The sequence below is a fragment of the Cryptomeria japonica genome, chromosome 7 (genome assembly GCF_030272615.1).
Source record: "Cryptomeria japonica chromosome 7, Sugi_1.0, whole genome shotgun sequence".
Lineage (NCBI taxonomy): Eukaryota > Viridiplantae > Streptophyta > Pinopsida > Cupressales > Cupressaceae > Cryptomeria > Cryptomeria japonica.
The window spans coordinates 751,429,734-751,718,091 of record NC_081411.1 but is presented as its reverse complement, the minus strand read 5'-3'; the positions used below and the strand labels follow the sequence as shown (position 1 = coordinate 751,718,091).

Here is a 288,358-nt window from a genome sequence, read left to right as displayed (position 1 = left end):
CCAGAATTCAAATTCATCACAGTAATCCTCCCAATAGTCTACTAACTGGGGTATATGTGAAAAGTTCACATCAACATTCAGGTGCTTCACTACATATTCTTTGCTATCAAACCCCTACCGAGCAACATATGGTGGCAAATTCATCCTCTTGAGCTCCAATTCTACGTTCAATGCATCAAAAATAGTTTGGCAACTATAATGTCCGAGTTCAACAGGGAAAATTGCTTCAGATTCACTTTTCATCCCAAATCTCTTATCCACATGAGCTAGCTGTCTGCTAACTTCTAAAAGTACATAACTGTCGAGAGCATATCTGGGTAATCTAAAAGGTTCATCTTCAAAGCCTCCAATTCTAATATAAGTAAATCTAGGAAATTGAATAAAACAACTCCCATATGTGGTGACCAACTTTAATGCCTCGGGTGACATTCTATTATTCAAATCTCCTTGTAGTTCAAAAGTTAATCTTCCCACAAAGACATCATTCCATCTCAAGAAGTTTTTTGTGTACTTTTGTATTTTCAAATGTGGATAGCACTCGTAGACCTTCATTCCATTAACCCAGCATTCTTGATGTAATCCTGGCCATTCTCTGATATAGGCTAAAATATAGAACAAGTATGAAGTCATGTGAAAATTAGTTGTTCAAACGAAATTACTCAACCCTTCATGCAATCTCTCAGCAATTACATGCGCCCAGTCTAGGTATTTTTCACCAGCTAATAATATCTGAATCTAAAAATACATCCAGTCCTCCCAATAGAAGGCATGTGAATTCCCCTTAAGCCTATTCAAAAGGATCACGATGTCCCTGACTTCTGTGATGAAGTGCTCTCTTGTTAAGGGTTTGGGCAACCTAGAACCTCCCTTTTGTATTTTAAGGAGCCAGTTCCTAGCTATGACGCTCTGATAAACAGTTCTCTTCTCAAAGAAAAATGCGTATGAGGTTCCTATGGACAAATCTTCATATGGCTCTTTGTGAGGAATTCCAATTGTAGCCATTACAGTTTCTCTGTCAATCCGCACTAGCATGTCTCCATTATTGGCTCTAATACACCTATTACTAGCATCATATCGGTTCATGCATGCATATACTAATTCTGGGCAAGGAGCAGCAATTGGGAATGCAGCGGTGTCAACAAGACCACAGTGAACTATCCTTTCCATCATGGAATTGGCTGGTGGGTTCCTGGCCCTCTCTAGAAAATTATCTAACTCATCCTGAATGAAGGTTGTATCATCTAACTCTAGAAGGGTACTAACCAAGCATGATGTTCGACCCAATTTAGGCAGAGTTGGTCTCATTTTTGGTTTAAATTGCGTCAATCAGACCACATTCAACTCGGAAGCAAAGAATTACACTTTCCAATTTTCAGAACTAAAACAGAGCAAGGGAAAATATGCAATTGAACTCACCTATATTCAACATCAAACTATGAAACCCTTGGAAGAACTGAGCTAAATTACCTTCTGCGTCTCCATTCTTTGCCAATGGCAACAATTATTATCCCTGAGACGCCCCATATTTAAAGATGGAAAAGACTGAAATGAACCAACACACACTTCGGCTCAGCTCATTCATCCGTGTAAAGTCAATTGTGATTTGATATAATTCTGACATGCTTATTAATTAGAAATCAACTCCACACAGTCGACATGCCTTCTCATGATTGTTTCCATAATTACAATTTGAAAACACGAAAACCAAAGAAAATTATGTTTTGATTGTGCCGCCTTTTATTCCAAGACACCATCGGGCTGACTTGAAAACACCGCTTTGAACCTTGAACTCATTTTAAAAGAATTTCATTGGTTCAAAGTTCAATGACAACAAGTCACATTTGCGAACAAGCAGAAAGAGACAAAAGGAACGTTCAAAAACACGGGAATGAACCTTGAACCTTGAACCTTGAACCATTTCGAAAGAAAAGTTCAATGGTTCAAGTTCAAAGCGACCACAAGACTAGTACTAAAGAGACAACCGCAAAACACAAGACAAAAGACCGATTGAACCTTGAACCTTGAACTGAAAAGGTTCAAAGTTCAAGTTCAATGACTATGCTAATGACAACTTAGAACTTTATGGAATGCATTTCTCTTGAACTCTAATTGTGAACTTTATTAAAGGTTCGACGAATGAGTACGAAGCTCATTTAATGAAGACTTAAGTCCTAGGAAAATAATTACCCTTTTTTTGTTTGATAGGCTATAAATGAAAAATAAAAAGGGGGCAACACTATGCAAGAAATGAAATCAAATGAAAGATGCAACTCAACAACAAAAAGGTGAACCTTTGGAAGAGAGAGGGAGAATGAAATATTGTTCTTGCCCCCCATGCATATAGATAAGGACACCAAAGAGAAAACATTTATAAAAGACACACTCTTCTAAAATAAAGAAAGTTTGATAGGAATTCATTTTCTTACAAGAGGGATAGGATCCTCAATAGGGATATGCACAACGACAATATAGAAGGGTTCATTATAAAAGATGCAACTCAATAAAGAAAAGGATTTAATGAATGATTATAGACTTCCAACACTAAGGAAGAGGTCCAAATTAAGGACATGTACTTATAAGGCGATAATAATATCCTCATCAAGGATGCTTGTTCCAATAAGAGTGGGGGGATACTTAATATGAATATGGACCTCCACAATAAATAAGATATCCTTATAGAAGACACTACTTCACAAAGGGGATGCTTAATATTAAGAAGGATAGATGTTTGAAAATCATTTTCCCCCAACATAGAGACAGGAGAAGATACAAAATAGGCTATTATGTTGCTACCAAAGTATTATTGCACATGAAATTGTACCACCATGAATTATAATGAACCCCCAATAGTTAAGCTACTAATGTCACATAGTGAGGAGAAGCATAATAGCCACTAATGTCACATAGTGAGGAGAAGCATAATAGCGACTAATGTCACATAGTGAGGAGAAGCATAATAGCCACTAATGTTATTTAATTACATGATATAGTGGATAAAGAAGTTGAATATGACATGGAAATTTCTCTAAAATCAATGAGAGTAAAACCATAGATAAGATGATAAGCATGAGAAAAATAGGTCACTAAGTGATGTTCTTCTTGTACACAAACCTCCTGATGCATAAAAGAAATGTTTGGAGATGGAAAACTATAATTTAGGAGGGCCTCATTTCTAAAAGGGAGAGTATTTAGTGCAGGAGCACCTAGCTTCATTCTCAGCTTCATTTTCATCTCAGGTTTGATTTTTGTTGTTTTAAGTTGGAAGGTTGTTTAGGATGTTTTTGAAGTTTTTCTAGGTTGTTTTGATGAGTTTCGAACTCATTATGGGGTTTTGGTTTCTTGTTTTCATCTTTTTGCTCAAAGTTTCCAGTTTGGTGTTGCCTGGCAAAATGATGGAAAAATGAGTTTTTTTTGTGGTTTTTGTTTTGAAAAGGTTTTAGACATGTTTTATGCTTGTGTTTAAGGTATGAGAAGTATTTTTAGGTGATGGTTAGTTTTGGAGGTCAATCTTGCATTTTCTAGGCACCAAAAGTTGTCATTTAGGCATCAAACTGTCAAAATTAAGTGCCCTTGGACATGTACCTATCCATACAGGAGGTTAACCAACTTGGAGAGGTATTTAATCTCCTGTTTTAACTATTATAAGGGTTGATCATTCGAAGTAAAGAAGCATTTTGCAAATTTACACTAGTTTTGTTTGGTTTTTCTCTAGTTTTTGGCTCCATGTGAACAACAGTCCATACACCAGCTATACTTGGCCATACTGATCTTGCATTTTCTGATTCTAATATGTTTTCCTAAACTTTTCCCTTTGGTGGCATTTGATTTTACCAAGTTTTGAGTTTGTGGCAAAATTAGTTTGATTTGACAGTTTCACTGCCTTGTCTAGGAATTGGCAAGGATGCTTGACCAACTTGGCTTCTTGGAGTCCTAAAATGCTCATGGCTTCCTAAGAACTAGTTGGTCAACTTGTAGACTATGTAAATACATGTTTTTTTTTCAAGAATGCAGATGTAAGGAGTTTTTGTGGCCATTAAGCCCTAGGCAAGTGTGCCATTTGGCTAGGGTCTTGAAGGAATTTAATGCTTTGCTCTACTATAGCAAGTGCATTTAAAAGTTGAACAGACTTACCTTGATGAAGAAGTTTGTATGCCAAGGCAAAGAAGCTTTCTAAGCCATGAGGAGAATGTTTCATATTTAGTTTTGGAAAATATTGTAAAAAACAGTGAGTCACTGTTTTAGAGTCAATTTTCTTGCATTAGCCTACTCTCCATCATGCATTGGAGCTTGTAAGGTTGTTGTACCTCCTTCTAATTTCTTGCAACAAGCACAAGGAGTTTTCTTCATGTCATCTATGAGTTTGCAGTTTCCAAGATCAATCAATGATCTTTGAGGCAAGATTTTGGAATGCCTAATTGTTGTCATAGTCAATTAGGGCTGAGTTTTACTTTTTTTTTCTTGAAGTTATACATGTATTATTCTCCTCCCAAATGGCAGGTATGAAGGAAAATAAGTCAGCAAAGATTGATCCTTGTTAAGGAGCACTAAACAGACTTTTTGTGAGGAGTTCTAATAGTGAAAGTGTAGGTCACAGTGAACTACAAAAATAGTGAAAGACAAAGGGCAGCAACAGTCAACTTAACAGTGAATTAATTCCATTTTGTAATTGCCTAATGCTTGTATGTAGGGCTAACAAGATTCTCTTTGTTTCTAAATGATAGGCATGCTTACATGTTGAATGTAATTGGTTTTCGTTGCAAATGATGTGCTTGAAAGAGGCAAAATTGGAAAAGTTGTAAATGTTGCATTTTCCTCATAAGCAACTTTTTGTAAAAACTTGTTCTTTAAACTTGGAAGTGTAAATCTTCTTATTTGTGGCTTAATTATTTAGTACTATGATGGCACTAATGTCTCTTGTCCATATTGGAGGTTTATAGGTTGAATCTTGGTTTTTCACCATCAAAACCCTTCAAAACCCTCCTTTTTCACCCATTTTTGGGACAGTCATGCAGAAGGCCTGAGAGACCCTAAAACTTTATGAATCTTCAAGTTCTCCCAAAAGGGTATCCAAAAAAGTAAATATTTTGTTCCGGAAGTCCATCATTTGAACAGGGTGAGCACAAAACCCCTAATGGAGGGCTAATTGTCTAGTAGCCTGTTTTAGGCCTAAAACCAAGTTTTTGTCAAATTAGGTAAGCAAATGAAGGTAGAAAAGCATGAATTCCAACAAAACAAGTTGAAACGGGTCAGCCTAACATGAATCCAACCTATTTGGTGAATTTGGCTTCTTAAGTTGGTTTTTGAGCACTTGAAAGGATGTCAACAACTAGGGAGTTGGAGCTTTTGAATAGCCAAGAAGAGTTTGACATAGGGAGGTGGAGCAAGGTGAGTTGTCAGACTGCCTTTGAACTATTTGCACTCTAACCTTGGTGTTTACACCTTGAAAACATTAAGGAACTTTTGACTAGCAAACATACTAGCCGCTTAACAACCACCCAGCACTATCCTCTCTATCAGTATTGGATTGAATAGAAGGTAAAGAATCATAAATGGGATAGTCAATCCTATTAACCTCTTGGGAAGATTCATAAAAGGATTTATCAATCATCACATATTTCTTATGTGTGGGATGAGTGTTGAGAGATTTAGAGGATGATATAATTGAGATGAATTCATCAAGGGTTTCATTTAACATATCATAGTCATCGCTTCTAAATATGATAGTCACATTGAGAGATGGTATTTTAGATGCTTTGGTGGGATTTGAAGGATTATATACAAGTCCAAATGAAGTTTCACATATGTTATTTTATAAAGGAACTCTAATCCCTTGTTCACTTTGTTGGTATTTTGGTATGGTTATGTCATTGATGTCAACACGTACTAAATACACCTACTTTGGAGATCCAGCAACATTCACTAGCAAATAGTAAATTGTGCAATAGTTACTAGTATATGATTAATCAGTAGGATATAATGTTCACCAATACCTTCAATGACATGGAAGACACTTGGTAATATCGAAGACATCATGTGGACACTTTATTTTGAGGAAATAATCATTGGTATATTCTTATTTGCATATTTACTTTTACCAGCAAATAGGTCCAGGTTATCTAGGGTTACACCAGCAGGTTTATCTTTTCTAGATCAGCATGGCACGCTATGGAGATGATTTATTATTGTTGTAAATGCATTAAGCCGATATGTTCAATTGGTTATTGCATCGGATATTGTATTGTTTGTAAAATGTTTTTATTGTAATATCTTGTAGAGCCGACCTACTAAAATTGGTCTTAGGTTATGGTATAAATGTAAGATCTTATTTGTAAGATCAAGTGTGGAATGCGAAAAAGATTTAAGAAAAGGTATATGCGAGATAAAGCAGAGGCATACACAAAGACATCATTTGAAGGTGAAGTTAGGTTTTTGTAGAAGCATATCAGCATTACACCGGTACTGAATCCAACATATGAAGATGCTATTTTGTGTAGTACATTCTTATTGGATTTAACCATCCAACTGTAGTCAGTGTGACTCCCATTTGTGATTGAGCAGTGAGCTCTAGGCTATTGGCCTTTTTGCATGTGTAGACCCCTTTTGTACACTTACTATTTGTAGTAGTATCATCTAATTGTGGGTAAGGTTTCCCACCATGGTTTTTCCCCTTACAAGGTTTCCACGTACAAATATTGGTGTCGTGTGTTGTGGATGACTTTATGCTTATGTTTCATGCATTAATTCTTACCGGTATAGCAATTTACTGTTAACATTGTCTACCAGCATACTTAACTGATTTACCGGTATTAAGCATTAAGTTGGTTAATAAGTTTTTGGTTTGAATTTATTAAGACAACTGATTCACCCCCCCCCCCTCTTAGTTGTCTCCGAGACCTACACACTTAGGCCACAACCATATCCATTATGTCCACTTTTAGCTAAAATGTGGAAAATTGAACCATAAAGGGAAGCCATATTAGAAAGAGATGATGAGGCCCCATAGGTCTCAATGTCATAATTAGATGAACTAGAAGAATATTTTGAAGAATTGTGAGAAGTAGCCACAAAATTGTTACTAAGTTATTTAGACAAGGTTGATTTCTTCTTAGGTTCCACCATATCATCATCCTTTTTAGTCTTAGGCTCTATTTGGGGGACTTAATAGTCTCTTATAAAGGTAGGTGTAAAATCTAAGGACCCCCAATAATCTTCTAAGAGTAACTCTTCAGATGAGAACTATATTTAGGAGGAGATGGTGTTTCATCTTTATGTGGAGAAGGAGTAGAAGAATGTAAAGGAGATTTAGAATCAAGTAAATTTTGCAAACAAGCTTGTAAATTAGTATCAACATGCAAATTATACATCTTATTATCATAAATGAATTTGACTTGATGACAAAGAATAGAAGGGACGGCTTTCATATTATGAATCCAAGGTCATCCTCAAACAATATTGTAAGTAAGATTATCTGGCCTAACTTTGATAGGTGTAGGTAAAATAATGTGTCCTACCTTACTAGGAAAGGTTATAGTACCTAAGGATTCTCTAGCAACATTGTCAAAGCCATGAATAGACAGAGATTCAAGTTGAATAAGAGAAGTGTCTACATTAATCTTATGCAACAAATAAATACTACAAACATTAAGGCCAGATCCATTGTTCACTAAGGTTTATCTTATATAATTACAGTTAATAAGGACAACTATCATAAGAGGATCATATTAATTTTGAATCTCCTTAGGAGGTAACTCATCTTGAGAGAAATGATTTAAGCTTTAGGTGCTTTCATAGAATCAATCAAATAAGTAAGGTGTCACTGCAAGTGGAACATCTAAAATCTTCAAAGAATCTTGTAACATTCTATGATAGGTGGGTGAGGTTTGCATCAACTCACAAAAATATATCTTGGTTGGACTAGCTCAAAGTTGTTTAATAATATCATATTATGTTCCAAGATGTTGAGAAAGATGAGGTGCTAGAGGAAATATTAATTCATAAATAGGAAAAGAATTTAAGATAACCAAAGGAGAATTAGGTTGACTATTATTTCTTGTGTTATATGTGTGAGAAACCACATTGTAACTTTCTTGAGTGATTTGTATGGCATATTCATAAGTAATTTTAGTGGCATAACCTCCTTTCACGATAATGACCAATTTGTTGGAAGCATAAAAAGTATCTTGATTATAACCACCTTTAACCACAATAACCAGTTTATTAAGAGGTTGAGAGGTATGAGGAGTACTACCACCCTTAATAGTAATCATAGGCTTTTTTAGGAGTTTCACAAACATTCACATGTATCATATTGATCAAATATGGTTTAGGAATATTTGAGGGAGGTTGAGTAGGAATGAAATCATCAAGTGGTTCATAAAGAGGATTATCAACCTTAAACACTTCTTCATGAATAAGATTGTCTTCGGATTAAATGAAAGGAAAATCCTCATAGAGGGGATTGTTAGTGATATTGAACCCTTGTATCCTAAGAGCGTTCTCTTGTTCCAAAGTGTTTTTACAAGGAAGGTACATTTTAGGAGAAAGATCAACATCATTCGTATGAGCATGATTTTTGAAAGAAGTGTTGATAGTATCTTCTTGCACCAAAATGTCATCATGGATAGGATCAATTTTTGGAGAGAGACAAGCACTAATAATTAATAATTAATCCCTAGAAGGAAGGTTATTGAAATGGAAAGATCTAGTGTCACTTGGAAAGATATCCACCATATCATCCTCTAGCACCAAATGATCTGCTTGGGGGAGGTACACTCTAGGAGAAGGATCAACATCTCTCTTCAAAGCTTCATCCTTGAGAGGGAGATATTTGAAAGAAATGTTAATGGTCTCTTTTTGAACTAGGATGTCCTCATAGGTAGGGCCAATTTTGGGAGAGGAACAAGCATTATTTATTAATACTTAATCTTTAGAAGGGAGAGAATTAATAGAGGTGCTATTGAAATCATCATCTTACCTTAAAATTTCCTTGGTAGAATATTTAGGAGAGGGTGAAGGGTCATAAGGTCTAAGAAACTATCATAATGCAAAGAAAAGTTGATCAAAGGATAGCATTAAAAAATTTTGGCAACATGATAAAAGATTTGAAAATTTCCTCTCTTTTTTTTTAAACAATGCAATGAAGGAAACAATGCAAAGAAAGAAAGAAAAATGAATGTCTAAGCAATGAAGCAAGTATGTGATTAACTAAGTGCAACCATATGAACTAAGCAATGCAATTAATGAAAGTGTGTAAGCTATATGTTTTAGAAATGATTGCAAATATGAATATTTAAGTGCATACAAATTAGATCTGAAAATGAAAATTAGAAGTAATGCAAGCATGAGAGTTGGGTTCACCAAAATGTATTGTATGAAAATTAGGGTTTCACAAATTTAGCTATGTAAACAAGAAAAATGACCTGTTTCACACACATTACATTAAAAAAGGGATGAACTCAATAGATTTAACTTCAATTTTATCAAGAAGAAGGTCAAATGTTGATTGGAATCCTATTTCCTTTTATTTGAGTTGAAGATGCAATTAAAAGGATGTAAATTGCATGCAAAGAATTAGGCTAGGAAGTGTATGCATGAAATAGCAATTTGTACTAATTGCATTAATTGATAATGGAATAGAAACTTCACAACATGAACAAAAATGGATAGGTGTTGCCTGCCTTAGCAATCAACCCATTTGTAATGCTTTATGTCAGGAAATCCATTCTCATCACTCAAACTCTTCATTTTCATAGTTCTTGAAGCCTTCGATCGGTCGATAAAGCATTTAAGTGTCAAGTCTTGTTTATATCCAAATTGACCCTGCCATACCTTATCGATCTATCACCTCTCAATGGAATTAATCCCCTTTTTTTTTTGTATTGTCACCGAATCCCATTTCGTCTGATACTCTAACTCCTGATAATACAATATCAATGGGTCCCTCAAATTTTACATATCAGTCAATCGCATGATAGGATTTTTCTTGCACACACTTTATTTTGTAGTTTTCTTTTCATGAAAGGCATGATCACTTGATGCTCTGATATTTATGGCTCTAAGGATGGTGACATGCATGATGATGTCATCTGAAAGATTTTTCGTAATGGGTGGTTAGTGGGATAATTAATGAAAAGGTCATTACAAATCCCAAGGTAGTATAGAAACCACCAAAGTTGAGTGATTAATTACTCGAGGTTTTCTTGTGTTTGTCAACCTTGCTCATGCATTTGGCATTTGAATATTTTCAAAGAATTGAAAGGCGTTCCAACAAAAGCATAAAACAAGGTTTGAAAATTAAAGCTCTGTGTTTAGAATTGTTGACATTCTGGTTTTCTTGTTAATATTATAAGTGAAGTATGTCAGCTTGACATTCATGAGCACCTACTTTGATCATAGTTCTTTCTTATTTTATTTCAATTCAAGATTTCATCCGCTTGTAGAAACCCTAACACTTATACACTCAATTTCTATGGTGCCCAAAACTCCCTACCCTATAGAGAACAAACTAGATTTCATTAAAGATACAGAGGTTGGCCCATTCACAATGCATGACATCAATAAGAGGCTGCAAAATTCAAAGAAGTCCCCCATTACACAAAAGGTCATTGAGTCTACACTATCTCAAGATGGTGGTTACCCCTATGCTATTGCATGTCCCAAATTGGTCTTTTCATGTGTACAACATTACCATCCTAATTCCTAGGAAATCTGGGATAAAAATCAAAAAATGATAGCCAGGATGGACACAAACAACATTTTCCTTTCTCTATGGAATCCATAGAGAGAGGGGAAAATGGATTTGTAATTTCAGTCAAGATGGGAATATTTTCATCAATGGGTGGATTGGTGTCTAGACACAATTGCAAGACGGTGGTTGAAACATGTTCGACCTAGAAAGTCTAAGTTGCCACCCCAAATTAAAATAGAACTTTTCAAAGATGATATCGCCAATATCATTGTGTTGTTATGCCAAGTGGTCAATCAACCCAGAGTGAAATTTTTTGAAGAATGGATGTGCCACTTTATCCTTACTATCTATAATGAAAAAAATAAAATTAACTGGCCAAGTTAATACGTAACTCTCTCCATGAATAGCTTGTCAAGTTCAATCATAGCAGGGAATTCCATTTGTGCTCTATGCTTCCATATGTAATAGTTGTTGGAAGAGTTTCTTGGTTGGGTTTGAGGCAAGTTGGTCATCTTTTAGAAGGTGCTCCCATTTATAATTATTTTCCTCAGCTGCAAAAAGGAGACAGAATGAGGAATTTCTCTCGTGTACATGATGCCTTTCTCATGACAGTCATTAGAGAAATTGAAGGAAACCCTGGAAAAAAAATGTCGAACAAACCTATGGTGGTAATTCAGATGTATGGAAGTTTCTATATACAATTTAAAAGTTTTTCATACTTAAGGGTTGGAGGTTATGAGAAAGACTCATTGAAACTTCCCAAGTATGCCTCTGAGTATCTTGTATTTTTAGAGTTGTGTCGATAAATGTCTTTTGTAAATATCAAGTATGTTCAAATGAAGAAGAAGGGGTATTCTTTTCCCTTGAGTTTGTCTCACTTCAATGAATCTGCAAGGTTTTCTAATAAACTTCTAACTGACCTCAGTCTCTATTCTTTACCCATAAAAACTAACTTTGACAGTAAGGGTTATGTCAAAAAGAATTTTTGCAAAGCTATTCATTATGCCCATGTCCCCAAGTTAGAATACTTTTGGGAAGATTGTGTAAATGAGAATGAAGTTTTCAGAAGAGGTTTCATGCAACTTACTTTGGACCAAATTTTGAATTTTAATATTATTCCTATTGTTCTTGAGAATGTAACATGAGATAATTCAAATCTAATAGATAATTCATATTAAGATGCCACCCTACCCCTTTTTCAATGGTCTGAATATGAAGAAGAAATGAAAATTAAAGATAAAACTGCCCAAATTGTAGACAAGTCATGGGTTTGGCTAAATTGTGCAATCAAAAGTTGCTCTAGCTCTTCTTCTTCACAAAAAGGAAAACCCAAGGAAACCAACACCACCTCTCAACCTTCTCATAAGATGACAGGAAAGGCGACAATTGAAACAAGTGCATCTCAAGCAAATTCATAGTCTAGTAAAAATAATGACCCACTTGAGAAGAACCAGAGGTTGAAGTCTATCTGTGAGGAAAGTGTCATTACCCCACCCAGGATGAAAAGGACAGCCCCGTAGATTAGTTCCAATGAAGAGGACACTCAATTCCTTCATCATCTAGGAGAAAAAAATCTATTAGTTTCTTTCATAGACAATGAGACCTCTCAAAATCCTCTTCCAAATGCCTCTATAATGACACCTGATAATACTACCAATGCATTGTCTGTGAAAAGTCTAGTGAATGCCTCATCAACCCCATAGCTTAACAAGGCAATCAAGAAGCAAAAGAAGCAATATCTACCTACCACTAAGATTGGGAGATATAGTAAGAAAACTTTTAGGGGAGACGTCAAAACCTAAGAAGGTAAGGTGAATGGCTAGGATGATTGTAGATCCTCAAACAGAACACCATGTCTAAGAGATTGTAGATCCTAATGTTGATAAAAATGTACATGAAATTATAGAAGGGGAGTTTAACATAAGCCGGATTGACATGGGACCTACAATTAAAAAGGGAGACATATATCATGCCAAACATTGTATCGTTGTTATGTCAAGGAGAACCAAGGCCACAAAAAAGAAAAATCAAGAGTTGGCATATTATGTTGATGTCCTCACTTCTTTCATTTGATCTACCTATCCAACTAAAAGTCTTATCACCAGTTCATCTTCAAGGTTGTTGATTACAAAACTTATCAACTCTGATGAGTTGGAGATTGTTAAACGCTCATAGACCATCACCAAAGCAGTTGATAGTTGGGTTAGTCAAGTAATTGTTAAAGGGCTATCATTCATTGAGTATGATCTAATTAATTACAACACTATTAGTCAAATGATAGATGTCCATCGATTTGAGCTACAAAGAATAAAGAAAGAAACTCACAAACTATCTACATCCTTCCTAGAAATGTGAGAAGTTAGTAAGTTGCCTCAAGTTGTTTTGATCTCTGAGCATATTATTGGAGACTTCGATGTAGAAGACATTGTCACTTGGGCAGAGATGCTGGAATGAAAACACCATGTTGTAAATGAACTTCAGTGACAACTCATTACTTTAGTAATCCAAATAAAAATCTACGGCGGGACTTGAAAAGTCTCTTTGATACTATTGGTATCAGCATACTTGACAATGATGGGAAGGGGTTCATAGAAAAAGAAATAGTGAAGAAAAATTTTGGTCAAAAAGTAGAGGATAGTCTCTCTACAACTAATGCAAGCCCCAAGTCACTAAATGCCCAAAGGATGCCATGATAGTATTGAATTCATCTCATGAGAACATTCATGATATTGCTGGTAAAGTTGCAGAAGCAAATCAGAAGGTCACCAAGTGGAAAGTTAGAGTCAAAGCCACAACAGAACCTATGACAGAAAGTATATCTCCTATTCTATCTAATTATAGAATTTACAGGAAGAAAGTGAATCAACAAGTGGCGCAACAACCACAAGGTAATGTAATGAATGCAACAGAAGTGGGTCAAGAGGCAAATGAAAATGATGAGGAGTTAGAAGATGAGGTGGATGGAGGCATTGCTATTTAATTTCTTGTTTAGTTGATTATCTTTTTCTTATCTGGCTCTTGAACTATTGGTCCTGGTGGACCGTTTATTTGATGGTTTAGTTTAAACTTTCTTTAATTGGTTGTCTCCAAGGAATCGTTATTTTGATTAGTTAAGTTAAACTATATATAGATGGCTAGAACCATAATTAGGGGTTCAAAATTTTGAAAAAGAGAATGCATTGCATTAACAGTAATTTTGCATGTTTTGAATGAAACTTTTGTTTGAAGGAGACTTGGTGTTGTTTTCAATTTGAATTATAATTTTGTGGGATGCTATTATCTTGTCTATATTTGAATGGGTCATTAGATGTGTTAAATGAGTTTCCTATTTCAGACTTTGTGTTGTGCTGAATAATCATTTTATATATCACTGTGAATTTAGATTAGATATTTTGTGGGTTGTTGTTAATAATCTTTTATATATGTAGATTATTCTTTAGTAGAAATATTTGTATGGGTACTAATGAATGATTTGAATTCAAACATATATGGTGATTGATATGCATACTTTGTTATGGAGGTCATGAATGTTTAGTTGTACGCTACCTTTTTTTGTGAAATCTGCCTTTCTTGCTTTCTAGTTAAAAGCATACCCTAAAAAAACCTCAAAAATCATATCATAAGAGGGAGTTGTACCTCTAAAATTCATATGAGGGTTGCACAGATAACTGCAACTTATCCAACTGTTGATTGATAATTTGTTCTCTTATGTGGGCATGGGATCATATTTATTTGTGTAAATAATTATTCATCTTGGATATTATTACACTTTACTTAAGTTTACTTAGGTACATGCATTTCATAGTAATTTGGGTATGAGACACTTGGGTGTTTGTGCCACATTGGGATAGTGTGTGTAGGAGAATTTCCACCTATTATGGTGTTGATCTTATCTTGTTGTTACATTCCACCTCATCTGGAATATTTATTGTTTCTCCTACCTACCACACCTATTTCCTACCTACCTTTGTTTCTTATTGAGCCACATGTCATGCTTGTGTGCTCACATATCCATAATCCTTGCCTATATAAGTAGGCCCATCTACATTGTTTGTACAGGCAATCATTGAACATCTTGTGATGATCCAGTTGATCACATTTTGTATCTTGATAGAATACAGTTTATTTCTATCATCTATTGTGTCTCTCTATTTTCTACTTTCCATTGCCTTTTGATCTTGGAAATATCTCACATGGTATTAGATTCATTAGAGTGTCATTGGTTTGCCAATTGAGAGAAATTTGGGGTTTTCCATTTTTGGAGTTTTCTATTGCAGGTTATTATTCAAGCTTGATGGGTCAAATCTGAGGTTAGCATTGGATTGAGGAGGTCTAAGAAAGTTAGATTTTCCTTTTGTTTCATCCAAATTGGACTTTGGAGGCCAAATCTAGAGGCATTTGAAGTTTGAAGTTGTGACGAAGATTTTCCAGAATTTATAATTTTGTAGGCAATTTTCAAATAGTGATATCTCACTCATCCGGACTCCTTTTTTTGAGAAATTTTTTTGGGGGGGGGTAGAATTTTGTGATCTATACAGTGCTGTGGGATTTTTCTTATTTCTCGATACATGTTTTTCAAAAATCATGAAATCTCCATTTTTACAACTTTGGAGGCTTCATTTGGGCTCATATGGACTCCTTTTCAGGTGCCATATTTTTTTAGAGTGCATAATTTTTTGTCTACTTTCATAATCTGCCATTAGTTTGCAGTGATTTTGAGTAGAAATTGTACTTTCAGTATTTGGTCATTTTTTGGCCTATTTGGTACTTGTATTTTGCTTGGATCTCAGTTTAGATCACTAGCAGTATTTATTGAAGTCTCTTATATCTCATTTTGAGAAGTTGTAAAGTTGAAATCAGAAGTCCACTTTGCTATTATTTTCAAGTGCCAACATGATCTTTTTATGGGGGGTTAGTTATTAATTTATATCTCTTGGTGAAATTCCATTCGGAGGCATCTTCATCTGTAGTATTCTACAGGGCTTCTTTATTGGTGGCATCATTTTCATGTTTCCACATTTGGATATTTTATCATGATGTATGCTCTTCCTTGAGAAATGTTGTACTTGCACTATCTTAAAGTGCCACACCTCTTTGTATCTTGTCATTGTTGACTATTTGATGTAATCCTCTTGTACACATAGATTAGGAATATCTTGTGAGACTCGGTGCATGGCTCTAGTTGAGACTTAGATTGTAAACATTTGTGCATGGCTCCCATGAGACTTGGATTGTACCAGTATTTCTGCCATTTACGAGTATCCAGTTGGTGCTCAAAGTAGGTTGTCTCCATGCTTGATCTTCTTTTTTGTTGCAGCGAGTGATTCATCGTCATCGACTTGGTACTTGGTTTTGTCACACTTTGACATTTTTGGTGTAGCATAGGCTCTCTTTCTTCCTTATGGAGAGGTATTTTGGTCATCATCATTGGACCATCCTTGCAAGAGATTCGATATTGAGGGGGGGCTTCATGGTCTCTTCTTCTCTCTTATGGAAGGGACATGGTTTGTTCTTCTCATTCATCATTGAGATCATTGTGTGCTTTCATCATCTCTCTTTTGGGGGAGGGTTTTTTCCCATTGGGTTTTCTCTCTTTCTCCGCTTTATGGGAGATTTCATTTGCATGTGTACATGGGTACCTAACATGGCCTTGTAGTCGGGACCCATCTTGCATTGCTTAGTTGCATTGTAGACTTTAGTGCATTCCCCTAAGTTTCACTTAAGGGGGGGTGTTGGTGTAAATAATTATTCATCTTGGATATTATTACACTTTACTTAAGTTTACTTAGGTACATGCATTTCATATTAGTTTGGGTATGAGACACTTGGGTGTTTGTGCCACATTGAGATAGTGTGTGTAGGCAAATTTCCACCTTTTATGGTGTTGATCTTATCTTATTGTTACATTCCACCTCATGTGGAATATTTTATTGTTTCTCCTACCTACCCACACCTATTTCCTAGCTACCCTTATTTTCTATTGAGCCACATGCCATGCTTGTGTTCTCATATATCCATAAGCCTTGCCTATATAAGCAGGCCCATCTATATTGTTTGTGCGGGAAATCATTGAACATCTTGTGATGATCCAGTTGATCACATTTTGCATCTTGATAGAATACAGTTTATTTCTATCATCTATTTTGTCTCTCTATTTTGTGCTTTCCATTGCCTCTTGATCTTGGCAAAATCTCACAATATTGTTACATTTTTTTAAGGGAACAAAATATGTTAACCAACAATAGGGAATTTGACTTTGCACCTGTGATTGAAATCTGATGCTAATCTGGCAAGACTAAGGTGCTAGAACACCTTGGTCTTCTAAAGCTGAGCTGCTATCGGAAGACCCAAATCTTGAGAATGTCTGAGTGCCACCACTGAAAATTGATGCAAAATTATAAGAACCAAGGTGCTCCAATGCCTTGGTCTTGGGATAAGGGCACCCCACTACCCTAGTCCTTGAAAACTAGGTTCAAATTCTAGGGAAAAGCATGTACTAGTCTCTTGATGTCATTCTAGGTCTTTTGGCTTTGTTAAATACCTGTAGCTACACACAAGAGAAAAGAAAGGGGGTTGTGGATAGGGGTTTACCTTAAGTCAAACCTTGAGTTTAGAATTAAACCTATAATTGAATTGAAATTGAATATGAATCAAATTGGAAAATTTGTCTTTTGAGGGCAAGGCTAGATCTAGAATTAAAATGCTTGAATGTAGATGATTATATTTTCAATAGGCGATGCAATGTTCTTAGGATAAGTCCTCCATGTGTTGATGCAATAAAATGATAAATAATATAAAATTCATCATGAAATCATAATTGAAACATGATATCAAGATGTCTTGAAGTAGCTTGCTACTCCTTGAATCAAATATGATCTTAAGGAAGAAGAATTGCTCTTGAATTGGATGATAATGTTACCATACGATAAGATCATCATAGATTTCAAAAGGAATTGAGATAAATGCCTTAAATAGGGATTTCATAATCAAAATCACCTTTAGGTTGACTTAGAATTTTTATTTATTCACACAAAGAAAACTTTGAATTAGATAAGACCAACAAATTATCCCCTAAAAATTCAGGGAAAAAAGTGTGGGACCAAGGTGGTAGGTCACCTTGGTCCCAACAACATTTTTCCAACTTTTGAGGAATGAAAGATAATGGGGCTCTAATACCAATTCCAACTTGATGGCTCAAACCATAACACATAGATATGTAAAATGTGTGTTTGAAGTTGAAATTGGGGTAGGATTAAGGATAATTTAGGATAAAATGATAAAGGGCACACTTAGAATTAAGGGCCCAAATAAGAGTGTGGTGATTTAATAAAGTGGAATAAGACCCATAATATTAATTTAAATCAATAAAGGTCCCATAATATATAGACGAAAGGGAAATACTAAAATAGGTGCTAGGAGAGTGTAAAATTGAACACACTAATAAAAGTGTACAATTTATGATGCTACACAATCAATCTTCTTTTATGATCTCTAGTTGTCACAAAACCATTCTTAAGGCTTCCCCTTGTGTCCTCCAAATGACCATGTTTCTATGAATAGAGTCTTTTATAAATATAGTAATGCCTTATGACCCTTTGATATGTCACTATCATTTATTTTGTAGCATTGTCATTTGTTATCATTGGATTTGACAAAAAAAAAATCATATTGCCTTCATGCCCTAATAGTGCTACCTCCCTACTCTTCATCTTTGAATTTGCCCTGTGATGTCTGTAATACTTAGTGTCCATGGGCTATATTATGAACTTTGTCCATGATTCATACCTTGTCCATTCTATTTGGTACATTTGTCTTTCTCAAAGATTGTTCAAAACAAGGCATGTGATTGCTTCTTTGACACTGGGACAACACTTTTGGTACAAACTCCATGGCCTTTTCATTGTTATTGTCATCCTTAAGTCTATTTGGTCTTCTCTGAAATTGTATCATTTTTTACGAGTGCTCCATTTCCTTCTTTATAGACTATAAATATCTTATAAGGACCACCAAAGCACTTCCTTTGATTTACACTCTTGAAGGTGGATGTCCTATAATGATTAAAAATGCTTTACTCTCACTATCACAACAAAGCCTTCTTGCTCTTTGTATTTACCTCATGACTGGAATGTCTCTATGATGTAATCTATTATTATTATGGGCATAAATTGTATAAGATTGTCCATCACTCTAAATTTTGACTATATTCTTTTTGTTTGCAAGTAGTTGATCTGCTCATTATAATTCATTATAGTGAATGAATTACTATCTTTCCTATACTTTTTGGTTGGGGTTTGTATAAGATAATTCTAAATTTATTTTTCTTTGATGACTTTTACATCTGAAAACTTCTTTATGTAGACGTCTAAAAATGGTCAACGCTTGCGGAGTCATACTTTAACATTGACGCATTGCCTTATTTTAGGGTTTTTGCGTCACATTAACATTTCTCCTATGTTGTGCATTTGGTCTTTATCATTTGCGAGCATCGAGTCCTTCTTCTACATTCTTCATTTGTCTCACTTTCAAATTTGATCTTGTTGATAACAATCTTCAGTCATGATTTTGGTTGATCTTATCCTGTCACATCAATGTGCATGCTCATTTGGCATATTTTGACATCGTCAATCCTAATCGATGATGGAATTAGGGTTTTGTCCTCTTATCAATCTTGTCATCTTACGATCGATTTGTCATCGATCATTGTCATTTTCAATTTTATCATCATGCGATCAATTTGTCATTGATCGTTGTCGTTTTCAATCTTGTCATCTTACGATCGATTTGTCATCGATCGTGGTCATTTTCAACCTTGTCATTTTGCAATCTATTTTGTCATCGATCATTGTCATTTTTGTCATTTTGTGATCAATTTTTCATCGATCATCGTCCTTCTCAATCATGTCAATTTGGATCAATTAGTCATTGTTCCTCGTCAATTGGTGCATTTATCAGTCAAATCATTCGTCAACATTGGTCCTTTGTCAGTCAGAAATCATGATCAAACCGAATCGACATTAATTATCTTTTGTCAAGACCTAATTGTCATCCTTGCATTTCTAATTCATCTTCTAAGGTTTTATGATTTATTCATTTAATCTTGTTTGTCATTTTCCCTCTAGGTTAAATGATTTATTTATTTATCCTAAGTCTTCTTGTCACAATTAAATGTTTATTTAATTGGCTAATTAATTCCTCCTATTTTTGTAAATTAATTAATGAATGAAAAATTATTAATTAATTTACCTAATTTGCATCAATTTCCTAATTTCCAAGTCATTATTTCTAACCTAATTTTCTAATTTCTCCTAAATTCCTAAATGTCTATTTCTATTTCAAATTCTTGTCATAATCCTTGCATAGCAATTTGTCATAAATTGTCATAAATTGTCATAAATTGTCATAAATCCTTGCATAGCAATTTGTCATACACTTGTCATAATTTTTCTATTCTTGATTTGAATTTCCATTCGAATCACTTTCATGCTAATCTGATCTTTTCTCAAATTTGTCTAAAATTGGATGAATTTCTTCAATCAAAAGGTCGAATCAATCACGCTTCTAGTACCCTTATGCTATCATGCTATCTTGTCAATCTTACTTTCATCTCATGCGTATGCACTTGTAGGTGAGATCCACAAACAAAAGCAATTTGAAGGAGAAAGAAGGACAATGGAGCCACATGAAGGAGACATCTACATTTGGTTTGCTTAGATTTCATATTGAATGTCTTGTTTTCATGCTTTCATTGAATGTAATTAGGATTTATCATTGCAATTGAGTTTTCGTGATTGAGCTAGCCCAATTTGTTATTTGCTTTGATGATTTCCGCATTTCCTATCTACATTAATTGGTGAACCCGACATGAATTAACCCCCTAACCATGCTTTTGAGTGCTTTTGAGCTGATGTGCAGGTGAAAAACCCAAGAAATAGGGTAATTCAAGGCTTTTTGGGCACTTTTGCACCTGTGTAGGAGAGAATTGCACCTATGTCAAGGGATCTATGCCTGTGTCAAGAACTTCTATGCCTGTGTCAAAGGGATCTGCGCCTGTGTCAATGCATTCTGTGCCTGTGTCAATTCATTATGCGCCTGTGTAAGACATTCTGCGCCTGTGTAAAGCCAGAAACAGAGGTAAAAATCAGTGATTTCACTTGCAAAATTACTTTGTTTGACATTTTGTTCTTGTATTTTGGTTTTCTTTGGTACTAATTCTTTGTGCAGAACCTTGGCATTACACATGGCAAAGACAAAAATGGAACTACTAACAAATTTTTGCAGGTTCACTAGTCAAAGATCAAACAAATCAAACTTCTAACTTGGTGATTTTGTAGGTTGCCTTGTACTCCAACTAAACTTTGTGTTTGTAATTCATAATTAGGCACCTAGTATAATTTCTAAGTAGGATGGAATGAACATGTGTTTTCTTTGACTGTCAAGTTTGACATTGGAGTAGGAGAGTATGCTCTCATCCTTCTTAGGGTGATCAGAAATCCAGATCTTCGATACCATTCTCATGGCTCAGATTGTTTGTTACCTTTAGAGGGCCTGCCTTCCCGACCATTTGCTTTCTTTTGCAAGCAAGTGACAATCGTGAGAAGGGAACGACCCAAAGTGAGTATACCTAGAATACCTTGGCATTCTAACTCACTATAAATAAATACCTGATGGGCGAAAGCTTTGAAGGAAGGGTTACGTGGGAATTGTAGTTACTTGGGAAGTGATGACCCTTGGACTCTTTCTCATATCAACATCTAAGTAGGGCCTCAAGGTCTAAATCGTTCTTGCACGACTACATTTGTTTGGTATCTTGGTGGGCTTAATGTCTCAATCACACTTGTGTGACACCAAGGAGTAACGCTTAACAAAAATCCTTACTAAACACCTTGTATTTAGAGGCCAAAAATCCTTCTAGTTGCTTGAGAAGGACAAGTTTGGATACTTGGAAGAGATACTAAGTTCTCCATGGGGAGATTTCTATGGGGACTGATGCTTGGCTTCCCTGAGAAGTGAGTGTCATGGAGGGGAGCCCGTGGGGTCAAGCATCTATGTATTCTCATTGAATCTCATAACGAGTCTACCTCTCAAGTACCTACTGTCCTTACCTACCATAAGAAATGTGTGAATGAGCATGATTGTCTTGAGTCTAAGTTAAAATATCTTGTCTTCTTTGCTTGTCAAAAGTTGAGTTGTGTCTCATTTCAAAAACAAGACAAATTGATTCAAAACAAGGTTAAACACAAGAGTATTTCATTCAACAAAGTTCAAAACACCTTCAAACATGGTTGTCAAACATTTTTCAAAATCTTGTCTCAACATTCATGTCACTTAGATTTAGGTTCATCCTAGGTTTGTATTTTGCAAATTCATTGTCAACTACCAAGGTTAGGTTTCACCTAGGTCATACTCCTTTGCATATCAATAAGGGTCATCCATTTGCATGTGTCCTCTTGCATTAGAGTAATACCATTTCATAATTCAACCTTAGGTTTTGTCCTAGGTTGGCATTGTCATACATTTGCATTTGCATCCTTGTCCTCATAACATTAGGTCACATTTGCATACCCTAGGTCTCTTCATTAAGCTTAGGTCATTATCATATCATATTAGGGTCATTTGCATAGTAATTGTCCCTTTGCATATAGTGTCAAAACTAGGTTTTGTCATACTTGAGTAATCCAAATCTTTGAATAAACCCTAAGTCATTGTTAGGAAGTCTAGACCTTATCAAACTTTTGTCTTTTTGTCATCAATGTCATTTGGTCAAACCTAGCTTAGTATCCAAGCATATAGGGGAGACATTGTCATTTTGTCCTTTTGTCACTTGGTCCTTTTGTCCTTTGAGGTCTAGACATCATTTCAATTTCCTAAGGGTCTCATTTTTAGAATTGCATTTTAAAAAGTTTGTCAAAATCTTGAAGAATAACCAAAAACATAGGTTGCATTCTTGCCATAGATTGCATTTTCATCTATTTAGTTTGCATTTATTTGCATATCATATATTATCCTTGAAAAATTCCAAAAATATTGCATTTGCATAGTGACATGTCTATTGAAACAAGGTTCCAAGCACCAATGATGCAAAAAAGTTTGACGTATCAACCGACAATGCAATTGGATTTTAATCCAAGGCAATCACAATTATATCCAACCCAACAACAAGGCAATATCGATCAAACTTTTTATGATGAAACAAGTCTCCAAATGCAAAAACTAGAGGAGAAGCTAGCTCAAGAAAATGAGATTTTGGAACAAAAAGTGAAAAACATTGAGAAGAATAGATCACAAATGTCCAAAATGTTTCAAAAATTTCCAGGTCAAAATCCAAAGATTGATCCAATTGATGTAAGATCTCTTCTTGAACGATCAGACACACCAGCTCTCCTCTCCCAAATAGAGATGATGAAACAATTTCAAGAAAAGAGACAACATCAGTTTCAACATTATGTGCCTCCACAACAAGAACAAGAAGGTGTTTACTATCAATCAGATTTTCAACCAATACAACCAATGGTTCAACCAATTGTTCAACATATACAACCAATGGTCCAATTTCAACAATATGTCCAACCAACTATACAATGTCCACAAATGGTTCAACCAATGGTAGAATATCAATGTCAACAACCACAACCAAACATTCAAAAACAAAGGTTGTAGCCCACATGATGCACATCAATTGTCATGTTTCAGAAATACAAGACCCAATGCCACCATGCACTTTATTGCCATTACCTATTTTAGAGGACCCCATTCAAAGTCCCTCTTCCTCATGTTCAAACATTGAGCCCTTGTCAGAATCCCCCATGCATATCCAAAGTCCAACCCCATGTCAAGAGGATAATTTAGAGCTTGAAGAAACGTGTCTTGAAATAGATCAAGATCAAGATCCTGAAACCTTATCATCCCATCCAATTGTTGACCAAGATCCCATGTTCCCATACACTCACAATGATTCCCCTATTCTTGTCCATCCTATCCAAAGTCCTATTGACACTCCATTCCCCGAGCAAGATCAAGATATCCCTTCCATCCTTTCCGATGATCCCATTGAAAGTCAAGAGCAAAGCAACTTTAAAGAGGATTCCAATGATCTTCCTCCTTGTCAAGATCAAATTATTCCTTTAAATCCTCCACAAGATTCTTTTGTTCCTCCATCTCCTTGTCTTAATGCTCCATATACACTCCAAGATCTCATTCCTTTTGATGATCCCATTATTTCTCCCATTCCATCTCTTGAAGAGCCTATCATTGAACCATGTCCACTACACAATCCTAGTCCCCCTCATGATCCTAATCCCCCTCATGATTCTAACATGTCAGTGCAAGATGTTCATGAACCCTCAACATGCATAATGGGTTCTTCCACTTTGGTGCAATCTGATCCACTTCAAGATCTCATTATTTCTCTCATATCATATCCACCTCATAATGGACTCGCATCTTCTTCCCAAAGAAAAGAGTATCCTACAAGTCAAGATATTCATAAAGGCAAAGGAGTAGATCTCCATAAGCAAGAATCCCTTCATGTTAAAGAAAATATTAAGGGTCATGTCTACACAACTCACTCTCAAGACGTTGGTATCCCTCCATCAAAATCCAAACATACACCTTCCCCATCATACTTTCCATCCATCTTAGGTCCTTATATCCCTTCATCCTCTATGCAAGGTCAACAAAGGCACACATCCTTGAGTAAATTCCATCCATCCAAAAGAAGTCCATTTCATTCATATCCATCCATGCATTCCTTTCCCCCTCCAAGCAGTTTGGATGCCAAGTATAAACATCATAAGTCTAGCAATCCACATGTATTCAAGGATCAACATGTCCAATATAATCAACATGTCAAAACAAAGAACAATATGATCTATAAAGAAAAAGAAATATCCAAAAGGCCACAAAGGCCCATTGAGCAAAATAAAGCAAAGTCAAAATCTATATGGGTTTCTAAATCCCTTGCGTTGGTAATGCACTCCAAGGAACCACAAAAGCATGAAAAATCAAAAACCATTTGGATCCCTAAGCGGCTCCTTGAAGCACAAAAGCCTAAAGAAACATCAAAATTGGTATCTAAAATTGCTATCCCTCCATCCAAACCTTCCAAGTCTATTCCTCCATCACCTTCTTCATCCATTTTGGGCCCTTATGTCCCAAAATCCCAAGCTATTCCTCCATCCAAACCTTCCAAGTCCATTCCTCCATCACCTTCTTCATCCATTTTGGGCCCTTATGTCCCAAAATCCATAGCCTTTCCTTCGTCAAAATCTCAATATCCAAAATACATTTTTCCTCCATCAGTCCATCACCCCTCAAGGTGTGTTCCAATGTTGATCTTGCCAACATTTCCATCCACTCAAGCACAGTTCTTCCAATACCCTATCCATTGTCCAATGCATATTTTCCATCCTTCGATCTCTTTGATCCCATCCTTTGCATAAATCCTTGCCTTAGTTTCATCTCATTTTCCATGTCCTTATCCTACCAACATCTTTGAGCATACTTTTAAAGGTCATGGTCCATTTTTTTTTCAAGGATACTATCCAAACAAAAAGATGTTTGAGTCCTTCTTCCATCCCCTATCATGTGTCCATCTTCTATTGAAAAAGTCAAAATACAAAAAAAAAAATCAAAAAAAGTGAACAATTGAAAAAAAAAAAAGACAAAAAAAAAAAAGTAAAGCAAAAAATAATTCGTCCACTAGTGAAAACCTGGCAAACAGGCACCTTGGGCAAGTACCATGATGAAAACCTGGCAAACAGGCGTCATGCGTAATTTATGAACTTCTTGCACACCACACTTGGGGGCAGGTTTCCTCTTTCATATCCTATTGCCCTTCATTATCCTATCGAACCCCTGTCATTACCCTTCATATCCTATTGTTCCTCATGTCCGTTTCCTCTTTCCACCTTTGATCTTGACAAGGCTGATGATCATCATGAGCACCATGCATCTTGTTTGTAGCTTTTAGTCCATCATAGCTTTTGGTCATTTATCCATTTGTTTATTATAACCTTTCATCCATATTCCCTATCTTATTGCAACTTTCTGCCACTATCACTTAGCCAATCCCGACCTTCAGTCCATGTCCCTTATCCATTCTTGGTCTTTCTTATCCTATCCATATCTTATCACTATCCATACACTCGTTTTCATTCCTTGATCTTGATCTAACATAAGGACGCAAAATTTAAACATGGTTTCAAAAACCTCTTGACATATCCCTCATGCCATGTCATCGCTTTACATTGTCATATCCAGTCTCTTGTCCCATCACGCAATAGCCCTTGAAAATTGCATTCCATTGTCTCCATGATAAAAGGCCTTTGTCTTCCCTCTATCCACCATCATTTCAAAAAGCCTATTTATTCACCTGTCATATTCCTTGCCTTGCTAGACACTGGGGGCAAAATCAAAAAAATAAAATAATATCCTGAAATAATCCAAAAAAATCAAATAATGTCCTGAAATAATCAACAAAAAATCTAAAAAATGTCCTGAAAAAAAATCATAAAAATTGAAAAATGTCTTAAAAAAAATCCAAAAAAATTGAATAATGTCCTGAAAAAATCATAAAAAATCATATAAAGTTCCTGAAAAAAAAAAAGAACAAAAAAATTTCAAAACATTAAAATCCAAAAACAAGCATTTTACAATAAATGATCCCTTTGTGCATAGACAAATCGTTGAGCATACATCCTGTAAGGAAGTTAAGTAGCGGAAACAACTTCCTACACTAACCTTGAGAGGAGGGTAATGTAAAACTTTTTCAGATCATTACAACAGTTACAGAAAATAGAAATAGATATAATAGCAATCATACCACAACACAGTGATTTACGTGGGGAAAACCCTTTCGAGAGAAAAACCCCACCCTCCAAAAGCAGCTCAATATTTTATTCAGCAATCAAAAACAGATTACAACATACTTGCAGAGCAAGCTCTTCGCAGGAGTACCACTAATCAGAGATTCAGAGGCAACTCAATAGCCATGAGACTCTTACACACTACCTCTATCTCACACACCTCATAAATAGGAGATACAATACAAGAAACCATCAAACGGTATTACAAAACCATGGGCTAAAACCACCCAATAAGGTGTAGCCGACCTTATCTCCCTTCTAGATGCCCTATGACATGTTAAAACACACATCAACACATGTCGCTCCCTTTTACAGCTCATTTATGTATCCGATACAAATTTTTTTTTTCTATTTCAGGAGTACAAACTTCCGGAGGCCATAACTTGAGAACCGGGTGTCCGATTGACGAACTGTTTGAAGCACCGGAAAGTTCGCGAAGTGCTCTATCACCTCGTAACCTGCTTCGCCGGTTACAGCCACTTTTCAGGGCATTTTGGAGCCTCTAAAGTCCCCAAAATTAAATTTAAACATTTTATTGCACCCCTCCAAGACGAAAACTTTAATATCTTCAAAACTAGCTGTGACCTTGCGATGCAACTTTACCGGAATGCTTATCTAGCCAACCAAAAGCTTCAGGGAGAGTTTTGCACCATTTTGTGCTCAAATGAAAACTTACTATAAATAGTAACCTCTCATAAATGCAAGGTTGAGACACCATTTTTCCCAACACATCCAATGACACGCAATCAAACATTGTGCTTTAATGGAATCATGCGTTAACAGATGAACTTTTTCAATCACACCAGACATTCAACCTGATCAAAATTGTCATATCAATCAAGCATCATCAATATCATTTGTTCTTGTCACTACTATCATGGGTCTTATACAGGGTGTGGTATACTCGAAACCAGACTGTGTCCTGTCTTAAACGAGGTACTGCATTCCCTGAAACCAGACAGCATGATCGTCCTATCAACACTTTCAACTTTTGACAATGAAGATCAAGATGTTTGTTTGACTTGTTAGAATTAGCGAGTCTTATCATTTATTGATTTATCTTCGATCATGTTCCTCTATTGCTCGATGATGTCACCAAGTGATTTAGAGTGACCGGGATGGATCATGGTCTCTTTTTCTTTTCTTTGTTTTCTTTGTTGTTTGTGGAATGTTTGTCACAAACTAGGGCAACTATATCATTGGGTGTCTGTGATAAGTACGTTCACTTTGTGAACGCCGCACATAACTCGACCCTTGATGTATGCACCCTAGGATGATTCACTCATTCCTTGTGTGCGATGTGTCTGTCTTTTGCAAAAGGTTGTGTTCCAGCTCTGGCCTTCAATGCCATGATGCTCTGCATCCGCTTTGCTACATTAAATAAAGGTTCTCACCTACTTATGTGCATTTGTAAAAGCAATTTTTTCTTCATCTCTAACTATCCTCTATCTAATTTCTTCTTACTAACATTTCTTCTATCAGTCTTGGCAGTCCGTTTGATCCATTCGAACCTATCATTTTCTATCATTCTTATCGATCAATTGGCCTCTTTTCTAGATGTTTCTAGCCAATTCCTCGAGGGGGCATGCATATGTCATTGTCATTGTCTGGGGCATTTTCATTATTGTTCTTTGAAACAACACTTAGAATCACATTGTCTCAAAGAGGGGCAAAATGTAGACATCTAAAAATGGTCAATGCTTGCAGAATCATACTTTAACATTTGTGCATTGCCTTATTTTAGGGTTTTTGCGTCGCATTAACATTTCTCCTATGTCGCGCACTTGGTCTTTATCATTTGTGAACATCGAGTCCTTCTTCTGCATTCTTCATTTGTCTCACTTTTGAATTTGGTCTTGTCAATAACAATCTTTAGTCATTATTTTGGTCAATCTTATCTTGTTGCATCAATGTGCATGTTCATTTGTCATCATTTCAGACATCATCAATCCTAATTAGGGTTTTGTCCTCTTTTCAATTTTGTCATTTTGTGATCGATTTGTCATTGATCGTTGTCCTTTTCAATCTTGTCATCTTGCGATCGATTTGTCATCGATTGTTGTCCTTTTCAATCTTGTCATCTTGCAATCAATTTGTCATCGATTGTTGTCATTTTCAATCTTGTCATTTTGCGATTGATTTGTCATCGATCGTTGTCAAAACAATTGAACCAAGTCCAATATCAAAACATGACATCAGATTAGAACCAACTCCTTACCAAACAAGTTCAAATTCCAAATTCAACTAGATCAAAACATTGAAAGAAAGGTGGCTTTATTGCAATGCTCTTAAGGAAACTACCAAGTGAGTTCTTTGAGGAAGATCAAGTTAATACAATTATGTCTAGCAATGCCTCATCCCCCCACCAACAAATTGACTCTCCACTGGCATCATCCCTACACCTTTAGAATTTTCCCAAGAACCTTCCATATTGTCCTCATAAAACAATACACCCAAGGATGAAATTATCCAAGGACTATCCATAATTGATTGCCATGATAATCCAATTCATGATGCACATCCTTGTCATCTTTTAGAAATACAAGACCCAATGCCACCATGCACTTTATTGCCATTACCTATTTTAGAGGACCCCATTCAAAGTCCCTCTTCCTCATTTTCAAACATTAATCCCTTGTCAGAATCCCCCATGCATATCCAAAGTCCAACCCCATGTCAAGAGGATAATTTAGAGCATGAAGAAACGTGTCTTGAAATAGATGAAGATCAAGATCCTGAAACCTTATCATTCCATCCAATTGTTGACCAGGACCCCATGTTCCCAGACACTCATGATGATTCCCCTATTCTTGTCCATCCTATCCAAAGTCCTATTGACACTCCATTCCCCGAGCAAGATCAAGATATCCCAGTACATCCAATCCTAAACGATCCCATTCCATTTCATGAAAACAATGTCCTTTCAAATCCCATTGACATACCAGATATCCCTTCCATCCTTTCTGATGATCCCATTAAAAGTCAAGAGCAAAGCACCTTTAAAGAGGATTCCAATGATCTTCCTCCTTGTCAAGATCAAATTATTCCTTTAAATCCTCCACAAGATCCTTTTGTTCCTCCATCTCCTTGTCTTAATATTCCATATACACTTCAAGATTGCATTTCTTTTGATGATCCCATTATTTCTCCCATTCCATCTCTTGAAGAACCTGTCATTGAACCATGTCCACTACACAATCCTAGCCCCCCTCATGATCCTAATCCTCCTCATGATTCTAACCTGTCAGTGCAAGATGTTCATGAACCCTTGACATGCATAATGGGTTCTTCCACTTTGGTGCAATCCGATCCACTTCAAGATCTCATTATTTCTCTCATATCATATCCACCTCATAATGGACTCGCATCTTCTTCCCAAAGAAAAGAGGATCCTACAAGTCAAAATATTCATAAAGGCAAAGGAGTAGACCTTCATGAGAAAGAACCCCTCCATATCAAAGAAGATTTTAAGGGTCATGTCTACATGACTCACTCTCAAGACGTTGGTACCCCTACTAAATCCAACATCCCTCCATCACAATCAAAACATACACCTTCCCTATCATACTTTCCATCCATCTTAGGACCTTATATTCCTTCGTCCTCTATGCAAGGTCAGCAAAGGCACACATCCTTGAGTAAATTTTATCAATCCAAAAAAATTCCATTTCATTCATATCCATCAATGCATTCCTTTCCCCCTCCAATCAATTTGGATGCCAAGTATAAAAGTCATAAGTCTAGAAATCCACATGTATTCAACGATCAACATGTCCAAAATAATCAACATGTCAAAACAAAGAACAATATGATCTATAAAGAAAAAGAAATATCCAAAAGGCGACAAAGGCCCACTGAGAAAAATAAAGCAAAGTCAAAATATATATGGGTTCCTAATCCCTTGTGCAAGCAATGCACTCCAAGGAACCACAAAAGCATGAAAAATCAAAAACCATGTGGATCCCCAAGCGGCTCCTTGAAGCACAAAAGCCTAAAGAAACATCCAACTTGGCATCTAAAATTGCTATTCCTCCATCCAAACCTCTCAAATCTATTCCTCCATCACCTTCATCATCCATTTTGGGCTCTTATGTCCCAAAATCCCAAGCTATTCCTCCATCCAAATCTCACAATCTGAGATACATCTTTCCTCCATCAGTCCATCACCCCTCAAGGTGTGTGCCAATGTTGATCTTGCCAACATTTCCATCCACTCAAGCACAATTCTTCCAATACCCTATCCATTATCCAATTCATATTTTCCATCCTTTGATCCCTTTGATCCCATCCTTTGCATAAATCCTTGCCTTAATTTCATCTCTTTTTCCATGTCCTTATCCTACCAACGTCTTTGAGCATACTTTTAAAGGTCATGGTCCATTTTTTTCAAGGCTACTATCCAAAAAAAAAACAAAGACGCTTGAGTCCTTCTTCCATCCCCTATCATGTGTCCATCTTCTATTGAAAAAGTCAAAATACAAAAAAATCCAAAAAAAGTGAGAAAAGAAAAAGAAAAAAGAAAAAAGTAAAGCAAAAATAATTCGTCCACTAGTGAAAACTTGGCAAACGGGTGCCTTGGGCAAGTACCATGATGAAAACCTGGCAAACAGGTGTCATGCGAATCTATGAACTTCTTGCATATTGTACTTGGGGACAGGTTTTATCTTATCATATCCTTTTGTCCTATTACACTTCATTATCCTATCATGTCCTATTACCCTTCATTATCCTGTCATATCCTATTACACTTCATTATCCCATCATGTCCTATTACCCTTCATATCCTATTGTCCCTCATGCACCTATCCCCTTTTCCACATTTGATCTTGACAAGGCTGAGGATCTTCATGAGCATCATGCATCTTGTTTGCAACTTTAAGTCCATCATAGCTTTTGGTCTTAATCTATTTGCTTATTATAACTTTTCATCCATATTCCCTGTCTTATTGCAACTTTCTGCCACTATCCCTTAGCTAATCCCGACCTTCAGTCCATGTCCCTTATCCATTCTTGGTCTTGCTTATCCTATCCATATCTTATCACTATTCATACACTCTTTTTCATTCCTTGATCTTGATCTAACATAAGGACGCAAAATTTAAACATGGTTTCAAAAACCTCTTGACATATCCCTCATGCCATGTCACTGCTTTACATTGTCATATCTAGTCTCTTGTCCCATCACACAATAGCCCTTGAAAATTGCATTCCATTGTCTCCATGATAAAAGGCCTTTGTCTTCCCTCTATCCACCATCATTTCAAAAAGCCTATTTATTCACCTGTCATATTCCTTGCCTTGCTAGACACTAGGGGCAAAATCATAAAAATTGAAAAAATGTCCTGAAAAAAATCCCTAAAAATTGAAATAATGTCCTGAAAAAAATCCCTAAAAATTGAAATAGTGTCCTAAAAAAAATCCCTAAAAATTGAAATAATGTCCTGAAAAAAATCCCTAAAAACTGAAAAAATGTCCTGAAATAATCCAAAAAAATAAAAAAATGTCTTGAAATAAATCCAAAAAAGTCAAATAAAGTCCTGAAATAAATGAACAAAAAAAACATTATAAAACTCAAAAAACAAAACAAAAATATCCCCTTTGTGCATCGACAGATCGCTGAGCATACCTCCAATGACACGTAATCACACATTGTGTTTTAATGAAATCATGCATAAACAGATGAACTTTTTCAATCAAACTAGACATTCAAGCTAATCACAATTGTCCATCAATCAACATCAACATTATCTGTCCTTGTCACATTATCATGGGTCTTATACAGGGTGTGGTATACTCGAAACCAGACTGTGTCCTATCTTAGACGAGGTACCGCATTCCCTGAAACCAGACAGCATGATCATTCCTATTTTCCACTTTTGACAATGACGATTAGACTGTTTGTTTGACTTGGTTGAATTTGTGCATCTTATCTTTTTATTGATTTATATTTGGCTTCAATCATGTTCCTATGTTGCTCGAGGATGTCAGTGAGTGATTTAGAGTGACCGGGATGGTTCATGGTCCCTTCCTTTTGTTTTTTGTTGTGTTTGTTGTTTGTGGAATGTTTGTCACAAACTAGGGCAACTATATCATTGGGTGTCTGTGATAAGTACGTTCACTTTGTGAACGCCACACATACCTTGACCCTTGATGTATGCACCCTAGGATGCTTCACTCATTCCTTGTGTGCGATGTGTTTGTCTTTTGCAAAAGGGGTTGCATTTTAGCTCTGGCCGTCAATGCCATGATGCTCCGCATCCGTTTTGCTACATTAAATAAAGGTTCTCATCTACAAAGTGCATTGGTGAAAGCAAGTTTTTCTTCATCTCTAACTATCCTCTGTCTAATTTCTTCTTACTAACATTTCTTCTATCAGTCTTGGCAGTCTGTTTGCTCCTATCATTTTCTATAATTCTTATCGATCAATTGACCTCTTTTCTGGATATTTCCGGCCAATTCCTTGAGGGGGCATGCATATGTCATTATTATTGTCTGGGGCATTTTCATTATTGTTCTTTGAAACAACGCTTAGAATCACATTGTCTCAAAGAGGGGCAAAATGTAGACGTCTAAAAATGGTCAATGCTTGCAGAGTCATACTTTAACATTGACGCATTGCCTTATTTTAGGGTTTTTGCATCTCATTAACATTTCTCCTATGTTGCGCATTTGGTCTTTATCATTTGCGAGCGTCGAGTACTTCTTCTGCATTCTTCATCTATCTCGCTTTCGAATTTGGTCTTGTTGATAACAATCTTCAGTCATGATTTTGGTTGATCTTATCCTGTCGCATCAATGTGCATGGTCATTTGGCATATTTTGACATCGTCAATCCTAATCGATGATGGAATTAGGGTTTTGTCCTCTTATCAATCTTGTCATCTTGTGATCAATTTGTCATCGATCGTTGTCATTTTCAATTTTATCATCGTGCGATCGATTTGTCATCTATCATTGTCATTTTCAATCTTGTCATCGATCGTGGTCATTTTCAACCTTGTCATTTTGCAATCTATTTTGTCATCGATCGTTGTCGTTTTTGTCATTTTGTGATCAATTTTTCATCGATCGTCATCCTTCTTAATCATGTCAATTTGGATCAATTAGTCATTGTTCCTCATCAATTGGTGCATTTATCAGTCAAATCATTCGTCAGCATTGGTCCTTTGTCAGTCAGAAATCATGATCAAACCGAATCGACATTAATTATCTTTTGTCAAGACCTAATTGTCGTCCTTGCATTTCTAATTCATCTTCTAAGGTTTTATGATTTATTCATTTAATCTTGTTTGTCATTTTTCCTCTAGGTTAAATGATTTATTTATTTATCCTAAGTCTTCTTGTCACAATTAAATGTTTATTTAATTGGCTAATTAATTCCTCCTATTTTTGTAAATTAATTAATGAATGAAAAATTATTAATTAATTTACCTAATTTGCATCTATTTCCTAATTTCCAAGTTATTATTTCTAACCTAATTTTCTAATTTCTCCTAAATTCCTAAATGTCTATTTCTATTTCAAATTCTTGTCATAATCCTTGCATAGCAATTTGTCATAAATTGTCATAAATCCTTGCATAGCAATTTGTCATACACTTGTCATAATTTTTCTATTCTTGATTTGAATTTCCATTCGAATCACTTTCATGCTAATCTGATCTTTTCTCCAATTTGTCTATAAATTGGGTGAATTTCTTCAATCAAAAAGTTGAATCAATCACGCTTCTAGTACCCTTATGTTGTCATGCTATCTTGTCAATCTTGCTTTCATCTCATGCGTATGCACTTGTAGGTGAGATCCAAAAACAAAAGCAATTTGAAGGAGAAAGAAGGACAATGGAGCCACATGAAGGAGACATTTGCATTTGGTTTGCTTAGATTTCATATTGAATATCTTATTTTCATGCTTTCATTGAATGTAATTAAGATTTATCATTGCAATTGAGTTTTCGTGATTGAGCTAGACCAATTTGTTATTTGCTTTGATGATTTCCGCATTTCCTATCTACACTTTAAACTTGCCCTATCACAAAATTCTTGGCTTCATTCACATTTTCATTCATTACCTTCCTTTAATTATTCATGTTGTGATCTTTATTTGGTGAGATTGTCATTTTCCATCTTTACTTGGTTTAGAACCATATCAAGGTCACTGTCACCTATTTTAAAACACTTTTTATGTGGTTTGAGTTGTCATTACTATCTTTTCTTTTAGATCTCATAACATCTATCAATGAGGATTATGAACACACCCTCAATTATCACATACAATTTTTTGTGATAGACCTACCTTTTGTGTTTACCTTCCTTCATGTACAAACCCCCCAACCTCTACTATATCTTTATCTTTTAGTCTCAAAGTCACAAATAAACTTTTAAAAAAGAAAAATAGCTAATGGTTGAGTGCATCTTATCATGATGTCTTTACACAAAGAGGAATGATGAAGGAAGAAATGGAAGACCTAGTGCAAGAGAACATGGTTTAACACTTGAAGACTATTTCAACCCTCTTCCTACACATAACAGTTAGTTGCTTGCCTCTTCAACATTTAGGATACCATGGAAACCCTTCTTGAACTACAATTGAAACTTAAGGAAATTTAGGGTTTTTTCTTACATCGAAATTTAGAAAGTATTGTAAAGGAACTCAACTAAGACCTTATTCCCTCAAAACAATTGGATGAAATGAATGTTGAAGCTTTTTTTTGTCCTTCATGCATTGTGGAAAAATACAAAATTGAAAACCTCCAACTCTTCAAGCAATGTTTGACTTCAACTTTGGAAGGCTTAAAATCTCTTTGACATAATGAAGAGATAAATATTTACTCTTTTGAACCTCAGAAACAAAAAAAAGGTAATTTAAATAACCCTTTCCCTCTTAACTCTTTAAAAAAATCTTGCAATAAACTTTTCCAAATACCTAACAAAGACCTAAAGCTCACTGTAAAGCTAATTTTGACCTATTTTTGTCTCACGGGGAGAAATAGGTAATATTTTGGTGACTTTTTTAGGGTTTTTTGCCTACTAAAAAATCTAAGACCAACAACTTTATGCCATTGTGAAATAGAGTCAGTTAGGCCTGAACAAGAACTCAGTAAACTCAAAAACACAAATAAGAGGGCACAAAACAAAATAGTCCTCTAAGAAGACCACAAACCATCCTTCAAGAGGATAACAAAATATGCATCAACATTTGGAGGGAAGCAATAAACCAAAGCAAAATGTGCAAAATCACTTATTTGACACCTACCCTATTGGACTAGCAATAAAATTCTTAGATGAAACCATTAAGTGGTTCTCTAAAGTAGCTACCCTTTATAATTAATTTACAATGCTTTTCATGTTTGTAGATAACTAACATGAAATGGAGAAAGAATATGCCCTTACACATATTTAAAATATCTCACTTTCCCACTCTTCATGGATGCTCGTGTTGCTATTTTGGACTAGATGGGTAAGTTGTCTATGCTCTTTGTCAATTGTATATTATTTTCATCATCCTCTACTATTGCAACTTCATGCTTAGGTGCAAGCATGATCTGTCATGTTTTATTCTCCTCCATCTTGGCTAGATGTTTGATAGGACATCCTCTTGAAAGAACAAAATTTGAGCTCTCTTTGTTGTTCTTTAGCTGATGGACTCATCATCATTTTGTTGATCAAAATGATTTTGTTTCCAAATTTATGATTTGGGAGACATTGTTTGGTCATCTAATCTTGAACAAAATGTTTCCAACTCGTCCCAAAACATATATTCTTCAAAATATTGCTCACTTTTCTAAATAATATGACTAATTTCCATCTTATAGTAGCTCCTCTCAAGCTCTAAAATAGCCTCGACTTTATATTCTTCATGAATCAATACTTCATTCTCAAGTTGACTTTAATAAATCAATAATTCCTCACAATTTTCAACATACTCTTGTTGATCCAAAACTACTATTGATATTAGTATGAAAATGCTTTCTTCATCTTGTTTAATGAAAGAAGCAAGATCATTAAACAAATAAATTAATACTTCATTCTTAGGTTGACTTTAATAAATAAAAAATTATCACAATGTTCAACATACTCTTGATCCAAAACTATTGTTTTTGATTAATGAAAAAATAGGTTTTGAAGGGGCCCCAAAACCCTATACAAGCATAACAGAAATAGAAAAGAAAAGAGAAACAGAAAGGAACATAACCATAAAAAACTAGCAGAAAGCCGAAGAAAGCCCAAAAATGCTCCAAAAAGCCAGCAGGCCTTCCAGCAATCAGATTTTATCCAGGACTTTAGCTAGGGTGTTGTTGATTTCATGCAGCTCTTTGATGTTGTCTTTGAAGTTGGGGGGGTCCTTGGCAGAGGCAGCCATAGCTATCTTGATACTAGCCCTAGTTCTCTTCGTTGTATCGCTTGTCGGAGTAGCATCACCACTTCCCATATGGATGGTCTCTTCCTCCAGGTCAAGATTCACAACCGGTTTAGGAATGCAGGTATGGTCAAAGGCCTTGGCGATATCCTCCAGGTTTTTAGTGACTACAGAGAGGATACTTGGGATAACTCCCATCAGGTTTTTCATCGCTTCTTTTCCCTCTTCCAGCGATTTTATCTTGTTCTCCATTTCCTGCTTCCAATTAATCTACTCTCTATTTTCATCCTCTGTCTTTTCGTCTGTATTTATCCCTTTCTTCTCTAGGTTTTTCAAGGTCTCGTAGGTCCACCTATCAAAATAAATTCTAGCCTCTAAGAGCTTCTTGAGGTTATCTAGAATAAGCCCCTTGCCCCCACTTTCCTTGTCCTCGCTATCTTTGTCCTCAGTCAGGTCCTTCTCGGCGCCTTTGCTCAATTCCTTCTCAAAATTCACACTGGTTTCCTCGTTATCATTGGGATCCGCTTCTTCCATTAGATTACTATTGTCCTTACCAAGGCATTCGCTGGGGATAGGGCTTTCTTGACTGAGCTCAAAATCACCACTTTCTTCCTCTTTACCCAGCTCCTCGTCCTTCCAGCTATCTTCACCGTTGGATTCGTCCATCTCCATACCACTACTTTCCTTAATAGTGTCCTCTGTTTCTAACCCGGGGGCACTTTTCCTTTTTTTGTCGGAGGACGCCTTCTCCTTGCTAGTTTCTCCCTCTTCCAGCTTTCTCTTGCCCAGGGAAGTAGAAATCCACTTATTTTCCAGCAGGGCAAGAGTTTTGCAATGCTCATAGATGAGCAGTAGAAGCCTGTAGTGGAGAATCGGGCTGGAAGGGTTAGTCCTGTGTTTGTTGAGGGACCTGGAAAGGGACTGAAAAAGGTAGTAGGGAAGGGACACCTTTTTGTTGTGTCTGAAATGGTTTAAGAGCATGAAGTGGTAGGTGTGGGCCCTGGAGAAGCGGCCTTCAATCGTGATGTACTCCATGATAGCATTCAAAACCTAGCCCCACAACTTCTTGAAGTTTGCAGCTTCGTAGTAGCCCCCGGTTGCCTTGCCAATTTTTGCCCTCTCTTTCTCTTTCCATGGGAACAAGTTAACCACGTTGTTGGAGACTTTGAGGTCATGAAAAAAATTAAGCCCCAAGTGGGACATTCCAATTACAGTAGAAATAAGCCCAACATCCAGCTTAAACTTAACTCCATAAATTTTAAAAGAGCCATTAGACCAGTTTTCGGAAATCTTGGAGACAGCTATGTTAACCCTACCTTTGTCATTATCCTCAAGCTTCTCCATGAAGCTGGTAAGAGAGCCCTTCTCCAATTTTGCCCAGACTTTTGGCATTGCTTTCCAGGTTGATGTGTTGTCTGGTTCTTCCCACCTTAGGTCTCCTCCCATCATTGGATGCAGGCTATCTGCTCTGTTTTTTCTGCAAATTGAAACCTTCTTTCTCGATGTTGCTTAAGTTTTTGAACTGAGTAACCCACAAAGCGTGTGGTGATTTATTAGTGATAATAGAAGATCTGCCACAGTGCCAGGTAATGATGGCCTTTCCAGCAAGGCATAAATGATGCTTTTTACTTATCATGATTTAATTGGCCTTCTCTCCCCGTATAATGGTCCTTTCTGAGTACTTCTTTGATATTTAAATTGAGATCCTCCTTGTGCCAAATTATTTGAGAGTCAGAGTTAACTCCAGTATTCACTAAGCAATCTGCAACACTATTTTTCTCTCTGAAGGCATGTTGAATAATAATTTCTTTGAAACTGGCGATGATCTCCCTAGCTTTCATGATGATGTTTTCGATAGACCAAGAGGGCTCTGATTCCCCCTTTAAACACTTAATAATATTAAGTGAGTCTCTCTCAAGCCATAATTTTTCATAATTTAGATTTTTGGCTAAAATTAAGGTGTTCAAGGCAGCAGAGGCCTCAACAAAATGGCTAGTTTGATTCCCCAGAGGACTGGCCACTGCCTTAAGACAATTTCCAGCAAAATTCCTAACAATGCCCCCATATCCAGCTTTACCCAGATTCCCTTTGGAAGCCCCATCAAAATTAGCCTTGATCCATCCCTGCAGGGGAAAACACCAGACAAGACCTTCTCTGCCAGTCTCCTTACTAGTAGTGGTGGTAGAAAGGTTCCACCTATCTTTGAAATTGTCTTTAGCAGCAGGTCCCTATTCAAAGCAGTAGAGGCATTCAAAAATACTCCTAAAGATTTTATCTGCAACCACTTCAGGAATAGCCCTTTTATCCCTAAAAATCATGTTGTTGCGCTCTTTCCAGATATTCCATATAACAATCAGCAGAGTAAGTCTCTAGGTCTCCACAATTTTAGGATTAGAGTTAGGGCAATGCCATTGAAGCCAGGTGTCACCAAGAGAGTTCGAGAAAACCCAGCTCAGGTTCCACCTGGTAAGGATGATTTTCCAGATATCTTGGTTGAAAGTGTATTGATTGAGAATATGGCGAGCAGTCTCTTCTTCCCTACAGCAAAGAGAACACCTATTAGGAAAAATAATACCTCTTTTATGAAGATTGTCCAAGGTTAAGACCTTATTTTGGATAAAAATCCAGAAGAAGATATTAACTTTAGGAACTAATTTCTTATTCCAAACTTTAGCCCAGATGGGAATTTCTTCCATTGGGACATTGTGAATAGCCACAGCAGAGGAAACAGAGTAATTCTCATCTAGATTTTCCCTCCATATCAATCTGTCATCTTTGTTGTCTCTAGGGATTTTAGCGGAGAGAGAAATCTAAAAGAACTTGAGTTCCAGACACTGCTGGCTAAAATCAATCCAATTCCCATTTCTCCAGTAATCTCTTACCATTTCACCATACCTGCTTTTGAATCGGTCTTTCCAATCTTTAAGGATGGGAATTTCCTCCAGAGGTTTATCCAAGATCCATCTATCTTCCCAAAATCTTATTCTCCTCCCATCCCCAAGGTTCCAAGTTCTGCCAGTAGCAACCTAGCCTTTAGCTGATTGCACAACATTCCAAATGGCAGATCCATCAATAGTGAAAGAGTTGTCAAAGAATTCTTCCTCAGAAGGTTGCATATAGAGGTATTTGTTTTTCCAGATAGAGTTCCATTCTCTTACCTCCCCTTTAAATCTCCATATTTGTTTGGCTAATAAAGCTTTATTCATAGAACTAATGTTCCTTAAGCCCAGTCCACCTGAGGCCTTAGAGGAACAAATTTTATTCCAGGCAATAAGGGGAATTCTGTTATTAACTTCCACTCCCGGCCAAAGGAACTTTTTTTGGATTCTTTCAATGGCTTCAGCAAACTTTGAGGGGATTTTGAACAAGCTTAGAGCATACACAGGAAGATTTTGGAGAGTGGTTTTGAGTAGAGTGACTTTGCCGGCTTGACTCAGGACAGCCCCTTTCTAGCCAGCAAGTTTCAAGTTAAGTTTGTCTATTAGCTTATTCCAGAAGGAATCCTCGGGCTTGAGACACAAAGGAAGTCCCAGATAGGTAGAGGGAAACTCATATATGTTGCAGCCAAGAATCCTACCAATCCTTAGTTGCCTTTGGACTGGGGTATTGATGAAGAACAAAGAGCTTTTATGCCAGTTAATTTTTTGGCCAGAGGCAGATTCATAAGTATTCAGAATATTCTTCATATTTTTTGCTTCTAAGATGGTGGCTTCCCCCATGGTAATAGAGTCATCAATGAATTATTCGTGAGATCCAAAACTATTGTTGATATTGGTATGAAAAGGATTTCTTTATCTTGCTCAATGAAAGAAGGTAGTTCATTAAACAAATCAATTTATATTCCATACTAAGTAGTATTTTCTTTCTTAATATCTCGCTACTCCAACTGATTATACTCAATGCTCTATTGTAACGAATGATGCTAAGACAAGAAGGCTAAACTGGTAATGAAACTTGGGGATCTTGTTTGGTTTCTTGAAGGATTATAGGATTTGGGGTAGGCTACTCTTAAAGAATAAAAGGAATAGTTTATGTAAGCATAGGATCTTGAGATTAATGGGGCGCTCCAAAACTTGGAATTTTAAGCTTAAGAGGCCTATGTGTGGTTGACTAAGCTTGTAGCTCCTTTGATGCATGAACAAACAATATTCTCATTTTCTCTTAGCAGAAATCTCATTTGCAAGATCTTCTTTATGGATATAAGTTTGGTGAGAAAATTCCTCTTATTATAGATTATACTCCTCTCTATCAACATCTTCTAACTACTCTTGAAAACTCAAAATCATATCTCTTATGCTCATTTCAGTAACATGTTGATGTGTGCTATGAGAATAACTATGTTGATTTGGTGAAAAATGGCTTTCACGAGTTTGATTTTAAGCATATGTTTGCTATCAATAGGTTTGAGCAGGGATGGGAGAGTGAAAAACATATGCATAATGTCAGTAGTTTCTTGTAGCAAAGGTATTTGTGGTAAAATCATTTGCATGCTCAATTTGTCATGGTTGATAAGCAGGTATATTGGCAACGTTTTCATGGAATGGAGGGTGATATGGCATGTTTTGATAAAATGAAGACATGCTAAAGTATTTTTAGAAGCTATAAACACTTTGAAATTCCTTGTAAAGCAAGAAAATCAAGTATAATTTTCACAAAATAAGTACATGCCAACACTTTGTTTGCTTGAAACCAATAGGTAATATTTCTAGAGTCACTAGATGTGTGCAAAAATTGCCTCCATGAGTAGAAATTACTGATATACACATCAAATGTCAACAATTCGTGGAAATTTTTTGGATCAAAACATTCCAAACAGTCTCACTAGGCATTGCCAAAAACCATTGCCACTAAGGATTGCGCCCAAATTCTAATCTTTAAAGCTCAACAATCTTGTGCAACATGGGGACATCCTAAGGTTGTGAGCTACCTATAGCAAGGATGAACCTCTAGATTAAGGGTTGGTTCCCTTAAAATACCTCATAAAAAGGTATTGCACTTGATAGGGAAAGGGATAAAGAGATGACTAGAATTGAAAAAATCTACTACTACTAGGAGGTGATGCACCAAATTTATAAGACTTACTTCTTGTCCTACATCCATAATTAGCTTCAATCAAACAATTTATAGTCACTCACAACTCAACTCAAATCATGAAATGCATAATTGATTCATAAGAAGGTTTGTATTCAGTTTTTGCATAAGGAAAACAATGTTTCACAACTTCAATCTACTGGAATCAACCTAACACAACTTATAACTTACATTTGACATGAATTCCCTTGCTTTGACATTGTATTAATGAGACATTCAAATGATTTGTAAATAAAACACAATAAATACATCAAATCATTCATACACAACACTAAAATAAGAGATATTTTGGAATGAAACTATTATTTTTTTATTAAAATTGAAAGGAATTGTTGTTGTTACAACTGAAAAAAAACTTATAAAACTAAAAAAAAACTTTGAAAATCTATGTTAAAATTCTCAATGCTTTCTTTGTATTGCAACAAAAAAAATAACAACCAAAGAAGACAATACAATGTATGCTTTATTGAAATAAATCTTCTTTTCTAACCAAAGAGGATTCTGAGAGGAACTCCGGCTTTGAATTGCATGTTGATCTTGAAATGGTGGTCTCCAACTCCAAACTACATGATGAAGTTTCTTTTGGTTGTACATAATATAAAATCATGCAAAAGGGCCTTGAAACTCCTCTAAACTGATGTTTGGTGAGCCCAAAACTTGCCTTAATTGGTGTCACACCTATGTGGGGTGTTAAACTAAGGCTAAACTATTGCATTTATCTCAAAAACTCTAACTTTTATGTTTTAAATTGACTCTCATGATGTTTTGACTAATCACATGATTGTATGACCTAAGGGCATTGTGATTTAGCTTAAGTATTGACTAAGCCTTACGAGGTGTAGGATTCTCAAGGATTTACTATCACATGCATTATGATCTATTACCTTAGATCATTGTCCTCAGTTTTTAACTTTATCTCAAGTCTTTAACTACATTATTTTACTTGCCTTTGAAGGTTTGAACTTAGAGTTTCCCTTCTATTCTTTGATATGAGTGCTACAACAATATCTTATCCCTATTCTTTGAATTTCCATCTTTACACTTGTTATCCCCAATTCTAAATTAGCTCAAGAATTATGGACAACCCCCCTCGAAATTTTCCCATTTTATGGCCTAAGACCTCTAATGTTTTGGATATTGTTGGTCTTTGTTGTTACTAGGATATATTGTCATTGATGTCAACATATTCCTGTGATTTTCTCATGTGTGTTTGGGACAATCTTATGATCCGGTTTCACAATTTTGTTTTGTTGATCACTGTTTTGCAGAGTTCAATATTTTCTCCGGTATATTTTGTTGATCACTATTTTGCAGAATTCAATATTTCCTCCGGTATATTTCGGTGTGATCAAATCTTGTGCTGAGATTTTGGGATATTGTTTGGAATGGTCTTGTGTATCTTCATTTCATATGGATCGTGATTTGGTGCTTCGCAAGTTATCTTTCTTTGTGACAATTGTTGATTGGTTGTGTTCTTGAGCTTTCAGAAGTTGACAGATGAAGATTTGATAAGTGGTGTTGGTGGAGATGTTCTTGATTATTCTAATGTTCTTGTCGGTGTTTCCTATTCTTGTCCTATTTGTTTTGGTGATCCGCATTGATCATTGTGTGAGTTTTTGGTGGTTTCTATGAACCGGTGATGATTTTCATGTTATGCGGTATTTCTAGTAGTGTATCGTGTTTCAGTTGATCTTGGTGTGATTTACATTGGAGTTAAGTGTTTGAGCATTTGATTTAGGTCCATGTTATGTCATGTAAATCATTATATCGGTCTGATGGTCAATATTTGTATTATGTGATGTAATTTTGTAATTGTGAGTTGAGGGTTTAGCTGACCTTGTTATCGAGATTGATGATTTGTATATGCAGGTGATATAGTCATGTAATTTAGGTTTCAAGGTTGTGTCTGCATTATTGGAGACATGTTTATGTGCGAACAAGTGATTTATCCTTCAGTGTTGTGATTGAGATTGGTGTTGCTTAGCAGACAATTGTGCTTAACCGAAACTATAATTAGGCATTTGGAGATGTTATTCTTTGAGTTCATTTCTTTTGGATTGTAGTCTGAATCTTATTGTAAGTCAATGAAACTTCCCTGAGGCTTATAGCCTTCCAAGCCATTATCTTTTGAATAGTGAGCTCAAGGAAGTGTGTCTAAATGCATGTGCATTACCCATTATAATATTTTCACATACTACTATAGAGTATCATCTTACTGTGGGTAGGTTCCCACCGTGGTTTTTCCCTTAATCGGGTTTTCAATGTCAACATCTTGGTGTTATGTGTTGTGCTTTCAATTTACTCATCTTTGTTGTTACTACAGTTTATCATGTTTGTTTTTGTGATTAAGTTTGTTAATCCAGTGAAGACTGATTCACCCCCCTCTTAGTCTTCCTTCTTTGTTGCTTCTAACAATTGATATTAGAGCTAGATCCTCTAGTAGAAGCTTACCCACTTGAGGAGATCCAGGATGGAAGCTCAAGGTATTATCTTTAAGAACAGTCTAAGGTTTGATGAAAGTAACTATGGTATATGGAAGAACCGGATCGAATTACACTTGAAATATCTTGGTGAAGATTACTAGAAGATTACAAAGAATGCCTATTCTGCTCCTCCGAATGGACCGACTACTCCTGATGATATCAAGGAAGATGAGAATAATATTATGCAAAGGAAGCATTTCTTAGTGCCCTGACTGATTTTGAGATAACAAATATAATGGAACTTTAGACCACACATGAGATCTGGGAAAAGCTTGAAATCTTGTATGAAGGTGATAAATAAGTGAAAGGTGCTAAGTTACAGAGTTTGAAAGGAAAATATGAGACATTGAAGATGGGAGATGATGACAACATACACTCTTTCATGGCTAAGGTGAATGACCTTGTCCTAGGTATCATAAGTGTTGGTGGAACCATTGAAGAAGATGAAATTGTTGCCAAGATATTGAGATCTTTGCCTCCTTCTTATAAACATATGGTTGCTTCTATTGATGAGATCTGGAGTGTGACTACACTAACAAGGGATATGCTTGTTGAAAACAATGTTGCATTTGAGCTAAGTGAATTTGGAGAATCACATGGAAAGTCTGAGACAACATTTAGAGCATCAGCATATGTATTCGGTAAGCAGAAGTATGATTCTAATGAGTGCAAAATATCCAAATATGAAAGAGAGAGAGAAGAGATATGGAAGAGAAAGAAAAGGAGTTGGATGAGCTTGAAGCATTGATTGCCTAGAGATTGCCTAAAGGAGCCGATAACTATGATGGAAAACTACCTCTGAAATGTTTCTCTTGCAATAAGATAGGACATTTTGCTTCTAAATGCTCAGAGAGAATGGCTAAGTATGACAAGCATGATAAGTTTGGTAAACATGATAGGAATGATAGATATGAGAAGCATGACAAATATGATAAGCCCTACAAGCCTAAGCGAAAGTATAGGAATTAGAAGAACTATTTGTTAGCAGCAATCAAGAAGGAAAACTGGGGGGGGTGGGGTGAATCAGTCTTCACTAGAATAACAAATTTAACCACCAAAACACAGATCCAATAAACTGTAGTAATAAGACAGATAAGAAAATTAATAGCACAACACACAACACCAATATTTTGATGTGGAAAACTCAGTTAAGGGAAAAACCACAGTGGGAACCTACCCACAGTAAGATGATACTTTGCAATAGTATGTGAAAATATTACAATGGGGAATGCACAGGCATTCAGGCACACTGCCTAGAGCTCACTACTCAAAAGAAATTTTCCCTAAAGGCTACCCCCCTCAGGGAAGTCTCACTGACTTACAATATAATTTGGACTACAATCCAGAAGGAATGAACTGAAAGGATAGCATATCAAAATGTGTGATTACAGTTTTGATTAAGCACAGTTGTCTACTCTGCAACACCAATCTAACCTCAGCCTCAACACCAAATGATAAGTCACTTGTTCACACATACACCACTCTCTATTAATGTAGACACAAAATTGACACACAAATTACATTAATAACTTACCTATATATACAAATCATCAACCTTGATAACAAGGTCGGCTAAACCTTGACCCTTAACTAAAAATTAAAAAATTACATCACACAATACAAAGATCAACCATCGGACCAATATAACTATTTATATAGCAAAGCATGGTTCTAATTCAAAATCCCAAATGATCAACTCCACTGTAAATCACACCAAGATCAACCGCAACATGCTACACCACCAAAAATACCACATAACACAAAAAATCAATACCGATTGATGAAAACCATGAAAAAATCGCACAATGATCAATATGCACTGTCAAGACAAATATGACACAACTAGGAAACACTAGCAAGCATGTTAGAATCATTTGGAATAGCTGCACCAAAACCATTTTTCAAATCTTCATTGGTCAATGTCTAAAAGCTCAAGAACACAACCAATCAACAATTGTCACGAAGAAAGATAACTTGTGGAGCACCAAATCATGAACCATGTGAATTAAGATACACAAGATCATTCCAAACAATATCTAAAAATCTCAGCACAAGATCTGAACACATCGAAATATACTAGAGGATATATCAACCTCTACAAAACAGTGATCAGCAAAACCAAGCTACAAAATCGCATTAGAAAATCTTCCCAATGACATCAAAATAAATCACAGGAATATGTTGACATCAATGACAATCGCATAGCATAGCAGCAACAATGACCAACAATATCCAACAATTTCCCCCTTTGAAATTGATGACAACATATGAATTTGAAAAACAGTCAATGCAAAGAAAGAAGATATCTCCAACAAACTCCCCCTATGATCAAGATAGATAGAGCAGTTTTTCACATGATCTCTCTCCCCCTTTAATAGCAATGCCAAATATTTCAAAAATAGAAAACCGAACTCTCTCTCCCAAAAGATAAATTTGGTTCTCTCTCCCCCTGAAACAAATAACCAAATCAATAGACTACTCCAGCAGAGGAGCGACACCAACTCACCAATCCGGTAGTGTTCTTATGGTCATCTACATCACCAACCCAATCAGCATCATTGTAGGCACACAATATGAAATCATCATTCCTTAGATATCATAAACCATAATCCATAGTTCCCTTCAAGTATATGATTATCCACTTAACAACAATGACATGACTCTCCTTCGGATCAGCTTGATATCTAGCAGCCATGCACTCAGTATGCATGATGTCTGACCTAGTCTATCTAAGACACAATAGTTCATAAACAATAGATCTATACAAACTCTTATTAGCTTTCAGAGATTCATCATTTTTAGACAATTTACAAAGAGTCACCATAGGAGTTCCAATCGATTTGGAATCATTTAATCCAAACTTTTTCAACAATTCCTTCACATACTTAGTTTGAGATATGTTGTATGTGCAATCTGCAAACCTAAGAAAAAATTCATCTCACCAATCATAGACATCTCAAATTATTTTTGCATATCACGGGAAAACTGTATGCTCAAGTCATCATCACCACCAAAGATAATATCATCAACAAAGACTTCAACAATCAAGATGTTATCATTTTCAATCTTGAAATATAGATTACTATCAATAGCACCTTTAGTAAATCCCAATTTCAACAAGTATTTGTCTAATCTGGCATACCAGGCTCTAGGGGCTTGTTTCAATCCATAAAGAGCTTTCTTCAACTTACATACCATGTCTCCATCATTCGACAATGAAAATCCATCAGGTTGTTCAATGAAGACTTCTTCGTCTAGATCACCATTCAAAAAGGCAGATTTGACATCCATCTAATATACCTTGAAATATTTATAACAAGCATAAGCAAGCAACATTCTAACTGTTAGGTCCTGGAGACAACTAAGAGGGGGGGGTGAATCAGTTGTCAAATAAATTCAAACCAAAAACAACTTAACCAACTTAATGCTTAATACTGGTAAACCAATCTTTTATGTCGGTAGATAGTTTTATCAGTTAATTGCAATACCGGTAAGGATTAATGCATGAAACAAAAGGACAAAGTCATTCACAACACATAACAACAATATTTGTATGTGGAAACTCTATAAAGGGAAAAATCATGGTGGGAAACCTTACCCACAATCAAATGATACTACTACAGATAATAAGTGTATACAAATGGGGTCTGCACATGCAGAAAGGCCAAGCGCCTAGAGCTCACTACTCAAACACAAAATAGGAGTCACACTGACTACAATTGGATGGTTAAATCCAATAAATATGTACTGCTCAAAATAGCATCTTTCTATGTTGGATTCAGTACCGGTGTAGTTCTGATTGTCTTCACAAAAACCCTCCTTCAACCTTCAAATGATGTTTGCATGTATAGCTCTACTTATTCTCGCATATACCTTCACATAACTCTTTTTCGCATTCCACTTCCAATCTTACAAATAAGATCTTACATTTATACCATAACCTAAGACCAATTTTAGTAGGTCAGCTCTAAAGGATAATACAATAAAATTAATTTATAAATAAATTAATACCCGTTGCAATAACTGATTCAACATGTCGGCTTCATGCATTTACAACAATAATAAGTCATCTCCATAGCGTGCCATGTTGATCTGGAAAAGATAAACCTGCCGGTGTATAACCTGGACCTATTTGCTAGTAACAACAAATATGCAAATACGAATATTCCAATTTACAAATCTTCAAGACAGAATGTCCAAACAATGTCTTCAACATAACCATGTGTTTTCCATACCATTCCAAGTGTCAGTGATCATTATATCTTGTCGATGTACCAGATACCAGTGACTGTGCATAAATCATTTGCTGGCCGGTGAATGTTGTTGATTCTCCAAAGTGCCAGAGTTGATAGTGTTTAGTAGGTGTTGACATCAATGACAAAACTATACCAAAATACCAACAATCTCCCCCTTTGGCATTGATGGCAACACAAGATGGAAAAACCATCAAAGTGCCAAAATAGAATGCCAAATACCAAAAACCAACAATCTCTCCAATGAATACTCTCCAATGAATAATCTCCCCAAAAGATAATGTGTTTTTCCATATCAATCTCTCTCCCTTTGACATCAAATGCCAAAGGAAAAAAAAAATACCAAGCAATTCAGTATACCAACTACTCCCCCTAAGAAGTAGCTTCCTCATCAAAGCTGGAATAAAAGATTTTTCTATTAATTTTGTCGGTTGATGACAATCATCAACTTCCTAGGTTTGTACTGGTGGGGGTATGACCCCAAGCTGATCTCTAAGATATTCAAAAGTCTCCTTAGGCAGAGGTTTAGTGAAAATATCTACAATCTACTCTTTAGTATTCACATAAACCAGTTTTATCTCTTTTGCTTCAACATGGTCCCTTAGAAAATTCAGTTTGATAGAAACATGTTTGGTTTTAGAATGTAATACCGGATTCTTAGATATATCAATCATTGTAGTGTTATCACAATAGATAGTAATAGATTCCTTGCATTTTACCTTTTTGTCCTTCAACATTTGCTTAAGCCATAATACCTGTGTATAGTTAGTTGCTGTTGCAACATATTTTGATTCTACTGTTGATAAAGATGTACAACTTTGTTTCTTACTCAACCAAGAAATTAATCTATTTCCAAGAAAAAATGCTCTGCCAATGGTGCTTTTTCTATCATCCAAATCTCCTACCCAATTTACATCTGTATATGCACATAATTCAAAGTTTTCATCTCTAGGATACCATAAGCCAAGATTTGTAGTGCCTTGTAAGTACCGAAAAATCCTTTTTACTACTGATTCATGATTTTCTTTAGGATTACTTTGAAATATTGAAACAATACATACTACATTCATGATATCAGGTCTGGTTTGTGTTAAATACAATAAACCTCCTATCATAGATTTGTACCTAGTCAGATTAACAGGTGTAGATTCATCCCTTAGTCATAATTTGTCATTTGTAGTCATAGGTGTGCTTATCGGGTTTAGAGTTCTCTGTCCCAAATTTCTTTAGTAACTCTTTCAAGTACTTGGATTGACTCAAGAATATACCTTTATCAGTCTGAGAAATGTGCAATCCTATAAAGAATTTTATTTCTCCAATCATAGACATTTCAAATTCTTGCTGCATTTCAATAGAAAAGTCTTTATATAATCCATCTTCTCCTCCAAAGATTATATCATCAACAAAAACTTATATAACCAAGATGTCATCATTAGTCACTTTATAATATAAATGCATTACCTTTAGAAAAACCAATTTTCAAAAGATACTTATCTAACCTTGCATACTAAGCTCTTGGAGCTTGTTTCAACCCATACAAAGCTTTCCTTAACCTGCAAACCATATCTTTGTTGTCTGTCAAAAAAAATCCATCAAGTTGTTCAATGTAAACTTCTTCTTCAAGATCTCCATTCAGAAATTCACATTTAATATCCATTTAATATACTTTGTAGTTCTTGTGTGCTGCAAAGGCCAAAAATAATCTAACTACCTCAATTCTAGCTACCGGTGCAAAGGTTTCATTATAATCAATTCCTTCTTTCTAAGAATATCCCTTACACACTAGTCTTGCTGTATTTCTAATTACCTTGCCATCATCATTAAGTTTGTTTCTGAATACCCATTTGGTTCTGTATATGGTGAAAATGGATAACAATAATAACAAGATTGAAAGGCTAAATGAATTCAACCACCAAACCCTAGCCTAACAACAACAAAGATCCACCATAACATATGAAGATTACCTAAGACAATGCAAATCAAATGAAATCACAAAGATTATACCATCACATGTCCAAGAGGGTTTTGATCTCCATTCTTCCTATCTCCATTGATCTTGCTTGATATATTTGCTCTCAGATTTTATATGCACAAGAGCTCAACAAAGAACGGAATGTGGTTGCAAGTAGGATCGTAGTGTAGCCAAGTCCTTAAGATTAGTCATTAGGGTTTGATAATGAAGAAGGCATCTCCTTAAATAGAAGACACTATATGAAATGGAGGGATAAGATTCAGAGGTGTAAAAAGGAGGTCAGCTATGATTAGAGGGTAGGTAGAGGAAATAATAAAATAATAAAAGAGGTAGGTAGTGTAGGAATTAAGAGATGAATGACATGTGTCATGGGTAGAAAAGGTTAATGAATTAATTAAATAAATAAAGATTTATTTAATTAATAGAGGAAATGGGATAATTAAATAAATAAGATATTTATTTAATTTAGGAAAAGGATAATTTAAATAAATAAATGTATTTATTTAAATGAGAAATAAGGCTAGAAGAAGATAAATGAATTAATTAAATAAATAAAGATTTATTTAATTAATAGAAGAATTAGGCTTAGATAATTAAATAAATAAAATATTTATTTAATTAGACTAGACAATTTTGGGTGTCTACAGGTTCCAATCACATTTTTATCTTTAGGCCGGGGAACTAATGTCCAAGTGTTATTCTTCTCAATTTGTTCTAATTCTTCTTCCATAGCTTTGAATAGTTTAAACTTTCCAAGTGCTTCTAATTTTTCTCTAAGAAAACTAACGCAACACATTCTAGAATAGTCATCAATGATTAGCATGAAATATCTATCACCTTGTAAACTTTTAGTTCTAGTTGGACCATATAAATCAGTATGAATTAAGTCAAGAGCATTATTAGATTTTTCTGGAATACTTTTGAAAGTAGCTCTAACTTGTTTTCCAAATTGACATTCCTTACATACTGTATTGTGAGGTTTGACAATTTTAGGTAAATCTCTATCTGCCTTAGTAGTACTGATTTTCACCATACAATCAAATTTTACATGATAGCAACTTTCATCAATATGTGCAATCAAGCATGTCTTTTCACTGTTATTCAAATGAAAGATATTACCTCTAGTTTGATTACCGGTTGCAATTTCCAAACCAGTTCTATTCATGATTTTGCATTTTCCATTTTTGAATTGTAACTGAAATCCTTTCTCAACTAATTGACCAACACTCAAAAGATTATGCTTTAAACCTTCAACATAGTAGACATTGTCGGTATTATTCTTACCATCAAGAGATATTGTATCCTTACCTTTGATCAAACAAGCTTGATCATCTCCAAATCTTACTAGACCTCCATTATATTCCTGAAAAGTCAAGAATTTACTTTTATCACTAGTCATATGATGTGAGCATCCTGAATCAATGATCCATTCATCCTTAACTTCAACTTTAGCTGCCAAGGCTTGTTCTACCAGTTGAGCAGTAGGTGTCGGTTGATCTTCTGTTATAGCAACAAAAACCCATCCATTGTCTATCGGATCCTCATTAGAATCATCAGTCACTCCTTCATCAGCAATGTAACAAGATTTGTCTTTATTCTTCTTAAATCTGTATCTTTGATATTCAAGGTTAGGCTTGTATGTCCTTCTAGCTTCTTCTCTTAGTCTAGCATGTCTATCATGGCATCTTGAAGCCACATGACCAATCTTATTGTAGCTAAAACATTTAAAGGGCGCTTACCTTCATACTTACTTCCAACTGGACCTTTAGGCATTTTTCTTCCAAATAGAGCTTCAAGTTCTTCAAGTTCTTCATTTTCTTTCCTGCTTTCTTCAAGTTCTCTTGCATAAAAGGTTTTCCAATCAGATTTGTCAAATGATGGTGTAGATGATGTGGATGCTTTAAAAGCTAAATCTGTCTTTATAGTAGCAACAGGACCAAATTCTTCAATTTCAAAAGCTGAAAGTTTTCCAATCAATGTATCCCTAGTTACTGATGCATTAGACATTGTTCTTAACTCATTTATAGTAGTGACTTTCATTGTATATGTCGGTGGCAATCCTCTTAAAACTTTTGAAACAATTTCATCTTCACTTAAGGTTCCTCCACAACATTTAATACCCAAAACAATTTCATTTACTCTTTCCATAAAAGTAGAAATCCTTTCATCTTCTTCCATTTTCAGATGTTCATACCTGACCCGGAAGCTTTCAAGTTGTGCAATTTTGACTGTGGAGTCTCCTTCATTCAGTGTTTCCAAATGATCCTAAATATCTTTAGAAGTAGACCTATCTGATAATCCCATGATTTACTGATCCGATAATGCGCTCAAAAGTGCTTCTCTTGCTTTGCAATCATTTTCCTCATATGTAGTCAGATTGGGTGGATTGGGTTGACTCTGAGTGGGAGTAGTATAGCCATTCTTTGTAACATCCCAGATGTCCTTTCCAATGCAATTTAAATGTGTCTCCATTCTGATCTTCCATATGCTATAGTTGGTTCCATCAAGTTTAGGATTGTCCTTCCTAAAATAGTTACTAGTCATTAGATCTCCTCAAGCTGTTAAATTTCTAGAAAAAGAGGACTAAGCTCTGATACAAATTGTTAGGTCCCAGAGACAACTGAGAGGGGGGGTGAATCAGTTGTCAAATAAATTCAAACCAAAAACAACTTAACCAGCTTAATGCTTAATACCAGTAAACCAGTCTTTTATGCTGGTAGACAGTTTTATCAGTTAATTGCAATAACGGTAAGGATTAATGCATGAAACAAAAGGACAAATTCATTCACAACACATAACACTAATATTTGTATGTGGAAACCCTGTAAGGGGAAAAACCATGGTGGGAAACCTTACCCACAATTAGATGATACTACTGCAAATAGTAAGTGTATATAAATGAGGTCTGCACATGCAGAAAGGCGAAGCGCCTAGAGCTCACTGCTCAAACACAAAATAGGAGTCACACTGACTACAATTGGATGGTTAAATCCAATAAATATTTATTGCTCAAAATAGCATCTTTCTATGTTGGATTCAGTATCGGTGTAGTTCTTATTGTCTTCACAAAAACCCTCCTTCAACCTTCAAATGATGTTTGTGTGTGTAGCTCTACTTATTCTCACATATACCTTCACACAACTTTTTTCGTATTCCACTTCCAATCTTACAAATAAGATCTTACATTTATACCATAACCTAAGACCAATTTTAGTAGGTCGGCTCTAAAGGATAATACAATAAAATCAATTTATAAATAAATTAATACCCGATGCAATAACTGATTCAACATGTCGGCTTCATGCATTTACAACAATAATAAGTCATCTCCATAGCGTGCCATGCCGATATGGAAAAGATAAACCTGTCGGTGTATAACCTAGACCTATTTGCCGGTAACAGCAAATATGCAAATACGAATATTCCAATTTACAAATCTTCAAGATAGAGTGTCCAAATGATGTCTTCAACATAACCATGTGTTTTCCATTCCATTCCAAGTGTCGATGATCATTATATCCTGTCGGTGTACCAGATACCAGTGACTGTGCATAAGTCATTTGCTTGCCGGTGAATGTTGCTGATTCTCCAAAGTGCCAGAGTTGATAGTGTTTAGTAGGTGTTGACATCAATGACAAAACTATACCAAAATACCAACACTAACAGCTTCAAGTCTGGAAAATGGAGAAAAAGTCTCCTCATAATCAATTCCTTCCTATTGTGAATACCATTTGCAAACAAGTCTAGCTTTATTTCAGACAACTTCACCAGCTTCATTCAATTTGTTTCTAAATACTCATTTAGTACCAAAAACATTTTTATCCTTAGGTCTAGGCACAATTTCCTAAGTATTATTATTTTCAATCTGATCTAATTTTTCCTCCATAGCTCTCATCCAACTTTCATCTTTACAAGCTTTGGCAACATCTTTAGGTTCAACTTTAGAAATCAAACATACTTCTTCAGCAGCTAACTTTCTTCTTGTCATTACACCCTTATTCCTATCACCAATAATTTGATTTTCAAAATGATTCAATCTTACATACCTCAGACTCTTATGATTATTCTGATTCTCAGGTTCCTGCACTTCATCACTGGCAGTAGCAGCATCCATATTAACAATCTCTACCGGATCATTCTGCTTAGGCTCTTATGTCTAAATAGGGGCTAGAACAACATGTTGACCATCATCATAACCACATGATCTGATCTCCTTCCCAAGGTTCTTATCCACCTTCACATTTGCACTCTCCACAATATTTCTCAGTCTCTTATTGTAGCACCAGTAGGCTTTTCTCTTAGTTGAATATCCCAAGAAGATACCTTTATCGCTTCTAGCATGAAACTTTCTTGTATCCTCATCTCTATTGATGTAACATTTGCTACCAAATACTCTAAAATATCCTACAATAGGAACATGACCAAACCATAGTTCATAAGGAGTCTAACTAGTATCGCCTTTGATGTGAACTCTGTTGAATGTCTAAACAGCAGTGCTAATGGCTTCTCTCCAGTATATCTTTGAAACATTTCATTCAATCAGCATAGTCCTTGCAACATCCAAACAGTTTTGTTCTTTCTCTCAATAACTAAATTTTGTTGAGGGGTTCTAGGAGCAGATAATTATCTTCTAATTCCATGCATCTCACAGAATGAGTTGAACTCACCAAAACAGAATTCTCCACCTCTATCAGATCTCAGACATTTCACCTTGAATCCAAACTCAGTTTCCACCTTAGCTTTGAATATCTTGAATTTGTCCAATGCTTATGATTTCTCCTTCAAAAAGACAACCCACATCATCTTGTAATAACCATCAATTAGCAACATAAAATATATATCACCTAGCACACTTCTAACATTTGTAGGTCCACATAGGTCAATATGCACAAGATCTAGCAGTTCATCAGATGTATATGGTTTTCTCTTGAAATAAATTCTTGTTTTCTTACCGAAGTGACATTTCTTACATACCAGATTACTAGGATTAAAAATCTTAGACAAATCTCTAACAGCATGTGTAGAATAGATCTTAATCATTGAATTAAAATTTACATGACACATTCTTCTATGCCATAACCAACTCTCATCAATCTTAGCAATCAAACAGTTTTTCTCACCAGCATTCAAATGAAAAATGTTACCTTTAGTATTAGTCCTAGATGCAATCTCTATACTTAAGGCATTCAAGATCTTGCATTTACCATCCTTGAATTCTAGATCATAACCTTTTTCAACCATCTGTCCAACACTCAAAATATTATGCTTCAAACCTTCAACATACAAGACATCATCAATGTTATGTTTACCATCAAAAGAAATAGAACCTCTCCCATGGATTACATAGGTTTTGTCATCTCCAAATATAACTATTCCACCCATGCTTACAAATTTGTTTTTATCACTGGTCATATGATGAGAACAACCACTGTCAATCACCCATTCATCCTTCTCTTCTACCTTAGCCACCAAATCTTTATCCTAAATAGAATAGCTAGTGGAATCAATAGGTACAGGTCTATCTTCTTTAATGGCAATAAACACAACTTCATCTCCTTTTGATTCTTCATCTATAACACCTTCATCGGCAACATAATAATAGTTCTTCTAGTTCCTAAACTTCTAGTTAGACTTATAATGCTTATCATACTTCTCAGGCTTCTCATATCTATCATTTCTATCATGCTTATCAATCTTATCAAGTCTGACATACTTAGCCATTCTCTTTGGTAATCTAGAAGAAAAATGTCTTATGGCAAGAGAAACATTTCAAAGGAAACTTTCCATCATACTTATCGGCTCTTTTAGGCAATCTCTGGGCAATTAATGCTTCAAGCTCATCTAGCTCTCTTTCTTTCTCTTCCATCTCTCTTCTCTCTCTTTCATATCTAGATATTCTACACTCATCAGGATCATACTTCTTCTTACTGGATACAGATGCAGATTCTCTAAATGTTGTCTCAAAATTTCCATGTGATTCTCCAAACTCACTCAGCTCAAATGCAACAATCTTTCCAACCAACACATATCTTGTCATAGTAGTCACACTTCGGATCTCATCAATAGAAGCAACCTTGTGTTTATAAGCAAGAGGCAAGGATCTCAACACTTTAACAACAATTTCATCTTCCTCAATGGTTCCACCGGCACATGTGATACCTAGGACAAGGTCATTTAACTTAGCCATAAAAGAATGTAAGTTCTCATCATCTCCCATCTTCAATGTCTCATACTTTCCTTTCAAACTCTACAACTTAGCAACTTTCACCTGTTTATCACTTTCATACAAAATTTCAAGCTTCTCCCAGATCTCATGTGCAGTCTGAAGTCCCATAACATTTGTCATCTTAGAATAAGTCAGGGCACTAAGCAATGCTTCCTTCACTGTAATATTATGTTATGCTTCCTTAACCTCATCCAGAGTAGATGGTCCATTTTGAGGAACAACATAGACATTCTTTGTAATCTTCCAATAATCTTCTCCAAGATATTTTAAGTGCACTTCCATCTGGTTCTTCCATATAGTATAATTTCTTCCATCAAACCTCAAACTATCTTTCTTAAGGAGAATACCTTGAGCTTCCATCCCAAATCTCCTAGAGAGATTAAGCTTCTACCAAAGGATCTAGCTCTAATACCAATTGTTAGCAGCAATCAAGAAGGAAGACTGAGAGGGGGGTGAATCAATCTTCACCGGAATAAGAAATTCAACCACTAAAACATAGATCTGATAAACTGCAGTAATAAGATAGATAAGCAAATTAACAACACAACACACAACACCAAGATTTTGACGTAGAAAAACTGGTTAAGGGAAAAACCACGGTGGGAACCTACCCACAATAAGATGATACTTTGTATTAGTTTGTGAAAATGTTACAATGGGGAATGCACAAGCATTCAGGCACACTACCTAGATCTCACTGCTCAAAAGATATTTGCCCGGAAGGCTACAGCCCTCAAGGAAGTCTCACTAACTTACAATATAATTCAAACTACAATCTGAAAGAAATGAACTGAAAGGATAGCATCTCCAAATGCTTGATTATAGTTTCAGTTAAGCACAGTTGTCTACTTTGCAACACCAATCTCACCTCAACCTCACCACCAAGTGATAAATCACTTGTTTGCACATATACCACTCTTTGATAACATAGACACAACATCAACACAAAAATTACATGAATAACTCGCCTATATATACAAATCATCAACCTTGATAACAAGGTCAACTAAACCCTAACCCTCAACTCACAATTACAAAATTACAGCGCATGATACAAAGTTCAACCACTAGACCAATATAATGATTTACATATCATATCATGGTCCTAATTCAAATTCTTGAATGATCAACTCCACCAAAAATCACATCAAGATCAACCACAACACGCTACACCACCAAAAATACCGCATAACATGAAAATCAATGCCGATTGATGAAAACCACCAAAGACTCACACAACGATCAATATGGATGGTCAAGAAAAATAGGACATGACTAGGAAACACCATCAAGCACGTTAGAATCATTCGGAACAACTGCACCAACGCCATTTTTCAAATCTTCATCGGCCAACATCTGAAAGCTCAAGAACACAGCCAATCAACAACTGTCACAGAGAAAGATAACTTGCGGAGCACCAAATCATGAACCATTTGAAATGAAGATACAAAAGATCATCCCAAAATCTCAGCACAAGACCTTATCACATCGAAATATACTAGAGGATATATCAACCTCTGCAAAACAGTGATCAACAAAACCAAACTACAAAACCGGATGAGAAAATCTTCCCAATCACACCGGAATAAATCACAGGAATATGTTGATATCAATGACAACAACATATCCTATCAGAAGCAATGACCAACAATATCCAGCACTATTGTTATGTTCTTGATGAAGGTATTACAGATGAAGAATCAGAAGGAGATGAAGTTGTATTTCTTGCCATTAAAGAAGATGGACTTGTACCTATTGATTCCACAAGTTATACTATTGAAGAAAATGATTTAGCTGCTAAAGTTGAAGAGAAGGATGAATGGGTAATTGACTATGGTTTTTCACATCATATGACTGATTATAAAAGAAAATTTGTGAGTATGGAAAGATATGATGGTGGAATAGTTAGATTTGGAGATGACAAAGCCCGTGTGATCTTTGGGAGATGTTCTATTTATATTGATGTTAAGCATAATACCGATGATGTCAAGTGCATGTTGAAGGTTTGAAGCATAATCTTTTGATTGTTGGATAGATGGTTGATAAAGTTTATAATCTACAATTCAAATATGGAAAATGTAAGATCCTAAATGCCTCTGGTATAGAGATTGCATTTGGAACTAAGACTAAAGGTAACATTTTTCATTTCAATGCCAGTGAGAAAATTTCTTTGATTTCTTAGATTGATGAGAGTTGGTTGTGACATAGGAGAATGTCTCATGTGAATTTTAATTCAATGATTAAGATCTATTCTACACAAGATGTTAGAGATCTGCCTAAGATTGTTAAGCCTGCTAATCCAGTATGTAAGGAATGTCAGTTGGGTAAGCAAACAAGAATTTCTTTCAAAAGAAAATAATATACATCTGATGGATTGCTAGACCTTGTGCATACTGACATGTGTGGACATACAAATGTTAGAAATGAGTAGGGTGACAAATATTTCATGTTGCTAATTGATGATTATTCTAGGATGATGTGGTTTGTCTTTTTGAAGGAGAAATCAGAAGCATTGGACAAATTCAACATATTCAAAGCTAAGGTGGAGACTAAGTCTAGTTTGAAGGTGAAGTGTTTGAGATCTGATAGAGGTGGAGAATTATGTTCTAGTGAGTTCAATTCATTTTGTGAGAAGAATAGAATTAGAAGACAATTATCTGCTCCTAGAACACCTCGGCAAAATGGAGTTGTTGAAAGGAAGAACATAATTGTCTTGGATGTTGCAAGGACTATGTTGATTGAAGGAAATATTCAAAAGATCTACTGGAGAGAATCTATTAGCACTGTTGTTTACACATTCAATAGAGTTCATATTAAAGGTGATACCGGTAAGACTCCTTATGAACTATGGTTTCGTCATGTTCCTATAGTGAGATATTTCAAAGTATTTGGTAGAAAATGTTATATCAAGAGAGATGAGGATATAGAAAAGTTTGATGCTAGAAGTAATGAAGGAATTTTCTTGGGATATTCTACAAAGAGAAAAGCCTACTAGTGTTACAATAAGAGACTAAGAAAGATAGTGGAAAGTGCAAATGTGAAGTTGGATGAGAACCTTGGGAAAGAGATCAGAGCATGTTGATATGATGATGGACAGCATATTATTTTAGCCCCTATTCAGACTGAAGAACCTAAGCAGAATGATCTGGTAGTGATAGTCAACCCAGATGTTGTTGTTGCTGGTGAAGAGGTGCAGGAACTTGAAAATCAGAACAATCAGAAGACTTTGAGGTATGTAAGATTGAATAATTATGAAAATCATATTAGTGGTGATAAAAATAAGGGTGTGATGACTAGAAGAAGGTTAGTTGCTAAAGAAGTATGTTTGATTTCTAAAGTTGAACCTAAAGATGTTGTTGAAGCCTATAAAGATGAAAATTGGATGAGAGCTATGGAAGAAAAATTATATCATATTGAAAAGAATAATACATTGGAGCTTATGCCTAGACCTAAAAACAAGAATGTTATTAGCACTAAATGGGTATTCAGGAACAAATTGAATGAAGCTAGTGAAGTTGTCAGAAATAAAGCTAGACTGGTTTGCAAAGGATATTCACAGAAAGAAGGAATTGATTATGAGGAGACTTTTGCTTTGGTGGCCAAACTTGAAGTTGTTAGACTATTGCTTGCATATGCTACTTATAAAGATTTCAGGGTATATCAGATGGATGTCAAATCTGCCTTTTTGAATGATGATCTTGAGGAAGAAATCTGCATTGAGAAACCTAATGGATTTTCATTGTTAGATGATGGAGACATGGTATGGAAACTGAAGAAAGTCCTTTATTGATTGAAGCAAGCCCCTAGAGCTCGGTATGCTAGACTAGATAAGTTTAATTGAAATTGGGATTTACTAAAAGTGCTGCTAACATTAATCTATACTTTAAGATAGAAAATGATAACATCTTGATTGTTGAAGTCTTTGTTGATGATATTAATTTTGGACGTGATGATGACTTGAGTATAAAGTTTGTCAGTGATATGCAGAAAGAATTTGATATGTCTATGATTGGTGAGATGAAATTTTTCTTAGGTTTGTAGATTTTATAGACTAGAAAAGGTATATTTATATCTCAAACTAAGTATGTGAAGGAATTGCTAAAGAAGCTTGGGTTAGATGACTCCAAACCAATTGGAACTCCTATGGTGACTGGTTTTAAATTGTCTAAGAATGATGAATCTTTGAAAGCTAATCAAAGTTTGTACAAATCTATGGTTGGTGGACTACTATATCTTACTCAAACTAGACCGGATTGTTAGAGTAATCGGGTCTTTACTTGATTAATTAAATGAAATTTGTTTAATTAATTAAGTTCCCCTTTGTCTCTTTTACACTTAAGCTAACATTAGGTGCATAATAATTAATTCTTTTATTAATTATTATGTGCAAGCCTAGGTTTTCCCTTTTAGGGTTTCTTGACCTATTAGAGTTTAATTTTCTTTTCTTTGTATCATTATCACATTACACATTTTTGTGAATATTGAGCTCTCATCTTTTTTAGCATTTTTCTATGTATTTGGTTTTTATTTGTTGCTTCCTTGCTTCTCCTTGTAATAGGTTTATTCAGTTTGCACAGATCATTTGGGCTCCTATGGTGTTGTATTTCTCAACTCTCACATGGTATCAGAGCTTCAAATCTGCAGCTACCTGTTCTTGTTTTGAGGGTTTTGCATTGGAAGCAGATCTGGGGTTTTTCAAAAGTTTTTTTGTGCACCTAGGGATAGGCCTTTTTTCTTAGCACTTTGGGCCTAAACAGACCTCACCATCGTGCTCAGAAGGCCCAAAAACCCCTATGGTCATATAAAACTTGACCATTTTTTACTCTTGAGCCTCTGGATTTTTTTTTCCTATACCAGGTCATACAGCCTTGGCACACAATTCGAGAGAAAAATTAAAAAAAAATTGCCTTTTTATGACATGCAAGCTGAACTTCGATTTTTTGAAAAAAAAAAAAAATTTTAAAAACAAAAAATCAAAATTCAAAAAAATCATTCACAAAAAGAAGGCAAAAAGTTTTTTTTTGTAAGAAAATATTTTTTGGGGGTTTCTTTGGGTCCCCGCCGGCCTACCAGCAGTGTCGTTGACCTAACAGACCGGCCCCTATCAGCCCTGTCAGAGCAGGCCCGCTCGTTGGCCCCCGCTGGCCCCCGTCGGCCCCCATTCCCCACCCGTCGGTTGTCTCCCCGCCCACCGCCCGCCATCGCTACCTCACCACCACCCAGGCTCATTGCTCTACCACTCCACCACCAAAGTGTTGCCGAAGCACCACCTCCACTCGGCCCTACCACCAGTTAGCCCCTGTTGCCCCTCTCTCTTTCCTTTGAAGGGGGGGTTGGTTTTTTCATCATAGCTTGAGCATACAGAGTCTTTTTTTCAGAAACAAATAGGTGTCGAAAAGTTGGTTCTGAGCTGGACCTTGTGGTGTTGGAATTTTTTTCCAATTTTGTTGTTTGACTGTCCTTTTTTCCAGTCAAAGTGGGGTCTCTTTCCTGCACTTCTGGGACTGTAGAATGGGCAAACAGACTCTATTTTTTGAAAATGAATAGGCGTTGAAAAGCTCTCAGCATGCTCTATTCAGATATGTGATCTTGTTTCTCATATTTTTCATCGGGTATATGAGATTTCAGTTTGAAGTTTTTTTTGCTTATGCACTACTTCCTTCTCATCAATATGTACTAGGGTTTGGGTTTATCTCTTGTGGGGGGTGTTTTTTTCTCTCTTTCTATCATTTATATCAAAAATATAGAACAACAAAACTTTGAAAACAAACAAACCCTTATGCATCTTCTATCTATTCTGAAAGATCACATAATAAAAAAAACCACAAGCAGGTATAGGTGCAGAGTTTCATGGTAGATCCTTTAGTTGAGTTGTTGACATCACACAAATATCACACCAGGAAGCCTCGCATCACGAGGCTTATCAGGGCATGAGGGTTGTAGTCTTATTTAATGAGGTTCAACCTTTGTTGCAGTGTCCTTATGAGCTTCTTTAGCATAGAAACAAGATGGATGAGGCCATGGGTTTGCTCTCTTTACATGTCTCCGACAGTCTTCTGTTTCACCTTGATGAGTTTCTCACCCTTCATGCTATGTGGTTAAAGTTTGAGTCTCTCTTTGGGAGGGTTAATGAGATCTAGGCATTATAGATTGAGGCAAAGTTGGTTTCCTTGTCACCTAATTCTTTTCCCACCATTGAGGATTTTTTGAAAAAATTCAAGACTACCAAATCTGTTCTTCAAGGGTGTGGAAAGATCAAGACAGACACAGAGTGCATTCACTTGATCCTTTCGAAGCTTTGGGATCACTTTCATTTTTTTGCCTCTGCTTTCTACTCCACCATAGATAGCTTGGGTGCACGTTTCACCATGCCCACCTTTGATGTGTTTTGTGAGTGTTTGTGTCATGGGCAGTCTCACCTTTCTCAACTGGACATGCTATCAGGGTCCAAGAACAAAGCATTGGTTGCTCAGTCCTCTAAGGAGAAGCAAAAGTAGAAACTAAAGCCAAAGAAGAATTCTGCAGGTAGTGAGCATTCCTCTAAGCCACCTCCTAAGTCTGATTCTAAACAACTACTTTCCTCCAAAACATGGGAAATCTTCACAATCTGGTGAGTCTTCCTCCAAGACTAAGAAGAAATCAAGAGATACTTGCAATTTTTGTGGCAAGGAAGGACATCCAGTTTCCAGGTGTTGGAAACACTTAGAGGCTTTAGAGGAAGCCATGCAGTAGCATCACATCTCCTCACCTCTGGCGTCTTCTCCTTCCATGGGGAAAGGTCATGCTCGAGCTTCGACCTATGGGTCCACTTGGATTTTAGATTCTAGTGCTTCTCACCATATGACTCACACTCAGCAACTGGTTACTTCTCTTACCTCTTGTGGTACTTCATAGATTGCAGTGGGTGACTTAGTTCAACTTTCAATCTTGGGTTCAAGTTATGTCTATTTGGATGGGGGTACTCCGCAGGATGTTCTGGTTATCCCTGACATCTCGACAAACCTTATATCCATTTATCAGATTTGCCATTTTGTCTCTAGTAAGATAGTTGAGTTCTCAGCACATGATGTGGTTATTCGGGACCTCCATGACTCTGATTTGGTTGTGGCTACTGGGAGTTTTGATACTGCATCTCATCTTTACATATTTGATGGATTTGATCCCTCTGCAAGTGCAGGTTCCTCTCTTATAGAACATGCAAATTCAGTGAGTAATCTTTGGCATGAGTGCTTGGGCCATGTCAATTACAGATATCTTCAACATATGAGTACACAGGCACTTGTTCTTGGGATCCTACCGATTTCCTGCACTAATGGTGTTTGTCATGGTTGTGTGCTTGGCAAGCATCATAGGGATCCCTTTCCGAAGGGAAGAGCCCCTCATGATTTGGCACTTTTAGAGATGATGCATAGTGACCTCATGTCCTTCCCTACTCCTTATTTTTCTAGGGCCTAGTATGTACTCACATTTATTGATGACTTCTCCAGACACACATGGGTGTACTTTCTTAAGTACAAGTCTGATGTCTTTGTTTCATTTCAAATCTTCAAGACATTTGTAGAGAAGTAGTCTGGTTGTTCTATTCGACGAATACATACAGATAATGGGGGGTAGTATGTGAATTAGGCTTTTAGATATTTTTGCACTGAGCATGGTTTGTAGTATCAATTTACTGTTCCCTACACCCCTTAGTAGAATGGTGTTGCTAAGCGCAAGAACAAAACTTTATGAGAGATGGTGAATTGTATGATTCCGTCTAGGTCTATGGATTCATCTTTTTGGGCTGAGGTAGTCAATTGTGCCAACTACATTCAAAATCGGATGCCTCACAAGGCGATTTGACATATGACTCCTAAGAAGGCTTGGTCTCATGACAAGCCTGATGTTTCTTTTTTCTGAGTATTTGGCAATGAGGCATAGGCATTTATTCCTAATGCTCAGAGGAAATAAATGGAGTGGAAGAGATGACCCCTCATTTTTGTTGGCTATTGTAAGGATGTTAAGGCGTACAAGTTGTTTGATCCTAATTCCAGAGAGGTCCTATTTCGACGAGATGTTCAGTTTGATGAGTGCTTTCCTACAGTGGATACCCTGTCTCCAGTGTCTACTCCTCTGCCTACTCCTCCCATAGCATCTCTTCAGGATAATTTTGAGGATGATTCTGATAATGCTGTTGATGATCCACCATCCCCACCTTCACCTACTCCACCTTAGATGCCCAAGTGGGCTTGCTTTATTGTTGAGGTGATAGGATCTATGGTCGGTGATCCTTCAGATACTCGTCGCACCCATTCTCATACTATGGGTTCTAGTCTTTTGAGTCATGCCCTTTCAGATGATCCTCATAAGTTTTCAAAGGCTATAGGGCACCCTAAGTGGGATTGTGCTCTGGAGGAAGAGTATTCGTCTTTGATGAAGAATCATACTTGGGATCTTTGTCCTCTTCCTAAGGGCAGAAAGATGGTTTGGTGTTGCTGGTTGTATCTCACTAAGTATGTTGTTGATAGTTCGATTGATAAGTACAAAGCACATCTTGTTGTGAAGGGTTTCTCGCAGGTTGAGGGTATTGATTACTCTGAGACCTTTTCCCCTGTCGCCAAGATGAACTCTATTCACTTTGTACTCTCCCTTGTAGCTTCTAGGGGATGGCCCATTTTTCAAATGGATGTAAAGAGAGATTTCTTGTATGGGGACCTACAAGAGGAAATCTATATGGAGCAACCTCAAGGATTTGTGTAGGACAGTTCTTTGGTTTGCAGACTTCGACGTTCATTGTATGGTCTCAAACAAGCCCCTCAGGCTTGGTATGAGAAGATGGACTCCTTCTTGCTCTCCACTGGTTTCACCTACTGTCATTCCATTCACCCAGTGTACATTCAACTTCTTGAGGGTGAGATCCTGATTCTTGTGCTATATGTTGATGATGTCCTTATCACAAGTAGCTCATCCTCTATTATTCAGCATGTTCAGTGAGCTTTGATGGACCAGTTTGAGATGACAGATCTTGGTCTTCTGCACTATTTTCTTGGTCTTCAGGTGCTTGAGTCTTCTGATGGGATCTTCATTACCAGCAGAAGTATTCTCTTGACATGCTTTAGCACTTTGGCATGCTTGATTGCAAGCCTGCTCCCACTCCTTTTTAGTTAGGGGTTGTTTTTATTACTACTTGTTCCACTCCTTTAGTAGATTCTACACTTTATAGGCAGTTGGTTGGTAGTTTGTTATACCTGATGCACACTCGTCCTGATCTTTTCTTTGTGGTTGGCCTTGTCTCTCGATTCTCCCATGATTCTCATGAGAGTCATTGGCAAGCTGCCAAATGTATTTTGTGGTACATTCGGGGCACTATTTCTCATGGCATTCACTACACATTAGGGGAACCTCACATTGTTGGCTACACTGACTTAGATTGGGCTGGTGATATCAGTGATCAGAAGTCTACATTTGGCTTTGTTTTCTATCTTGGCTCTGGTCCTATCACATGGTCTTACAAGAAGCAGACTGCTCCTGTATTATCATCTACAGAGGCTGAGTACCAAGCTGCTATGCTCGCCAGTCATGAGATCCTATGGCTTCAACTGTTGATGACTGAGTTTGGCTCTGATACCATGTGAGAGTTGAGAAATACAACACCACAGGAGCCCAAATGATCTTTGCAAACTGAATAAACATGTTACAAGGAGAAGCAAGGAAGTAACAAACAAAACCAAATACACAGAAAAGTGCTCAAAAAGATGAGAGCTCAATATTTACAAAAATGTGTAATGTGATAATGATACAAAGAAAAGAAAATTAACCTCTAATAGGTCAAGAAACCCTAAAAGGGAAAATCTAGGCTTGCACATAATAATTAATAAAAGTGTTAGAGTAATCGGGTCTTTACTTGATTAATTAAATGATATTCAAGTTGATCTGAAAGAGAGTCATGTCACTATTGTGAAGAGGATATTTAGGGGACTGTCGATTATGGTTTGTGGTATTTGGGGAATGATGATTTCATACTATGTGCCTACACTGATGCTGATTGGGCTGGTGATGTTTATGATTGGAAGAGCACTACTGGTGGAGCATTCTTTTTGGGAAAGAAGTTGGTTTCATGGGCTAGTAAGAAACAAGATTCGGTGTCCTTATCTACTACTGAAGATGAGTACATTGTTGTTGCTATTAATTGCACTCAGGTTGTTTGGATGAAGCAAATGTTGAAAGATATCAAAGTTATCTATGATGAGCCTACTATCATATATTGTAATAATCCTGGTGCTATTAACATGTTAAAGAATCTGGTGCAACATTCAAAGACTAAGCATGTGTCAATCAAATATCATTACTTGAGAGAGCAAGTCAATGAAGAGAAGGTGAAGCTAGAGTATGTATCTACAAAGGAACAAATAGTTGATATTTTCACTAATCCTTTATCTGCAGATACATTTTCCTATTTGAGAGACAAGTTAGGGGTATCTACCCCTCCTGTTGAGAACTAGATGCACAAAGTTGCATCAATCCAGTGGACTTCATAGCCCTATCTTTTATCCGGATTGATGAGTTGGTGTTGCTCCTCTAGTGGAGTAGTCTATTTTTTAAGGGGAGAGAGAGTTTGGTTTTATATTTTGAGATATTTGGCATTGTTGTAAAAGGGGGAGAGAGATCATGTGAAAAATTTCTTTATATGTCTTGATCTTAGGAAGAGTTTGTTGGAGATATCTTCTTTCTTTGCATTTATTGTTTTTCACATTCATATGTTTCCATCAATGCCAAAGTGGGAGATTGTAGGAGATTATTGGTCATTGTTGTTGGTAGGATATGTTGTTGTCATTGATGTCAACATATTCCTGTGATTTTCTTCGGTGTGTTTGGGAAGATCTTATGATCCGGTTTTGCAGTTTTGTTTTTCTGATCACTGTTTTGCAGAGTTCAATATTTCCTCTACTATATTCCAGTGTGATCAGATCTTGTGCTGAGATTTTGGGATATTGTTTGGAATGGTCTTGTCTATCTTCATTTTAGATGGATCATGATCTAGTTCTCCACAAGTTATCTTTCTTCATGATAGTTGTTGATTGGTTGTGTTCTTGAGCTTTCAGACGTTGACAGATGAAGATTTGATAAGTGGTGTTGGTGCAGTTGTTCCTGATCATTCTAACATACTTGTTGGTGTTTCCTAGTCGTTTCCCATTTGTTTTGGTGATCTGCATTGATCATTGTGCAAGTTTTTGGTGGTTTCTATGAACCAGTGATGATTTTCATGTTATGCAGTATTTCTAGTGGTGTAGTGTGTTGTGGTTGATTTTGGCATGATTTCTGGTGGATTCGACCATTTGAGCATTTGATTTAGGTCTATCTTATGTCATGTAAATTATTATATCGGTCTGGTGATCGATCTTTGTATCATGTGATGTAATTTTATAATTGTGAGATGAGGGTTTAGCCGACCTTGTTATCAAGGTTGATGATTTGTATATATAGGTGATATAGTCATGTAATTCAGGTGTCAAGGTTGTGTCTGCATTATTGGAGAGAGGTTTATGTGTGAACAAGTGATTTATCATTCAGTGTTGTGATTGAGATTGGTGTTGCTGAGAAGATAATTGTGCTTAACAAAAACTATAATCAGGCATTTGGAGATGTTATTCCTTTAGTTCACTTCTTCCAGATTGTAGTATGAATCTCATTGTAATTACATGAGACTTCCCTGAGGGTTGTAGCCTTCTGGGCCTTTATCTTTTGAGTAGTGAGCTCTAGGCAGTGTTCCTGAATGCATGTGCATTCCCCATTGTAATATTTTCACATACTACTGCAGAGTATCATCTTATTGTGGGTAGGTTCCCTCTGTGGTTTTTCCCTTAACTGGGTTTCCATGTCAAAATCTTGGTGTTGTGTGTTGTGCTTTCAATTTGCTTATCTTTGTTGTTACTGCAGTTTATGAGATCTTTTTTTGTGATTAAGTTTGTTATCCGGTGAAGACTAATTCACCCCCCACCCCCTCTCATTCTTCCTTCTTTGTTGTTTCTAACATAATGTAAGTCTTGATGCACGTTTTAGTCCCTTTGGTCATTATCTCGAAAATCATCTTTGTCATCTTTAATGTTTGTTTTTTAGGTTTTATGTTTTCTATTTGAAGTTAGTCTTTTTCTTCGTAAATTGTACTTTCGGGTTTAAAACCCAAAAATACACATGTTTTGAGTCTTTTATTGTAATTTAGGTTTTAAAACCTGAATTACAAGTCATTAGGTTTCTTTCGCAAACAAAGTTGCCCTTCGGGTTTTGAAACCTAAAGTGCACTTAATTGCACTTGGGGTTTACTTAGATGCACTCTAGGTCCCAAACCCAAAGTGCATGTATTTAAATAGCAAGATTGCAATTAATGTTAGGTCTTTGAGTTCAAATCAAACTCTTTAATGCATTATTTTATTTCTTTTTATGGTCATTTAAGAAGTATGTTTTCATGTTCTTCTGTCTTTGTAACATCCTCCTACACCCTCTCTCCTCTCATATTTTGGTGAAGTTTCCTCCACATTTATGGAATCCTTGTCTTTGTGTAGGTATTTATTTCTTCTTTCTCCTTTGTTTTCTGTTTCTCTCCCTCTTTCATTCGTGTTCTTAGAAACAGAGGTGATTTTGGTTTGTAAACTCTAATCACACCTATTCCTTGCAGGGGTTGATTTGGGTTTGAAAACTTGAATCACCTCATTCCTATGTAAAATATCTAACACATGTGTTGGACATGATTTACATTCCACCCAACACATAATTTGTGTTGGCCAATATGTGAATCCCACTGAGCACAAACTCATTATTTTCCAGTTTCATTTGCACTACCAAAGAGTTTTTACCAACACTCCAAACAAGTTGATTGGGATTTAATACCCAATCAATGCATATAAAGTGGTGTTCAGGTTTCAAACCCCAACCAACAAATGATTACAATGAGGTTTTACCCAATTTGTTCATCAAGTTTTGAAACCCGATGAACACTAAGGCATCAAATTTGTTCATCGGGTTTCAAAACATGATGAACACGTCTATGAATTTTTTAGTTTCCCTTAAGTTTCTCATCAAGTTTTAGATTCCCATTGATTTACAAGTTTTGCCAACATGTAAATTGGGTTTCTGAACCTAATTTGCATGATGGTTTGTCTTAAGCGCAAATTGGGTTTTGAAACCCAATTTACACAATTTTTTATGTTTATGCCCTACTCTCTTGCAAATTAGATTTTGAAACCCAATTAGCAAGTTTTTCCCTTCCTTTGATGAAAATCGGGTTTTAAACTTTGATTTACAAGTTCTATCTTAAGATGATTTTTTCTTACTCTTGAAAGATATTGGCCAATTAGTCTTTCAGCTCTAGATGTCAGAGTCATGCCCAAACAAAAGCATGAAGTTCAAGTATAAAAAATGTTTGAACATGTTTTCAAAGAGATTCGTTTCTTCAAATGTCAAGGACATTAAAGATACCAAAATCAGTCACGTAGACATGTCTGAGTTCTTGAAATGAATGAAATGAAAGTTGCAAAGCTTCAATATGCTCACACTTATAAATAGTGGTCTCCATCTAGCTACATCATTCCCAGTTGTAGCTTATGATCCATAATTTGTTTTGGTGACAAAAACTCATTCTAAGAAAGAAACAAGGAGTGCGAATGAAACAAGTGGGAAAGTGATAATCAGGTTTAACGTTGAATTCTTTGATGAGATCTTTAGATGTCTAGATGTGGAAGAGTATGCAAGCATTTCTTTTGAGTCCTCTTAGGAATAATATGACAAGAATTATGATAAATTCAAGAAGAGTATAAGTACTAACTGATTAGAAATATCTAGAGCAACAATCACTAGATGGTCTAAGTTCCTCTATAGGAGCGACTTTAGGGAGGAAATAGGAGATATGATAACTCTCCTAAGCAGGGTCAGAGGTCTGTCTACTTCAAATGTTTTCTAAGAATGGATGTATTAGTACATCCAAGTGATTATAAAGGGAAAATATATTATTTACTATGGTGAGAAAATTAGTGATGCAATCGATGAGCAACTATGCTAGGTGACCAGTACTCTAAAGTTTCACGTGACTTCTTATTTGGTCTATGTTGTAGCATCTTTGAGACACTTCCCAAGTCTCGCGTCAGAAGGAGACAAAAAATTTGTCCTTGATCATAAATATTATCCTTAGTTGACCTTCAATAAAATATTGAATCACTTCAAAAGGGAATAATTCTTTCTTCAATGCACTAATGTGTTCACTTGATCAGGGTTTGGATAAGAGAAGAGTTTTTGAAGATGCCTATAACACTATTAAGAATTTTGGGTGTTTGTTTCTTCAATTTCTTATATTTTCATACATCAAAATTGATTGTTATGAGGGAGCCCCCTTTATGTTGCCAAGGTATCCCAATAACAAGATTATCCTCTTGGAGTTAAGTCAATAGATCATAATTGTTCATGGTCAACAATTTGAGGAACATAAAGTTGACTTTAAATTCCCTCCCTCAATTGGTCATTATTTAGTGGCTACATCATATAAAGCTAAGAAAATGGAGAATGAGATGCAATGGATCACCATGAAAATATTCAAGAGAAGGAAGGAATTTGACTACCGTGGCATGAAGGATAAACCTAAGAAAAGTTACAATCATGTACACCAGATAGAGGATATTTGAGTTGAATGTAGAATAGGTGAAGATGTGAGGAGATTATTGGAAGTATGTGTTGTTTTGGTTGTCATTGATGTCAAACTTGTTGTTTTGGATTGGTATTGGTCTAGAATTTTTGTGGTGTAGAGATATCTTGTTGTGTTGGTGTTGCAGATGTTCACTAGTTGTTCTGGAAGTGTTCAAATCTAGAAAGTGTTGCTAACATTTCTTATTATAGTTATCTTTGTTAGATATAATTTTCATATAACGGATATGATTTCTCTATGGTCTGAAAATATCTTTGTGTTCTTCAAGTGTTGTAGCATTGTTTTTTGATGGTCATGATATTCTATGTTTTACCTACCCTTAAGTTCGTATATGTTTCAAGTGGGAGATTGTTAGATGTGTTATGCGTCTCACCATCGCATGTGAAGATTCAGATTTGAGTTGCTTGCATTAGAAAGTATGTTTTGATCGTTAATTGATTATATGGATGTGTAGTGTGTGGATATGTCATTGGTTATGTTCTAGTGATTGCAAATCAGTGAATTGATATTTTGAAGATGTGTTTTGGTCCCCTCTTTCTCCTGGAGTGGATCCGCGTGTACATTTTTTTGTCCAAAAGGTATATTTTGGTTCAAACCGACTTGGTTCAATATTTGATGTTCTATATTGTATATAAGGAATGTGTATGATTGAGTTATGTGATAAAAGAATAACAAGACATAAGAAGTGTGGTAGAGTGAAGAAGTGTAGATGTGTGTTGTGAAGATAATCAGTGAGGTTCGGTGAAGAGAAAAGAAGAAAAGTTGTGTCACAAACCGGTTTTAGGCTAATAAGTTTTAGATTTATTTATTTTACAAGACACTACTATTATTGATGACATTGATGTTATGATACTAATAAATGTGCTTGATGACATTATTTTAATGTGATGTTTATGTTATTTAACAACATTTTTAATACAAATGTTAATTTTGTGATGATGTTGATGAATTTTTATATTATGATCTGACAATTTCTTCGAGTGTGAAGTGGATGCAGGGTCAACCATCGAAGGTAGACATATGACCAAGGAGGGGTCTCCTAGCTAGTCGGCAGCAACTCATGAAATGCAAATCTATGCATACCCACACATTAATAATAATAATAATAAAATTAATTCATTCAAAAGTTAAAAAACCAATTTAAAGGTTTATAAATAAATGAAGAGATTATAAATAAATAAATAAATTATAATATTAATTAAATCCAAATTTATAATTTTTGAAAAGGTAAAATTATTTAAATTTAAATTTAAGCATTTTTTAAATTAACACATGAGTTAAAATTAGAATGAAGAGTTGAACTCCCTGTGACTCTAGTCCAACTCATGATTTGCATAAGTTTTGCATTTGTTTCTCTCTCATAACTGGCTTTTCCAATCCAATTATCCTCACTTCAACTCTCCTTTCACCCTTGCTTTCATCAGTTTAGATGCACACATTATGGATGTAATTCTCGACCAAGAAAAGTTTAAATCAAGCTGAGATACCATTCTTTGTACGCTCGCAAAAGAATTGGAAATCAAATTTGGGGGGCAACATAATTTTCATGGGACTGAAGTCAATACTTGGGGGCTCTCTTAGTGCACACCCCACTTCTTCATCTCTCTCTCTGCAAATTTATTTTGGTTTGCAAAAGGAATTAGGAAGAATCAAACTGCCTTGGAAGCACTTGAAAGGTGATAAGGAAAATTTGTTGAGTTGACTACAGGAAGACCCAACATCACCCTCCATTTCTCCTCACTGCATTTTTGTTGGGTAATATCTCTTGTATTTATGTTTCCCATCGCATCATTTGTTGCAGGTTTTATTCTTGAAATTGCTACAAATATACTAGCATTGATCTAGATTATTTCTTTCTAATGTTTCCTTGCCAATTTTCCTTTTAACAACTATCTTGACTGTCTATTCAAATTGCTATAGCTAGCAATGATTTCTTCGGAACCAATTTTGCCTAGGCATAGAGTATATCGCTCATGTCATTGTTATTGCGTTTGGATTATATACTCACAGTAATCACTATGATTTCCTAAGGCAATTATGTTAATTTTTGTTTGCAAATATTTTCACTTTGGACTCAATTAAGATCGATTGTTGCTATAGTATTGAATTGGATGTGCATAATCAAATTCTTGTTCATTTTTTGGCTGAGCCTATTTGACCCCTACATGTATTTGGGAATAGCTTCACAAATGATGGAAAACCATGGAATTATTAGCTAACAATTCATACAGGCAAAAGTTTATTCTGCCATTTTGACAAAATAGGTCGATTTTCTCAGCTAACTTATATTTTTCTATGTCTTGGTTTTATTAGTTCTATTATTCATAGTTTGATTTGATTTTCAATCTTTACTAACTCATTTTTGAATCACTGATATCTACCAAATTATCAGATTCTATATTAATTCTGTTTTTGCTACTATATATAACTCATCATTCAATCGGATATATATAGGATGTGTTTATTTATTTATTGCAGTTCTTGAAGTTAAATGAAATTTAAATTCCATAATTGAGTATGATTAAGAGATAAATATTAAATACGAAATAATATCTTAATAATAAATGTAAACTAATTAGGAGGGGTAATTCAATTGTCTATGATGGATGTATTAGGAAATATGTGCTTGTTATGGGATAAACTAGGGAAGGGTGATTTTCTTGTCACCTACCCCAAAAGGGTTAATTTTTGGCTAATAACTTAATTAATTCACTTCTTACCATAACACATGTAGCCAAGCTCAACAATTTTATTGTTAGCTACTACATGCATGCACAGGTTCCATTCTCGATAGTTGGTCCTAATTTGCTAGAAAACTTCGTTGTGGGGGACAGGAGCTTGTCATGAGCACTGCAAAGCGAAAGCTTTATTTAGTTGGGCAGATAAAATGTTTGGGTCATATGTCCATATTCCAGTTTGTAGATGGAGGTGAGTCTGATGGCAATGGAGATGCTACATCTAGAGACAAAGATTTACATATTGTTTTTTAAAGTCCTATGGACTATCATATCAGTGTATTAATGTATGAGTATACTTTTGATGTAATTGTGAAATGACATATGTGGTCTCATGAATAAGTTATGTATATGGCCTATGAGGTCTACTAAAACAAATGTGACAAGAAGTCGCCCTGTAAAATATAACTAACAAAAAGGAAGGAAAAACTACTAACCCACTAACCTACTAAAATGTGCCCTTGTGCGTTCCTAATTTACTGCTTATGTGTTCTCCTCATTTTCCTATCTTCCATGTCCTTGTGTGTTCCCAATTTACTACTTATGTGTTCTCCTCATTTTGTTACTATTTACTAAGTTGTCATTAGTTTTATGTTCAAAGTCATCCTATATACTTTAGTCAGTTAATACTACAGAAATATTCAGTCGGTAAGCTCTAAGGGTGTCGATTACAGAAGAAAGGCTAGTCGTCGAGATGATATATACGGAGTTGTCTACCGAGTAAATTTCCTATGTCCACTGAGTAGCAAAGAAGGTACTGAGTTAATCTGAACAGAATGGAAATGTGTTACCAGATTCAATGAACCTGGACACATATGTGGAAATGTGTTACAAGATTTGAGAACAGGGAACCGTTATTTCATAGGAAATTGCACTTAAAGATTTTGTATGATTTTGAGGAAGTTTATCCAATGAAATAATTTCTATGTTTATTCATTCCGTAAAACATGTTTGTATAATCGATGTATGAACAAGATCACTGCCTTAGAGATCTATATAAAGAGTGATTTGAGTATCTAAGTAAGGAGAGAAAAAAAAAAAAAAGATGGTGAGTTGAAGATAAAAATCTTGTGAAAAGATAAGATGTGATGATTGAACAAAGGTATTCAGAGGTCACCGAGAAGATTTTCAGAAAATAGTTTAAGGGACAGAGAATACGGAAGAGGTCACTAAGTTGATCTATCAATTATCGAGGTATGCTATGAGCATGGTAATTTCATATTGAGCACATGGAGTCTGCTATAACATTTCAGATGTAAAGTTGCAGATATTTTGTAAAAGATTTTGATTGAATTATTTTGAGTTGTGTTAGAAACCTTTAACAGGGTAAAAGAGTCTAACAAGGTCTATAAATTGTAAAGCCTTTAACCAGGTACAACATTTTGTAAAAGTGTTTGTAAAATCCTTTAGCAAGGTAGATCTAAAGATATTGATACTCCTAACAGGGTAAGCTATCAGAAAAAGCTAAACATGTAGCTCTAATCGAGCAACCTTTATTATTGCAGTAGTGAAGTTGTGGGTGCCATCCCCACCATAGTTTTTCTCTCTAACCAAGAGTTTCTGCATAACCAAAATCTTTGTGTTATGGAGTGAAATGTGTATGGATGTAATTTCTATGATTGTGTTTTGGCTTTATATATTATGAGATCAACTATATACAGTTTATGTTTATCAGTAAGATTATTTTTGAAGAAAAGTTTTGAAGTACTGATTCACCTCTCCCCTCTCAGTACATTAGCTTTCATTATTGGACCTAACACATTTTCCTATCTCCCATTAATGAATCCATGGTTTCTATGATGTTAACTTAAGTTTGATAAATTTATTCTAATCATATGCACACTAACTATGGGTTTGCAATAATCATCGAATTTTCATGTAATTTCTTTGTTCCCACATGCACATTGACATCTAGTTTATCTTTACTTCATTATTATCTTTCTTACGTGTGTATGTTAATTATCTTATATTAAAATCTTGTGCTTGTATTAATGGTAATTTATATTCATATGTATAAATGTATAATAGACTTTAATAGGATTTATGTTGGAATCAAGGAACACTGAGAGGGGGGGTGAATCAATGTTCTAGAATTTGCAAAATTCACTAAGTTGATTCTTTAACCATCGGATGCAAATAACTAAGAGAAAAGTGCAAAAACATAAACCAATTAAACATGCAACCATAACACTAAAATTTTTACATGGAAACCCAAAAGGGAAAAACCGCAATGGGATTTGAACCCACAATATTATTATACTATGGCTAGTAGTAAAACAATATTACAAAAGTGGAATACACTTGCATTCATGCACGCTACCTAGAGCTTATTACTCAATTACAAAACAAGGTTGTCACCCTAGAGGACCCACTGTCCTACAAATGAGATATATAAGAAAACACAATGTGTGAACTGGAGTATAGCATCTACAAATACTAGGAATTAGTTTTGGTTAGGCTCAAGAATGATCCGATGTCACTACTCTAAGAAAATGCTATGTTTAGCTCTGCTACCATGTATTGAATCAACAAAACTCAAGCTGTGCATGTGAAACTATGCTCAATCACACCAAAAAAGAAAATTGAACACGTATATCCACACCAAAATGATCACCCAAATCCATCTTATATATTTGCACCACCAAAATAGATCTCTAACTAGTTGGCTACTCAAAACAGCAAAATGTGAAACGTGTAGACTCATGTCGGCTCAATCCTACTACAAATCCTTATTCTGGACCTAAAATATATGATCACAAGCTTCCAATAAGTCAGCCCAGTCACCTTGAACTCATCAAAATCCATTGGAATCACCTCAAAGAATACGTTCCACACGCTACACCATCAAACATGAAGATAACCCTGTTCTTCCAGAATAACCGGATACCAAACCAAGAAACTTGCACTAGAATCAACACTAGATTGATAGGATCATGAAGTAATCTATCTTGAACCGTGAACTACCTAATTTGATCACCGCAACCAAAAATAATTCACCAGAATCAAGATGTGCACCATGAACTCATGCTCTATCGGTTATTGTGTTTCACCTTCCAGACTTATGCCTTATGAACAAAATGACTTCCTGTAAACCCAATCTCCATATACTAGATAGGATTACTAGGTTGAGTTTCCATCAATGACAACCCCTAAGTAATATATGTGCAAATAACATCATTAATCTTCACTGGAGCATCACCAGAATAGTGTCTCTTGCCAACAATCTCTCCCTTTGGCATTAATGGCAACACTATGAAAAATGACAAGTATTCCAAGAATCCAAAACTGCAATCAATTCAAAAATGTGTATACTCAACTAAATCCCCCTAAGAGTGTGCACTATTTTTCACTTCTCTCTCTCCTCCTTTGACATCAATCGCAAAGGTAGGAATTCACCAAAAATTATATACAGAAGAATGTGTACAGTGATCTACAAAAACTTGAAGATATCTGCATAAATCACCTTCAAGGATTTCAAATACTCATTCCATCCTCTCATGAAATAATCCAAAATGTTAATTATGGTACTAAACATGTATGCATGAACTTCTATACCCTTAAGATCTGTCAAAACATCTTTACCCAAAGTAGTCATTGTATCTTACTGAGCACCAAGTAAAGTATCCATCCGGGGAGTGATTAAGCTTCTCAATTCTCCCACTATGCTTATCAGTTGTTCCTTTTCCTTATTTAGGCCCTTTATTTTATCAGTGATATCCATTATCTGGCTTTCAAGGGTACTCGAAAAGACTGAATGCGCAGTAAATGATTGTGCTATACTAGCTTATTTCCCTTCAAGATCTCTTATTTTCTTGTCGGTGTCTGCAGAAAACTTGGGCAAAAAGAGACATGACTTGAAGATTTTACCACCTTCATCCAAAGCATCCTCAACACTTTTCACCATAGATTTCAACACTTCCCTATCAGCCTTAATTGTTTACAAATAGGTTAGGAGCCTCATTTCATTAAACTTATTTAAAACCTTTATATCTGCTACTTTCTCTAATGATACAAAATCTTATTCAACTTTATTTAACATATCCTTAAGCTTACTGGAGGGTGAGTCACTGGATACCTACTTAAGGTTAGGCTAAAATTTCTCCAAAATCGCAGTCGCCAAAGATATAACCTCTTTCTCTTCAGATGCAGACTTAAGTAAGTCCTCACTTGCCTCAATTTGCGTGAGGGTGGCTAAATTCAGTGCTTGAAGAGGGGACAGAGTACTCAAATCTACCAGACCATGAGAAAAATCATCTTATTCATTTGCAATCTGCTTCCCTTTATCAGGAACAATGGCTTTTGTCATGGTCACAGGAGCCTCATTAGTCTGCTCTTCACCCTTTCCTGCATCACCTACCTCCTCAACTATCATCTCAACAATGATTTCTATCTTCAGAGGATCTTGCATAGCTTCACTGGAGTTATCAACTGCTTGATTATCAATGGTGTCATATGTGACTTCCTGTCCAACTGGATCAATCTATATAGATGGCTAATCCTGAGAAACTTTTGTTTGAACATGAACTATCAGAGGAGAAGTATCTTTGCTTGATTGTCCTTTTGGTTGGGATTCATCCTTCTCCGGATTAACTTGATAGTTATTTTCTTTCAAAAAAATTCTTAGGATACCCTATGTATCTTTAACTACTTTATCTACTCTTCCGAACATTATTTTGTTTACTCTGTGCTTTCTCCAAAAAATTTCTTTAGGAAGTCCCAAAAATTTTGGTATTTCTTCTCTTGTTATATAAGGACACAACTATACTAATGTAAGTTAATTAACCTCTCATCTTCTAGACTAGTTGTGTATCTTTGGGCATCCAAGATATCATATAGCTCTTTTGGGATCAGGGATGAAAGTTAAATTAATGCTCTACTAAAAGAATTCATATAATATAAAATTGCCTCTTTGATAGCTCTTCGGACTTTTTCAATAAAATGCTCATAATACATAGAAAGGTTTGTCAAATTGCCTTCATTAACTATTATATCTATAATCTAATGCAATGGTGACACAATAGTGTAGGAACCTTCAATCTTACCTGACTTAAGAGCTTCATCTATCTCAGATTTTTGCTTCTTGCCTGCTCTCATTTTGTTGGATGCCTCACCTTGTGTTTTAGCTTTCTTGGCAGATGGAGCATCACCGAATACAGGTTTTCTGACTACTCTACCAAATGTAGTAGTTCTCTTCACTTCTCTAACCTCTTCATCTGATTTAATTTCCTCTTTTGTTGCTACATGCTTCCTTGCAAACTTTTCTTTCTTCCTCTTTTCTACTCCATCGGTAGATGTTGATTAAGGCTTAGGCAGAGGTATCGGCTTATGCACACCAGAGGTAGGTGCATACTTGCTTTGCTTGGCCTTAGATTGCTTGGAAGGAGTGGGAACTGATTTATCTTGTGACTTCACTAAATCTTCCTCCTTCAGTATATTCTTCTCTCTGGTTTTCTGCACTGCTTCTTGACTTATACCCATTTGTTCAGAAAGTTCCTCAACTTCCTTACTTTTCTTTTCCTATTGGACCTAGTAAATTTCTTATGCAAGTACAGATCCTTCTCCTTGAAAGTACCAAATCTCTCTTCTTTCTTGTCCACCGGTTGATTCATCAAGTGTTGAGCATATACATCAAGCATGACAACATCCACATCATACTCCATGGGCATGATCCAGACCGTTCTGGGCTCAACTGCTTCCATATGACATTGATCCTTGTCAAATATAAAATAGATAGTTTTATCATATTTCTCCACTATGTCTTTAGGAATTCTTTCTCCACTTTTCATAGTGGCTTGAAAAGTCCTGAAATAGCCCCATAAAGCTAATATTTATATTACATTGTCATCGAGACCCATCAATCCTTCCCTAATTTGCATAGCCATAGATTTATCATAAGCCCATTGGACTTTTCCAATTTCGGGGATCTCATTCATGAAATAATTGAAGACATGTTTGTTATCTTGCTTTAATTTCTTCAAGTTTCTCATTAATTCATTGAGAAGTATTGTACAAAGATCATACCTTTTATCTTCCTTCAACATTTCATAGGCTGCAAATATGGTCATGTCAGATACATAATTTAGCCTATTCAATTGATATACCTTGTATCCAATTACCATTGAGGGAATCTAACATCGTGCTCAATAATATCATTTATAGTCATCGATCGGTTGTCAAACTAAGATCCGATAATCTTTGTCAATGTTGTATTATATATTTTCCTTAATTCGAGAAATTCACCAGTTGCTTTTAAACAGGTAACTGTGTCAATGGCTTGCGTTGTAATCTTGTATTATCAATCCAGCCACATGAATTGATCATGAACTTTTCTCATAATGTATTGGAACCATTCTGCTTTATCGAGTACTAGAAAATGAATAATTTGCACAAAACCCTTATCCTAAAGTTCCTTGAATTCAAGCTTTAGATTTCCTTAACTGTCTGACAGATGCTTATTGTAGAGTGATAGCATATCGGCATTACCCAATTCTATGATGTTGCAGTGGATATAATCCCTAATATCCTCATTGTGAAGTGTACAATATGGTACTAAAGAAAATGCTCCTTATGGATCATCTCCAATGGATTTAAATGGATGGCTCTTAAATACAAGTCTTTCTCTCTTAGAAATTTCCACCACCAAAGGAGTTGCAACACCAAATGCATATGCCATATCGAATTTAAGGTATGAAAAGATTGCACACAAATGGATAAATACCTCTTTCGATCTCAACCAAGCACTAGAAATCTCTGAATGATCACTTCTAACTCGATTAACACAGCTCAAACTCATTCACCTTTCTCTTCTTCTCTTACTCTCATTCATATTGTGAAAAATGAATGAATGAAATGCCCTTTTTATCTTCCAGAAACCTAATTCCAGTTGTAATAAATGTGCAACCCTTAAGTCTTCCGGTTTCCATGAAATCACCTTCCAAAATCTAAAATCTTCATGAAGTATTTCAGATATCATCTGCATATTTGATCTAGATCTTCTACAACCTTCTAGAACCAATTACAGATCTCCAAAAAGGGGTTCAAAAGATCTGCATGATAATCTACCCCCTAAGGAAAAAATGCCCTAGTTATTGGATGAGGTTCCAATTGTTGGAATCAATGAACACTAAGAGGGGGTGAATCAGTGTTTTGCAATTATTAAATTTGTTAACCTGATTCTTTATCCACCAAATGTAAATAACTAAAAGGAAATATCAAAAATAAAACCCAAATAAGCATACAACCATAGCACCAAGATTTTTACGTGGAAACTGTTGGCATTTGTGCAAAGTATGTTGACATGATGATATTATGTTGTCATTATTGTCAATATACAGGAGAGTGAACCGGCAACATGTTGAAAAGTGAACCGGTATAATGTGGTGAACCGGTATATGTGCAAAGGAGTGTATAGGTATATTGAAGCTAAGAAAGTGGCAAAGAGAACCGGTATAGCGGTATAAACCGGTATATGAGCAATAGGTGAAGCGGTATGTTTGTCCAAGTGAACCGGTATGATGGAATGTGAACCGGCATATGGACTGTTTTCTAGTAAAGCTTAATATGGTATGACTACCAGTTGGTAGTCTTAGCTTAAGGGTTTCTGGTTGAAGTGTTCCAAGCCTGTGTGATTCAACCGATGACATTGTGTGATGAGCTAGCATTGTAATCAAGATCAGATCATGTTGCCACGTCAGCCTTGTGTGCATGAAGGATCTTGCATGAAGGAGATTGATCCTATCTGCCTCGGGAATGTGTGAAGTCCCTATAAATGGTGGAGAACACATGATGGGTTATCGCCTCCATGAAACGGTGGAGAATATCTTGAGATCTGTTCAAGACCATTGTATTCAAATACAAAGTGTTCAATGGCCAAGATTGAACCGCCTAAATTGCTTAACCTAAATGTTTAGGATTTAGGGTTTATGCTACCGACCTACCTATTCCTATAAGGTCGATGTTGTGTTTCATACTAAGGTTGTTGGCAAATTGTGTGTGTGTATCTAAGTGCATAGATACGTGATTCTTTCCAAACCAGATGAGATAAGAGGATTGATTCCTGCATAGTGTGTGTGCAGAAGGAAGGAACTTAAGCAGATCTGCATTAGGCATTAAGAGCTATTGTCAAATCATTGTAATACTTGTTGATCTTTAACCACTTCAATAGTTGGAAAATCCCTTAACCATGTAGCTTTAACTAACTTGCTATAAATCCTTTAACAAGGTGACTCAAACTCATTGAGTTCTTGAAATCCTCTAACAAGGTAACCTCTAACAGGGTTTAACCCTTAACCAGGTATTTAGCCATCCCTTAACCGGGTGATCTCTAACAGGATCGGTTCCTAGCAGAACCTATTGTAACAGTCTTTAACTGGACTAGGCTCCTAACAAAGTAGACTTCTAAAGAGTTCAAAAGCAGCTTGTGGGTATTCATCCCCACCGTGGTTTTTCCCAGTTGGGTTTCCACGTGAAAAATTTATGTGTCATGTTTAGTATTTTTCATGTGATGATTTAAGTGATTTGTGTCTGAAGGTAAATCATGTTGGGCTAGCTGTTATTATATTTCTGATGATAGATTACCTATTCATGCATAAGGGTGAAATGGAAGTGTAGTATTAAGTTAAGTGGAAAGCTAAGTGATTAACTGGTTAATGCTTGTCATAGTCATTCTTAGCTTTACCGGTTGCACTCTATTTCAAACTGGTGTTACTGTCTGTCAAACATTTGCAGTGTTTGTAGTCAAATTGATTCGGGAAAAGTTTTGTGACTGTACTAATTCACCCCCCCCCCTCTCAATACCGGATTGGTACTCATTGTTCATCATTGTGTCATCAGAAACCCAAAAAGGGAAAACTACAATGGGATTTGAACCCACAATATTATTATACTATGGCCAGTAGTAAAACAATATTACAAAAGTGGAATGCACTTGCATTCAGGCACACTGCCTAGAGCTCACTACTCAATTACAAAAGGGCTACAACCCGAAGGAAGACTCGCTGCCTTAAAGGCTAATACAAAATGATTACAATGAGTAATCAACTGAAGAAAAACATCTAAATATGCCAAATGACAGCCCTAGTTAGGCACAAACTGATCCGTTGTTGTTGTTCTGATAAACTACTCTGTTATTCTCTGCTACCGATTACCATATCAACAACACTTAAGGTGTGCATGTGAAACTATGCTCAATCACTCCAAAATTAATTTTGCACGCATATGTCCATCCAAAAGGAGCACCCAAGACCATCTTGTATATCCACACCACCAAAATAAGTATCCAACTAGTCAGCTACTCAAGATATTAAAATATAACACATGTAGCTTCAAGTCAGCTCAAATATTCACAAAACCATATTTAAAATCCAAAACATATGATCACACACTTCCCATAAGCTGGTCCAATTGCCTCAAACTTACCAACAACCACCGGAATCACCTCAAAGAATCTGGTCCACACGTTACACCACCAATTACAAAGATAACCTTGTTTTACTGCTCTATCGGATACCAGACCTTCTAACATGATTAAGAAACAACATTAGAGGATAGGATTGCATGATAATCTGCTTCACATACTCAATCAACTTAACTCTGATCACGAAAACCAAAAATACATAACCAGAAATGAGAAGTGCTCACCAAAACTGTACACTAAGTATCACTAACTAACTTATACCAAAACTTACTCAAGACATCTGGATATCCCAAATTCCATACCGGATAAGATCAATAGGTTGAGTTTCCATCAACGACAACTCCTAAGAAATATCATGCGCCAAACATCATCAATCTTCACGAGAGCATCATCAAAATAGTGTATTATGCCAACATCAACACCAAATTTAGGTGTGGAGCTATTTTGCAAATTTGAATCTTCCTTTTTCACCCACATCTTCTTATGCTAATCTTTAATCTCTTCCACCTTAGCTTTTCCTTTTTCATCTAATTTGTTCTTGTTCACCGGTGCATTCTTGCTTCTGCAATATCTTGCTATATGACTAGCAGGGATAACTTTAAGAAACCCCCCCCCCCTGGGCAACTGTGTAAAATCCTGGCGAATCAGACATTATTTTCGGGGGGGGATTTTCATATTGATGGCAAAAAAAAAAATTTAAATGACGAAAAAATTATTTTGCATTCACAAATTTTTTTCTAGTGTGTGAAAATGCCATAAATTTCTGGCGAATAATACCTTGTTCTATGGGGAAAATATTTATTGTGGGAGGCGAATAATTATTGTCAAAAGGAACAAATATATAATTGTATGAGCGAAAATTTTTACTCCGAAGGAAAAATTATTTAAATGTATTGGCGATTTTTATCCACCGCTTGAAAATTATTTAAATGTTTTGGTGAATATTTTGTTATTTATGGTATAATATATAATTCATTGGTGATTTCATAAATTCATTGCCATTAATAGACCAGGCACATCACATCACATCAGTACATCACATCACATAATACATTGAGTCCGGACTCTGCACGATGTATCAATAAGCGCAGCCTCTTTGACATGTAAAGGGTGACACATACTTAAAATCTATCAATGATTTTAAACCGTTCGATGATCGTATATCAATGGCTGAAGTTTTATTTCAGCCCAATTTTTTGAAGAGAACATAGCTCACTAGAAAGTGCCCGGAATGGAATTGGATTCAATAGACATGTATCAAATTTCACGAATCACGATCCATAATTTCGTTCATTTAATATATATCTTTTCACTTACGGCAATCCACTATGTCCCCATGACTTCTAATGTGATACTTGCCAATTTGGTACTGGTTCATAGCTGTTTCCAATTTCTCACACTCGTGCATTTATGGGAAAGATTTGCAGAGATACGAAAGATTTAAAAAAATTTATAGCAGTTAATACTGTTAAAGAAGTAATTATTACAATCAAGAGCTTCAACAATTTATATACGATCTCTGCTTCTTTCATCTTCAATTAGCCTTTGCCATTTAGTAGATAAATCGTCAAAGCTCAGGGTATTTTAGGTTTATAGGCTCACTGCTCAGGTTGTTTAATTTGTTAATCTATTTTCTCAAGATGGACACTCCCATCCGCTTGAGAAGCATTTCTATAGAGGACCAGAGGGCCTTTCTAGGCTCCGTTAGAGACCCAACCCTCCAATCAGTCTGCAAGGAGGTTGCGTCATTCACCAATGAAGCTGTGCAGATGGTGTTGGGCAGAGAATTTTTGCGAAATGAAAATAGGTACCGTGTTAACACAGACCTTACATCCCGCTTCTTAGCGTCTCTTCTGGACTTGGGAGGAGATAAGGTGGATATGTTGATGCTATTGAGGAAGTTTTTTAAGGAAGACTTCCTCAGAGATGACATTACTCTTGTCGTTCTTGCAGAAGTAGGGGTGGGGATCCCTTGGGCGAGTGATTTATCCAAGCTTCTCCTCCCTGACCAAACACTGCCAGTGGCCAGGCAACCGTTTCTCCTAAACTTGAATGTGGAGCAGCTGACGCGTCAAAGAAAATGGGTGCGGATTGGCAGGGACTTCCTCCGGAAATGGTTCCTCCTGGATGACTTTCCAAACTACATGTGGCTTGAAGAATTCTCTCAGCTTATGCTATCTGAAGAATTCTACATGGAAGGAGGGCCAGATTCATAGGGAAAAATTGTAAACAATTCCACTACCTATAGTTTTTTTTCCTATGTCCTTGAACCCTAACAGGCTGAGTGCCAGAGGCTCACTCATTTTGGCTTTTAAGTTTTGGGGGGACTCAAGTCTCTGACGAAAAAATTGTAAATTTCAAAAGCATAAATAATTTAATGATAATTTTTCAAATTCCAGTTTGTTTCACTTTGCCTCTTACATTCTTATGGATATAAAAATGCTTTCTATAACTCTATTTCATTTTTATTAATTAATTTCTTTCAAATGCTTTTTGTATATGAGCTACCAGCTACGTTATTTCAATTATTTGTTAAACAATGGAAATAAATTTAATACCGTGATCTTTTTATGTAATGCTATAATTAAAAAAAATCAATTTGTTCCATTAATTATTTGTACATTGATTATGGTCGATTATAATATTATAAATATATACTATTACTATATAGTCATTCAAAATACAAAATTTCAAAAGTTGCAAGATACAAAAGTTTATCGGTCAAGGTTTTTTCATTCAATTAATTGAAACATTTCAAGATACAAAATTTGTCCATAGCTTATAGCAAGTAGACAAAAAAACTAGTTCATTGTTGATAGGCCGCTCACTCAGTCTCACTATCCCCTTGGTCCTCCCAGTCCCTTCCCTCCTCAGAGGTTAATGCTTTGGCTTTCCCTTTTGTCGCTTCAGCTTTCATTTTTGGAATGCAATTTAGGAACCCAAAGTCGGGGTCGCCCTCCAAGCCTGCCAGTAGTTGTATGGCCCTTCCTTCTTCAGCCCTATCTCTCAATGCCCTACCAACTTCCATCCTTGCCACCACATGCAAAGCATTCAAGACTTCATCCACCCTCATTAATTTAACAAAGAGTTTCATCGCTTCCCACCCCACTTGGGCTCCTTCACGGCACTGGTATTTGATTTCATCCTCTAGGCCATGAATAAAAGGAAGCAATTCCTCCTAGTCGTCCCCTTCCATAATTCGAATGCCAACTCCCGGCACCACCCACTCCAAGATTGAATCCAGGTTTCAAAAACTCCCCATCAATCAATTTGACCAATGTGAGTTTTACCTTTTCCAGCTCCGGTTCGAATTCACAGGCCCATGCCATAATCAGAGAGTAAACCTCCATGTTAGTTCAATACCGGTGACTAATATGTGCCACCTCCTCCGCAAGCATCAGTCGAGCTGCCGCCCACAACTTCTCCTCCTTAAACCTGAATAGTCCTTGCATTCGTTTATCAGATACTTTTCCCAAAAAGGGCACCAACTTCTTGTCTATTCGAAGTTTGAAATTGGCCTCCATTATCTTACAGAAGGTATGATTCTATGAACTACGAACTACAGATTTGTTATGCACTTGCAGCTACTTCAAAGCAAAAAGTGGTACACAGATGAAAAGGTAAAAAAATCTGCCTCCATCTTAACTCTTATAGGTCAGGTAATGAATGTGCACAATAAGACATTAATGCCATGAGATCAGGAAAAAGATTTCCTGCCATCCTCCCCTTCCTCCTTTCGTGCGGCATGTTGCAGACAACTCCTTGTGCAACAATTAATCGCCACCTTGGCATTTGTACATTCCAAATTTTCTCGCCTTAACAGGTTGAGGACTGCAGTTGCACATTTTTTTAAATTAATAGAGTAAATTTATGTTGAAATTTTATATATATTTTTAAACTATTTTTGAAAATGATATATCGTAAACATATTTTCAAAGAATTTTGTTAAATGTTAAATTAATATTTTAGATTTAATATTGAATGTTTTTTTTTTAATATTAAACTTTTACCTTTCAAATTGCATATCAAAATTTATATTTTTATTTAGTTATTTGTTTTATTCTAGAAACTAAGTTTCATGTTTAATACTATTTTTGAATTTAAAATTTTTACAAATAATATTAACATTATTTTTAATAGTTATCTCAAACTATTGCCCGATGCCCGGAATTGAACATTTTAAATTTAATTAAATAGAATTAAGTGAAAGTCTATACTTAATACTTATAGTCTATGACTCTATAGACTATAAATCTCTTTTTTGAGCGGAATTTTAAAATGATTTAGTAGACTTTAAAAACAGACTAGAAAAGTAACGAGTATGGTGACGTGCCAGAAAAAATGGCAGAAGTTGTGGGACCCACTTCATCAAAAAATAGGTACCATCGACCGTTGGATGAACAAAGATCAACGGCTAGGGTGGATTTCGGCTCGAATGTGGGAAGCGAACACTTTTCTGAGAACTTCACCTGGAATTGGATATTTTAAATTTAATTAAATATAATTAATTCTAAAAATCTCTTTTTCGGGCGAAATTTTAAAATGATTAAATAGACTAAAAATCAAACCGAAAAAGTGACGAGAGTATGGTGATGTGCCAAAAAAATGGCAGAAGTCGTGGGACCCACTACATCTTAAAACAGGTACCATCGACCATTGGATGAACAAAGATCAACGGCTAGGGTGGATTTCGGCCCGAATGTGGGAAGCGAACACCTTTCTAAGAACTTCGCCCGGAATTGGACATTTTAAATTTAATTAAATATAATTAAGTCTAAAAATCTCTTTTTCAGGCGAAATTTTAAAATGATTAAATAGACTAAAAATCAAACCGGAAAAGTGACACGAGTATGGTGATGTACCAAAAAAATGGCAGAAGTCGTGGGACCCACTACATCTTAAAACAGGTATCATCGACCTGCGACCGTTGGATGAACAAAGATCAACGGCTAGGGTGGATTTCGGCCTGAATGTGGGAAGTGAACACATTTGGGAGAACTTCGCCCGGAATTGGACATTTTAAATGAAATTAAATACAATTAAGTCTATAAAGCTTTTTTTCGAGCGGAGGTTTAAAATGATTAAATAGACTAAAAATCAAACCAGAAAAGTGACACGAGTATGGTGATGTGCCTGAAAACTGGCAGAAGTGATGGGACCCATGACAACTGACAACAGGTACCATCATCCGTTGGATGAGCAAAGATCAACGGCTTAGGGTGGATTTCAGCCCGAATGTGAGAAGTGAACGCATTTGGGAGAACGTCGCCCGGAATTGAAACATTTTAAATTTAATTAAATATAAGTAAGTCTATAAAGCACTTTTTCGGATGGAAGTTTAAAATTATTAAACAGACTTAAAAAACACACCCGTAAAGTCACAACAGGTACCTTGGTTCCTCATCCGTTGGATGAGCAAAGATCAACGGCTTAGGGTGGATTTCGGCCTGAATGTGGGAAGTGAACACATTTGGGAGAACTTCGCCCGGAATTGAACGTATTACATTTAATGTCCTCAGAAATTCAAAATTTATACTGAAGTATTGAATGTTTTGTCCTTCGGCATCGAATAATTAATAATAATTAATAATAATTGTAGTCACATAAATCTGTCCAGCTTAATTAAATAAATATTTCGTATTTATTTGATTAAAAATCCATTAAGCCATCAGTTAATTAAATTAATATTTAATTAATTCATCTCCAAACATTCTTCTATTAATTAAATAAATTATTCAATTTATTTTAATTAATTCATTAAATCAAATTCCATTCAATTAAATAAATAAAATCAATTTATTTAATTAAATCCCCTTTTCCTCTTTTAAATAAATTAAATAAAACATTTATTTAAATCATTATCCCCACCCCACTTGCATTTTCCTACAAATGCAACTTGCACACATTTTGAAATAAATGAATTTTTATTTTAATAAAATCCTATTTTCCCTCACCCACCAAATCCACTTGCAAAATCTAATCCCCTTCTAGATTCTTCTAACCCCTTCCTAATTAGCCTAATCCATCCCCTAATTATTGTCACATTCCTAAGCAAAATGGAGTCACTTCTCAAATGGCCCAAAGTCTTGGATAACCATTGAAGGTTTTCAACCTTCAACCACCAAAAACCCCAAAGTCTTTGAAAACCATTAAAGGCTTCCAACTTTCAACCACTTAATCCACAAAGTCTCCAATAACCATTAATGGTTAATTCAACTCTCCCACATGGTTAAAACATTTGTTTTGACTCAACCTCTACCCAACCCAAGGGTCTCATCAAGCCTTCAATGCTTTGACCATGATTATCTCTTAATCATTTGCACAAAGGTTTATCCTTGGATTAACTCCTAATCCAGTGGGTAATCCTAATTTAGGCTTGACTCTTAGCCTTTAGATAACCATGAGGTCTTCTCAGGCCTTTAATGCCTCCAACCTCTTCTCTCAACCCAATCCTGTGTTGACACTTGTCACTATTTTATTGGTGCCAATTGTGCACATGGATCCCCAACTTTCAAGCTTGACCCTTGATTAAACCTTTCAATCCTGGCCATCCATTGCTCCATTTTTCCTATAAATAGAGCCCATTCCTTCATAATCCAGATCCTAAAACTTGTGTGCATCTAAGCTATAGACATTTTAGAGAGCATTTTAGCATAAACAATCTAATCTTTTGTCTTTTGGTTAAAATATATCATTTTAGCATTAGCATTAGCTTTTTATTTCACATTTAGAGCTATACTACAATCTCAATCCTTCATAAGCATCCATAGTGCAAAAAGCTGCTGAGAGCTACACTATTTTGGAACTTGGAGAGGAGAGGAACAAGGGAGAAGGAACTAATATCATGCTAAGAGATAGTTGGAGATGTCTCATGATCATTTGTTCTATTTATTAGATATATTTAGCATGTTTTTAGTGTCTCCTTTGGAATGCCTTCATGTGTTTGGTTTTTGATTGACTAACGCTAATGTTTTGTGTGTTTTGTGTTGATTGATCTTAAACTAACATTGTGCCATTTAGGAGGGCATCAATAATTAATAAAATTACAACATGATTCTTAATGTCCTCAAAATTTATACTGAAGTAATGAATGTTTTGTCCTTTGGCATCAAATAGTTATTAATAATAATTAATAAAATTACAACATGATTCTTGATATTTTGCCCTTTAGGTTTTACTTTTCTACTTTTTAGAGTTTTCAAAATAAGAGACTCGTAAATCATAATCGTCTTTCATTTCTTGGATAAACCTATAAATCGAGGGAGATTTAGAAACAGCTACTAGATTGAGGAATCCAAGTTGCAACAAAGACTGTTTGCGCCAATCTAGTGAAATAGAAATTCCAATTTCCGGGTAAAATCTAGAACACCTACATCCCACCTTTTTTGCTTTTGGTAATCTCATGGTCCAATTTGAGGGTTAGCATTTTCAGGTTTTTATCTAGCTGCCTAGCATTATTTTGAATTATTAACAATAATAGTGATGGGGAAAACGGGAAGCAGTAGTTCAACAAGAAGCCAAGTGAAAAACAAAACGTACCTTAACCTAACCGAACTGGTTAAAACACCAGGTTTCACTGATGAATACCATGATATTTATGACCCTGCTATCCATGGTGAAAAGCGTATCATAGATATTAGATATACATTGTCTAGTAAGGCGGCAGATGCATCCAGGGCAAAATTTACTATTTTCAACCCAATGTTACAACAAAAAACAAATAAAATCGCATCGTGGGATGTTGGATTGGGAAGCATGGTGTTACCTGAAGTATTCCCTTGCCCTGATTTTGTCATGGTCTGCGCCGAAAATTATGATGAAGATAAAAAAGCAATTGTCAATAAAAATACAAAAGAGGAAATTCTATCCATAAACGAGGGAGAATTTGCTCAGTTGTTGAACCTAGGATTTGAAGCCCAAAATTCAAACGTCCAAATTGACCTTGAAAAGCTGGCAGGGAATTATGAGAGTCTCAATCCAAGTTGCAGAGATTCATTTATCAAAGGTCTAATAAAGATTGGTACTGGTATTTTGTTGGATCAGGATCATAAGCCTCCTTATGATTCTAAAATTTTTGTTCCATGGGTTGAGGATACTATTTCCTTGCTGTCGTTTTTCCTGGCATTGGAAAATGATAGGGAAGTGGGTGCAAGCCTTCTTGAAATGATTTATAATATCCATTGTGCAAGTTAGCCAGTAAGATATAATTTTATTGATCACATTGTAAAATCCATGCAAAAACAATTACTTATGATCAAAAAAGGTTCCTGTAAGACATTTAAGTTCTCATCCTACTTGTGCTATCTCCTTCTATCCAAGTATCGTGCAATATTTGAGACCAACAAGCTTCAAATTATGAGCTATAAGATTGATGAGAAGACTGGGAAGAGAACAGACTGTCCAATATATGATTGGAGCCCAAAGATAAGGATGCATGATAACAGAAAGAACTACAACCATTTTGTAGACTTCTTTTTGGCACCAATGTATAATGAAATTACAAGCACTCCAATGCCTAGGTTGCCTATGTCTTGTAGAGATTGCATTCAACTCAGAAGTCAAATAGAATTGGCTAACTGGTTCTTCATGGAAGAATTCACTGTGTTAAGGTTTTACGGATCCACAGTAAAACCATACAGACTTCCAATACATGTGACAGAGAGGGTATTTGCATTAGAGTATGTACGGCAATTGGAGAGCACAGATAGGCACTTCCATGGTCAGCAAAAGAAGAGCATATTTCCTTCCTTTCCTTTCTCATGTGGAGGGTTCACATTTGAGAGAAAAGCATTCATTGTGGCACATGATTTCTTGACAGTTTTTAACTTTGGTGATGAGGGTCTCTGGCAGTATGATCCAATCAGTGTAGTTCAAGCAAGGCTTAAGAAAAATGGGAACTCTTCAGCGTTATGTCAACATGAAAGTAAACCATTGCTAGAAAAGCTTAGAAACAAGGACTCCTGGGATGAGGTTAAAAAAGAGATGGAGAAAATTGCAGCTGACAATAACATTCCAACAGAAGAAATTTCATCACAAATTATGGAGGGCCAGGGCATCCAAAATAGGAGGTCCTATAATTTCTACATAAAATCTGCTAATCCATCTAAGAAAACTATTCCCAAATCAATTATGCACGAATGTAAAGAGAACTACTGGACTCAAACCAAAATAAATGATTTTTGGACTATGAGGAGGAATCTCGGTGAACCAAAGACAACTGCAGAATTTGATAGCATCGATGAGGATGAAGAGTTTAGCAAATTGTGGAATATGGAGCATCCCACAACATCATATGACAGGAGTGAAGATGTTGATCAATATGAGCCTGAGGTTGAGCCCACTCAAACAACTACTAAAGTCCCTAAAATATTAGGTGCAGTCAATGAGGCAATGAAAAAGAAATATATAAAAGGGTCAAGCATTGTGGAAAAAATGGGATTTGAAGGTGGTGGTCTAGGTCCCAGAGGAGAGGGCATTTGGTATCCACTTCAGATACAAAATCCATCAGGGTCAAAATCAAAAGGTCCTTATAGACCAGTCATTGGACTTGATTCTTTAGATTCATCAGGGATAGGTACTACTCATTACCCTCAGGGTCCACCTACATTTGTTTCTGGTTCAAATCCACAACCACCACCACATCATGGTATTCCCATTAGTGGTGAATTAAGTGCCACTGCCACTGGTGGGGAATCTAGGGATAGTATTCCTATTATTGTTCAGTCAAGTGCCGTTGTGATTGGTGTTGGACAATGGAAACAACAAAATATCTCTCACAAGAGGCCACTAGAGGTAGATACTCAATCTCATACTATTGAGAATCCTATATCAAGTGCCACTAACACTACAAATCAATAATTTGCAGCTTCAGATCACTCACCTCAAAAGACTATGAAAAATACACATGAAAGTGTCAGTGGGAGTAGGATAGCATCAGGAACTGTTGTTGGTAATCCTAATCCTGGTCAAGCATTAGTTAAAACCATAGGAATAAGTGGAACTGGAGCCTATGGTATTCCTATGTCACCTTTCAAACATTCAATTGCTTCAGCAACCCCAGATTTTCAATTTCATGATTACTATGAAAAATTTGAACACACGACAAAAGCAAATAAAGAAAAAAAGAAAGCATTTCATAGGAATTCCGTGTCTGAAGTTGTAAACGAATAGCTTGCAAGGAACAGTGTATTTCCAACATATGACCCACAGAAAGATATGATGGAGTTCATGGTTGTTATGCCCTCGGGCCCATCTAAAGATAAAAATCCACCACACAGTCAGATAGATCCCTCTCAATTTCAAGTTAGCACCCTCCAAATGGATTTCTCCAAAGTACATAATGTGGACAAAATTAGTGTGTCAAAAAGGACTAACGAAGTGGTCTACACTTCACTACTAAAGGTGGAGAGAGAAAAAAATAAACTAGAGAAACAAATAGAAAAGTTACAGGCAGACCTAGAAAATGAGAAATCAAGGAGGAAAGCAGCAGATAGCAAGTGCAATGAATTACAAAAAAGGATAAAAAATTTGGGCTCTACAGTAGAAATTGCAAAGCAGGACAAGAAGGATGCAGAATTGAAGGACCTGACACAAAAACTGGCTAAAAGCAGTAATAAAATTGTTGAGGAAAAAGCCAGTTTTCAAAAATTATACAAAAGCTATGAGTCTGCTGCCGCCGAAATGAAAAAATTACAAGACCTATTGGATCATGGGAAGGAAAAAGAAAAACATTTGCAAGAGGAAGTAAAGGAAGAAAGAAAAAAAAATGTGCACAAATGAAAGAAGACCTGGACAATGCAAATGATAAAATAAAAACTTTGGATGATAGATTCAAAGATAATATGAAAAATACAATGAAGTATATACAAGAAAAAATTTGGTGGGAAATAATGCAGAGGAGTGAGAAGTTGTGTGAATGGTTTCAATTGACTGAAAGTATGAGACAATTTTTTTTAAAAATCAAAGGGCACTATGAGAAGAGCACACATGTTTTTTCAAAAGAGGAAATGGCAAAAAAGATTCTGAAAGTAGTCTACAGTTCCAGTGATAGCTACTTGGCATCCAAGGGAATTAAGAGCCGCATTGATGCCACAGTTAAGACATCATCTATCATTCAAAAATGCCAGAAGCTAAGGGAAACATCAAAAGTTATGGACAATTGTGGAAAAAAGATAATGAAGCTGCAAGAAAAGAAAAATAATTTGATTAAACTTGGTTTGCCTAAGCCTGTTGACACAGAAAATAAATTCATTGGAGAAGAAGCTTACAAAAAAATCATGGAAAAAAAAATGAAGTCTGATTTAGACTTGCTTCCAAAGGACACAACTCCCAAAAGCTTTCTAGAATTCATCCAACCATTTACAACTCTAAATTCACTATTGGATGAAACAGTGATGTCAAGTAAATCTTCTAAATATGCAATGTTGATGAAGTTGGAGTTGACTTTCCATAGTTTACAGAATATTGACCTTCCATCAGACGAAGAGTGGAGCACCCTACAAAAACTGGCACAAAATTCTTAAGAATCATAGTATGTATTGCACAATTTTCTTCTTTTATTTTTAATTTCAATGTTTTTTTTTTTCCTGTTTGCTATTTTGCTAATCCAACCTATGAATCTAATTTATGAATAGGAAAAAAACAACACTCGCTATTGCTATTTTGCTAATCCAGCCTATGAATCTATGATGCACAGTGCAAAACTTCAACCAGTAAATTTGTATTCTCAAATTCTCCCTTGCTTTAACATTTATGCATTTCTCTATTTCTAATTAGTAGGTTTTAGGCACTGCTATAGCTATTATCTATGTTTAATTTATCATGACTCATGGTGTGAATTAATATTTAATTTTGAACTCTGTTTTTTGAACAGGAGACATCAAACATGTAGCAGATGTTAAATTGCTAATACGGCCTGTGATGGCCATATAAATATGTGCTGAGTTTGTGATATTGATGTTCAGTGTTCACATGTTGCAAACTTGCAATTCGACCTGAAGCTGTTGTTGCTCCCTTGTTTCTATAAAAGGGAATTCAGGGTCATTTGCAATTTTGCAAAAGGTTCTGAAACTTTGTATTCACTTTTGCATGGACATTGGAGAATCACACATGAGTTGTTGTTGCTCTCTTGTTTCTATAAAAGGGAATTCAGGGTCATTTGCAAAGGGTTCTGAAACTTTGTATTCACTTTTGCAATTGGCATGTAGAATCACACAGATTGGTGTATTACTATTGAATGAATTGTATCATATGGCTATATTTTGAAAGAATTAATGAAAATCTAAGTTCTCGACATGTGTATTACTATTGAATGAAATTTATCATATGGTTCTGAAATATATCACACAGATTTGAGACTCAAACATGTATAAATAAACAATAAACATCTCTGTATCAATAAACACATTATGATTTTTTTTTATTATGCTATTTTAAATCTGGAAATAGAAAGTTGAAAAATAAAATTACAAATCAATATTAAATTCTAATTGCAAAAAGTAATATACTTTTGTAATATGAATGATGAGATACAGTAATAAGATTAATAAATACCAATCTCTTACAGTTGCCATTAATCCTCATCAAATTTAGTGCTTTCTTGATTCTCATCTGTGGTTTCTTTACTCTGAGACTGAGTCTACATATCTTCACCAAACTGCATCTCAATGCTACCAGTAGGTCCACTAGTCCCACTGGCACTTTGGTTTGAAGTGTTGCCCAAACCTCTTCTTTCACATTTGGACCTCTAGATTTTTAGTGGCCTATCGTAAGGAAAAGTGTGGACATCATACCTAGATGTATAGAGCCTCAAGCAATTTTCCAAATTTTTGTCTAGTTTGTTTCTTAGCTTTGATTTTAGGAACCCCAAAGCACTGATAACTCTCTCATCTTCCACTAAACCCAATATCATGGTAAGAAATAAAGTAGCAAGCTTCACATATTCTAGCATTGAATCACACAAGGATGTGTTCTCAGCTATATATTTTCAAACCCTTGTTACTGATCCCTCTTTGCAGGGGTTCTCCATTTTGGCATATTGTTGTTTCATAGTGTATGCAAAATGAGATGATTGCTCTTAAAGATGAGTTTCGTCTAATATTCCATTTATAGTTACTCCATTCAATTCTCTGGATATGCAAAATTGTTTTATCAAAGTCAATAGCTTACTTCGAAAATCAGATGCACTGTTGAGGCTCCAATAATGAGGAAATGCAATAGACATGGCTTCGAGTAGGTTGTCAAGAGGGAATCTACTTCTAATTTCTAAGGAAAGATCATATGCAATTTTCTTCACAGAAGTAGTTACAGTCTCAACAATCTTGTCGAAATCTTCCTTTGTAACTCTTGCTAGTTTCTTCCTGGGGCACTTTCCTGGTTCCTCGGGGTCAACCGTGGCATAGAAGTACATTGGTATCTCAACTCCCCATACATTGGCACATACCTCCCCGTCTGCACCAATTTGTAAAAAGTTATCAGGATTGTTCAAATCTATGAGTGTCTGCCACTTAACAAATTTTTCATCAAATAGTGTTGGTTGATTTCGATAGAGATTGTCAAGGGTCATGCATGTCATCTTACGTAGCATAGCATATTCTGCAATATACAGAGCTCTTTTTTGGGTAGCCTTCATAATATTCCTCATTTCCTCTAGCATGGGCAGAAGAGTTGCTAAAGTTAAGAGTTTCTAAATTACTTAACCTGCCAAGAAGTTCAAAAAATTTCGGTTGATCTGATTCGTCGCGAGTTGTGTGAAATAGTCCAATCAAGGATGGATATTCTGAAAACACTCGATGTGCTGGACCATCCAAAGAGATCCATCTGGTATCATTATCCTTGAGAAGCTTGTTCCCATCAGTTAATCCATCAACAAAGTGTTGAAATTCCATAAATTGCTTGGGACTTTGACAGAAGTGTGAGTAGAGCTCTTTGATTAAAATTTCAATTTTTTTAACTGAAGCAAACTTGCTCACAATTCCAAAAGCTAGATTCATTCTGTGAGCCATGCAGTGAATTGCAGTAATGTATGGTGCAAATGAAGTTTCAATCTTTGTACAAAGACCTTTCCTGTGACCTTGCATTACTGAAGCTCCATCTCCTCCAACACAAACCAATTTTTTGGCTACTGTCATGTCATCCATACCTCCATATTCAATTAAACTTCTCTTTACTAGTTGAAATAAATTTTTCGCTGTCGCACTCTCCTTCATTTTAGCAACAGATAGTAGATGAGGTTGGCGGGTATGATTCTCTACAGTATAAACATGCATGCATACCCATGAAGTATTGTCTACTGCCATAACTTCGTCTAAAGAAAATGCAATGAAGTTTGACTCTCTTATTTTTTCCTGTACATCTTCTATTTCAACCTCAGCAAGACAACTTGCCCATTCCCATCCACTGTTTACTGACCAGTGTCTATTAGGATAGTTAGGAACTTTCAAAAAGTGTAATAAACCACTAGTTGATGGGAAATCTGTCATAGCACGCCCTCTTCTCAAAATATGAAAAACAACGCTTAACTAAACAACTTTTCCCAGTTGTTCTATTTGCATTGCTTTTCCAAAAACAGCTTCAATAGAACCTTTAACTTCAGCAGGCTTCGTCTGTAATTTCTCATGAAAATAATACTCTTCGGCATTCCTCACATGCTTACATTCATCCTTTGTTTTCCATCTTATCACTGATTTTTCAACCCCGTCTATCATTTTTTTTTCATAAACTTTACCCATATGCTTTTCTATGGTGTCAAATTTTAGCTGCAACCTAATTTCCTTCTTATTTTTCCAAGTGCAAATCTTACACCTGCATTCTATTGGAGGCTTGCCTTCAATTGGATTCTCCACTGGTTCAATGAATGGATACTTTGATGCCCAATTAATTTGAAAATTCCTGACTGACATATCCCACTCTCGATCCTTTTTTGATTGTGGTTCACCATTTTTTGATATGGCTTTTCTTTTCCCCTTCCATGCATTATCATCAATAGAATTATCACCCAAGTTGATTATATCATTCCGGCTAACTTGGGTATCTACCAGATAATCTTCTTCAAGATCATCCTGATCTGAGATATCAAGTTCGCCGCCATCTTCAACATGTGGTGTAGGTGGTGAATTTTGTACTTGTACTTGTGATGATGTACCTTCCTGATTTTCACCAGTACCACAATCTTTTCCAATGCCAAAGTACGAAGACAACGTTCTACTTTTTGTTGGCCTCTCCTGGCCTTCCCCACATTCAAGTTTCCTACCCCTCTTCTTGTTCGACATCTCCAATGAAATAAAGGCTGCCAAAAAAATATCAATTTGCTGAAGAAGCAATAATAGACTATAATGTATAATATACCAGTTCAAAAATATGATCGCTCACCTTTAGGCTTTAGGTAACTAGCAGTCGCCAATACAGTCAACAACAATGATTTTCCTTGGTCTGAAACTTCTCTATTGATCAGAATTCAGAGCCTAGAACCCACCAGATTGTGTTGAGATAGATCTGATCTTTGCATGTATTTATACCAATCCTTATATAGCGAATTCCATGGGAATTTACCAGTATACAAATATTTGGCGAATCCTATGTAATTATAACACGACTTATGTAATTTTCGAGGCGATTATAGGTCATCCAAATATGACTTATGTAATTTTTGAGGCGATTATGGGTCATCCAAATATGACTTACATAATTTTCGAGGCGATTATAGGTCATCCAAATAATAGGCGAATAGCGAATACAATATAGTTGGCGAAAATTGGGGTGACTGGAGACACGCGTCGGCAAGATGTCGAGCGAATTGGGTCCCCCCGGATAACAAATCTTCACATGCCTATAGGCGAATTAAGGTCATCTATTAAGGCAAGCTCGAAGAGTGTAGGCGAAATAATTAAATTTACCGTGTGTCCACCATATATTGTATTGGCAAAATCATCGCATAGAAACATTTAATTGCATAAAACATATGGCGATCGGGTCGTGACATTGACAGAAATTGATAATGTTCTAGAGACATGGCCACCCCCAGACGGTACAAAATATTCGCCATTTCCGATAGGGCCAACGTGAAAAATTCGCCATTGGCGAATATTCGCCACTAAAGTAATCTTTGATGACTAGGTTTATTGCATGCATGGCAGACAACATTACTTTGCATAGGCATAAAGCTTATCTAATTTGGTCTCATCTTGTTGTACGCAAGAAAATGTGGTGACCAAAATGAATAAATCAAGATCAATAGACCCACATACCAATGAGACTCTTGGTGTAAGTATATAAACTAATTGGACTAGTTTAACTTTCCAAGGGGTGTCCCATTGTTCTCTATCTTACAAGATCCCTAAAGTCAATGTTTTTCTCTCAGATCATTGAGCAAATGACTTAGGAATGACAACTCCAAGAATGAGTGATATTTGATATACATGCATCAATGTATCCTAAAATCTATATCATGTGTAAAAACTATGATGATTAAGTTAAGATGAAGATGATGATATGATAAAAGATATAACAAATTATCCTAACATGATATACTAGCCTAGCATGAATATTCTATGATATGGAAAACTTTTTAAATGTTATGATGATGTTTTAACAAAGAGAAGCTAAAATATTTAGTAAATTATACTATAATGTAGATGCATGAAACTTGGATATATGGATAATGAAGAATGAGAGCTCTATTTGATAGGGAAAATAGGGCAATGGATGGTTAAGACTGAATAATCTTAACAAGGGATAGGATTGAAAGTTAATTAATCTATGTTTACAATTCTCACCAATGAAAAGGTGACAATTGTCAACAAGAGGTTGCTTGAGAGGAGATGCAAGAAGCATTAAATGCCTGAGAAAACATGAGGGTTACCTTAGGAGGTAAGGGTTAAGGTTAGGTTAGGGTTATCTAATGGATAAAGCCATTACCCAAGGGGTAAACTCTTGTGCAAGGGTTAATAGGATAACTATGATCAAAGCCATAAGTGTTTGATGAGACCCTTGAGTCAAAAGGATGGTTAAGTTAGAGAGAAAGTCTCTAACCAAAGGTTAAAGGTGAGTTAACCATAAATGGTTATGTAAGAGCCTTTAATGATTTGGAAGACTTTAGAGGTTAACCATTTGAAGACACGAAGCCTTTAATGGTTATTGAAGACTTTTGAGGTTTTGAAAAGTGACTTCCTTTTATTTAGGAATGTGACAATGATTAGGATAGGATTAGGCTAAATTGGAAGTGATTAGAAGAATCTAGAAGGGGTTTAGGAGGCAAGTGGGAAATGTAGGAAAATGCAAGTGGATGAGGGAAAAGGATTTTAATTAAAATAAAATTACTTTATTTCAACTAAAATAGATGCAACTTGCATAAATACAAGTGGGGGATTTAATAAATAAATTAGATTTATTTATTTGCAAGGATCAATTTAATTTAAAAAGAGAGAAAGGGGAATTAATTAAATAAAGTGATTTATTTAATTAAAGGCTAGAAAAAGGTTTAGGTGAATTTATTAAATAAATTGAGTAATTCATTTAATCAAATAGATGAAAATGAAGAAATTAATTAAATAAGATTTTATTAATAGGGGGATAGAGTTAAAATAAATATTAAATATTTATTTTAGGAAGGTGGTCAAATTTATACGTCTACACTTGCATTGGTTAGAAATATGTCCAAACATCCCACAAGAATAGCATATCTTGTTCTAAAAGTTATTTATAATTGTTTTGCACATGTTTAACTTATGACCAAACATTGACCGATAAAGGTAGAACCATTATTCATCATGTTGTTCATCATCCCATTATTCATCTTACTTCTGCATTGACTTGCCATATGACCAAATTTACCACACAAAAAAACATTTTCCATTGAATTTATAGGCACTAGCTTGTCTTACCAGAGGTTTCTTGTCCTTCTTATGATGATTGCTCTGACCAGAACCAAAGGATTCTAATTTCTCAAATCCAAGTCCGTACGTGTCTTTTCCATGTCTCTAACTATCCAGCATATCATCCAACTGGGCTGAACTAGCTTTGATTTTTTCTTTGTACTCATTAGCAGTAGTCAGCTCATCTCTGAGAATTATAATCTACCTTTCAAGTTCTTGTCCAACATTCTTTGTTTGCACCAATTAAAGCTTTAGCTAACTATTCTCATATGTCAATCTACAACATTCATCATATCTATCCTTCAGTGATTGAGTCTGGGTTTCTTCATTCTTCTTCCGGTCTTCAATCTCCATAGTCAACTTCATTATAATAGATTGCATCTCATTCTTCAAAATTGCATTCTCCCTATCCAGCTTCTCACATTCATCTGTCTTGTATTGTAAGGCTTGATTTTCAACACTTTGTTCTTATTTCTCCTACAACTTGTCCATCAACTCCTTTCTCTTTTCTCTAGAAGTGTTCGATTGATCTTTCAATGTCTCAATGAAGTCTTTAGCTGCATTCAAATTTCTTTTCAGGCTAATCTTTTCTTTCATCATTGCATCAACATCTTCAAGTGCCACAATAAGCTATTTCTGCAAACTAGAGTCCATTGATTCAGTCTTCCAGATCTTCCTCAAGTTGTTAGGCTTCTTCAGAGGAACTAGGCTCTAATACCAATTGTTGGAATCAAGGAACACTGAGAGGGGGGGTTAATCAGTGTTCTAGAATTTGCAAACTTCTTTAACCCCCAGATGCAAATAACTAAGAACAAAGCGCACAAACATAAACCAATTAAACATGTAACCATAACACCAAAAAATTTATGTGGAAACCCAAAAGGGAAAAACCACAGTGGGATTTGAACCCACAATATTATTATACTATGGCCACTAGTAAAATAATATTACAAAAGTGGAATGCACTTGCATTCAAGCACACTGCCCAAAGCTCATTGCTCAATTACAAAACAAGGTTGCAACCCTGGAGGACTCACTATCCTACAAATGAGATATAGAATAAAATACAATGTGTGAATTTGATTATAGCATCTACAAATTCTAGGAATCAATTCTGGTTAGGCTCAAGAATGATCTGTTGTCACTGCTCTAAGAAAATGTTCTATTCAGCTCTGCTACCATGTACCAGATCAACAAAACTCAAGATATGCATGTGAAATTATGCTAAATCACACCAAAAACAATTTCACACACATATATCCACACCAAAATGATCACCCAAATCCGTCTTATATATCTGCACCACCAAAATAGATCTCTAATTAGTCGGCTACTCAAAACAGAAAAATGTGAAACATGTAGGCTCGACTCACTCCTTCTACAAATCCTTATTATGGACCTAAAAAATATGATCACAAGATTCCACTAAGTCATATTAGACACCTCAAACTCAACAACATCCACTAGAATCACCTCAAAGAATCTGGTCCACACGCTACACCATCAAACATAAAGATAACCTTGTTCTTCCAGAATCACTGGATACCAGACCAAGAAACTTGCACTATCAACACTAGATTGATAAGATCACGAAGTAATCTATCTCAAATCTTGAACTGTGTTCCTTGATCACCTCAACCAAAAATACTTCACCGAAATCAAGATGCACACCATGAACTCATGCTCTATTGGTTACTGTGTTCCACCTTTCAGACTTATGTCTTATGAACAAAATGACTTCCGGTAAACCCAATTTCCATATACTAGATAATATTACTTGGTTGAGTTGCCATCAATGACAACCCCTAAGTAATCTTTGTGCAACGAACATCATCAATCTTCACAGGAGCATCACCAGAATAGTGTATCTTGCCAACAATGTAATTATGATAGTTTGATTAAGGTTAGGACTAGTGGGTCCTTACATTTTAGTATCAGAGCCATAGGTTTGAAATCTATGGACTTGTGTCTTTAACGCCAAGAATTAGTTTCTTAATTTTTAGGGTACCTAATAGAACAACATGGTTCAAACAAGGAACAAAGTTGGACCTAGCAGTCGACCTAGCAATAACCCTAGTTAGAGATTGGAGCAAATATTTGAGCTCCTCAACTGTCAAGAGACCTGAATGAACAAATATGGAATAAGATATGCCAAAGGATCTTAGTGGAAATCATAGGAATGAACAAGCTACCAATGAACAACCTACTAATGAAGGACCTAGGATAGAAGGAGCAAGGCAAGGAGAACTATTGGGTATGATTGTTTTTGCACCAAAAGGTCACCCTGTCAATGCCCACTACAACCACTAGACACATAGAATTTGTGGAAGGTGGTTATGCCATGTCACAAACCCACCCTTGTGTTGCACAAAGACCAAGGGCACACACCTTGCAGCAATCCCACCCTCAGTGCAAGCAAGGTTTGAACCCGCGACCCAGCTCTGTTACCATTTGGTGGGTATGGTTTTCATTGTACCAAAAGGTCAACCTATCAATGTCTGCTACAACCACCAGACACAGTTAAGCCATGTTGCAAACCCAATGCTTGTGTTTCCCAAAGACCAAGGGTGTACACCTTACAATAAGAACCACCTAGGGTGGAAGAGGAACCTAACAAAGGGAAGATTTCAGATGAATTAGGAAAGGACCTCAAGAAAGTTACTCCACCAAAATTTGATGGAAAATCCCTAGGTGATGGAGCAAAAGCATGGATTATTGAGATGGAAAAATACTTTGAGCTTAGCAACCTATATAATGAGACTAGAGTGGTTTGGGTTGCATATCAACTTTCAGGAGAAGTAGCTACATGGTGGGACAATGAAAAAGCACGGAATAGCTTTCAACCTGGGGAACTCACTTGGGGGAATTTTCTCCAGCTTTTATGAAAGAGGCAGCTTCCACAACACTTCTTTGACAACAAGATAACTTAATTTCAGAATTTGACTCAAGGAGACATGATAGTAACACAATATTGGGAAAAAAATTCTTGCTTACCAAAGTATGTACCATAGTATCAAATGAATGAGAACTTCAGGGTCCATAAATTCATATTAGGACTGAAACAATAGATTGGGGAAAAAGTTGACATGCATAGTCTTGAAACCATGGCAACAACATTTGAGAAAGCCACTAAGCAGGAACAAAATTTGAAACATATATATGAAGCTAGGAACAAAAACTCATAATTCAAGAAGAGAAAATTTCAAAACAACAATCAAAAGGGTGTAACTCAGCATATTAGAAACATGAAGAAGAAGAACATTGGGGACAATAAAGGACATAAATTCAAAAAGAATAACAATAGAGGGAATAATAACTATGGCAATAACAGGTACAACAATAGGAACAATAATGGGAAGGATAAGCCAGAGAGAGTATAAGAAAGGACCTAGAGATAGATGTTTTTTTATATGGAGGAAACCACTATGCTAACCAATGCGATCAATGCACAAGTAAAATTGGAAGGAAGAGATAGACTCAACACCGAATTCATGTCGCGGTTGACAATGGACAAGTAGACTACCAAGCCTAACCAATTCAACTTAATGGTTAACTTTTTGGTCAGGTAGTCTCCATTCTTATAGACACAGGTGCTATTGAATGTTTTGTGGATCCCATAATTGTATCTAGATTGAATATTAAGCCTAGTTATATGTCTAAACCTTGGAATGTTCAATATTGAAATTGAGCGAAGCAGAGGGTAGACAGATGTCTAGCATGTAGCAAATTATAACTTCCCAACTTCCTAACAAAAGTGAACCTTTATGTGGCTCCATTAGAAAGTTATGATGTCATTCTAGGATAAATTGGCTAATTAAGCATAAGGCCATAGTTAATTGTCAAGACAAACTTGTAACATGCCTTGATGATTTGGGAAATCAAGTGGAGATACAAGGAGTTAAGAAGCCTTTACAACTTAGATAGATTTCAGCAATGCAACTAAAGAGGGACCAAAGGAAGGGTTGTAAAATATATGTAGTCCACATCAAAGACTTAGAGGATGACAAAATTGGACTTGATGCACACCCTATCCTTCTAGAGTAGCAAGATGTCTTTCCCAAGGAATTGCCAGGATTGCCTCCCAAGAGGGAATTTTACTTTACCATTGATCTACATCCAGGAACTAAACCTCAATTTAAGGCTCCCTATAGAGTGGCAACAACTGAATTATCTGAGTCGAAGGTACAGTTGCAAGAATTGTTGGATAAGGGCCTAATCAGACCAAGTGTATCACCATGGGGAGCACTAGTGATCTTCGTCAAGAAGGATGGCACACTTTGTTTATGCATTAATTACAGGATGTTGAATAAACTCGCCATCAAGAACAGATACCCACTCCCTAGAATAGATGAGGTGTTTGACCATATGAAAGGTGCAACAACATTCTCAAATATTGATCTCAGGTCGGGATACCACCAACTACGAATAAAGGATGGTAGTGCTACCTTTTGGATTGACTAATGCTCTGGCAGCATTTATGAACCTTATGAGAAGAGTCTTTTGGGATTGTCTAGATGATTTCATTATGATTTTCATAAATGATATCCTTGTCTACTAAAAATCCATAAAGGAGCATGCGAAGCACTTAAGTCTTGCCTTGCAATGGTTAAGGGAACATAATTTCTATGGTAAATTATCCAAATGTACAACCTTTTTCCAAAAAAAATTCCATTACCTAGGGCATATCATTTCTGAAGCTGGAGTTTTCATTGATCTCAAAAATATCAAAGCAATCATTGAATGGCTAGCCCCTCGAAATGTTTCCGAGGTCTGTAGCTTTATGGGGTTAGCTGGATGTTACAAGAAATTTGTAGAAGGGTTCTCGAAGATTGCAACTCCTATAATTGCACTCCAAAGAAAGAGAAATAAATTTGATGGGATAGAGAAATGTGAGTAAGCTTTCAACTTACTAAAATAGAAGTTGACCTCAACACCTATATTTACCAAACCTGGCCCAAACGGACCATTCACAGTTATCACTGATGTGTCAAGAGAAGGAATAGGAGGGGTGTTAATGCAAAATGAATAGGTGGTAGCCTATGAATCCAAGAAATTGAAGCAAAATGAACTCAACTATGCACCACATGACCTAGAATTGGCTGCTATTGTCCATGCTTTCCAAATGTGGAGACACTGTCTCTTGGGCAATCCATCTGAGCTAAAAACTAATCATCATGGGTTAAGGTCCAACCTAATTTGAATGTGAGGTAGAGAAGATGGTTATAATTATTAAGTGAGTATGATATTAGGATAGACTACATCAAGGGCAAGGAAAACATAGTGGTTGATGCTTCAAGTAGGAGGAGACACCTAGCAGTGATAGCAACCACGAGAACTACCTTGAGACAATAGGTATTGGATAATTTCCAAGGGGACAAATATTAGGACTTAGTCAAGAGTTCCTTAGAGACTAATCATTCCAACCACCATTTTGATGGATACACTTTTGAGACAAATGGACTTCTTAGATATATGAGGAGGATGTATGTTCCTAACAAAGGAGGGTTGAGGGATTTAATCATGGAGGAAATGCATAATGTTCTTTATTTTGGATACCTTGGAGTGAATAAGATAGTTGCAGATATGAAACCCTTATATTTTTGGTTGGGACTTAAGAAAGATGTGATAGCCTATGTGAGGCAATGTTTTGAATACCGATGAGTCAAGGCTAAGAATATGCATCCAACAGGATTATTATTTTCGCACCATGTGCCAAATTATAAATGGTAAGTGATTAGTATGGATTTTATTTAGGGATTAACTATATACAAGCACAAGAATGACATGATATTGGTTGTAGTGGACAAACTGACTAAGGTATCTCATTTTATACCCCATATTCTTAAGGATGGATCAGTGGTTCTAGCACAAAAATTTATTAATTTTTTTGGTTACACGGGGTGCTTGAGACAATAATTCCAAATAGGGATGTGAGAATGACTTCACATTTTTGGAACACTTTGAATGCAGCTTTAGGAACAAGGTTGAACTTTAGCACAACCTACCATCCACAAACAGATGGACAATCTGAGAGGGTAAATCAAGTAGTAGAAGACTTACTAAGGATGTACAATATGGATCAATAGTACAAGTGGGAGGATTTTATTGCCTTAGTTGAGTTCGCATACAACAACTCCTATACTCATCTATAAGCATGACACTATTTGAGTCTCTTTATGGGCATAAGTGCAGAACACCTATCAACTGGGATAGAGTAGAAGACAAAGTTTTAGTTGGTCCTAATATACTCAAGGAAATGGAAGAACAAATGGTGTCAATAAAGGCTAAACTTAAGGAAGTAGCTGATAGACAAAAGAGTTATGCAGATAAGAACAAGACATTCTAACATTTTTCAAAAGGGGACAAGGTCTTTTTGAGGGTAAGACCTCGAAAGAGCTTCGTTTCCTTCAAGAAGTCCTCAAAATTAGCACCTAGATATGTTGGACCTTTTGACGTCCCAGAAGTGGTTAATCCAATTGCCTACTGACTTGCCCTACCGCCTGCTCTTGCCTGGATTCACAATGTTTTTCATGTTTCATTTCTTAAGACCTATCATCCAAATGTTTCTCATATTCTTGAGTGGTGTGCACTACATGTATAGGACCCCAGGGTGGTGCTAGTGGAGCCCACTCAGATTATTGATAGGCGCGCTATTCAATTGCGCAAGAGAGAGATCTTGTAGTATAAGGTCCAGTGGCACCAATATTCAGAGGAGCGTGCTACATGGGAAAACGCTAAGGGTATTGAGCATTCTTTCCCGCATTTACTTTGATGCACTTAGTTATTATTTCATGCATGTTTATGTAATAAGACATTGGGACGATGTCTCTTCCTAGTGGGGAAGGATGTCACAAACCGGTTTTAGGCTAATAAGTTTTAGATTTATTTATTTTTCTAGACACTGATATTATTGATGACATTGATGTTATGATATTAATAAATTTGATTCACAACATTATTTTATTATGATGTTGATGCTATTTAATAATATTTGTAATAGAAATGTTAATTTTGTGATGATGTTGATGAATTTTTATATTATCATCTAACAATTTCTTTGAGTGTGAAGTGGATGTAGGGTCGACTATCGAAGGTGGACGTATGATTGAGGAGGGGTCTCCTAGCTTGTCGGCAGCAACTCGTAGAATGCAACCTTGTGCATACCCCACACATTAATAACAATAATAATAATTAAATTAATTAATTTAAAAGTTAAAAAACCAATTTAAAGGTTTATAAATAAATGAAAAGATTATAAATAAATAAACAAATTATAATATTAATTAAATTTAAATTCTGGGGGTTTTAGGGTGGAAAACTATTGATATTGGAGAGAGAATGTTGTGTTTGAAGTTGGCAAATCTTCTGAAAAATAGATGTGTCTTGCAATCGGAACAGGAGGACACCATATTTTGGTGTGCCTCCAAATCGGGTAAGTATAGTGTGAAATTGGGGTACGAGATTCTTCATCGTAGATTGGGAGAAAGCAAGTGGCCTTATTATCTTTGTTGGAACAACATTGGTCTTCCTAAAGCTAGAGCCTTTATGTGGATTTCACTACATGGCAAAATTCTAACTGGTGATAGATTGAAGCATATTGGGATTTCAGGACCAAGTTGGTGTGTTATGTGCAAAGGGAGTGAAGAGATAGCTAATCATTTACTCTTTCATTGTCCCTTCACGGATGCATGTTGGGACTGGCTCATGGATAAATTGCAGTTCTTTTTGGTTAAAAATGAGCTTCTTAACAATTTCCTTCTTGCGTGGCCTAAAGCAGGTCATTCGAAGTGGAGTGGATTGTGGCTGATTACCCCTTCTTTGTTAGTTTGGCACATCTGGAAGGAGAGGAACAAGAGGATATTCAGAGAATCTTGTCTTTCATTAGAGGAGGTGATTTTCAAAATCAAGGTGGCAATTGAAGAAGTGATTAATGGCAAGCCCCCCAAAGTTAAATCATTCAGGTATTGCAGTTGGGACAGGAATATGGAACACAATTGGTTGCTCAAGGACTGGGGTTTGGGGTGCCCTCCAATTCCCAAAACCAATAGGAAGCTAGTTATATGGATTCCTCCACAATGTGATTCGGTGAAGTTGAATTTTGATGGAGCGAGCAGAGGGAATCCTGGGATTTCAGGTATTGGTGTGGTCATTAGAGATTCCTCGGGACAATTGATGGGAGGCTTGTTTGGGAGTTCAGGCTTTGCCACAAATAATGAAGCAAAGATAAGGGCATTGGCAGCTAGATTGGACTTATGTGTTCAGAAAGGGTATGACAAAGTCATCATTGAAGGAGACTCATAGATTATCATTAACGGTATCTCAAAATCTAGCTTTCAAAATTGGAAACTAGGTAAGTGGATACCTTATATTAATAAGCTTCTAGGATCTATTAACTCTTTTGAACTCAAACATACTTTTAGGGAAGGAAATAAGGTGGCAGATCTTTTGGCCAATGTTGGGATTGATAAGGATCTTAGTACAATTATATTTGACAAAGAGGATGCAGACACAGTAGTTTTGGAAGCCATTCTAAATGAGATCCCAGATTTGACTCATACAGGGGTTGGTTAGACATTGATTGATGTTAACGCCTCTTGCGAACCAAACCATAGGTGGCATAGTTGAGTGATAAAAGGGAAATTAGAACTATCTTTCGGCTCCTCATGATTCCCAGTCTACAAAAAGTGGCGGTGATTGGTACGAGTTAGTCATAACTTTGGCAGATCAAAGTATGTGATGACAGGTAAGAGAGCAGTGCGTGGATCCCATAAGATTTATTTGGAATGGGAGTTTGGATGTTTCCAGTAGTCTGCATTCTATTTAAGGAGGAACAAGATAGAGACGGATTTATTATGATTTGATAGCCAAAATGCTGCCTTTTTTGGGTTTGAGTTGTGTTAACTATGGGAACTCTCTAGAGCAGCAATGCCTCAACCTGTTCATGTTGGAGGAAGAAATCTGTGGAGAAATTATCTCCCTAGTGGATTGTTCCTTGAGCTTAGATTTTCATTGGTGTGATGGGCTTGTTTATAGAGAGGTAATCACTCCCATAGTGGATATCCTAGAGTCATGGGTAGAAGGTGTCAGTTTGATGCAAGGATTTGTTAACCCGGTGAACATCCATGCTGTGGCAGATGCAATTTTTGAATTGCGAGAAGGGGTCAGGGAGAGCATCCTGAAGTTATATTTTGAGCCTGCCGATAACATTTCTTCCGCATCTGATATGGAGGAATCATCGAGAAATGGGCAGGAGGAGTCTGATGGTGATGAAGATGAGGAAATGGATGCAGAAGGAGAGAAAGAGGAGGAAGCATATGAGGGAGAGGAGTTGGAAGAGGACATGGAAGAGGAGACAGACTCAGACAACGAAGAGGAAGAGGAGGTTGATTGTGAGGCAGCTCATAAAGCAGATTAGAGAAGAAAGGCCCTATTCGTGAGAGAGGCTTGGTGCACTTTCAAGACAGGTGTGTTGAGCGGCAACCTCAACAATTTGAGGAGGCTTCTGGATTCGGATGATTGGTGGCTTTCGGAGGGGTCAACTAACAATCTCCTCAGCATAGGGGATGCAATGGTGGATATACTTTTTTATTAGACAAAATTAGGGAATATGATACTGGTGTTTGGGCAGGTTAGGGTGTATTTGCCAAGGTTTTTTGTAGTCGGGTTCTAATTGTAGCTATGATCTCTCCTTAGTTGAAGAGATTTTTGTATTGGATATGTGATAGCATAACTATGTATTTATTTCTCTTATTAATATAGGGCGCTATCCCCACAATTGATAGCACTTACCTTTAAAAAAAATAAAAAATAAAAAATTTAAATTTATGATTTTTTAAAAGTTAAATTTATTAAAATTTAAATTTAAGCATATTTGAAATTAACACATGAGTTAAAATTAGAACGAAGAATCAAATTCCATGTGACTCTAGTCCAACTCATGATTTGCATAAGTTTTGTTTTTGTTTCTCTCCCATAACTAGCTTTTCCAATCCAATTATCTTCACTTCAACTCTCCTTTCACCCTTTCTTTCATCAATTTAGATCTACACATTACAGATCTAATTCTTAGCCAAGAAAAGTTTAAATCAAGCTGAGATGTTGTTCTTTGTACGCCCGCAAGAGAATTGGAAATTGAATTTGGGGGGCAATATAATTGTCACAGGGTTGAAGTCGATACTTTGGGGCTCTCTTATTGCACACCCCCCCCCCCCTCCCCCTTCTTCATCTTGATGAATAATGATGAACAACAAATACCCTAATCGATACTGAGAGAGGGGGGTGAATCAGTACATACAAAAACTTCTCAACAACATATTAAAGTTAAAACAATGCTAACCGGTTGTCTTCGTCACTGAACTTAACCATGGCAATACTGGTTAAACAAAGTAATACTTTAGACAACTAAACCAGTAAAACCGAATACTTCAAATAACATTCAACACTTGATAACTACTTCACCAATATACTCATGCATGTGTTGTATCAGTAATACCATAACCATTAGCTTTGCATGCATATTCACCTAAACAAAGACTGCTCAATCATCACATGAAAAATGCACAACTCATGACACACATATTTTTCACATGGAAACCCAAATGAGAAAAACCATGGTGGGGATGAATACCCACAAGATTGGTTTTGAACTCTTTTGACGCTCTGTTAAGAGCCTAGTCTGGTTAAAGACTTTACAATAAGGTTCTGTTAGGAACCGATCCTGTTAAAGATCACCCAGTTAAGGGATGGCTATATACCCTATTAAAGGTTACCTCGCTAGAGGATTTGAAGAACTCAATGATCTTGAGTCACCTAGTTAGAGGATTTGCAATAAGCCTGTTAAAGGTACCCGGTAAAGGGATTTTTCTACTATTGAAATGGTTAGAAGACAACAAGTAAAGCTCTGATCTGATAACAACACTACATGCTAAGGCAAATCCTTTTCAGCTCCTCTACTCTGCAATCACACTCTGTAGTTTTTCACTCACTGGTCTGGCAAGTATCTCATCACTCAGATAAAAACACAACATTTGCCAACACAAACAATAACAAACATCATCAACCTTATCGACAACAATTAGGTCAGTAGCATAAACCCTAAACCCTAAACATTTTAGGTTTACAATTACAAGAGGTCCAATCCCGACCGTTCAAACACTTTGCATAGAATAAAATGATCTCAAACAAATCACAAGTCATTTTGCATCGTCCATTCTTCACTGCATATGGAAATCAGTAACCCATCATGCTCTCTTCACATACCGCTAAGAAGAATGTTCATTCCCGAGGTAGAAATTTAATGCAATCGATCTTCACATGCAAGATCCTCAAGGAAATCCTTCACATGCACAAAACTGATGTGGCATCTTGATCTCATCCTTATCTCTTAGCTAACTCATCACAGAATGTCACTGGTTGCATCGCACAAGCTAGATTACCAAACCGAAAACCCTAGAGCTGAGACTACCAACCGGTAGTCACACTTAGTGAAAATTTGACACCGATCCACTTCATCCCTTCGTACCAATTCTCCTACTTGAACATCAGTAACAACTTCTTCCAATCTTCATACTAGTTCACCTACACTTATTGACATCAATGACAACATACATTATCATCATACTGATTCATCATATGCCAACACATCTCTCTCTCTCTGCAAATTTATTTTGGTCTGTAAAAGGGATTGGGAAGGATCGAACTGCCTTGGAAGCATCTGAAAGGTGATAAGGAAAATGTGTTGAGCTAGCTGCAAGAAGACCCAACTTCCCTCCATTTCTCCTTACTGCATTTCTATTGGGTAATATCTCTTGTATTTATGTTTCCCAATGCATCATTTACTGCAGGTTTTATTCTTGAAATAACTGCATATATACTAACATCAATCTAGATTATTTCTTTTTGCAATGTTTCCTTGCCAATTTTCCCTATAGCAACTATCTTGACTGTCTATTCAAATTGCTATAGCTGGCAATGATTTCTTCTGAACCGATTTTGCCTAAGCATGGAGTATATCACTCTTGTCATTGTTATTGAGTTTAGATTTTATATATATTGTTTGGGGTCAGTTTCGAATGCAAGAGACTAACCAGTTAATTCCATGCAAGTTGAATTTCCCTCACAGTAATCACTGTGATTTCATAAGGCAATTATGTTAATTTTTGTTTGCAATATTTATCACTTTGGACTCAATTAAGACCGATTGTTGTCATAGTATTGAATTGGTTGGGCATAATTGAATTCTTGTTCATTTTTGGTTGAACCTATTCGACCCCTAGCATAGGTATTTGGGAATAGCTTCACAACTACTGGAAAACAATGGAATTTTTAGCTAACAATTCATATAGGCAAAATTCTATTCAGAGACCATTTTGACATAATAGGTTGATTTTCTCAGCTAACTTATATTTTTCTGTGTCTTGGTTTTATTAGTTCTATTATTCATACTTTGATTTGATTTTTGATCTGTACTAATTCATTTTCAATGCCCGATTTACTACTTATGTGTTTTCCTCATTTTGCTATCTTCCATTCATGAATGCATGGTTTTGATGATGTTAACTTAAGTTTGATAAATTTATTCTAATCATATGCACACTAACTATGGGTTTGCAATAAGTGGCAATAATCATCAAATTTTCATGTTATTTCTTAGTTTCTAAATGCATGTTGACATCTAGTTTATCTTTACTTCATTATTATCTTTCTTACATGTGCATGTTACTTATCTTATGTTAAAATCTTGCACTTGTATTAATGGTAATTTATATTCATTTGTACAAATGTATATTAGAATTTAATAGGATTTAATTATGATAGTTAAATTAAGGTTAGGACTTGTGGGTCCTTACAAGTTGTGTTCAAATGATATGCAAGTTGTGCAGAGACTGTGGTGGAGATATGAGATAGAGTATTGGCAGTCGAGGTCTGAGTTGTGTGTGTACAAATGTTGGTAGCTTGATGCAGAGGTCAATGACAAGTTCATGATCATGAGATCCTTCTTTTCATATCATTTTTGTATCTTTCCCTATTGTAGTTAGCTTCATGTTTTGCAAGTCCTATTTTGTATCTTACCCCATGAGCAGTTAGCCTTGGTTTGCAAGTTCTAAGTAGTAAGCTATTTCTTTGTAATCCGATATACATAGTAGATATATTTTGTGGATAGATGTTCACTATGGTTTTTCCCTGTTTGGGTTTTCCACATAGAAAATCTTTGTGTTCATGTGTTGGATGTGTGTTGATGTTTAATTGTTTATGTGTTACATTATTTTTTGTTTTGGACTAATTCACCCCTCCTCTCAATCTTGCCTTGGGTTCAAAAATTGGTATTAGAGCAAGGTTCCTCTTGAGTAAGCTTAATCGCTTGAGGTAGATTCGGTATGGTGTAGGACGTGCATTACAAAGTTTTGATCTTTGATGGTACAAACTTTCCATACTGGAAGGAGAGAATTGAATCACATTTCGAGACATTGCAAAATGAGAATTGGGAAATCATCTAGACCAAATATACACCTTTGTAGGGTGGTGCTCAGACTCCATATGAGATAACATTGAAGGAGACTAATGCAAAGGCTAGAACTATAATTTTTTAGTTGTATAAGTGATTCAACATTTGGAAGGGTAAAAGGATCGAAGGAAGCAAAACCTATATGGAACAAGTTGTGTTTGGCATATGAAGGAGATATAAAGACAAAGCAGGCTAGGCTGATGAATTTGAAGAAGAAGTATCTTGCTCACTTTTCTTAAATCCTACAAGCCACAAAGATGTGCTATACAAGAGAGCTATGATTTGAGTAAGTATATCATTGATCAATTTATTGATACTTTAGCAGCCTTTGAGATTTCAAAAATGGAGAAAGAGAAAAGAGAAAAGAGAAAAGAAAGAAGTGACATTTAATGTTTCAAGACATGATGATCTGGAATGCAGTGGAGATCTAGATGAAGCTAAAGAAAATTTTATGAGAATATTGTAATGAGGCACTAGAAAATACAAAGGTAAGTTACCTTTGAAATGACTTTCTTGTGGTAGAATTGGACATTATTCTTCTAATTGCACTTACAGAGAAGACTATAAAAGACTGGATGATGATGAGAAAAAAAAACAAATTTAAAAGAGACAACTTTAATAGAAGAGAGAAGAAGGGCTTATGTTCTATTGAGGAGAACACATCTAAAGATGAAGTTGATGATGACTCAAATGAAGAATCCATGTTTTTGGCCATTGAAGATAAGGAGGATGCTTTGAAGAAACCAAAAGAAGAGAGAACAACTAAAATTGTATTGTATGCTAAAATAGAATTGAGTACATCGATTATAGACTCCATATGTTGGCAAGTTTATTAATCTTAGGAAGTATGATGGAGGACCAGTGAAGTTTTTTGTAGAAGATGGTGCAGCTATTCAAGGTACTGGAAGTGTTTCTATCGATGGTAAGCATAAAACTAATGATGTTTATTATGCTGAAAGATTAAGACATAATTTGGTAAGTGCTAGTCAAATGTGTAGAAATGTTGTTTAGTAGTGCCAAATGTGTGATAAAAAAGGAGAAGATTGGTAAAAGAGTTACAAAAGGAGTTAGAACAAGTAGAAATGTATATTATATCAAGGATAGAAAGGAGAATAAATGTTTGCTAGCACAAAAGATTGAGATTGTTCTAGCAGTTACAAAGAAGACAAGTCATTTATAAGAAAGAAAAGACAAATAAATAAATGATGTAGAAGAAGAAGAGGAAGACTCAACAAAAACTCTTGCTAAATATATTCAAAAGAATCATTCCAAAAATTAGATAATTGGAGACAAGACAAAAGGTGGTCAGACAAGAAGGAAGATTGCAGAAGCTCAAGAACAAGCCAATTATTGTTTTCTGTCTATGATTGAGCCAAATAATTATGAGGAAGCAACTAAGGATGAACGCTGGGTAAAATAAATGGAAGAAGAATTAAATCATATCCAAAAGAACAAGACTTGGGAGCTAGTACCTAGATTGGTGGACAAGAATGTAATAAGAATTAAATGAGTATTCGAGAATAAGTTAAATAAGCAAGGACAAGTGATAAGGAATAAAGAAAGATTGGTATGTAAAGGATATTATCTGGTAGAAGACACAAACTTTGAAGAAACTTTTTCTCTGGTAGCAAGGATGGAAGCTATTCACATGTTTCTTGAATTTTTTGCTTACAAGAACTTTAGAGTTTATTAGATGGATGCCAAATCAACATTTTTGAATGGAGATCTCAAAGAAGAAGTTTAAATTGATTAAGTGGATGGTTTCAAATTGATAGAGGATCTGGATATGGTGTGCAAACTAAAGAAAGAATTGCATGGACTTAAATAGGCATCGAGGGCTTGGTATGTGAGATTGGACACGTATTTGTTTCAACAAAATTTAAAGAAAGGTACATCAAATAGTAATATTTATTTCAAGATTGATGGAGACAAGTTGTTAATTGTTATAGTTTATGTTGATGATATTACATTTGTAGGAGATGATAGTTTATGTAAAGAGTTTGCTAAAGAGATGCAAAAAGAATTTGAAATTTCAATGATTGATGAATTATCTTTCTTTCTTGGGTTGCAAGTTATTCAATCTGAAAATGGATTTTTTTCTCTCAGAGCAATTATGTGAAGGAAATGTTGAAGAACTTTGGTTTTGATGATTGCAAATCGGTTACAACTCCTTTAACCATTGGATGCAAGTTGAGAAAAGATGATGAGTCTCTAGAGGTTTAACATAAGAAGTATGAGTCAATGATTAGTGGATTGTTGTAGTTGACTGTGTCCAGACTAGATATCATGCAAGTTGTTTGTCTGGTAGCTAGATTTCAGGCAAATCTGAAGGTGACACATAAGAAAGTTATGAAGAGAATTTTTAGATATTTAAAAGGTAATGTGGACTTTGGACTTTGGTACAAAAAAGGTGGAGATTTTATGTTGAAATCCTATGTTGATGTAGATTGGGCTTGATGTGTTGATGGCTAAAAGAGTACTAGTGGTGGTGCATTCTTTTTTAGGGGACAAATTGGTCTCCTAGTTCAGTAAGAAACAAGATTTAGTTTTCCTATCTACTCTTGAATTAGAGTATATTGCAACGACAAATTGTTGCACTTAGGTAATGTGGATGAGACAAACTCTTAAGGATATCAAGGCAACATATGATGAAGCAATTCCTATTATGTGTGAAAATACAAGTGCAATAAATATTTTGAAGAATCTAGTTATGCATTCAAGAACAAAGAATATTTCAATTAGATGTCACTACCTAAGGGAGACAGTTGTTGAGAAGGAACTTAGATTGGAGTACATTTCTACAAAAAAGCAGGTTGAAAATATTTGCATGAAGGAATTGGCAAAGGATACATTTGAGTCTCTTTGGGAGAAGCTTGGGGTTATTGCCCCTCCTTCTTCTAGCTAGGTACATTATGGAGATGCATCTTTCCAGGGGGAGCTTTAATGTTTATTTCATGTCCTAGATTGATGTTGTGGCTACTCTCAAGGGGAGCAGTGGTGTGTGTAGTATTGTTGTGACCTACATTATGGAGATGCATCTTTCCAGGGGGAGCTTTAATGCTCATTTCATGTCCTGGATTGATGTTGTGGCTGCTCTCAAGGGGAGGAGTGGTGTGTGTAGTATTGTTGTGACCTTTCTCCTTGATGGAAAAGGGGGAGAGCTTGAGTAATTTTTGACAAAGGGGAGAGATTGAGTAGTTCTAAGAGAGAGATTGAGTAGTAATTTTGAGATAATTTTGATATGGGGAGAGTTTGTGTAGATTTAATTTATGGAGAGATATTGAGTAGCATTTGAGTTTGGTCAAGTGTTTTCAAGTATTGTCATCAATGACAAAGGGGGAGACTGTTGGAAGTATGTGTTGTTGTGGTTGTCATTGATGTCAAACTTGTTGTTCTAGATTGGCATTAGTCCATAATGTCTGTGGTATAGAGATATCTTGTTGTATTGGTGTTGTAGGTGTTAATTGGTTGTTCTGGAAGTGTTTGTGTCTGAAAATATCTTTGTCTCCTTCTGGTGTTGTAGCATTGTTCATTGTTGGTCATGATATTCTATGTTTAACCTATCCTTAGATCCATATTCTTACTACTTATCAAGTTGCCATTAGTTTCATGTCAAAGTTATTCTATATACTCTAGTCGGTTATCTCTACCGAGATATTCAATCAGTATGCACAGTCTAGTCGGTTATTGAAGAAAGTAGTCTCAAAATGTAGTATACACCGAGTTGTCTACCGAGTAGCATTTCATGTCTACCGAGTAGCAAAGATGACACACCGAGTGAAACGTGTTACCAGATTCATTGAACCTAAAAATACATATGAAAACGTGTTACAAGATCGAGGCACATCTAATTGTTATCACATTAGAAATTTCACTTAAAGATTGTGTATGATTTTGAGGTCATCTAACCAATGAAATAATTTGCATGGTTATTCATTCGATAAATCATATTTGTAAGATCAAAGCAATGAATGGATCACCGACATAAGAGATCTATTTATACAACATGAGTTAAGAATTAACAAGGTGTGTGCACGAGTGTAAGAAGACTGTTACAGAGACACAGAGGTCACCGAGAAGGTTTTCAGAGAACAGTCGAAGAACAAAGTAAACAGAAGGGTTTACTGAGTTATTATATGGGTTACCAAGGTATGCTATAAGCAAGGTAACTTATTCTGAGCACATAGAATCTACTATAACATTCCAGATGTAAAGTTACAAATATTTGTAATAATTTTATTGTAATATTTTGAAGTTGTAAGAGAAACCTTTAACAGGGTAAAAGACTCTAATCAAGTCTATAAATTGTAAAGCTCTAACCAGGTGCAACATTTAGATGAAGTGTTGTGAAATCCTTTAGCAAGGTAGATCTAACAGATCTTGTTACTCCTAATAGGGTAAGCTATCAGAAATAGCTAAACATGTAGCTCTAACCGAGCACTCTTTATTATTGCAGTAGTGAAGTTGTGGGTGCCAACCCCACCGTAGTTTTTCTCTCTAACCAAGAGTTTATGCGTAACCAAAATATATGTGTTATGGAGTGAATCATGTATGATTGTTATCTATTTGTTTTAGCTTTATATTATGTTACTGCACTATTCGGTTTATGCATAATAGTAAAGTTATTATTGAAGAAAAGTATTGGAGTAATGATTCACCCCTCCCCTCTCAGTACATTAGCTTTCCATATTGGGCCTAACAATTGGTATCAGAGCTTGAATCTTGGAAAAGGGTTTAACCGCCTAAAGAGAAAGATCTTATCAATGGAAGGCTATAAACAATCTCAGAGGATTGTATATCTGCAAGAAGAACTAGATCATGCTAGTCAAGTAATTGCAGACATGCAAAGATAAATGCAAAAATCTCTGAAAGTAAGAAGAAGATTATCTGATGATTTGCAGGACTCTCAAGAGCTAGTGGAACAAATTGAGACATCATCTAAGAATAGTATATCTAAAGAAACTAAAGAAATGATTGGAGTATTGAAAGAAAAGAACAAAGCACTGGCTGATCAACTGAAAGCAATGAAAAGAGAACATGAACATTTCAGCACATAGATGACTAAAAATCTTGATGCAATGAGGACAACCAAGGATAAAGTAAGAGATCTAGAAAGAGAGAAACAACAACTTGAAGTCTTAGTATCTGATAAGAATGATGAAATCACAAGGTTGACTGGAATTCAACAAAACCTGTTAGATCAACTAGGTTATGCACATCATGAAGCAATTCTGAAAAATGATGAGAATCAAGCATTGAAACTTGAAGTATCAAGGTTTACCGATGAACTTGAAATAGAGAAGAAATCCAAAGAAAGACTCAAGAAGAGTTATGAAGCATCAAAGATGTTGGATGAGCAACTGAATACAAGAAGACCCAACAAAGATGCAGGACTCGGTTACAAAGGAAAAGACTCTACCGAGAAGGGAATTCATACTACCAAGAGAGGAGAATCATCAAAGCAAGCTGGAAACAAGAATAACATCAAAAGAAAGAAGCCTATTTGCAACTACTATGGAAATCAAGGTCACACTGCCAACATGTGCCAAATCAGAAAAAGTAAGCAACCGAATGTCACTAAGTCCAAAGGTTATTGTTACAATTGCAATAAATATGGTCACACATCTAATCAATGCAGGACAAAGTCTGTTAATAATTATCAGAAGGCAAAATTCAAAGGGTTTTGTAAAAACTGCAATAGATATGGACATAGTACCAAGAAGTGTTGGCTTAAGCAAAAGAACTATATGTAGTCTACACACCGAGCAAATGATAGAGGTTACCGAACTCACACACATCCTTACCGACAGTATTCTGCAGTACCATGGGATTACAATACAAGGATATGGTGTGAATGTTGTGGAAGATATGGACATATAAGTGCCAACTACTTTATAAGGTTTGGAATGAACAACTGAAGATCATGGAGAAATCTTGGTATGACATGTTTTCATTGTCACAAAGTTGGACACTTAGCTGGAGATTGCAGAGATCAACCTACAAAAGACACTAAAGAAATAAAAGACAAATTAAAGATGATTTGGAAAAAGAAGGAAATTGTGTCAAATGAAGAAAACACCTTACATACCGAGTTAGGTGCACCTATTCCAAATTAATTGGTAAAGGTATGAAGGGACTGCATTCTCTCAAGGTTAAAATCTTAACAGTTCCTATTTTATCATGTACTTAATTCAAATCTGCATAATTAAGATGTATTAGTAAGTTTGAAATTATATCAAAGTATTTTGAAGCACTATACAGGAAAACTGTCAAGTTGGTGAATACAAGAAACTTGTCTAGTCGGTAAATGAAGGAAGTTTGGTTACTCGGTTAAAATGGAAAAAGGAAAGTAAATTGATTAAAGAGGAACTGAGTGCATTTAATGTTTTTGACCTAACCCGCACAGAGCCCGATAAGGCATATGGTGTACTTAAAAGCATTTTTGCGGTACACTTACCAAGTTTTTGAGAGAGCAGAGCAAAGCGAATCCAAGGCTATCAAACCTCCTACAAATCAAATTCAAGGTATTTACATCAATCTCAATACATTGTTAAGCTGGTTTATCGATCTTATCTAGTTGCCATTATCTGCTAAGTATAAAGCATCAGTCATTTGAAAATCTTGAAACCCTAAGGATCCTTTGTTAGCTTTTATCTGAAATATACAATGGCGCCCAAGATCCAAGATCCCATAGTTGTCAAGAATGTAGAGAAGCCCTCACTAAAATACTCTGACTCCCAAAGTTGCATCTGAACCGGATGACAAAACCGCCTTTTCACTCATCCCAAATAGAGTGTTGTTAGTCGAGGATGTGAGATTCTTCACCAAATGTCGTGTTGAAGAACTCGGTCATGTTGAAATCAGAAACACCTATGATGAGTTGTGCATAGATGGTAAATTGAATAGCAATTATGAACACATCAAGATCAAGGGATTAACTGAAGCCCTAACCTATCCCTGTGTGTTCAAACCCCAGTGGGTTAAGTTTGTTCTGAGCAGAGTTCACGATGATTTCATGTGGCTAGAAGAACAACCATTTAAGATTACCAAGGAGATCGTTCATCTGATTACTGGTTACCCCATTTATGATCATGCCCGAGCCCAAAAGATGATATCATAGAAGGAATTGATCAGTTTAACAGGAGAAGAATTAGATTGCAGAGGATTGAAACTGAATAATGTCACTGATGAAGAACTAAAATTTTCCATAAGAGTAATGGGCTACTGTTTCTTCCAATCAACAAGGGAAAATAGTGTACCCTATGCAGCAGTAGACCTGGCCTACAAAATTGTGAAAAAGGGAATGGAAATTGACCTATGTGAGGTGTTGCTGAAGAACCTATTTGAAAATCTGAACACCATCAGGAAGCCGAAGAAAAACAACTCGGCTAATACACTAAAGTTTGGATCATTACTGGTATGCATGTTTTTCTATTTTGAAAAATTCTTTCCATCAGTCAGTAAAGTTGTTTGGGAACTACACCAACCAATCACCCATCAGATAAATGACTTCATCAAGAAGTTGGGTGATAATTTCAATGATATTATGGATGACTACTTTAGTAAATTTCAGGAGAAAATGCATAACAGATATAGGATTCCACCCTAGCTAGTGGAGAAATACAAAAATGATATATGTTTTGAAGTTGACACCGATTACTGTTATGTGAATGTTGTGGAACCGAGGACTCAATCTTTGTCACCGATGGGTTACGAAATTGACTTTGAGATCACACAATAGAAAATTGATGCATTTCTCTCATTACTGAGACATGCTACTGAGATAAGGTATGGAACCTACGAGGAAGTAAAGGAAAAGGTAAAAATGAGCATTGTAGTACCTAAAGCTACAAGAAAGGCAACAAAAATGATGGAGGCATTGTCAGAGAAATTTGGAGAAGACTCTTCCTCTACACCTATCAAAGGCACCATTACCATTACCAAAGAGGAATCTGAAGCCCAAGAGGCAGCAATAACACTAAGCACCGAATTGCTTAAGGGAAAAGTGTTGAAGAGAAAGAAACATGACACATCAAAGGCCTCATCGACTCCACCTCCAAAGTGACCTAACACAAGAGCATTTGCAGCCTCACCAAGTAAGAAAACAAAAAGTGTTACCGCTCCCAAGGTAACAAAGACATACAAGAAATCTACTCCGAGACTTTTGGGAAAAGAGTCTAGTGATACCGAATCAGAGGATTCAAGCAAATTCCAGATTGTCAAGAGCAAGAAGGTAAATATACATAGTGTTGAAAACTTTTGTGCTAATCTGAAAGAATATGGAGGATTTGGATCATTTAGATATGTCAAGTATGAAACCAGGAATAATGATGAGAAGAGACAAATTGAAGAAGCTGTCATCTGCACACTTCTAAAATTTCGGTTAGCTCCATTGGAACTAGCTAAGTCACTTCCGAATGAACTTTACTTGCATATTGATAATAGGTGGAAGTATGCAATGGACTCGGAGAAATAGATCAGAGAGAGAAGTCTGGTTCATCTCTTTCCTGACATGTCAGTAGCTAAAATAAAGGAACATCTGACAACCTACAATTCAAAGTTTCTTGTCAAGTAGAGAGCTTTAAAACGGATGAATGGGCTGTATATTGAAGTTGAAAATGAGACAAAAGCAAAGTGGTAGGAAATATTTAAAATCAAGGATGCCAATGAGCAAGCTACAGTTGAAATTGTTAATGTCACCGAGCAAGATCCTGATGTTACTGAGAAAGACCCTGCTAACACCATTCAAATAGATGAAGATGTCATGGATACAGAGGCACCAGAACAGGAAATGATAGAAAGCAATGCATATGCAAAACTTGTATCTAGTGAATCAGTCTTGGAACAAGTTCAGCCTTATCCATCAGTCAAGCAACCTATCTCAACTGAAACCCCTCATGACACGGAGCAAGGCACCGAAGGTCACAAGTCTACAACAAGAGAAGGTACTACTCAAGAACAGACATCTCAAGCACCTTCTAGCACTATGAATGTTGAAACTGAGACACCAAGTACCGAGACACCAAAGGACTCTATAGAGGCTAAAGAAACCAATCAAAGTGTTGCCTCTACCGAGCAACCTACCGAGGGTCATCAAGCCTCACAAGCCCTTGTCTTAGTTCCATCGGTGAAAGGTAAAGAAAAGAAGATGAAAAAGCATAGTTTTAAAGTTGATTTGTCAAAACCAATAGTGTTGCCCAATGTAGACATATCAAAATTGAAGGGGCAAGCACTCATTAATTTCAGTGAACTATGCAAAGAAAAGGCCAAACAAGAGAAGCAAATGGCCATTCAAAAGAAAAAGAAAGTACTTCAGAAGGTGAAAGCACTCTTAATAGATATGCTACCTGAAGCTATAGTATCAACAGATGCAGCCATCCACATTCAACTAGATGAACTCCTAACAAAGATAGAGACATCTGGAGTAGATGCATCGAAGTATTTGAGCAAGCTAAAAGACAAAGAGCTCACTGCAAAAATGATAGAAGAGGTACAGAAAGCTATAGCTATTGGCAAAGTTAAACTTGTCAAATTTATTGTTGAGTTGACTCCTCAACTCAAGCACATTCTTTATTTATTTCAGAAACTCTGCACATTTTCTTTATTCATTAAAGACATTTAGAATAAAATAGAGGCAATTGAGAAAGAGATCACCGATCTCTCAAGCAAGTTGACAACAAAGCCAAATTCAGTTTAGAATTTTTATACAAAGCTACAATAGCTCATGGCTCAACAATTGGACCCAAGAAATGAAGAACACAAGATCCGGATGGACATAATGACACTTTAGACATTATTCCTTCCTCATCTTTCATCCGTCCAAGAACAAATCAACCGAGCCACCTCATTATCTACTACACAAGAAGGAAACACTCTAGATGACTTAATATCATTATTGGCTGATATTCAAGCACAAAATTCTTTAATGGACAGTGTAAAGAATGCCCTTTGTCACTCTCACTGAAGCCCAGACCAAGTACAAATCCATTTTTGACCAGTTACCACCCCCGAATGGTAATTAAGTTTTGATGTTTGTCAAAAGGGGGGAGTAATATGCTATAGTATTAGAGGAGTGATACAGTATTGGGGGAGTGTAGCATAAATCAAACAAAAGGAGTATAGTATACAAGGGGAGTATACCGAGCAGAGCAAGCAGAGTATCCAAGAGCAGTGCACCAAGCAGTATACAATACAGTAAGCAAAGCACACAGATAAAATCACCAAGCATGCAAAATCAGAGTTTTGTACAGTATATCGATAAGGGGAGTATATCTAGATATATTATATTATTGACAATTGCATATACTGTCAGCATAGTCAAATTTTGCAAGTATATAGATTATTGAGTTATAACTTTGAAAGTAGTTTTTGTCAAACATCTCAACTAATGTCAAAAGGGGAGATTTTTACTACTTATCAAGTTGCCATTAGTTTCATGTCAAAGTTATTCTATACTCTAGTCGGTTATCTCTACCGAGATATTCAGTTGTTATGCACAGTCTAGTCGGTTATTGAAGAAAGTAGTCTCCAAACATAGTATACACCAATCTATCTACCGAGTATCATTTCATGTCTACCAAGTAGCAAAGATGACACACCGAATTGATATACACCGAGTGAAACGTGTTACCAGATTCATTGAACCTGGACATACATATAAAAACATGTTACAAGATCGAGGCACATCTAACCATTATCACATTAGAAATTGCACTTAAAGATTGTGTGTGATTTTGAGGTCATCTAACTAATGAAATAATTTGCATGGTTATTCATTTGATAAATCATATTTGTAAGATCGAAGCAATGAATGGATCACCAACATAAGAGATCTATTTATACAACATGAGTTAAGAATTAACAAGGTGTGTGCACGAGTGTAAGAAGACTGTTACAGAGACACAGAGGTCACCGAGAAGGTTTTTAGAGAATAGTCGAAGAACAAAGTAAACAAAAGGGTTTACCGAGTTACTATATGGGTTATCGAGGTATGCTATAAGAAAGGTAACTTATTCTGAGCACATAGAATATGCTATAACATTCCAGATGTAAAGTTGCAGATATTTGTAATGATTTTATTGTAATATTTTGAAGTTGTAAGAGAAACCTTTAATAGGGTTAAAGACTCTAATCAAGTCTATAAATTGTAAAGCCTCTAACTAGGTACAACATTTAGATGAAGTGTTGTGAAATCCTTTAGCAAGGTAGATCTAACATATCTTGTTACTCCTAACAGGGTAAGCTATCAGAAATAGCTAAACATGTAGCTCTAACCAAGCACTCTTTATTATTGCAGTAGTGAAGTTGTGGGTGCCAACCCCATCGTAGTTTTTCTCTCTAACCAAGAGTTTTTGTGTAACCAAAATATATGTGTTATGGAGTGAATCATGTATGATTGTTATCTATTTGTTTTAGCTTTATATTATGTTACTGCACTATTCGGTTTATGCATAGCAATAAAGTTATTATTGAAGAAAAGTATTGGAGTACTAATTTACCCCTCCCCTCTCAGTACATTAGCTTTCCATATTGGGCCTAACACATATACGATTTGTGGGAGATTGTTTGATGTGTTATGGATCTCACCGTAGTGTATGGAGATCCGGATTTGAGTTGCTTGCATTTGAGAGTATGTTTTGATTGTTAATTGTTTATATGAATGTATAGCATGTGGATATGATGTTGGTTATGTTTCGGTGATTGCGGATCAATGAATTGATGTTTGGAAGATGTATTTTGATCCCCTCTTTCTCTTGGAGTGGATCAATGTGCATATTGTTGGTTTGGAAGGTATATTTTGGTTCAAGCTTTGATGATCTACCTTGTATATAAGAAATTTGTATGTTTGAATTGTGTGAGAAAAGAAGAGCAAGAGAGACAAAGTGTGTTAGAGTGAAAAAGTGTAGATGTGTGTTGTGAAGACAATAAATGAGGCTAGATGAAGAGCAGACAAGAAGAGTTGTGTTCAAATGATATGCAAGTTGTGTTGAGATTGTGGCAGAGATATGAGATAAAGTGTTGGCAATTAAGATTTGAGTTGTGTGTGTTCAAATATTGGTGGCTTGACGTAGTTGTACTTGTTAAGGGGCCTACTGATTCAAAACTTTTTGATTTATCTATATAAGTTAGAAAACTAAACTAAAACAAAAATAACCAACAAGAAAGAAATAACAAAAGAGGAAGGGAATGCAAGAAGATGATGAACATTCAACATACAATCCATCTAACAATATCAACTAAATTTGGAGGAAATGGGAACATTCATACATTAGCATGAAAATCAACAATTTTACACACTAACGAAGCTAGATTTGACAGCAGGAAATATTAAATTTATTAATCATTAACATCAATAACCATAAACATGCGCAAATTGAAGCAATGTAAATACAACTCTCTCCAAATTCAGGCAGTTAAACTAGATAAATGAATATTAAACATACATCATATGATGGAAAACAACTAAAAGAAATAGGAAATCAAAATAAAAAGCATATATTCACCTTCGAATGAGGATAGTTATTCAATAGATTTGTCACATTGAATGCCTAATTTATGTTTGCATCAAGGATAGCTTCATGATCAGGAGATACTTCTTTTCATATCATTTTTGTATCTTGCCCTGTTGTAGTTAGCTTTAGGTTTTGAAAGTCTTATTTATATGTTTCCCCATGAGAAATCATCCTTGGTTTGCAAGTCCAAAGCAGTGAGCTCTTTCTTTGTAATCTAATATACATAGTGGATAGATTTTGTGGGTAGGCGCTCACCATGGTTTTTCCCTGTTTGGATTTTGCACATAGAAAATCTTGGTGTTCATGTGTTGGATGTGTGTTGATGTTTAATTTTTTATGTGCTACATTGATTTTTGTTTTGGATTGATTCACACCCCCCCTCTCAGTCTTGCCTTGGGTTCAACAGAGATTAGACTACAACTGACTCACACTTGAACATATTGAGAATCTTGACCTGGTACATATTCTTGACATAATTGAGGATGAAGATGATATTGTGGATCCCAAATATGCGCAAAATAAGATTTTAGAGACTTATCTTCTGATGATTCAATGGTGGCAAAAGGAATCTACCTCTATCAAGGAAAGATTTCAAGGCATTATTCCTAATACCAATATTTGGTTACAAAGGAAAGCGATCAAATTGAAACCTTTCAAGATAGGATCTAAAGAAGACATTGCAAGACCTTTTAGGAAGAAATGAGAGCTAAGGACCATGAATAGGGAAGATGTCTCTACCCTAAAGAAGGGACCTAAGCTCAAATTCACAGTATGGAAGGAAAAGAGAAAGGGTAAATATGAACATCTGATCAATAACAGGAATCATTTGATGTGAAAATTACTGAACACAATGAATAACAAGAACAAGAAGAGGGCTATTAGGAAGAGGATCTCTTAGAACCTCTTGTAGAAACAAGGCAAGAGACTACTTTCGAAGTAGTCCCAAAGGTCCCAAAGGATTTGATTGATAATAATACTATTTCTGTTTCTGGAGTGAATGATAAAGGCGACACATCTGTAGCTCCTCCTAACCAAAATCTTCAGATTTTTATTGATCCATTACCTTCTCATACTTCTCATACCTCTAATGCGATTGAGGCTAATGATTCCTCTCTCTCATCTGATGGTCTTGTGTCTATGACTCCGAATGTGATTAACTTTGTAGAGCAGCAAGAAATCCCTAAAGAACCTTCCATCACATTTGATTCTAGTGAAACCATTAGAGCACCTGATGGTCCCTTATACATAGTTGCAAAAGTCAAGAATATGCCTTGTCGTGGAGTGCTTATTGATCCTTCGTGCATGGTTAATGTTATTACTGAAGAATTTCTTTTTACTTTGCAATTGAATCAAGTGATCTATGACAAAACAGATGTGGTTGTGAAATTATTTGATGCATTTTCTTCTCCTGCAATTGGTTCTATTACATTGCCTATTGAGGTCCATAATAAATCTCTTGATGTGAACTTTGCTATTATTCCATCTTCCGAACAATTTCGTGTGAAGCTTGGCTATCCTTGGCTATCTTCCATGAAGGCTATTGCTTCTCCTATACATAAGTGTTTGAAATTTCCCCATAATGGTGAAGTTGTTACTGTCAATCATAGTCTCTTTAAACCAGCTGAAAGAACCTCTAGTGTTCCTATTGATTACTTTTGGCCTAAACAATTCCAGTCTCTTCCTCCGCGAAGTGATCATCTTTTCAAATCCTATCAAAAGTGGAAAACAGATATGATCCTATCTCTAAGTGAACCTAGAACACCTAAACTTGACATTCCTATCATTCTTGAGAAGGAAGTTCTTCCTTTGAAAGATAAAACTAATGTCTTTCCTCAAGAAGATTCCCAACCCGTCCCCATGGATGTGACTATGTCTATGCCTAATAAACCTTCTAAGAGCAGACCTATACCTCCTCGTCATGATGGACTTGGTCTTCTCCCTAAACCAAAAATTCCTCCTCTATATGGAGCAGTTCCTCCTCCTGCCTTTTATAGAGAGAAGAGACCTTCTTCTTCTCCTATTATTCAGCCTAAGAGACCACAACCTAAACACCCAAGTGATAAGGATGAGAACATTCCTCCCCCTCTATCTTCTACACTTCCTACTAAGACTAGACGTAATCGTTTTGCACGCGAACGTCGACGAAAGCGTCGTCTTAGGGCTCAAGCAGCTGCTTCTCAAACTTTACAATCTCCAAAAACACCTTCAACAAGCATTATTCCATTTTCTCCTCAGCCGGACATTGAGCCTAAATCTCCTAAACATAAGATGCATGATGGTCTTGAACCTGTGCGAGTTAAAGATCCTATTTTTATAAATCTTGATGATGATATAGATGAAAATGTTATTCATGATGAAAATGTTACTCCACTTGCTTCTGACAGTGAATATGAACTTGTTGATGTTGATAACCATTTATCTAATGAATTTTCTAAAGCACTTATTCTAGCTCCTAGACAAGAACAACGTGGCTTGGAACATGAACATAGCCCTTGTTTGGATCTCGTGATAGCTCCATCTGCTGTGTTGGATGTTCCTCCTCTAGCGTGTTCCCTGCTTTCCCGAAACATTGATCAGCAAGATCGGGGGGTAGATGACATGCTAGACTAGTTACATTAGCATAGTAGATTCTCTCCCCCTCTCTTTTGTTACTTCTTCTATATGTTATTCTCATTCTTCTATTTGTCGTCCTTAGTGTTGTCTACTTGAGGACGATGCAAAGCATTGAGATCTTTTTTATCTCTCTCATGTTGACTCAAAAGACACATGTGTTCCCTTCTTCTAGGTGACCTTCCTTGATTGGGGAATGAAGAACAATTATGCATACATACATATGATATATATATACATGACTTATCATACAGCATACTGACCCCGAGGAAAGTGAAGTCACCTCGTGCTTTGTGTTTGTGTTTATTATCCTTGGGTTTATCTCACACTTGGGGGCTAAATCTTTGCGATAACGTGCTCCTTTCCTTATGTGTATCACTATGTTAAAACAATTACCCCCGTTGAGGCGTGTGCGATCACTTTAACGTAGGGGGGCATACACCCTGTCTATCCTTTCAAGATACTTGAAAATTTCTTGGCGAACTTAGCTTTGCCTTGAAAATTTTTGGTATTTCTCTTGTATGACTCATAGTGAGGGAACCCTACTATTGACAGTCATGGTTCTCCCTCGTGATCTTCCCTTTTACTTTGTCAATCGAAGTCGTAAGATCCTTAGTCCACTGGGGGCTTGGTGTGTCTTGCCTCCTTGACGTGGTGAAAGTCTATTCAATGTTGTTTCCTTGTACTTTACCGGAAGTATGAGCATACATACTCCCGCTAAAGTGGGGGCTAAATGTAGCGTCCTAAAATTGCGACACTTGCAATTTCGACTGCATTTCGGTCTTCACGATGGCGACACAACACGCAACCTGAATGGAGACCCCCAAACTTGCTCACGACACCAAAAACTGCATTTTTCAAGCACCCTGGGCTGAACCTCCTTTGCACCCCGCTGTCCCGGAGGTGGGACCAGAGCGCCCAGCGCCCTGGTCCCTCAGGACCAGGGCGCCCAGCGCCCTGGTCCCTGGGTCCTATTTTGGGCCCGGTCTCCTAAGGAGATTGCGGGTCTTTTTGTTTGCAATTTGGAAATTACATTTCCTGGTCGGCCTAAGGTCGGGAAAATCAGTCTATCAGCCCTAATTGACAAGTATATAAACTACATTTTTCCTCTCTCATGAGGTAAGTGAAGATAAGACATACATGACGGGAAAAAGCGTGGAAATTATACTCAAGCACTCAAGCATTCAAGCATTCAAGCAATTGATCATTTCAAGTCTCCATTCAAGGCTAAGTGTTGCATTCAAGTCACGGATTCAACCATTGAAGAGGAGATCACTTACTACATGCTACAACATACAACATCTAAACCTTCGCACATAAGGATACAAACATCCTTAGAACAAGGTATTAGTACTTGTTTTACATTACAGTCATTTACATTTACAGCACTTGCTCATTTCTTGGTTAATTCCAAAACTGGGGTTTGACCTAAAGGCAAACCCCTAATCCCTAACCCCCCAATCGTCTTTGCTTTTCTATGTGTAGGTTGCAGGTATGCGGCTGAGATTGAAGATCTGGAATCCTTGTGCAGAGACGAACAGATCCCACTTCGTTTCGCGGATTTTTCGGAGGACCGTGGCGCCGGGCGCCATCGTCCCGACAACTTTTGCTCAAATTTGCAGGACAGCGCCGTATCGACATTCTACTACTAATTCCAGGTCCGCAGCTTCATCCTATAACCTAAACTCAGTTTATAAGTGAATCTTTATGACTTTCTATGCATTCCTAGCTTAATTTCCTTAACAACATTCTTTACAAAAGAGGGTAGCCTTGCTTTTCTAACCCTTGAAATTCATTTAGCATCCAATCTTACATTATGTGGGATTGGATCTTATGAGTTTCAACCCTTCTTTTGAATGTAAAGTCTCCCTCCTAAGTGAAAAACCATCGAATCCTAGCGAACCTCCCTTCTCTCTCCTTGGAGTTGGAAGAGGGGAGAGCAACTAGGGTTCGATCGCGATTTTTCCGCTTTACACAGGTGTACAATATTCTTCTTGTACCACTATTGTTTCTTCTTTGCCCATTATTTCCACTATGGTGTCTACACCCATTGTTTCCACAATTCGTGGCACATTTCTCATGATATCTATTCATTCTTCTACTTCAAGTGAGTCAATCCTAGATACTCAAGACAACATGGGAAATGTTTTTGGTACCCTTTCCTATTTTCCTGGTCTATCAGAAGTCACTACTTCCATGCTTGATGCCGCCTACATTGATTTTAATAAATTCATGTCAGATACCCTCCTAACTACCTCAACAATAGAAATTCTATCTGCAGTCATAACACATACTAAACCAATTGTAACTGCTATTGTGTCATAGGAAACCACACTTATTCAGACTATAGTCATTAATGTAGGGACATTTTCTACTCTTCCCCCTTGGTTGTAGTCAATGACATCCAAAAGGGAAAAGCAAGCCATCTCTCTAGATGACATTGACTTTGGCCAATTAGTTCTTGCTAAACCAAAAGGTATTAAAAAGGCCAAAACTCTCTCAAGAGTAAGGGTGGATGAGTTAAAGAAAAGGTATGCAAAAATAGCAATCCCACCACAAGACAGACCTACTAATGAAGTGCAATAGGTAGATTATCAAATAAGAAGGATTGAGATAGGGAAGTAGACACATGAGAGCACCAAAGAATATGCTTAGGCATCACTTGAGACTTTAATAATGAGATATGATAAAGATATAGCCATCAAGGATAAGCTGAAACTTCATGTGGAGCATATCACATCACTGTTAATAAAGATTATTCAGTCCTCTGGGATAATTGAACTAGTGAGGTCATTAATAGAAGAAAGGGCTATAAAGAGATAAGCACATTGGAGCATAAGGGAGAGAAGTAAGTGAATTGATTGATAAGATACTCTTAGAAGGTACACAATTACTGAGTTCATCCATCAAGCTACTAACTAATTTGGACAGGGTGAAGTCTAAGATAGATCAAATCCTTGATCTACTTACCCAAGAGTTGGAAACACAAGAGAAGGATCTTGAGGCTTGGAACAAGCTCAAGGACATCAAGTTAGAAGTTTTGTTGGATAATGGATTTATCCCCACTAGACAAATGTACATACAATAGATAGAACCAATCAAGCTCTGAAAAGAAACATTGGAGCAACTAATCAAAGATCTATAGGATGATAAGGAGGATTGTGTTAAAAAGGATTTTGAAATTACTACAAAGGTCTTTGAATTTCCTTGCAAGTTGCTCAATGAGAATCAAAATTTTCTTCCTATAGACTTGGTTATTTAGGAATTCAATGCATTGATTGTGAAGGAGATCGAGTAAGAAGAATTTACCCTTTTATCACTTGATAAGTTGATGGATTTTTAGATGGTCTTGGATAGCCTAGGAACTATTTTGAAAAAGCATAAGAAGGGGTACATTAGCATAGAAGATTCAGTCACATGGGTTCACACCATCACCAATCTTATCTTAGGACCTGACAAATCATAGATGCATGTTGCCCTCCACAAATTGAAGATTTTTTTAAGAAGAAGTGTCCCTTGACACTTAGTTGTTTTTATCCTATTTTGTAGTTTGAAATTTTCTTTTTGTTTTTGACCTTTTTACATGACTATTTGTACATATGTCATTGCATGTAAATAAAGTACAAGTCCTAAATCAAGTTGGATTGTACTTTTAATAAGTTAAAGTAGTTGTAGGATCCATAGATTTTTTTAAGGCTCTTCTCTGTATAAAGGAGAGATCTCATTGTAAATTGATCATCTTTTGGCTAATGCATCGAAACTCTGTCGGATTGTAGAGCTTTCTAAGACTTTGAGCTTTCAATTGAAATAGAAAAATTCAATCAATAAAGAAGTGGAGTTGTTTACTAATCTTTATCTTGGATTCACTTTATTTAATGGTGAGATTGTTCTTATGTCATTCTTATCATATTATCTTTAAAGATTGAATTGTGCAACGTATGAGGTTGTTAGACTAAGGAGTATAAAGGGTATAATATTGAAGACTTTGGGCTATATTATTCTATCCGGAGCTATTTTTCTGTGATTGATAACAAGGTAAAGACTTTGTGTCACATCTGGTTATTTATTTAGAGTAGTATATAATTTGATATATACAAAGAGACTTTGAGCTATACGTAGATCACAATTTAGTTTCAAAAATTAGATTAAAGGACCGTGCAAGACTTTAGGCTTATAAGGTTTCTTAGTTAGTGCAGATGTGCTAGTACATATTTTGGTCATTCTCGTGTTTGGCTAAAATTTATATCAATAATTATTGTTGGACTAGTATCTACTAATTTGTAATTTGTTGTAAAACAAAGGAAATCCATTCTAAAGTAAGAGAATTGGAGAAACACTTATTCTGAAAAAAGAGAATATAGTGATGGTAACACGTTGGAAAATAGCTTAGAAGATAGAGGTTAGATAGATACTAGTTGTTAAATTGCAATAAGAAGGTAGCCTCCTCGTTGTGAGGAGAGATGAAAAATCTCATCACACTATGGCTAAAAAGCAAATTTTGTAATCATCCTTTGATTACAAAATTTTCAACCAACAACACTTTGAACTGCATTCATGATCTTATTGACTTTTAATCTTATTTGCATGAAAGGATCTTCCATAGCCCTACTCATTGGCCATGGATTCCCTTAGAACTATCATTTTATTTTAAATTATAAAACCTTTGATTGCATTAATGGCTCTTTTTCCTCTCTTTTATGCTTGAAATTTTTTCACAATTTTTTTTTATTATATGGTCTTCTAGACCTACTATCAAGATTCTTGTTATCATAACTAGCATCCATATGCTAAAGGACTGTCACAAGGCCCTTTGAATACACTTGTGGATAAGATCTTTTCTCTGGTTACTACAAAAGTTTGACTCTCTGCTTTACTATGGATTATAAATCTTCTTTGTCTTTGATCATCTCCCATCAACAATGGTTTGATCTACCTTTCTCAAGACTATTTTGTGAGTGATTGACTATCTCAAGCCATTTATTCTTTATATACCATTGTTCCTCTAATTTCATTAGTATAGACTATCTTTTTTGAATCTTATAGAATTGCAAATGATTCTTTTCCACATGCTTTATGACTGCTTGTTTGCACCTTTTATCAATTCTCTAATTGTAATAATACCTTACAACAATGGAGTGATCACCTATTTCAAGAGCTTCCTTTTCATTTGATCATATTAAACATTGACTTTGATATAACCTTTATTGTCATTCTTTTCATTACTTTCCTTTGTCTCATGCATTGATAATCAAGACCAACTTTTCATAGGATTGGTATTTGAGTATTTCAAACTAGATTTTGCCTACTTGGAGCTTGGTATAAACACTATTTTCTTCCTTGTCTTTGTGCAACTGTTTTTCTTTCACTGTGATATCCTATACCTTACTCTTATTAAAAATCATAAACTATCCTTTTGATTGTGATCAGTTGATCTTCTTTTGTGATCTTTGGCTATCACAAAACCCTTCTCAAAGGTTTCCCTTATGTCCTCCAAATGACCATGTTTCTCTTACTGGAGCATTTTATGAATATAGTAATGCCTTTTGACCCTTTGGTTTGCCATTATCATTTATTTTGTAGCATTGTCATTTCTTATCATTGGATTTGACATTCTTTTATTTCTTACTGCCTTCATGCCACCTTCATGCCCTAGCAATGCTACCTCCCTACTCTTCATCTTTGAATTTTCCTTGTTATGTTTATAATGCTTACTGTCCATAGGCTATATTATGCACTTTGGCCATGATTCATACCTTGTTCATTCTAGTTGGTGGATTTATCTTTCTCAAAGATTGTTCAATATAAGACATGTGACAACTTCTTTGACCTTAGGAATGCACTTTTGGTACAAACTCCATGGCTTTTTCACTGTCATTGCCATCCTTAAGTCTATTTGGCCTTCTTAGTAACTATATCCTTGTTGACAAGTGCTCTATTTCCTTCTTTATGGATTTTCAATGTCTTATAAGGAATTTTAATGAACTTCCTTTGATCTCCACTCTTGAAGGTGACTGTCTTATAATGATTAAAAATGCTTTACTTTCACTGTCACAATGAATCCTTCCTACTCTGTGCATTTACCTCATGATTGGAATGTCTCTATGATGTATCATACTTTTATTATGGGTATGAATTGTATAAGACTATCCATCACTTTGTATTTTGATTGCATTCTTTGTGTTTGCAAGTAGATGGTCTGCTCATTATCATTCATCACAGCGAGTGATCCATTGTCTTTCCTATGTTCTTGGTTGGGGTTTGTATAAGATAATCTTAATTTTTTTTTCTTTGATACCTCCCATCTCTGCAAACTTATTTAAACCTTCCCTATCACTACATTCTTGGCTTCATTCATACTATCATTCATTACCTTCCTTTAATTCTTCATGTTACGATCTTTATTTGGTGAGATTGTCATTTCCCATGTTTAATTGGTTTGGAACCACATCAAGATTGTTGTCGCCTATTTTTTATCTCTTTTTCTTTGATTTGTTTTTCATTGCTATCTTTTCTTTTAGATCTCACAACATCTAGAAAAGAGGATTATTAACACACCCTTAATCACTATATAAAGGTTTCTATGATAGACCTGCTTTTTGTGTTGACCTTCCTTCAAATACAAATCCCCAACCTTTGTTGTATCTTTATCTTTTAGTCTTAGAGTCACAAATAAACTTAAAAAAAATATTTGCCAAAAGAAGACGAAAAGATTCTTCTTATATCTTAATATCATGCGACATGGTAAGTGATGGTTGAGTGCATCTTATCATGAAGTCTTTGCACAAAGAGGAATAATGAAGGAAGAAATGGTAGACTTGGCATAGGAGAACATGGTGTCACACTTGAAGGATCTTTTAGCCCTTTTACTATGCATCAAACAACTACTCCATTTCATCTTCAATGTTCAAGCTGCCATTTCTTGAATAGTAGATGAAACTTAGGGAAATCTAGAGTTTTCTCTTACATGGAGATTTATAAAGTATTGCGAAGGAGCTTAAATCAGACCTTATTCCCTACAAAAAATTGGATGAAATGAATGTGGAAGCTCACTTTTGTCCTTAGTGCATCATGAAAAAATACAAAATTTAAAACCTCAAACTCTTAATGCCATGTTTGACTTCAATTTTGGAAGGCTTAAAATATTTTTTACATAAGGAAGACATAAATATTTACTCTTTCAAACTTAGAAACAAACAAAAGGTAATTGAAATAACCCTTTCCCTCTCAACTCTTTAAAAATCTCTTGCAATAAATTTTTTGAAAGACCTAATTAACAAAGACCTCAAGCTCACTGTAAAGTTATTTTTGACCCACAAGCAGAAATAGGTAACAATTGGTCCTGTGATTTAGGAGGTTATCTTTGATGACTTGCTCATCTTTGTCTACTGGTTCTAAATTGACCGTAGAGTACTCTCTCCCTAATGTGTTTAGGTTTGCTCCTAATTTGTCTTCGCTAGCCCTAGGTTCCCCTCCCCACTCCTCTATTTCTTCCCATGGTGATTTGGGTTTGGTGGAGGTTGTAGATAAAGTTAATGAATTATCTATTGCATGTAATTAGAAAAATGAGATTATTCATTGGATTTTAGCCTAGGTTCACACTGCTAAAAAAATAAATTAATTGGTTAGAAGCTCTATTGCAGGCAAATTCTAGGCTTGGCAATTGGTCCTTAGAGGATAAGGATGACATATTTTGGTTTGCAACTAATGATCTTGCTGAGAGGCTCAATAGATGGGATACTATGGATGTGGAGGTCAAATCCTAGAGTTCCAAGGTAGCCTCGTAAGAAAAAAGGAAGAAAATGGTGTTGACTATCTTTGCTATCTAGGACAATCAAGAGGTGTTGAAAAAGAACATGGATGAGATTGTGCCCTTCAGTAAGAAAATGACTAGCAAGACTTTGAGTTCTTTGCAAATCCTATAGGAGGATCTCAATCACAAACATGCTCAGAGGAAGAGGTATGCAAAGGTTGTTTCTATTGGTGAAACTTTGGAGTTGTTTGGCAAGGTTGCTAGTGCTAACTTTGATTCCCCTATTTTCACTCCCGCTAAAGATAAAATCAAAAGATTTTCTATTTTAGAGAAACTGAAGGATATTAACTAGGAGTTGCAGGTTGTTAAAGCTCCCACTTTGTAGTTCTTCTATTTGTTAACATAGGATTGAAAGACACATGTTGAACATGTCATATGTTTTCTTCTCATATTCTATTAAAGATGGGAATAAATGTATGTCTTCTACTCAATTACATGATTTATATTCAACTATTATATATTCTTCTAGTATAAAATATAAAACCTACTAAAAATGGTAAATCATGGTTATTAGTGAGAATTAAAGAGTCAATATAATTGGTACTAAATCATATCATTCTTAGAATTTGAAACATATAGTTGGATAAGGACAAACTTAGTAGAAACTAAAAATGTTTAGATTCACTTAATTTTACCACCTAAAGTTATAATTCCTATCCCGTCACTTGAAATTCAAATTTTTATGTTCATTGGATAGCTTTATCTCACAAATTAATAAATTTATTTTATATCATATCTTAAATAACATTTAATTGTTGCATTTCAAAACACTCTAAAGGGCCCAACAAATAAATCAAATAATTTTATTTTTTTAGAATTCTATTTAAAATTGTTAGCTAGATAAATTAAAATATGGTTTTGTTTAGAGCATCACCTAGATGGAATAAGTTCTAAGCAAACCATTCATGCTCATCACATGTGATTATATATGAATCACTACTCATGAAATGTGTCAATGACGATTTATACAAAATGTAGTTGAGTCTAAATAATTCATCACATAAAAAATATTACCTTTTTTCACCTCTAATAATTGCCACTAATTATGTGATGTCCCCGTCCTTAACTTGATAACGAGTTAGCAGTAAAACGTACATGTGATAAAGGGTGTTAGACCTTGAACACTTTCAAGTAGTTAGAAAATAGAAACTGACAATTTATACATAGCTATTATAATTCAAATAGGTAGTTTTACATATCATCTCAATAAAAAGTATTGGCACCAAAACTCTTATCAAGGAAAATCATCTTATTAATAAGACTTCATGTTTTTCATAGCTAGCATTCCCCATATCATTCATGATTCCACTAAGAAAGGAAAAAATCTTATATGCATAAATCCTATATGAAGCTATCCATATCAATATCACTATTATAACATTCCTCAAACAAAAGAAGATAATAGAGATAGTAGGCAACATAGTCAGGTAATCATCCTAATCATCCATCAGTTACTACCATCATACGATGATCCCATCATATGAAGAGGAGGTAGTAGAAAGAGAATGATCAAGCATCAATTACCATTGTCTCAGCAGAAGGATTAAATAGGTTCATTCAATAAGTCAATGATTATCATAATCATGAAGTAACACTCAACAAACTTATCGATGTCATGTAAAGAAGAGTCAGTATTGCTTAAAGAACTGATTAAGATCAATGATTTACTAGTTAAATGACCAGTTATGTAATGAACATTAATTATACTTAACATGACAAAGGCAATGAATATACACACAAGTATAAGATAACAATTAATCATGGAGAGGCGGTTAAAACCATAGGTTGATTTGTAGAGGGCTGCAATTAAGGAATGGGTGTGTCTATTCCCCATCAAAGGATGCAACTATTTAATACCATGATATATTTAATGAGGATCAATCTCATTCCAAGAGAATCATCATAAAATCTTACTTCTTTATTTCTTATATCCAATTTGGACACTCTATTTGAGCAATTTCCTTTTGGCATAAATTGGTGGCATATAATCCAAGATTGCTATCAATAACAACCCATCCATCGCACATTTATAAAGTTCAAATCAAACACAACAATATCATTGTTATAAGCAATAGCGAAAGAAAATTTGCATATTTATAAGGATAGATCAAGAACTACAAGATATCATCACTATAAGCAATGGAAGCAAACTTTAGCACATTCCTTAGTGTCATATCAGAGACAACTATCAACAATATTGATTGCACACTTCATATTGGTATAGCATAAGTGTAGATCAAATATATATAGTCGAGATAATCTTGCATAAATCCCACCTATATATTAGAGATAGTGGTGATACTCTATCATATCGATAAGTATTATATCATTATATTATAAGTGGTATTAATTGTAAATCCTAAGGATAAACATTCATAAGTAGATCCTTATATATTATTTTTATACTAAGTGGTATAAGTTTTTTTTTTTGGAATCTTTAATTGGAAAGAAGTCTCTTTCAATTGATTTTGTGTGTTGATAGTCCCTTATTGCATAAAATTTACATAAGGGGACATTACAAATTAGGTGTCAAAGGTACTTGTAGGGTTTTGATCACTACTCATAAAATAAGAGTCAATGAATATTGACTTAAAAGAAGTGCTTCTATCCTATGATCATCATCTAGATGTAATAAGTGCTAAGTCAAATATTCATGCTCACAAGTGATGATTTTTATTAACTATTAATAATAAAATATGGATTACAGAAGTTTGACTCAAAATGACAAATTAAATCCTATTAAATCATCATATAATATGGTGTTACTTTGGCTCACCTTTGATAATTTCCTACTATATAGATGTGAATAACATAATAAGATAAATGAATAAACACTCATAAAACATATTCAATGAATATTTAACAAAGTTCGAACCATTACTCATAAAATATGATCAATGAAGATTGGTTCAAAATAATATATTCCTACTATTTATTCATAAGGGTTGTTACATTAGGATTCGTCATTCTAAATCCATCGGTTGTGGAGTTATTTGATGTAACTTCTAGCTAAATGAAATAGTGGGGGACTTAGTTGGGGTGAAAAGTGATATGTGGGTAGTGTTGACATGTTTTTTATGACAATGTCTAACACAGAATAAAGTTACCAATGGTCACCTTACTCCTCTTGATCAAAATTAGTCCGTATGCTAAGATTGTACAAAAAGTTCAAATGACTAACTCCAAGGTTCCTTCAATGCGTGGACATGACTCAGTTGATTGATGGGTTTGTTGTTAACCCAAGGGGCCTTATGTATTCACTTGAAGAAGATAACAAACTTATGCAAGTTCAAGGATTTCTATGTGAATGATTTGCAATGAAAGCCTTGTTTTTTTGGATTTAAGATATGCGGAAAAGTAAATGAGGAAAGGTTTAGAGGAATAAGCTAAGGATAATCTAATCCTATGAACATAGAGAAGGGATTACTTATGCAAAATCCAATCACGCTTTGCTTCACCAACAATGCACAACTACATGAAGGCAGTGCAATCTTCAAAGGGTGTGTTAATGATTTTTAAATCATCAATAGAAACCATCAAATAGAACAATCTCTATTGATAATCAAAGTGAATCATACAGTGAATCATACATGAATAATGGGGCTCAGGCTAACTTTGCACAGTATGCAACAATCAACTGCACACCAAAAGTATGAGCACAAATTCTGCAACAAGCAATCCTGTCAAATCTAGTTCATCTAATAACATAAAGTAAAATCTATTCTAACTAAAGAGAGCAAGACCATGCAAATTGCTAAAATAGAACAAGAATACACCATCAAAGTCGAACAATGTATTGAGTTGGCTACTTCAACAATCCTTAGCAACAATCTCTGACAACAATCTCTCCTCCCTTTTCAAATGAGGGGGGCACCCCTTTATATAGGCTCTTGGCATTGACTACATGCAAACCCCAAAGATTCCCCACTCAATATGCAACAAGGTGGGAATCGTCTATTAATGCCCACTAAGCCCATATACAATTAATTACAATACTACCAAAAATGGCACCCAAAATAGCATCCATTGCGCATTAAATTCACCACCTCTTTCAAATGTGCCCAACATGCATTGAATATTCATCCATGCAAAAAAATCACCTCATTATATCATAAATGCTCCATCATTTCCACATGCGACGACTGTATGCAAAAGGAATCTCCCATAAATTCAACATGAAATGACTAGATTGCCATTTGGTCAAATATTTCGGTAATGAATGTGCCACCCTACTGCCATGTGTTCAATAGATCCTCGCCATTCAAGTGGACCCCGCCATTGTATATCCGCTCTTGCACATGATCTAGAATTGTTGGAGAGGGAAAATTCGATTTAGGAAGAATTTTCTTGAAGTCTCCTCAACTTTCCTTGCTTGAAGAAGGTTTTTCATCAATCCTACACATTTCTGATTTTTCAGGAAAATTTTCAAATTAGGGTTCCATGGTCTAGGAGAGAGAAAATTCCCTCATGACTCCAAATCTATCATCATTTTGAAATTTGGATATTTGATGCTTAAGAATGGATTTTTCAAAATGTTTCTTGGGGGAAATTTCTTGTTCAGTTCATCCTTGATTCCTTCCTTGCCTTAGAAATTTTATCTTCAATTCATTCTTGGTGTGATTTCTTCCTTGGTTGGAATTCTGTTTTGAAGGAAGGAATTTCCAACACTTAGCCAAATTTTCACCTTTTCCAAGAATTTTGTCATGAAGGAAGGAATTTCCAACACTTAGTCAATTTTTCCACTTTCCTGGAATTTTGTCCTGAAGGAAGGAATTTCCAACACTAAGCCAAATTTTCACCTTTTCCAAGAATTCTGTCGTGAAGGAAGGAATTTCCATTACTTAGCCAAATTTTCACCTTTCCTGGAATTTCTTCTTCTTGGGCGCAATTCTTTCTCGAGGAAGGCATTTTTTTGTGCTCTTTGAATTCATCACATCCACAGGGAGCTTTTTGACCAATTTGCCACATTTCCTATTTTTTAGGAATTTTCCTAAAATTTAGGACTCGGGTCCAGGAGATAAAGAATTAACTCACAAGTCCAAATCTGCAAAACTTTCCGGATTCTGATAAGATTTGGTGTCTAAAATGAAAATTTAAAAAAATTTCTCAAGGGGATTTCTGCTTTTCATTCTTCCTTGACCCTTGGTCTTTCATGCCTTAGACAAATTTTTTCAGTTTTCTGGCTTGGGCATGGAATTCATGGCGGAATTCATCACTTCCTTGATTCTCCTTGACTTAGTCATTTCAACATTCTTTCTTTGGCTAGAGTGCAATTCTCATTTGCGAAGGAATTCACGAGTTTTCCACAGGACCCCATCTTTAGTGCCCTTCATCTTTGCTAGGTGCAATCTTGCATTTGTCATGGAATTTCAACATTTTCTCCATTTCCAAGGCATCTTGAGTTTAACGCCTTTCTCCAATCTAGGGTGCTATTTCACCTTTGGCATGAAATTCACTCTTTTTTCCATCTCTCTATGCACATCTCTTTTTGGCGCCCTTCCTTGTCTCATGGCATAATTTCTTCGTAGGGGAGGAATTCATGATTTAGAGGATTTTCCTTCACTACCCCACTTTAGCGCCCTCCCTAATTGTTGGGCGAATTTTTGATGGTGAGGAGGAATTCACTATTTTTCCTTCCTTCCATGACACTTCAATTTTGGCGCCCTTCTGAGTGCTTGGGTGACATTTTTACTTGAGGAAGGAATTCATCAAATTTGTATGCATTCCAAGGAGACTCCATTTTAGCGTCCTCACCTAGCTTTGGGCGGATTTGTTGAAATGTGGCGACTGATCAACAAAGTATTGTACACTCAACACGTATCCTTGCTGGGGTCTGGGGCCGACAACCCCCAAGAAAAGTGGGGGTTCGAGGGCGGGAGCCCTCGAGAAATTTTTTTTGGGTATTTTTTTTTGATGAAAATCGACATTGTAATAAAACCCTAAAAAGGTTGACTTTGTTTTTGCCCTAAAAACGCATGTTATAAGTGGCTGGGATGCTTAAGGCATTGTAAGGTTGATGTACTATTTTTGCTGGATAATAAGAAAGATTGGACGACTGTGTATGGTGGACGTAACCCATTCTGGGTGAACCACATTAAATCTATGTGTTATCTATGTCCTGTTTTATTTCTTTATCTTTTGTATTTAAATCTGCATATAATTGTTAGTTCATATTTGCTTCGGATCTGCTTGAAACCTTAACATAATTTTGGTCATGAAGGAGGAATTTGATGTTTTCTACCAATTTAGGACATGTATATATATGAAATATAACATTTAAGTATAAGAAAGGAAAAAGTTTCCTTTCTTATAATTTAAGTTATATTTCATATATATTGGCAAGATGTTTGATAGTGGTTTCAGATCCCTAGGAATTATAATGCAAATTCTAGATTTTTTAAGATCTTTCAAATTTTCAGACTTAGTCAAATTTCAGGTCATTTCTGGATCAGGATGACATTGGTGGATTGATGTGAATTTCCAGACTTAGATGATTTTGCATGCTTTCCTCTTCTGGAATAGGAGTTCCATACTTTAACCATTTTTTTTTAATCCAACTTGTTTGTCTTCTGACTCTTCCGGATTTAGAAATGATCTTCAGGAATGTTCAGTCTTCACCGTCTTTAGGGACGAACCTGTCAAAATAGATTTTCCCTAATAGTAAGTGTTTCAAAATGTTAGGGTTTGGACAAAACAAGTCAGGAAAGCACTTACTAAAAATATAAATTACTAAAAATAGTAAGTTTGATTTTTGGCAAAATGACGACATTCCAGGACTCAATAAAATCCCTAAAAAATAGGATCTTTCTCCATTTTGGCTCAAATTTTACTGGGAGGTTCCTTGAAGGGTCTTGATTCCAATTATATGTTCAATTTTTCCAAAACCCTAACAAAAATCCTTGAAATCTAGGTCTAAAGGCAAAAACCCTAAAATCAACAAAATAGGCCCTAAACTTCATCAAATTCACCCAAACAAAAAGTAGACTTATTCGATTTAACCCCCGAACACTTGCAAAGCAGAGAGACTGACGAGACTGCCACCAAAAGACCCCAAAAACCAAAACGAAAGACCGAGTGGGCCTAAAAAGTAGGGGGGTCCCCATTTGCAATGGGGCGATGTGTGAAAACGTCACAATAGGTAGGACACTGCTATAATCTCGCCCTCACCCCCAGCCTTGTCCCTATCGCTCCCACTATTGCCCTCATCGCTCCCACTATTGCCCTCATCGCTCCCACTCTTTCCACCCAACTAGACATTTTTTCCCAATATCCAAGCTCGATTGATTTCAATTATGAAGATGTATCCATTCTTACTCATAAAATATTGTCAATAAAAACTAAATAAGATTCGTACCACTATTTTTAAAATATGATTAATAAAGATTGACAAAAAAAAATTATTTCTATTATTTATATGTTTAGACACCCTAAACATTTATGTAGAAAATATGATCAATAAATATCGTAAACAATGTATGATAAGTGAACAACTACTCCTAAAATATGATGTTAATATTTTTTTAATATTAAATCAATTTAAAAATATGATATTAAATAATGTGACGTTAATTTTCTTTTTTTTTTAATATTAAATCAATGTAGAGATATGATATTAAATATTAATTTTTTTTGAACTACTCCTCGTTAAAATTTCAATGAAAATTGACTCTATATTTAAGAAAAAGTTAAATAGTTCGAACCCCTACTCATTAAATGATTTTTTTTTAAAATAACACAATTAAATCTAAATAAATCATTATCCAATTAAAAGTAGGAATAATTGTAAGATTTGAAACAATGAAATTATCCACCCTTGACGAACATATTCTCCGATATTTAGTATTTAGGCTCACAAACGTTAAAACCCTTCTATTCTGTTTTTTTCTATATTGATGCTTCTAAAAAATCGAAGCATGATAACATCAGCAAATTCTCAAATGGATGAATGCCTATAAGCACAAACGGGCCGGGCAGCTGTAGTTCTTGAACGAGTAGAACATGCCAAGATAATCGTCAGGTGCCCATTTGCTTTAATATTAGCAGCTTCCTACTTTAAATGCGGGTTGGTCAGTTTCATTCATTATAACTGAGTGGGTAAGACAATAAAATAAGTGATATTGAAGAGATTGACCAAAACTGAGAAAATTATAGCTCCAATTTTATTTGGACATGGAGGAGATTCATGAACAACGTAAGCTCCAATACAGTGGCACTCAATTCATCTCGAATTGTCATCATTTTAAAATACCCTTTCAGTAGTTTTGAAAAATTAGTTTTGGGTTTTCCTTTTTAATATTTTATTATCCTAACTTTGATTTTCTGCGGGTGCAGAGAATCAGGAGATTATTCAAGAATCCGATAAAGGTTTGCTTTTTGATTCCTACATTTGTTTTTATTGAGAACTAGCTTACTATGGATTTTGACTTTAAGCAATGCCCAGTCTCCGATACCGATTTAAGATTGATGTCTATCATATTTTTCAGCGTGGCTGATATGAGGACAATTACAGGAAATTAGCTTAATATGGTGATCTCTGAAAACTTTGCTGTTTTTTGGAATTTTGAAAGGTGATTTAGGGTAACCTAGATTTTTCAACAACTTGTTTATTTGAAGCTAAATACAGGATTTTGTCAAAACAAATAGTTGAGTTTTACTCCACATCGGCGCTTTTTGTCTTGTGAATAGGAAGGACATGAGCGTTCATACCAGGAATTCCCTTTTCATTTGGATCAAGTTAAGAACAACGCAGTGAAAAGTTTACATTAAAACGTACATACGTGAATTAGTTCTTCTGGATTTCCAAGTCAATATATTGTCAGGAAAATTTTGGATAAGAGCAAAACTAAGGTGGCTTAAATAGGAGGCTCAGTCCTTTCGTAATCACATATGACAGAATGAGCGCTGTACTTTCTTGCCATCGAGCTCCATCATCAACAACCTTTCAGTTTGCAGTCCATAAAAATACAGCTTTTTGAGACATTTTTGTCAAATTGTTATGAGCCTTCTGTATTTTCCACCTTTAGCAGTTGTATGAATAGTCAACAAAAATCTCTTTTCAATTGTTATTTGCAGGTATATCTTTAGGGTAGTTACAAGTACAACCATGTTAGAAAAAATCCTATTTCATCTACTTCTTACTAGATCTTTGGATGCTCCCAAGATCCACGTTTGGCAGAATCTGGAAAGTGCTGGCTTAAGGTTGTTAAGTCTTGCTTTACACCTGACACTTGCTTTTGCTGCAAGATCGCATGAGTTGGACGCTTACATATTTTATCCCATTATTTTGGTGTCTTCTCTTGCAAAATAAGAGAGATTCTTTAATTGCTCCTGTGCCATTGCAGAAGTAGAAATATTGATAGAGCTATGAAGATCCAAAAAAATATTGAGTCAAAAGAAGATCAGGCAGTTAAGATGATTTCATGATTGTTATTGTCAAATTCGAATGTGAATTAGCTCAATATGAGACAAAGACATTCTTCAAATGGTGGCGTTAAAGTCTAAATGAAGAATCTTGATCCTACAGAAAACTACTTTTCAATTTCTCCCTTATTATTTAATATCTTCAGAAAAAATGAATAAATTTTACATTTCAAAATTAACTTTTTTGACTGAGGTGATGATCCCCTGGCGCCCGTCAGTGAGGACTAGAGGAATGCCCTTCCATAATGCATTTCTTTTCTCCAATGGTCCTAGAGAGGTGATATTCTAGTTGAAACAGAATATACAGTCACACTTCTGACAAAAGTATCAAAACGAAGAATCTGTTGCTAATACAGCAAATGAAATCAAAAGACTGAGTATGTGCCAGTTCATATATCAAAGCATAAAGTAATAATAGTCCCATCACTGAGATGTTCTTACATAAAGAGTTTAAAGTATCCAAGCACAAACTTTGCCCATAAAACAAAGAATGAAATTTTTTGTGGAACACTGACAAGAAAGGTTTTAAAAATGTCGACATAGTTAACAGGAGGATACAATGATACTTTAGTAGGATCATAAATAGGTAGACACAGGTACAGTCAGAAAAGACATTTTTCATCTTTCATATAAAATTGGTTCAAAAGATGCTGTAATGCGCTTTGCCATAAAATTAGGGTTTGTTAATGACATAATGATAATCGGCAGCAGTAACTATTTTTAACAAATCTTAAAGTCTACAAGGCATGATCTCCCTCATTATTGAGAGTTCAAGCAAGAGGTACACCTTGCCCTAGAAATCATGTTTTGAGTAAAGGAAAGATATCTTGGGAATCTGTGACGAGGATATTAGCTTTTACACCACTCTTCAATTTCCTCTGGCACTTGCTGATCACGTTTCAGTATTTAGGATCTACAGTAATATAGGCATGATGCCAGCATTGAAGGAGTTGTCAACTGGGTTTAAGGAGTTGCCTTTAAACTTTGCTACTATCATCAGTCCAGCAAACTGTGCATGCTATACAGATTTTGGTCCTTTTGGCTGATACCTTTAGTGTCCTCTTCAGAAGTGCTTATTTTCATGATTCATTGAACCATAGAGTTTTGTGCATGGGAGCGAACAACTTTCAAATTGAAAAATATTAGAATAATATTCTTTATCATTTTTTAATGGTCAATATGATGTAATTTTGTACATATTAGAAGTTTCTATTTTTTCATTCATTATCAATTCTTTCTTTTAGAAACATCGATCCTTTGTATTCTATTTAATGATCATCTGATCATTGGTTAATACAATTCAATATTTTTACCAATTACTTGTTTGTAATATGGTATTAGAGGAGAAACACTCAAAATTTGGGAAATTTAAAAAAAAAAATTTGACATAAATTTTTGAAAAGTTTTTTGTACGACGAATTTTTTTCTGGGTTATTTTGCGGGGTTTCTCTAGCGTTAGATTTTCTCTGAGCTCGCGATTTTCTGTCATATTTCTTTTGGCGTTTTTTTACTGAAATCTGCGCGACTTTCTGCAGTCATTTTTAAGCCCTTGAAGTCTTCTATGATTGTGAGCATTTTTTGCGATGCCTCCTCTTCAAGTCTTTGCACATTTCCGCCCAACGCAATTTATTTTTCGCATTTTTCGGTGTTTTTTTTGTGCGCGACGATCTGCTTCTTTTCCACGATTTTTTTGCGGCTCTGCAAACTGCGTGCGACAAAAATTCTGGGTGTTATATTTTCTGCTTTTTTCCCCCGTTTTTTATTTTGCGGCTCTGCATTATATGACGTCTATGATTTCCGACAACAGTTGTGTTTTTTTTGGGTCAGCCAAATTTTTTCCTCAAAGTTCGTGCCAGACGTACATCATCTATTTTTTGAAGTCTGTACCTGCATTTGCCTTTGTTTTTTGCATTGGGATTCGTGTCTCGGATTCTGGTACTATCGCCTCTTCTTTATTTTTTTGTTTTCTATGCATTGGGAAGCGTGCAAGATGGCATCATTAACCAACTTAATGTTGGAAGGCAATCAGAGATTCAACGACAAGAATTATAACACCTGGAAGCAACACATGCTGACGATTTTTGAATATCATCGCCTTGATGATCTTGTTTTGGGAAAAGAATCTCATCCTACCGCAACCAGATCATATCAGGACAAGTTTGATGACCAGAATCGAGAAGCCGTCATGCTCCTTAAGCTCTCTGTCACAAATGACCAGTTGCCTCAGATTCCTTTTGGGAAGTCAGCATCAGAAATCTGGAAGCATTTGAAGGAATTGCATGAGATGCCCAACAAAAGCCGAGCGTTCTTCCTGAAGAACTACTTGTTCTCCATTATGATGGATGAACATATGTCCTTACAGGAGCATCTCACAACGATTAAGGACATTCAAGAACAACTCGAAGGTATTGGTCGGAAAATGGAGGAAGAGGATATGGTAGTCATCACCTTGAAAAGTCTACCTAAATTCTATGAGCACTTTATAGAAACTCTCAACATTACTTCAACGAATGTTGATCTGAAATTTCCAGAGTTATGCTCCAAACTTCTACAGCAAGACCGTTGGAAACAACAATTTGGTAGCGGTGCCACTTCATCCTCCTCAGAGCAAGCCTTTGCAGCCAAATCCTTTCACAAGGATAAAGGCAAATGTTAGTCCTCTCAGTCATCTCTGTAGAAGGGCTCTAGTCAGTCTCAGGATGGTTCGAAGAAGAAGGTTCAATGCAACTACTGTCATAAATATGGCCATATGATCAAGGATTGTTGCAATCGAATAGCTTCTGAACAACGGAAGTAGGGGGGGTCTCAACCTAAAGCCAATGTTGCTGAGCACACAGAGCAAAAAAGTCTGCCTTTTACGCCTTCATGGCTAAAAGACCTACAGACCATGTGAAATCTTTTACCTGGTATATAGATTCTGGTGCTTCTTGGCATTTCACTCACAGGCGTGATTGGTTTACATAATTCTCTCCCTATGTTGATTCAGTCATTTTTGGAGGAGGTGAAGAGTATACCGTTGTCGGCAAGGGCAACATTCAGATACAGTTTGGTGGGAGGAATCTTATATTCCTCAATGTATGCTACATTCCTGGCATGTAACTAAACCTACTCTCAGTGAGTCAGATTTTGTGGCATTCTCCTCAGCTTGATGTGATCTTCAGTTCACACAAGTGTTCGATTGTTGATCGTGCATCTCGCACTACTATAGCTGTTGGCATCGAGGATCATGGTCTTTACGGACTTGTGGATACAGGTGATTCTCTTGAGCATGCTTTTGCAGCTAAATCCTCCTCTATCAGTAGTCTGGCATCAACGATATGGTCACTTGAACATCACTACCTTGCTCAAATTGTTTGAGAAAATTAAGTACATGGCCTACCTGAAATTCAAACTCAGAATCAGTGAGTTTGTGAAGCTTGTCAGGTTGGGAAGCAACACACACCGTTCAAGGATGGTGACTCATGGTGAGCCTCTAAGTACTACAGTTGGTCCATGCTGATGTATGTGGTCCAATGAATACACCTTCTGTTGTTGGGTGCAGGTATTTCTTTCTTTTTGTTGATGATTTCAATCGTAAAATGTGGGTGTACTTTCTTAGATAGAAATCAGATGTGTTTCCTGTATTTCAGAAATTTAAGGCCTTAGTAGAAAAAGAGTCTAGTTGTTATATTATTACTCTTAGGTTTGATAATGGGGGGGAGTTTTGTTCTACTACTTTCTCCACTTTTTGTGATACACATGGCATAAAATGTCAGTTAACCACACCGTACACTCCTCAACAAAACGACATTGTAGAATGTCGCAACTGCACCATTACAGAAATGGCTAGGTCAATGTTGGAATAGAGGAATGTTCCTAAGAAATATTGGGTTGAAGTAGTGTTTACTATAGTCTATCTCCTTAATAAGTCTCCCACTCATGCTGTTAAGGGGAACACTCCTGAGGAAGCCTGGATTGGTCGCAAACCCAAGATCGGTCATCTGAAATTTTTTGGCTCTTTAGCATATGTATGGATTCTAGATGCCAAGCGCTCTAAGTTGGATTCCAAGAGTTAGAAGCTTATGTTCACAGGGTATAGTGACAACCATAAGGCTTACCAACTGATTGATGTGGACACTGATCGTCTTATCTTTAGTCGTGATGTTGTCTTTGATGAAGAACAAGGACTATTTCAGCTTTCCTTGTCTAAGCAGAATTATGAGGATCAACCTTTGAAGGCTTCTGATTAGGGTGTCCGTCTTCCATTTGGTTCACCTGATGGGAGGGATGATGCAGATTCTGAATTTGATGATGCACTACCTGCATTTCCTCTGGATGATACTAATCTTCCACTTGTTCCATCTCCAGTTCCAGTTATTCCTCTTGCATCTGATGTTGGCATTTCTACTCTTCGGCCTAAATGGTGGGCTAAGACCATCAGTGATCTTCATCCTAATGAGCTCATTGAGGGTAGATCTTCCAAAAACAAGAGCAAACAACAGTCTACAGTTAATTTTTCTCTCATGGCCAACATTCATAGTATTTATGAGCCTCAGACATATGCAGAGGCCAAAGGGATTCCAGAGTGGGAATAGGCAATGGACGCAGAATACCAGAGCCTTCTGAAGAACAACACCTGGGTTCTCTTTGATCTTCCTCCAGGGAAGAAGCCCATTAGTTGCAAATGGGTGTATATGGTCAAGTATCATGCAAATGGTGCCTTAGATAAATACAAGGCCAGATTGGTTGCTTGAGGATTCACATAGCGGGAGGGCATTGATTATGAGGAGATGTTTGTTCGTACTGCTAAGATGAGTACAATTCGTCTTCTTCTCGCTATTGCAACTCAGTTTGGATGGAAAGTCCATTAGATGGATGTTAAGAGTGCCTTCCTCAACGGTGAGTTGCAGGAAGAAGTCTACATGATGCAGTCTCTTGGTTTCAAGGTTGCTGACAAAGAACATCAAGTATGTAGACTCATGAAAGCACTCTATGGACTCAAACAGGCTCCTCAAGCGTGGTACATCAAGATTGATCAGTACTTGGTTGTTCATGGTTTTCAGTGTAGCCCTTTCGACAGTAATTTGTATATCAAACACTCTGGTGACGATGTTCTCTTTCTTGTTGTCTATGTTGATGACTTGATCATTACTGGCAGTTTAGCACATTTGATTGCAGAAATCAAACAAGACCTATGCAAGGCTTTTGATATGATAGATTTGGGGCTTCTCCATTATTGTTTAGGTGTTGATGTTTGGCAGACTGATGGTAGCATTTTTATTTTTCAGTCCAAGTATGCCAGGAACTTGCTTGATAGGTTTTGAATGCAAGATTGTTAAATTGCTTCCACGCCTATGGAGACAGGACTGAAGTTGTCAGCCAAGGTTGATTCTCCTCCTGTAGATGAAACAACATTCAGGCAACTAGTGGGCAATCTCATCTATCTCACTGCCTCTAGACCTGATCTCAGTTTTGCAGTGAGCTACATTTCACGCTTCATGACAGCCCCCAAGGTTGATCATTGGGTAGCAGCGAAGCGTGTGCTGCGTTATGTGAAGGGCACCTCTGCTTATGGACTTCTTTACACTAGGAGTCCCAATCCTAGACTCAGTGCTTTCACAGATTCAGATTGGGTAGGTTCGGCTAATGACAGGAAATCAACATCTGGGATTGTCTTCAGTTTGGGATTTGGTGCAGTCACATGGACTAGTAAAAAGCAGTAGGCAGTGGCCCTCTCCTCGACAGAAGCAGAGTATCGGGGAGCAGTTAAGGCAGCTTGTGAGGCAGTTTGGCTTCTCTGGATGCTTGCGGATATGCAAATATCTCAAGCAGGCTCGACTCCCTTGTTTTGTGATAATCAGGGAGTTCTCAAATTTGCCAAAAATCCTGTCTTCCATGAAAGAACCAAGCATGTGGAAACTCATTGCCATTTCATTTGGAAGCTTGTTGAAGACGACTCAGTTCAGTTGCAGGATGTTCCAACTGTGGATCAGACTGCAAATATTCTCACCAAGTCTCTCAGCCCAGATAAGTTTGCTAAATTTGGGGGGCAGCTTGGTGTTGTTGATAGATTGACCATTAAGGGAGGGTATTAGAATAATATTCTTTATTATTGTTTAATGGTCAATATGATGTAATTTTGTACATATTAGGAATTTCTATTTTTTCATTCATTATCGATTGTTTCTTTTAGAAACATCGATCCTTTGTATTGTATTTAATGATCATTTGATCATTTGTTAATACAATTCAATATTTTTACCAATTACTTGTTTGTAATAAAAAGGAGCCACCTCTTTTTATCTTTTGGTTGTACACATTATAACACATGCTTTTTGGAGGTGGTCAACGTTACATATCTGTAAGATACTACCCCTGTTTGAACCAATTTTTGCACTATTTTCCCAAAGCTCAATGTAAGTATTTTTTTGCCAACCAGTTGTATGCATGCACATGAAAGAAATTAGTTTCTTTTCTGTTTGTAATGGTCTCTGAGATGTTTGGTTGCAATTTTAAACATTTATGATCACATTCAAAGACTTAAGCATGTATTACATTGAATACTCTTTCAAAACGACAATTACTCAAAGTTATGTCTGTTGTTCTGGACAATAAGTTTCTGCTATTAAAAATCAGATTGCTAGCTTGTTTGAATATTAATTAAAACTCAAGAATACATAAAAATACATATTTGTTCCTGACCTCACATTTGTTTCAGATTAGTTGGAATTGTAATAGTATTTAGCACCAAGACTAAGTTCGTTCCAGCTAACTGGAGTTTCCCACATCCAAGGAAAACTTCCCAGCGGCTAATGCAATTGGATCTTTCTCCCCTTTTATGGACAACAATTATTACCTGAAATAGCAGCAGACTGTAAGGGTCTGTGTTGGCAGAAGAGATACTCCTATTCCTCATGCCAATGGTCAGATGATGGGCCCGTGCCTCTATTTGGTCTGCTTGCGCTGCTGTCACAATTCTACAACTCAGTGGCTAATCGACCCCCATACAACACAAATTGCACAGCAAAGAAGACGTCACATGGAGATAGAGTTACAACCACTGTAAATGCTTCTTCAGATGCCAAGAACACTGCAGATATTTCCACGTCCAGATTGCTGTCCCAACTCCACATCCACCAATATTCATACTTCAACATATTCATCTAGTTTGACCCTTGAGTGAGTTAGATGTGCTCTCCACAGCCCACGAACTTTTAAGAAAATAACACATCCAGCAATAATGGATACTTCTGAGAAAGTCAACCCCTTAAATGGGTTACAAATATGAATAATATCAAATGACCAGTCAGTTTAACAAAACCTCATGCCTCCTCACTGAAATGCATGAATCTGCCCATGATCATGCTGTTAATCCCTGCGCCTAGGGCACACAAATCCTCATGCCTAGGGCATTAATGTCTTCAAATCCAGCAATACTTTCAAACCTCACAAAAATCGCTTCTCCATTTACAATAAATCAACTGTCAATAGATTGTATTGAACTCATACACTGCAAAACTTGGAATTTGAAATTTGTCTTTAAATAAAGACCTTTACAAATTTCAATAACTTCTTGTTGAAACCAAAATGCAGAAAGATGGTAAACCTCTATATGCACAAACTATGAACCCTGCCTGAATTTGCCTCTGAATCTGCACCAATGAATGAGAGTTTTCATCCCTTCTCAAACCTTCAGCGCATTGACGATCCCTGTGTGGAACCACTCTGATGATGATAGAGGGTTTTCATCCTCAGCTCCAAGAAACCATTGGGGTTTTTGTCCCGCTGGTAACAGTTTGGCCATAGGCACAAACCTCCAAATCTCCGCAGAGAAATAAACAAGCTTTTGAATCATCCGTGTCCAACAAATGAGACCTCAACCTTCTTTTATAACCATCTTGGGAATTTTCCGGAAAGAATATAAACTCCCTTAATAATTTAATTAAACCTTAAATACCCAAAAAGTGATTTATCTAAATATTTAATCATTCCAAGCATTTTGGTCACTTGGTTACTTGCCCAACATTTGAATCTTTTGATTCTCAATTTAACAAGCTTTTATACTAAGGTACTTTTAAGTTAATTTGAATAATATTAAGCAACCTTAGTAAATGATTTAAATAATAGCTCAATATTACACCTTAGTTGCGGAAATGGTCGAAAAGCATTGGAATAAAAAAATGATTGCACATGATTGATACCAATGATGAATGATGATAATTAGACGACTTACTATAAATAGACACTCTCTCCAAGAATCTTGGAGAACACACGAGAAGCTGAAAATAACTTTGGAAAGTGTCTTCTGAGTCCTCTAGACCATCTGAGCTCATTGGTACCTTCGAATAACAACTTTGATAAGGTTGAGACACACCTAGAAGGTCAAAGCCAATTGCTAAGCAAGATAACCCAAAAATGGGGACATTACAATATCTCTATCTATTTATATTCTACAATTGACCATAAATTAAAAAGTTTTATATGAAGCTGTACACGTTGTAGGATATTTGTTTGAAAATAATCATCTAGAAGAAACCTTCTCTTAGAATCACAACTTATATGCTTAAGCATGTGGTAGTTATATCATTCCATGTTATGTGTTGTTAGTGCGTGCATGAAATTTGTTCCATGTGAATGATTTTAACAATAAAAATCAAATAACAAGCAAAACACTCATATTAGGCTAAAGAAAGTCAAATAAGCATATAATTTGACAAAATTAAATTATGTTAGACTCACTGTTGTGTGAATTTTCCCAATACTTTCAGCAGCATAGTTGAAAATCTCGGACTCGCCTCAGACTCGGCAAACCAAAATTTTGGACTCGGACTCGGACTCGGACTCGTGAAAGACTCGCGAAAGACTCGGCAAAAAAAAAAACTGTAGTTTTACAAAAAAAACATAAAGAAATTAATGCATTTAGAGAACATAAGTGCCATAATTGAAACATTACACATGTCATATGATCTACAAACATGCAATATTTGAAATTGCATCATTCATGGCAGCATATTCAAGTTTTGCAGCATATTCAAGTTTCAAGTTTCAACTCTAAAATGTATAATGGCAGCATAAGTATATAAACGTTCACAAAATTACATATAATGATATGTCCAAGTCCAACTCCAAATGTGAAAAACAACAATGTGAATGAACAAACCAAAGAGAAGACTACATCTTCCTCTTTGTATTTTTCCTAATATAGCTCAATTTTTCAGGCCTTGAGCTAGAAGTAGTAGCAGTGGGTGTTGTGGTATCTAAATGGTGAGATGATTCTTCTTCAAAGTCAAAGTCCTCATCATCATCCTCATCTTCGTCCTCATCTTCATCCTCCATTTCATCCAATTTTGCTCCTTATGCATCTTGTGCTGCTCCTCTCTCTATTTCTGCAATTTCTTCTTCGGTAAGGAGGACATCATCACCATCATTTTGTTCATTCATGGTCCAATCACCATATGGATCAATTTCATCCAAGTCAATGGCCTCATGTGAAACACCCTCCACCTGTCTAACTCGTAGGCGAAGGTTGTACTGAACAAATACTAGATCATTGAGCCGCTTTTGTGACAATCTATTTCTCTTCTTTGTGTGAATGCTCTCAAAGACACTCCAATTTCGTTCACACCCAGAAGCATTGCATGGCTGAGACAAAACACGGATAGCTATCTTTTGAAGATTAGTCGTGCCGGCACCATAATTCTCCCACCATAAATCTACAAAAAACATTTAGAAATATTAGAATTGAGAAAAAAATGTAACAATCAAGTTTATAGGTTTTTTCGTGCACTATTGAACTAAGTTACTAAATTTTTTACCTGGTTGTTGTTTTCCTCTCCTATCAATTGCTAGTTGTGATGAGAAGAGTCTCCCCTCTGCACTTTTGTAGATCTTGAACAATGAACATTTCCAAATTCAGAAATAGATAGTAGATAGTCAAAGTGTCAAACTCAAATTCAATAATGAACATTTCCGAATTCATAAATAAAGATAGAGCAATTGCAAATGTCAAATCTCACCTCCAACTCATCAAGAACCTTGTCTCTCAACTCAGGATCAAGTGTCGTCTTATCAATGCATGTAATAACACCTGCCATGACCTCCTCATCAGCCCTAAATGAATCAGAGAAGTAGAATTTCGGGTTCAAAAGGTAGGCGAAGGCATGTATCGGTTGGTGGAGTTGGTTTGTCTACCTACGATCAATGATGCGCCAAAGGATTTCACATTTTCTTGTATTCCACGATAGTAATGTGAAATGGCCTCTTTGGCCCTATCCATGGCCTCATAAATGAAACCCATTGGCATGCCCTCTCCATCCACCATACGAAGAACCCTTACCAAAGGTTATGTCACCTAAAAAAATGAAAACAAATTTTAAATTAGTACAAAATCAACCCCTAAAAAATAAAATCAGCAAATAGACAAGATTGTATAAACTTTACTTTTGTGTTTGTTACTTACCGCAGTCAACTCCTCTCCACTTTTATTGAACCCTTCATCAAAAACAATGCTCACAATCTTCTCTACTTCAGGTCTTTTGGAGTATGCAGACCCCAACCAAGCATCTGACACAAACATCTGCTTAAGATGAGGAATGGCACTAAGAATGCTCTGCAAAGTGATGAAGTGGCTAGCAAATCATGTCACTCCAGGTCGAACAAGGTCCTTGCCATTTGTGTGTTTTCTCATCAAAGCAAGCACCCAAGTATGGTTGTAGATGAATTTGGTGACAATTTTTGCATCTTCAACCACCTTCTTCACCCATCCAATCTTCCCAATGTCCTCTAGCACCAAGTCCAAGCAATGTGCAGCACAAGAACTCCATGTAATCGAAGGATGCCTCTCCATAAGCATTCTACCTGCAGATATATAGGCAGCTGCGTTGTCCGTGATAATTTGGACAACATTCTCAACTCCAACTTCCCGAACCACACCATCCAACAGATTACACAAAGTCTCTGCATTTTTTATTTCATTTGAGGCATCAACAGACTTTATGAATACCATTACACCATTTGAAGCCACCAAGAAGTTGAGAAGAGTCCTATTCCGTCCATCTGTCCATCCATTAGATAAAATGCTGCATCCTTTTCTCTTCCAATACCTTTTCTGATCATCAACCACACCTTGTGTATTTTGCACAGCTTTCTCTAGCAATGGCCCACTGAAGTCATGACTTGTTGGGGCCTTAAACCCCTTACCCGCCACTGTACATGCATTAACAAAACTTTCCCAATACACATTGTTTGCTGCATTGAAAGATAGATTATTGTAAAACCAAAAGTTTGAAGCTGCTATCTGTGCTTGTTCATGCTTCTTTCTATTCCATCCTGTACCTTCAAGTGAAGGTTGTGCACCTAGAACATTGCGTGGTAAAAAAAAATTAGGGTCTGATCTAATAGGAGTGCCACTAGCCTCACCCTCATTGTCACCAAAATGGCTAAGGGTTGGATATATGGGATTTTTGGATGAAAATGATGGAGGGTCAAGAAAAAGATTGCACGATGAATATCAAGGGTGGAGGATGGCTTGGTCCTCTCACCTTATGGGATTGTGTCAAGTGGCACAATGAGAGGTGAGGAGATGGAGGCCACTTGACAAGACCTATGGAAATTAAATGGAAAAGATGAAAGAAGGGATTTAAAAAATTCTTTTGGGTATTTGAGGAAGAAAGACCCATTTGCTCAAGGTACATGGGGTCCTCTCCAAAAAGGGTTGCATTTTAAGGTTAAGTGAGGGGTGAGATTGTGTGGAAATTCAAAGTGGGCCAACCCCACTTAATTAGGATTAAGGGAATGTGCGATTGATTAGGGAGAGATTAAGTGAGGATTATGGAATAATGAAAAGTGATAGAGGATGTGACATGTGAAGAGGGTTTTTAAAATAAATAAGATGTATTTATTCAATTTATTTGGAAGAAGGGGACAAGGGTAATGGTCAATAATTAAAGGAAATTATTTACCTTAGGTTATGACTCAAGGAAAATAAGGAATATTAATTAAATAATAGGATATTATTTAATTAATATGAATGATGGGATTTAAACGAAATAAGGATAAATTGACCAATGCAAGTGGTCAATTTAGGTGTCTAAAGCTAGGACATATGCTTAAGCATGTGCCCCCTCATCAGAGTTCACCTCGTTGTGGCTAGAGGTGTCTAGGGGCTTCGGTTCCTTGTGACCACATGCTTGCCAAAAACAATTCTTTGATTTAAAAAAGTATGAAATCATACTAGTGACTACCATTGACATGATAGCTATACTCTGATGACATAGGTGCATGAATATTCTTGACAAGATTCTATAGACTATATTATGACTATAATTTGTTTTTTGACAAGAAGTATGGTATGAATGTACGGGTGTTTGTGATCGATTTTTTCCAAATCCTAAAAAGTTACTAAAAGTTTAGATACCAAAACCTATTGAGTGTTACATCGATTTATAGGTTTTTGGGCCTTTTGAACTCAATAGTGAGGTCCCTGCTATGAAGCATTAAGCTTCCTTATGCTAGTACATTGGAGAAGCCCAGCCCATCACAAAGGATCTAGTAATATGTGGCCAACAATCATGATGGAATCTAGTGGACTATGTGAATCATTGGCAAGATAGTATTCCTAACTGCTCATGCAACATATATCTAATTTACATGTCCATTGATCACATATATGTGAAGGATAATGTAAATCAACCTAAGCAATGCACTTATCAGTGTAATCAAGGACAATCAATGTTTACAGCATGGAATGTTCCAATCATCTCACTACTTGACATTCAATAGGACAGATAAAACAATATCCAGAAGACAAAGTTTGTATTTGACATTTAGTCATTAAATTTAACTTGAATAATATATTTCCTAGGTAATAATGCCTATGCATTAGTCCATCAAGGAAGCTAATCCACCAACAATGCAACTCCCTAAATTCACTCACTACTAGGTGATATAAGGAATGAAGGATCTTACTTCCTTCTCATGACATAATTGGTAGTAGGTCACCATTGGGTATACATGAAAGGTAACTAGCAAAAGGATTGCAACCATTTCATAAATTCAATCATATATAGCAATACCTTTATATATAGTGACAATAAACATTTAAATTCAGCAACAACAACTTGAAAATCAATTAACAATTTTTAACTTGCAGATTGCAGCAAACAGGTCAGTCTTTAAACACTCATAACTTTTACGTTCCTTGGCCAAAATTCAATAATTCAATATATTTTGGAAAGCAGAAAGAGAAAAGAACAAAGCCCGGAAAACATTTTGGGAGAAAACCAACACATGTGAGCAGTTTTCTCTGCAAGTCAGTGTTGTAATGTTTTCACACATTGTCCCATTGCAAATGGGGACCCCCACTTTTTTCCTGCTTTCTAGGTCGTCTAGTAGTGTCTTTTGCTATTAACCTTTTACTTGAGGTCAGTTAACTCTCAGGGCTTAGGAGATGAGCGATTTGGGATGATCATTTCATTTGATCATCAAGAGATAAAATTGAGTCTAAGCAAGGAGGACTGTCAAAGAAAGTTTAAGGATGCTTGATATGAGGATAGTTACAACATAGGCAATTAGTATGAGGACGTGTTGATGACAAAGGGCACTAAGATTGATGAACTAAGCTTCTCTATCAGTGAAATTGCATAAGTGAGGTCACAGTCAATGACCCCCTAAAAGTCCGAACTTTTCCAATTAGTGCCCCCTCCAAAGTCTGACCTCTTTCAGTCAGTGGGGTAGGAAAAGTCCAATCTCTTCCTTGCTCAGTTAGTGACCTCTCCAAAGTTCGATCCATGATGAGATGCCGTTTTACTTAGCAAGATAAACATTCCTAAGCAATGCATGCTAAGAACTTTGCTCAAGATTAGATGAAAATGTCTTAAGGCAATGATTATATCAAAGATGAAGGAAAGATGTGTTTAATGTGTCAAGTGAGATGAATTCAATGAAAAAGAGAGATCAAGATGGATTACTAAAGAAGTTTGAAGGCATGAACTTAATGGAGGCTAGAAGCTTATCAAGGGCTGAACCACTTCTTGCCAATGACCTATAATAAGCCCGACCATTTTTGGTCAGTGGGGGCTCAAAAGTACGACCTGCCATTGTCAATGCTACCTCCAAAACCCAATCATCTTGCACTTACTGTCAATGACGCATGAAATCCCCAAACTATCTCAGTCAATGGCTACCCAAATGTCCGATCTTCTTTTGATGGTAGTCAATGCCTCGTGAAAAGTCTGAACTATCTCAGTCAATGCCCCTCTAAATCTCCGACCTGCTCATTAGTTTTGTCAGTGCCCTATCAAATGTCCGACCTGCCTATGTTGATTGTCAATGAGGCTCCAAAAGCTCGAACTTCTTGAGCTTACTTCTAAATCCATGGCTAAGAGCAAGAATAGTGAAAAATCGGACTTTTAAAATCAAGCGAAACCTATGAGCAACCAGATCAGACATGTATTAGGCCTGAAAGCGTTACAAAATTGGCCTCAAATTGATGAGAATTAAGTCAAAAGAAGGGAAATCAGACTTAAAATCAGATTTTTCCAGGATCAGAAAATTCATTTCCAGATTTAGGAAGGGTAGTGGGAAGCTTGATTTGTAAATTGATAGTAGTAACTTCTACAATGTTTTGATTCAAACTATGTTTGTTTCAAGGTTTGATGCAAGTAGGATGAACATACAAAGGAATGTGAGAAAGTCAAGACTTTAGGGCGTGGAAAGATCACACTTACATGCAAGAGGGCAAATCAAGGCATAGATGACGAGCAAGTAACAAGGGCAACACAAGGATAGGATCATCATCAGCATCTTCAAGGCAAGATCGAAATCAACATCACGAAAGAAAAAAACACTTGTGATGAGATGCAAGAGCAAGCATGGGAATGCACGTGCTAAAGGAAGAAAATTTTTACAATCTTGAATTTCTTCCGGAAATCCAAGAATTATTGCCAATGCATCAAGGAGATAGTTCCAAAAGAGTTAATCAAATTTAGAAGACGAGGCAATTAGGAATATCTCATATCTTCATCTCATTCATGATTGAGCTTGGAAATGTTGAGTATCAAGAGATATGCCTCAATCACCTACCTTTGTGACGAGTTACAAGGTGTACATCTAGCTGAGGTGGTGCCTAGTCATCACCTATCCAATCACATCATTTCAAGATAAGACGTCTAAATTCAATGCACCTAACTCATCCATCAAGGAGGATAACTACCACATGGAGGCACACAATTCGAGATACCTACTCTTATCATCTATTGGTCGATAAGTCAAGGAAGGACACATGTCCTATTCAATGTAAATTTGTCATTGATCAAACATTAAATGCTTTGTAATGAGTGTAACCGACCCTAATTAGGGTTGCTATCTTTCAATTTGAGCCACTCAATTGTAATTAGAGCACTATATAAGGCTCCACTTCTTCATTTGTAAAGGTTAATAGTTAGCAAGTAACATGTAGATATCTAGAGTAGAATAGGAGAAAAAGACATTGTTGCAAGAAGCATGCAAATTTCATTGAAGATATGGTGAACTCCATATATTGATTCAGCAATTTGCATGGTCTCTACTTCTCATTTATTTTTCATGTTGTTTAGATGAATGGAAAAACTTTGTGCATGATCAATGGTGAAATTTGTACGTCCATACTACTAACACTTTGCTGATTGTAAAGTGTCTTGCGTAGTCAATTGGATCCATCATAGCCAAGCTTAACTTCAATTGTTACTTCTTCGTTGATATGCATCGTCTTGATGTTGTCTATGTTCGTGGTGGTGATTCGAACATCATGTGCTTACCCTAGGAGATTGCACTAAACTTTGTGGAGTTGTTGCTTTGCATGGCAAAGCAAAGTCTAGTTGAGTTTCACTAAAGATTGTCCATTGCTCTTGCATTCCTAGGATTAGATTAGCTTTCTAAACCCTTTACCCTTTTTCCTTTGTTTTTTTAAATCATGTAAATTTCCACGTTCCATCTATATTCAGGCATTCAAGATTCAACGTAAGTCCACCTTGTGATTTCCAACAATATCACATCATAAACACCGAGTCTATCCAAGAGCACGTCAAGACTTGACATTCTGAACCTTGGAGTCATCCCATTTGATCATGCAGTTTAGCACTTGGGAAGTGTTTGTTCAAGAGAGGATAGAACACTTAGTATTTTATTCTGTGTTGCATTGTGCATAAAAACACATCAACAGTCAGTCCACTAAAACTTCTATCGGGACAACATTTAACAAAAGACTGTTTTACTTCAGCCAAATTTGAATAAGAAAAACCAGATTGAAAATGAAGATGAAAGTATTTGGCTTTTTAATATTAAGTTAGGTTGTTCCACCTACTTACATTTTTATTAATTTAATAATTTCAAATTAGAGACACCATTGTGGTACTAAGATGAGCTCATTGGATTGGGCAAAATAGTCTCTCTTGTTGCCTCATTTTTGTAACCTTATCCCCCATTATTCTATTTTTTTCAATGCTCATTCAACTCTGCTTTGATGTTCAAGACATTTATTCTTGTACTCCATACCCTTTTATCATTTTTATTGTTTGCAAGAAATCCAATTAGATTGTTGTTGGTTGAAAATTTTGTACACTTGGGGAAATATACAAAATTGTGGCTTCAACCACAGTGTGTGAGTAAAACTCTCCTAATTAAGGGAAGGCTCCCCCTATCTATCTAATACTAAAACTAAAATAGGATGGAACGACAGTCTTTCTTCTTTTTTCAAGAAAGTCAATATCATTTTCTCTCCACAAAAAAGTGATAGCAATTTAATGTAAAACAACAGTAACAACTTTTGAAATAAAATGAGAGAAAGGAAATGAAGTTTCCTGAAAGCTCAAAGACTTCCGTCACTTTCTTCGGGACGGGACAACAATATCAAGTTCAAAGACTTGAATATATGAAATTCTATCTACCCTTTTCTATTCTAATGATATCAAGAACAAATTATAGTAGCACAAAGTCTGAAATATCTTATTCTCTTTTACACTAAACAGTAAGAACTAGTATGAGCTCAAAGACTCACAACTATTTCTTACCACAAAATCTATTTCTAATCTCTCTCAAGAACAAGTGTAAGCACAAAGTCTTACAACTTTTCCTAAAAGAATATTTACTCTAATTGATATTAACCTCCAATACTTGCAGCACAAAGACTGCAAATCAAATTTGATTAAGCTCTCTAAGAAACACTTGCAAGAAAGATAATATGGAACACAAACTCAAGAATGTAGCACAAAGACTCAAAACTTGAGCAATCTTCTTCTATTCCTTTCAATTCTTCAATTTACACATAAAAGCTCAAAGACTTTTTTGCTGCAAATTTGACAGAGTTTTTGCTTGCTTTCTAAAAGATAAAAATTACAATAGACCCCCTCAAGCATTTATAGGAGAGGAGTCCTGAGAAATAGGTGGGAGGATCCCAACTAACTTGAGAAATTCTCTCAACCACCAAGACTTATTCAAAGTCACAAGTCCTATTCTAAATTGACTTGTAATTTGTCCACTTGTAATTACAAAAGTGCAAGTAATGACTTGACTTGCAATCTACAGAATGTTTTTACAAGTAAACATGTCCAAAGAAAAACTACAACTAAGAGATTACAATTCTGAAAAATGCAACTAAGTGTTGAAAAACACTTAGGTTGCAGCATGTGAAGACATGCATCCTTCGAACTTCTGGATGATCATTTGCAGCTCATCAGGATTCGGTTCATGGGTATTCTTTGCCACGATCATGGTTTTCACAATAATATCGCTGCAACGAAGGATTGTGGCATTCATCTTCTCAAAGGAAGACTGAATTTCCTGCTAGAAGACTTGATAGGCAACCAAGGCTTGAATAGATGTAACCGAAAATGGTCACTCTTCCACTCATGATGAATCTTCAACTGTAGATCTAAGAGAACCCTTTCTTCTGCCAATAATTCCCCATTATGATCCATGATGTTGCAAGAAGCTTTCTCACAATGAGAAACCATATCTTGAACTACTTCCAATCGAAGTCTCATGGTATCATCAATGTCTTCAACAAGTGACTTGAGAACAAGGGCTTTGTTCTCCAAGAGCTCCTGATATTCTAGATACACAACTCTCGAAGGAATAACCTGATGTTCTAGAAGAACACTCAACTTTTGTTGAGGAATTTTGAGCCAAGTAGTCAAGCTATCTTCCACCTTTTCCAAGTTTTGTTTGAAAGTATCAAAAACTTGGTTCAATTGTTCTTCAATGGTCTTCAATTTGACCATCATTTGGAAAACCTCCCTCAAAACTTGTGCACATAAATCATGAAGCTGATTTACCCAAGATTCCAATGCTTGTACCTTTTGAGCAGCTCTATCAACTCCCTGATTTGATTCTTGTGAACCGGAAGAACTTGAAGGATTACTCCCTTCACCAGCAAGTTTTGTGATTTTATGAACAGCTGCAACAAGTTGCCCATTCTCCTCTTCTAGCTTGTCTTTCTTCGCTAGAAGCTCATCATACCACTGTACTAGTGAAGCTATGGATTGCTGGGCATCATGCTTGACCACTTCATGCGTTTGTTACCCAATTCTACCCTTGTGACCCTGTAATCAACAACTTGCATTTCCTTGTGTGGCTTATCTACAAGGGGCTCAACAATTTCTGCCACTTTCATCTTGTTGCTGTCAACTGTTACCCTTGAGATCGTCTTGGCTCTTTTAGCAACCTTGGGCCTGGATTGCTTAAGCTGCTGATAATCAAAGACATCAGGAGAAATTTCTTGCTTCTTCCTCTTGGGAGTGAAAGAACTAAGCCATGGAGGTAAAGCCATTAGTTCTCCTTCAGTAGCAACTGAAAGCAAAGGAGAAGCAGTTTCTGTTTGAACAACCGTGGTCATCCTGGGAGAAATATTTGTCTGGATGGCAACCATAGCTTGTTCGATAAGTATTATCACAAAAGCTTGCACCCTTGCTAAGCTATCAACTCAACAACCTTGTGAAACATGGAAACAACCCCGAAGTGTGGGACCTTGTGCATGGGGTTGAATCTCCGGAGAAGGCCGGCTTCCTTCTTCAAATAGGTGCAGGTGTTGAACCAACTCAACACTTTAAAACTAATTCCTAAGCTTATCCTAACAATTTGCAGAGGTAAAGGGAAGAGAGAATGCTTGAAATGAAAGGAGGTGATGCACCAAAAAGAGATTGTTTCTCTCCCTACCGAAATGGCACAAGGAACCAACTAAAAAACCTAAGATATGCACAACTTCAATTGCATAAGTGACCCAAATGCATGTATGGAGGTTAGAATCTACTAAGTGTCAAGAGGGGAGAAGGATTCCCACAAGTCACACTCAGAAGACAAGTTAACACAACATATATGGAGAGAAAAGCCACAAGACATACACCTATGATGAAGGTAAGAAAAGCATACACAACATACATAGGTTATAAGGAGGCAAGAATGGTGATTTTCAATTAATCATAAGGCCAAAAGCCAATCTTACAGTTGTAGAAATGCAAAAATAATTACAAGTCTTCAAGAGAAGAGAAAGAGCATAGGAAAACTCAAGGCAGCAGAGAGAGAACTCTTTACAATGAGGCTTAACAACCTTTATATAGAAAAAATGGTTACAAGGGTGATCATGACCCCTGCATGTCAGTCTGGAAGTGCAGGGAAGTGCATGCACTTGACTTGTACATGCAAGCAACCTAGCCATACCCACAAAGGGCAATCCTGAAAAGGTGGATTGACTAACCTTCCAAAGTCAGACATGACATAAGTCACCAAGCATGGCCCCGTACCTCCTTGATGGAAATCCTGCCAAAAACATTTAATGCACCCTTGTGGCTCCACAAAAGAAAGTGCACAAGTCGCCAAAATTGTCGGAGCATTAAAAGCCTTGAGTGTCGATCACGCCATCCGGAAGTGTCGCCAGTCGGAAGGAAACCCAGAGACTTCGGAAGCTCGGATTCCTGAAGTGAGGAAAACAAGGGAAGGAGTAAGGAACTTCGGAACCTCGGGGTTCTGGAGTTCTAGAGAACTTCAAAAGGCTAAGGAAAGAACTTCGGAACCTCGGGGTTCCAGAGTTCTGGGATAGAGAGAGGAAGAGAAGAAAAAGAACTTCGGAACCTCGGGGTTCTGGAGTTCCGGGGAACTGCGCAAAGGAACTTCGGAACCTTGGGGTTACGGAGTTCCGGGGAACTGCGCAAAGGAACTTCGGAACCTTGGGGTTATGGAGTTCCGGGATAGAGAGGGAAAGGGCTAAAGAGAGAAGGTGAACTTCGGAACCTCAGGGTTCCGGAGTTTCGGGCAAGGATAGAGGAAAGGCTATGGAGAGAAAAGGAACTTTGGAACCTCGGGATTCTGGAGTTCCGAGTTCCGGTTAAAGGAGAAGCTTTAAGAGAAGAGGCGAAGGAAAGGAAGGCTAGGAACTTCGGAACCTCGAGGTTCCAGAGTTCAGAAGAGGGAAGGAGAAAAGGGACAAGGAACTTCGGAACCTCAGGGTTTCGGAGTTTTGGGGGAAAAGAAAGAAAGGCTAAGGGACGGAAGGGAACTTCGGAACCTTGGGGTTCAGAGTTCCGAAGAAGGAAAGAAAGCGGCTAAGGCAAAGAACTTCGGAACCTCGGGAGTTCCGAAGTTCTGGAGAAAGGGGAAGAGAGGGCCTGGGGACTTCCGACAAGGCAACACTTCAAACCATGATTCTACGGCCTTTATCCTTGATCAACTGGGGCAGCGCTGGTCCATGAAACATATCTCTGATCGGTTCTTATTGATGGACCAAGGGTGTCATAAAATGACAATAGTAACCAAAGGACATGAAGATTGTTTCATAAACTCCTCAAAGCTGGAAATAGAGGTATCAATATCTGACAAATGAATACATGCTGGAGTATCCTCGAAGATTTCCAGCAAACTCTCTTGTTGATGATCAAGAGGTGGCTCAATTGCTGAAATGGGAACGACATTTTGAGGAGACCCATCCACTACTGTGTCAAGAGGAGATAAAGGTAGCTCCATGGAAACTGAGGAGGGAATCTCATGAGGTGACTCCGAAGCCAGTGACTTAGGAGCATCATCTGATTGCTGTCCTTCCTCTGGATCATTATGATCAATCACATGAATGTGAAGCTGGGACTTTTCTTTCCCACGAACTATCGCCTCTTTAGGAGGAAGCACCATTGCCCAACTAACCCGCAATTTGATCCTTGTGCCTGAAGATGATGCACCTTCCTTGTTGTCAATTTGAATCTTAGACTTACATCCAAGAGGCCCCGTAGAATCATCTTCTTTTCCAACCTTGATCTTGATGAGCCTAACACCATTACTTTTGAGCCAAGTGTTGGTGTTAGCTAAGATGGGCTGAAATCTCTCAAGAATGGAAGTGCATTCTTTGTGTGACCACTGGATTAAAGGAAGTGGGGCTTCATCAACTCTTCGTGAGACGTACTCTGGATCAAGCACATTCCCATCATCAATCATCCCTTGCGTAATGTCCACCAGGTTCAAATCAATAACCTGCTCAAGGGTGAGCTTGCAGTAATCCTTCTTAAGAACCTCCTTTTCTGTACGGAGATCCACCCTGATATCTTCTATGCGATGCACATGTATGAAGGACTTTTTGATTCTCTCCTTCATACCTTGGTAGTCAAAATCTGCCGTTGACTTAAACCTTTTGAGTTTTATCTCCTGCATCTTAGTCTGCATACCTTTGGCTTTGGTGGATGTGATGAGGGAGTACTAGCCAATCTTCAATGGGTTAGTTGTAGAAATCCCCATTCCAACCTTATGCTTGACAGATTGATGTGCATGAACCGCCATGATCTGTCTTCCCAACTCCATAAGAATAATCTTATTAGTTGAGTATCTAGGGAGCATGTATGGCTGCCCACTGTAACATCCAACTCTCATGCAAGTGAAAGTTGGGAATTGAAGGAACAAGCAACCATATTCATTCACTCTTTCCCATGTCTCATCTGACACTCTTCTATTCTTTAGAGTCTTGTCAAATTGACACATGAAATAACCAAAGAATGCATCCTGAACCCTCCTGAAATGTAACTTGCTGGGTCTCAAGGGCAGCTGATCATAGTACTCCCACACTGGTATAAGTGAGCAATCACCCTTGGTAGAAAGACCAGGGAAATGTCTAAGTGATGTTGCCAAATACACTAAGTACGAGTTCATGTAAAATGTCATAGTGGTAGGGACTGTTGCAAGTTGTTCACACAAAACATCACTAATAATCTCTCCCCATGAAATGTGATGGGACTGCCTTATGAACATGATAAATTGATACATCCAAGGCTTAAAAACATTAGAATGCTCAAGACCTAACATCCTGCTGAGGAGAGTAATGATGTCTCCAATTTCCCACTTGAAGTCACAACAGTATAACTTAGCCCACCTTGTGAAAGCGGCTCGTGGCTCATGGATCCACCCGTTAATGTGGCGTTTGCAGTCCTTTTCCCTCTTGACATAGTATTCAACTGCACTATCCTTGGAAATCTCCATATACACAGGTGTTGATAGTATTCTGAAGACTTTCTCAATAGTATCTGCATCAAGGTGGATTATTGCCTCCCCATCATCGTTTCTAATGGTTCTTGTCTCCTTGTCAAAATGATGAGCACAAGCAAGGACAAATTCAAGCTCTAGGGCAGCCACTGGGAAAGAAGAGGCATGATGTATATGGCTATCCAACAAACGCTGCATATTACCATCCTGCAGAGCCTCCACCCTTTTGATGAATTCTGACATGTCAACATGCCCAATTTCTGGATCCTTGATATGATCCATAGGAGATGAAACCTGTGTAGGAGAAACCTCATTTTGGTAATTGTCATATTTATATTTCATCTTCTTTGGAACAGAAGATGATGGCAAATTTGACATTGAAGAACAACCTGGTATGCTGCGATGAAGACTTAAAAGTGTTAAAGCAACATCAAGATCAGCTGCAACTGTCATCTTTCCTTCTTCAAATGGGAAAAACTCTAACCCTTGCACTTCACAATTTTGTGAGAGGAAGATGGGAAATAAATGGGGATGCTTGAAACTTGGCTTTTGACCAATTTCGGATCTTGGGGAATGTTTTACAAGTATACAAGTGGGGAAGGACAAACGTGCAATCGGACTTTTGGAACCCGTATGCAAGAATGGTATGTACGGATAAAGGCAATGAGTATGAACGAAAATGGAAGGATTTTGGGAAGATCACTTTCAAGAAAATGGGAAGAACTTTCAACTTGTAATCCGGTTTTAGAAACCCGATTTTGAAAGAATGAGTATTTTCCCCTTAAAAACTTGGAATTTCACCAAAAGATGGTTAAAATTTTCCAACCAAAAGGGTAGATCAATTATTTTCATCTTACTTGCAATCGGGATTGAAAACCCGAATGCAAGTAAAGAGGGAAAATGGGGAAGGACAATGCAATTCACGAATTGCTTTGCTAAGGGGAAAGTCTCTCTCACAAAACCGTTTTTAGGCAAGAACCATTAAAAATAACATATATACAACTAGAAAGATCAAACAAGAAGAGAAAATAAAAAATGCAAGAAAGAAAAAGAAAGCAAAATCAAAAGAAATTCTTACCTTGCTTAACCAAGATGCCTCTTCAAGAGATGAAACAATCTTTGAAAGGAAGAATCAATCTCTTAAATAGAAAATGACACCAAAACCCTTGCCACGTTTTTTCAGAACTCAGATTTGAAGAATAAACAACATGTGTTTCAAAATGGAAGTAGAAAGGGTCAATTCTTTATGGAGATACCACGTAGGAGAGACCCAAAGCCAAACGCCCAAAGATGGAGTGAAATCGTGGCATCAAAACCCCCAAAACGTGGCACGTGGAAAACGGCTTTGAAGAGGTAAAACGCAGTCAATGAAGCATGAAACGGCTACCAAATCAATGTTCCCAAACTCACAAAATCCGCCATGAAACCATATTGCCTCCTTGATCTATGAATTTCTCCACAAAAATTGGGAAGAATTTGTGGCAAAATCAGTTTAGGAGAGGAAAAATGTTTGGTCGGGTTCTTAGCAAGGAATAACAAGTTAAAAAAAATGCTTCAATCACATGTAATCGGGTTTTAAAAACCCTTTAACAAGTTTAAAATGCCTTCACTTTCATTCCTAAGGCAAATCGGGTTTATGAGAGAGAACAAGAAGTCACAATAACTTGTAAGGGGAAAATAAAATCCCCTTCACAAGTTTTAATAACTTAACTTCAAAAAGAACTTGTAATGGGGAAATAAAATTCCCTTTACAAGTGACTTAGAAAAAACAATAAAACATGTAATAGGGAAATAAAATTCCTATTACAACTAAAATCACTTAAATAGGAACTTTATAAAAAAAATTACAAGTTCATTTAAATTTAACTTGTAATATGTCCAAAAAGTTATTATGACTTAAAAAGCCAAAAAGCATCAAGGGGGAAATAAAAGGTAAGTTACAAGTTCTTTTTACATAAAGTGAACTTGCAACTAACTAAAAATTTCCCTACAAAGACTAAAACAAAGGAAAACATAAAACTTGCAACTTAAGGATTTCCCACCTACAGTCAGGGATAAAAAACCCGAAATTGAAGGAAAAACATAGCAAATGAACCCAGAATGCGATGAAATTTGAAACGTGGTTGAAGGATGGACTGAAGATTAGTCCAGTCCAAGGGTAAGGCAAAATTCTGCCTCGGGAAGCGTGCCATAGAGTAAACTTTTCATTTTTTGACAAAATTTTTATGTAATGGTCCCTCATTTTTGTTTTCAAAAATGAGGACAGCAGTTGTAACATGAAAAATGAAATGCATAAGGTGGTTAGGATAACATGTCCAAGTACATGAAGCTCGATAGTCAGCTCGTTTAAACAAATACCTTCTAGAAACCCCAAATTAGTCTTATCCTTTACCTTCAAAAGAGAATCGAATAGGCTAGATGATTGGAATTTGCAACCCATAGCCTCAAACACATGCAAGCTGTCTACAAAACAAAGGATCATAGCTAAGACTGTCATCTCATTCAAGCCAATTAAATGCATCCTCAAGATATCGGTCAAAGCAAAGCCTGAATTACTTTTCCAAGATATAGTTAAAGCAGGAAAAATAGAATCTCTTAAGATGTCTTCCAATTTTGAATTCAATTTTCACTTGGCAAGAAGGAAAATCTAAGTATATTTTCACTGTACAAAGTAGCTACTCCAAAAACTTATAATAAATAGGAAAGCTACACCAGAATCCAAAAAATTTAAATTTTAAATCTAAATTATTCTTTTCTTTTGCAGATTATAGTCTGCAAAATTTCATGAAATATATTTGAGATCAAGAACAAGGTTGAAATGTTCAAAGCATACTTTCATGCAAAGCTTATTGTCATTAAAAAAAATCCTTTTCCAAACATTGCATGCTAAATTACTTATTTGACAAGGTATGGAATGCTAATTTCAGACTAGAGAACTTTCAAGGTCATTGTACTTAGCCAAATCATAATCTTCACAAATTCTTTGTGCAACACTTAAAAACATCCCTTTTGTTAGTATTCAAAGGTCTTTCAATAACTTGTTTCCATTTTCAATGTTGAAAGCTAGTGGCTTGCAGATGCCTCCCAATTTTTTATAACTTCCCGTGACATCTAAAAATGTTTTGCAGCTTTGTCTTTTTCCTCCGAGAACCCTTATTACATCTGAAATGCTTTGTAACAACCTGATTAAAACAACATGATGTTTAACTTCATGATGGCCCCTCTAACAAGCTTCACTTATATGGATACATTTGCTAATATTAATAATACTTTTCACTATGAATACAATGAGGGACCATATCAATATTAGGAACTACCACACATACGTAAGGTCATTTGCTAAAGCACTATCTTGTTTGGCTCCCTTTTAACACTTTTCTTGACCATTGACTTTTGAATTAACTTATAGAAATTTAAACTCACTTCAAGTTAGACACGTTGAATTGAATAAATAGCTTATTCATTAACCTAAACTTAGATTGAACTTGAGGTCAAAGAAAATAAAAATTGGAAAACAGAATCTTGATAAAGAAATAACTACATTCACCATAGTTTTGAGATTTTGATTGCGCACAAGCATAAGGTTTAAACTTCACATAATAACAATTTTTGCACATGGAACACAAACTAATATGCATCAACTAGTCAACTATATCAAGAGAGGATCGGCTAACTTTGAGTATCATGATACAATAAAACAACTATAGTTTATACCTCAAAAACAATGGATGGAATTGTAGATAGAATTTCCCAAATGTTATCTTGTACAATCATTGCCTTACCAGCTGCATCCAATCCAAGCATCACAACTCTCTTCTCCTTTTTCCAAAGAATGCATCAAATAGCGTGCGGAATGTCTGCCAGCAATGTGTAACGAAAGGCCCTAGAAAAAAAAAGTCTTCTCTGTTTCTTCCAGAAACCATAAATCCCTTATTGTAAAATGCATCCAAAACTTTTAAGCAACAAACAACTGACAGGCGTAAAGCCATTCTACTAGCATCCTCCACATTTATACTTTCATGCAAATTTTTGGAAGCATCAGCAAGGCACATGGAAGGCTTTTTCCTTCTTTGGTTTATATTCTTGTAATTAAATTTTATTCCCATTAAAATAAATATAGTCCTCTTTTTTAAATAAAATGATAATATTAATTTTATCTCTTTTACTATATTATTATTAATATTAATTTTATTTCCTTATTATAATAATTAAATAAAAGAAAAATATTATTCTGCATTCCCATGCCAATTCTCATTTAGTTTGGGCTCATTTTGATGGAATGCCAGCATACAATTACATATTAACCGGCAGCACACTTTTGTGCTAATTTTGGCTCATGACCCGATGTTGACAAGCTTTTTAATTATACCAGATTTATATAAAGAATTGTTGTTTTCATGCAAATATCTATATGCATGATTCATATTCACACATATGCAACCTAATTACATGAGTCTGATTCTAAGTGAGTGTGTTGATTCCATCACGACAACTTACCTCCATCAGCTAAAATCCTCTCCTTGATGTTTCTCTCTCTCTCTCCAACTTGAGAGAGTGTCACTAGTTCCTGTCGCACTAGCACAATTAGTCATCACCATCACAATCATTCTAAATTATACTTCAAAAGACACTTAACATAATGAAACTGCCTTGCATAATTGTTTGCTAATTAATGTAGGAGCACATGTAGGAGCTGCAGACTTGAGGATCACTTGCAACAACAATGATGCCTTCCACAAGAGAGTATGCAAGATAATGAGCTTGCTTGAATATTGAGATATGAGATATGGGATATTTTACAAATGTACAATAGCCTTGCTTATAAAGGCAAGGCGAGATGTAGTAAGAAACACTTCCTTGATACAAACATGAAATGCATAATGCAAATATTAAATGCTTAGGTAACTAAAAGTAAATGAGGTGAACATGGCCTCATTATAGCTAACTTTTAGAATGACACCTAGGACCTAAGTTAAAATGTGAATATGCCCCCTCACTAGTTAATTACAAGTTACAAGACCTTGACTAGGTACTAAACATTATTCACTCTAACAATAAACAATTAATACAATAATTCAGTGATTAATTTGGGAAAATTAAATAGGATGTAACACATGAGGTGGCTCCCATCAGACCATATGACATTGTTGAATGCATGGGGATTACCTCACATTCTACTCAACCCTCTAGCTAGGAGGACTATCAGGGATCCAATTCACAAGACAAACTTTAAAACTGCATAACACATCAGAATCCTCCCCACTAGGTCAATTAGCCACATGAACAATGAGGATGGTCCAGATAACAAAAATCCAACAATAGCTTGTCTTAAGGAAATATAATAAAGACAATTCATGTGGTATCCAAGATTTTTCCCATAAACACATGAATCAAGCGGGGGAGTACATCAAGATGAAATACTCATTATCAAAAGGTAATGTTATAAAGAGGAAAACCTAGGAAGGGAGTGAGTCTCCCAAACATGCTACCCAAACATTCAAGTCTTCCAACTTACATGCACAAGGAGGTAAACCAAGCACAACTTACATCCAACTTGCATAAAGTTAGACAATCACATGTACCTTCTACCATTTAGTTTATGGCAGCCCTACTTAGCATGCAGAAGATTAGAATAGCACAGGGAAAGTAAATGGGTTAACACAAGCTATAAAAGTCCACTAATGTGTTCACATAAAGGAAGTAAGTTGCAGCCAAAGGACCTTTGTTTTTTACCATGGTTTTCAATGTAGTGAAAGTTCGTTTTTTATAACCAAAATTCCTTAATGATATACATTTTGGCATAACCAATCACCACATTTCAAGCACAATCAATCCATTTCCTTTCTGTTAATAATAATAGCCTAAATTGGAAGTAAGGCGGTACCAAAAAGGTTCCATCAATGGTTAAAGTACCATGACACAAATGGCCCCAAACACCATTCAAGAGAGCTTAATTGACTTTCGACAATAGTTTCAATCACAATGTTTGGAATGGAGAAGTAAAACGAGTTTAACCCATGATATCCTCAATGAATGTTAGCCATGGGCATCTCAAGGAAACAATAAATTATTTGTATAAAAACTACCTTCATTCCTATGTTTGTTGTGTTTTCAGATTAATCTTTTGTGTGCTATGGGAAGCATTTTTGTTTTGAAATTTCATGATATTTTCATGTCATAAAATCTGAAAAGAAATGCAAAGGAAATAATTCTAATGAAGGCAATAATACATACCTTGACGTGAAGATATTTGATTGATCCTTGATATGAAATTCTATGGCATTGCTGGCTGTTCAATCCCAGACATAGAATTAAAACTCCCTACTTCATGGTGCTGAAAAGAATGATTACTGCTGATATTCTTTTCATACAAAGAGGGCACGTTTCCATCAAGTATGGATGCCAAACAAAGAGCCAAAAAACAGTACAAGTGGCATCCATAGAATGGTATATTGAAGCAGAGTTATGTGCACCTGAAAAGATGCCAAAACTGCAGTACATGGCATTGTAAATGGGTAGCTATTCCTATCTGTTAGACATATAAGGGAAGAGACAATGCCCAATGAAAATGGTGGTCAAGCAACTGCTGAAACCTGCCACAACAAAGTCCACAAATAAAGGAACAAAATACTATCTGAGGCATACCAGTGAGATGGAAAACGAGCAGCAATGTCATCCATGAAGGTAAACCTACTGCAGCAAAAAGAAACACATTGTTGAAAGGAACTCAACATATGGTACCCAAATGGGTGGGGAAATCTAGCATCCAGTTGTCCAGAATAGGGCAGCAAAAAGCCATTTGTTCATAAACCCCAAGAAAAAGCAAGATCATTGCAAAATATGGTGCCTCCAACATACCCAAAATAGATAAGAATTTCCCTGCAAAAGGATGGTGACTACAGTCCATTCTTCCCCAAAAAGGGTGCAGCCCCAACACTCTAGAAACTTGTTAATTTTTCCCCATGGAATTGGTGGTGGCTCACCCTCTAGCATTGCAGCCATGCCTTTCCCTCCTGCTCCCCTCCCACCCCCCCTCCCCCATCTCCCCTAACCCCCACCCACAAAACAAAATAAGGTAACCTAAAAATTTGTCCACTATCCCTTATACTGGACAGAGTCTTGCTTGGGGACATCACACAAAATTTAGGTTACACAAAAACTCGATAAAACTCGCTTTTAAGACACTTGACCAACTTTTAAAAAGACTAATTAAAATAATTACGGTGATGACAAAGGGACACAAATGACAACAATACACAAATAACATAAGGCATCTTGGTTTCTTTCAACCAATGTTTGGCAAATAGGCTATACCCTCAACAAATTTCCTTGCTTCACCATGTGGAGAGAGATGGGTAAAAATGGTCCCCACAATCCTCCACTTCTCTACTAGCCTAACTCATAATCCTGCACACGTGCATATTAAATTCATCCTGATAAATCAGAGCTGAAGCATTAAAATCAATGATCACACTATTCAGTAGCATGGATAATTTAGCTAATATTTACACAATTAATGCATCGTCAAATGCCATATCATTTGATTTAAAAGTACACATTTAATTCTCAAATTCACTTAATGTGTCAGCGTGCGTTTAATATTTTAACATGTTTAATGATATCCATTTATTTTAAATATTAAAATTCCTTGAGACATTCATACATAAGTAATTAGGAACACAGTCATTAATACCATCAAGGGAATCTACCAATGACATCGAACATACATTAGGTCTTCCAAGCATGTCACCAAGATAAATAGAATACATCTCATCACTTGTTGACAGATTAATCATGACAAGGTCAGAGTCACTTGTTATGCAAGGGTCAAGCAACTAGGGTGAGGGTAAGGCTGCAACACAGTTGGGCCTTACGTCCTCTTCCCACTAAATTAGTCGTCCTCTTGGAAGTCATAGAAGTGAGAAACGAAGGACCTGAGGTAATCTCTAGCAACAAAGCCAAGTATATAACAACAGTTAATGCATCAATCATGCACGAGAATCCACAAGGAATACTATGTGAGAGAATGCATATCAAGGAGTATCATCAGTCACCAGGTTCTATAATATCTTAATTTACTTACAATATGCTTATTCTACTAATCATCATTTATATTCTCAGTTTCACACATTCATAAGCAATAACAAGCTTTTTACCACCGCTTTTAAATAAAAACAGTTAACCATAAATATGCAGTGTACACCACAGAACCACCTCATGTCACTAGCCACATCGCAAGATGCACCTGTTGGATTCATTGGATATACACATTGGTAGGGCCTGCCCATCAGCAACTCTGCACAAGGATAACAGTAGAATCAGTCACCGAAGATCTTAGTGCAAAGAGTAATGCCCCGAGTAGTGTGAGTAGCGATAGTGCCAATAGCCAAAAAACCATTGGAAAGTTGTTCTCAGTCCACTCTAAGGACTCCTATCGTTTCATGGTACCTCTCTCTTGTTTGTTTAAAGGGATTAGCCTACAAGAGATAAGAACAAAATATCGATTATAGATATGGTGGGGAATGGATTGTGACTGGCCCATATTGTTCCCTCTCCTCACAATCAAATTCTCCAAGCCATTTACTCCCTTGTACAACTTTTCAGGGACCTCTCCTAGAAATGGCAGTTTACAAAGTGCACAATACTACACACACAACCAACAGACCCAAAACACTGTAATTATTCAAAATTGAGAAAAAAATGAGAATTACGTGAAAGATGCACTGCCTTTGACTAAAGAAAACAACTATAAATAAGCAAAAAAATGTCATAAACAGTAAAAAGTGCAAAATTGCAAGAGTAAGAGATGCCAACACAATTTTTCAACATTTCAAATCATGAAATCAAGGAGAAAATTCCCGATCATCAACATAATGTAAGAAAAATGACTAAGTGGTTCACAACTGGCAAAAGAAAGCTCTGTTGGTTTCGAAGAAGATTGCAAATAGTCACATGAGTAATCAATGGAATCACAAATCCTTGTATAGTATGAGCATTACATGGCTTTGATCAAGCTACCTAGAGGCAGGAGGGTAATGGTGGTCTCACAGAACAAGATGTCATAATAATAAATTGAAGTACAAGAATCATGCAAATGGTGGTCTTACTGGTACACAGAATCCATATATCATAAAGCAACCTTATGTCTCACAACCAAGGACACGTTCTGTAGGCCCATGACAAGAACAGGAAACTGTATGATGAACCCTGTACAATCAAGGTGCAGCAAATATTTTTAACCAACAAATTTTTCACCACTATCATAATGTTACCTCTTTTTTTGTTGTTTGCATATTACAACTTTGACACATACTTGCTGCTTTAATACTTTTAGCTATGACACATATCTGATGTTCCTAAACTGCTATACTAAAGATCAAAGTGGTTTTTGGTTTTAAGCTGGCAAGGTTCAGGTCTCAAGGACAATGAATGGTTAGGTACGCATAATACAAAAGAAAAAACATATGCGTAAATTTTAAAATGCAGAGATCTTGTCTAAGATGAGCATGGGCAAATAATTTATAAAAACATGATGGAAGGTTTGTACAAAAGAGATGAAGTTCTTTGCTACAGATGGTTCTTCCATTTATACTTTTTATATTTACATCCAGTCACCTTGGTAATATTATTCTTATGCTCATCACACACTTCTACCACCTAACCTTATCTATATGCCATCTACTTAAAATGATGTGACACCTTAATGGCGATCAATAATCAATTAGTTTGTAATTAATCAGTCATGATACATTTAGAGTCATTTCTCTCACTTCAACACCTAGGATACATTCTAATAGTTCTCTTTCCTTCCAGAAAAGTATATTTGTCCAGCACATTTTTCATCGTTCACAGGATGCTAATCAACCTAAAGCAACTATGAATTTTGTGTTCATGAGAGTTGTCTGCATCTGCCAATAGGCAATGGCTTTGTCAAGGTTATTGAGTTTTGAATATCCGTCTGGTAGTGCTCTTAATTGAGTGACACAGTGTTTATAACTTTTTTATCGATAATATTTAGATGATTCTAGCAAAGGGTTCATAAGGATTCAGAAGAATTTCTTGATTTGAGTGCAGGATAAGTACAGTGGTAACGCTTTACTTCGATTGGAGAAAAATAAAGATAAGATTTGATAAATGTATAATTTAAATATTCTGGTAAAATTAATTATAGGAATTTCTTTATTTTGTTGAGGGCAAATAACAAGAGATTTCTTGGCTTGCTGAAACATAGGCTTTCTTCCTCTTTCACTCTGTGTTGAATTGTTTCAATAGAATGTCCAAGCTACCTACTATTTTTGCCCATAGATGGTTATAATCAGTACAGTTGGGGAGTGAAACCTTCCAAGTTGCTAAGCTAGTCTTAATTTCGTCTAATTATCAATATGTTGTACATATATTCTATTCATGATAAGAGTCATATGTCTGGGATGAAGCACGGGGAAATCAGAATATGAAAGATAGATTCTCTTTACTTATTACTACAAATATCATAGTATTTTTGGTATATTCTGATGAACCTAAGATTGGTACAATTCCATGTAATGTCCCCTTCTCCTTAGCACATGGACATTCGCGAGATTGGCCTATAATTGACCCTCATAGGCCAAGGAGTTGTGTAGGAGGGTCGACGTGGCGGTGATTGGTGGCTTCACATCTCATTATTATTTGATGTTTTGATGTTATAAGGGATAACACGTATCATGAGACGTGTGTGCTTTATTTAATTAATAAATTAAAGGTACATTAAAAATAACATGTATAATTAAATAATATAAAGTGTACCTAACCTTATCTTCTAGAAGATGAATATGATGAGTTATGAAATGAATAAATAGAAGAGGGGAAACACATGTTGATCATCAGTTGTTCAGTTATCTCTTGTTTTAAGTTGTGGAGCCGAAGGTTGTCCGCAGAATAGATCCTAGGGAATGATACCTCCCTTTGATCAGCATAATTGAGGAGGTGAACGACCCTCTGAAGGGTTGCGTAGAGAGTGGAGAGCATTCAGCTTTTCACATTGAGCTTTAGGAGACTTTTCATATCAGATTGTGGTGGTTGCTTCAGACTTCAGAATTCTGTGAGTTTGCTTTGAGTGATGATGAATGTATTCCTTAGGTGTTAGAAGTCAGTGAATCTCTCTTGGCCAAGAGGCGATATCAATTGTTATTTTTTTGAAGGCAAATCGAAGTATATTGTTGCTGTCATCATATCAGTTGCAAAACTTCATTCCCCACGATTTTGTTCATACTACCTCCATTGTGCATCGATTTTGACATTTGATGATACCAAAATTAATAGGAGGAGAAGGCGATACCATTTTGATAGTTTGCATGGCAATTTGGTGTCAGTTTTGGATTGTATTGTGAATCTGATCAGAAACAGGTTTGTGGGCTCTAGACCCTCGATTTTGAGTGGATAATACATGCTTTGGCTTTGTGGCATCCTTGTGGAGAAGGGCGCTTTCATTGGAGGAGAGTTTGATTGGTTTGGAGAGACATTGAGACACTTGTAAGCAGATCTCATTGGTTTCTCAGACCTACCATTGGCAGCATCAGGAACAGCACTTGACTTGGTCGATTTGGCACATTGGAAGGTCATAGTCAGTGGATATTGCTTGTATCTTCATTGCTACACTTGGGCGAATTTACATCAGGTTCCTAAGGCATCTTTCTCATTGTAATTTTCAGTTTCTTGCATGAGTTATATGAATGGTGTTTGTCCTCAGAAATTCTGAGAAGTAGTTATGATTTCCAGACCCCATGTTCTAGTATTTGTAATGATCATTGAGCTATTAAATGAGTGAGGATCAAAGCATATAGGACTGCACTTATTCTGAAGTTGTATGCCATCCATTTGACATAATGTCAGACCTTAGACATTCATGATTATGAGCTTCAAAATTATGTTAGTTGCTGTCTATATTCTATATGGGTCATCACTCTTCATTTTCAGATTATTATTGATTGATCTTCATTAAGTCTTTTTAGTAATCAATGTGCCTATAACAAACTGAACTGAGAACAGCAAGATAGCACTTGTAAGACAAGTGTTTGACGAAATTCTTAAGGGGGTTGAGACTGAAATTTTATATCAGAATTGAGGTGGGACATTACATTCCAGCACATAATCCTTCACCTATTTATATCATTTTGCTTTTCTTTCGGTTGCGTTTATCCATTTTCCTCAAATATATTTCTTCATATCAAGATGCAAATTTGTGAAGAAAAGGTTTGAATTAAGCAAGTTTTAAGGAAAGATAGGTAGGAATAGACAATTACTAGATTTTGGTAAACCATGTGAATGACTAAGTGGGGCCATTTGTTCTGTCTGTTGGCAGTTATAAGTGTTTTTTCCAACAATAAGTATGATATGCTGCATATGAGATTCTGCAGGACAGATATATATGTGAATGACTAAGTGGAGCCATTTTTTCTGTCTGGCAGTTATAAGAGTTTTTTCCAACAGTAAGTATGATATGCTGCGTATGAGATTCTGCAGGACAGATATATACTATCTTGAGGTATTTTGGGATGAACAAGGCTATAACTTCTGCTACAGAATTCACTAGTTGTTTGTCAGTAAGCATGGAACAACAGCATATATAGTGTGAAGTCCGCTAGCATTCAACAGAAAAGAGTTTATTAGCAATTAGACTGAAGTCTGCCAGCAGATGTGAAATGACAGCTGGAGCAGAGGACATTGCACGTCCATTAATTTTATTGACAGTTGACATTCCTCATTGTCAGCCTGTCCCTCCAAATGCTGTTAGCTCATCAAATTGTCCATCCGGTCATTGCAAAAGTGTTATTATCTTGTTTCAGTTTGTTGCAACCATGTTGCCTAATTGAGGCATGTTTTTTAATTTCACAATGTGGAATAGACACTATTTTTATGTTTGTTATGTTTTTTATATCCTTATATATATGCATACATTTTTTCCTTATGCATATATGTGTGTGTTTGCATATATGTATGTATCCATTTTTTTGGTTTTGACTGCATGCCTTTCTATTCTTGTATATAGTGAGCTGTTTCAGGTTTTTGCTGCAATGAGTCAAATTTAGAATACATTGATGCTCAGTAGTGTTGATGGGTGTTTTGTGACCACACACCATGTAATGTCCCCACTTTGAAATAGAATTTAATAATGAATGATAATAATAAAATTAAAACTTTAAAAATTAAATTAAAATATAAAATAATATAATTAAATATGATTAATTAAAAATTAATTAAGTAAATGAAAAGTCAAAAGACATGAAAGGAAAAGTTGTGACTCCCTCAACAATGAGATATAAAAGGGAGAAGAGAACCTCATTTGAGAGGGGGGGATTTGAAAAATGAGAATTGCAGATCTGATTTAAATAAGAAGTGCATATCTGATTATGAAAGGTTGTGTCCCTTTCAAAGGGCAGAAATAATGAAGAGTTGCACTCTTTCAAAAGGTGCTAATGGTGAAAGGGTGTATCTCTTGCCAAAGGGCATGAATGATGAAGATGTGTGACCACTCCCTCGCATTGAGAGATATAAAAGAAAGGAATCAAAACATCCAATAACATCACCATGGATTGATAAGATCATAAGTGTTATTAAGTTATAGGTAGTAACATCTTTGTTCTTGGTGGTATGCATGGGGATGAGCTGAGTATGTATGCTTAATATATGAAACCTGATAATGTTCTTATGCAGAATTAATAGTAATATTAATATGGACTGCAATATGTATGATAGTCATACTTAATTTCACATATATTCATAATACATAAGAAATTAGTATACTTATAGTCTAAATCATGTTATTACTGCCAGTACTTGAGAAGATGGGAATGAGATGTTCCAAAGAGGGGTAGTCTAAATCCAAGCAATAGGTTAAGTCCCAAGATAGGGTGGGGATCAGCGATCCATAAGCCTTGAGGGTATAAACCCAAGATAGGTAAGGGCTTGGATCTGTAAACTTTGAGGGAACCTATTGTATTTGGTCTCTAAGTGCTTTGGTAACATACATAGACCCTTCTCCCTTAAAACTGAAGTAGTAGCAGGGTCTGATATCAATATTAAAAACTATGAATAATGAAATTAATCATCTAATGAGGAAAATAAATAAGAACTTGTTAATAACTAATTGAAGAATATCAATCAATTTTAGTATATTGAAATAGATCAAATAGGGGACATTACACACTAACACAGAATAAAGTGCCAAAGGACATCCTAACCCCTCGTATGCTAAGATTGCAAAGATCATAGAGGGGACTCCAAGGTTCCTACTGCGATCTTGCGACTTTATGTTGGATATGAGCTCATTTGGTTTGATGCGATATGCTGGTAACACAAAGGAACTTATGTTTGAATCGTTCTTCACTTTGTCTACAATGCTGGTTGAAACTTTTTCATCGGATATTGCACTCTCGTGATGCTTCTGCTTCAAAAGAACTGAAATCAAAAGGGGAAAGGGTTAGAACGATCTAAATATACTCCTAAGGACAATGATATCAATGGATAGTGCTCTAATGGACGAATTCCAAATAAACCAAGTTTTGCTTCGCCAAGATCAACTACAACTCCACAAGAACTAATGCAATCTTCAAAGGGTTATGCAAAGAATTTTCATATCATAATGGACACCATCATAACAAACAATCCACATTCAATGATTGAAGTTAAGCATCCATATAAAAGTGTCAAGCTAACTTTACATTGCAACTTATAATCAATAAGATGCAAAAAGTATGAGCCATGGAAATTCATCAAACACCAGTACATTCTCCATTGAAATCAAAGCACTTTATCTAACAATTGAGAAATTGGAAGTGTTGGTGCCCAAAATCACAAATTGGAAAACCAAAAGACTTGCCAAATCCTCAAGTAGTCCAATCGGCCTTGGCCAACGAACAGGGATGGTCAAAGACCAAATCCCTCTGCACTTTAGGCTCCATTGAACCTAGGTGGGTATGCCTCTTCCTCTCAAGCACAAAAGAGGTTATTTATAGTGGATTTAAACCTTTTAGCAAGTTTACACAACTGGCAAATTATTGTTTTGCAACTATGCTTTATTATGTGCTTTAACTGAATACTTTGAAAAGAAATGATTGTGAATGTATATTGAAAATGTGATTGCTTTCAGGATTTAAATGAAATCTGCATAGATCAGTTCATATAGGATTTGGGAAGAACGTTTCTCTATCAAGGACCTTGAATGCATACAAATCAAAACCTTAAAGGATCAATAACAAACCAGTGCCTCTATCCAGGGTTATATATGACACTTTGTGGAGAAAATATCTTATCAACTCAAGAGACAATTTCTCATCAACTATGAAGGTTCAGTATGCGTTACACAAACAATAAGAACTCAATCTTTCACTTAATGCAATAGCATGTGATTCACATCATAGCAAATCTATAAACAGATTTGTCAAGAGGACAAAGATAATCATCAACACAAAAGTGTACACAATATTTGGAAAAAGAAACAACAAACCTTGTATATTAATCTTCAGGAAATAATTGCATACATAAGCTGCACTTGCAGATACTCCATTACAAATTGCTTGCACAAAATGATACTTCTTCTTCCTATAGACTTCTCTAATACAAAATGATATCCTGTTCTTATGACCCTCTTTCTTTTACATAAAAAATGACTCCCTATAAGTATGTGAATCCATAGTCACATATGAAAGGACGCACCCTTTCATACACAGAAGGGAGTTACAGACAATTTCCTTCCAAAGGACACACCCTTTGGTTTAATAAATAATTACAAATGAGAACCCTAAAAATACTAAATGATGCTTTAATAATGTGCTTTATTCTTCGCCTTGATAAAATTCCTCGACAGATATTCATCATCTTCCTAATATATCCTACACACAAGATAAGCCAATCAAATTCCTTAATTTTGAAAGTTAAATATACTCCACCTTAGATTTTGAAAGGTCAATTATCTTTATATAAACACTTGTTTAAAATAATCCAATAGAACCAAACTATTTATATTTTAAGAAAATAATTTTGCGAATATAATATCCATTGCTTTACCCTAAGATGTATATTCAAGGCATTCATTCAAATTTTAATAAATTTTATCTTTAATGCATGTTTAAATAATAACGTAAAGCAAGTAATATACTTCCCTTTTATGAAGTTCAGAAATCGGTATTCTGGCCGTATTTCCCCCTTGTAATTTGAGATATACATTTAATTCTGATTTTTTATTCTGCGCTTTGCCATGTGTCTGCTTTTGATTGGCTACGGTGTCCCTATCCTGCCACCTCAGCATGACCTGGACTCACCGCCAGAATGAGGCTTTTCCCTATCGCTCTTTATTTCCTCTGAACTACTTCCTTCTAGCGGGTCCCACCACTCAGTCGCCATGCCGCGGCGAATACACATCGTGGTATAGCGACCACCATTGGATCGATTCGTCCAACTGTCCGATCTTCCTTATTTGCTCGGCCTTTAACCATGCCAGAGCGGCTTTCTCTTCTCTTTGTCTGTCCGTGCCACGTGTCACTTTTTGGTTCGCCTGCGGATCCACCTACCCGCCACTTGGACCTGGGTTCTTCTTCTGCGTTCCGCCACATGGCACATCCTAATTTGCTTGTAGATCCACTGGGACGACACCTTATCTGCCACCTTGCCAGTCGCTATGTCGCGGGGAATATAGGTCGTGCAACTTCCTATCGTGGTATAGCGACTGCTGTTGGATCAATCTCGAACTTGCATGCTTGTTAACCTCCCCTTTTTCGCATGTGCTTTGTTGCCAAGCCGCGGGGATAAACCAACATGCATCTCTATCTTGCGGTATAGCGACGGTCGTCAGATCTTCTGCGATCATCGTCCGATCTGCCCAAATTGCTCGATCTTTAATTTGTCCTTATACTGTAAAATTTGGGCGCTTTGAGATGCATGCGCACGCGGGGGGCTCATCGGCTTCAGCCTTCTTCACGCCAAAAGCTTTTTGTCTTTCGACAGTTATCATGCGGGCCGCTTTGGATTTAAGTGTTAAAAGAGCCTATCCCACAAACAATGTGGGATACAAGCTTTCCCTCTTCTGACGCAGCTCCATGTTCTTCAGTTATGCTCCTCGAGCTGGCCTCCTTGCAATTCACCATCCGCCGTAACAATCTTATCGGGATTCGACATAGCATAAAAATCCTCCTCCCGACGTCCCGATGAGTCTTCAATCTATGTTACTTTGTCGGTATAACTCATACTGATATCCCCGCAGGCGCTTTTATCTTCATTGAGGGTCGGAATAGCCTTTTTCTATTCCTCCCGAAGTTCCGATGTTACTCCAATGCACTTTTATGTTTTATACCTCCAAGTTTGCTTTATCGGTATAGGAAACACCGATGGTTCCGCCTTCCGATTCTCCATGTCATCGGGGATCGGCTTAACTGTTTCTACACTATCTCGATATGGTCCTTTTCTCCGATGTACCCGCCTTCAGTTCCCTTCAATCATCGAGTATCAGGACAGAGTTTTCTCATTATCTCCGATCTCCTGATGCTATAAGTCCATGATCTGTACTGCCTTTTCATCATTACACGTTACACCGATAGCCTCATCGGCTATCGGTATAACAATTTTTACACTTTCCCAATAAGCCGATGCATGCCGATAGAAAACACCCTCCTTCTGCCTCACCGGAACAAGCTATCTTGATGGTATGACTTTCCTAAGAGTGCGCATCGTGCTGAATATCATTTAAGTGCTCCAATGAATCCGCCTTCTGATTAATCGGTAAATGTCATGTCGATAGTCCTTTTGCTTGCCAATGCTGTTTTATTGGGACTACTTATGCTGATAATTGAAATTTTGCAGTTTTGGAAAATGAGCCATCCACCATGAATAATAGTGATCCCAGCTATCCCACAGGGTCTTGACACTCCTAAAACAGCTGATCCTTAGAGAACTTTGCCTGTGCTAATAAGGTTCTTGCACATGCAAACCAACAGTAAATGCTCCATAATAGCACATAAAATTTTGCAAAAATGTGTGCTAACAGGAAGAACACCATGCAACAAGTTGAAATAAACATGAATCCTCCATATCTTCAATGAAATCAAATTTTATTTCTCCAAGTCTTACAACAATGTCTTCTCCTTCTCCTACTCTATAGGCAGGGCCTTTTATAGAGATCCTCCCACAAATGAACGACCGAGATTGATTTGAAATCAAAGGGTTTGACCAAAAATGACCTATGTCGTGCCAAGTAGTGGGCTTGTCAATTAACAAGGCATCACACCCATCATGTATTTAATGTCCCATCACTCCAAATGAGGCACCCATCATGTATTTAATGGCCCATCACTTCAAATGAGGCACCCACTATGCATTAAATAGCCCACCACTCCATTATGCATTTAATAGCTCATTGCCCAAAATAGGGCGCCCACTATCCCTTTCCTTGGTGGCCAATGCAATGAATCTGGTCATGACGGTTGGGAAACATTTGATTGACTGGAGAGGGTAACGGGGCACCACCTCGGCATGCTAGATGCCATGTGGACCTGGTAACTCATCATGAAGAATATTCCATTTTGGCTGATTGTGATGGAGTATATTCTTGAATTGCATCATCTGGACCAAGCTTCTAACTTTGATCACCTCTTCTGAAATTATCCTTGATCATTTTCTTCTTTCCACGTACTTGGGTTCAAGAATTCACCTTCTTGGAATATCTTTCCTTGTTGATGACTGTCATTCCTTGAGTCCTTTCCTTCTAACTCTTGATTTTGGATATCCGGAGGAAATTCTTCCTTCTACATTTGTAGTTGAGCTTTAATCTTTGAGGTCTTAAACACCTTCTCTAGAATTGCGATTCCTTTATGCTTTTCGAACTTCCTTGTAATAATGCCCTTGAACTGGAGAGAAGAATCTTTGATCCTCTCTTTTTGTCCGTTGCCAAATGCCATATCAAAGACATTACCTTAAGCATTAAATTCCATGCCTCATGTCATTTCTTCATCTTGGGCACGTATGAGATAGGTGAAAGGAATTTTCAATGCCTTAGAAAAATTTCATGATCTTTTCTTTACTTCCTGGAGGTGGGCGCATTCCTGAGGTGAAGGAGGAATTCCGAGTGCTTGGGTGCCAACTTCGTTTTGGTGGAGTAATTTTTCTAACTTGGGCGAATTTTGGATGTGTTGTAGGATTCTCCATGCCTTTGATATTTTGTTCATTTCCATGGTCTCATGCAAACCCGAGTGTATTCCTGATGTGAAGGAAGAATTTTTTATACAACCATTTTTTTCACTTTGCAAGAATTCTGTCTTGCTTGGGAGTCCAGAGAAAGAAATTTCCAACACTTAAACAATTTTACATGATTTCCAAGAATTCTGTTATGAAGGAATTTTGGTCATGAGGAAAAAAACCTCCTCTTGGATTTTGTGCCCTAGGAGTCTACTGGGTTGCATTAGGGGTGAAGGAGGAATTTCCTCCTGGATGGAAAATCCTCCTTGCCTTGGGATTTGTGCCCAAGGAGCTAGTTTGGGCACATTTTGGGTTGTCATGGAGGAATTTCATGTTTTGGAAAATTCCTCCACTTCATGAGGATTGCGCCCACTCTTTTGGATCTTGTGCATTTTGAGCGATTTGAAGGATTTTTTAAACCTTGGAAGATTCCTCCTGTTCCTGGGAATTGCGCCCAAGAATAGAATTCCATGCCTTGTCTTTTTCGAAGAGGATTTCCAGATAGCCACAATTTGATCATCTACTTGCTCTTCCAACTTTTTCAGATTTAGAACTAGATATTTAGGAACGTTTTGTTGTCTGTGCCTTGTCAGTTGCCAGAGATGGACTTTCCAAAAATAGATTTACTAAAAATAGTAAGTTCTTCCAAACACCAAATTAGGGCAAATTGAGACATAGTGACACTAAAAATAGACTTACTAAAAAGGACACTTCTAAAAATATTTTGTTTAAACACAAAATTAGGCTAATCCGAGTCGCAATGAAACTTACTAAAAATAGTAAGTCCTCAAAATTTGCTCAAATTTCAAGAAATTGCTGTCGGACTTAGCATAAATCATCTTCATTCATCCAAACATTGAATTCCTTGATCTGGAGTGCATTTTCACCCCTGGGGAGGAATGTTTTCAGATAGCCAAATTTTGGCTGTTTCTCTTTCATTTCTTCATATCAGTTCTTAGGGTTATCTTGACACTTAGCCAAATATCCATCTCCCCATTCCTCTGCATGTGCATTCTTTGTTCTATCATTGCAATCTCTTCCTTGGATGATGATATCATCCACTCAACGATGTCCTCTTCTTAGCATCCAAAGTCCTGCTCCCCGTAATGTACTTGAAAAAGACAAGGAAATGTTGTGAAGTACAAGTATCAATCAACTTCATTGTTAGCAAAATGCAAAGTTTGAAGGATAAAGCAATTAGCATAATGTATTTCTCAATACATCAAAACCCTAATTCTCGACTTGATGACAATATTAAGATTGTGTCTTGTCTAGGCTGTATATTCCTTAAGAATCCATTCCCTACTTAGGCATTTCATCACCTTCAAAGATCAAAATCCAAACCATCAAGACCTTATAACTCATTCCTTAGCGTCGGGAGACAACATAGATTGCAAATGACTTGGTTTATTCAGCAAAAAAGAGGGGGTCCCCATTTGCAATGTGGCGATGTGCGGAAATGTCACAATAGGTAGATTTGGCTTGGGCCTGATGTAATGAAGTTCCTAGAACTGGTCATGGTTGATAACTGATAGGAGGTTGCTGATGAATCAATGTGCATCATCTAGTGACATCGGTGTATGTTTTTGCATTCTGTAACATTATCTTCTCAACTAAAAAAAACTTCATAACCTGTACAAAAAAGTTGACTCCAAGTTTCTAATTTTTCATGTATGTCTGCAGAACTACTTCTTGAAATAAATCCTTTGTAAAGCTGCAATGAATGATTGAATTGCAAGTTGATTTTTTCCTAGTTCATCTACTAGTGCAAGATCTAAGATGGATTTATTGTAACAATCTTCATGCCTGCAAATTCCTTAAGGCTGGCATGAGTTAAAGGGGACCATGGAATATCCCCCATCTTCATACTATTTAAGCAATGCAAATGAGCAATAGAAGAATTTTGAGAAAATATGAAACTTTAAAATGCAGTTTCAATGGAATTGATGTGCCACTGGAACTTTTACCTATCATATCTTATCATGAAGAAAAAGGGAAAACCTAAAAGATGCTTGTAGGTGAGCCAAACGTATCATTTAGTTCATAAGTCATCTTTAAAATAGGAGAGATCTAAAGGAGTATTATTGGCAAGTCTTATAGCATATTGAATTCTTACTTCTGGCAATCGAATTGTTTGGCAGCTGACATCAAATCAAGCAGAAAATTGATAAACACAGTAGTGTGGATGATCGTCAAGCCTATATGTATACAACCTGTATTTTGAACATGAACTATAGGAACTAGAAGATAAGGAGAATGGTAGTAGTTTATATGAAACTGTCTTGTGGATGGTAAAGATACTAATTCATCTTTTCCAAACAGTAGCTTAAGGATCATGTATGGTATGAATAAGATACTATTTTCATTTCTCTGTGTTTATATCCACGTTTATTTTTAAAATTCTTTATTTTGAAAAGATCTGAAATAGAAGTTAGAATTGTAAGTTTCAAATCTTTTTTTTAATATTCAAGAAATTCGGAGTCAAATTAGTTCTTACGTAATGTCTCTCCGATGAGATAAGGTGATGTGAACTCCATTTTTCAGGTGCAGCTGAAGATCAGACGATTAATGGTGAAGAAAATGCTTCAAAGAGTACTGAGCGAGATGATAATTTTCCCCCAAAAGTTGATTCAGAATTGGACGTTCTTCATGAGAATGTCACAAAACAAATTATCAAGTCCGGGCAGGGAAACAAGCCTTCACAGAATTCAACATGCTTCTGTAAAGTTTCTTATCAACTCTAAGGAGCTCAATCATACAATGTTTTTGTTGTAAGATAGTATAATTTGTATTAGTTATGTTTTGTTTATCACCGATGGGTCTGATGATAACTTATTGGCTTGTGGTAGTTACAAGAAATAGTTTTTACTAGTTACTGATAATTGTAGCTACTTGGCAACCATCGAGGAGTTTATATAGAATCTTTGCACTCAAGGAAAAATATTACATGTTGGAATTTTTCCCAACTTCCAGGTTTTTGTATAAGAGCATCTATGAATAAATGAAGCAATTGTAATATCCTATTGTATCTCTTTTGAATTACTCTGCAACACTTGCATAAATCATTCATGTGTATGTTATCAATTTACTTTGCAATAAATAGTTGTTTAAACTTTATTCATTTAGCAGCAAGAAATATTGATGTATGGATTATGAATTTTAATATTTTTCACATTGCAAAACATTGAGCCGCTAGTGTTTACTTCCTCATGATGTTTGTCGATTGGATTTTACTATTCAACATGCTCCAAGTTACGTATCACTAATATAATTTTTTAATCACAATATTGGCTATCTCCAAGCATCTAACCATATTTGGAGTCTTGCTTTTCTGACAAGCTAGAAAAACATGAGACTCTTTGAGCTTAGTTTTCTTCTACTGCCATTAGTGTTCTTATTTCATTATATATTTATTGTTTTAAGGTCATATTTTGCTAGGAACAAAAAGGACTGAAACTAACCTTAACACCTACAGTGAACTGAAATGATCACAATATGTTATGATGACAAATTTGTATTGGTTCTTGGAAGCTTATGCATGACAAATTTTCCTGGAAGCCAATGCAGATTCATCATTTCATAGTTTTGGGAGTACCTATTCATCTACTTCAACATCAATAATATAGAGTGAATTGTTTTTTGGTCTTAGTGTAGCTCTTTCAGGCTGTAGGGTTTGCCACAAATGAGAAGTCATGAGAGTTAGTAAATGAGGATTTATTTAGTTCTTCTAAATGTTTGTTTGCATTACTAAGCTTATGCACAGTTTTATCTAGTGAAAATGTTGTTAATTTTAGATCAGATTGATAGCAATAATCAGAAATAACACAATGAACACACAGAACACAAGAGTACCCTGGGAAAACCTCGCTCTTGGAGATGAAAAACCAACAATTAATCTCAGTTTATATTAGGCAATAATCAATATGTGACTTTACAAGTTTACTTCAACACTTGAAGCAATATGAACATCAACATATACACAGCAGTACGATGAACTTATCTGCAATACACTTGACTGAAGATGATTTGCTGCTGCTGATCATAGGACCATTTGCTGATCAAGGAGTCAATTCGCTGACCATGAATGATAATCGCTGCTCCAGAATTAGTTCGCTGTTCTTGGATATGAATTCGCTGCCATAGGGATATGCTTGTTGATCTTTATGATGCAATTTGCTGTCCTTGTAGTTATATTTGCTGATTGGATAATTTTGCTGTTGATCAAGGATGTAATTCGATGTCTTCCATTGTATGTAATGATGAATGAATGAACCTTATATATGTATGTGATCTTAACCACCTAATTCATCCTAGGTTGGCTCACAAGGATAATCAATTAATAATAATATGATGACCTAAACTTGGCGCCCAATATAGGGTCAGCCCCATTGGATTTACAAGTTACAATGCTCAATATAGGGTTAGCCCTTTCCACAAGTTACATCGCCCATTATAAGGCCAGACCAAATTACAAATTATATTTAATTTTGCACATTTAATGTGACTAAGGCCGATAGGCCAATTAGTCACCCACAAGTTACATTATGGGTCACGCCCAATTTTCATATTTGCAAGTTCCATACACATATCAACATCCTTAATGGTTACAAGTTACATAATGTGTTTGGGTCCAGCCCAATACAAGTAATACTTGTATTTGATCCGAACCAGCTATTATTTCAACACTCCCTCTTAGCTAGGGAGGATTCTAGCCAAATAACAAATCATCGACCTTTCCATGATATCCATCTTGCATTGCCCACAAGGGGGGGATCCAAAAACTTTATTATGCACACTTGCAAGAAATGAATACACACAAATATATAAATACACATCATGAACTTCTTTCATGATATCCATCTTGCATTGCCCACAGAGGGTGAGAAGAGGTCTTACATCTCAAAACTTCTCTACTAAGAAGAATAACTTGCCAGCTTGCTTTCCTCAGAGGGTGGTTCCACCTTGCATTGCCCGCAGAGGGTGGATGAGGTCTTTCACCTCAACCTTCTCCCAGAGAAGGATCTAATGTCACCTTGCATTGCCCGTAGAGGGTGGTTCCACCTTGCATTGCCTGCAGAGGGTGGAGGAGGTCTTTCACCTCAACCTTCTCCCAGAGAAGGATCCAATGTCACCTTGCATTGCTTGCAGAGGGTGGAAGATGCAACTTAATGCATCACTAGGACTAAGGCTCCCTCTCAGCCAAGGTTGTGTCCTCCACAATTTCCAAGTCTCTTTCTGAAGCACACAAACTTCACTCGAACACAAGGCTTGGCGAGAACAACTGCAATCTGTTCATCGATGTTGACATATTCAGCTCAATGGCACCTTTCTGTACCATATCATGAACATAGTGATAATGAGTTTTCACATGTTTTGGCCTGTCATGAAACACAGGATTAACAAACATCTCAATACAATTCTGATTGTTACAATTAATGACTGAGGGTTCCCAAGGTTGCCCAAACAACCTAGCAAGAAGCTTTGTGAAGCCATACTGCTTCACAATGTACTCAGCTTCAGCAGTGCTCAATGCAACTCAGGACTGATTCCTGTTGACCCAAGAGATTAGAGTAGAACTCAAGTTGAAGCAAATTTCTGAAGTGTTCTAACACTTCCTGCCCAATCAGAATCTGAGTAGCCTTCTAGGGTGATGACAATGTTGATTGGATACTTCAGCCCGTAGCCAACTGTTTCTTGCAAATATCTCAAGATATCTTTGGTTGCAACAAGATGAACATGCTTAGGTTTGTTTATGAACTGCCTGAAGGGCACTCACTGCATAACAAATATTATGTCTAGTGTTAACTAGATGCATTGAGGATCCAATCAACTCCCTGTACTTCAATGGATCTGCAAAATCAGAGTTAGCTGCAGATAAACTCAATTTCTATAGGAGTAGAAATAGGTTTACAATCCATCATATCAATGGCATATTTTCTTGACTAAGGATAAGATCTTTGCCATACTTCTAGTCCTAGACAGTAATGCATTAGGCCTAGATCCTTCATTCCAAAATTAGTGGCTAATTCTTTCTTACATCTAATGATGAGACTATCTCCAACAATTAGAAATAAATCATCCACATATATATAAGAAACAAAATTAGCAGTTCACCATTGAATACTTTTAAAGTAAAGGTTAGAATCAACATCATTCTTGCAAGATCTTAAACTAATCAAATACTTGTCAATCTTCTCATACCAAGCTCAAGAAGCTTGCTTGAGGCCGTAAAGAGCTTTTCTTTAATGAGATTCTCTATTTTGATTCTCATAGCCTTCTAGTTATTCAATATAGACAACATTAAGAAAACAATTTTTATATCCAACTTCCAGCCTGCAACATTAGCTATAATGGTTTGAATATTAGTATATCTAGCAGCAAGAGCAAATGCTTCCTTCTAACTATGAGCTACACATCTAGCTTCATATTTTCTCAAAAACTTCCATATGGAACTCCCTCTTGATTCTTAATGTAAAATTGTGGTAACCAAGTCTCATGAAGATTGCATAATATAAAAATCAATCAAGGAAGGCAACCAACATAAGTTCCATAAATCAAAGATGAGAAATGCCAATCTTTTCCTTACTTTACTTTTACGAAATGGACCCATAGCACAATCATTATGATCTTGGCATACCTTCAAGTGAAGAAACCAAGCTCCCTCTTAAGCTTGAAGTAATTCAAGAATATCTTGAAGAGAAGCATCAACATGATTAAATATCTCTTTATTGACTAGACTTCCACCATTGACAACATATGCTTGTAGAACACTTACCTACTACTGAGAGGGGGGGGTGAATCAGTAGTAGACTAAGATCTTTAATATCTTTAAATCAAAAATTTTATCAGTTGCAAACTGAAATATGAAAGATATAGCAAACTGAAACTGAAAAAAATGTAACCACAAAAATATTCAACACAAGATTTTTACGTGGAAACCCAATGTGGGAAAACCACGGTGAGAAATGCCACTAGGATCTACTGTCCTAATCTGGCCTCACAGTTGAAAAGTTACAATCCTTTGGACACCAATCCAGTCAGTCTTTGGGCACCAACCCAATAAAATCACCGAACTCTTTTGAGCACCAACTCATCTGCTGTTACAATTGACTGATCTGAGTACCAACTCAGATATCAAATCCAATAAAAAGATCTTACAAAGACACCAGCCCTCCAATTTAATTCTCAAACATAATCCAATTGTATAATAGATTTGATACAGTCCAGATATATTTATTTTGACAGTGTAAAAGAACTATTTTCTGTAAAGTAGAAACAAACTTCAGTGACAAATAAAATATCCAACATCAAATGTCTTAGCATCTGCAATCTGCATATTACTGTGAATAGTGCAAAGCATGCAAATAATTCCCAGAACGTCAATCTGTAATCTGCAAATAATCCTCAGAACACCAATCTGTAATCTGCAAATGACTTTCAGAACAAACATTAACAGATTCAATCCTTTCCAGAAGTTATCTAACCTGTTCAACCTGAAAATATCTTTATTCTGAAAATTAACAAACACATAGATCTGAGACAAAGAATATGTTTCCTTATCACCTGCAATGTTAATCTGAATTTGTAGTGGATTGATTCGAACACAGGTTGCACAATATTTCTGAAACATTCATGTGTGAATAATCTTTTGTCTCCATAATACTAAACTTGTATCATCATCAAACTTCAGATATAACTTGTGTATCTCAAAATATGTTGATCACAATATCATTTTTCTTCGTTAAATTCCATCACACTTTTCTCCAAATGCCACAAGTTTTTATAAAAACACTCATCTAATCGGTTGCAATTTGGTTATTAGTTATCACCGATTTGAGATTAGTTGACAGTTGTCAACTAACAACTGACAATTAGTTTCTTCCAAACTAAATTCATTTTAGTTCTAATCGAACAAAAGAGAGCAAATATAATTAAGTTACTTAAAACATAACCACCCCAAACTGCTTACAAACATTAATTGAATCAATCATCCTTAACTAAAACCCGATAGAAATAATGTGGTTATAAAGCTTCTCTTTATAACGTCTGGAAAGACCTTTAACACATTAGGAGGAAATTTGACATGATGATAATATCGCTGCAAACAGGAAAGATAACTGAGAAAAACCAATAGCAGATTGAACTTGCTGTGCAGATCCAATCACTATACAATGCTCAGGTATGTAAACGTATACTGTGCATATCCAAAAACCAAACAACCATTATGAATACCAGTATTTCAATCTTCATTATGTATCAATATATCAGAGCTTCATTTTATCAGCAAATAATTCTGAAACCAACAATCTGCAAATTGATCTTTCTGACAGCAAGGACTACTGTAGACATCAATGACAAATCTGAAGCTAACAATGCCAAGATTGCTCAAAAGGATATTGCCAGTCTATGATCAACTTCAATCATAGTGTAAAGCTACACAACATTCTTTAAATGTAAAATTGTTTTCCATAGTTGAATAACAGAGAGTTAGCAATGCCTCATCACATCAGAAAACTAAGGCAAGTGTATGACTTCAGAAAACTTTGACAATCTAACATTTTGCAAAATCCATAAGCAAGGTATATAAGCCAAATTTTCTTTCCAGCCAATGCGCAAAATCAGATATGAGTATCAACCACTCAAAAGGATACACATTGTAGTTGAGTACAAGCGTATGATCAAAAGACAACTTCAATAAGTTAGATACCTCATTCATCTTAGGTTTCATCATCAAGATAATACTTACTTCAAGAATGTAATAGGTAGTATGCCCAAATTGAAGAGATAATATCACAATGAATATTATGTGAGGATAGTGAAAGCCATGATAGAAAATGTATTAGAGCTAAAGGCAATCCTCTACACAAGAAGATCAGAGCAAGGTTATAATAAATGTATAACAAAGAACATGAGAGCCTTTTATGAAGAGCTGAAAAGAACCAAGTGTTACACAGTCCCAGTCCTACATGCCAATCTTATTATAGAACATAGACCATAGTCCGTATGATGTTAGGAGACACACCAGCAAGATTATTAAGCATTTCAAGATTTAGATAAAATATGATGCATCTGAACTATGCAGCAAGTATCATCAGAAGAAGATAGAAGGGTCATCACTGGGCATAGATACTAAATAGGATGACTAAGACATCTTACCTTTACATGCCTACCACACCAATGATTAGAGGACACTATATGTTTTCAACTAAGGTTCCATGTTTCTGAATCTTTTATAATTTATTTCAGCTTTCAATCTTCCTATTTGTGCTTGTTGTTATATCCATCATAATACTCCTAGTTTTATATCTGAGTACACTTGCTGAAATCTTAAGTGCCAAGGATGTATTTAGATCAATGCATCAATTCGGATCATTACATATTCATAGCAAACCACATCAAATAGGTTGAGAGATAAACATACTCAAAATAGAGAGTAGGGCATAACCAAATACTAACTTCAATAATTCAAACTGGATTAGAACAAATTCTTAACACAAGAACAAAGCTCGAACTAGGGTGATTGTTACAAACCCTAGGAAGATAGTTATGCAACCCTTAAAGAAATAAAAGGAATACTAAGATTTGAAAACAAGTGCACAAACTGACATATGAAAGTACCCTCAGATGAAGTAGTTAACAAGCAAGAGAACCTTGTGCACTAGATAAGACATCGATAACAATAAGGCAATCGGATGCAAATCTCCAAACCAAGTGGACCCTACAATTGAGAATAGAGGAATGAGAACACCTGAAATCTTATTCTTGCTATCGTCCCATCGATGCCTTCAATTTGTCAAGCAGACATTGCTGTTGAACTTTCTGATTCACCGTAGACTTCTTCAGCCCTAATCTGCACAAAAAGAAGTACAAGTTCTTCCTTCAAGCTGTTAGGCCTTATAGAAGGAACTTGGCTCTGATACCATGTCAATTTTAGATCAGATTGATAGCAATAATCAGAAATAACACAATGAATACACAGAACACAAGAGTACCTTGGGAAAACCTCCCTCTTAGAGGTGAAAAACCCAACAATTAATCTCAGTTTATATTAGGCAATAATCAATATGTGACTTTACAAGTTTACTTCAACACTTGAAGCAATATGAACATTAGCATATACACAGCAGTATGATGAACTTATCTGCAATATTCTTGACTGAAGATGATTTGCTGCTGCTGATCATAGGACCATTTGCTGATCAAGGAGTCAATTCGCTGACCATGAATGATAGTTGTGAAATTACCAGCCATTGTAAGAACTGAAAACATTGTTGTCGATAATTACCAGCCATTAGTAGCCATTGTAAGAACCGAAAACATTGTTGTCAATAATTACCATATGAAATTGCACCTATCCCCATCAACAGTGTGAATAACTGTAGTATGAAGTGCATTATCTCCTTCCATGGATGCTGATTTAAGCTACCTTAAGTTTCACTTGGAATCTAGCAATTAAATAGAATAAAAAAGTTACTTGTTTGTAGATTTTTAGTGAATTGATCTAATAATGATCATCCATGATCCTTTTGTCTGTGGCAGTGCACTATAGGTCATGGACTGAAAGCACCATGCATAAGTTTGAGGACACTTGGCAAGAACAACAACCTCTGGAACTAGTTTTGGGCAGAGGTAAGTTGTCTGACAATGTTTGTAGTCCTTATTTTGTTGAGTATCATGTCTTCTTTCAAATATCTTTTTGCAGCATTTCTTTTTCCTTGTAAAAGTAAGTGCCTAATTGCTTTTGTGCGCTTTTCAGTTAAATGTTTGAAAATCTGCTGGAGGGACTGTATCAGGGATATTTTAATTTAATTAGAGACATTTTAATTGGAAGTGTAGTACCTTGGAAGAAGATCAATTGTTATTTTTAATAACTCATATAGATCTCATAGTTTTCAACAATGAAACCAACACATATATTCAATAATGCTATCATAGTATACATCTTTTAACATTTCCTTATATTCCTAGTCTAGAAGAAATTGGAATAACATGTTCTTTTCAACATAATTGCAAACTTGCAAGACTCAATCTTGGTATTCAGACTCAACAAAGGCTTGACAAATTGAATAAATATTAAACTATGAAATATAGAGATTTTGTAAGGATTAAATCTTTTACTATGCACCCTCCCCTAGATGAACTTTAAAGACATAATAAACTGATCAATTGGAAGCTACTTTGATAACATACATGGATATACATTGATCAAATGAATGCAGAAGTGGATTTGAGTTGAAGGAAATGACATTTTTAAATGTAAAAATATTTTCAAGTGTTTCAGGTGTAAAAAACTTATGGATTATGGTATTCATGGCATCAAAAACAAAAATCACAACATGGGGTCACGAACTATGGTAGAGAGGATCTTGTGTTACTCCATCCAACATCACTAGCCCTATGTGGAGTCCTCCACTCATATGCCAGACAAGTTTGCAATGCTGCTGCAGCCACAGTAGCATTACTCAGGATTGGGATTGAATTGGCAAACTAAAAGTATAAATGTAATTTAATTTCTTGGGATTTAATTCGGAAAAAATCAAAAATAAAAATGTGTTGCTTTTCCATCCAGCCTGGCCCAAAATTATTTTTATTATTTACTTTTAAAAACTAGAGTAGGGGTCTGCCACCTCCAGCAGGGTAAAGGGACAGTGCTCATTGTGGGGTCAACTGCAGTTTCCTGGGTGTGCTGTCTTTTGCAATATAGGGTAGGGTTGTAAGGTGGAGTCCTCACCATCAAGCCCAAATGAAGGCCTTTGAGAGTACATTGACCTTCATAGTGCATATCATTTATCATAATTTTAATGATTTTAAGTAAACTCCAAGAGTCCAGACTCCAAACCCTTAAAAAAATGTGTGTCAAAGCCATAGAGTGCTAATTATGCCCTAACCATGTTTTTTTGATTTTTCAGGGTATAGAATTTTATACTTTTAGTTTTTATTTATTTTTGCGGTTATTTATAAATCTAAGTTTGATTCTGAGTCCCAGTGAGTCAGGTGGGAACCTGTTGAGATTCATAGTCGAGTCTATATGCCTTGGATGGCTTGTCTCAGCTTGGGACTTGGCAAGTCTGCCAAGTATCTGGCAAGTCTAGGAACTGTGTTTTACAAAAAAGAAACGTTGAAATTTGAAATTTTTTCTGACAGTATATGTGCAGAACTTCTTGAAGTATATCATTGAAAATGCCATAGAAAGATGGGATGGATGAGCAACCTATCCTAAGTATTATATGGTTCAGAGTACTTAATTGGAGTGCAAATATTATTTTTGTGCATTCTATTTCGTGCATATGCACACAAATCCGTCTCTTAGAAGCCTATTATACTACCCTATTTTTGAACTTTGAGTTCTATTTTAGCAGTCTTGGGAATTTATCATTTTCTCCATGTTTAAGTGCTAACAATTCTTCACATTTCAGAACATGTGGTATTTTTGAATAATGCTCACCACTAAACCATCTCGTAGCTATAGGACTACCACTACCCTTTATTTCTAATTTAATGTCCCCTTTTCCCATGCCCTAGTTTTTGCACTAAAATTATTAATTCCATTCAAATAAGAAAGATAAGATGGTTAGACAATTAGATCCTATTCCTGATTGAGATTTCTCAATCATGTTAAATATAAGATCAATCTTTCCTACTAGAGTTAGGAACATTATCTTAATCATCATTGTAGTTTACATAATGTGCACGTGGATTCCCTTCAGGCTTTACCCAACAACCCATCCACATTATGAAGCACCATGGGTGATCATACAAGGCGCCTTGAGCGTATCCATCAAGCCCAGGAGCACAAAATGACACCCACCATTTGGCCTCCCAGCCCCACCTGGGGTTACCCAACTCAAATGTGTTTAAAGATAGAACCAGAAAGGTAAGACACAGAAATCTGCAACTTAGAAAATCTCACAAGAACAAGATACATAGAATTTTATCCTGGGAAAACCCTCCACCTGAGGGTGAAAAACCCAGCCACATCAAAAATCAACCTTTATTATTGGCACAAATCTGATACAATGTTTTCACTCTGACAATCAACAGTATAAGCCAAAAAATTCTGAAAATGATGGCTTCTACCATATATACGACATATAACCTTTCTATAATATGAAAGGATCATGCATTAATTGAACACACAAAGACAATACAAAAAGACCGATGAAGATGCAACGATTTTGAAGAAGATGTCGTTTCTCAAAAAACAACTACTCTACGAATAATCACCAACACATATATATAAATTGTCCTTAAGAATTTCACCTCTCACACCGACAACCTGCAAAAACACTCCTCTTAAAGAAGAACAAGTTCACGAAATAGATAACTCGAGACGGAGAAAGGTGGAAAGCTAAGACGTCATAAACTCGGCGATAGTTACAAAGTAAACTGTAACTCCTCCCACACCGACATGAGCCACATAGACGAAGACACAAATGAAGCCACAAGGATGAAGACACGAAAGAATCTCTTCCCAGAAGGAATACGAAGAGAATAGGAGAAGAACCGTCGGAGACATGAAGCATTCAAAGGTGCGCAATCAAGAAGTGTGGAGACAGATATGAAAAGAACTGCTGCCAGCAAGGACGCAGATCGGTGACGGTGACAAGGAATTCGATACACAAACAGCTACATAAAAGCAACTGGCAGATCACAAGGAAGTCGAACAACAGAAGATAATAGCACAACCATCGCAGGTAAATAAAATCTCCTGCAGCGTACACAAACATTTACAAAATGTACCATTATGTTACTTGCATTCCTTATATGCACATATCTCCCTTCCATAATGGGACAGCAGATTGGCTGAATCTTAAAAGAAGTCTTCATCGTTAGTTTTATATATATAATATGTTAATTATATCCATTTCTATATAAATGACAAAATATCAAATCAGTAAGACCATGGTCCATGCATTATGCATTGGACCCAAAGACTCATATAAAGCACAGGGCCTGTATGCTGATTATATATATATATATGATAATATGTTAATTACATCCATTTCTATATAAATTATGCATCAGACCCAAAGACTCATATAATGCACAGGGACTGTATGCTGAATATTATTCCTTTAATCTGATTCCTCCTTGATCCTTTTCAATGCTTATATAAATCTGATATGCTGTTTATACTCAGATATATATTAGTGTATGTCAAATATACTTCCCATATCATTCCCAATCTCTGTAAATATCGTTATCTTTAAATGAAAAGAGATACCTTTTGATAATGGATGCATTCTTTCCAAGAGAAGCACCTTTCCATTAAGAATCACAGCCCTTTGTTATTACCTTACTAATCTTCTCATTCTTTATTAATCACTACACATAAAGTAATTGCTGCATATAATATCATTTCTATATGTACTTGCACCTTTTCACAATGGTAATAGCTGCAAACAGATACCTTTTGTTTTAGTTTATTACCCAATATGGATGATTATTTATCACATGAATTGCTGTCATTATAATGAAATTGCTGACTTCACTGATTGCTTTCCTTAATGTCTTTATAAGCATATCGACCACCTCTGTATAGTTGGTTTTTATATCTTAAACATAGAATCAGCTATCTTAACAAAGTGAATACTGGCTGTGCGACACATCATGCGAACACATCCCATTAATCTTTGCTTAAACTTATCTTTGTCCTTAGATTGGTCAATCAAATGAATCTTATTGAATCGGCCATAATATGAATGACATATGTCTTGAGAGTCTTAATAGCATTAATATCAATCTCCTTATGCCCTCTCTTCAAATCGAGTCATGGTACCAGATTATGTGGAAAGTCTACGTGCTTCAGCTGTATGTTCTTTGAGGAAGTTAGCTATAACAATAATTTCATTATTAATTCTATTTAATATCATTTCCATCTTTTGATGGGTCGGCCATTCAACTTTCTTGCTTGTTTGTGTTCGATTTAGGAGATAAGAAAATTGTGAAGTCTTTGAAAAGACAATTTTCTTTTGTTAGGGTATTTACAATCAAAGTGGGGCATGACAGTCCACCCTTCCCAAGATTCACTAGTCCTCAAGCAAAGTTAGTTTTCATTGATTCTTTGTTACTAGGTGGATCTTGATCAACCCTTAGAGTTTGTGGTGTAATTACCTTCTTCTTTGCAACTCTAATGTTATTTAGGAATTGGAGGTTCTACACCAAGTGATGTTTCTTCCATTATCTTGGTTATGCCAACTTGTGCTAACATGATAGACGTGCTGGAAATATATCAGGTCTAAGCCAACTGTACTAGAACTAATTGTACTAAGCATTTTCATAATTGTTAAGCATAAAGTAATCATAGACACACATGGAGTAGACATGCTGGAAACTCATCAGATATGAACCAAACACCGAGCATACACATAAATGCACGAAGCATACATGTGGATATATGCAAACACGGAGCATACATGTGAATACATGTATTGTTAGATTCCTTCTCATTGACTAGAATAATTCATTGGTTCATCTTTACCCTACAGGATGGTAGGATCAAAGCTCTGATACCATTTGTAATTTCCCCTTTTTCAATGCCATAGTCTTGCCCTAAAATCACTAATTCCATTCAGATAAGAAATGTTAGATGGTTAGATGTATAACTTTACCAATTAGATCCTGATTGAGACCCCTCAATCATGTTAAATATAAGCTCAATTTTTCCTACTAGGGTTAGGAACATTATCTTAACCATCATTGTAGTTTACATAATGTACATTTGGATTCCCTTCAGGCTTTACCCAACAACCCATCCACATTGTGAAGTACCATGGGAGTCACACATGTTGTGAAATATGGATCGAAGAAAAATGACAGCGATTCTGGAAGACTGGTTGCCGTGAGTTATTGATCGTCTCCATCATTGAATCCGGTTTAAATACAAGAGGAAAGGTTGCCTACGTAGGGACCTGTCCATACGTGGCAGTTGCCAAGTATGGACATGTCCCTACGGAGGCAACCGTTCATAATAATTAGTTTGTTTATGTTTAATTTCCAAACTGTATGCTCTGTTAATATATCACTCTCCAGATAATAACCGATTTACCATTAGTTAGATTCATGAGGGCTATATCTTAACACTCCCTCTTAGCAGGAGTGGATCTAAGTACTTTTCTTGGGAGCATATTTTGTCATGACTTCCGACACAATTTGGGACAACATTTAATATAGTCTTGTCATGACAATAAACTCAATATCATGATATCCGGCTCAGTCCGGGACAATCACTTAAGAAGTCAATCATGAGATGATCACATACTTTAGGATCAAGATATCCGGCATAGTCCGGGACAACAACTTAATGTAGTCAATCTTGACACTTGGTCAACTATTGTCAAGATCGTCACCTTGAAATAGTAACCTTAAACATAAGAAGATCGTCATCTTCTTGAACACAGTTAGAATATTGCAATATACATTTTATTTATTTATTCATGAACAAATTACACATGGTAGGAATTTCATCCTAATAATCTCAATTATAATCTAGTCATACCAAGTTTACTTCTGAAGTATTCTATCTTCAATCTTGCAAGTGGCTTGGTGAAGATATCAGCATTTTGTTCTTCAGTACTGATGTACACTAGTTTTATGACGTTTCGATCTACCATATCTCTTATGTAGTGATAAGGGATCTCAATATGTTTGGATCGATTGTGAAAAACTGGATTTACTGAGAGCTTGATACAGCTCTGATTATCACAGTGAATTATTGTTGAATTTAGAGTTTTTCCAAATAATCCAAATAATAACTTTCTTAGCCATACTGCTTCACGAGCTCCCATGGAGGCTGCCATATATTCTGCTTCGATGGAGCTTTGTGCAACTTCTGACTGTTTTCTGTTGAACCAAGATATCATAGCAGAACCAAGACTGAAGCAACACCCTGTAGTACTTTTACGGTCAGTGGTACTTCCAGCCCAATCAGAATCAGAATATCCTTCAAGTTGAATCTCAACATTTTCATACTTTAAGCCAAGTCCAATTGTGCCTTGTAAATATCTTAGAATGTGTTTAGCAGCCATTAGATGTATCTTCTTAGGTTCACACATGAAGTGACTTAATACATTTGTAGCATAGCAGATATCAGGACGAGTATTTACCAAATACATGAGTGAACCGACGATTTGTCTGTAGAGTGTGGGATCTGTAGGTTCTAAATCTTTTGCCTCGATTTTCAGCTTGTGCAAATTAGTTTCCATTGGTGTAGCTAATGGCTTACACTCCATCATCCCAAATCTAGTTAGAATATCTGTGGTGTACTTTCCTTGATTTAGGAAGATGCAGTTTTTCTTCTGCCATACTTCTAATCCCAGAAAATAATGTAGAAGCCCTAGATCCTTCATATCGAATTCTGCTGCCAGATCTTGCTTACATTTCTCAATGAGATTATCCTCTCTTGTTATCAAAAGATCATCCACGTAAAGGACCAATATAATCATATTGCCATTTGAAGCCTTGAAGTAGATGTTGGGATCTGCTAGGTTCTTGGAGTACCCTAGTTTGGAGAGATAGTTGTCTATCCTTGCATACCAGGCCCTAGGTGCTTGTTTTAACCCATAGAGAGCTTTCTTTAGTTTACAAATATAGCAATTTTTATCACGTATGGTGAATCCTTCTGGTTGTTCTATATATACTTCTTCTTCAATTGAACCATTTAGGAAGGTAGTCTTTACGTCCATTTGGTGAATTTTCCATCCTTTGGATGCTGCAATTGCAATGATTGTTCTTATTGACGTATACTGGGCAACTGGGGCAAATGTCTCTTCATAATCAATTCCTGCTTTCTGAGAGAATCCCCTGGCCACAAAGCGAGCTTTATGTTTTTCAATGCTGCCATCAGATGCATATTTGATCTTGAATAACCACTTGGATGAGACAACTGATTTGTCTTTTAGCCTAGGCACTATATCCCAAACATCATTCTTTAGTATAGATTGATATTCTTCAACCATAGCATCTTTCCAAGCCTATTTTGATAAGGCTTCTCTGACATTTGTTGGTTTAGAATTTGTGAGTTCGGTTAGAAGTGCAACATAACATTTTAGAGTTCTTGTTCTCTTATTTTCTTTGGAAATTTCATTTGGTTCTACATTATTCTCTTCAATCATTTTCCTTGCCCATAGAGGTCTTTTCTTGTTATTGAGTGTTTCAATATTTTGATCAACAAGAGGTTCAGAAGCTCTTATGATGTCCTCCCTCTCAGTGTCTGAAGGTTTGGAATTTTCTATGATATTCTCCCTCTCAATCTCAGTTATGTGATCTTCTTCTTCTTTAGTAATGTTATCATCCTTAGGTTCTTTGAGTGTAGTGTTTTCTTCAAACTTTACATCTCTACTTATCTCAACAGATTTTTTTCCTGGAATGTAAATGCGATATCCTTTAGTATTTTCACTATAGCCAATGAAGATACCTCTTTTTCCGGATGGTTCTAGTTTTGTCCTCTTTTCTTTAGGAACACGTATATATACGGGACAGCCAAATATCCTTAAATGACTTAAGTCTGGTTTGTTCCCTGTAAAAGCTTCTTCAGGAGTTATGTTTTCTAGAACTGAGTGCGGACATCTTGTTTTGAATGTAGACTGCTGTATTTGAAGCTTCTGCCCAGAATGAGGTGTGTAAGTTTTGGTTATGCATCATGGCTTTTGCTGCTTCAATTATGGTTTTGTTCTTTCTTTCTGCTACTCCATTTTGTTGTGGATTATATGGTACAATATACTCCCTCTTAATCCCAACAGAATTACAAAAGTCTTTGAAGTTGTCAAATGTATATTCTCCCCCATTGTCGGATCTTAACATCTTAATTTTCTTCCCTGACTGGTTTTCTACTAGTGCCTTGAATTCTTTGAACTTAGATAGTACTTCATTTGAGTCTTTGCACTTTAGAAAATATATCCATGTTTTTCGAGAGTAGTCGTCAACAAAGATTATGTAGTATAAGGATCCAGTTAGGGATGGTGTTGACATGGTACCGCATAGGTCTGAGTGAATTAGTTCTAAAATAACTTTTGATTTGTGCTCGCTTGAGGGAAAAGAAACTTTCACATTCTTTCCCAAGGCACATCCTTTGCAAATGCCTGTGTGTTCAGATTTTAGTTGGGGCAGTCCTGAAGTAATCTTCTTTATGTTGGATAGAGCACTATATCTTAGGTGTCCTAATCTTTTGTGCCATAATTCATTATTATTTGAAACTTCAAGATTTAGTGCTTCCTTTTGATCACTGCATAGTTTGTATAGGCTACCATCTCTTGAACCTACTGTTATGGCATTTTTGATATTTGTATTTTTAGGCCAGAGTAGAACTTTATCTTCATTGAAGGTAACCCGATATCCTTGATCAGCTAGGTCTGAGATTGAGACTAGATTTCTTTTTATTCCAAGTACAAACAGAACATCCTTTAATTGTAGAGATACTCCATTTCTTAGTTTGATAGTACAGGTCCCAATTCCTTTCACAGGATATGTGAAGTTATCTCCAATAGTAACCTCTTCACTTGAGTGCCCGTTAAGTGTTTCAAACTGATTTTTGAATCCAGTTATATGCCTTGATGCTCCACTGTCTATGATCCAAGTGCTTTTATTTGTATTTATTTCGCTTGATAGGGCTAAGAAGAAAAGTGAGTTTTCTCCTTTGACTTCAGCTAGAGTAGCTTGTGTTTTCTTCCTTTCTGGACAATTCCTATGAGTGTGCCCATATTTGTCGCATTTGTAACACTGAATTTTAGACATATCTCTTTTCTGATGGTTTTTATTTCCTCTCTTCCGTTTGGAGAACTTTTTCTTTTTGTTGAAGGTATTTGTATTAAGTGCTTGGATTTCTCCTCCTTTATTTGTCCCTAATCCTCTTGAGATTAGTCGAGATTCCTCTTGAATGCACTCATTCTTAAGTTGTTCAAATTTGGGTAAGGGGGGTGTTCTGCTAATACATTGAATGTAGGATTCCCATGAAATTGGTAATCCTCTTAGAGCTATGAGAGAGATTTCTTGATCATCTACCTCATTTCCAATAGTTTGTAATTGGTCTTTTACTTCAGATATCCTTGAAAAGTATATAGATATTGTATCATCTTTATTCATCTTAATGTTTAAAAGTTGTTGTTTCAAGTTTAACATTCTGCTCGCATTGTTAACTTCATATGTATTTTTAATGGTTTTAAATACTTCATATGCTTTAGGCAATCTGGCTATAGATGGAAGAATATGATCTTTGACTGAGTCAATAATTATTTTCTTTGCTTTATTATTACGCCTTTTCCAGGTAGATTTCTCTAGTTCATCATTTGGCATGTCTAGATTTTCTTCTATGTAAGACTCTAATTCTAGTTCTTCAAGAATGGCAATGATTCGTATCTTCCAGGAAACGAAGTTGGAGGCTCCTTCGAGTCTATCTTCCACTCTCATATTACTTGACATTTTGAATATTTTCTTAGTCGGATATATCCTCTGCGTTGATTTGTTATTTACTTCCGATAAATGCTTATGAGTAATATGGCTGTCTAATTTATTCTCTTAATAACCTGGCTCTGATACCATGTTGTGAAATATGGATCGAAGAAAAATGACAGCGATTCTGGAAGACTGGTTGCCGTGAGTTATTGATCGTCTCCATCATTGAATCCGGTTTAAATACAACAGGAAAGGTTGTCTACGTAGGGACATGTCCATACGTGGCAGTTGCCATGTATGGACATGTCCCTACGGAGGCAACCGTTCATAACAATTAGTTTGTTTATGTTTAATTTCCAAACTGTATACTCTGTTAATGTATCACTCTCCAGATAATAACGGATTTACCATTAGTTAGATTCATGAGGGCTATATCTTAACAATACAAGGTGCCTTGAGCCTATCCATCAAGCCCAGGGGCACGAAATGATACCCACCATTCGTCCACTCAGCCCCACCTGGGGTCTTCCAACTCGAATGGACCATTATGCTACTTGCATTCCTTATATGCACATATCTTCCCTCCATAATAGGATGACAGCTTGGCTGAAGCTATATATATATATCTTCCCTCCATAATAGGATGACAGCTTTGCTGAAGCTATATATATATATATATATATATTAACAATAATATGTTAATTACATCCATTTCTATATGGATGACAAAATAGCAAATCAGTAAGATCGTCGTCCATTCATTATGCATCAGACCCATTTACTCATATAATGCATAGGGACTGTATGCTGAATATTATTCCTTTATTCAGATTCCTGCTTGATCCTTTTCAATGCTTATATAAATCTGATCTGCTTGTTATACTCAGATATATATTAGTGTATGTCAAATATACTTCCCATATCTTCCTCTCCCACCATCATTCCTGATCTATATAAATATCTTTATCTCTAAATGAAAAGAGATACCTTTTCATAATGGATGCATTCTTTTGAAGAAAGCTCCTTTCCATTAAGGATCACAGCCCTTAGTTATTAATGATATAAAGTCAATTATTAAGCCTAATTGGGATGCCAACTTTATTAAATGCCATTAAGTGATATTCAATGTAATTTATTAAATTCATTTAATTGCCTAGGGGTTGTAGGTTTTGAAGAGGTTTATAAAAGGTTAATTTAAGTCTTTTTTGGCATTCATTCACTTATTCATTTTGGAGAAAATTGATAGAGATTGAAGAGCAAGGGCTTTGCTGAAGCTTCAAGCTTTCTAGGAATGAAAACTCTCAGAGGGGACAATATCTGCAAGTGTGAGATACCATCCAAGGGTATTCAGTGGATAATCTCATCTAGAGATTATACTTGTGCATTGGATTTTGATTTAAAGAGTTGAAAAAGGGCATTCAGAGGATCAATTCAAGAGCAGATTGAAGATCAATTATTTTTCAGATTTAAGGCAGTTTAAGGGCTCATAAATCCAGTTGTTCCTTCTTCCAATCAGGCTGTACACTCCAAGGGTTCACCACATATATATTTGAGGGTTGCGTGGGGTTTTTTGAAGAGAGTTTTCAGATTTTCTGTGGACTCCAATAATCAGCAATTATCATCATTCAAGGAGGCATTGGAATTTATGTATCTGATTTGTATTTTCAATTGATAATATTATTTGTAGCTGATAAGGGTATGCATTGTTGATCTATTAAATGCAATCTAGAGTTAAGGGTTTGAAGAAATTGTTGTTAAATTATTTGGAATTGTTATTCAAATTCATAGCATTATTTCCAAGCATTTTTTACATTTCAATATTTATATATCAAAATCAGAAAAATAGAAAATTGCAACAAAACACAACAAATAGAAATCTCAGAAAAATAAAAAAAAAAAGCAAAGAAAAGCAAAAAAAAAAAAGCAAAGAAAAGCAAAAAAAAAAAAGCAAAGAAAAGCAAAAAAGAAAAGAAAGCAAAGCAATAGAAAATATTCCAAAACCCGAATTATAGATCAGGGTTGGATATTTCAGTGGTATCGAAGCAGAGTTTTCCTGCCATCCTGTGTAGAGAAAATTCATGAGTGAAAAGTTGTAGCAGTACCACAGAGGAACAAATCAGTGGCAGCCACCAAAGGTTCTAGGGTTCTAGAAGGTGAGACTGTTTCAGGTATCATTGGTCTTCACAAAAGTTTCTCCAGTGACAGTGTTATAGGCCAAATGGCTATAAAGGACAAGGGGTATGTAGGATCAATTAGTCCTAACACTAGAGCGAAGAGGCAATTTAACACCATGATGGACATGATGTTCCAGTTATTAGGATAATTGAGGTAGCAGAATTCATTTTAACACACTACGCACACTAGCGAGAGGATTGAGTCCAGCAGGAGTGCAGAACAACATACCGCAAAGAATAGGAGAACCTTTACAGGTTCAATGCTTAGATCCCCACAACCTACCTTTTCTCATAGGGAGGAGACACTAGTTATGCAGGCTCAAGTGCAAGAGCCACAAACTTCTATAGTTGAGGAGGTTAGATTGCATCACACAGAGTATATGGCATTACCCCCAGAGATCAGGGAGATGTTGACGTTAGAGAAATTTATGAATCGGAAGAGGTTGAGATCAAGTGCAACAATTAGGGCAGAGCACATAGCACCTTAGGGTTAGAGGGATTTCCAACAGGCTGTGAGCAAGGTAATCTTACCACATTTTGATGGCAGTGATAAATGCACTGGAAGAGCTTGGGTCTAGAATTTGGACAGCTTTCTTTCTTTAAGGCCTATGCCAGAGGAGGATGCTATTAAGTTCGCTACTTTACACCTGGATGGCGTAGCACATGAGTGGTGGTACCATGGTTTGGTGACATTGAGTCACAATCTTATTACCACCTTTGATGAGTTTACTACTAAACTCATAGGGAGGATCTAGAGATGTACTTTAGGGAGCTTGCATAGCTCAAACAACAAAGTTCTTTGGAGTCTTACATTTCAAAGTTTTAAAGACTATCTGTGATGGTTCCTAGTATCACAGAGAGGAGGCTTGTGATCCTATTTAGTGAGGGATTGTTGGAGCCCTTACGCGGTTGGATCAAGGCATTTGACCCTCCCACTCTGCAAGAGGCCATGAGGAAAGCTAGGAGCATGGAACTTGCTGCCCCTAGTGGCAAGGTATCATCTAAGTCCTTTCCCTCTAATAAGGACAAGAGATAGTTGCAAGAACGAGCAGACCAGCCAAAGAAACCTTCTAAAAAAATTGAAGATGAGACTCTTAATGACTTGAGAAGGAAGAAATCGTGCTTTAAATGCAAGGGTCCTTGGGAATTGGGCCATAAGTACCCTATGAAGAGTTAGTGGCTAGGAGAGGACTCAAAGTTGAAGAATTCGAAGGATTTAGGATGAGAGTTGTAGATGGCTTCATTCTCACTTGTAACAGAAGGGTTCTCAACTTGACCATTCGATTGAGTGACTACGATTTCCAGGGTGATTTCTATGTGGTTAGTTTGGGAGAGATGGATGTCGTGCTGGGCATGACATGATTTTGGTCTATTGGAGAATTATACCTCAACTTTTGAACATTGGAAATGAAGTTTGATGTTGATGGAAGAAAGCATGTGCTTGGAGGAATGTCTGATGGAAGTGGTTGTGGAGCTTCACTTAGAAGAATGTAGCAACTCATTCAACATGCTCCAAAGGAGTGGCATAGCCTTGGAGTCAATGGTGGCACACGTGGAAATTATGAATCTAATATTCATTATAGTGGTAGTTCATTTTTCTTGTAGGACCACTATTGGAGGAGTAATTTTTGGTGTTCATTGATAATCCATTGTTTGAGATGGGTGTTGATTTGGTATGAGACAACCTGTTTTTTTAATTTGTAATGTGATTTCCAACCCGATGTTAAAGGACATGCCTTTGCTGATAGCTTAGAGAATTATGGTTTTGTATGTGATTTTCAGTGGGAAGGTTGCAAACCACTATGTTTAGAGAACCAATTGACATACCCTAATAAGGAGGATGTTACTGTGAGTGAGTATGATGCTGTCCCACTCACAGCATGTGCAAAGAGCTTTGATTTTCTAGTTATATGCAGTCCCATATTGAAAAATTATCATAGAGTGGTTTAATTATAGTGAACAAAAGCTCCTTGATTACATTTGATTTCTTTGTTTGTGTCGATATGCAAGCTTTTGTGATAAAGAGTGGAGAAACAAGTATGCCCTTTTGTAATACTTTTGTGGGAATGTTGATAATGTTTCCTCTTGGTCCCTCTTGGAGGTTACATATGGCATGTGGACACCTTGATATCATAGTTTATCGAGATGGAATACTCACAGAGTCCTTGGTGAGTTTTGAAAAACTCGTGATTTTTTGGCTCGACAAGTATATACACCATTGACTCGCAAAAGAAACTCACCAAGCTTTTGGGAAAAACTTGCTAGAGTTTTTGGCGAGTTAAAAATGAGGCCCAAACATGTCAAAAAAGTATCTAAATTTTTTTTTTCAAGTCAGGCTCATTCTCTTCATCAGATTATATACATGAAATATAACATTGAAGTATAAGTCACTTTTCAATATATTTAAGTTATATTTCATGTATATATTGGCAGGATGTTTGAGAGTGGTTTCAAATCTCTAGGGGTTATAATGCAAATTCTAGGTTTTAGAAGATCTTCTAAATTTTCAGACAGTCAAATTTCAGTAATCAGTAGGCTTCTATCAGCATTCTCTCGTTCTCTCTATCTCACTCACTTTATCTGGCCCAAATTTTAGACCTATCTATCTCCCTATCACTCTTCCTTTATCCCCTCTCTCTACTACTCTATATCTCACTCTTTTCTCTCTCCCCCAAGATCTAGACCTATCTCTCTACCCCTCTCTCACCCCTAGATCCCTGTGAGCGGTGCTTCCCTCAACCTAATTTTGGTGGGGTGGGGATGCTACATCGGACTCCTAGGACTAGACCCTCTAGTTCTATCTCTCCCTTGGTTTTCACTAGAGCTGGGAAAAGGAAGATGTAAAATGTTTTGATGTAGTATTTACTTTTAGTTTTACAAGAACAATTTGCTATTTCATTTTGTTTCAGTTTATCAGCCATCAACATTCCACAAGAGGATGCCATTTTGTACCCAATTTGCATTTAAATCAATCAAATATATCTAGACTCAGCTTGTTTCATTTTTGTACCCATTAATTGACTCATTGGATGCATCTCCTCATTGAATTTTGCAAAAAAAATGCATTTCTAATTAAATTTAAGCAATTTTTTAAGTTGTCGAGTTTTCGCTGAGTTTTTGCTTTTGTCAAGTAGTTCAACTATGGTTTACCCTAAGTTGCTTTCAGTTTCCGATGGTTTATGGGAGAATGGAAATATGGCTAATTCAAGTTGGGTGAGCTTTGCACCAAACAATGAGCAAGCATACCTCATGGAACAACGAATTGAAGAAGAGATTTCAGATTTCATTAATTTGTTTTCAGTTCATACCTTGATGGTTGATGGCTGCCCTACCATGCCGCTTATTAAATTTTTATTTCGTAGCTGCTTGTTGGCAGCTGTTTGGTTGGAGTTAGAGGCAGGGCCTTGTCACTTCAGCCCATGGTGGGTATTTGATGATGGGCTTCTACCATTCTTGGACAGCGGCCATGTTTCTCTAGGACTGATTCTCAGTTGGTTGAATGCTGACCTGAGCTATACCAACTATTTAGAGTGGATGGACTTCATACACATGTTAGATACTTGTCAAGTCCATATGATACAATTCAGTTTTGGATGGGTACCAAATGATAATTCTATCAAAGTAATCCAGCAGAAGCTACTTTTGCATCCAAGATCAATTTGGGATTTGGGTGTTGGTTGGAGCATTTGGGCTTACTGCAGAGGCAAGCAATTTTGGGAGGTGTTGACGTGTATTTTATACACAATCATACACAGAATAAAATACCCAAGGGTACCTTATCCTCTCTTGAATAAAGTCTTTGATTGCTGAAGATATCGTAAGAAGGATCAATCAGGGTGACTCCAATTTTCTTTTAAGTAGGGTCTCTACGTGTGGATAAGCACCAGTGGTCGTTGTGATTGCTGTGTCATCAAGGGGCCTTACGTTCCGAAATAGAATTTCCTAAACTAACAAATTCTCAAAAAAGATCAAAAGAGGAGGGCTTACAAGAGATTAATTCTAATCTAATCCTAAGAATGACTCAATGTGGACGAGACTTGGCAAGATTCTACCAACTTCAATATTGCCATAAAATAACAACTCAACTGAAATTGATGCGATCTTCTAAGGTAACAAATGATCTTTCAATTCATCAAGGATCATAGACACTACTACAAAGGCACATATCCAAGGTTCAATGACGATTGAAGGTTTAGGTGATTCAAGTTTCTCCAGTTGACCACGCAAGGCGTTCCTACAATCAACAAGAAGCTAGTGGTTTGGAAAGCGAATCTCACCAAAGATCAAGTCCAACACTTTGTCCTTCGAAATAAAATACTATCTTGATTGAGAATGATTCAAGAAAACGAACAACCATGAAAATAGCCACAAGAATTGCAATAAAACACCATAACTTCAATATTTTATTGATCTCAAAGCCATCATAAACAACAATTTTTTGAAATTCCTTCTTCAAAGCTCAATCTTGCTACAAAATAACTTGCTTCTATCAAATTGCTAATCTCTAATCACTAATGCTGATATCTAATTTCTATTTTCTAACTTCTTCTAACTGCAAAATGAAAAGAAATGAGGGTATATATAGCATCCTCAATTACAATGAACGGTCCAGATCAAAAGAAGATCAATGGCCAAGATTATGACACCTAAACCCTAATTAGGGTTTATTACAAATAGTCCCCTTTTTATTGAACAATATTAAATGCATAGCCAAATATTAAATTTGGCACAAAAACCTAGGAGACATAGACCAATGACAATTAAGGTGCCATGTCATCTATAACAACCTTTCTTCTAGAATCTTATTCCCTTTCCAATGCTCCTTTTTAGCATATGCAATGAATCTGGATACGATTCCTTCGATTTCAGCAATTGGAATCTCAGGAAGATTCCTCATTCGTTCTTCGAAGTGGATGACTTGATCAAAAGCCTTGAGAAGAGTAGCGTCCCATTCAGGTTCAAGTTCTTTGGTCTTCTCAATCAGGAGCATGGTAGCAAATATCTAGTCCCGTTGCTCATCTGTGATAACATTCGCATCCTTGCAAAAGATGACCTTGACCCTTTCTTCCAATTCCTGTAGATCCACATCTGTCTCAACTTCGATCCTCCTGCCAAGAATAGTACGTAGTACCTCAAACACTCTATCCTGGATCGGGTGGATAACCTCCTCAACATGATTGCATCTAGTATTGATGTCCTCGAAGAGAACTTCCTTCATCTGGAGTAAAGTTGACCACTGAAGTAAACTATGAGGTCCTCCATCCATTATCTTTTCTTGTACTAGGACCTTCCTTGATGTCTGTTTGATTACTTGCAGAATAGGAATGATAACATCCTTAGTATGAGCAAATGCGGCTACCGTTATCATTAAGTTGTGGATGATCTCAAGAACCTGGATAGCCCGGTGAATGGTCTGCATCATCCTTGTTGCAAATTCAATAGCAACTGTATGAGATTTGTCAATCCAAGAGCTCATAAGCTGGACCAAACTCCTGACTCTCTCTGCCTCACCAATTGATTGAAGGGGAAGTGCCTGCGCAGGAGATACTGCTGGATCCTGACGTCCCAAAGGCTGATTGAGATGACTGAAGTAGCTTCGCCATGCACCGACCTCTCTCTCAAGCTTTCTATTTTTCTCCATTTCTTCCCTAAGCTTGTCTTTTAATGCTTCAAATGAATCGGTGGCCTCATCTAGTGTCTGCTCGGCTGTGAGTGGACCAAGCTCAAATGTCTCTACATCATATTCCTCTGCGAGGATCTCACCTTCATACTTGTCTACTGCCGGTGTAGCTATCTGCAATTTCCTGGATCCTGTCTCATCTCTGATCATCTTGGACATCTTAGTAGCCTTCCTCCTTTCTGTCACTTCCTGAGAATTTCCAACAAGGCTCTCTAAATCAATCACATTGTCTTCGTCCTCGATCACAATCACCCTTGTTAGTCTTTCCTTTAACCAATCTGGGATGGCAGATCTTGTTTCTTTAACCTGTATCTCCTTAGGCAATGTTTCTTCTTCTTTGAGAGGAGATGTTACTTCGTTATCGTTCTTGTCTTCATGTAGCTCATTGATTTGGAGAGATTGACTTGATGATCGTTGAGGTGCCTGTCCTTCTTCCTGTTTATCGTTCTGTACCATTGATTCCATAGACTCCTCCATTTGAAATGTCCTCTTCTCTTGTCGAGAAGATGTGCCGGATGAACGATCTCGGTTGGCCTCTTGCTTCTTCTTGGAGGATTCCCTTTTCTTAGGTCTCTCTTTCCTCTTTGAGCCTCTAGGATGAGGATTGCCTTCGCTTACGCTTCGAAGGTTGCCTTCGCTTGTATTTCTGGGATTAGGATTACCTTCACTTACACTTGCTCCACCTTCTGCTGGTCTTTCTTCCAAAGTAAAAGTCATAGATATGCCTTGCTCTCTCAACTTCTGATGTTGCACATCAACCCATCTGCGAGTACAAGACAAGACTGGAGCCATCAAAGCATTTAGATCCACAACCTCGGGTTCATTCCAATCTAGCCTTACTGATTTGCTTTCTCGATCATAAGATGATTGGAGATGTCTACCACTGTCCTGAGCTTGGTCGGCCACTCTGTAAATCTTGCATTTCTTGATGAAGTCTAAAGGCAATCTGGAATGCATCTTTCTTTTCACTTCAAGATCATCTAAGAGATTCATCACAAAGTCTTCTATCTGAAACTCATGCTTATATTTTCTTCCAACTGTCTCTTCTATATACCCATAAGGATCAAAGCTCTCTCTCAAGGCAAAGAATGAAAAAGAATATAAAGCTAACTCCTCCTCTGCATCATCTATGGCTAGAACATTAGGACATACCTCAACTGAATTCCCCAATATGATAGGCACAGGAACTCCATTTCCATGTCTGTGTCTGAATGCCTTCGCACAAGCTGCCAATTGTCTAGTTACCTCAAGTAACACTATTCTGTTTTCTGATATCTCGGCAACATGTATGGAGGTGAAGGACATCCATGAACTCTAATATATGTAAATTTCGGAAATTGGATAAACCAAGCACCGTACCTCTTTACTAACTCTCGTGCATCCTGAGATAGCCTATTGTGAATCTCGCCTTGCAACGTCCTGGTGATGTTCATCGTGAAGGTATCATTGACTATCTTGTAGTTACTTCCTGGCAGATGATGCAAGTGAACATAGGAATCACAAACTCTGACCTCCCCGGGTCCTCTTCCAATCACTCCTCTGTGAGGTAGTCCTGCATACTCAAAGCTCCTGATCAAGGCATATATGATGTATGAACTCATGTGGAAGGACTTGGTAGCCTTCAGTCTCCTTAACTGTACATCCAAGCAATGGCTAATCATTCTAGCCCAATGAATTGTTCCTTTTCCCTGAACTATCACTTGGATGAAGTAGAACATCCACTTCTCAAAATAGAAGGCTTGAGGGGCTCCTGTGACTCGGTTGAGCAGTGTTATCAAATCTTTGTACTCCTCCTGGAAGTCGATCCTATGTGGTGTATTCGGAATCTTGCTCAGGCGAGGACGACTCTTGAGTAACCAGTTCTTATTGATGATGCTTAGGCAAGTGTCTGGATCATCTTCGTACATGGATCTGGCTCCTTCTATGCTTTTGTAGATCATATCTCTGTGCTCTGGAAGATGGAAAGCCTCACTTATAGCCTCCTCTGAAAGGTAAGCCAAAGTGTTTCCCTCCTTGGACACAATCGATCTTGACTGTGGATCATAATGGCGAGCACATTCGATCATCAACTCATGGCACTGGACTGCTGGAGGGAAGCTGACCGCCTTAATGATGCCACTTTCAATTATCCTCCTGGCGACAGGTGATGGCTTGCCAATGTAAGGGACCTCTCGAAACTTCTTCGTACTGAAGTTTCCCAAGTTGGTATCTCCAATGTTGCTCCACTTCGACACGATCTTGGTCTCCAATTCTTCATTCTTTTGATCTTCCTTCATGAGAGCTGGACGACTGGTGGATGCTCCCGCCTTCGGAGTCGCCATCGTAACACCTACACAACATTTCATAATAAGTAATAGATTTTGCAATATAGAAATATAGATTTAGATTAAAGATTGAATTTAGGAAACTTCATGATAAGTCTTTGAGTTATCATTTCCTAAATACGATTGAGTTCAAAATTTCAAAATTCAAAATTTCAAGATTGAGACTAGGACGACTAAAATTCAAAATTTAGACAAAAGAGGATTTCGCCACACCTCGCTTTGAGAGCTAACTCTAACAAAATGCAAAATTAGGAAATTCGCCTAGGCAAAAACGAAGTTTGAAGTATTCAACGTGATCCTCCTCTAGCAAAGGCGCCTCCTTACTTAACTTCACCACCTTGAGGACAAATTTGCTCCACTTGCAACAAAATTCACACTCCTTTCTTGATTAGATTTCGTACTTCTCCTTGTTCTTCTCCAAAATTGCATGTGAAAGGATGATTAAATGATGATTTGAAATGCGATATCATACCTCCCCTTTATAGGCGCTCACCTCTTTAATTACCTCTAGGCCGACTTTTGGAAATAAGGCAAATAATAAATAAATTTTAAATAAAATGGAGGCCGACTTTGTAAAAAATATGGAAATATAACCCAAGCGCTCTCCCTTTTTTATTTAATTTAATAATTAATTAAATTAAGTGCCTTTGTATTTAATAATTTCGATTTTTTAAAAGGCCCAATCAATTATTAAATGCCTTATGCGCTATTTTTCAAATGCCATTTTAATCAAATAATTCAAAGTTTTTATCGAATTTTAGCATTTAATGTATTTCAACATTTATTGGCGCCAAAACATGAGAGATGTAAGGGATACAAACCACATCGCTCTGGTCCCTGGGAGAGGGACAGGAGCGAACTTTGCTTTTAGGTTCTCCATCTTTCATTTTTCACATTTGAAACTTCATCCCGAGCGTCCAAAATGAGGTTCTCGCTATGTATTTTGAGTGTGACTTATTCCATCTTTGGAAGGAATGCCTTTTAGACCATTTTCGCCCTGGTTCCTTGGTGAGGGACAGGAGCGATTTTTGCTTTTACTCCTTGGTCCTTGTTTTCCAAGTTACCAAATCGAGTCGTGAGGTAGGCAATGATCACCTTTGTTTGCTCTACGCATGCCAAACTTATGTCTTCAAGACCAAATGAGCCCTTCTTAGGATTTTTGCCCTGGTCCTTGACTGAAGGATAGGAGCGAACTTTGTATTTGAGCTCAAATTAGTCAAATTTTGATGTTAACTTCTTGTTTATCATCCTCCTAAAGACATTTCGGACCTTGTGTAACCTTGCTTTGATGTGGTCTAGGAAGAAAATGATTGTTTTAATAGAAATCGCCCTGGTCCTTGGCTGAAGGACAGGGGCGAACTTTTGTTCCTTGGGCTAATCCTTGTTCATATCAACTTTCAATTGCCTTCAAAGTATAAAATGGTGTCTCTTACTCCTTCTTGAACGTTTGAAACGGAAGTGGCTTTCAAAATTTAAGCATACCCGACTATTTTGCTCTGGTCCCTGGGAGAGGGACAGGAGCGACTTAGCAATTTCTATCACTTTCATGGTCTTTGTAACTTCACTTTCCTCTTCGAAGCGTTCCAAACATCATCTCCATCATGCGTCTTGGCTTGGATCCGACCAAACTTGAAGGAAAAGGCTTGATATTCTATATTTCGCCCTGGTCCCTGACTGAAGGACAGGAGCGATTTTGCACTTACAAGCTCATTTGCGTTTTGCCAACTTTCAAATTTATCTTCAATGGGTTCATTATGCTCCCCTTCACTGATCTTTGACATGAAACTCGCTTTAACTTTATGGGAGTTTTACCTTATGAGGAAATCGCTCTGGTCCCTTGGAGAGGGACAGGAGCGCCTAGGACAAAATAGGCTTCACTTGGCGTCTTGCAATTTTCAAAATTATCTTCAATAGAGTAATTACGCTTTCCTTTGTTTGCCTCAAACTCAAAACTCACTTCACCTTCGCCCAAAACTTGTCTTGTGGAAGAATCGCTCTAGTCCCTTGGAGAGGGATAGGAGCTACCTTTTAAATTCGCCCTGGTCCCTGGCAGAGGGACAGGAGCGATTTGACCAATTTGGATTGATTTTCTCCTTGGTGGCGCAATCAAATTATATTCAATGAGTAAAATGTACCTTCCTTGTTCTTCTCAAATTGCGAAATCGTTCAAATCTTGCAAGGATAAGGCGATCTTGGATTTCAAGCTCCGGTCCTTCAGTGAGGGACAGGAGCGAATTTGTCATTCTGGCACATTTCCTTGTTTGCACACTTCTTCAAATTATATTCAATGGACAAAAGATGCCCTCCTTTATCTCTTCCAATCCAAAAATCGTCTTGGTCCTGCAAGGACAGTGCAACTTTGAGAAACAAGCTCCGGTCCTTCAGTGAGGGACAGGAGAGATTTTTGTCCTTGAGGTCAAAAGTTCAACTTTTCATTGTAAACGGCTAAATCCTGGCGTTCCATCATGTTGATTTCACCTTCCATTGCATCCTTGATGCTTCAATTTGATCAAAATGGAGTCCAAAATGGTCTAAGTAAGTCATTTCTCCCTGGTCCCTGGCTGAGGGACAGGAGCGATTTGACCTTAAACTTTGAAAAACTTGCCAATTTTGAGTGTCAAAATCTTCAAAACCTCCAATTCCTGTACGACTGCATCTCCTGGCGACCCTGCACAAGACAAATAAAACAAGTCAATGACCAAGATGCATAAAAATACCAATTTCGCCCTGGTCCCTGACTGAGGGACAGGAGCGATTTTGCTTCCATAGGCCAAAATATCAAGATTTTAGGACTTTAGTCACTTCACAAGGCAAAATTAGGCTATCTCCAATGCCTGGGGTCAATTATCAAAATTTCCAAAATTTGGCCAAAAATCACCCAGACAAAATTTCATAATTCCATCATTAACACTCAGGCAAAATTTGGACTTGCTTTCAAAATTCCGACTGAACCTAGACAGACCCTCTGACATCCTGACAGATTCACCCTATTTCAAAATTGCAACCTAAGCAAGGATGCTCAAAAATCATTCAAAATTGGACTGGACTGGCTTGAAAACATCAAAATGGAAACCCTAAGGCCTAACCCTAGTCCAGACGACTGACTCACTTACCCAAAACCCTAAAAGCTAAGAGAAGAACAGGCAAAAAACCGAGCAAAAAGAGGGGGTCCCCATTTTAATGGGGCGATGTGTGAAATGGTCACAACAGGAGGGCGGACTATAATGTCCCCATTTTTGCGCCTTCCTAAGCATCAGTTATTTTCAGAGGTTAGCCTATTATCAGTGGTTCTCATAGGCTAATGTGGTGGTTAGTGGGCCCTTTGTGTGTAATTCAGGGCTTTTTAATTGATGTTTGGGCGGTTTATTTTAGTACTCTCCATCTCAAAGATTCAATTTTTTGGTAGTTTGCCTTCCCAAGGTCTTTCAAGATCCATTTGAACATACTATTTTTAGTAAGTCTCTTCAGCATTTGGGTCCCATACTATTTGTAGTAAGTCATTTGGACAGTTGGAGGGTACCCTAATTATTAATGTGCAGTTGGCAAACTTTGATGGAGCATCAAAAGGAAATCCAGGAGCTTCAAGGGCAGGAGTTGTAATCAGAGACTGGGTGGGGAATATTTTAGTGATGGGAGCACAAAAATTGTCGGTGGGAATGAACAATGAGCCTGAGGCTAAAGTTGCTATGCTGGCCATTCGGGGTGGTATAAAATTGGGAATCCAAAACTTAATCTAGAAGGTGATTCCCAAATAATTATCAACGCAACAATTAAAAGAGAAGCCCAAGATTGGCATCTCAATAAATTTATTTTCATTATTGTAAATGATTTAAATTTTTTTAGTAATTACTGCATTTTACATGTGTGGAGGGAAGGAAACGAGGTGGCTGATGTACTTTCTAAGTGGGTGACATCATTTGATGAAGTGGATGAAATTCATGTGGAGGATTTCAGAGATCTCACGGAGGATGATGTGGATGGGGGTGTACATTTTGGCATGTAATCACAATAATAACTCAGCAAGGTTGAGAATGTAGGAAGGTGATAGGAGTATCATTTAAAGGTGATCAGGCCCATTTTTGTTTTGTCCTAGTGCTATTGATGTCAAGGTGTGAATGAGAATGGAAGCAAATTTTATGCTCTACACATCCAAGCAACAATTGGCGTTTGTAGGTGATGTAATTGCCTATTGTGACGTTTTCACACATCGCCCCATTGCAAATGGGGACCCCTGCTTTTTGCTTTTTAGGGTTTGTTTTCTAGGTCTTTTAGGGTTTTGTTTGTTAGCCTTTGCATTTTGAGTGTCGCCAAGGGGATCACCTGGATAGCAGGTTCTGCTTGAGTTAGGTCAAGTTGATAAGTGATGAAGTCTGAAAGTCCTGATCCTGAAATTTGGCTAAGTCTGAAAGTCCTAATCCTGAAATTTGGCTAAGTTTGAAAGTCTTGATCCTGAAATTTGACTAAGTCTGGAAACTGAAAAACCTCCAAAAACTAGATTTTGCAATATAACTCTTGGAGGTCTGAAACCACTCTCAAACATCCTGAAAGTGTATATGGAATATAACTTAAAGTATAAGAGAGAATGCTATATTCCATAAAATTATCTTGTCGGAGAGTTCAAAAAGTCAAATTTCGCTCTTGACCCTTGCTGAGGATCCATAGCGAATTTCGCTCCTGACCCTCTCAGGAGGTCCAATGCGAATCTCGCCCCTAACCCTTCCAGAGGGTCCAAGGCGAAAATCAACCTAGGACTCATTCCTGGCCTTATTCGACCAAATTTTGATTTGCAAAGCATTTTGTTTGGACTTTGGAATTGATTGAACACCTTGAAGAAAATGATGAATTTTGGCCAAGATTAGGAATTTCGCTCCTGACCCTTGCTGAGGGTCCAGAGCGAAATTCATTGTAGATTTCGTTTGCCAACTCGCTTGAATTTGAAACCTTGTTCCTGGCCTTGAAAACGATCTTATCTTGCCCTGCGAAGTGATTTGAAACTTGAAGATTGAGTAGTTTAACCTAGATTGTGAATTTTGCTCCTGACCCTTCTTGAGGGTCCAGAGCGAAAATTTTATTTGAGCCTATTTGTCACTAATTTTGGCTAAATTTTTATGTGCAGGGTCTCCTGGAAGGAAGGTTGAACATCATTCAAAGGTTTGGACGCTTGAAAATTGATGAATTTTGGGCAACAAAAGCAAATTCGCTCCTGACCCTCTCTGAGGGTCCAGGGCGAAATTCTCCATGAAGGTCATTTTTAGCATTGTTGTGATCAAGATGAGGTATTAAAGGCAAGATGAGCGGTGGAATAAGCATGATAGAGTACCCAGACTTGATTGAAGATGATGAATTGAAGGTGTTTTGTCCAAAAGGTAAAAAATCGCTCCTGACCCTCACTGAAGGACCAGAGCGATTTTCTTTATATGCACCATCTTGTGACCTTTCTTGGACATGAGAATTTATTCATAGCATGAAGCAAGATAACATCTTCCTTAGCAAAGAAATTTCGAGATGAAAAATGAAGCAGTTTGATCAAGGTAGCAAAAATCGCTCCTAACCCTCACTGAAGGTCCGGAGCTAGATTTTCAAATTTTCATTTTTCTTGCAAGGTCAAAGCAATTTTTTGGTTGGAATGGATGCTTAGAGGTATGTTTTACCCATTGAAGAAAATTTGGAGGACTAACAAAAGATGGATAAGCTTGAATTTGAAAAATCGCTCCTGACCCTCTTTAAGGGTCCAGGGCGAAAAAGGAATAAATACACTTTCCTCCTAAATATCAAATGAAATCAAACTCAAAATTCCAGTTAAAAATGCCATTTAAATGTCTAGATGAGGTTTTGGGCGGAAAAAAGGAGGTATGCAAGGTCTAGATTGAAAAATCGCTCCTGGCCTTCACCAAGGGTCCAGGGCGAAATTGATGATATCCTTCATTTTTTGCATTAATTGAACGTTGACATTCCTTGAAATTCACCAAAATTTGCTAACTTTGGGGCATTTGAAAAACTTAAAATTAAATTGGCATTAAATAAAGACATTTTGGCATTTAATAAATTGATTTTAGGCCTTAAAAAATCGAACTTTTATTGTGAAGGCATTTAAAATTAATTTAAATAATTAAAAAATTAAAGGTGGAGCGCACAAACCCTTATTTTTACTTTATTTGACAAGTCGGCCTTCTTCTTAGGGGGATTTTATTTTATTTTAAAGCTTATTTGCTAGGTCAGCCTCAACAAGAATCAAGGTAAAGCGCTCTATATATTGGAGGTGTTTTTTCACAATTCAAATCATTCAATCATCCTTTCAAGTGCGAATTTGGAGAGCTAATTGAAGGTGCGAAATCTAGCTGGAGTGGAGCAAATTTCTACTAAGTGTGGAGACTGAGGAGGGCGAAATTCATTTTGAAGGCTATTGGAGAGGCGAATTTCTTGCTAGATTGGAGGATAATTTCCAGATTTTTGAAGAGGCTAGTGGAGTTTATTCTTTTTCAAGCTAGAGGAGGCGCAATTTGTTCAAGAGAAGGCTTTGATCTACACTTTGCCTAGCGAAATCTATTTTTTACATCATTTCTTAGAGTTTAAAACTCAAAGGAGGAGGTATGAAGAATCATTTTTGAAGTTCTTATTCAAGACTTATTGTGATCCCATTGCAATTTTGTAAAGTCTAAGTCTTGAAGATCCAAATTCCATTCATTATTAATTTGAAAATGTGTAATTCTTGATTTATTATGACTTTTTTTCAAATTAATATCTTAAGTTTTACCTTTGAAAGGTCTTAAATTTCATGCTTTAAGGTTTGATGCTCAAAAGACTAACTTTAATATTTTGTGTAGGCATCAAATGGAGATCCCGGAGTTGGAAAATCAAGCCAGATCAAGGATGGTCTCCTCCAAGAAGATCAAGCAAGGACAAGGGCGACCTCCTCCAGTCTAGCATTGACAAAGACGGCCTTCTTCGGACTAACATCATCAGGAATGACTTCTTCCAATCCAACATTCCAAGGCGAGGTACATCAATCATCCTCCACATCAGAGACAAAAGAAGTCAGAGCAAAGGGTTCGTTGAAGAAGCAGATAGTTCCAGATGAATTAATTAAAGCTGGCTTCTCAACAACATCAAGTTGAATATCTACCAAGTTACAAGTATCAGACGAGGTGGCATCCTAGTCATCACTTCTCCAGTTAGTGTGGTCCACCTCAGCATGTCCGGATTCAATGTACCTAACTCATGGAAGGTGGAACAAACTTTGATGTACCTACCTGTTGTGACCATTTCACACATCGCCCCATTTAAAATGGGGACCCCCTCTTTTTGCTCGTTTTTGCTCGCCTTTCGCTTTGCTTTTTAGGGTTTTGGTAGTTTGTCAGTTGTCTGGATTAGGGTCAAGCCTTAGGGTTTCGTTTCTGTGTTTTCAGGCCAGAGTCCAGTCAGTCTTGAGAGCTTTTTTGAGCTTCCTCTCGTAGGATGTAATTTTGAATAAAGTGAATTCGCCAGAGGCTAAGTGAGTTGGTCTAGTTTCGATTGGAATTTTGAATGCAGAGTCCAAATTTGTCTAAGTATTAATAAGGGAATTGTGAATTTTGTCCAATTGAGTGTTTTTGACCAAATTTTGAAAATTCTGATATTTGATCTCGGGCATTGGAAAGGTCTTGTTTTTGCCTTGTGAAGTGATTAAAATCCTAAAATCATGATAGTTTGGCCTGTAGGAGCAAAATCGCTCCTGTCCCTCAGTGAAGGACCGGAGCTCGTTTCTCAAAATCTTACTGTCCTTGTAGGATCCAAACGAATTTCAGAGTGGAAGTGGTAAAGGGAGGCATGATCTTTCCGTTGAATATAATTTGAAGAATTTCGCAAAGACAAAAATGTGCCAGGAGTAAAAATCGCTCCTGTCCCTCAGTGAAGGACCGGAGCTCAAAATCAAACATTGCCTTGTCCTTGCAGGATTTGAACAATTTGATGATTCGAAGAGATAAAGGGAGATATGTTTCATCAGTTGAATATAAGTTGAAAGCGCAAACATGAGGAAAACATGACTTTGAAGCAAAATCGCTCCTGTCCCTCAGCCAGGGACCAGGGCGAAATTCAGTGGTAGCTCCCGTCCCTCTCCCAGGGACCAGAGCGAAATTCCTCATGAGACATGTTTTGGGCAAAAAGCAAGCAAGTTTTGAGTTTGAAGCAAGAAAGGAGGATGAAATGAATCCGTTGAAGACAAATTGAAGATTACAAGACATCAACAGGAGACTCAAATTGGCCTAGGCGCTCCTATCCCTCAGTCAGGGACCAGAGCGATTTTTGCCTTAGGTCAATTTCTTGCCAAGTTAGAACTAACTCCAGGCCAAGGATGAATGAAATGGTGCACAACAAGATCGTTGAAGATAATTTTTGAAGTTAGCAAAGTGTGATGGAGCCTACAAGTCCAAATTCGCTCCTGTCCCTCAGCCAGGGACCAGGGCGAAATAGTGGTTAAGTTGCCTTTCTTCCAAGTTTAAGATCACTCCAAGTCAGGATACAAGGTGGTAAGGAAATTTCGAGGTGTCTCGACGAAGGATGAAGTTACAAGGACCACCAAAGTTGAAAGAATTGTACTAAAGTGCCCAAGTTCGCTCCTGTCCCTCTCCAAGGGACCTGAGCGAAATGTTCAAATGTATCCAAGTTTAAGTTGCCACTCACATTTTAAGTGTTCAAAAGGGATTGAAGAACATCATTTTGAGTCTTGAAGACAATTACAAGTTAAGAGGATGAAAGAATTGCACTATAACTTCAAGATCGCTCCTGTCCCTCAGTCAGGGACCAGGGCGATATTCACTATATTTGCTAGTTCATTCAAAAATCACGCCAAGTCAAGGTTGTACGAGGTTGCACAGGGTCAAAGTGTTCTTAAGAAGATGATATACGAGGAAGTTAAACGTTAAAGAGTGACCAAATTGAGCTAAGAAGCTAGATCGCTCCTGTCCTTCAGGCAAGGACCAGGGCGATTTTCACAAAAACACTCATTTCCTTTAAAGATCATGTCAAAGCAAGATTACACAAGGTCAAAGATATCATTTGCAAGGTGATGAACAAGGAGCAAAGGTTGAAAGATAGCAAATGTTGGCCAGAGCATGAAGTTCGCTCCTGTCCCTCACCAAGGGACCAGGGCGAAAATCATTTAAACATCGAATATGCCTTGTTAAAGACAAGTGAAACAAGCATGGAACGAAAGGCTAACCTTGTTTCTTCCTCATGATGAAATTTGGTGATTGAAGAAGCAAGATCAAGGAGAAAACACCAAGATCGCTCCTGTCCCTCACCAAGGGACCAGAGCGATATCAACCTCAGGAGGCACTCATCCACAAAATCAAATCAATCAAGCTCGAGTTTCTTAGCGAAAATGCCAGTTTCAACGTAAAGATGGAGGTTTTGAACGTCAAAGGCGAAAATCAAAGGCTAAAATGGAAGTTCGCTCCTGTCCCTCAGTCAGGGACCAGGGCGATAATGGTTTGCATCTTTCCACCTCTCCCAATTTTGGCGCTAAAACAATTTTTTGAATTTTATTAAATGCTAGAAAAATCGATAAATCAATTAATAGCATTTAAAAATTGCGCTTGGATATTTATTAATTAATTTTGCCTATTTAAAAAATCGAAAAAATTAAAAATAAAGGCATTAATTAATTATTATTTTAAAAATCAAATTGAGCGCTTGGATTTAAATTCTTACAAAGTCGGCCTTTGGTTTTATTTATAAATTGTTTTAAAATTGCCTTATTTTGCAAAGTCGGCCTTGAGGTAGTTGTAAGGGTAAGCGCCTATAAAGGAAGGTGAATTCATTTCATTTTCAAATCATTATTTTACCTTCATTCATATGCGATTTTGGAGAATAAGGGGAGGTGCGAACATCATCCAAAGGAGTGCGTGTTAGTTTCAAGTGAGGCGAACTTGCCAAAGACCACGTCAAAGACCCCAAAGGTGGCGAAGTTGCTAGCTTGAGAGAGATCACGTTGAAAGCTTCAAGCATCGATTTTTGCCTAGGCAATTCTCTTTATTTTGCATTTTTGAGTTAACTCTCAAGTAAGGTATGGCGATGTGACTCCCTTGTTTTAATTTTTGATCGTCATAGCCTTAAAATTTTGAATTTTGAAATTTTGAATTCTAGTAGCTCAATCGTTATTTAGGAAATGATAACTCAAGGACTTATCATGAACTTTCCTAAAATTTCAATCTAATTTATGTTATTCATTGCAAAATCTAGTTACTTATTATGAAATGTTGTGTAGGTATGGCGACCCCGAAGGCGGGAGCATCCACCAGCCGTCCAGCTCTCATAAAGGAAGATCAAAAGACCGAAGAAGTGGAGACCAAGATCGTGTCGAAGTGGAGCAACATTGGAGATACCAACTTAGGCAACTTCAGCACGAAGAAGTTTCGAGAGGTCCCTTACATTGGCAAGCTATCACCTGTCGCCCGGAGAATAATTGAGAGTGGCATCATTAAGGCGGCCGGCTTCCCTCCAACAGTTCAGTGCCATGAGTTGATGATCGAGTGTGCTCGTCATTATGATCCTCAGTCCAGAACGATCGTGTCCAACGAAGGAAACACTTTAGCCTATCTTTCAGAAGAAGCTATAAGTGAGGCCTTCCATCTTCCAGAGCACAGAGATATGATATACAAGAGCATAGAAGGAGCCAGGTCAATGTATGAAGATGATCCAGATGCTTGCCTAAGCATTATCAACAAGAACTGGTTACTCAAGAGTCGTCCTCGCCTGAGTAAGATCCCGAACACACCACATAGGATTGATTTCCAGGAGGAGTACAGAGATTTAATTACAATGCTCAACCGAGTCACAGGAGCCCCTCAAGCCTTCTACTTTGAGAAGTGGATGTTCTACTTTATCCAGGTGATAGTTCAGGGAAAAGGAACGATTCATTGGGCTAGGATGATTAGTCATTGCTTGGACGTACAGTTGAGGAGACTCAAAGCTACCAAGTCCTTCCACATGAGTTCATACGTCATTTATGCCTTGATCAGAAGCTTTGAGTACGCAGGACTACCTCACAGAGGAGTGATTGGAAGAGGACCCGGCGAGGTCAGAGTTTGTGATTCCTATGTCCACTTGCATCATCCGCCAGGAGGCAACTACAAGCTAGTTAATGATACCTTCACGATGAACATCACAAGGACGTTGCAAGGTGGGATTCACGACAGATTATCTCAGGATGCACAGGAACTAGTGAAGAGGTACGGTGCTTGGTTTATCCAGTTTCCGAAGTTTACTTATATTAGAGTTCATGGATGTCCTTCACCTCCATACATGTTGCCGAGATATCTGACAGATAGAATTGTGTTACTTGAAGTAACAAGACAGTTGGCAGCATATGCGAAGGCATTCAGACACAGGCATGGGAATGGAGTTCCAGTACCTATCATTTTAGGCAATTCAGTTGAGGTATGTCCTAATGCTTTAGCCATGGATGACGCAGAGAAGGAGTTAGCTTTGTATTCTTTTTCATCCTTTGCCTTGAGAGAAAGCTTTGATCCACATGGATATATAGAGGAGACAGTCGGTAGGAAGTTTAAGCATGAGTTTCAGATAGAAGATTTTATGATGAATCTCTTAGACGATCTTGAAGTGAAAAGAAAGATTTATTCTAGATTGCCTTTGGATTTCATCAGGAAATGCAGGATTTACAGAGTGGCCGACCAAGCTTAGGACATTGGCAGACATCTCCAATCATCCTATGATCGAGAGAGCAAATCAATAAGGTTAGATTGGAATGAGCCCGAGATCGTGGATCTAGATGCTTTGATGGCTCCAGTCTTGTCTTGTACTCGCAGATGGGTTGATGTGCAGCATCAAAAGTTGAGAGAGCAAGGCATAGCTATGACTTTCACTTTGGAAGAAAAACCAACCGAAGGTGGAGCTAGTGTAAGCGAAGGCAATTCTAATCCTAGAAATACAAGTGAAGGCGACCTTCGATGTGCAAGTGAAGGCAATCTCCATCCTAGAGGTTCGAAGAGGAAAGAGAGACCTGAAAAGAGAGAATCTTCCAAGAAGAAGCAAGGGGCCAACCGAGATCGTTCATCCGGCACATCTTCTCGACCAGAGAAGAGGACACTTGAAGTGGAAGAGTCTATGGAGTCGATGGTACAGAATGATAGGCAGGAAGAAGGACAGGCACCGCAAGGGTCACCAGATGGATCTCTCCAAGATTATGAGCTACATGAAGATAGAGAAGATAATGAAATAACATCTCCTCCCAGAGAAGAAGAAATATTGCATAAGGAAATACAGGTCAAAGAGACAAGATCTGCCATCCCAGATTGGTTGAAGGAAAGATTAACTAAGGTGATCGTGATTGAGGAAGAAGATAATGTAATTGATTTGGAGAGCCTTGTTGGACGTTCTCAGGAAGTGACAGAAAAGAGGAAGGCTACCAAGATGTCCAAGATGATTAGAGATGAGACTAGATCCAGAAAATTGCAGATAGCTACACCGGCAGTGGACAAGTATGAAGGGGAGATCCTAGCAGAAGAATATGATATAGAGACATTTGAGCTAGGTCCATCCACAGCCGAACAGACGATGGACGATGCCACCGATTCATTTGAGGCCTTGAAAGACAAGCTTAGAGAAGAGATGGAGAAAAATAGAAAGCTTGAGCGAGAGGTCGGTGCATGGAGAACATACTTCAGTCATCTCAATGAGCCTTTGGGACGTCAGGATCCAGCAAGATCACCAGTACAGGCACTTCCCCTTCAATCAATCAATGAGGCAGAGAGATTCAGGAGTATGGTCCGGCGTATGAGTACTTGGATGGATAAATCTCATACAGTTGCCGTAGAATTTGTAACAAGGATGATGAAGACTATTCATAGGGCTATCCAGGTTCTTGAGATCATCCACAACTTGATGATAACAGTAGCCGCTTTTGCTCATACCAAAGATGTTATCATTCCTGTCTTGAAAGTAATCAGACAAACATCGAGGAAGGTCTTAGCGCAGGAAAAGATTATGGATGGAGGACCTCACAGTTTGCTTCAGTGGTCAACCTTACTCCAGATGAAGAGTGTTCTCTTTGAGGACATCAGTACTAGATGTAACCATGTTGAGGAGGTGATCAACCCGATCCAGGACAGAGTATTTGAGGTACTTCGTACCATTCTTGGCAGGAGGATCGAAGTTGAGACAGATGTGGATTTGCAAGAATTGGAGGATAGAATAAAGGTCATCTTTTGCAAGGACGCTAATATCACAGATGAGCAATAGGACCAGATGTTTTCTACCATGCTCCTGATCGAAAAGACTAAGGAATTTGAACCTACATGGGACGCAGCTCTTCTTGAGGCATTTGATCAGGTCATCCACTTGGAAGAAAGAATGAAGAATCTTCCCGAGATTCCAATTGCTGAGATCGAAGGAATCGTATCAAGATTCATTGCATATGCTAAAAAGGAGCATTGGAAAGGGAATAAGATTCTAGATGAAAGGTTGTTATAGATGACATGGCACCTTAATTGTCATTGGTCTATGTCTCCTAGGTTTTTGTGCCGAATTTAATATTTGGCTATGCATTTAATATTGTTCAGTAAAAGGGAGGCCATTTGTAACAAACCCTAATTAGGGTTTAGGTGTCATGATCTTGACCGTTGATCTGCTTTTCGATCTGGACCGTTCATTGTAATTGAGGATGCTATTTATACCCTCATTTCATTTCATTTTGTCATAATTAGAAACTAGAAAGAGAGAGAGTTTGATGTATTAGAGAGATTAGAGTTTAGAAGCAATTCATTTTTGTAGCAAGATTGAGTTTTGAAGAAAGAATTCAAACAATTGTTGTACATGATGACTTTGAAATCAATGAAATATTGAAGTTATGGTGTTTTGTTGCAACTTTCTTGGTTATCTTCATGGTTGTTCAATTTTCTTGAATCATTCTCGATCAAAGTAGTGTGTTAATTCGAAGGACAAAGTGTTGGACTTGATCTTTGGTAGGATTCGCTTTCCAAACCACTAGCTTTTTGCTGATTGTAGGAACGCCTTGCGTGGTCGACTGGAGAATACTTGAATCACTTAACCTTCAATCATTGTTGTATCTTGGATATTTACCTTCGTGGTAGTGTCTTTGATCTTTGATGTATTGAAAATCATTTGTTACCTTAGAAGATCGCATCAATTTCAATTGAGTTGTTAGCTTATGGCAAAATTGAAGTTGGTAGAATCTCATCAAGCCTTGTCTACATTAAGTCATTCTTAGGGTTAGACTAGATTAGACCTCTTGCAAACCCTATCCTTTTATTATTTTTGAAAAGCTTGTTTAGTTCATCAAAATCTTCGGCAACGTAAGGCCCCTTGAGGACACAGCAAATCACAATGACCACTGGTGCTTATCCACACGTAGAGACCCTACTTACAAGAACATTGGAGTCATCCTAACTGATCCTTTTTGCGAATCTTCAGCAGTTAGCGACTTTATTCAAGAGAGGATAAGATGCCTTTGGGTATTTTATTCTGTGTATGATGGTGTACAAAATACACGTCAACACTACCCCAGCTACCCATTGGTCGAATTTTCCAGAGAAGACATGTGTCCAAGCAATACAATTTTATCATTGGTCAAGTATTAAATGTTATGTAATGGTTGTAACAAACCCTAATTAGGGTTTTCATTGTAAAATCTTGGCCATTGATCTCGAATTGATCTTAGCCATCGAATTGTATTAAGGGCACTATATAAGCCCTGGCTCTTCATTTTGTAAAAGGCAGTTAGAGAGTTGGAAATAGAGTTAGAAAGAAGTTAGCGAATAGAGAGTAGTTAGAAGGTGATTAGCTAGTTGATAGAATAGCAATTAGAGTAGAGTAGAGAGAGAAGGCAAAGATTGTTGCCAAGATGTTGTTGTAAAAGACTTGTAAAACTTCATTGAAGAAATGGTGAAATTTATGGGTCGATTCAACAATTTGCATGGTCTATATACTTCTCATATTTGATTTCATGTTATTAGATGAGTGGAAGAAATGTGCTTGATTGATGGTGAAATTCGTATATCCATACTACTAGCAGTTTGTTGATTGCAGACTTGCCTCATGTAGTCAACTGGAATCATTCAGCTTAAGCTTAACTTCAATTGTCACTTCTTCATTGATATGCATCAGCCTGATGGTGTCTATGCCTGTAGTGATGATTTGAACATCATAAAGCTTTCCTTCGAAGATCGCACTAACCTTGTGGAGATGGTCCTGTGATGTCAAAACAAGACTTAGTTAGAATTTCATCAAAGATCATTCATTGCTCCTACATTCTTAAGTATCAGAATTAGATCCTTTCCTTGCCCTCATCTTTTTTCCTTTTTTTCAAATCAAAGTAAGACTTGTGATTCCAGCAAATCAGACGTTCGATCATCAAGTGTAAGTCCCCTTGTGATTCCAGCAAATAACATCATACCACAGAGAGCTTATCCACACGTAGAGATCCTACAACAAAGAACCTTGAAGTCACCCTGATTAATCCTTTTCGCGATATCTTCAGCATTCAGAGGCTTTACTCAAGAGAGGATAAGGTACACTTGGGTATTTTATTCTGTGTTTGATAGTGTACAAAATACACATCAACACTGCCAAATGGATCAAGTGCATTTTCAAGTATGGAGACGAGGCATTTGTGCAGATAGTTGAAAACATTTTGGGTGAGTGATTTATGAAGACCATGCACAAATATTGCATGAATGTTGATGCAGTCACTATGGTGTTGGCGTGGGGGTTGGAGTTGGGTGAGAAGGAAGATGTTCTGGTGCAGGTGTTGAGGGGTTGCATTGAGGATGAGTGGTTGTGCGGTTTGAAGGAATTGCTTGAAATGACCATGCCGGGAGTGGGTTTTGATGTTGGGGAAGGTCTTGACATTGATGGTGTGCATGAATTGCAGGAGTTGGTGCCATTTATCTGCTGGCCATTTGGGGTTGATTGTGATGAGCGCCGAGCAAAAGCCACAATAGGGTGGGATTTGCTGAAGCTTTACTTGCAGGAGAGAGAAGTGGAATCCCGTGGAAATGGTGTTCGTGGACCTACAATGCAAGAATCAAAGGTGAAGGGCGATGGGATCGGGTTTGAGGAGAGTAGGGTAGAAGAAAAGTATGAAGCAGTGAGCTGGAGTTGTAGTGGAGGGAGCTAAGGCGTGCAACACAAGTGAGGGTTCAAGCAGCTTCATGCAGAGCGTGCCCCAACCTTGGGTTTGGGGGAGCTGTTGTTTTCTTTTTTGTCAAATTTTGGTTTGCGATGTTTGGCCCAATTTTAAAAATGTGGCCAGAATGTATTTAGTTGAATGTGTAAATTTGGCTTAGAGGCTTGTAATTTGGTTTTGAGTTTTTGGGTAGTGTTGGTGTTTGTAGGTTCAGGGCTGATGAAGTGATGTGATGGGTGTCTTTTTGTCCTCCCACTTGAGGAAGGGTTGGTTCTCCTTTTTGATTATGCCAACTAGTTGTTTGGTTTAATGTTTGTTGTTTGGGTGTTAGGTGTTCGGAGGAATGGTGTGATGTCTGCAAATATTTTTGGCTCAGCCATGTAATTACCTACTTTATATATTGATAAAACTATCTCTATTACCGACCAAATAAAAATTATTAATCAAATTAATGGCTTTATACTAAGTTGCCAGTCTTAGTTCGGATTCGGATTTGGGTTCATGGGTTCGTTCAAAAATTTTTCGGGTTGCTTTGGGTTCTTCCGTACAAAAACATATAAAAATAAAAAATAATATATATATAAAGTAACATAGAAAAATACACCACCATATCAATGTTTCAGTTCAAAAATAATAATGTCAACATTAACACTTTGCCATTGTGATCATATATCATCAAGAGTCATCAAACATATGATCATCCTCCTGCTGTGGCAAATTAGAAACACAAATAGTGCCACTGGCTTCGGTACTAGCAATCTCAGCCTCGTGATCACCATCATCAACTCCAAGTGCACCAAGATGGGTAATTGAATCATCCAGCTCTGTGCGCTCTGGTTCAACATCCCAATGCTTTGCCTCCCCTTTTTTGTTGGTATTGTCTTTGTGTGTTAAGAGTCTCATGTTTGAATGCAAATAGACCAAGTCTTCCACCTTCTTGGAATGTAGTTTATTGCGTTTTATTGAGTGGATGGAGGAGTTATGTGCTCCAATTCCTCTCGGATGATGATGAACTAGCAACCTATCAAGATTTTTAATTTTGAAATTAGAGAGTTTAGAGTTATGAATAAAAATTTTAAATATAAATTCAATATTCATCAACAAGAATTTAGAAATTAGAATCTTAAGAGTTAAGAACGAACTTGTGATAAAACTTTGATGGCAACGGGTTGTAGGTGTTGGTATATTTCTCCATGGAAGTACCACCATTTATGAGCATCAACACCTTCCTTGTCTTCAAAAGCGTCAAGACCACAATCATCGGTGCTTGCAAAACTCATGAATTCAGACCTCACCATAGGCCGTATGGAATTGGGAAAGAGTCCATGAAGGGCTGCCTTGTACCCAAGAGCAACTTCAGGATCTCTATATGGGGCAACTCTAGTGCTACTCTCATTAAGGACCGCCCGACTATAGTACTTGGGGCTCAATGCAATGGCAAGGAGATGCAAAGGGGTAGTCATTTTGTTCCATCTCTCCACCATGGTTTTCTGTAGTTTCTTGAAGAATGTTTCTTCAGGATCTTGCTCTTTCTCATTTATGATTTTTTTCATATCCTCTATCATGGAGTCAACGCCATCATATACCTCACCCAAGCAAGGCCTATCCATGTTAGTGTACCAGATCATGCTCAATATAGGTTCAGTAAATCTCAGGAGGAACTCAGAAAGATCCCACCAATTAGGCTCTTCATCTTGGGATTCTCCTCACTGTGGAGATGTTTCAGATTGACAGCTTCAAAAATATCTTTGTGATTCTTGATGTTGATACCGTGAAGTTTATTAAGCTTATCCTAGGTCAGGATGGGAGTGGGATATGGACATTCTTAGAATCAGTGTGTTCATTTTGGGTGATCTCAAGCATAAACTTAATCCTTGCATCCTTCATCTGGCTGCCAAGAGCGGATCTTAAAAGTATATTTTTTTTTCTGCAGAGAATTTTATTTTATTTGTTAGTACAAAGGAAGATCGCCTGGGAGCAGCAGAGGAACAGCTATAAGTTTGGTGGCGGAATTTATAACCTCGTGCAGGGAGATCCAACTGGTTTATTATTAAAAAGAAGGATTTGTTTCCTTCTGTTGAGATCTTGCAATGTATCTACATGGACTGCTGGTAATTCTCTGTAATGAGTGTTGGAAATTTCCAATTTGTTAATTCTTCCTGTTATTTCAAAAGATGGCTTGATTTGGGCTAAGAAACACACTTTTGAAGAGCCTAGTGTAAAGGTTGCTACTGATGCTAAGGGAGTAGGGGAGGAGATTTGGTGCTGTGTGAAATATGTGCTCACTGGGCAAATCTCAGGGCTGTCTGCTTATTGCAGATATTGTGAGGCCCCTGTTTCCTCAATATAAGCACATCTGTATGCATGCCAGCTCAAGGATGGTGGATTTTGGTATAGTGGCAGTTTGTGTCCATTTGTGGGGTCAGTTATTAGGCAGCTAGCCCCTGCTCTTGTTGGTACATGAATTTTTGTTTGGTCTGCAGTTGATCATCACAGGCTATTACAAGTGTCCAGATTTATCTGGGTGTTATATTTTTCAAATATCTTTTATTTTGGGGGGAGGTGGGGGGGTGCATAAGAACCCTCAAATTATCAATTAAAAATTGTAAGTTTGACAATTTAATTTTAAGAAGAATGGTGTATTCAATCTCTATGTGAAATCTTTTACTCTTAAAATGAAAAACAGCTATAGGAAGAATTTATTGTCAGAAATTGTGGTTGGAATGGACAAGATAGATGAAGTCTTATATGGTCTAGAATGTAATCAGATTGTTATTCATAATGTATCTATATATGAACATTGTTTTAAGTTTGACAGTTTGACAGAACTTTTACTATTCCTTGCAGAGAAAAAAGTCTTAAGTGGCTTAGCAATTGGTGTCGCAAGCATGAAAGCTGGTGAACGTGCGCTGTTTCGTGTTGGATGGCAATTGGGTTATGGGGAAGAAGGCAACTTTTCTTTTCCAAATGTTCCTCCTAAGGCTGATCTCATATACGAGGTTGAGCTTATTGGTTTTCAGGAAGCAAAGGAGGTAACTCCTAATTTATCTCCTCACAATAATTGGTCAAGTTATTTAGGCACGAAGAGAAATTCAAATATTAAATGCCACACTTTGTGTTGTTATCCAATTTATATTGGAATGACTAGTATCAGGATTACAAAAGGATGAAGAATGCGCTTATATGTCAATGCTAACTTATTTTATATCATTCTTAATCTCTTAAGGTAAGATGACAGGAAGCTAGTGTTAAGTTTGAGTGCTTGCTTGAAAAGACCTAGGTCAAATTCCTGGTGGCATCTTCCCCTTCAACAATTGAAACTCAGACTGGATACTCATCTCAGCAATCCTGACAGTCTGGTTGCAGAGGAAATTGTCTTGGCATGTTGTAATGTCCCCTACTAGTTTAGGTCTGTTTTAACCATAATTAATCCTTCAAAACACTCTTAAACTGCATTGATTAGGAGACAAAGCTTCATAACATGAATCCGATCATAATCTTATATCGAATTGATAACTTAATCTGATTGATAACCTCAATTTTATATATATATATATATATAATTTATTCTCATATAGTATTATATTATATATTATAGTAATTATAATCATTATATTATCCTTTATAATTATATATATATATATATATATATATATATATTTTATTACTAAGTTCTACATAAGAACATTATCATGCCTCTTATATTAAGCATTCATACTGAGTACACTCCTATGCATACCACCAAGAGCAAGGGTGTTACCACCTATAACTTAATATCGGTTATGACCTGTTCTGATTCGTGGAAGTCACCAATAGAATGACCACGTCAAATTAGAGATTATATTATTATGAAGTTAGTATAGTGAAATAGATATTATCTAGAGGGTGCTATGATGCTGGATCCTTATTTAATATTCCCAAGACTTGTCCAATGGATGATTGGTATAGGCCGATTCGATGGGCTTTGTTGATGAGATGAAGCGATGCTTTTGAAAGTGTTTCCTACTTCTATTCACATCCTACGAACTGTACAACCTGATTGATGCCAAAGGCAATTACTCCATCAAGCAGATCCCACTATGAATACACATATTAGAACTCTGATAAATCTCCCCAAGTGTGTTTTTGTGATAGTGTCTCAAATGAAACTGCACCAAGCAATGTCTCAACCATATGCAAGAGAACACTATAGAGGAATGAGTATGCTCAAAGGCACGGGAAGTGCATTTAAGTATATCTGCAAACCGAAGTTCAAGAAACCCACGTTCTTAGATTCCTCACTGAATTCTTCAACCGGCAATCCTTCAATGGTTAGTAAAGGCTCAGAATGAATTCACGCCAAAACCACGCACAAACATAACAATTTGATTCACAATAATATGAGATAGTCGGTGAAATCCGTGACTAATGCAACTTTGTATTTGTCGGCACTTATATCTTGGAGTTTCGTCGGATGTGCAATGAATGAACACACATTGGGATGTGATTTTCTCCAAATCATGATCCTAATCGACATTCCCAATGCCTCGAATTATTTGATAGTATCAACTATAGTGGGATTTAATGGAAACGACACCTCTTATTTGTCTTCAATATTCTTCGTTTTGTGCAGAAGGTATTGCCAACATCAGGCAATGACTCGGATAATGAACATACTCCAACAATTATGTCATTGTTCTCATAACAATGAATAATCCATAACTCTTTCTCGTGACCTGTTTCGAAAGTCCAAGGTTCTATGCACTATCTAGACATCTTCCCATTACAAATACTGACGTCATGACAATAAAATATTCCAAGGAAAGACTCTCTTTATTCTGTCGAACCTGCTCATAACCAGAGCCCATGCCAAGTATAGTCTCCATATAGTTGATATTGGGGACAAATAAATGTCTGATCTGATACAAATAATACCACTCCTCAACTGCACTTTATTTGTTCCAGAAATATGGCTTGCATCACTTCGGATCAATGCTTACAATGATTATCCAGTCTCAACCTCAGTAGTAAGGCTTCCGCGAACTTTAAGAATTATCCCTGATAAATGCAAGTCTTTCCAATATTTATAATCCTAGGTTCATTTGACGTAAGTCCTGATTAATAGACTCCATGTGTGTGTGTATCTTAGCCTTGCATATGGCAGAACATATACCATCTCCGCTTTATTGTTCAAAGACTCCGATGAGAACTACCTGCTCTCCGAGCTCCCCCTTCGTGAATTGTTAGAAATGCCTTATTATACACTTATATTTGAAAAGATAAGTCACAGTGTAGAGGCGCAACTCATGTCTTCATAATTACTTTCTAATCACACCATTCCATGATAATTAATCTTTAAATCGTAATCAATATTAACACTATTTAGTTTGCGTAATTTGTAATAATAAATGAAAAGGTAATAAATAATGCAATACTTAAATATAACCTTAGTGTGGTTAAGGAGAGCGTTTAGTTTGTAGTCATAAATTGTTTATTTTGTAGATAGGTTCCTATCAATGATATGGTATTAATATGATATTAGTCCAAATAATAAATATAATGTATTTTGACAATATTTGTTATATTTTATATTTATTTTATATGGTAAGTGTAATATTATATCATATTTTCAATATATCTATTTTATGTATTTAATGGTAAAAACTCCTTTTAATAGTTGAAATATGGACGTTATATTAAAGTAAAATAATAATCATCATAAATAATAAATATTAATAATTGTATATTAAAGGAAAATCGTGAAGTCTCATAAATGAGACAATTTTTCAATATTATTAAATGTTAATTATCGTCTTTATTTAATCCTATGCTCAAAGAGGGGTTATGACACATGTAGTTACATTGCAATTCTTAAAATATAATTTGATTTTCATTTATTATAAATGTTTCAGGGTAAGGCACGCAGTGATATGACAGTAGAGGAACGAATTGAAGCAGCTGATATGAGACGTAAAGAGGGTAATGAATTTTTTAAAGAGGGGAAATTAGCAGAGGCAATGCAGCAATATGAAATGGTGACATATCTGCTCCTTTCTTGATTTTTCTATTCTTATATTCCAAATAACATAGGTTCAGGTAGTTTGCCTACCTAGGAGAATTTTCCAAGATGTGGTTATATATCTGTGCAGGCCCTGGCATACATGGGAGATGATTTTATGTTCCAGTTATTTGGAAAATATAAGGACATGGCAAATGCTGTGAAGAATCCATGCCATCTCAACATGGCTGCATGTTTATTGAAACTGAACCGTTATGAAGATGTCATTGGCCAATGTAACATGGTATGCAATGATGCACTGAGAGTCAGCTTGTTTGTATAAAAATTGTGATACTTTTGTACCCAGTCTGAATTGAGGCCAAGGATTCCACAATTTGCAAGTGTGGATCTCCTTATACTTCTATATGTGGAAGAGATCAGGAAATGAGTTTTAACTGTCTGATCTATTCACATTATCTGCAGGTGTTAGTTGAAGATGAGAACAATGTGAAGGCTTTATTCAGACGTGGAAAGGCAAAATCTGCTCTTGGGCAGACAGATGCTGCAAGAGAGGACTTCCAAAAGGTTAAGAAACTTTCTCCTGAAGATAAGGCAGTGGTACGAGAGCTGCATCTCCTTGCACAACATGATAAGGAGATGTACATGAAACAGAAAGAGCTCTATAAGGGCCTGTTTGGCCCAAGGCCAGAGCCAAAGCCCAAGAGATTGAACTGGTTCATTGTGTTTTGGCAGTGGCTTTTATCCATAATAAGAATGGTTTTTAGGGTGAGGAGGCCTAAAGATGACTAATTATGACTAATTCAGTTTATTAAATCCGTTATAATATTATCCTAATGATGGATCACAGAATGTGATCTAAAACCTTGATGCAAAATAAATTGTACACGGTTAAATCCAGAAACTACAAGTGCTAAATACCATGGACTGTGGAAATCTGACATCTTTAATTTATTAAATTTTCTAACATGCTTTAGTTTCTTCTGTCAAAGGAGTTTGGAACAATGCTATTTGGTTTGCAAGCCAGTAAGAAGATGTTTACTGGAATCCAGCTCCATAGTTTGTTAAAACATAAAAACATCTGTGCCTGCAATGAAGGCATGGAATTGGTTTTGTATACATTACTTTGAACTTGTGTTCAACTTATTTTTTCATGTACCTGTATAAATCTGCTTTATGTTGATGTAGATGGGCATAGTGATGCTTTGGATTTGTAGGCCTTAAGTAGCAAAGATGAATGTAAAATTTGGGTGTGCTAAAGTGGAGCATATTTTTAATCAAACAGACTGGTTTGTCACTACAGTGTTTTGTGCTATGATCAAATATTAATTTAACTAGCGCAGAGAGTGGTTCCTGGGATATCCTGGTGTTTGATCTCTCTTAGGATGATGAATTTGACTTGCCCAATGCAAATGGCTATATATATGAATGATATGATTGGAATGCCCCATATGTGTAATTCAAATTAGTTTGGTATCACCGATAATAATATGTATAGCCAGTTTTGGAGTGTTAAAAGTTTGGAGATTCTTTCCTGAGTTTTTATAGCTGATGTCTTCTGCTGCTGCAAGAATGGCATCATTATCTTAAGGTTCCTGCTCAATTTTCATCATTTGGTGCCTGATTATATGTAATTATCTTGATGATCTTAGCATACTGTAAGCGTTGTTTTTCCTGTTTCAAACTGATTTGTATTGTCTTAATGTTGGTATGCTTGTACTCCGTAACAGTGAAGGCTACAGTCATATTTTTCTTGGTTTCTAGATCAAATTGTGGAGATTCAGTGACATTTATATTAACATCTTTGGTCCATTATACTTAAATGCTAAGATCATTCTTCTGACAGACGATGATGTAACTTTTTAAAATTTATATAATTATTTTTATAGCCAGCATACTTAAAAACACTTTCCCAGAAGGACATTCAACCACCAATCAAATTGCTTAAAAATTTAAAATCATTGAAGTTTAAGAGAAGAAATTTTCAAGGTTAACACTTTCATAATTTTGGATGCTTAAAATCTATGGCTAGAAAGGTTGATGATTTAAACAAGCTTATTATAGTGGCACAAGTAATGTTACTTCAAATGCAGTTATATCATGAAATGATAAAATCTGGTTACATTTAAGATTTAGAGGATTCCTGAACACAGGTGCAAAGCATTATAGGTTGGGGGAGTGCCTAGCATCGCTGTCAACCAGTGCTAGTAAGTAGATTTTTGAGGTCATATCTTGCTGGCCGATTTATGGTAGGTGACATAAGGGAATTTTTATTCTTTCAACTTACATATTATTTGTTTACATTTTGAGCTGTGACCATTCCTAGAGTAAATTGGGCCTTATGATGGTGTGATTGAGGGTTGAATGAATAAACTTCCTCAGCTTATAAGAGCACATAGTGGAGGCAAACTATACAAATGTTTATAATGGAAACAATTTATTGGCTTTCAATTCTTCTTCTGATGACTCCTCACAGGCGGATGACGACGACTCCTAGGATAATGCTGAACCTCTTGCTGCTAGTGTGATCTCCTTTGAGCCCATGGATCCTACTCTGCCTCTTGCTAGTGTGGCTTCCTCAAACTCCATGGATCCTACTCTGCCTATCACTCCTGCTCTACTTGAGCCTTTGGTAGATGATGTTTCACATGGTTAGCACTTTGCTCCTTTTGTTGACACTCTCTAAAGGGGTTTCCCTGCATGCTTCCCCTTGTGTTGATGTTCAAATTGATACTATTGCTTGGACTGTTGTTTGTCGATGATGGAAATATTGTTCTTCCTCTTCTCAAACTCTCCTCCGAGTTGTGGGTGAAATTTCTACCCACCCTTGATGCTGAAGTGGTTTGTTATAACCTGTTGTAAGTGGTCCATTTGGCTTGTTTTTGTACAAGGTCGGCACCCTTGTTTTGCTGCTTTTTTAATAAAAAACAATTTCATCCTACATTAGCTTATTTGTAAAACTTGATTACCTCTATTATTTGTAGAAATTGAAACACATCACTCTTCAACGCATTCCAATTACAATCATATATAGGTGAGAGGGCCCATAGTGGAGTGGGATAAGTTTGAGGATCCATGTAGAGTGCCACGTCAATAAAAAATAATTATAAAAATCATTGCTTGGTTAGAAAGCTAATGGACTTGCCAAAAAAATCCATTTCACCTATGTGGACATGGTTGATTCATGGAAGGGGTGAAATTTGTTTGGATGGCTAACTAGTCGTGGGTCAAGACCACCCTTGGTCATTGTGTGGCACACCATAGGCACTTGTTTGCCATGGTGCGTGGTGAGTGAGCATCTAGCCACCCACAACGTCCACTTCCTCATATTTATGGCGCATTGTCTACTCTTTTCTTCTAACAAGCCACATTAACTATGTGTCACTTCCCATTTCTTGTTTCAAATGGTGCTAACTTTCCAAGCATTCAAGCATTGAATGCTTCACTACCTTACATATATCTCTAGCCAACACCCTAGTGTTTACATGCATCTTTTCGAGTGTTGTTTTGATAAGGACCAATACATTTTTGAATCTACTCGGCTTTGTGTTCGTTTCAATAGACAATAATACATGCTCAACTCCACACCATATTTACAACCTCTTTTGCCAACACTACTACACTTTGCACTATGGTGGGTTGTTGCTACTTCATGGAGACACTATTTGGTAAGGTAATGTTGAGGTTCTTTGCTTGTTTGACAAATGCATTGGCATCTATTTCACAATTCACATTTTGGCATTGTTGAATGCTTCTTGTTTGTCTTTTGTTTGTAGGTTTTGGTTCATGGTGGATAGCCTACCATTGTTAGGTTTATCGAGTTCTTGTCAAGTGGTTTTTGATCCAGGCGAGTTTTTATTACCTCACTAAGGCAAAGAACCATATAGTCTATTGTGGTTGCTTTCATTTTTTGTTTCTATCTAATATATAATTCATAACTTGAAGGTTGTGTTGTTTTATGGGTGCTTCTTTAGTTAATCTATTTATGGTTTTCCTGGATTATATTTTTCTTCAAATTTTGATTCTTTACCTAATTGAAATAGTGGCGACTTGTTAAGTTCCTCTATAGGATGTTGCTTTGAGATTGCCAAATTTCATCCTAAAATTCTTCAAAACCACCAAAAACCAACAAAAAACAAAGCAAACAAGTTGGAAAACTTGAGATATCTTTTTAGTTGATGTTGGATTGCCTAGGAGCTGAGATGCTCCTACATTAATATTTCATGCTAGTCTTCCAAATTTTGAGCAAGGTAGATAAGATAATTGAGAACACACACATATGCTTTATTTTGTTTGGTTCAACAATAATGCAAATATATTGTTTACTTAAGTGGGATGATGTGTGCGGGATGAAGATTGAGGGTGGGATTTAGACATTATAGATGGATGAATAAGGAATTATGGAAAACATTGGCATTGAGAATACATGAGCAAAGGAAGAAGTTATTGAGTTGTATTATTTCAGATAAATATCTATAGAATTGAATAGATGAGCAAAGGAAGAAGTTATTGATAGAGATTAGGAAATGTATATAGTATAATTATTTTGGTTGGATAGATTAATTGAGAAGTTAGATATGTTTACTATTGATATCTCAAGGCCCCTAATCTCTTACTATGAAGGATGTATTTGGATAAGGGTTAATTTTTTTTGGATAAGTACCGCAAATAGAAAATTAATGAATTGATCTTATTGCTCAAGGTATTAGCTTGTTTAATATTGAATGAATCCCTTTCCAAATGGCTCATTCCATCTCTAGAAAGAGAGGATTCTCTAGTCAAGGATAGAAGTGGATACGATGTCATTAAAACAAAGTGTTAGTAATCAATACAAATCATCATGAATGCACACCATTTAATAACATATCAAGGAAGATTAGTAATAGCACATAAAAGAGAAACATGAACAAACATAAAAACATTTTACTTGCTTAATGATGCTCCCGAAGCCATTTGATCTTCCTTGTCCTCCTTGTCTTCACGAACCTTGTTGCTCCAAGATTGACAAATGAAGAGTGGGAGATTGATGGAGTTAAATGTGGAATGCTCTCGCATTAGCATAACAATAGTGTGGATGAGTGGATGTTGATATGAATTTGGATGCAAACTAAAAGCACAAGCTTGCTAATGAAAAGTGGATAGGTAACCAAGAGGGTAACATAATAATATGATGAAAGTGGATGATGGATAAATGACCAACATAAAGATATGGAATGAAGTGAAATAATTTGAGATGAATGAAGGCTTCAATTTATAGACTTTAGAGTTTTGAAATGGACAGTCAAGATTGGAAGTATGATGAAGGGCTCTGATTGAAGGAGAGGAGATGAAGTGGATAAGGCACATAGCCTTATGACATGTGGACCAAGCGTCAACCTTGGGAAGAATACTTGGCATGTGAGCACATCTTGGGAAGAGCACTTGTCATGGGGAAGAGGGTAAGACGTGCTCACATGTGTGAGCAAATCTTGGAAAGACCATGAGGTTGACAAGTGGAAACACTTTTAGCAAAGTGTAAGGGCTATTGGAAGGGGGGTTATGACATGCAGACTAAAAGGGAAAGGTGTAGGGTGGCTACATGGAGAAGAGTATTCTCACTCATGTGTGAGAACCCCTTGGTCAAAGGTGAGGTGAATCGATGAAATGACTTGTGCATGCAAGTAATTTATGAGGGGAATCATATGTGGACTTGGGTAGGTGTGTAACATTTAAAAATAGGATAAATGTTAAAAGGGATTGAGCTTAGGTTAATTAGCTTAATGGAGGGGGTTAAAAGGTAGGTTTGTAGGAATCACAAAACTAGTTAAATTAATTATGAGTGTATCACTACTTAACAAGTAGCGTTGACACATGGTAAGAATTCCCTAGGAAAAATATTTGGTAGTGTTTGGGTTTACCCAAGGCCAATGTTCTTTATAAAGTGTTGTATATAGATAAGCTCTTACTTGGGACAAATGATATAATTTAGGTAAGTGAGGCCCCTTGAGGTGCATACTCTGTATGAAAGAAGAACAAACTAATGATCACCTTTTCATTCATGGCAAGTATTCCCTACTTTTGCGGTTGGGGTCTAAATTGGGTGACTCTAGTTGATGTCTTCAATCTTTGGGATTATATATGAGGATCACGAGAAAGGGTATTAGAGTGATTGCTCTCCTACATTGATAATTTGGAACAACTTGTCAGAGAGGAATCAAAGAATTTTTAATATAAAAGAGAATTATCAATGGAGAGAGTATGTGATAATATTGAATCATGTATGAAAGAGCTAGGAAACTATGGATAGAGTGAAGAATGAGACATTAAGATGGAAGATAAATATTGTGTGATGACTTGGTCAAGGTTTAAATGGCTAGACATAACTTATAAAAGAAATCTCAAATATGAAAATATCTTTAGATGAGGTTGTTTGACTCTTGGGTGGGACAATGAGACATTAAGATGGAAGATAAATATTGGGTGATGACTTGGTCAAGGTTTAAATGGCTAGACATAACTTATAAAATAAATCTCAAATATGAAAATATCTTTAGATGAGGTTGTTTGACTCTTGGGTGGGACAACCTCAATTTTAATAAGGTGGCTAAAGGAAAACTTGATATAGTGGGGGGTTTGTTGTGAATTTGGGAATGACGAGAGATAACTCCATAGTATTTTTATTATGATTTTGGAGTGGACACCAATAACATGTTTGAGGCTTAAGCTTTGTTATGAGGGTTGAGATCTTTTAAAGAGAGAAGTTGAGGTGGGTGTAAGTGAAAGGAGATTCTAAGCTAGTTTTTTATATAATGAAGTAGGTAAATAATGACTAAATGTTTGATACTATAGTTTTAGAGACAATGTTGCTAGTTAATAGTTTTGATAGCACCAAATATAATCATACAAGAAGGAAAGAGAATTTTGTGGTAGATTTGGTTACCAATCTTGAGGTTGGATTGAAAGATAAGGAAGTATAAGTAAGCCATGTAGGGATGAGTTCTCAAGGGTGACGTTGAAGCTTTCCTAGAATGACATTAGGTATCATAACTCGATAATGGGTAACACATGTTGAGGTGACAAGAGAGGAAGGATAGAATTATAGTGTGTAATCATGCTATGCAATGGGAAATTATTCATTGGATAATGTGGCATTAGGAGTAAGTGTTGTGACTTGAGATCAATTATGATTTTTTTGTGTTTGTCATGAGTTTTTAGGTAATAGATGGCAAAGTCAGCCATAGACTATTCGAGAAGGCATGAAGAATTATAAACTTGTAGGGGAAGGATGCTATTTTAGTGAAGAAAGAGAAGTAGAGGAAGCAAAGAGTCTCTAAAGAGGAGATTATTATTGATTTCATGGTATATGTGAAAAAAAGATTAATTTTTTTTATATCTAAGACACTAAGTGGTGAGGATTTGCGAGTTGGTAAAAGACATAGATGGGGCCCCCTCAACAGGAATCCATCTAGAAATAGAGAATTTATTATTGGACCTAGGGCACACATGGAGCTAGGGGAATATTTTCAACACTCTACAAACACTTACTTATACCTTGTTGCTTCCAAATATATTAAGTCATTTGTTACACCAAAATTAAAATGTTGTCCATCAATCAAAGGTTTAATATTTAAATCTTCTTGACCATTTACATGCAATTGAGAATCAACAACAATGTTTACTAAGGGTGATAGAAGAGAGTACAAAGGGGTGAAGGCGAGGTTTGTCGAAAACTTGAGTTGTTGTATTGTGTTGCCATTGATGTCAACTTGTCTTGTGTTGTCATTTATGTTACCATGTGCTGTAGATGGTCCAAAAATATATGTTCTAATGTTGTTTTATGGTCTGGTAGTGATATTGAGGTGGTTTCAGAAGGTTAGTGTTGTGGAAGTTTCAATACGCGGGAAAAAAATATTTATGCAAGAAAGAGTTTTAGTGTCCCAATGGAATCTTCTGGCATGAGAAGATTATGGAGTGTGGTTTTGGATCTAATGTTTATGATTTGTGTATGTTATACTATCAAGTTTACAAGTCCTCATTTGCTCAACTTGTTATGTAACAAGCTAAGTTTACATAGCAATACAAGAATGAAAAACTAGCAAATAATACAAAAATAAATTCTTAAAAGATACAGCTAGACTTATTGTTTTTAATACAAATAATGAAAAGTAACTAACATAATAAAGCAACAATGTGAATACAAATGAAATTTACTCTAACATAATTTCATTTCAATAAGTACAAGAAGAGTTAATAATTTACAACTTTAGAGTTTCATTTTGAACTTCTTAATGATCCCAAGTATCTCATCATAGGGAAAATATCATCAAAGTTATTTAGCACCCAACCATTGACCTGGTGATCACTCGCACATCTTCCTATTGGAAGCAGTCCTGCCCTTCACAAGGTTGTAAGACGGTTAATTAGGCTATTGCCATTTGAAGTTGATGTTTTGACCCCATACTACTCTAGTCGGTCACACACCATAAGAACCTTCTAACTAGCATGACCTTTGACTAGGTGGTGTATATGGACCATGTGAACTAATAAACACTCACTCTACGAAGTGTCACCTTGGCCAAAAGGTTTTTATTTGCATACATGAATAAACATGATGTCTTGTCCACCACCCTACTTGCTTAGAACCTTCATATGAGTTTAGTCTTACTGACCAACAAGGAAGTCTTTTATGCTAACAACATACTCACATAACCTAGAGGCACACTGGTATTGAGTTTAGTTACCATACTTATGCAACTTGTTTTGACAAGATTAATGATCTTCTACCTTTACATTTTAAGGTCATATTTATTGACTCGCATTTTTGTTGTTTATGCATTATTGGCTTCATACCCAAAATCATTAGTAGCATACTACATGCCTTCTCATGATTATGGGAATGGGTCTCAAATCAATAACTCATTGTTATTATCTCTACCATGTGATAATGAATCATTTTGTTCAACATGAGTAAAGAGTTTTATACATAATGACTCTTTGTCTTAATTCTTTCTTGTATTTTCTATATCATTTCATGATTCTGTTATGTTTAATCCATATTTTCCTTCTTAATGGATTGTAACAAGTATTACAAATTTGTTCTAACCTTGTTTCCATTTTCAAGTAATTCATAAACTACTTTCTCAAGCTACCATGAGCCTTGTCTGCTCCTTCAACAAGAGAGGGTTACCATTATCTATTACAATATCTTCAAGAGTTCATATTTACTCTTTGCAGTGTTTAGAGTCTTTAAAACAATTTTTGCTAATTCAAATAAGATTTAGCTAGGTATGTTTTTGCTATTATGGCTTAATGAATTTTATAAAAATATTATAATTTTTTCAGCTGTTCTTAAATATTACAAAGTAAAAATGGATTTCAAGCTTAAGAAGCTTATTGCCTTTCTTATGAAAATTCTTTAATTTAAAAGCAAATGATTTCAAACTGAAAGCCTTTCAAATTCAAACAAGAGAACCTAAAATTAAGCTTGTTATCAAGCTGAAGATGAACTTTGAGTTCCAACCCTTCTAGCTATCGCCAATTGTTTGCAAGTATTCTCTACATTTTCCCTTTCTAAATAAACATAATTCATATGTTTTTACCCCCAACATTTTTCAGAATGAATTACTTAGCTTTCTTTCTTCCATTTTTATCAAATGGAATTCAAATTCTTATCATTTACTACTTAATCTAAGTAGCTATGTGAATTACGGTTAATTTGGATAAATTTCCATTTCACTCCAAAAATTCATTTCGGTGAAAAGTATACATTCACTCACATTGGTGAGTTAATTTATTTCCTAGCTTATAAGCTAGTGACGGTAGACTTTTTTCTTAATGTGATGATATGAAGCTCTTAATAATGTTTGTTATTTAACGACAATCTCCTAAAGTTTAGCTACCAAGTTGCATTCTTTTTTATTTAAAAGATTCTTGGATGTTCACTAAGTTTGTCACCACATTAAAGAATATGGGCATAATAAAGTTTACTGCAAAAGATATATGTTTGAAATAATGAAGTTGCTCGCTCAAGTGAGCATGGCCTTGGGCCGTTCCATTCATGTATTACTTTGTTGATATGTTCTTTTAGTATCAATATTGATACTATATATGTGATCATAATGCATATCATATGGGGTATATATTATACATAGGTATATATGTGTATATTTGTGTCACACATGTATATACATATATACATACATGTGTATTTATATAAATATGAGTTTCATATAGTATATAATGATGATCATTATATTTATAAATATAGTACATTTTTAATTACTTTAGGTTAAAATCAAAATGATTATTGATACCATTATTAAATGATCTTGGTTAACTGAGGGCTAAGGTCAACACAAAGAGTGTATGACAAGAAGATATCCTAATCTCTCCATTGGCAAACTTGCATTAAAACGTAACAAAATATTAGGGAACAAGAGGGATATAACAAGTTAGTTGTTGTTTCTGATAGTGAGGTGTCTATCAAAACTGGTCTGGAGAACACTTGGCAGTTCTTTGATATGTGGCTTTCATTGTTGTGGCTTGGAGGACATGTTCATATGGTTTGTGCAGTGTTCCAATTCAATTTTCCAGTGATGGTTTGATCGGCAAGTGACGTTATGATGTTCTAAGTTAAGTGTTGTCAGTTGGGTTGATTTCCAATTGATTGAGGTGGTGTATCCTATCTGGATCATGCCTTTTTGGTTTGGATATACTTTGGTGGTTGAGTTTTGGTGTTGATATGGGTCTCACCATGGCATGTGTAGATATGCATTATGTTTAGTGCATTGGAGAATGGTTTTGGGTCAACTAGTTGGTGTGCTACATTGTTTATCTACAAGTTTCATTTGACATCAAACTTGAAGGATGTGTTAGTGTGTGCGGTTCATCAGAATTGTTTGGAAATGATGTGTTGTGATGTGTTTGGGTCCTCTCTATCCCTTGGAGTAGACTACATTTGATATTTTTGGTCTAGGTGACCTAATTTATGTAATTTTGTATATTCTATCTGTGGCCGACCTAATTAAGGATTTTAATGAATTTTCCTTTTTGGTTTGGATATACTTTGGTGGTCGAGTTTTGAGGTTGATATGGGTCTCACCATGGCATGTGTAGATATGCATTATGTTTAGTGCATTGGAGAATGGTTTTGGGTCAACTAGTTGGTGTGCTACATTGTTTATCTACAAGTTTCATTTGACATCAAACTTGAAGGATGTGTTAGTGTGTGCGGTTCATTGGAATTGTTTGGAAATGATGTGTTGTGATGTGTTTGGGTCCTCTCTATCTCTTGGAGTAGACTACATTTGATATTTTTGGTCTGGGTGACCTAATTTATGTAATTTTGTATATTCTATCTGTGGCCGACCTAATTAAGGATCTTAATGATTTTTCTTGTATATATATGAGTGTGGATGTAGGAGTTGTGAATGAGATGTATGTGAATTTATGTGAAGTGGATATGAATGATGCACAAACAATGCGAAAAAGGCAGTTTGTGAAGAGTTTGGGACAATGTTTGTTGTTAGATGTGTTTGCCATGATATTGGTCACTTGACACAATGGCTCAAGGACTATTTCATGATAAGAAGATCTTGTTCATTTTATTTCATTTTATCCTTTGCACCTACTAAAAGAAGGTGTGTTCCTTTTGGCAGTTTGTGCAATCATTTGTATCTTGCACTAAGGTTGTGTGCCTTAGTTTTGCAACTCCCTTAGGGTAGTGAGCTCCTTGGCCTTGAGCCTAAACGTTGCAACCAATTATTCATTTTGTGAGTGTGATTCTCATCGTTGTTTTTCCTTGTTTAGGGTTTTCCACATAAATCTAATATTTATGAGTTTATTGTGCTTTATGCTTTAATGTTTATAATTACATTAATAAGTTACTTGTGGTTTGGAGTTTATCAAATTAGAAGTGAAGTGTTTTAAGGTTTGGACTAATTCACCCCTCCCCCCCTCTTAGTCTTGTGGTGTGTTCAACAAGGCTACCTATGGATGGTATTGTGGCCTACTTGGATTGCTATATGATTAATACTCTAGTGATGTTGAGGCGGTGCCTTTACGTGGTAATGACTCTTAATGTGCAAGATATAAAGGGGTGATGATATGTTACATGCCGCCTATATATTTTTTCCTAGCTCCCATTTCACTTTCTATGACATGGTTAGATTGGTGTTGTAAGTTTTTTATTTTTTATTTAGAAAGGCTGGGTGGTATTACAATAATGAGATTATGTTTAAGTTGGGGTTTTGTTGATAGTCTTTATTTAGTTTGTGTTATTTGCAACATGTTATATTTGGCCAAAATCGTTGATATCTCATCAATTATTCTATTGGTTTTTTTTTAATAGAATATGACTATGGACCTAGTCATTATGATGACACTAGAATCTTGAGACTTATCCCTTACTTTGACTCTTGGGCATTACTAGGTATATTAAAAATGTATTTGTGGAACATAGAAAATGTCTCACTAATGAAATAATCTATAAACATCATTTCCTCCTATTTATTGATGTGGATAAAAAATCTATAAGAAACTTAAGATGGTACAATCTATAGTTGGACCGAGAGCTCGGGATATTTGTGTGCAATACTCTATTAGTGATGTTAGACATATGACTATGGATCAACCAAAAACATAGTTACTAAATTATCCATGCCACATTCAATTGATATCATGGTCACATCATGATCCTTTATTTGGTTTACATAAGGTGACAAGCCCAAAAACATCATAACTATTAAGAAACATTGAGATGAATTCAAATGTGGAAGATTAATGGCTAGTCTATTTTTAAAAAAAATTGGGTCTATAAATAATAATATATTACTTTAAGAACTTGTGTTTAGTTGTCTCAAAATCCTTTAAAAATTGATTATCTTATACATTCAAATGATTGGGCAAGTGTTTTTACAAAATAGAAAAGAATATTTAAAAATATTTCTTGGGATGTTTTAATTTAATTTTCAAACAATGTTTCACCTATAGAAGGAAATAGTATTATGCTTGACACTAAAGTCTTATACATATTCACAAAGACCTCTTGAAAAAAAACATTGGAAGTGAAGATAAAATCATACAAACTAAAACTCATAGGAATGGTGTCACTGAGACACATGAACACCTATACAAGGGTCCATAAGAAATAGGGCTAAGAAGCTTAAATTATGTACCCTTACGATGAAAATAATTTTTTTATAGTTATGGGGATAATTGTGTAAAATTTGTAGTGAAGAAAACAATGTCTATGAAAGGATACCTAACACTTATCCATCTCTACGCAAAAACACATATGATGTTTGTACCTTTGAAAATAAAACTCCATGTGATGCCTTATTTTTTGATGGTTCCTAAACATGTTCTCTTCCTTATTCCTCTCTCTTTTTAATTCTTGGTGTTGAATAATATCACATTCAAGCAACCTTTTGTTGGGTGAAAATTTTGTAAACTTGGGGAAGTTTACAAAATGTGGGTTCCACCACAATATGTGAGATAATATCTCTTAGAAGGAAAGATATGGTCCTTGCTACTTATAAGGGAAGGCTCCCCCTATTTATTACTACTGAAAACCACTAACACTTAACTAGGAGCTAAAATTATGTACACTAAGCTAATCAATAAGGTGCTACCTTCACTGTATTCTCTTTTTTCAAAATAGGCGTTCTTCTTTCATCATATCTTCTTCTTTTAGAATAGATGATCCTTTCTTACAATAAACTTTCAAGCACAACCAAGCAGAATTAACCAAGAAGCTCATTAAATCTCAAAGACTTTCCATGACTTCCTATAAAGCTTTAAGAACAAAAATGAAATACGTGTAGCTCCAAGACTTTAACATACACTTCACCTTAAATACACAAAAGTAGAAAGTAAAAACAACACAAAGACTGCAAGTTATCTCTTTGCTTGAGAATGAAACATTAGCTTCAAATGTGATAAGTTTGACAATATATCATTAATTATAAACACAATAAGCAGCTCAAAGACTACAAGATTGGTCTTAAATCTCTTTCAAATAAAACCTCAATACTCACAATCAACTCTGAATAATGTCGTCACATTACAACCTGTTCCAACACAAAGATTGAAGGCAACTTGTCTCTTTTACTGATTGAAATTTTATTTACATCTAAAAACAAAGTTTTAGAGTGCTTCCCAAACTGACAGAGTTTTGTTGCATTAGCCAAAAGATTCATATAATCACAATGAGCATCCTCATATATATAGAGGAGAGGTGCAACATGAAACTAGGAAAGTTACAACTAATTTGTGACCAAGTCAAAGGTAGAGTCCTATTTGACTTAGGACATGTGCAGTCCTACATGTGTACTAGTGCACACATAGAATGACACTTGAGGTGTCGATTGGAATTACAAAATGCCACTGCACTAGAGATGCATAAAAATGACTAAGTGTCCAGATACACATCTTTATTATGATCACCCTTCTTCAGAAAATCTTCATATTGTTGCAAGGTAGCTTGTATTTTAGAGTTATTTGGTCCCAATATGTGGAATCTGGCATCTGGAGTGGAGTGCAATATGGATTTGAAGAATTCCTAGAGTTGGACAAAAAAAGACCAAAAAATTGCAAGTAGGGGTTTCTTTGGTACAATATGAGTTTATCAACCCGATTTACACCAAAAGGGTGACTTTGGTGCATTTCAGGTTTATAAACCCGATTTGCACCAAAAAGGGTGACTTTGGTGCATTTCAAGTTCGTAAACCCGATTTGCACCAAAAAGGGTGACTTTGGTGCATTTCGGGTTTATAAATCCGATTTACACCAAAAAGGTGACTCTGGTGCATTTCAGGTTTATAACCTTGATTTGCACCAAAAAGGTGACTTTGGTGCATTTCGGGTTTATAAACCTAATTTGCACCAAAAAGGGTGACTTTGGTGCATTTCGAGTTTATAAACCCAATTTGCACCAAAAAGGTGACTTTGGTGCATTTTGGGTTTATAACCCCGATTTTCTCCAAAGGTGACTTTGGTGCATTTTGGGTTTATTAACCCCGATTTGCACCAAAAAGGAAAAACTAACTCCTAAAAACATAATTTATCAATCTTTTAGATTGACAAATTAAGATTCAAATCAAGACGATTTCTTGAGAGCCTGACTACACAGGAGGGGGTTTGACAAGCACCTCAACATGCGTGCTTAGAGGGTGTGGGTTATGAAATGGACAAATTTCGTAGTGGTTATCCCACAATTTTGAGCAAGCCAAAATTGAGGATAACACCTTCGTTTTATGATAATATCTATTTTTGAGAGTTCATACCAAGAAAGTGAGATTATATATTAGGAGATAAGAAAAAAATAGTAGTTCCACATGCTCAATCCAAATTGTTAAGGACTGCATCCATCACTTCTACAAATAAATTTCGCAATCCCTAGGATTTGAAATGATACTCAAGAGATGAAGTGCATAATTTGTAGTTGATTGGGCTAATTGGACTTTGCAAACCTAATTGAAAGAATTTAATACATATTGGGATTAAGGATAAATTATCCCTAACTCCATTCTTAATTGAAACAATCAATTAATTGATATAATCCAGTGCAATTATGGACAATATATGGTCATAATGAATGCCATTTTATTCTTGTTATGCTTAAAGATTTAGTTTTGGTCTCTTGATCTAAAATGTTGGTTGAAATTTCCTCTTCTCTAGTGTGATTCTTTGTGTCTTTATCAATTGGTTCAAGTCTATAAAGTTTGGGCATTGCATATGTTTCATACAAGGTTGTCCACTAGCTCCTCTTTTTTTAGCTACATAATATTTTGGATATCTTCTTTCTCACGTAGATTCTCAAGGAATTATCGACAACATTTATATTCCTACTATGACGTTTCACAACTTTTTAGATGATTGTTGAAATCTTCCTCTCTAATTTGGTCATTTGTGTCTCTATTAATTGGTTTGAATCAAATTTTGGGCACTTTATATTTGTCGTACAATGTTGTCCACTAATTGCTCTTTTCAACTACTAAATATTTTGGATATCTTATTTTTCATGTGACATGGAAGAGATTTTCCATAATGTTTATGTGCTTGATATGATGGTTTCACAACTTTTAATGGACACTTAATAGATGATTCTTATCTCACTCTTCTTCAATAGTGATCCTACCACCCATGCCTTAGATTGCATGAAAAATTTACGTAAATCCTTTATATCTAGTGTATAAGGAAAAAAAACCATAACTCTATAGATAACTTAGCCCATTCTTACCCCTACCTAGCTTAAACCTCTTGGTTTGTTGCACATTATTAGAAAGTTTTCAAAATTTTGTATATTCATTTTTTCTCTTAATGGCTCCTTAGCTGATCTACCAAAGTTTTTTATCCAATGATTTGAAAATAAGATTAGTTTTTGGATTACATAGGCATTATGTTAGGCAGTAAATTTTTAAAATTTGTAAATTATATTTTTATTGCCATTCATATGCACTACTCCATATGGTCTAATCCATTACTATCTTGAAAAAAGTTTGGGCCTCTTTACTAAATGAATTATTAGAGAAAAGGTGTTATAAGAATTCAAATAAAATGAGCAAAGTAGCATCAAATCAAAACAAATTCAACATTTCAATTAATTGCATGTAAACCTTAAATCATGTGTAAGTGAGACTTTTCTTGTTATAATTCAGATGTTCAATTCGTTAACATAACCTTAGCATTCTTTAGATAAAAAATTGATAGAATTTGAGTACAAATTACATGCTTGATTGATTATGAGAGCTGGGTTTGATTTATAGATTTGTAGGAGAATTTGATAAATGGTCTCAAAATTGAATCTAAGAGCTAGAATCTAATCTTTGATTTGGGGGACTATTGAAGAGATGTGACATGTATAAAAGAGTTGTACATTATTTTAATTAAAATAATTATAATTTCTCAATTCAATGTGATTGAGGGGCTAACAGATTTGATTGATTAGCCAAATGCCTTCATGGAGGAGTTAACTAAGTGTATGAGAGATTTAAGCCCAGAGTTGACTATTGCATGGATTAGTTAATTGATTGCATGAATGAGTGGGATTCAAAGTAAGGCTAAGTGGACTTAATAGATTAGATAGTCAACTAAGTGAGGTGAAATTAATCAATTTAATAATTAATTGAATGAATTATTGGTTCACATGAGACAAAAATTAAAATTAAATTAAAACATTAATGGATAATGTGTGGATAAATATTAAATTAATTAAATGGATATATATGTGGATAATTATGGAATAATTGATACTTAGTTTATTAAATGGATGAACAATATTTAATTATATAAATTAGGAATTATTTAGTTAAATTATTAGTCATGAGGTGTTCTAATTGACAAGGTGGTGAATATTTGTAGTAAGTGATTAATGAATAAATTATATGATGTTTGGATGAAACTAGGACTTAGGTGATTAGGTGATTACACGATTAATTGGATGATATGAGGACAAAAGAGATGGACAAATGAGTTAGGATATGATTGGGCGAAATAGATGATTATTATATAAGGTTCGAGGATATGAACGAATGACAAAGTCCCAGGGGATGGATGAATGAATTAGGTGATGATTGGATGAATTGATGATGCAAGTGAAGGTGCTATTTTTTAAACGTCTACAAGTGCAAATAATTAGAGGTGGAGGGTATTTATTTATTGCAAATAATATTGAGCTAGGTTCTCCTTATAAATTAATTATTGGTTTGGGTTGGACTTTTATACCTTGGTACTCCCTCTCAAGCCTATCAAATTTAAATTTAAATTTGTTAGAAAAAGTGACTAGAAGGTCTCAAAGCTTCTCAAATGCATTATTGTTTGGGAAGGGGATAAATTAAAGACATACCTTTTAGTTAACCATACCACTCAAAATGGTGGTCTCCTACTTTGACATAGCATGACATTCATCTCATGGATGCCCTTTAGATGTAGGATCCCAACATATTTAGGAAGGGGATCAAACACATCTTTGATTTATTTTTGAAATGCTCTCAAAAGTGGATTCCTTGGTGTAAGCTTAAAGTCAAATTCAGGTTGAACAACACTTTTTTCGTTGTTAGTGAAATTCAATCTCTTGTTCTTGACAACTTCCTACACAGCGTCATAGGCCATTAGTTATTGGAAGGACTAGAAATGACCCATTGATTCCCCATTCTCTAGATACTTACCTAGTTTAAGTTGTACATGATCATTACCTTAATATTATTGAAAAAAAATGTAAATCCACTTAGGCTTTAAATTCTTCTTTTCATACTTGATTTTGACAATTTGAAAAATTATGAAAAATGTCCATAGAACCAAAGGTGCGGTACTTTTCTAGTGTTTCATTTAATCATGATCATCTTTTAGAAAATAACTCTATAAAAATGATTTCTTGGGTGCAATGTTTGATATGTTGTTAGCTCAAGCCTTTGAAGAATGTGTTTTAGTTCTACTCTAGGCTAGTGACATTTGGCAATATATCCTCACCTTGACCCCTTCAATTTTAAACATTTTTTTAGAAGGTCACTCTTCTTTGAAATTTTCTCTCTCAATTTTGATCACATAGATTTGGCAAGTTGTTAGAATTGACATTTTTATATCCATGAAAAATAAGCAATAATGAAACTATTTAAATAACATTAGAAATAATAAATTTGATTCTATTTTGTGATTCAAACTCATGAATGTATACTTAAACTTTGGATTGAGTCAAGCCAAAATTAATTGCGTAAGAAGCTCATTGGTTTTGGTCCTAATTTCTATTTGTAGCAATGTAGTAAAGGAAATGATTGACTCAAGCCATATTGACTCTAAGAGAGCTCTAGCTCGTAGTGTAGACATGAAGAATCTTTGAGTGAGTGTGCTAATCTTTATCCTCACTTCAATGTTCTTGTTATTTTCAACTTCAGGACTTTTTACATCATCGTAATATTCATGCTTTCTAATCCTTTTAATGTTGATTGAACTCTTAATCAAATGATGAATTTATTACAACTACTTTTAAGATTTTCTAAATTAACAATCTATTTATTTAAGATTATGCAGCTAAAAGATATAGCTCAAATTGACTAGAATTTCAGGAAAAATACAGCAAACATAATGAATACTTAATATGCCACTATTTACATTCATGCAGCTAAAAGATATAGCTGAAATTGACGAGAATTTTAGAGAGAATGCAGTAAACAGAATTATTGCTTAATATGCTCACTCAATAAAGAATGCGGCAAAACAGAATTAATACTTAATATGCCCGCGCAAAAATGTACTTTATTTGGAGTAAAACGGGGCATTCCGAGAATTGAACTCGGGACCTCTCGCACCCTAAGCGAGAATCATACCACTAGACCAAATGCCCGAGTACCGATATATGACTTGGTATGGTTAATATTATAAATTAATTAATAAAGAAAACAAAGAACAAAATCCGTTGTCAGAAGTGGGGTTTGAACCCACGCCCTCAAACGAGGACCAGAACTTGAGTCTGGCGCCTTGGACCACTCGGCCATCCTGACAGGTTATTGTATTTTTTCGTTTATTTTATTTTTAGATATTATAAGATTTCATAACTTTAAACCTATGTTTAAGTGAAGGTTAAACGCCCACGTGCTTAGCTCAATATTAGGTTTGTTTTCTCCCGTTTGAGAGGATAAGTGATTTATTAATGATGAATGCCCTTTTTTATTTAAGTGTGCCATGTCTTTTATGAAATGAAATAAAGCATGTTATATCAAAGATTGGAATTTATTCAAGATAATTTTGGGGCAGATTAGGGGAAGAGTACCAATAGATAACATAGTTCCAATAATTGTTACTTTATTGCTATGTTGACCCTCCAAAACATAAAAAATAAATTGTTAGTACATAAATATAAAAATACGAGTAAATATTTATTTGAACACCAATACATGTTCACAAATGAATTAGTAGTTGACAACAAAAAAGTAAAAAAAATAAACAACTACTGGTACATTTCCTATTTTAATACAAAACAACTTGCACAAATAATAAACATTTTTATTTTTTAAAAAACTTAATGTTTACATTTGTCACTTTATACAAGTGGCTAAAAAGTACAAATGTACTCCAATTACAATTACATATGCACAACTATTGGTGCATTACATGACATAAAAACAATCAACTTTAGACTTCTTAGACACTCAAGTGTACATTCTTCCAAATATCACTTCACAGCTTCATGCATTAAATGAATCTGCATTTGCAATAACTAGTGTAAGGCTCCCCAGTAACCAAAAATTTGCATAAAATCAAATTAAAAAACCAAGTTTCATTCAAAGCATAGAAGAAAACTGAACAATTCGAACCAATGGAGGATTGCATATTTAATATGACACGACCGACTGTTTCCCACAAAAATTCAAATTTGAAAATAGCTAGCTACCACAATCGAATGCATTGCATATTCAAATTATATTATAAGACATAATTTTCCGTGTCACTTTCATTACAATCCAATTCATTGCATATTCCTTAGCTCTGCAAATACCCTCTACATATTCCTTATTCAAGGGCGCACATTCATGTTGGTACACACAAAATAACTAAATTCCCTTTGGAGTCAACGTTAAATGCTATAAATCTTTTAATTGAAATTATACGATTTTCAATAAACCAACATTTCTTTCAATATAGTCACTGTAAATATTTTTTTTGTATGCAGTTTACAGTTTCATTTCAATGCTCTTTTACAGTTTAATGTGTCTATATGGTTATAGTCCATTAATAGTGTGAAATTTACTCCAATTTCTTTGCTTCATTATAGTGTGAACTTGACTCCACTTTCTTTGCTTCATTTTGCGATATAGGTTTCATTTCAATGCTCTGTTACAATTTAATAATGTCGAAATCCTTACGATAATAATATCAAAATCTTCATAGAGAATGACAAAAAAAAATGATTATCTATTTGTTTTATTCGAAACCCCTTCATTATTTACCATTTCATTTTATGAGTGCGATGTTAAATGGTGTCTCTCTATTTATAATGCCAAAATAATTACAGAGAATGCAATTTTTTTTTATTATTGTTAATAATTATTCGAAACCCCTTCATTATTTATCATTACAATAATCTGTATGCCTGATACTATTACTTACAATGACTATATACTGGCTACGAGGTTGTTGTCCACACACATACACACACACACGTGTGTGTGTGTGTGTGTGTGTGTGTGTGTGTGATTGTCGACATATAACAACCTTCTCACATACACGTTATGGGCCACTTGGCATGAATTACCACCAACTACATTGCCCTAAAAACTTTGGGAAATGAAGATTTTTTGAGGCATTTTTATTGTTTGCTCTACCTTCAATTTGTTAATATACTCACTGTAAATAATATTATCAGGCATACAATATATTACTTCCAATAATTTTCATATGAGAAATACAACAACATCATTCAATTATTAGTCATTTGAGAAATGAATTTGCATCCTAATACTATATCAACAATAACCAGTTTTTAATCATATCATAGTTACATCTTTCACTCCTGCACCTTGTGCTTCTAGTTTCTCTCCTTGTTATATAACGTTTCAAGTTTTTTACCTGTGTGTCCACCATTTTATTTTGTTGAAACATGTTCACTGATGTAATTGTTCACTATCTAATAGAATATCAACAATATCCAATTTTCAATCACATCACAATTGCATACTTAACTCCTGCATGGTTGTTTCGAGTCCTGTGGCTATATGGTTATTGTCTATATTATCAGGCATACAGAAATAGAGACACAATACCCTTTTATTTTGTTCAAAGATGTTCAATGATGGATTTGTACTTATTGGTACATATATAAATTGATTTGTTTTTCATCATTTATCTCAATGGCATTGAGGGTTTCATTTCAATGATCTGTCTCTGCATATATATTTATATAGGCACACATAGTTGTATTTTATCGTTGGTACCTTATCGTTGTAGGTTCATTGAACATAATGGCACCAGGTAGAAAGGAAAACATATGTGTTAGACGTCGAACAATTAGAGTCACTCGTGGAGTGCACTTCCCTGATGAAGATAGTTTTGTCCAAAATGAAGACCCAGTGACTCCTGCTATAGATGACCATTCACCTAACAATGTAACTGATATGGAAACTACTGTTGTACATGACCATTCTATTGTAGCTTGTAATCCTATTTCAGAAACACCACAAGTACATGTGGCCTCAAAGGTTCCCAAACCAAAATGGAGCATATCTGACATGAAAGAAGTAATATCATGCATAGAAGACACACACATGTCTCTTAGAGGCACATCAATCAAGTATGGTATCCCCATTTCCTCTTTGAGGGCATGGCTGATGGGAGCCACAACCACAACTGTGAGGGGTCCACACATCATTTTATCAACAGAGGAGGACGATGAAGTTATCCAATGGTGCAAAGACATGGCTGAAATTGGTCACAGTCTCCAAATCAGTCAACTTCAATCAACCATTGCCCAAATTACCGAGAATAGGCCTAATCCATTAAAAAATGGTATGCTAGGTAGGTCATGGTGGGCAGGTTTTAGACAAAGGCACCTTGATCTGACAATGAGAACAACAAAAGGAGTGGACTCCGATAGGGCTATTATGCTTCGACCTTGTATTGTTGTCTCTTTCTATGACAACTTGGAGGTAATGTATAACCTCAATCACTATGGTATTAATCAAATTTAGAATTGTGATGAGACTAGTGTGCAAGCTGGGAGAAATTGTGGAATGAGAGTGATAGACAAATTGGGCCAGAGGTGTGTACTGCACCTAATTTCCAAGAGTAGAGAATGGATTACTATTTTGGCATGTGTTAGTGCATGTGGTTTCAGCATTCCTGGATTTTATTTGTTCAAATCTAAGAGGAATATCCAAAACTACATTGCAAACTATGAGCCGAGAGCATGTATGATAGTCCAAGAACATGCATGGATGCCAAAGGAGTTGTTCTTAAATTGGTTGGAACATTTTGCATGCTTAGTCCCTGGTGGAGTTTCACCCTCACGTAGGGCCCTACTGATCTTTGATGGTCATGGAAGCCATGTAGCCTTCAAGACAATTGAAGAAGCAAGGCAGATAAGTATAGATTTGGTAACCCTTCCTGATCATACAAGCCACAAACTGCAACCACTTGATGTTTCTGTATTCTCACCTTTCAAGAATTATTTCAAACAACAAAGGAGTATATGGATGTTAAAGTACCCACAAATTGAAATTGGAAGGGAAGAGTTGGAAACTCTTACAAGCAAGGCCTTTGCCCAAGAATTGACACATGCTAATATAATCAATGGCTTCCATAGGATAGGGATTTGGCCACTTAACCGATCTGCATTGCAGAATGATATGAGGCCAAGTGAGGCATTTGAGGTTGTAGTTGATATACAACCAATTGTTGGAACATAACATGATGCCACTTCAAGGGATGAAGAACCAGAGTATATGGAAACAAAAGATTGCTTGTGGTTAGTTGGTTTTAATGAGGAAGACATTCAAGATTTTGTAGATCGCCATAGTGGAACACGAGTAACGGTTGAGGGTATAAGTTTGAGACCACAAAATACTGAACTGGGTCTACCCCCACAAACCAACTAGCCAAATGAGGGTTTGGAAAGTACATCAACATGCATGTCTTTGCCAACATAAGTTGTCATACTAGACTGGACCCAAGAAGCAACCAACTGTGATGACGTAACCCTTTCCATGCTAAGTCTGCCAGAAATTGATCCAGTAGATGTGATACATTACTTCACCAATGCAGTCAACTGGGAGAAACAAGATGGTGTTGATTGCAAAGATGAAATTCACATAAGTGAAGATGAACCTAAGTTTGTGCCATGTACACAAGAGGATGGGCAACAAGTGCCAAGGCAAATCACCAGATTCTTAAGACTTCCAGTGCATGGAATGAATCAATCTTCATGTGGAGGTAGGAAAGGGGTGCTACGTCTTAGTAGCCACTCACAGATCTTGACATCTGATGAGTACATTCAAAGGAAAAAAGATAAAGAGGTTGAAAGGAAAAGAGATGAGGAATTTCCAAAACGAAAGAAAGAACATATGAGACAGATGAAGGCACAACGTGAAGCAGAAGCGATAGAAAAGGAGGCTATGAGGGTGGAAAAACATGCCAAAAAATTGCAGAATTCCTAAGAGAAGTTCATTCAAAGACAAGAGAAGGCAAAGAAAGATGTAGAAGAAAAGATTGAGAAGGGGAGGATGAAAGTTGAAAAGGCAGCCAAGCGTGCAAAGAGGATGAAAGATGTGGCCACAGTCACAAAACCTCTACCCATCCGACACCCAATTCTCATGGAAACGATGAACCTCTTGTCCCCACCCTTTGCAGCTATTAATACTATGCAAGTTGGGACTGTACCTGGATCCTCAGACACCATGCAACTTACTTCAGGTGTCAACCAGGCATTGCTTGCTCAAATAGCAAGTTGCTTGCAAACCCCTCCCAACCAAGAAAACACTGCTATTGGGCCAGACACTAGTAGGCCACAGTCTGTTGGGGTTGGATTTGTGACACCTCCTCCATTTAATACCCATATGGAGAATTGATCGAGTCTGTGATTAATTATATTTTGTGAGCCCTCCAAAGAGCAGATTTTGAGTTTCAATATAACTATGATGTGATTATAGAATGACACACTACCATATTTTGTAGTGTTTTTAGAACTCCATTATTTTTTAGATATCTCAAATGGATATTCCAATGAATTGATGGTGTTGTTATAAATCTCATATGTTTGTTTTTTCTGATGTGATATTTCTCATATATCAGTTGAACTGATCCCATATATTTCTCACTATCAAAAGAGCCCACATAAGTGTCCAAATTGCAGTGTCTAATATGTCTACTAGGTCATTTCATCAAAAGGATAAAAGGAAATGTCCTATTTGTAAAAAGACACTAGACAAAGAACTATTTTCTAGTGCGTTACAAGATATCTTGTTAGCTGCCAAGTTTTCCTTGTTGGTAGTATCTACCAAAACATCTTTTAAGGAACTATAAAACAATTCTTTGTCTGATTTTTTTTACAAATGGGGCACTTCCTTTTGATCAATAATACACACACACACATGTGTGTGTGTCTGTGTGTGTGTATATATATATATGTATGTATGTATGTATGTATGTATGTATATACATATATGTATATATATATGTATATAGACACACACACACACACACACACACACACATAAACAAATCAAAAATTGCATTGTCTAATAGATCATTGCCAAAGTAAAGTCCCACAAAGAGAAGATTGAAAGATAAACAATTCAAAAAATGCATTTTGTACTAGAATTTTTTTTGATGCGAACTAAGTGTGTTTCTTGCAACCATGTGAACTAAGTGAGGAATTTAAACAAATTGAAACATAAACAAATTAGAAATTGCATTGTCTACTAGATCATTGCCAAAGTAAAGTCCCACAAAGAGAAGATTGAAAGATAAACAATTCACAAAATGCATTTTCTACTAGATTTTTTTCTAATGTGAACTAAGTGTGTTTCTTGCAGCCATATGAACTAAGTGAGGAATTTAAACAAATTGAAACATAAACAATTTAAAAATTGAAACATAAACAATTCACAAATTGAAACATAAACGGATCACAAATTGCATTGTCTACTAGATCATTGTCAAAGTAACATCATATTGACTTTACCTGAGAGGAAGGCTTGTTGTCTTCGACATAGTGACTCCTTATCTTGTTTGTAATTGCCTGCCATAACAATCACAACAAAATTCAAAACAAACTAAACTGTGTTAATAAATACATTTAATAAGAAATGCATAACTACCTAAGATATCTACACAAATTAATATAAAATGTAAGCATTAAAGGCATAATCCCCAAAGAATTGAAGTGTGTTAATAAACACATTTACATTGATATGACGATCTTCCACAAGTATGGTTCTTCCCTCGATGCTCTAGCACGCCTACAAAAAATAGTAATAATAGATGGTAGCGTAACATTGTCATAACAAATTTCCATACATTATTGAATGCAGAATAAGTTTTTGACCGTATTTAACATTTGACAACATGCATACAATCCTTACACATTCATACATACATATTCAAATGCATAAGTACATACATATACATATCCACCTACATACATATGCACATGAACATGGATTGCACATATGCACATATACATACATATGCATATGCATATGTATAACATACATACATATTGCAAACAAATAGTTACATAAGGAATGTGCAAAGGGAATTTGCAGAACTCAGAAATATGCAATGAATTGGATTGTAATGAAAGTGACATGGAAAATTCTGTCTTATAATATAATTCGAATGTGTAATGCATTCAATTGTGGTATCTAGCTATTTTTAAATTTGAATTTTTATGGGCAACAGTCAGTCATGTCATATTAAATATGCAGTCCTCCATTGCTTCGAATTGTTCAGTTTTCTTCTATGCTTTGAATTGTTCACACTATAATGAGTCAAGTTCACGCTATATATATGTATGGTTAAACAATATAATGAGTCAAATTCACACTATAATTAAACAAAGAATGTGGAGTCAAGTTGATACTATAAGCCCTCAAGTTGACACTATAATGAAGCAAATAAACTTGAATCATGTTCACACTATAATGAAGCAAATAATTTGGAGTCAAGTTCACACTATAATGAAGCAAATGATTTGGAGTCATGTTCACACTATAAACCCTCAAGTTCATACTATAATGATTAAAAGCAAATCCATTTCTGCATGTACCAATGAGTACAAATCCATCATTGAAAACCTTTGATTTTTTTTTTTGCTATTGTGTGTGTCTACACACACACACATATATGTATATGTGTGTGTGTGGATAATAGCCATATAGGCACATTAAACTCTAATAGAACATTGAAATGAAACTGTAAACCACATACAAAGAAATCATCAATATACAAAGCATAATGCAGCTAAAAAGTAGCATAAACCACCATTGGACATCCAATATAGATGTTAATATTATTTATAGTGACTATATTGAAAGAAATGTTGGTTTACTGAAAACAGTATAATTTAAATTGAAAGATTTATAACATTTAACATTGACTACAGAAGGAATCTAGTAATTCAGTGTGTACCAATCTGAATGAGCACCCTTGAATAAGGAATATGATGTTGATTACATCAAGTTTTGTTGCTATATGGTTATTGTCCATATACATTTACATATTTATATAGACAATAACCATATAGCCACATAACTCGAAACAATCATCATTATAGAACATAATATGCTATTGTGTGTGTTTCTTCATGTATACACATACACGTATATATACATATACATAAATATATACATATACATGTATATATATACACATACACATACATGCATATGTACATACATGTACACATGTATATATATATATATACATATACATATATATATGTATATGTATGTATGTATATGTATGTGTATACATAGATATGGACAATAACCAAATAGGCACAAAACTTGAAACTGTATATAACAAGGAGACAAACTAAAAGCATGAGATTTCAACCCCTCTTCTGAAACTTTCAACAAGATGCCTATCTGGGTTAGGCTCCCTAACCTCCCACTTCATCTTTGGGTGGATTCTCTTCTAGAGGAAGTGGGTGGGGCTCTTGGGGACTTTCTGATGATTGACAATAATTCTTTTAATATTCGCCATTCTACCTATGCTCGCATTTTGGTGGACATTGATGTGTCCAAGGGTTTGCCTACAAAGATTAAGCTTATGTCTTCTAAGGGCCATTGGATTTAGTCTTTGGACTATGAAGGGATTCCCTTCAGGTGGAGAAAGTGCTATAAAATGGGCCATGTTGCTGCTAAATACGATCTTGGTGTTACTAAGAAATGTTCTGTGTCTTGGTGGAATGGTGCCTTAACCCAACATTATCATTTTGCGAAGAAATCCTCACAAAGAAGCTTCTCCCAGGTGGTTGCTCAGGATTTCCCGACTCCTATGACTCCTCTGGTGGATGGGGATGCTTCCTCTAAGGAGGGTGGCTCTATTTCTTCACAACCTATGGTGGCTGCTGGGGCTTGCGGGCAACAGACTTGTGTTTCTTCTAATATGGTTGTCCTCCCTGATACTGACGGGGAGGAAGTTGAGGTTGCTAGCTCTTTGGATGATGTTGGTCCTCTAGGCGTGGCTATTTCTTTCTTGGGTCCTTCGTACCTTTCTTGGATGGACTCCGCAATGAACGTGGAAGAAGGGTGGATATTAGTGAAAAGGAAAAAATCTAAATCTGTGAGTGCTTTTGATATGACCCTTCATTCCCATAAAGGGAAGAAGTAATGTGTCGTTTGTACTCTTCTAGTTGAGAGAGCCAACTAAAACCCTCGTTGATCTTTGGGGATAGTTTCTCGCTATCTTGTTATCTGGTGTTGGTTTGGGTTGCTGGTGTTTAATGCCTATCTATCGGGGCAACCTTATCTGTTGGGTTCTAGTCCTTGATTCTCTTTTGTAAGGGGTTTTGGGTCCCCTCAAAACTTGTTTTTGCCTTAATCTAAAACTAAAATCATGAGATGCATGAGTAAAATTTGTAATTGTGATGTGATTGAAAACTGGATATTGCTGATATTCTATTAGATACTAAACAATTCCATCATTGAACATCTTTCAACAAAATAAAAATGCTACCATGTGTGCTTGTATAAATATATATACAGAGTCAAATCATTGAAATGAAACCCTCAATGCCAATGAGATAAATGATGAAAAAACAAATCAAGTTTTGCAGGTACCAATGAGTATAAATCCATCAATGAACAAAATAAAATGGTGTTGTATATATATATATATATATATATATATATATATACTCACATACACATATATATACGTGTATATATATATATGGACAATAACCATATAGGTACAAAACTCGAGACATTATATATCAAGGAGAGAAACTAAAAGCATAAGATGCAGGAGTGAAAGATGTAACTGCGATGTGATTAAAAACTAGATATTGCTGATATTGTATTAAGATGCAGATTCATTTCTCGAATGATTAATAATTGAATGATGTTGTTGTATTTCTCATATGAAATTTATTGGAAGTAATGTAGTGTATGCTTGATAATATTATTTATAGTGAGTATATTAACAAATTGAAGGCAGAGCAAACAATGTAAATGCCTCAAAAAATCTTCATTTATATATATATGAGGACAACAACCTTATAGCCAGTATCAGACATACACATTATTGTAATGATAAATAATGAAGGGGTTTCGAATAATTATGAACAACAATCAACTTTTTTTGCATTCTTTGTAATTATTTTGGCATTATAAACAGAGACACACCATTTAACAATGCACCCATAAAATGAAATGATAAATAATGAAGGGGTTTCGAATAAAACAAATAGATAATCATTTTTTTTTGCCATTTTCTATGAGGATTTCGACATTATTATACTGTAAGGATTTCAACATTATTAAACTGTAACATAGCATTGAAATGAAACATCGAATAATTATGAACAATAATCAATTTTTTTTGCATTCTCTATAATTATTTTGGAATTATAAACAGAGAGATGCCATTTAACAACACACCCATAAAAACATGATAAATAATGAAGGGGTTTCAAATAATTATGAACAATAATCAATTTTTTTTGCACTCTGTAATTATTTTGGCATTATAAACAGAGAGACACCATTGAACAACACACCCATAAAATAAAATGATAAATAATGAAGGGGTTTCAAATAATTATGAACAATAATCAATATTTTTGCATTCTCTGTAATTATTTTGGCATTATAAACAAAGAGAACCATTTAACAACCCACCCATAAAATAAAATGATAAATAAATAGGGAGTTTCGAATAATTATGAACAATAATCAATTTTTTTTGCACTCTTTGTAATTATTTTGGCATTATAAATAGAGACACACCATTTAACAACCCACCCATAAAAAAATGATAAATAATGAAGGGGTTTTGAATAATTATCAACAATAATCAATTTGTTTTGCACTCTTTGTAATTTGGCATTATAAACAGAGAGACACCATTGAACAACACACCCATAAAATAAAATAATAAATAATGAAGGGGTTTCGAATAATTATGAACAATAATCAATTTTTTTTGCACTCTCTGTAATTATTTTGGCATTATAAACGGAGAGAACCATTTAACAACCCACCCATAAAATAAAATGATAAAGAAAGAAGGGGTTTCAAATAATTATGAACAATAATCAATTTTTTTTGCATTCTCTGTAATTATTTTGGCATTATAAATAGAGAGACACCATTTAACAACCCACCCATAAAAAATAAAATAAATAATGAAGGGGTTTCAAATAATTATAAACAATAATCAATTTTTTTTGCACTATTTGTAATTATATTGGCATTATAAACAGAGAGACACAATTTGACAACAACACACCCATAATATGATATCATAAATAATGAAAGGGTTTCGAATAAATACGAACAATAATCAATTTTTTTTACATCCTCCGTAACTATTTTGGCATTATACACAAAGAGACACCGTTTAACAATTCACCCACTACATAAAATGAATAATAATGAAGGGCTGTCGAAGAAAATGAAGAGACAATCATTTTTTTGCCATTCTCTATGAGGATTCCGATAGTATTAAATTGTAACATATCATTGAAATGAAACCCTAACCCACATACAAAGAAATCATCAATAGACAAAGCATAATGCAACTATGAAGGAGCTAAACCATCATTAGACATTGATAACACATGAAGTAAGAGCGATGATCGTTACCTGGAGCCGAAAGAAGGCATTGCAGAGATGGAGTGTTGATGATGGGGAGGAGAAACCATGGCAGAGAGAAAAAAATAGACGGAAATTCGCCTTGTAAACTTATTTTACCCAAGTTTTTAGGGCAATGTAGGTAGCGGTAATTTGTACCACGTGGGGCTATAAGCGGTATGTGGGAAGGCAGTCATGGGTGGTCAACAAAATATTCAACAACCCATTAAAAACTTTATTATATTCAAACATATTTTTTTTAATATTCATTACATATTTTAAAAACGGTTTTTATCTGTTGTAAATATATGATAAATATATTATTTATTAGGCATATAATAAACATGTATTGGTGTTTTCATGTGCGGGTATTGGCACAAAAGAGGTGAAGTATCAGCCATCATTTGAAATGACCACTTTTTGACATTTCGACGCATAACGACTCATAGAGATCAGATCGTTACTACCCAAAAGCCAAATCAATAGCTTTAAGCAGTTAAGTCGTATACGAAGACAACCCAAAAAATATTTGAAATCCGATGTACCATTTAAGATCTGTAAGTGAACGAAGTTAGCTATGACTGCTACTGGTGCTCTTTCCCTATAGTTTTTATTCTAAAATGAGACTTAAAAATGTTTTAATTTTGCTAAAATTCATTAATTAGATGTAAGTTTTATTTCAAAAATTTCATCCAATTTATTTACTTTAAAAATATTTTAGATATTCTTAAATGCACTTTGACTAAATATTTAAAAAATTTCAAGCAAAGATTTTGATGTTTAAAACATGCTAGGTTTGGACCTTTCTCTCCTAAAAATAATACCTAAGATCAATAAAAATTAGAGAATAGGATTTTGTAATAATAAAGAAATTCGCTAGACATTCATCTTGATTACTATTAAAACTATCAAACCCCCATTCATGGTCTAACAAAGGAGTATATATGTGAACTCTTCCCAAGCACTTAAAGTGTTTATCCTCTTCATTCAAGACATTTAATTTATAGGATTTGAATCAATAGCCATATATCCCAGATATATTCATGTTCAATTTACTTTCGATAGGTCTATAAATCACATATTAACTATTTAAGTTGTGATCTCATCTCACATGTAAAGTAAGGGAAACAAATGCTCTCAAATTCTTGCCTTGGACATGTTAATCATTTGGATTCTTTCAAGATTCTTCATCTTTTGACATATGCAAGATTAAATTTTAATCTTTATAATATTAAATGTTTGATAATTTTAAATATATATTTAAATGATTAAAACTATTTAATATTATATAATAAATAATAATAATTTATAAATATATTAATATTAATAACTAATCATGAAAAAAAAAATCAAATACAGGAAGGAGGATTGTGTTATACGGGTATCTTCAAGCGAAGAAAAGTGTTTATTGTTGTTAATACAGTGATCGGATATGGCTGATAGAGGACATTTGGGTTCATAGGCGGATGTGGGTTGGGAAGACCCGCCTCATGTTCCGCAGTGGGTCTACACGAATGGCAGATGGAAGGACATGGTGATACAGGTAAATCGGAGCGGAAATAACAAGGTTTTTCGGCCAACTTCAAAATACTTTCAAGGCTTCTTTGGGAACAAACGAAGTGTGGCATGGAGGCAGAATAACAATGGAAGGAGATTCACTCAAGAGCGTTTTAATAATGGTGCAAACCAATGGAATTTTGAGAAGCAATTCAAGGGCTTTTCGAGGAAATGATCTTTGGATTTGGGCAATCAACGAACATTTGCTAGGGTTGTTGGCTTGGCAAATAAGGAGACTGCAGCTAGGGTCTCTATTTCTTCACAGCAGGTGGGAAATAAGGTAAATGTGAACCTCAAGGAAGCTAGTTCGGAAAAGGTAAGTAAGATACCTTTTGATCCTATTTTGCCGGGGGTTTCTTCATCACAGGTTTGGGCTCTTATCCCTTGTATTGATCTTTTGGGTTCCTATGTCGATAAGAAAGTGAATTGTTTGCATACAAATACTATTTCTGGGGAAATTTGGGGTGATCAAATTAGTTTGTTAAAGCTTTATCATAAATTGCAGAAAAGATGGGGGGATATGCATTATTTTCAATTATTGTCTGCGAATGCTTTTATTATTGTCTTTGGTTCTCCTTATTTCAGAGATGAGGTATTAAGAACTTCACATCATTGGTTTGGAAAACAGTTAATTTCAATTACGGATTGGAAACCTTTTTTGGTTCCTTCTTGGTCTAGTTCAAAACTTATTCCTTTCTGGTTTGGTTTAACTAAAATTCCTTTTGAATTTATGGATCCAGATGTTCTTGAGAGAATTGGAAATACTATTGGAACTTTTTTAACATCTAAAATGGACTTTGTGGATGGGGAGGTTGTGGTAAAAATTTGTGTTCTTATTAACCCTAACAATGTTTGCCCCCGTACTTGTAATATCAAGTCTCATGATGGTATTTGGCACCAGTCAATTGAGAAATTAGATACGGATCTTCTTAAGTCTCCTTTACTTTTGGATGCTCTGTTACTTATGGATTTTAAGAAAAACTAGAAGGTTGTTGGCTCTGTCCTTGAATCCCTTAATAAAGATAGTTTGTCAGTGGGACCTTCGGTTGAAGGATGTGGAAATGTCTCTTTGCATAAATTGGTAGAAATAGGTCACATTAATCTTGAAAATAATCCATTGTGTCGTAGTTCTAGGAAACCAAATGATCACACTTCGGGTTCGGTCTCACTTTCGTCTTTACTGAAGATATTTTCTAATAACGGGGGTATAGTGGATGGTAATCCCTTGATGAATGGAGTAGATCATCCATTGATGATAGATTGCCCTAAGATGCCAAATAATCACACAAAGGGTAAGGACGACAATTTATCTTCATGCACTCAAAAGGAGGTTTTGGATTCTTCAAAGAATGTGAATTTAGATAAAAATGCAGTGGTTAATATGGAAACTATTAAACAGGTACCCGCCATAGGTTTTCCTAATGATGCTTCTTTAGTTTAGGAAATTAATAATTTGGTGTCTAATAATTCTCCTCTGAATGTTGAAATTAATATGGCTAATGAATCTTCCTTAGGGAATAGTAATTCGTAAGAGGTTGTCCCTGTTATTATGCCAGATGAGAATCTGGTTCAGCAAGTAAATGATATTTTTAACAATCATGCACATCAAATGGATGAGGGTATTACTGATAGAGTTGTTTGTTCAATTGAGAAGGATTTGGGGGGTATAAACTCGACCCTTCCAATTTCTGCATCTACTAATCCTTTTGCTATTTTGGCTACAACAGAGTTGGGTTTTGAAGATAATCCATTTATCCTGGCTTCTCCAAAGTCATGCAAGAGTTTACCAATTGTCCAAACAACTCCGGTTTTTTCACCATCGGTGGTTTCTCCTAGGAGAGGTAGGCCTCCAAATAATCTTAAGACTCAAATGGAAAATGATGCTGGAATTCAAAAGACTTTGTCCCTTTCTCCTGCTAGTGGGCAAGGGAGGCATTCAATCTCTCTTGGTAGGCCTAAGAAAACATGCCTAACTCCTGTAAGTGTAAAAAGAAAGAGGAGTAAAAGATTTGTGACTAGTCCTCCTGTGACAAGATTAGGGGTAGTGAAACGTAATTTGCAAGGTTGCTTTGGGGAAAGCAAAAAATCTCCAATTAATGGGAAGAGGGGAGCTTCGGCCTCCCCTTGAGGACAATGAGAATTATTTCTTGGAATGTTAGGGGCTTAAATGCCCCTAACAAGAGACGCTTAATTAAGTCCCAGGTGGACTTAATTAAGTGTGATATTTTTATGTTGCAAGAAACAAAGTTGTCAAAGGAGTCTACTAAGTTGGTTTTTTCATCTTGGAGAAGGTGGAATTTTCTTTCTTTTCTGGCTTGTGGTGCTTTAGGAGGTTTGGCACTACATTGGAATAATTATAATATTGAGGTACAGTTAGTGGCATCTGCTACAAATTGGATGTTGGCTTTAGTTATAAGCAAGATTTTGAAGGTTAAATTCTGGCTTTTTTACATTTATGCTCTGTCAAGAATTCAAGGGAAGAGTAAGTTATGGGGTGAATTAAAGAGGATTTCTTCTCCCTTTAAACATGGTTCCTTTATTATCTTCGGGGGTGATTTTAATGCTATCATTGATTTCGATGAGAAAAGAGGAGGTGTTTTCCCTAATAAAAGGATTATGGATGACTTTGGTGATTTCATTTATGATATGAGCCTTTTTTATTGTAAGTCTCAGAATGGGGTTTTCACATGGACAAACATGAGAAGGGATTTTTCTCAGATTGCTGAGAGATTAAATCGATTTTTGTTATCTGAGAATTGGATTGATTTAGATTTTGAATTCTTTTCCTCTATTCTACCAGTCTCAGGTTCTGATCATTTTCCAATTTCCCTTTCAGTTATTGAGGATAGGACTTCTTTTAAGTCTCCATTTAAATTTGAGCCCATGTGGTTTAGGGATTCTTCCTTTTTGCCTCTGCTTATGAAATGGTGGAATTCTGCTCCTTTTTGTTTTGGGTCTCGTATGTTTTAGATTGCTAAGAAGTTAAGTTATTTGAAATTGAATATTAGGGAATGGAATATCTCGCATTTTAAGAATATTTTTTAGGAGAAATAAAGGATTCAAGATATGATTGAGTGTCTTAATACTCATGTGCTTCAACATGGTATGGTGCCACAAGCTTTTGATGAATTGAAGTCACTAAAATTACAGCTTGAGGTGTTAGCTAGAGAGGAAATCTATTGGAGATAGAAATCAAGAGAGTTATGGCTTTCAGATGGTGAAAGGAACACAAAATTTTTTCATTCTTCAACTAAGATTAAAAGCTGTAAGAATAGAATATCTTATATTTAGTGTCAGAATGAAAATTTATTAACAGAGCCAGAGGACATTGCTTCAGAGGCAGTTAGGTTTTTTAAGTCATTATTATCTTCGAAAAATGGAAATCTCAGCAATGATATTATATCTAATATTCCTCCTTTAGTATCTTTGGAAGACAATAAGATGTTGATGTCTCCCTTTTCCTTAGAAGAAGTTAAGAGTGTTGTCTTTGCCATGAATCTAGATAAAGCTCCGAGACCAGATGGTTTTACTCCTTTATTTTTTTAGAAATGTTGGGATTTTGTGGGAAATGATGTTTTATTGGCTCTCAAGGAAGCTAGGAGAAATAGGTCTATTTTAAAAGAACTTAATACTACAATGATTGCAATTATTCCTAAAAAAAAGGATACTAAGACTTTTGTTGACTTCCACCCCATTGCTTTTATGTAACACTTTGTATAAGATATTTACGAAGGCAATTTCCCTTAGGTTGGCAAAAAATCTACCTAGGATCATTTCATTGGAGCAAGGTGGTTTTGTTCCCGGAAGGGAGACGACAGAGGGTGCAATTATAGCACATGAGGTGTTGCATTCTATTTCCACCCAAAGAACCCCGACCATGATACTTAAACTAGACATGATGAAGGCTTATGATAGAGTAGAGTGGGGGGCTTTATGTGTTGTTCTTGAGAAGTTAGGTTTTTACAAGGCGAGGGTCAAATGGATTCATGCAAGTATTTCTTCTGCAAGATTCTCAGTTTTAATTAATGGTTCTCCTTGTGGTTTTTTCACTTCCTCTAGGGGTTTGAGACAGGGAGATCCCCTTTCTCCCTTTTTGTTTATTCTCCTAGCTGAAACCTTTAGTTGGGTTATTAGGGCTGCTAAAGTGGGGGGGCTTTAGAAAGGTATAAGGATTCAGAATATTCCTCAAAGTATTTCTCATTGTCTCTTTACAGATGATACTCTGTTATTTGGACATGCTTCGTTAGTAGAGGCAAAAGTGATTAAAGGAATAATACAAAATTATGCATCATTTTCTGGTCAGAAAGTGAATGGTGATAAATCAATTTTTTTTTCGTTAATACATCACAACTGGTTCAGCATAGGTTGCAATCCTTTTGGGCATTTGAGACTGGAAATCTTCCATGTACTTACCTTGGGATTCCTTTCTTTGTTAAACAGGATAAGATTGGTTTTTGGGATAAGATTATTTCAATCATTTCTAAAAGAATTCTCTCATGGAATCATAGATGGTTAACTTTGGTGGGTAAAAATATTCTTATCAAGTCTGTTTTGAATGTTGTTCCCATATATCTCATGTCTGTTTTGAAGTCTCCAAAAGCAGTTATTGTTAGTTTACAAGATACTCTTAGAGATTTTCTTTGGAACAATAATAAAGATGGCAAGAAGAAACTGTCTTTAGTTGCATGGGATAAGGTATGTTTGCCTAAGGAACTTGGGGGAACAGGAATTCAGAGTTTGGAAAATCAGAATTTAGCCTTAGGTGCTAAGTTGGTTTGGAAATTATATGACAAGCCTAGCTCCTTATGGGCACAGATTATGTTTGCCAAATATTTAAATAATGGATCGAGAGAGTACATTTTTAAACTCTCAAATTTGCCTTCGAGTTCTGCTATTTGGAATTTCCTTTGTAAATGTAGATCAGTTATTTTGCCTCATCTCTCATGGATTGTTCATAATAGTAGTAAGGTTAGATTCTGGGATGAAGTATGGAATGGACACACACCTTTGGTGAATATTAGGGATTGGTCTCCTTTGATCACTGTTCTTTCCTCCCTTTGGGGTGTTTTTGTAGCAGATTATTTTGAAATTGTGACTAGTGGACCCCTTAAGCTAGCTAGATGGAAGTCGATTGATTTCTTAGATGTTGATCAAAGCATGAAATTAGATTTTGAGAAGATTTTGGGGGATAGAATTATATTTCTTTCTAATTCTGAGGATGAACTTATTTGGACAAAGAATATTTCTGGTAAGTACACTGTTAAAGATGGTTACAACTCTCTTATGGTTGCTAAAGATTTATCATCTTGGTCTTATAAGTTGTTTTGGCATTCGGCTTGTCTTCCTAAAGCTGGAGCCTTTACTTGGTTGGCAGTTCAGGACATAGTCCTTACAGGTATGAGACTAGACAGGCTTGGTATTACTGCTATTTTCCCTTGTGTCCTTTGTAACAAAAATTTGGAATCTTCTTCACACCTGTTCCTACATTGTGATTATGCTTATGAATGTTGGCAGTGGTTGTTTGAGAAGTTAAATAAATCCTTTGTTATTGGTAAGGATCTCATTTCCTATTTTAGATCTTGGCCCTTTATGTTTGCCTCATCTTTTTATGCATGCCTTTGGATCATATCTCAATCTATTGTGATTTGGAATGTTTGGCTAGAGAGAAACAATAGGATATTTAAAAAAACAAGGTCTCCTATGTCTGAGGTTCTATTAAAAATTGAGTCTTCAATCTCTGAGGTTGCTTTGTTGTTTATTTATAAGAATTTGGAAAATCTTACTTCTTTTTCACACTAGGATAGTAGAGTTACTAGAGTTTAGAAGATGTTGTCAGTTTTACCCTCTCATGGTTCAATTTTAAAAAAGAATGATGCAATAGGTAAGAGATGCTCTGCTAGATGGAAAACTCCTCCGCAGGGGCACTTTAAACTGAATTTTGATGGGGCATCTCATGGTAACCCTAGGCCGGCTGGGGTAGGCATGGTAATTTATGATCACAATGCAAATTTTATTCAAGCTAAGTGTCATGATATTGGTTTTAAATCTAACAATTATGCAGAATTTCATGCTTGTCTTTTGGATTGGATATGGCAATCTCTTTGGGAATTAAGGACTTAATAATTGAAGGTGATTCTATGGTGATTATTCAATGTGTTATGAAAAATAAATCCAATTGTTGGAATTTGTAGTATATACTTGATCCCATTTTACAAAAAATAGAATTGTTTGAATCTTTCTTGGTATCCCATTGTTACAGAGAAGTTAATAAGATTGCGGATTATTTAGCAAATTTAGCCATTGATAGCAATGCTAATCAGTGAGAGGTGGGTTCTGAGGAAATTCCTTCTAGGGTATGGGAAGGTTTGCAGCAATAGTTATATGATTTTCTTGAGTAATGTTGATGTAAAATTTTATGATGATTATTCCCGCTTTCCCCTTTCATTTCAAGTATTCATGTTCATTGTTTGGAGGAGAGTTCGAGCTCATGGTATTTGATACAATAGTGTTTTTCCAAAAGTTTTTTGATACTTTCTTTTTTGGCAGGAAGGTTTTTGGCTCATGGGATTTGGCACAGGGCTTTGGAAAATTTAGTCTTCTTCCATTGATAGCGGCTGTGGAGTCTACAGTTGAAAATTATCCGATGGGTTTTTTTGGCAAATTGTCATATGGGCTCTATGCAAAACTAATATTATATGTGTTGTGACCGCATTTTGTATGTGGTTTTGGGCAGGGTGCATAAAATGATCCATTGGATACTATAGGTTTATTTTATGAGTTGTGACCAGAGGTTTTCTTCACAGGATTCTTTCCTTCGGTATGCTCTTTGAATCCTGTGTAAAAAATAAAAAACTATTAATAAAAAAGTTTAGTGGAATAATCCACTTTTATTGAAAAAAAAATATTATATTTAAATTATTAATCAATAATAGACATTTCTAATATTTCTTTAATATTATATAACAAATAATAAGTTGATTTAATATTTTTTTAATAAGTAAATAGTTGTAGAGGGGCAGCACCCTTGTATTAATCAGAATAAGAGAATACAAGGCCTGATTTAGTGAGAGTGGTAGGGGGAAAGGACCAGGAAGAATACCCCATACCTTAGCTCTATTCCTTAAACAAAGAAAAACTAGTAATGAAGACTGGATGAGTACAAGACATCAGATACGACCTCTTAGAAGTAGACAACAAAGGCTTTAAAACAAAAATAGACAATAACAAAATCAGAGAATCCGGAGAGAACAATGACAACCGGAGTCAAAGGGAGTCTTTAAAAACACCATCCATAGGAGCATGAGCCACATCCAAGACAATAGGGCATTTAGTGCCACAATTCGAGTGAGCCGTTGATTCTGCCTTCTCCCTAGGGAGTCGGTAGTCGTTTGGGAACCACTCCTCACCAAGCCCAAATCCCCAGTCATTACCGACCACCAAATCTCCATTCTCCAGAATCCCAAAATCATCAGCACTCGCTAGCTCTTCGTCATGAAGAAATTTTGCCCACCAATCCGACGTGAAGCCGTTTTGGATGCCAATCATTTTAAGCAGAAAATCAATGTTCTTGGTAATGACAGGCCAGGTTGCTTGAAGAGTATCAAAGTCCAGTGAGTTCACAATCACAAGCTTCCTCACCTCCGTCCTGTTGCCTAAGGACATATAGTAGTTTTGGGGAAGAAAAATTCTCAGATTTGCATCAATATTGTCCAATACAGTGTCAATTTCCCCCAACAGGCGATGTTTAAACATCATTTGAGTTAACAGCTTTGCTCTCTGCTTGCTAGTGCCCATGTATATCACCATTGCAAGGAAAAATGCTGGGATATCGACATTGGCTCTGTACTTGTGATAATCAATAAGGAATTCCTTCCCCAAAATCCTCTTAAGGCTGTGGAGAATAAGAGGATGTCGAGAGAAGAGGACCTCCTACAGACATTTGTCTGAGATTTTGCCCAGGAAAGCCATCTGGCGACAAGTAGCTTCAAGGAGAATTGGGGTCTCCAAAGCAAGTCATCGAGAAAAGAAAGCAACTGTTTGATGGAAAAATGAGGGCAATCCATTGTTAAATAGCAAGACATCAAACCAGAGAATACGACACCCGACAAGTAGTTCATGCCAATTGAATACACACACGTGTGAAATGCCAGTGTCCAAATAACATATGATCCAAAGCTCGTCAACTTAATGTCGATTGACTTTAACCATCAGGTGATTATAAGAAAATGTTGAAAGGATCTAGTCGTAACTAGATATTAATTAAAGTACACTTATATCCAATTGCCACGGAGCCCAAACCGGCACAGATCAAAGATGACAACAATGTGTCACATCTCGGTGACAAGAAGAAACCTTAATAGGATATCAAGTCAATCGGTCAATCTATCCACCGGAAACCATGACCATTAGGTTAAGGAGTAAAGTGGCAACTGGGGAGGCAATACACCAGTTTGCACCACAACTAGTGATTAATATGGAGAGAAACTCAATCAGAAGAAGAGAGAAGAGCGCAACCGAAAAGAGACTCAACCAGAGAGCATCCCCCTCAATGAGATAGTGAGGATACCATGTGAACTGGTGGAGGCAATACTACTAGTTAACACCATCACCAACCGACCCAACAAAGAACCATCATCTGGAAGGAGAAGATAATCGGTAGGGGCCACTACCAACAAACTCAACTGGAAAACATCATTGCTTGACAGGATAAGCATGCCATAACACCAGTGGGAGATCAATGGGGGTCACCAACGGCTAACGCCAATTTAGAGAGTCTATCAGCCTCTCCATTACCTTCCCTATAGATGTGGCTAACCCAAAATTCATCAAAGGTGGCTAACAACACCAAAATCGGTTGAAGCCACTGGTTAAGGCACCAACTAGGGATGCTATTACAATAGATCACATTAACCACATTTAATGAGTCTCCCTCCAGATGAATTCTCTGCACCCCAAGCTCCTAGCCTAACTGAAGACCTCTTAAAGACACTATGAAAAGCTTCATTATTAGTAGCAACTCCAATCTTTTTAGAGATTTCTTTTATACAGATACCATCAGAATCCCTCAAAATACAATCAATACTACTTTGACCCAGATTTCCTGCAGAAGCACCATCGAAGTTTAGTTTTCTCCACCCAAACTCTGGTGCATCCCATCTCACCCCCACTCTTGGATTGACCTGATCCACCAGGGTTCCCAAGCCAAAAAGCAGTGGAATGAGTAGATTTGGAAGAGCCAGCTTAATCTTCCAATCCCAGTCCGTGTACAAATTCTTCTTTAATGATTTGGATTGAGCAATCTCATTCAGGAACTCAGTCAGGTGGTTCTCAATTTTCCCACAAAGAGACATTAAGCTCATCTCTTTACCCTGGAAGATTATACGATTCCTTTCTTTCCAAATTTCTCAAATCAGAAGCGATGGTAAGATATAAAGCAAATCAACAAAAATAGCATTTCCTGTCGGTTTAGGCCATTGCCAAAAAAACTTATCCATCCCTGATGGGAAGGGGTCGAAGATTCTCAAATTTCCCATGAAATGCCACCAACAATGGCTTAAGAATTTGCAGTGGAGTAGTAGATGATCCGCAGTCTCTTCATGCTCTAGACATAAAATGCATCTGCTGGGTCCATTAATACCCATTGAATATAGCCTTTCTTTAGTTAGGATCTTTTTCTGACAAGCCAACCAGGCGAAAGAGTCTTCTTTGGGAAGGAGGTGTCGATGCCAAAAAAGATTAACAGGCCAATCTTTTTTGTCTATAGCTGCTTCTTTCAATTTGTAACCAAAACATACTTTGTATTTACCATTAGAGGAACCACACCACCTAATAATGTCCTTTTTCAGGGGAAGGGAAAATAATCCTTTTGCTGAGAATGTCAGCAAACAAGTCTTTTTGATGCTGATCCAAGTCCAAGGGATCCAAGGAGTTCCAATTCCACTTAGCAATACCATTTTCTTGGATAGGATAGCCATAATCATAGATATTGTCCCCCCAAAGGTGACAAGTTTCTACCTATTAGGATTCCCAAAGATACTAAGAGGGGGGGGGGGGTGAATCAATATCTAAGCGGTTAACGGATTTTCCAAACTTATTAAATGAATTGCATGCCAAAATAGTGTACCGGTAAACCAGAAATAATGCATTAAATAAGATTAGTAAACACAACATAGAAAGCACACCATAACACAATATTTTTTACGAGGAAACCTGGTGTGGGAAAAACCTCGGTGGAATTTGTGACCCACAATATTCGCTCACTGACCAATAAGTGAATATTACTGATACAATAGGGGCCTGCACATGTAGGAAGGCCAATTGCCTAAAGCTCACTGCTTAAACACAAAAAGGGAAGTCTCATTGACTTACAAAGGTGGATTATGTAAATCCAATGTCATGTACTGCTTCGGTTCAGCATCTTCTATGCCAGGTTCAGTACCGGTTTAAGCTCATATAACTTCCAAAACCCTATTCCAAAATTTGCCTTAATATTTGCATCTGCCTATTACATTCCTTCCATGCATCTCTCACTACTTACAAATGATTTACAAGATCTCATACTTATATGAGTCCTAATACAATTCGCCTTGTCGGCTTACAAAAAGATTTTACAATTAAATAAAAAATACAATAAAGAAAATCCTATCGGCCAGGGTGCTGGTAAACATCTTTGCCGTTGTCGGTGAACTGTATGCTAGTGTAGAGTCTGCTGGTGCTCATGCCTGCCGGTGTCATAGGATTGTAAGGTTGCCATCAATGACAATACCTTCAATCACCTACAATTTCTCATTGAAGTGTTCATTTGCCAACAATCTCCCCCTTTGGCATTGATGGCAACACTCATGAGAAAAAGCCAAAATTGTATCCAAAAGGTGTTGACCAAAAGTCTTACCAAAATTGTCAAAACTGTGTTACCCAAAATTGTGTGCTCCAAACCTCTGTGCTCCCCCTGAGCAGATGATCTCTTCTATCTTACTCCTTTTTCTCATCCTCTACTACTCCCCCTTTGGCATCAATGACAAAGGCTGTCATTCAATGTCAATTGAGTGTAGTTCGTGTCTGGATCCCTGTAACCGGTGGGTTACAATCTGATAAAGATCTGCTAAAGCAACATTCAGACTATTGTAGAATCTTTCACTGTCCTTTAGTGCTGCTTCAGTCCTCTGGATTGTACCGGTGAGTAAGTGCATTTTCTCTTCCGATGTCTTAAGTCCGGGAACAAGAGCCTCAGAAATTACTTTTCTCAAAGAGATGAGAATATCTAGTTTAGGACCTAGTCTGCACTTCAGTTCCTTTGCCTTAAATTTTAACCTTTCCTTATCTTTTTCAAGTTCTTCTATTTTCTCTTCAAATCTTGCAATTTCTTGTTCTACTACCGATATTGAATCTGATGAACCTATTAAATTGTCAGCAATATCATTGATTTCCTTCTGTGCTTTGCTGATCTCATTATCTATATCTTCTGTCAACATGTTTGTTTTACATGTATCTCTGTACAAATTTTTGAAATCCAAAATTGTCTTGCCTAGTACCGGTAATAATGTATCCATATGTTCTTTATTCTTCTTGACTATCTCCTCAAAGAATTTTTCCTTCTCTTAATTCATTTTCTCTTTGAAGGTCTCCTCATTGATTTGATCAATTGTTAGAAGATTGCTGGTTATGTACTTAGACAATGTGTCTAATTGGCTTAAAGAATCTTTATTCTCTATGTTACACTTGGTGCAATCATCTTCAAAATTGGTATGGTGTCATCAATAGCCTTATATGCTAGTGCATTACAATCTGTTATTTTCTTGATTGAATCTAATAATACCTTTATCACATTAGTTGGTCTAAATTTAGTCATCGAGGTTCTGGATGACTGTCGAACTACCTTCACAATTTTTAATCCGCCGGTGGTAGTAATAGCTTTGCTTTCCTCTTTCTCTGGAGGGTTAGTTTGTGTTTGCATTTCAATTACCAAAGGTTTAGGTTTTTTAGTTGTAGTCGGTGGCACTGTCTCTGTATGTACCTGTGAATGAACCTGTTGCTCTACCTGTTTCTTTGTGTGTGTCTCTGTCAGTTTCTCTGTGCTCTCTATTGATGGTTTCTCTGATGGTGCCCCTGATGATTTTACAGTGGTATCCACTGCTGATTTTTCTGTTTGCACCTCAATACTGTCCACTACCAATGACTCAGTAGGCTTTTCTATAACTGGTATCTCATCTGTTGGTTTTTCAAAGTTGGCATCAATGGTATCAGTCACCATTCTAGTAACCAAGGGATCAACTAATTTTTCAGTTTGTTGCTTTGCCCCAATTTCAATATTTCTAACTGTGATGTCTTCTACCGGTGGCTCAGTTGCCACATCTCTCTTCTCAGTTGTTTCCTTATCCACCACAATGTTGACTTCTTGTGTGTCAATATTCATTGTGTACAACACCTTTGAGTCAGGATTTGTGTCCTCATGTGGTGTTTCCATACTCTCTGTTACCAGTGGTGTGTCAATAATTTGTGTCGGCGGAGTATCCAAAGGAGGTGGGAGCAAGTTATCTGTTATCTTTATGCTCAGAGGACCACCTACTTTACCTTTACCCTTATCCTTATCCTTTTGATAGACTCTGAGAGTCTTTGGTCGTTTGAGCTCTTCTTGTTTTTCCTTTTCAACAAAGAATATATCCCACTTGTCTACAGTTTCTTCTGATATCTCATTAACTCTGCTTGCCATTAGTGCTACATGCCGGTGACCGATTGAAAATATTGTCCGGTTAGCCTCACTTATTAATTCATCTATCTCTTGTGTCGAGTTCACTGGGTGAACTGCAAGTAGTTTTTCTATCTTGATCTTTTTATCCAATTCAACAATTGCTACCCTTCTTGCTTCTAACCTTCTATACAAGTCATTGGGTATATCATCTACAATTTCCATTAAAAATTTCTTATAGATATCAATGTGTAAAATAACACTATTTTCTATACTTTCTTTTTCATCATTTGAAAGTGTGTCATATAACTTGTTGATATTTGACAATTTGCCATCTTTAGTTATCTCATTCAAAAGTTTGTCCAAAGGAGGGACAACTTGTTTTTCTTTCCTTTTCTCTGGTGTCAACTTCTTTGCCGGAGGCCTAACTGCTTGTTGTTTCTATCTTGTTCTCTTTGGTGTAGGAGAGGGTACTGGTGAGGGTTTTCTTTTTCTTTCTACCCTTTTGAGCTCTACTGGTATTTCAGTGTCAGAGGAGGTAGCAACTGGTGAAAGATGTTCTTCCGGTTGTAGTCCTTGCAAGTCACTCTCCTTAATACCAGTTTTATTCAATACATCTTCCTTGATTGCTTTTGCCTGCCTTGCTCCTTTTCTAACTATCTATTCAGTTTTCTTTATTCTTTTCTGAGATTGAATACTGTTTTCAATTGTTTCTGCATTTCCAAATACTTTTTCTGTTGGTTCTTTAGGGGCTTCTAGGAGGGCTTTTGCATAAGTTTCAATTATGTTCTCATCTGCCTCATATCCCATTTCTGTAACCTAGACAATCCTTGGGACTACTGCCTCCATCCAAATCTCATCCTTCTTTATTACAAAGCATATCTCCTTTTGATATTTGTCAACAATAGCTTGAGATAGCCTTATCCTTGTTTTCATTCTAGCCTTTAATGCCTAAAAATGTTCATTTATGTTCTTTTCCTTGTCATCTCCCACATTGTTTAGAATGTCCATTAGTTATTTTCCTACCGGTATGTCAAAACCAAAATCCTTTCTACCAATACCAGGTACTTCCTTGGTAATATACAACATTAAACACACAAGTAAGTTGCCAAATCTAAAAGTCCCTTTCTTGTCCCCTTTGATTTTCTTTAGATTATCTATTAGTTCATCCTTCAACCATTCGCATATGTCAATCTTTGCATTGTTGTTTACCAAGTCATAAGCACTTTTGATACATAAGCTAGAAACAGAGTTTAATCTATTGGCATGAGTAGCCTTGTATCCAAGAATCATGTTGGTGAACCTTACATTGATATCCTTTACATCGTTTAATCTCAAGGATCTCTTGTCAAAGGTTGCACCGGTTAGGGTCATTACAGTGTCATTAGGGACCTTTTCCCCTTTCTCAGGTCTGCTACCAGTGGAAGGTAAGCCTGTCACTGCCCTAACTGCTTCTTTTGTTATCTTGTGAACTAAATCCAACCAAAAGAACTCCCCATGAACTC

General features: G+C 36.2%; 1 protein-coding gene and 2 non-coding genes across 3 annotated transcripts; 1 reads left to right on the top strand and 2 right to left on the bottom strand.

Moving 5' to 3' along the window:
• The first annotated feature begins 145,926 nt into the window (after positions 1 to 145,926).
• Positions 145,927 to 243,031, top strand: LOC131049578 (peptidyl-prolyl cis-trans isomerase FKBP42). Its single transcript, XM_057983634.2, has 8 exons — positions 145,927 to 146,246; positions 146,387 to 146,419; positions 191,684 to 191,860; positions 199,679 to 199,768; positions 238,697 to 238,881; positions 241,741 to 241,863; positions 241,978 to 242,130; positions 242,310 to 243,031. The coding sequence occupies exons 1-8, from the start codon at positions 146,225 to 146,227 to the stop codon at positions 242,634 to 242,636; spliced, it is 1,110 nt and encodes a 369-aa protein (XP_057839617.2). The 5' UTR covers positions 145,927 to 146,224; the 3' UTR covers positions 242,637 to 243,031.
• An 18,059-nt stretch (positions 243,032 to 261,090) lies between these two features.
• Positions 261,091 to 261,162, bottom strand: TRNAP-AGG (transfer RNA proline (anticodon AGG)). Its single transcript has one exon. It is a non-coding gene; the product is annotated as a tRNA-Pro (tRNA).
• Positions 261,163 to 261,235: 73 nt separating this feature from the next.
• On the bottom strand, positions 261,236 to 261,319 carry TRNAL-CAA (transfer RNA leucine (anticodon CAA)). Its single transcript has one exon. It is a non-coding gene; the product is annotated as a tRNA-Leu (tRNA).
• Between the last annotated feature and the right edge of the window lie 27,039 nt (positions 261,320 to 288,358).

Excerpts from the sequence above, each read along its gene's own strand:
- LOC131049578 (XM_057983634.2), top strand. The coding sequence starts at position 146,225 with ATGGAGGAGATTCATGAACAAC. Across the intron at positions 146,247-146,386 it reads GGAGGAGATTCATGAACAAC|AGAATCAGGAGATTATTCAA; the intron begins GTAAGCTCCAAT and ends CTGCGGGTGCAG. Across the intron at positions 242,131-242,309 it reads TCATTGGCCAATGTAACATG|GTGTTAGTTGAAGATGAGAA; the intron begins GTATGCAATGAT and ends CATTATCTGCAG.